This window comes from Lampetra fluviatilis, chromosome 7, assembly GCF_964198595.1.
Source record: "Lampetra fluviatilis chromosome 7, kcLamFluv1.1, whole genome shotgun sequence".
Classification (NCBI taxonomy): domain Eukaryota; kingdom Metazoa; phylum Chordata; class Hyperoartia; order Petromyzontiformes; family Petromyzontidae; genus Lampetra; species Lampetra fluviatilis.
Genome location: NC_136281.1, coordinates 10,235,708 through 10,524,065, shown reverse-complemented (window position 1 = coordinate 10,524,065; position 288,358 = coordinate 10,235,708). Strand labels below are relative to the sequence as shown.

The 288,358-nt window shown below is 46.1% G+C and overlaps 12 protein-coding genes and 1 long non-coding RNA gene across 26 annotated transcripts; 7 read left to right on the top strand and 6 right to left on the bottom strand.

The window, feature by feature from the left end:
- The first annotated feature begins 4,588 nt into the window (after positions 1–4,588).
- Positions 4,589–10,661, top strand: LOC144933551 (olfactory receptor 1571-like). The gene has a single exon (XM_078858457.1). It carries the CDS (start codon positions 5,560–5,562, stop codon positions 6,589–6,591), a length of 1,032 nt encoding a protein of 343 aa, XP_078714583.1. The 5' UTR covers positions 4,589–5,559; the 3' UTR covers positions 6,592–10,661.
- Positions 10,662–61,969: 51,308 nt separating this feature from the next.
- On the top strand, positions 61,970–71,803 carry AHSA1 (activator of HSP90 ATPase activity 1). The gene is made up of 9 exons (XM_078858456.1): positions 61,970–62,326; positions 65,090–65,280; positions 66,321–66,403; positions 66,624–66,741; positions 66,924–67,027; positions 67,319–67,450; positions 69,282–69,383; positions 69,776–69,827; positions 70,657–71,803. Exons 1-9 carry the CDS (start codon positions 62,247–62,249, stop codon positions 70,827–70,829), a joined length of 1,035 nt encoding a protein of 344 aa, XP_078714582.1. The 5' UTR covers positions 61,970–62,246; the 3' UTR covers positions 70,830–71,803.
- A 104-nt stretch (positions 71,804–71,907) lies between these two features.
- Positions 71,908–150,145, bottom strand: USP34 (ubiquitin specific peptidase 34). 3 transcript variants are annotated; one of them, XM_078858453.1, is made up of 80 exons: positions 149,849–150,145; positions 147,469–147,553; positions 138,744–138,885; positions 137,570–137,899; positions 136,074–136,124; positions 134,983–135,132; positions 133,103–133,170; positions 132,719–132,911; positions 132,023–132,084; positions 131,171–131,252; positions 130,357–130,449; positions 129,558–129,683; positions 128,145–128,274; positions 127,678–127,823; positions 126,401–127,233; positions 125,038–125,297; positions 123,940–124,055; positions 122,909–123,036; positions 122,151–122,240; positions 121,204–121,299; positions 120,680–120,762; positions 120,201–120,355; positions 118,546–118,659; positions 117,684–117,783; positions 117,146–117,305; positions 116,477–116,603; positions 114,885–115,047; positions 114,548–114,648; positions 113,533–113,895; positions 112,677–112,787; positions 112,411–112,533; positions 112,140–112,223; positions 111,913–111,999; positions 111,069–111,272; positions 110,516–110,598; positions 110,301–110,341; positions 109,639–109,763; positions 107,109–107,261; positions 106,612–106,719; positions 106,379–106,434; positions 106,085–106,205; positions 105,469–105,652; positions 103,592–103,755; positions 102,971–103,036; positions 101,880–102,026; positions 101,578–101,634; positions 101,009–101,086; positions 100,795–100,889; positions 100,321–100,493; positions 99,010–99,172; positions 97,471–97,549; positions 97,200–97,253; positions 96,908–97,003; positions 96,686–96,750; positions 96,335–96,410; positions 96,128–96,175; positions 94,799–94,864; positions 93,805–93,885; positions 93,015–93,100; positions 92,334–92,502; positions 92,043–92,117; positions 90,832–91,001; positions 90,061–90,109; positions 89,794–89,898; positions 89,167–89,211; positions 88,839–88,943; positions 88,477–88,624; positions 86,786–87,420; positions 85,906–86,063; positions 84,442–84,520; positions 84,011–84,137; positions 83,361–83,468; positions 82,881–82,985; positions 82,311–82,435; positions 80,150–80,273; positions 77,601–77,680; positions 76,648–76,782; positions 75,290–75,436; positions 74,687–74,858; positions 71,908–73,227 (listed from the first exon to the last, which is right to left on the bottom strand). In XM_078858453.1, the coding sequence occupies exons 1-80, from the start codon at positions 149,889–149,891 to the stop codon at positions 72,467–72,469; spliced, it is 11,286 nt and encodes a 3,761-aa protein (XP_078714579.1). In that variant the 5' UTR covers positions 149,892–150,145; the 3' UTR covers positions 71,908–72,466. The 3 variants fall into 3 exon arrangements, with proteins under 3 accessions (XP_078714579.1, XP_078714580.1, XP_078714581.1); XM_078858454.1 differs by having other exon boundaries at positions 93,814–93,885; XM_078858455.1 differs by having other exon boundaries at positions 114,900–115,047.
- A 390-nt stretch (positions 150,146–150,535) lies between these two features.
- On the top strand, positions 150,536–155,562 carry DMAC2 (distal membrane arm assembly component 2). 2 transcript variants are annotated; one of them, XM_078857968.1, is made up of 6 exons: positions 150,536–150,613; positions 153,016–153,191; positions 154,164–154,244; positions 154,444–154,580; positions 154,839–155,001; positions 155,104–155,562. In XM_078857968.1, the coding sequence occupies exons 1-6, from the start codon at positions 150,584–150,586 to the stop codon at positions 155,252–155,254; spliced, it is 738 nt and encodes a 245-aa protein (XP_078714094.1). In that variant the 5' UTR covers positions 150,536–150,583; the 3' UTR covers positions 155,255–155,562. The 2 variants fall into 2 exon arrangements, with proteins under 2 accessions (XP_078714094.1, XP_078714095.1); XM_078857969.1 differs by lacking the exon at positions 154,164–154,244.
- Positions 155,563–155,929: 367 nt separating this feature from the next.
- On the bottom strand, positions 155,930–179,397 carry XPO1 (exportin 1). Of its 5 annotated transcripts, none has more exons than XM_078858446.1 (25): positions 178,999–179,397; positions 174,343–174,505; positions 173,057–173,158; positions 172,767–172,839; positions 172,600–172,661; positions 172,461–172,505; positions 172,168–172,349; positions 171,078–171,126; positions 170,836–170,955; positions 170,522–170,650; positions 170,028–170,186; positions 168,948–169,145; positions 168,667–168,805; positions 168,114–168,295; positions 167,576–167,732; positions 167,167–167,330; positions 165,775–165,909; positions 165,166–165,349; positions 163,376–163,482; positions 162,325–162,519; positions 161,147–161,315; positions 160,742–160,876; positions 159,325–159,487; positions 158,731–158,827; positions 155,930–158,361 (listed from the first exon to the last, which is right to left on the bottom strand). In XM_078858446.1, exons 2-25 carry the CDS (start codon positions 174,466–174,468, stop codon positions 158,215–158,217), a joined length of 3,219 nt encoding a protein of 1,072 aa, XP_078714572.1. In that variant the 5' UTR covers positions 174,469–174,505; positions 178,999–179,397; the 3' UTR covers positions 155,930–158,214. The 5 variants fall into 5 exon arrangements, with proteins under 5 accessions (XP_078714572.1, XP_078714576.1, XP_078714577.1 ...); XM_078858450.1 differs by lacking the exon at positions 178,999–179,397 and adding an exon at positions 178,373–178,446; XM_078858451.1 differs by lacking the exon at positions 178,999–179,397 and adding an exon at positions 178,037–178,078.
- Positions 179,398–188,317: 8,920 nt separating this feature from the next.
- LOC144933345 (uncharacterized) lies at positions 188,318–220,100 on the top strand. Its single transcript, XM_078858028.1, has 21 exons — positions 188,318–188,382; positions 193,940–194,114; positions 195,656–195,768; positions 196,883–196,941; positions 198,462–198,545; positions 200,952–201,105; positions 202,260–202,309; positions 204,340–204,478; positions 208,781–208,867; positions 209,938–209,970; positions 210,093–210,157; positions 210,882–211,001; positions 211,249–211,328; positions 212,480–212,580; positions 215,674–216,239; positions 217,069–217,284; positions 217,818–217,913; positions 218,034–218,081; positions 218,923–219,037; positions 219,222–219,291; positions 219,968–220,100. The coding sequence occupies exons 2-21, from the start codon at positions 194,080–194,082 to the stop codon at positions 220,098–220,100; spliced, it is 2,364 nt and encodes a 787-aa protein (XP_078714154.1). The 5' UTR covers positions 188,318–188,382; positions 193,940–194,079.
- LOC144933275 (uncharacterized) lies at positions 212,584–215,624 on the top strand. Its single transcript, XR_013637002.1, has 3 exons — positions 212,584–212,621; positions 214,512–214,577; positions 215,400–215,624. It is a non-coding gene; the product is annotated as an uncharacterized LOC144933275 (long non-coding RNA).
- A 4,012-nt stretch (positions 220,101–224,112) lies between the features above and the next one.
- On the bottom strand, positions 224,113–230,133 carry FAM161A (FAM161 centrosomal protein A). 3 transcript variants are annotated; one of them, XM_078857965.1, is made up of 7 exons: positions 229,875–230,133; positions 228,646–229,010; positions 228,258–228,540; positions 227,524–228,128; positions 227,160–227,324; positions 225,939–226,136; positions 224,113–225,231 (listed from the first exon to the last, which is right to left on the bottom strand). In XM_078857965.1, exons 1-7 carry the CDS (start codon positions 230,022–230,024, stop codon positions 225,117–225,119), a joined length of 1,881 nt encoding a protein of 626 aa, XP_078714091.1. In that variant the 5' UTR covers positions 230,025–230,133; the 3' UTR covers positions 224,113–225,116. The 3 variants fall into 3 exon arrangements, with proteins under 3 accessions (XP_078714091.1, XP_078714092.1, XP_078714093.1); XM_078857966.1 differs by having other exon boundaries at positions 228,282–228,540; XM_078857967.1 differs by lacking the exons at positions 224,113–225,231; positions 225,939–226,136 and adding an exon at positions 226,263–226,335.
- A 2,220-nt stretch (positions 230,134–232,353) lies between these two features.
- Positions 232,354–240,645, top strand: COQ6 (coenzyme Q6, monooxygenase). Of its 2 annotated transcripts, none has more exons than XM_078858445.1 (12): positions 232,354–232,657; positions 233,994–234,128; positions 235,287–235,345; positions 235,636–235,762; positions 237,074–237,270; positions 237,392–237,499; positions 237,767–237,829; positions 237,946–238,053; positions 238,773–238,975; positions 239,220–239,335; positions 240,007–240,173; positions 240,541–240,645. In XM_078858445.1, the coding sequence occupies exons 1-12, from the start codon at positions 232,432–232,434 to the stop codon at positions 240,568–240,570; spliced, it is 1,539 nt and encodes a 512-aa protein (XP_078714571.1). In that variant the 5' UTR covers positions 232,354–232,431; the 3' UTR covers positions 240,571–240,645. The 2 variants fall into 2 exon arrangements, with proteins under 2 accessions (XP_078714571.1, XP_078714570.1); XM_078858444.1 differs by having other exon boundaries at positions 232,355–232,657; positions 237,946–238,068.
- On the bottom strand, positions 240,615–246,958 carry CCT4 (chaperonin containing TCP1 subunit 4). The gene is made up of 14 exons (XM_078858443.1): positions 246,675–246,958; positions 244,456–244,508; positions 244,182–244,271; positions 243,899–244,007; positions 243,661–243,803; positions 243,277–243,398; positions 243,030–243,162; positions 242,773–242,912; positions 242,506–242,602; positions 242,308–242,415; positions 242,035–242,165; positions 241,665–241,899; positions 241,223–241,336; positions 240,615–240,822 (listed from the first exon to the last, which is right to left on the bottom strand). The coding sequence occupies exons 1-14, from the start codon at positions 246,784–246,786 to the stop codon at positions 240,808–240,810; spliced, it is 1,602 nt and encodes a 533-aa protein (XP_078714569.1). The 5' UTR covers positions 246,787–246,958; the 3' UTR covers positions 240,615–240,807.
- A 1,776-nt stretch (positions 246,959–248,734) lies between these two features.
- BLOC1S3 (biogenesis of lysosomal organelles complex 1 subunit 3) lies at positions 248,735–252,075 on the bottom strand. Of its 2 annotated transcripts, none has more exons than XM_078857964.1 (2): positions 251,828–252,075; positions 248,735–250,762 (listed from the first exon to the last, which is right to left on the bottom strand). In XM_078857964.1, exon 2 carries the CDS (start codon positions 250,749–250,751, stop codon positions 250,140–250,142), a length of 612 nt encoding a protein of 203 aa, XP_078714090.1. In that variant the 5' UTR covers positions 250,752–250,762; positions 251,828–252,075; the 3' UTR covers positions 248,735–250,139. The 2 variants fall into 2 exon arrangements, with proteins under 2 accessions (XP_078714090.1, XP_078714089.1); XM_078857963.1 differs by having other exon boundaries at positions 248,739–250,755.
- Positions 252,076–252,916: 841 nt separating this feature from the next.
- JKAMP (JNK1/MAPK8 associated membrane protein) lies at positions 252,917–266,964 on the top strand. Of its 3 annotated transcripts, none has more exons than XM_078858440.1 (8): positions 252,917–252,954; positions 253,096–253,250; positions 262,038–262,120; positions 263,237–263,391; positions 264,036–264,236; positions 264,701–264,882; positions 265,332–265,408; positions 265,832–266,964. In XM_078858440.1, exons 2-8 carry the CDS (start codon positions 253,247–253,249, stop codon positions 266,045–266,047), a joined length of 918 nt encoding a protein of 305 aa, XP_078714566.1. In that variant the 5' UTR covers positions 252,917–252,954; positions 253,096–253,246; the 3' UTR covers positions 266,048–266,964. The 3 variants fall into 3 exon arrangements, with proteins under 3 accessions (XP_078714566.1, XP_078714568.1, XP_078714567.1); XM_078858442.1 differs by having other exon boundaries at positions 252,939–252,958; XM_078858441.1 differs by lacking the exon at positions 252,917–252,954 and having other exon boundaries at positions 252,963–253,250.
- Positions 266,965–267,363: 399 nt separating this feature from the next.
- CCDC175 (coiled-coil domain containing 175) lies at positions 267,364–287,608 on the bottom strand. The gene is made up of 19 exons (XM_078858027.1): positions 287,469–287,608; positions 286,504–286,589; positions 284,751–284,862; positions 284,104–284,239; positions 283,194–283,422; positions 282,392–282,514; positions 281,076–281,185; positions 276,533–276,614; positions 276,286–276,422; positions 273,948–274,058; positions 272,944–273,015; positions 272,551–272,686; positions 271,015–271,146; positions 270,424–270,562; positions 268,874–268,953; positions 268,297–268,449; positions 268,079–268,181; positions 267,828–267,871; positions 267,364–267,531 (listed from the first exon to the last, which is right to left on the bottom strand). The coding sequence occupies exons 1-19, from the start codon at positions 287,527–287,529 to the stop codon at positions 267,364–267,366; spliced, it is 2,214 nt and encodes a 737-aa protein (XP_078714153.1). The 5' UTR covers positions 287,530–287,608.
- Positions 287,609–288,358: the final 750 nt, after the last annotated feature.

Genomic DNA, 288,358 nt, shown 5'->3' with positions numbered 1-288,358 from the left:
TCATCACCCTTTCATCCCCGACATCTTGGCCCGGTCATTTTCCCCCCTCATCCCCTTCCTGCCCGGCGCTCCTGTCTTCCTGCTGCTCATCTTGAGCCGTCTTTGTCTTGAAGACTTCCGTCCCGGCATCCCTTGCCTTCCCCTGTCTGCCCTTTTGTGCCACCGACTCTATTCCCCGTGGTGTGCCACTGGTAACAAACAAAACGTGGATAGATTACTTTTATCATTCGCCGGCAGCATCTGAAATGTGCACCATGCGCCTGCTCCTGAAGTCATCCACTGGCTCACCAACCCCCACATGAACATTAAGATGCTGCAATGTGAAGGAATAGGAAGATTGCACCAACCGATGACTTTTCTTGGTTTTGGAGAAAGTCGTAGATCGATGTACGTGGAAGAAACCAGAGCTGAGCTTGAACATGTGCTTAGTTGAGGTATTGCTGCTGTGGTGCCATAGTTGCCTGTTCAATTCCATCGCCCGGCGCGGCAGTTGAACAATTTTTAAAAAATCCAGCCTCCCCGCACCCGCCTCCGTCCGCCCCACATTGCAATGGGTACACAACATGTTACTAAGTCGACCGGCAAGATGCGTGTAGTGGGGTAAAGTGTGGGTACGCCCATCACTTCCAACACGTCTGGTCAACGTGGAAGAGGAGGCCAAATACCACTCGAGAGTTCACTCCAACCTAGGCGCTTCCACCACCAGGTAGCGTGAGCAAGCAATTGCAGGGCCGTGCCTTGACATTTTTTTCCCCAAATCGATTGAGATTGGTGGAAGTGAGGCTTCATTTCTCATGGAATATTTTCCGAGCCCCTCCTCCCAACTCTCAACGTCCCTGATCCCGAGAGGAAATATTTCCCGCAGCTCAGCCCCGGGACAGCTGTGGCTAAAAATAAGCCTTGGGTGGGAGATGTGGAGAATTTGAAATAAAAATGTATTTTCTCTGTGGTGTCACCGTATTGTTTCAGTGGCGTATCTATCAATGTATCACCACGTGTATGTGTATATAATTAGATAATCGTTTCCAGTTGCGAGGCGGTGGTAATGACGATGGTGGTGATATTGTAGGGGTAATTTCACACTTGTTTGGAATTATTGGTTTGACTTTCCCGCAGTTTGTATTTATATGTTTGTACTCACTGTTCTGGACATGTAAACATGGTATTTTTTTAGGATCAATGCAGGGGATTGTGGGAGTTTTGGAGGGTTTATTTGAACCGCAACTCAAGATTTCGTAGGAAACCAGCATTGGTTCTATGGAATTACTCGTTTCTGTGATAGAAACGTGGAATTCATACCACTTGCCCACGGATATATTTTGGTTAAACATATGCAACTAGGATAACGTTGGTGCACTGGCAAAACAGTTGAAGGAGGGCACTCGGGTCATTGGCAGTTGTGTAGCTATCCGAGTGTGCAGGCGGTGCAACTGCACCCCGGTGTGTTGGAGCTCATGGGGCCCCAGCACCACGGGCCACGAAGAGGTGGGAAATTGTACAAGGGGTGGCCCCATTGAATGTCTTGCCAATGTCAACCAGGCTACGCTGCTGACCATGGGGTCACGATTAAACAAGGGCACTGGGGAAATGTTGGCAACGGTCTAATTCTGCAACGAGGTTACAGGGGTAGCGTATTTGTCGGGAGCACGATGTTACCTTGGTGTGTGCGCGGTGCACACGTGCCCTGGTAGAGAGACAGGCATGACAGTTAACGTGTGTATATGTGTGACAACGTGTGCTCGCCTAGGTCGGCTCAGGCTGAAATTAGTACCTGGAAACTTCGGTCACTGGGTGAGATAAAGGTGGCCAGGCATGGTCCTGGCTACACCACCCCAAGCAGTGCGCCGTGCCGGTCTTAATCGCACTTGCCCCAACAGCCTGTGCAGGCTATGCTGGGATTCTATGGCTTTGTCTTCTGCCAGTTTGTGTGTACATAGTGTTGGGGGAGCCCTAGCACAGTGGTTAGCACACTGTGCTACGGGCCTGGCGACCCAAGTTTGATTCCAACACCAGTTACGATGATTTTAACCAGTCCTCGGCCTCCCCTAGGTCGACTCAGCTTCAAATGAGTACCTGGTGGTGTGTGTAAACATCGCCACTGTGGAGACATAGGCGATCGGTGTGGTACTGGCCACCGACCCCTCGCATGCTGGCCTTCATAGGTGCTCGCTAATAGCACTTGCCCCAAAAGTCTGTTAAGGCTACGCAGTTGGTGTTTGACTTTGTACTTCCAGTAGTTGTAGTGTGTGCGCATAAAGTCACATCAAGGTCAAATTGCTGAAAACGCCATCGTCTTCGGTGTGCTAGTGCATCCTTTGGCCGCCCGAGGAAGCGTGTCTTCGAAGACCAGGACCTTAAGGCCTATACCAAGCTCATGGTTAACTCAGCAACAGTGATCCCCACCCTCCCGTATACTTCAGAGGCATGAACAACCTACAGCAAGCATTTCAAAGCACCAGAGAAGTCCCACCAACGCTGCCTCCGAAAAATACTCCAAATCAGGGACGTGCGGTCAGGGGAGGCAGGGGAGGCAGAGCCTCATCTGCCATACTCCAATGAAAATAGCTGTTACGAAAAAAAAAAGAATCATCAAATAAAATAAATATGAAGATTTTTCCACTGATTTGTGTTATAAATGTCATTTCTGTACGATTCCAACCATTTGTATAGTCAAAATCGCCAAATTTGCGGAGCTCCGCTGCAAATACAAGAAGAGACGAGAGGCGAGGCAGCGACGAGCTCAGCCTCCCCTCTGATTGCGCAACCCCTCAGTAACTGGATGGAGCGCGGGCAATAAGCGCGTGCCTGTTACTATCTCAGTATGTCACCAATGTAATGTTTGTAGACCCCTTCATTTCATGTCCTCGCCTTCCATACTCCAGGTAACTTATTTCACGTATGTGTATAAATATATTTAGGCTCGCTGGTCTCGTCATGAAACTGCAATGAAAAAGCACCAGGGGAGGCAGCTATCACATCTGCCTCACTGAGGGGGACGTGTCTAACACGCCCCCCTCAGTGAGGACACGCCCCCTAAGTGAGGACACGCCCCTCAGTGAGGCCACGCCCCTCAGTGAGGACACGCCCCCTACGCGAGGACACGCCCCCCTAATCGAGGACACGCCCCTCCACGAGGCCACGCCCCCCTCGGTGTGTGAATCTGGCTCTGACACGAGCCAGTGCCTCCCCAGCCATCGACCTCACCGCACGTCACTGCTCCAAATTCGCTGGCAGGACAGGTGAACCAACAATGTCACAGTGTCCTCTCAAGAGCCAACCTCCTTCGCATTGAGGCACTGATCACTCACAGCGACCTCTGCTGGGTGGGTCACGTCGCCCGCATGCCGGATGCGAGTTTGCTCCACCATGGCAAGAGATCCCCAGGAGTAGGGAAGTAAACGTTCAAGGACATTCTTTTAGCCTCATTTAAAACATGCGACCTCAACTCATGCGAGTCCCTAGCTCAAGATCGCACAAAACTGGAGGAGAAGCATTCGGGCGGGAATTGTGCGTCTTGAGTCTCACCGGCAAGCGGTAAAAGGAAGCCAAACGGTAGTAGGTTTTTACCCTTTTAACTGGTACAAAAACTGACACCTTTATACAAGGCATCATGTTTGCAATAACCACAACACAAGCAGTCAAAACGCAAACAAAAAGAAACAACTCTGATGATGGTAATGATATGCACTGTCCTTGAAGTTGATTGGTCCACACCCGAGACAGCTTTTCTTAGAGCCTAGTCTCCATTGGTGTTGGACCAGATGACGCCAAAAGGCGTACAACTCAAAGACAGCGCACTATCAGAGTATTGAGAGCTCGGGGTAAGCATTTATACTATGAGACATCTCCTTTACCAGTGGCAAAATATAGTGGTAGGTTTTTATCCTTTCAACTGTTGAAACTGTTGAAAGGGTAAAAACCTACTACTATATTTTGCCACTGGTAAAGGAGATGTCTCATAGTGTAGAAGCCAAACGGGTTCAGCGAAAGGAGCCGCGCTGCAACTCAATCCACCCACCCACCCCGTCCAGAGCACCTCGTGCCCCACCTGCGGCAGAGTCTGTGCATCTCACATCGGTCTCCTCAATCGTCGCAACACACAGAGCCACTGTGGAAGGAAGCTATCTTTGATCGACGAGGGACTGCCAAAGAAGAGAAGAAGACGCCGCCTGCACCCTTGATCGCTATGCCACAGAGAGAGAGAGAAGCAGGGCAAGGGACGTAGAGACAGAGACAAGCAGCGAGACGCATTGATACAGACAGGACAGATAGATACGAGGAGGGGGCAGACAGGGTCACTGGGTCCACACAGAGATGCACGGAAAGACAGCGAGGGAAGGAGAGGTAGAGACACCGGAGGAGGCAGGAGTCGTCAGAGACCGTGAGGAGGAGGAGGTGGAGAGGTAGGAGGAGGAGGGGGAGGGTGAGCGATCCTAAAGTGACCCTGGGCTGAGCCAGTGACGCGCTACAGCGATTCTACTTCGCTCCCATTGGCGGCGCGCAGGCGGCGGTGGCGCGATCCTTCGCCAGGGAGCTCCGCTCCCTCTCTCGCCCTCTCTCCATCTCACTCTCTCCTCTCTCGTCTCTCTCTCGCCCTCCCTCTCGTCTCCATCTCTCTCTCCTCTCTCTCGCCCTCTCTCTCGTCTCTCTCTTTTATTATTTTTTTACGATCAGTGGAAACAAGAAGATGCTCGGTGTAGTCGGCACTTTGCTTCGTTCATCATTTCGTAAATGTTTTTTTTACATTTTTGAACTTAGCTTTATGTAAAACCCCCACCTCTCGCTCACTCTCTCGCTCACACTCTCGCTCTCCCCCCCCTCTCTCTCTCTCGCGCGCTCTCCCTCTGGTTCTCTCACTCTCTGGGCACCGCGCCGCAAAACTCACAGCGCAATTCATCCACCACGACCGCCGTCGCTGAGCACCGCTCATTCACAACCGGTGGGAGCAGAGTTAGGGACGAGCGGCCGCATTGGATGATATCAGCTGCTCGGCGATGAGTGCAGCACTTTTGTGAGTCACATTGTTTGCCTGGAGATGGCATCGAGTCGGGATCACAGGCATTGAATCAATTTCAGACGTGTACAAGACACGCGCATGTACAGAGACAGATATCATTACGCACAGAGACTTACACACATGCCTACACAAACACACGCGTAAACATACAGAGAGACACAGGGCCATTTAAAGACGTCGGCACACACACGTACAACACTCGTTAAGTGGTGGAGACGTCACCAAGACGCGTGTGCCAGGCTAGGTGCACGTACACATACAAACACATCGACGCACCTACCTACACACGTGCATGGACATACATATCGATAAACACACAAAAGGCAAAGACGCACGCACACACATATCCATAGACATACACACAAAGGCGCACACAAACACAAACACATACATACACACACCTAGACAAAGACACACACACACCTAGACACACACACACCTAGACAAAGACATACACACACCTAGACACACACACACCTAGACAAAGACACACACACACCTAGACACACACACACAAATTGTTCCACCACGCGCTTCTCACGATGCTGAACATCACCCGCGCTTGCGCGACCGGTGCCAGCGGCGAGGGTCCGGGGCACCTGGGCAGCAGCAGCAGCAACCAGAGCGGAGCGGGGGTTTACTTCGCGTCGGACGCCGTGATCGCCGTGCAGGTCACCTTCCTGCTCGTCTTCTACTGCTGCTCCACGGCGCTCAACGTCCTCCTCCTCGCCGTGGTGCTGCGCGCCGAGGCGCTCCAGTGGCAGCCGCGGTACATCCTCCTGTGCAACCTGTCCGCTTGCGACCTCATGTTCACCACCACGCTCATCCCGCAGGCCATCCACAGCCTCTCGCGCCGGCGCTACGTGTCGCCGGGCCTCATGTGCCAGACGAGCATCCTCGTGTCGTTCGGCACCCTCTTCTGCATCCTGCTCAACCTCTCCTTCATGGCGCTCGACCGCTACTTCTACATCTGCCGGCCCATGCACTACATGGCCACGTTCACGTCGCGGCGCACCAAGGCGATGGTGCTCGGCATGTGGTCGCTCTCGCTCGCCGTGTCGCTCACCTACGTGTGGCTGCTGGGCCAGCACGGCTCGTACAGCGAGGTGCTGTCGGGCGGCGTGGTGTGCGAGCCCGACATCCTGGAGAAGTACACGAGCTTCCCGCGCGCGCCCGTGCTCTTCAGGAAGTGCCTGGCGGGCGCGTGGCTCGCGTTCGCCATGTGCGCCCTCGCCTTCAGCTACACGCGCATCTACAGGCAGGCGCGCCTCGCCGTCGAGCCGTTCAACCAGACCAACGAACGCGCGCGCACCACCGTGCTGCTGCACGGCGCGCAGCTCTCGCTCTACCTCGGGCCGCTGGTCATCAAGTTCTCGCTCGACATCCTCCTGGACCAGGGCGTCATCCAGGCGGACTTCTTCACGCTGCTCGACGCCATCAGCCTCAGCATCATGGTGACCATCCCGCCGTGCGTCAACCCCGTGGTGTACGGCCTGCGCAACGAGGAGATCTGGAGGGCGCTCAAGGCCGCGCTCTGCCGCAGGCACCAGCCAGTGATGACGGTGGCCGCGTGAGAAGGGCGGACGCGGGCGGACCACGGAGACCTTCTTCTCATCGTGGGGGGTGTCCTCTCGTCGCGGAGGTGGCTCCGTCTCGGAGACGCGCTCGCACCACGGAGATCTGCTCGTCATCGTGGAGGTGGGTCTCACGTGGAGGTTGCGTTGTGGACTCGCTTCTTGGAGGTGGCTCCCGTCTCGGGCACACGCTCCGCCATCATGCAAGATCGGTCCACCTTGGATCAGCACCCCGCCCGGGAGAGGTCTGTTATTTTTTTATTTAAATCACTGAGGTTATTTCACCGGGGAAGTCTCCCCCATCGCTCAACTGTGGAGCAGCGCTACACCCTGGAGCTTGATGTTCCATGGAGGCGCCTCCAGCCTGGGACCTCTGTTCATCACCGCATTTGGGTTCCCGGCTCCGTGGACGTCGCGAGGCGCGGGGAGACTGCGGTGGAGTTAGTGACACAGAGAGAGACACCGAGAGCGAGAGACACCGAGAGCGAGAGGGACGAACTCGTAGCAAGCCCCACCTCCGGACGTGCGCGCGTTTATTCGCGAGCCCAGGAACATCGGAGTGGAAACTCGCTCGCGCCGAATTGGACGCAACCGCGCAGGTTTGATAGCGGAGTTCGACTCTCACCTCGACTTCTCTGTTGCTTTGGCCGAGCGAACGTCAGCCGCGACACACACGGTTATGGGGAGAGGTGACATCGCGTGGGGCATGTGTGGGTGTGCGCGCGCGCGAGTGGGGAGCGGTATTATCGTTATTAGCGCGCTGCGCTACAACCCCCGCCACGCGAGTTCTATTCCCGCTCACGGCCAACACCAGTGACGATTATCTGAACCCGTCATGGGTCTCCCCAAGGTCAACTCATCCTCAAATTAGTACCTGGTGCGAAGTGTAAACATCACCACTAGGGAGACAAAGGCGACTGGGGGAGGGGGGGGGCTGCCCACCACCCCCTCGTCTACCGTGCCGGCCTTCGTAGGTTCTCGCTATCAGCACTTGCCCCAACAGTATGTTAAGGCTACACGGGGGATCTTTGTCTTTGTGCGTGAATATATGTGTAGAGGTTCACGAAAAACACCCAGTGATTCGATGCATTAACGCCAGTAATCGATTTCGTCAAATTTGTGAAGCGATTGATAGCTGCTGTTTAACAAACTATAGCTGATGTTTAATCAACTATAGTTTGTTAAACATCAGCCGGTCGGCGGCGGTGGTGGCTGTGCACGTGCCCTGTAATCCAACAGCCAGGATTGGTGGATCGCAAACAAATGTACCCTGGCTCGCCAGGAGAATGTGGTGCAGCATAGTGCGGACTGATAACCTTACATTCCTTCTGCGCGTGATAGTGTGTTGCGCCCTCGCGCGCGTGGGTTTTCAACGAGCGGCCGCTCTGGGTTTCTCCCACATGCGTAAAATCTCATCAATTGGCTGAAAACATCTTACTATAAAGAGGACCGCGTAGCTTGGGCAATTGTTGGTAGCGCCGGCTTCTCGCAATGGTGAGATGCATTCTGCATGAAGGACGACGCGATTGATAAGACTGCATGTGATCAGTAGTATTACGATCATCATCATCATCGTGGTGAATGTATTGGTTGTGTAAGAGATTGTTACGCACGTGACTCGGTGCTTTCGTTCATCGTGAGCGTAAAAGGATCGATGTTATACTCCAATGCGTCACGACTACACCCACGTTTGGCTGACGAAGCGCGGGCACCAGCGAGGCGCACGTGCCGCGGACATTTCGCACACCGCACGCGGGCGCGTGCGATGCTCACCACGAAATCACCCGGAATGCGCCCGGCCTCGCGGGAGCTGAGTAGGTTTGAGCCTGGTCAGTGCTGTACTTGGATGGGAGAGTGACCAGGGGGGTGGTAGGCTTGGGGCCGCTGCCAGGAGAGGGCAGTGTTGAGTGTCACCCACCCCCCATCCACCCCCTCGTGTCCGGCGCCCTGCGAAGTTGTCCCTGGGTTATCTGGTTTCCGTGTCCCACACGAAGCCAAACCCGGATTGGTGGTAATTGGCCAAATCTCCCAACGTATGTTGGCACTCCAAAATAGTGTTGAGACTCAGGGAGGATTTGCAGAGTAAATATTAAAAAAAATTCGTAGAAGCGTCGGGATAAATACGAACCCAGCGACCTAAGTTTGATTCCCAACCACGGCTACCATAAATGGCGAGTAATATCAGAACCGGTCCTGGGTCTTCCCTCGGTAGACTCATATTTACCTAAGTAATTGGTGTAGTTGGTAAGCATCAGCACTGGTGAGACAAAGGCGGCCGGTCAAATAAACCTCTCGCGCACCATACCGGACTCAATAAGTGTTCGATTTTAAGGCTGTGGCCTGGCGGGATATTGGCCTTGGCATAATCTTCACGCGGGATAAACAGGCACGGCACAACACCCGGAGTATATGACACCTGGATTGCACTGGATATGAACTTGCAGCTAGATTTAGCTCCGAGTGCGTGGGACGTGGGACTCCAGCTATGCGAACTGGATTCGTGTTCCGCGCTTTACGAACCACAGATTTCAGCCTTTCCTTTCTGTTTTTAAAATGAAACAAATTATTTGGTGACGCTGCTTCTGCATTGGCAGTGGTGCAAATGCACAATTAACAAAAACAACTCAACTCATTTGTCAATAACACCGTGGCGTTAAAAGGAAAACTATATAATAGGCGACGTTTCAGGCGATGCCCCTTGTTCATAGCACATAGAGAGGTCAGAGAAAGACTAGCTCTCTATTATAAACCTTTCCTTTGAAGGCAGTGTCATTGACGAATGTGTTGAGTTATGCTCTTAACTCTTCTATTTTGTTGTGCACATTGCAGGAACAATCTCACGTATTTATTCACGACGACGATGATGTAGGTGCGTGATACGATGGGTTGGTTGGTTCATGGATGTGACTGTCAAAATGTAATTTTTTTCTTCATATCCGAGTGGTGATAGTGAACGCGCGGCATGCTGTGACCCGGTGGCCACTCTGTCGAGCACGAAGCAGCCACACTGGCAGGCGATGGCCCCAAACCAAGTGGCGTAAGCGAGCCCCGGTGGCCAATGCTACGAGTTGCCCCCCCCCTCCCCCTTGACAACCGCCATGAGTTATGTTTTCAACGACAGTGTAAAATAACACAAACCTATGTAATGATTCTAGATTTGAAGCTTTCGTGACTGCAATGATTCATACTCTTAGGTTTTTTCGGTAAAGTCACGTAGGTAAAAAAATTAAATTAATAAAAGTAACATAAAACAAATTAAAAAATTCACGACGTTTCGGAAGCAACACAAGCCTCTGTCTTCAGGTGGAACCGTCACAGCCACGACAGCTGAATTTTTTAATTTGCTTTATTTTACTTTTATTCATTTAAAATTTTTACCTACGTGACTTTAGCGAAAAAACCTAAGACTATGTAATGATGTGATTAGGCACGAGGAGCCGCGATATTTCGCCTAGGTGCGACCGTGCGAGACAAATCAAATATTTGGACACCACCTGACCGATTGCCGTAGCCCCTGAGTTGATGTTGTTACGCCACTGCCTCAACCTCGCGTTTTAAATTGGATGACCTCAACTTTAGCGGCACGGGCAATTCCACGATTTCTGGCGGATCACATTCAGACATTTTAGACACGCGCGGCAATCATTGGTTTTCATAACGAGATGGCTTTGTGATTTGGGGCAGGCATAGCACGTCAACCAATTACAGCTGTGATTCACACGATAAATAATTTGTGTCCACCTTTCTTGATCAGGGAGAATGTCTCAGCTGAAGTCGCCACGTTGGTGTCAGACGTACCCAGACAAGCTGACATTCTCCTCCACGCCGTGAGTTGCTGGCCATCGTGCATTCATACTGTACTCTTAGGTTTTTCGGTAAAGTCACGTAGGTAAAAAAATAAATAACTTTGAGACGGTAAATCTAGCTGTGACGGTCCCACCTGATGACGGAGACTTGTCTCCGAAACGTCGCGATTTATTAATTTATTTCTATTATTATTTCAATTATAAATGAATCATTATTTATTTTTTACCTACGTGACTTTACCGAAAAACCTAAGAGTATGAATCCTTGCAGTCACGAAAGCTTCAAATCTAGAATCGTGCATTCAGTTTCGTGCATCTGATTTATTCCAGAGATGTGCCATTTAAATAGACACGTGACTCAGAGAATTTAGTGCAGTTCGATAACCACTGCGCCACTGCTCCAGCTACCAAAAGGGTCTTCTTTCTTGTGATCCCAGTTCCGTATTCTCTCGGTGCACTGTGGATTGTGGGAGCCGGACTCAAGTGAGAGGAAGTAATTCCACGTCACGGTGGCGAGGTGGTGATAATGATGATGAGGGGGGGGGAGGGGGATGGTGGTTGTGGTAATGGTGCTCGCTAACCACACTTGCTCGAACAGTCTGTTAAGGCGACACGGGGAATCTTTGTCTTTGTTGTGTTGGTAATGACGCCAAATTAACCCTGTCCGGAATTTGAACTCAAACTCTGCTGCTTGCTCTGCTTCACGCAGAAATCTAGAGGGTCTCCACACTCGGTGGAATGTGAGATTATGATCACCCTGTATGCATATTGCACAGGGTCTGTGGGCCCTCTCTACGCACTCTGTACAATGTTATATTCACATTTCCTTTCTCCGTGTCACCCAACAGACGTAGGCTTATCCTTGTCCTCCCTTCAACTGAGCCATTCAATAGAGAGGATTGATTGGTGAGGGAGAGGAGAAGGTGAAGGGCGATGAGGGGAGGGGAGGGGGCTTGTGGATAGTTGTGAGTTTCCGGTCCAAAAAGTACCCATTCATCATCACCATCATCAGGCGTGATCGATTCACTACTAGATGAAGGCCGACCCGAGCTGAATACCAGTCTGGCAATCAGCTACGTCTCGCTGCCCGTCTCTACCTCCCACTCTCCCTTCCTGCCCCCTCTACCGCCACTCGCGCCCCCTCCCTCATCCCATGCATATCCCAATATCTCACATCTCAGTTATCGCCAAAGCTAACGACGCCAGCTCCTGTGCACGAGCACTGAGCGTGGGAATCTGGAACGCGGGGGGTGGAAGGAAGCCGCCCGTCACATACGCGGCCCCCTTTTTTAAAAACGAAGTGTAATGGCAGGGCTGCCACTGTCTCAGATACACGGTTTGAACCCAGTGGGTTTTAGCCGCCCCTGATTCAGCCGGGCTCTCAAGGGCTGAGATGGCCTCAACCGTGGCTGGCTATAATTGCAAACTTTTTTTTTAAAAGCTCGGTATGTTTGGTTTTTAACTCGGCTGGCTCATTCCAGCTCTGGGAATGTACATGTTTGGTTCGGATTGTCACGTGACGAAGCCCCTCTACAGGCAGGGCGCGTGTTAGAAGGTGAGCCGCCACATGGTTGCGGGTGAGAGGCCATCGTGGAGACCTCAAGAGATGGGGCCGTTCTCGAACACGGGGTGGTGCACTGCTTCGCATGGCCCAAGCGGGGTGGTGGGGGGGGGGTGAGAAATAAAATCTGCAGTTGTTGAAACGCGTTAAAGTTGAACGCAAAGTTTATGTTCAGCCAGTCCAAGGAGGGGGTAGTGGTATACGCTGTGCGTGGGACCGCAGCGACACCCCCACAATGTTGTTCGCGCGGATGGGGCGCGCGTTTCTTTCGGCGACGTGTCCGACGGTTCGGACTTCACCGCGGTCGCAGTTCCGGCGATTCTTTTGCCGGATCCGTCCCCCTTGAGTTGACAAAAAAGGTGGACGGACGCGCGTTCTCCCTGACGCTGCGATTTCCAGCGAGTTACCGCAGTCGCCGCCGGCGGGCGAGTGGAGGAGGGATTCTCTCTGCGCGAGTTCGCCACGGAGAGATTTCGTTATTCGGGTGGGAGATGGTGGGCGGAGGGGGGGGGGGGTCAGGACAAAAATAAATAATTGGATTACGCAGAGCGATGGTCACGGCACTTATCGACCGTCGAGCGTTCTAATTACGGGCCGCTTAATTGCCACGAAGTTTCGGCCATGCTCACGGTGGCTCCTGGCCTTCGTGGCCATCGACTGCGATGCGGTGAATTTCGTCCGTTTCCCCGCGAGGGCTCCCCGGGACTCGCGCGCTCCCCCCTCGCACCGGCACGCGGCGCGTCTTATCCCGCCTATGATTTTCAAACGCCGACCGGGCGGGCTTGTTGTAAACGGTAGTGCGGATAAGCTGCGCCGGGGTCGAGGAGGAAATAGTTTTTAGTTTAGAATTTTTTTTTATTAACGGTTACTTTGGTTGTTGTTTTTGTTGTAATTTGCATAAAGCACATATCATATGTTTTCAAATGGCTCCGCTTTCAATGACATTAGTGGAGCGGGCTGTGAATATTGGGACACACACAGAGACAGATTCGCTGCTGCTGCTGCTGCTTAGTCTGTTTTAATGACGGGATTATCGGCGTGGTTTCTGCTGTTGTCGAGACGTAACAATACACAACGTTCGGGGTCCAGTCCAGTAAACATTGAAACGTTGGGCCAACGTTGGTTGACGTTGGCTCAACATTTGGCAAAACGTTTCTGTAACGGCAACCAACGTTGGTTCAACGTTTTCGTAACATCAACCAACGTTGGCTCAACGTTTGCTTAACGTCAACCAACGTTGGTTCAACGTTTGCTTAACGTCAACCAACGTTGGCTCAACGTTTTGTTAACATCAACCAACGTTGGTTCAACGTTTGCTTAACGTCATCCAACGTTGGCTCAACGTTTTGTTAACATCAACCAACGTTGGTTCAATGTTTGCGTAACATCAACCAACGTTGGCTCAACGTTTGCTTAACGTCAACCTACGTTGGTTCAACATTTGCGTAACGTCAACCAACGTTGGCTCAACATTTGCGTGTTTACTAGACACTCTGCAAATGGATATGCACATAATATAGTTTTTTTTTCCTTTTGGGGTTAGATCGAGTCGATGTAAATGTGTCGTTAACCCGCCACCACCCGACGCAGCCGATGAGTCATTGTTTGTCACGTGATGGATACGAGATGACACGTGTGTGATAGGCCGTGACCCGGCTGACACGTGTGTGATGCCGTGAGCCCGCTCAGCGGGGAAAGAGGTGGGGGGGGGGGGATAAATGTTTGGTTTGACGTCTTTATTATGTTGAATATTCGCGTTGCTATCGTTGATGTTTGTTGTTTTTTGACGATTGTCATGTTTTTGCACAAACCAAGCGTTTTGCAATTCTTGCAAATGATTACGAAATGTAGTAAATATTGTACATAGTAGATGATTTTAAAAAACAAAAAACCCAAAACAACCTTACACGGCCCCTCATCAGGTGCTGTCTTTGACAGCAACATCGAGCAGTGGAGGGAGCATGCACCGGTGCAAGTAGTACGCGCGTTACTTGCCATTTGATTACTGACTTGGATGTCCGTCACCGCTGGGATGTGTAGGCTGCTGCCGTAGCTCGTCTCGCACACGACGAACCAGGGAGGCTCTCCGTGCACATTCCCTGCACATCTGAGGGGGGCACCGTTAGTTGCAAGCTCACGCTCAATGATTGTAAAGGGCGGCGCGAACGATCCGAAGAAAACTGGGTCAGAGAACATCCTGATGCAGGGAGACCGCCTCAACAAAAGAGACCCGGGCATCAGTGAGACTCTCCTCAAGAGATACCTGTCATATTCAAAGCAATGCTCGAGGCTGGTTCCTGTTTGAGATGTTCCTTACCCTCAACCGCCCGCCCCCCCCCTCCCCCTTTGAGCAACCCCAACATTGACCAGCGTGGTGAAGTATGGTCAAACATTCCACATGACCGACACGGCATGGGGAGGCCTCACATCGCTAGTGTATTGACAATGGTGGCTGTGTATTATTGTTATATTTTGATCCGATAGTATTTGATGTAAGTGACGGAGCTTTTGCAGACTTTTACTGTGCTAGAGGCTCAGCTACTGCACTTGGAAGCTATCGCCTCTGCAAACAATGGGACGAACTAACCGCCCGAGTTGCCATATACCGTGAGAATACGAATCGATTGTAATTGATGATTCGATGGTGCATCGTTGCATGCCTACACTGGGTGGTATTGTGGCTCAGTGGTAACACTCAGGCCTCGTAGCAAGAAGGACTGGGGTTTAATTCTCTTCGTGGAGTTGGTACGTTCTCTCCCACTGTTCTGCATGGGTTTCCTCCTAGTTCTCTCGTTTCTTCTCATAGCTAACAACATACAATCTAACTGGTATTCGCCAAACATCCCAATGCAGGACCCTCCTGAAACATAGTCTTCAGACTCAGTGTGGTTTTTCTGGGTAAATAAGTCATTATTATGATTATCTTCACCACTTGGATTTGGTGGACGTACGGTACAGCAATGGTTTCACTTGGACATTTCAATGGCTTTGGCAAATTGCTGCAGCTTGGCCAATTCTCAACGATTCACAAGGGAGCCACTATGCCTTCAGGTGGCGTGGGGTTATCGCATCGGCGTGACCTCACCCCAACTGCCCTGGCGGCCACTGACAGATATAACGGGTGACGCAAGTGTTTAGAAAATAAAAATAAACTGACGGCGTATTTATAATTTAACTTGCCTGATGAATACCATTCGTACATTGCACAAGTAAATGCCGAACTACAGCGAGGGAGACGTCTGGGCCTCGAATTACTCGAGGTCGGATGAGTGCAGGCAGGTGAATGGGCGATACAGCATTTGCAGTAAAATTGCTATTTAAATGCAGCTTATATTGGGCGAGCCACTGCCGCGGAGCTTAATGCTTGCAACCCGTGACAGGCACACAAAAAAACCGGTTACAATTTAATTAACGCGGTGACCCCCCCCCCCCCCACGGAGAAGGAGAGAGGGAGACGCTCTATCTGTGCTCGAAGCGGGCTACCCGGTACCACCGGGGCTTAATTTCTCGCTCGATATATTTCTGGTAATTTGCTAGACGGTGGTATGTGGCATGTCACAAGTAGGCAACGTCCACATAGCGAGGCATACTGGGTGTGGTGTGCCGGGCGCGGCAGTATTTTCCAGGTCGCTGACCCAGACAGACCCGACTGAAGTGAATCCCGAGGTACCGCACGCAGAGTCACGGAGGAACTCGTTCTCAGTTCTCAGGGCCGATGGAGTCGTTATCGTCTCAAATACAGGAGCGTGCTAACGCAGTTTAAACTAAGTCCAATGTGGCCAACTCGTTAGATCTCCGAGGCTAGGTTAGTACTGTGGTTAGGAGTCTACATGGAATGTCAGGGCGTTACAGGCTTTGGCAGCAGGGTGACCAGGGAAAGTGGCAGTACAGCAAAGGATTCTTGTTATTCTCTCTGGGTACTCTTGTCTCCCCTATATTGTCTAGGCATCCAAATGTAGGACCCATCTAAAACATAAATGCCATTGTTTTTATTGTTATAAATCATTACCAAGGGAGGGGACAAAACGTTGGTGGTACTGACTGACTCCTTTATTACCTGATAACCCATTCATTTGACAACAAGTTAGCACTTAATTGTTATTGCCTGCGTAAAAAGGTAAAAAATATTATAATTGCCAACTTTTTGTCAATGCACTGTTTGACTGACAATGGACCTCTCGACGCTGTGTCGACTATGGGATTTGTGTGGCCATATTTCACAACGTCGGTGGTGAGGTGCGGATTGGTGAAAGCGGTGCCCAAGACAGCTTCAGATATCACTTGCCACTGTGGTTACCAATGGCCAGGAATTAAATTCGTGTCGCAGGGTTCACAGTGCAGTGAACTAATCACCGTATCGCCTCTCCGCCCAATAAAATAATCGGCACCACCAATATTTCACGACTGTAGGCGGTACATGAGGCAAGCCGAGCACCTGGTCTCGGCTCCTGGGCCAATCCCAATCGCAAAAAAATACGAAAACAAAAAATCCGTTCATGCTGAGGCCTACTCGGCCACGCGTGCTGGAGCCTATCCCGATATTGAGCTGATGTCCACCTACACGCGTGTGTGTGTGTACGTGTGCACTTGTTCAAGCAGCCGAACGAAGTGCGATCCTGTACTACAAACGATTGCCTCTTCTACCTGCACGCGTGTTTGCACGTTTACGATGACCTGGCAACACGCGTTAGGTGTCTAAAAATGATGTTAACGACCTGCATAATGTTGGGTGATTTCTGTCTGCCGCGAAGTCGTTAGGGTGAGTGCGTCTCACGGAACACTTGTCTAACTGCACGGAGATCCTGTCCAATGTCTCGGAACAACAAGCAAACACACTCACCACGAACACACTCACCAAAACAACACACCTGGGAATATGCAGTTTACCGCACCGGCACTTTAATTTAGTATTGTATTTATTGTGCGCATAAGTTAATGGGTGTATCAAAAATAGAAACCCCGGCGACTTATTTGGACTGGTTTTCTTCAGAGAGATTATGACTCAGGGTGAGAGAAGATTTGCCACTCTGTCATTCTAAAGCAGCAGTGGTAGCAGCATCATCATCATCTTCCCGAAGAAGACCAGTAACCTGAAACGTCGAGGTCTTCTCTCCGCTGTTATTCATTGCGTAAGGCAGGCAGCTGGAGTGGCGACGGCCCATTCGGTGGGTGCACAACGACGCAGTCCTCTGACCGGCGCGACGCACGCGCCGACTCGCCGACACGTCCGCAGGGAACGTGGGAACAATTATTTTCAGAGTGGACAATATGCTGCCAAAAACAAAAACATTCGCGCCGATCGATGTCGAGGATGTGCCTTTGCGTACTAATGGAATAGCGCAGACACGAGGACACTTGTGTCAGGTGTGTATACAGTACAGTAATGCCCCGGTTCTCGTTCGGGGGATGCGTTCCTTTAATGTGCGACGAATATCGAAACGACGTAAATCAAAAAGCGATTTACAGGGTGGGTGAAGGCGAAGGCTGAGAGGCGATGGACGATGCTGGCAGCGACGTAAGTGCGGGGGGGGGGGCGGGAGGATTCGAGGCGATGATATTTGCGAAACGACATCAAAGAGGGAAGACGTAAGTCGGGGAATTCCTGTATCCAATCAAGTGGACGCAAGACGAGGGCGTTCGCTTTTACGCAGAGCCCTGTCCAAAGTGCGCGGCTCGCTCCGTGGCCATGCATCGATGTTTATTCCAACGGCTCACTGGGCTCTCCCTGTATTAAAGCCATATTGACGAATGTAATTGTGAAGCGAGTAAATTGTTAATCCACTTTGGTCATCCTCACGCGATCACGCCTTCCCTGTCGAAGAGCTGCACGGCGTTCACAAACGCACGCGCCGCATTAATCGTTACGTGGAGATCAAACGGGTGTTGTTTATAGTTTTTTGTTTTAGCCTCGTTATTTCATCGTGTGGTGTGGTTGTCATGCTCGGTGCTGTGAGCGATGAGAAATAAAGTTACAAACGGTGTTTGTGTCACACGTGTCAGTTATAACAACCGCAGCGCCAACAACAACAACACGTGCTTTTACATGGTACGCATTTGTCTCAACGAAACTCACAGCGGTTCACGTCTCAAACATTGGGAAAGGCAACCCTTCGTGGCAGCTGTCCCCTGTGCGACACTAGGGGACTCAGCAGCGGTCTGTAAATGGACATTGGTCTGCCGGGAGGAGGGGGACGATTGCTGCTGCTGGGTGTAATCCCATTTGATTAATTTTAGGTTATTTATTTTGTTTATTCTGGAAAATTTGGAAACTATAGCCTGTTCGTTGCAAATGACGTGACGTGACATTTAACGTCCACTATGAAGCACGCAGCGCCTAGTATTGTACGGTTATGACACCCGCACTCATAACCAGGGCGGTCTACTGGATTCGAACCACGAACCTCTGCAACATGTGACAAACGCGCTCCCGCTGGGCAACGGCAACGCTATTGTTAGAAGACACCTTCACGTTTGAAAAGTACAATGAATAATAATCAGAATAACAACATAATTAATAAAGTTATAGCGTTTTCAAGCTGTGTCAGTTCTTGGGGTTGACTATACTCGGCTTGTTTGACCGTTGTTCATCACGATGGACAATGTGGGTGAGTGAAAGGGGTTGGGGGCTTAGGACCGGTTTAAATGTCACTCACCACTGATGCTTGCCGTGGCCGGGAATTAAGCTCAGGTCCCAGGTTTATACCACGATGTGCGAACCACTGCGCGACCACTTCCCACCCATTAAAACAACTACTTCACATTTTTCCCATGACCAAACCATGCCCCGAGTTTGCAGTTAGAAGTAGGAAAAATTACTCCACTTACAGAAATAAAAATGAGAATTCCGTTTCCCATTCACTGCAACCAAAATATATCTGAAAAGAAAATGCTTTGGTCCTAAGTGGAGGCTTTTTTTTTACGGAATCATAATATATTTGTCCCATGTATATTTAAAACCATGTTAAAATAAACAGCGCTCATTTGAGGAAGGAACACAAACAGCTGGAGTCCCAGCGATTGTCACGAAACATTCGAGCCATCCGTATTCATGTTTTGAAGAAGACATGGGCGCACGCACCGTCTCGTAATCCGCGGAGCAGATGACACTCACGCGATTTGACGGGAGAGCCCCCGTTAAACGCCGCGTGTGACGAGCGGATTTAAATTAATGGCAACACTGGCAAAACGGGGCAAGATACACGAGCGTGCAAAATATATATACGGGGCATTGGCGGCCAGATTAATTACGGAGATTACTTCGCCCGCACCGCGACATCCCAGCGATACTTAAACCGTGACCCGAAATAAACCCGAAATTCGAGTGATCGATACGCGGGGGCTTTGCGGGGTAATTTGCTCGTTACGTTTGTCCGATAAGATTAACGCAATCAAGCGACTCTGTTTGTGGACGGTTACAATAAAGCAAATGTGAGCCGTTTGCCGCCGAACGGACGACGGCGGGTTTAAGGCACGGCTCAAAAAACTCACACGGCACCAGCGCTCCACTCGCCTCGAGTCACAGAGTGAGCTGATCTTCGTGATATTTTGGAATGTGGTTATTCTTATTAACGGTGAAAATTTTCTTACAATTAGCTGCATGATGTGTTCATTAAGAAGTGGACAACATCTCTTGAGTTTTTTTTATCAGAACAAATGCTAAATTTTGGTGACAATTTGGATGCATTTTAGTTGAAACATTTACGTCCAGGACACTGGAACTCGTCTCGTGTGCAAATTAGAAATTATCGTCAGTTTATAGGGTTCAGTAAAAAGCAACCAAATCGTTCTCTTCAGTGCATTTGTTGTGTGTTGTGTTTTGGGATGTTAGGCCATCCCTTAACTTGACAGTAAAGACGTTGGCTTTGGTCGATGCTTATTGACCCCAGGCCACCCATGTAAAATAGTCGTAAACATTTTAGTGGGTTCTTGACTGGTTAAATAAATCTTAATACTAATAATGGACATCATTTTGTCCACGCACTGCTGGATGAAGGTTTCTTCACACCGCATCGATCATCGGGCGTCGTTTCCCCACATTATCACCAAGTAGGACATTGTGGGTTGGTACGGGGGTGGCCCCGAACCGGTTCAGATAGCACTCGCCACTGATGTCAGCCCTAGCCGGGATTCGAGATCACGTCAAGGGCTTCACAGTGCAACCAACACGAGGGTTAAAGGTGACCGACTGACCGGGTCGGCACGTGTGTGGTTCGCGTGTGCGCGCCACTGCGTCGTGATACGGTCATACCCCCCACCCCCTTCCTCCTCTTCGCCCAAACCCCCCTTCCCAACCCCACTCCCCACCACCCTCTCCTCCCCAGCTAATCACCATCCATCAGAACATTCCATTCGCACGTCCACTCCGAGCACCGTTCGCTGCCCGCCCCCACTCCTTCCAACTGCTCCGCCACCACTGCCCCCATCCAGCTCATCCCGGAATCCTCCATTCCCCTCTCCTCCATCGCCACGTCCCCAGCGCGTCTCCCTCCCCGTGTGCCCCTGATTTCCTGAACAGCGCCCGCGGCCCGATATAGAGCTGAGAGAGGGCGTCGCTGGGTACAGAGAACATTGGCACCGATAGCGGGGATGGGACTCGCACATGCTTGGCGAGTTTGTGAGTTGGTGTTCGTGTCGGTCACGTTCTCCCCGCGTCTCGCTTCCTTTTAATCTTCCTGAGCGTGGCATCGACTCGGTTGCCTTATCAGTCAAACAGTCAGTCAATCAGACGGGTAGGAGTCAAGTCGTGAATCAGCTATTTATTCAGGCAGTAAGACAATGAGTGAATGGAGTTTGTTAGTGAGTGTGATGGTGGCTATGCGCGTGTCCTGTAATCCAGCATTGTGCAGGCGAGGATTGGTGCATCGCCACATGCATTTTGTGAAATCCCTTCCCGTGGAGAAGCCATGCCCTGGTTCGCCAGGAGAAGACAGTAAGGCAAGTGGATCAATAATCTGTTTCCATCTGTACGGGGATAGAGGGTTGCCCCCTCACGCGCGTGGGTATTCTCCGGATGCTCCAATTTCCTCCCACTAGTGTGAACGCTCATTAATTGTCTGAACACATCTGAAAAAAAACCCAACGCAGGACCCTCCTAAAAAAAAGAGTTATACGATTTAGCGTGAGTTTTTTTGCGTAAATAAGTATAATTGTTGTCTTCTAAATTGAGATATTCAGTCAGATAGTTAAACGGTCATCCAGGCGGTCAGTCACCCAGTTGTCCAGTCAATAATTCAGTCACATTCACTCTGACATGCGTGAGTCCATTGAGAGCAAACAGCCCTGCATCGCTGCGTGCACAGGGAGTGTGTACAGTCGAGTCAAACAGAGCGAGGGGGGGGGGGCGCCGCGTCGTTACTCATTCTGCTTTTGCTTTTAACATTCGCGTAAAGTTTATTTAACACTGATTGTGCTTTGTATGCCCTCCTTTTAAGAGGGTCACGGCACAGGGCTGGAGACAAATCGCTTGTGCCAAGGTCCTCGCGACTTTGTTTCATCCACACTTTGTCCACTCTTCCCCATTGACAGGGCATCGCGAACACACCCACTTTATATCAACACACGAAGACAAGGACCCCCCGTGTAGCTTGTAACACACTGTTGGAGAAAGTGCTGTTAGCGAGCACCCATCAAGGCCGACACTGCACACGAGGAGGTGGGTGGCCAGCACCACGCCGGGCCGCCTTTGTCTCCCTAGTGGCAAAGTTTTTACACAGCGCACGTGGTGCGCAATTGAGGCTGATTCGACCTAGGGGAGGCCTAGGACCGGTTCAGATAATCGCCACTGTTATTGGTCGTGAGTGAGAATCCAACTCGGGTCGCCGGTTTCGGAGCACAATGTGCTAATCACTGCGCCACCGCTCCCCACAACATATTATCTTTGTATATAAACCCGCACAAGGGCCATTGACATTAAGAATCTATTCCGTAAGGGGTACATGTGTAGCTGTAGTTCACATTCAGAATGTGTATTTATACTGGAGGAGGATACCGATGAGCTATGAAGCTCTTTTCCACAGATGTCCAGTAGGGACACGGGGTCAGAACGTGACAACAACAAATTCAAAACAGTTGATGGTTGCTTCAAATAAGATTGCGGTTAATGTTAAAATTTGGTCGGAAAATGGCTTAATCTTTTAATAACTATAGAATAGTTCCAATTTGCAAATCACAGCTTTTGCTCACTCACTCTCGAAGACATGGAACGACTCAGAAGGTCGACAAACCACGGACAATTTGGAAAGGCAGTGACGAGTTGAGACGGTCCCATATACCTTCCCGATCATCAAGATCTGCGCCCCTCTGCATATTAAATGAGTTATCAGGCAATTAATGAGAGTTAACACGTGGGATGAAACAGGAGCACCTGGAGAAAACCCATACGTGGGAGATGGCATCAGCATCCCCTCTCCCTGTACACTCACTCATAATCCATCACAATCAAGCAGCACCAAGATCACCAGGACTGTCAGGCTGGGATTGGGATTTCTAAATCCGTTGTAAAATATGAATTACCAAAAAAAGCGGCTTCTTAAACAATTATACTTTGGAGGATAGGGGGTTGGGAGTGAGAGGGCTCCACTTTGCCCGGAGGGGTTCCTTTGAGCGGATGTCCCCAGAGGTTAAGGGATATTTACCCAAAATACAATTTGACAACCCTGACGATCTCCAGCAGCAGCAGCAGCAGCACCAGCATCATCATCCAACCCCTGTCTAGAACTACTACATGCAATTCACGAGTCAGCTGTCACACTGCTGTGATTGTTACCACGCTGGGCTTGCAATTTAGAGATCGTCGGTTTGATTCGATCCCTCGGCGCAGCAGTTGAAACAATGGCCAAAGTCTGCCCCACCGACTCTGTAAAGTGTGGGGTCCTCTCACTTCTTCTAACACGGCTGGTCAACGTGGAAGAGGAGACCAAATACCCTCCAGATTTCGTTTTAGTGGAGGTCATTCCCCCCCCAAACCAGTGGCCTGAGCAAGCAATTACAGAGCTGCTCCATTTACCTCCTACCTTTTATTTTCTACAAATGATTATTAACAAGCCGCTATTACCATCGCTAAAAATTCTTATCTGCGTGTGACACACCCACGTGCACGCAAATTCACGATCCATCGTTCACCGCATTTTGACTCAAGTTGAGACTCAGGTGTGACCCCGGGCCCCAGGTAAACGAGACGCCGATAATGACCGCGGCGAGCTGGAACATGGCGCGTAGATTATTAGCGAAGTGCCGAGATGGAGTGGGGGGGGGTGCTGGGGGTAGTGCCGCGACGAGAGGATCTGATCTGTGGAGGCGTGGGAGTTAGCGGTAGGCAAAGACAAAGGACTTCACCGTGGGAGTTGAGGTGAACGTGCGTGGTGGCCTTTATAGCGACATTATCGAGCGCTCATGAAAAGGGCTGCACGCGGTCCCGATGTTAGCATTCATTTCCACCCACGGCCTCTCCGTGCAATCTCGACCGCACAGATGTGCTATGAAGATGGATAATTACCCCAAAAACATAGGTGATTACATGTATAAATATGTTGTTTTCCTTAAAAGCAGTGTTGCTGATGAGTGAGTTGCGTTTTTATTTTATTCTATCCACACAGAGTGGATTTTCAGCTGAGTGAAAAGTCGCTCTTTTGAAAAATGGTTCCGTTTTAAGAGTGAAAAACATTCTTCAATGGAACTGGGCACACATTCATATATCGGACCACCCTACCTCTGAATAAGAATATTAAGAAACGTGTAGGAATATAGACCCTCTAGGAGACACATATAAGTTTACTGAAAATATAGGAGAGACATGTAAGTATATAGACCCAGCAGCAGACACGTGTATGAATATACACCCAAGAGAATTGTGTTTGAATTGTTGGCAATGTAGCGGCCTCTAACGGCTGGAGCGGGTCACGTGAACCCGTGTACATGCCGCATATCACACGATATCAGAAAAAAACACAAAAATTCGAGGAAGGGATGGGAAGGAGGGAGGGACGGATGCGCACGGCCCAGAGGACATGCGGGCGGCTTTTGTGACTCTTCTGACGAGCTCCACGGCTGAGTTTCTAGAGTGCTGTGCACATTCTGATCGTCGTGGTTCACGACGGGCCAGCGTGGTGGTTGAGCTACGAACACGACTGGTGGTGGTGGAGCAGTGTTGCAGTAGGAGTCACGAAATCCTTCTCATCCTCCTCCACCCCAGCAGCGTAACGAGCGTGGGTGCAGGGGTTGCCATGCCCCCCTCCCCCCCCTGGTGGCCAAAGCTACGATTTGGGGTCCCCTTGACAATCACCGTCAGATATGTTTTCAACAACAGTGCGCCTTTTGGCGTCATCTGGTCAAACACCATATGAGACTAGGCTCCAAAGAAAGCTGTCTCTGGTGTGGACCAATCAGTTTCAAAGACAATGCATAAATTATCAGAGTATTGTTTTTTGTTTGCATTTGACTGCAAGTATTGTGGTTAATGTAAGCATGATTCCTTGCAAAAGGTGTCAGTTTTGTTGCCAGAAAAAAAGGGGAAAAACCATATTAGTTTAGCAAAAACGTATTTAAACTGCGGTTTAAATTCATTTTTATAAAAAAAATTTCGTGGAAGACCATGCAGCGTTTAACTTCCACTTAATGCTCGATTCACAAATATAAAAGGAGGAGCGATGATTCACCGCTTCCACTACTCCAGGCGCAATCATCGGACTCATCATCTACCCCCAACGTATAATCACAGCTGTTACTCTCCAGCAACGGAGATGGAGTGTTTAGCGAAATGCGTCACAATCCCGGCACCTGAATTCGATTCTGGGCCACGGCTACCGCCGCTGGCTCTTGATATGCGAACCGATCCTGTAACCAATTGTTCCCCTCCTCCGTTAAACAAACCGTGCCCGACCAGCATAGTGAATTATGGTCAAACAACTTTCATGACTGCCCCGCACGACTGTCACCTGCAATACTCATCCCGCGTGTCGATCTGTAGCGGTCGCGTGCCATTGTGCCGAGTCTTTGTGCAGCGTCTGTACAATACCACGCGCCCGATTGCAGATCGAATCGTGTTCACGAAATGCCCCAATCACGGTCCCCTAACCCCATCTCGCCTCGGCGTGGCCTCGCACAACCCACTGTGAAGGGGTGGGGGGTGGAGGATTTCAGACAAATGATGACAGCTGATCGCCTTCCAGTGGTAGAATGCGTCACTCGTTAATTCACAGCGGCGGCGTTGCTCCAATTTTGTTGTCACGAGCATGCATTTTTGTTTCTGTAAGCCGCATACTTGACCAATCGCTTCGGTGCAATTACAAGGCCCGTAAGGAGCATGGGGGGGGGGGGCTCGGATCGAGCACGTGATCATCCTTGGCACGTTTCGGTGTGTGTGTGGGTGGCTAAAACACAGCGAGTTGGCACAGTAAGGGGCACAGGTGGTGCATCTCAGTCAGCCAACCCATGGCACTTTGCTCTATCCCGTGACCTGCCAGCAGCGAGCCTCCGACACTTCACGTGGCGTCAAGGTGCACCTCGCCTGGCACAGGCGCCGCGGTGACGTCACCGGCACTGAGTGTGGGTCTCCGGTGCAGTTGCACCGCCTGCGCTGTCTTCGACAGCTTGCGCCGCTGCCCGCACCTCCCTGCGCTCAGTGGCCAGCGTTTAAATTCGGGAACTCGCTCCTCCGATGAACGAAACGGAGGCAGGTTCACGCGTCTCGTCACGCACGCGCGAAACGGCGGCTGACGCGCGCGTGGATGGCGCGGCAACGATAACGCGGACGAAAGATAGCGACCGGGACCATTAATTGTTACCCGGGGGCTGCTGATAATATCACCATAATCCCAATCCTCCCCCCCGCCCCGGTCCACCACCACGTGATATAAATCCACGCGTTCGATTTTCATTGTTCTGCACCCCATGTCGCTAACTATGACCGCGTGTGGATAAGTGACGGACGTTTTTTTAGTTTATTTTCCCGAGCGATATCGAGAGCGGGGAAGTCTAAAGCCGGACGCGTGACTGGTTATTGAATCGGAATGTTTCGTTGGATTATAGGAATCCGATAGAGCTTTTTTTTGTCACGGATGAAAGGGCAGACCGAATCCAAAGAATGAATGAAAGAGGCGAACGACAGCAGTTTGATGTGGTTTTGTGAATTCGATCATAAGCAGCGGCGCACCGGTACACCTCCAGCAGAAAGTGTTTCATGTAAAACGTGTGCCAAGAAGCACGGAACGATGCATGCTGGTGGAGGACACCGAGAGACAGGAAGAGAACCACATGGATCAGGGAACTAACTCAAGTGCGCGCTGTCGCGTTGACTGTGAAGAAATGCAACTGGGATTGGGAAATACGGATCGATAAAAGGGACGATGACCGATGGACGAGACGGGTAACTGAATGCCACCCAAAAGAGGGGAACACGACATTCTGTAGGCAAATATCCCACAAGGCACAGACAAAGATCCCCCGTATAGCCTTTACAGACTGTGGGGGTCAGTTCTGTGAACGGACACCTATGGAAGGTGCACCTCTAACGAGCACACGAAGGGGGTGGGTTGGCCAGCACCATGCCCGACCGACTATGTCCCTCCAGTGCTGATGTTTACACATCGTAATAGGTGCTTATTTGAGGCTGAGTCGACTTAGGGGAGTCTCAGGACTGGTTCTCATAATCGTCACCAGTTGTTGGTGGCCGTGAGCGGGAATCGAACTCAGGTGGCCGGGCTCGAATCGCAGCGCGCTAACCGCTACTCTAACGCCCCAATCCCTCCCACGCACGCCCACACACACACGCATACCACCACCACCATCATCAGTGGCTCCTGCGATCCCTTTCCAGCGTGATGCATCAACCCCTCGCGCCTGCAAGTCACGCTTCATCATGGCTCAGCTCCACAGCCGACACAAATCTCTCGCCCCCCCCCCCGCCCTCTCTCATGCTGGGACTCGGAGGTTCTGAACGAAGAGGTCGTTTAATCAAATCGGCCGGCGATCGCGAGCTGTGATTTGTGCGTCCGCGCGCGCGCGCCGATGCACGCGCCTCTGTCCGTGGAACGTGAAGTGGGAAGCAATCGTGGCGTTAAGGTGATTCATGCACAGCAACGACGCGTACCTCCGCATACGAAAACAACAACGATGATGATTATCGATGTCGGTTTTTCATATATAAAAAAAAAGTAGAACAAAAAAGAAAATTAAAATCCATCCTTCCCTCCGGCGGATTTTCCCTCTGCAGAGCCCAAATCAAACGGCGAATTGACCGCGCCATGCGTGATTTACGTCATTTAATTACCACACAAGACCCTGATTGTTTAAAAAAAAAAAACCTAAGCGCCCCCATATTTGCCCCGCGTACTTTCAAACCGCGGCGCTAATTAAGCGCGAGCTCATCGGCACGGAGCGGGGACGCGGGGAGACCCGGAGCGTGAGATGAGCGGTGGACCCGGCCGGTCCCGAACGAGCGGCTTCTCTGCGCGTGCGGGTGCGCGTGGTGTAGCGGCGATGTATGTTGAGCTTCTTTCGCACCGTACGTAGCCAACTGTGCTAATCGAGGGGCGGGGGGGGGGATCGGAGATGTGGGGGAAGGACAACAAACTAAACACAAAAAGCTCCGCTACAAACCCCACGACCCAAGTTCGATTCCCGCTCATGGGTCATCATCGGTGATGATTATCTGAACCGGTCTTGGGCCTCCACTAGGTCGACCCAGCCTAAAATGAGTACCTGGTGCGGTGTGTTGAAAATATCAACATTGGGGAGACAAAGGTTTGCCGGGCGTGGTGCTGGCCATTCACCCTCTCGTGTGCCGTGCCAACCTTCATATGTGCTCGCGAACAGCATGTTAAGGCTGAACGGGTGATCTTTGTCTTTGGAAATTGTAGTGTAGTGAACAACATGATCCACCAACACATGGGGCTCTGATCACAGTGAGCGCCTAAGATGATGATAGGAAGCGAGATGATGATGATGGTATGAGAGGGAGATGATAATGATGATGTCCTGATGAGAGAGGAAGGAGGGAGGTAATGGGGAGCGAGGGAGAATAGGATATGATGATGATGGGGAGACGATAATCATGATATCCTGTAGGGAGGGAGATGATGGAAGATGATGTCACAGGGAGGGAAGGGCACATTCCATCACGCGGCGAGGATCTTCATCCCGTGGCTGTCAGGCCGAGGCGATGGCTGCCCTGCCAGTGATGCAGGGGACGGGTTTGTTGGGGCGAGCGTTGTCATCTCTGAGATACATAAAAATTGGGACGCATCACGGGGAAACGATTATCCCACGGCAGTGAAGGAGGGGGGAGCTGCACGTGCACGCGCCCTCTTGAGTGGTGCAATAGTACGCAACTGACAACACACGGGGCTATTTAATGTATCACCATACCTGACAGATTTCCCAGGACAGCTACCTCAGAAATAGGACATCCTGGGAAAAGCAAGAGCATGAACCAGCACGCAAACTCTGCTCATCCTCGCAGCGGCTTTTGGCTCGCCATCGAACAAAGACGGGTCACTGCATCGCTCTTCCTTCCGATATTAGGAAGCCACTGGAGCTATGAAGCACTTTTAAATCAGTATTGCAAATGCATTTCTTCATAACCGCTTTTGTGTTTAGTTTGTTGTCCTTTCCCCGCCTGTTATACGGCGACACGATGGATATTTGCGTGTGTCTTCGTAATAGGCAAGAACCTTTTCTTTACGATACGGGTCTTAGTTCGACGAAACATTCTAAAATAGATAACCCAAAATAATAATAATAATAATCTGCGTTGTCGTGGAGAACCAAATAAATGTTGTGTTAAATATATAAGTAACCAGAAATATGAAAACACAATTCTTTAGAACTGATTTTTTTGTGTTGAGGTTGTTTACCTTCCTCCGCACCTCCGAATTAGCACGGTTGGCCACGTACGGTGCGAAACAATTTCAACATAAATAGACACGATAAATGCACCCACGTGCGTGCCATTATTGCCCCCTATTATCGATGCAGCTACATGGGGAGTGTTTGAATTACGTGTGTACATACAGTATATATATACATTATATTACCGTGCATATATGTACTGTATATAGTCTCTAGAACATTTTAAATCTGGCCACAAATTGCCACTGGCTCAGGAGCAAGTCAGAGTATTGTTGAACGCGCGTCTCAAAAAATCCACAGATGCATTCAAATATCATTTTTTAGCTCCGAGTAAGAGACGGTGTAAGTAAATGACCCCCCCCCACTTACCTCCAAGGGTCGATAAGGAAGATGAACAAAATTTGCAGATTAAATAAAAAACGCACGTACACACACACAAACGCACGTACACACACACACACGTACACACACGAACGCACGTATACACACACGCACGTACACATACACACGTACACACACAAACACACGTACACACAAACACGTACACACACACACGTACACACACACACACATACGTCCCAGTGCGAGTGTGTCCTACTTCACACGCACCCCTTGCTGACTGCGTAGACAGATGATCGCTCATTGCTTCGGGATAAAAAAAAACCACAACAAACGCCTTGCACCAAATCAACGTCGTCATGACAGTGGCCGGGATGGGCTGCCTTACCGATCACAAGGATGGGAAGAGAAGCGGTGTTTTGGCCTTGGTGTTAATGTCTCATATACAGTCATTAACGAGCCGGCTGCAAATTCCACATTCGTGTGGAATTGGCGAGTCTCATCATAGGGCACCCCAAGGTGAAATTCCCCACAGAGTGGTACCCATTTCTCTTCTTGGTTCTTTCGGTAAAGTCACGTAGAAGGGAAATAATAAAATAATGAAAATAAAACATAATAAAATAATTATTTTATAATAATTATTTTATAATATAATAAAATAATGATTTTATATTTTATAATAATTATAATAATTATTTTATTATGTTTTATTGTTATTCTTTTATTATTTCCATTCTACGTGACTTTACCGAAAGAACCAAGAAGATGAATCCCTGCAATCGCGAAAGCTTTAAATCGAAAGGATCACAACTCGTCACGATGATTGGCTCTGCCGGTCCTGGTCCATAGCCAATGGGGGGAAGCCTAGGGGCGTGGCCCTGACTTAACGGAAAGGTGACAGCTGTAAGTAGAGGATTGGTTCTGCTGGCTTTAGCCACAGCCAATGGAGAGACGAGTCAGGGGCGTGGTCCCGGGAGCCTACGATGGAGTCTAAAAGATTCCATAGAGGCTAACCAGGATTGGTGGAAAGGTACCACGTGACCCGGGTATTAAATAGGGGTGGAGACGAACAACACGTGGTCAGAACTGGAACGAACGCAGGGAGAGGCCACGCGAGAGCGGGGGTCGAGGCTGCCACGTGGCTGCGCGCGTCTCTCTCTCTCTGTATCCCTCTCACGCTGTCTGTCAGCAGCGTGAATGAGTGTTGTAAAGAAAGACAAATAAAGACCGGATTCCAGAAGTCGCTTCCACGACCTTTATTACAATAGCATTCAATTCTGTATTGTACAGCCCTTTCCCCAACCTTGGTGCTGTAGCCGGGGTTATTTCGATACAAAAAAAAAACTGTTTAATGGCCTCGAATATTGCTTCATTGCAATAGCACAGCACACGCGTCTCTTCAACAGGACTCCGTGAATGGTGCTCATTTATGGAAAACATAATTTCGGGTTGTTTTCAGACTTGACCTCTTTGGCAGGGCCTGGCTTATCTCGCAATAATTATATTTATATTCCGTGGAAAGCCTCACTGAGCCGCGACACTATTTTTCAGGAGGCTGCTGCTGTTACCCATCAATGAAGAGAGCGGAGAACACCCCACCCACACAAGCGGGTCTCAGAGATTCAAGAATACATGTCCGTACTGCCATCTTCGGGGCCACCTCGCAGCGCCCAGCCTATAACAATGATGATTCCAGGTGTTGTAGGGGATGGGGGTATTGGCCATATTATGCCAGCTGGCCTTGTTCCACACATTGCAGGATGTGCCGACACCCACCAGAATCATATGCAAGGTGGGTTTTGCATTGACGGCAGTGTTTGATTTATCGAAAAAAAACAGGTTTAAAGGTCACGTGTGGCAAGGTGATGGCAAACACCACTAGTGTTTGGTAGAAGGGAGGCCCGGTGTGTGATGCGAATTGTGGTGGGATTCAAACTCGGCTCTTCCTGACTTGTCGGCAAGGGTTGCCGCCTGTCCTGGTTTAGTATCGAAGTCTTTTTGAGTCAGCTGCCATCAATGGGGAATCTCTGAGCCTTCTGCGGAACATTTTCTAAGTGCCGGTTTTGATGAAAAAACCCACTTGTGGTTCTACCCTCTTTCGGTATCGTGAGATATTCCTCTCCCCATGCTACGGGAAGAAGAACATGTTGTACTGTCACGTGAACGAGGCGTTTGCTGTGTGCAGTCTGAACCAAAAGACGCCCAGGAAGCAGGCCAGTTCGGGACAGCGCAGCCAAAGCCCTGGCGCGTGACCTGTTCCATCCCATTCTCTTCACGTGGCGCACGGCACTCCCCGCTCCCCGCTCTGCTGTGACACCGCTGCCCACACACTCCTTTCTACTCCTCCTCGGGGAAATTATATTTTGCAAAATATTGGCCCAGGATTCATCTTGAAGCATTTTCCAAAAGGACTTCCCCCCCGCACCCCCGCCCCCCCGCCCCCCCCGCCCCCCCCCCCCGCCCCCGCTTACATTTTTTTTGACGGAATTCGTTTTTTTGCCGTCTTCTGTGCTAATCTTGGGTTCGGGCCCTACTCGGGCTTGGCTGAGCACACAGAGGCGCTGCCCGTCCACCCCGATCAGGGCCCTGACCATGCAGCCCGGCACCGCGGTGGGCGTGATGAGTGACCACAGTGCAACGTCAAACAATCCCTGGCGGAGGGTTACGGCGACAGGTAACGCCGCGGTGCATTCCGCTCTGTGGATGACAATGGGTTCTTAAGCTCGTGATACGGGACGGGGAAGGGGGGGAAATCTAATCGCGCGTGCAGGAATCAATAGTTTGTACATTTTGCGAATTGTATGCGCAGTGTTTATTGCAGTCATGGTATCCTTTTAGAATCAGAGGTTTGTTTCCCACTGAGTAAAGCCCATTGAGCTAAGAAACGTTTTTGTTCAAGGGCGACTCGGCCGGCAGACAACATCGAAGCATTCCACAATTTCAATTAAAAAAAAACGTAATAAAACCAATGATGTCGTAAAATGACTTTCACACTAAAACTTTGTGATTTTAATAGTCAGTTTAAACGAGGACAGAGATGGTGGAATGGAGCAGTAGCTACATTAAATGCTTTTAATCCAAATTCAGGCTGATCGGATTGAAGAGAGCCACACGAAAGAGAACAACCAAGACGACGGAGGTGCTACAGCCGAACAAGAAATAAAGACGCGTTACATATCTTCTTGAATCGTATCGCCATCCTAAATCTTCAATTGAAAAAATCACATTGGGGAGGGAGGGGCGAGGGAGGGAGGGGAGGAGGGAGGGGGTGTGAATCGTGGTAGCAGCCCGCGTGACGTGGGTTGCAGACCTTCAAGTGCAATTTCAGAAACATCAATGCGAGCCTCAGCATAATTAGAGCCAAGAAAACAGGGTATAAATCACACGCGATGGCAAGCGCGGGGGCACGTTTCATCGTGGCCACCCTCTCCTGCTTTACTTTACCAATTCTTTCCAATTTTGCTCTCCGCGATCACCAGACGAGCCCTGTCTTCATGGCAGATGACATCACGTAATTACTTCTGAAGTTCCGTCAATAGACATTTTTGTGCACCCCACTAGGGGTATGTGTGTCTTTTAGATGCCCTGCAAATGAATGTTCATCACACGGAAATGAAAATGAAACCTTTTCATTGCTCAAAGATGCAAAAACACCGAATTATGTGAACACCAGATAGATTTTTGCACGTAGTGAATGATGACCGGGCTGGAATCATCATCATCTCGCTGCACTTTAAAACCCGGTTTGAATCACGGGTGGTGGAAACCTCGATTGTAATCCCATCTCTCAGCAGTGCCGGCCCAGTGTCTCCTCCAACACGGTACTCGACGAATTTTACCGTGGCTGTCACTTGTCCGGGAATTCTCACCTATGTTCGGATGCCAGAAATTGATTTGTACCAATATCTGGTACCGGTCTTGAGTTGAACTGTATTCCAACAGTATATTGCACGGTTTTGAAAAAAGCCCTGGTGCTGATGTGTTGAGGTTTGATCTACAGTGGGAAGATGTCGTAACTCTACTCTGGGCCGAATGAAATTAAGCCACGGGCCGTGTCCAGCCGACATGCCGGAGGCTCCCAAACTCTGGCCGCCTCGCCTGTGCGACGTACGGGCGAATAGAGAATCCTGGGCCGAATGGGAACTCGCGAAAAGATGAGTTGTGGGAGAATTAGGCCTCCGGGTGAGGGGTAGGGAGGAGGAGGGGAGGGTGGTCCGGCACCACTGAACGGTTTGGTTGTTACATTTACGAGCAGCGGAACAGGCATCCAGGCAGGCGCAGCGGCAAGTTCTGAGCCAAGTCAGAGATTGCAACCGACTGCCAGGGTGACTGGGCAAGGTCCGCTCGACAGCGCGTGATTGATGGCAATCCTAAAACAACCTTGTGTCGGGGAGGGGGGCGGAATAGCTTCGTGAAAGGGAAACGAACAGGGTAAATATTTCATGAGCGTACTTGACGTTCATCACACGATGAATGTGACACATGCAACCTTTATCTGGAATTCCTCTCGGAACATTTCCCCCCCCCCGCCACCACCCCCGCCTCGCTCCCCGCCACCAGCCCCGTTTGACGGGATTAACCGGTAAACAGTAATAATAATGACATTATGGAAAGGCTGCGTTTTTTTTTTAGAAATTGGAGGAGGAACTTTTGGAAAGGAGGGTACTGTCGTGGGTGCGACACGAAGGTGTTTTGCTTTTCGCCCGCAAGTGTGGAGTGGTGCCGTCTCCTGTTTACATCCCGGGGCCAGTGTTGGGATTTCCACATCGCCGTGGTTGCGACGCGAATTGCATCACAAAGCAACCACTGCAATGCAATAAGGTGGTGCTACTTGCAGAACCCGCGTGGTCAAATAAGCTCCACGACCCACAGCGTGTGCGCAGTCCCACACTCGGCAGTGGGCTGACGAAGGAGTAATGTTGAATTGTGTACGAATTAACGATGTTATATATTTCGATTTAAAGCTTTCGTGACTGCAGGGATTCATCTTCTTGGTTCTTTCGGTAAAGTCACTAAGAATGGAAATAATAAAATAATAAAAATAAAACATAATAAAATTATTCTTGGAATTATTTTATTATGTTTTAATTTTATTATTTTCTCAGAATTATTTTATCATGTTTTATTTTTATTATTTTATTATTTCCATTCTACGTGACTTTACCGAAAGAACCAAGAAGATGTTATATATATTTATTATTGCGCGAGTGTTGCTGCGTTTCCGTGTCACGGGCAGGACGCTCCATCTTCAACATGACACCATGTCACTGCCCACACCCACAGCACAGCTGCTCTGCACCACGCGATCTCTCAACGCGATCCCTCCACGATCCCTCCACGCCATCTCTCCACGCGCTCCCTGTACACAAATTCCCCAACGAGCACCCCTCCCCTCTCGCGGCAAAGTGTTCATTCAGGCCCGGCCAGTGTGAATCTGTTTGGGAATGCGTCATTGAAGCGAGTGGGTCGTGACCCGAAGTCTCGTACAAGGGATTCGACATCACAACACGAAGAGGCGGACGAGAAAGTGGGTTGGAGTGCGTTTTCAAGGTTTGGGCTTAAAAAACGAAACGCTGCGTGTTGATGTGTGTTTCATCAGTGTGCATTACTCGCGGTGACGTGCATTTCACAAAAGAGAATGGAACAAAAGCTCACGTGAGTGCACGAGTTGGATGCAGAGGGGCACTCTTTGAATTAGAGACAGGCAGAAGGGGAGCATCAAAGTCCCCTTGATTTTAAGAAAATTAACGGGGGCTTGGGCACGACAAGCAGGGATGATTTTATTTCAGGGATTTATTATTATTAAAATATTTAACATCGATAATCCCTGAATAGGATATCTCGTATTCAAGGGTGTTGAAGGTGTCAAGTGACAAAGACAAAGATTCCCCCGTATAGCCTTAACAGACCGTTGGAGCAAGTGCTGTTAGCAGGCACCTATGAAGGCCGGCACGGCACACGAGGAGATGGGTGGCCAGAACCACATCGAATCAGGTACGTATTTGAGGCTGAGTCGACCTTGGGGAGACCCAGGACTGGTTCAAATAAATATAATCGCCAATGGTGTTGGTGGCCGTGAGCGGGAATCGAACTCGGGTGGACGGGCTCGAAGCGCAGCGCGCTAACCACTGCGCCACTACTCCACCCTGTCAAGTGACACACACACACATAGCGAGCACATGATGGCTTGGGTACACACGTTTTAGGGTTCTACAACTTACACAGTACAGTACAATAATAAAAGGACGAACGGTTGCATCGACCTCACTTGGGATGAGAACTCTCGCGCCTGCAGGTGCGTGGCGAGCCCACACTCCTCCGCTGCGCCAAGCGATGCACGGGGGGGGGGGAGGATGCGAAGCGAGGCTGTCAGGGAGTTCGCGTTCGTGGTGGTGGTAGAAGCGGTGGGGAGGCGATCTCCCTCGCTAATTGCCTCCCCGCTGTGGTTGCTAAGGGAGGTGTAGGAGCTGTTGGAGCAACGTGACAGCAGCTCCGAGCAGCGTGGGATGCAGCTGCGACGATTGGCGCACGTGTTGGGCTCGAGGTTCGCGGATTTTGCTTCACGGTTCTCTCCCGTTCCGTTCCGTCCTCCCCGTTGCCATTCGCTGGGATTGCGTGGCCACTGAGTGGCCGTGAACCGATGAATGCGCGAGTGACTCAAGCTGAGTACATTTTATTTTAAAAAAATAAAAATGATCATTATTGACATTCTCAGTGCGCCATGCAAGAAGTTAGCAAATATAAATATTCGATGGTCCGGAGTCGACTGGTCCTACATGGGAAGCGTATGCAAGGTGCAACAGGTGAGTCTTAAGAGAAGAGCTAAACAGGGCGAGTGGGCTCGCCAGTCTAACACTGATCTAGGAGTTTGTGAAACAAAACGCGATTGCTGGGGATGTGACTGCACCGGTGTGAACAATTTCAAGTTTTCGAGGTTATTTTGTTTCGAGTTGCACTTGCCAGCGTTAACCTGAGCAGGGTGGGGGGGGGGGTCACCTATTTGACTAAAGAAACAGCAATGAAGCAAAGATAAATGAGATGAAAAGCAACCGCGTGACAGAAAAATAAAAATCACAAACAGTGCACAAACATAAACGTGTCATAAAAAAAACTGTCTTCGAACAAAAGTTGGCTTTGTAAAATTGATAAAATAAAAAAACCCAGAATAAGCTTAAGTCGCACAATCATCAACATATATTGAGGGTGATTACTGCACTCGTGGCACAGGGAGGAGAACGAGCGAGCGGCGTAGGTGGAGCGATCATTGCTGCGTTGGGGAGGGAGCGAGCGTTGCGCTATACAGACACCAAGACTCCCGAGTCGAGCGGCTCCGTGAGTGTCCATGCGTGCAAGTGATTAATAATGAACACCGCGTGACCTCATGACGTTGTTCAGTCGGCTGAAACATTCACCCCCCCACCACAGGGTGATGCGCCACTCGCTGAGAGAGTTCCTCTCGTGATGTGACGAGACGCTGATGGCACAAGTCACCGCGAGGAGTGGCCCGGAAGGCACAAGGTTACCGCGCCAAGACTCGCGGTTACATTTCCGAACGTGCGTTTGGAAGTCTGCACAGTTGTCATGATTATTATTGTTATCACCACCACCACCACCACCGCGCGTGTTTACACGGGAGAGCCTCAGCAAGTCCCAAACTCGTTTTTCAAGAGGGATCCTGCAATGTTTTTCGTAGCAAATGGCGATGCTGCATTGGGATGTTTGTCCGACGCCCATTGCATTGTTTTTTGGGATTTCGTTTTTATATTATCTATGGGAGGAAACAATAAAAGCCTGAGGCTACCCAAGTAGAGCAGAGGAAGAACGCACAAGCTCCACATAGAAATGCACCCGAGGCGAGAATCGAACCTTAGTCACTTTTCTTGCCGTGCGGCGCGAGTGTTCATTGAAAACTCAATGCCTCGGTACGTGCCAAGGAAGCACCAGAACGATTTAAAGGGGGCACCAGCTGGAACTGTGCCGGCCCTGGACATCAGCAGAGCCTGACGCAACGTAAAGTCAGAGCGACGTCCGACACAGACAAGCATGAAGTCTTTGGTTCTCATCTACCGCTGAGAGTCCTACAGAACCAGTGGTGGGAATGGCGCATTCCTATGTTGGAGATCAGGCGATCCCGTAGGACATCCCCTGTTGACGTCTCCACGAAGTGGTACCTATGTTTATCGACCCCGGAGGGTAGAGATGATGGGCTCAGGCAAACTACCCCCCCCCACCTCCAAACCGGGATTTTTGAACTCGCAACCTACCGATGGCGAGCGGGCCGCTCTTTCTCCCGCTGGTAGGGCCACTTGGCTGGAACCTCGAGATTCGCATTCACACCACGTGCAGGCCCGTGCCCCTTGTGTGAATCTGCCGCGAGTGGTCTTGAGCCCATTGTGGGTGTAATTACTTTACGTTGCATCGCGTAGAGCCGTCGCAAACACGCGCTCATTTTTCTCCCCGTAATGGCCCGAATTATCCGCCGCATTAACTCGGGGTCCACACACGACACTCAGCGTGACACTCAGCGTGGCACGCGCTGAGTGTGAGCGCGTAATGCCTCTTGCGAGCGGGCGAAGCTCTGTCCCCGTAATGGGATTGTGACCCGCCCCCCCCACACACACCTCCCCGACGGCCGCGGCGCGAATAAGACGCCCGCTACGTCTCGTTTGTCCACATAACCTCTAAACAACATTCGCTCACAGGTGAACGAATGAACAAAGGTAAAGGCGCGGCCCTGCAATTGCTTGCTCACGTCACTGCTGGCGGAAAGGGCCTCTACTATTAGATGAAGCCCCCCCCCCCGCCCCGCCGCCAACCCTCCTAAGTAGGGGGCCATTGGTTTACTCTCCCACGCGGGCCTCCGACGTCGCGGAAGAGGCGAGGGTACCCGACACTTTACCGCACCACACGCGACTCGTTACCCCCGTGGGTGGACAGGGGGTCGGTGGGGGGGGGGGGTCGAGGTGGGGGGGATTTGAGGTACTCGCGCAGTCGTTTCAACTGCCGCGCCGGGAAGATGGAATCGAACTGGGGCCCTCTGGGTTGATAGTAGTCCGGCGTGCTCACCACTCCACCACTGTTGCCGCATTCCCAAAGATAAATAGCAATATTCATACGTGACAAAAAGTCCACTGAAAATATTTACACACATTAAATGAGCCTGGCTTTAGATAGCATCAGAATTATTCATGAGGGCGAAGAAATGCAAAACAGTATTTTGATTTCATGAAAACATAGTTATGGACGAATATATGGAAATGTGACATGCCTGCTCGCAGTCATCAAGTGCGATGAAAACATTCAAATTACAAGGTGGCTCTCATAAGTCAATTTGGCACGAGTTAATTAACCCATACGTTCATTTACATGGACATTTAATTGAGCCGCGGCAGACTGCGGGAAATCTGCGGAGGCAGTGTTTCTGTTGCTGGCGGGCCCCTCTCTCTGTGACTCGGTCCCCGTAATTGTCTCCCTGCTTCTGCGTCTCCGTCTCTGCTGAGTGTGCCAGTGGGGCAAATGCATCGGGGCACAGAGGCTGCATGGGCTGCTGAGTGCATGGTGGGGGTGGGCATGAGATGTGGGCCCATGCTGACCACACTCCTACTGCTACTGCGCCACTGCTGTGCGAAGGGCAGCATGATGAGTTGAGGGGAAGCAGCTGCTCCATCCTCTCGCCCTTCCTAGCCAGGAAGGGCGGTGGGAGTAGTGGGGGGGTGGGGGGAGTCGGTGAGAAGGGAGGGCAACTGGGGTGGAAATACTTCTCATTAGCATTTTAATAGTTATTGCATTATAATCGTGTTGTCTTCTATTATTACTAAACTGGAGTGGTAATGAGGGTTGTGTTCCTGTGATGTTGTACAGATCTCAGCCGAAATGCAAAAAACATGCATGATTTAGCTCTATTCAAACACGCTAATTCTCTATGAAAGAGGCCTCAAAGCTCACACGAGTGGGAATTTACTATCCACACACCACCGAAATTCTACCCATATACACAAAGACAAAGATCCGCAGTATAGCCTTTAACAGACCGTTGGGGCAAGTGCCGTTAGCGAGCACCTATGCAGGCCTGAACGGCACAAGAGGGGGGGGGGGGGCTCAACACCACGTCCGGCCGTCTTTGTCTTCCCAGTGCTGATGTGTACACACCGCAGCAGGCACTTATTTTAGGCTGATTAGACTGGGGGAGGCCAGTGGTTGGTTCAAATATTCGCTACTCTCATTGGTTGTGAGCGGAATTTGAACTCGGGTTGCTGCCGTTGGTGGCTCAGTACGGGGGTAAGGATCACCCGTATAGCCTTAACAGACTGTAGGGGTACGTGCTGTTAGCGAGCACCTATGAGGCTAAGTCGACCTAGGGGAGACCCATGGCCGGTTCAGATAATAAACGTCACTGGTGGTGGCCGTTGAGCGGTAATGGAACCCGGTTTGCCGGGTTCATAGCGCAGCGCGCTAACCGCTACACTACCGCTCCCCAGACGGACACACACACACGCGGATAACTAGTACGCGAATATGCAGATATACTTCTAATATCTCGGGAATGCTGATCCGTACGTCCAATGGAGTTCCCTAATTAAAACCCTGCCCCATTGAATCGTGCGAAATCGACGACGAGATGGAGCGCCCCCGCGACGAAGCGAACTGCGTCGAGGAACCGACGCGGGCCGCGCCACCAGCAGCGCTGTCGTCGAGGGGGCCCCTTCGTCGAGCAGCGGACGATGAAGGGATTCAGGTGGTGAGGTGCCGATCGACGAGATTATCTGCAGAACAGAATTTACTCTGACGCTGGGATTCTTCTCAATTGAAGCGGTTTTTATTTTTTAGAATACGGAGAACACATGCAGGCTGAGAGCTGGCCTCGACCATTCTTCCAAAAAAGCCCCCCCCCCCACTTCCACCATCCATTATACGACCTTGGCCGTTCCACCGTTAAGTATCGTAGGAACTTTATAAGCACGTCCGGAATTAATTTGTGGCTAAGTATTGGCTGAATTTCCTGGAGAAGGAGACCAAGCGGTTTGTTGCTCTCTGCATTCGTACCCCGGCCTCTTCTCGCGCGTCGCGCCGACCTTGCACAGCACCTTGGTAGGAGCTGCGTGGGCCTCGCTGGTGCCCCTACAGCCTGTCCACCCGGCTCCACCCTGCCCCGCTGGTGCCCCTACAGCCTCTCCACCGGCTCCACCCTGCCCCGCTGGTGCCCCTACAGCCTCTCCACCGGCTCCACCCTGCCACGCTAGTGCCCCTACAGCCTCTCCACCCGGCTCCACCCTGCCACGCTAGTGCCCCTACAGCCTCTCCACCCGGCTCCACCCTGCCACGCTGGTGCCCCTACAGCCTCTCCACCCGGCTCCACCCTGCCACGCTAGTGCCCCTACAGCCTCTCCACCCGGCTCCACCCTGCCACGCTAGTGCCCCTACAGCCTCTCCACCCGGCTCCACCCTGTCACGCTGGTGCCCCTACAGCCTGTCCACCCGGCTCCACCCTGCCCCGCTGGTGCCCCTACAGCCTCTCCACCGGCTCCACCCTGCCACGCTAGTGCCCCTACAGCCTCTCCACCCGGCTCCACCCTGCCACGCTAGTGCCCCTACAGCCTTTCCACCCGGCTCCAACCTGCCACGCTGGTGCCCCTACAGCCTGTCCACCCGGCTCCACCCTGTCACGCTGGTGCCCCTACAGCCTCTCCACCGGCTCCACCCTGCCACGCTAGTGCCCCTACAGCCTCTCCACCCGGCTCCACCCTGCCACGCTGGTGCCCCTACAGCTTGTCCACCGGCTCCACCCTGCCACGCTAGTGCCCCTACAGCCTCTCCACCCGGCCCCACCCTGCCACGCTAGTGCCCCTACAGCCTCTCCACCCGGCTCCACCCTGCCACGCTAGTGCTCCTACAGCCTCTCCACCCGGCTCCACCCTGCCACGCTGGTGCCCCTACAGCCTGTCCACCCGGCTCCACCCTGTCACGCTAGTGCCCCTACAGCCTCTCCACCCGGCTCCACCCTGCCCCGCTAGTGCCCCTACAGCTTGTCCACCGGCTCCACCCTGCCACGCTAGTGCCCCTACAGCCTCTCCACCCGGCCCCACCCTGCCCCGCTGGTGCCCCTACAGCCTCTCCACCCGGCTCCACCCTGCCCCGCTAGTGCCCCTACAGCTTGTCCACCGGCTCCACCCTGCCACGCTAGTGCCCCTACAGCCTCTCCACCCGGCCCCACCCTGCCACGCTAGTGCCCCTACAGCCTCTCCACCCGGCCCCACCCTGCCCCGCTGGTGCCCCTACAGCCTCTCCACCCGGCTCTACCCTGCCCCGCTGGTGCCCCTACAGCCTCTCCACCCGGCCCCACCCTGCCACGCTAGTGCCCCTACAGCTTGTCCACCCGGCTCCACCCTGCCTCGCTGGTGCCCCTACAGCTTGTCCACCCGGCTCCACCCTGCCCCGCTGGTGCCCCTACAGCCTGTCCACCCGGCTCCACCCTGCCTCGCTAGTGCCCCTACAGCTTGTCCACCCGGCTCCACCTTGCCCCGCTGGTGCCCCTACAGCTTGTCCACCCGGCTCCACCCTGCCCCGCTGGTGCCCCTACAGCTTGTCCACCCGGCTCCACCCTGCCCCGCTGGTGCCCCTACAGCCTGTCCACCCGGCTCCACCCTGCCACGCTGGTGCCCCTACAGCCTGTCCACCCGGCTCCACCCTGCCCAGCTGGTGCCCCTACAGTTTGTCCACCCGGCTCCACCCTGCCCCGCTGGTGCCCCTACAGCCTCTCCACCCGGCCCCACCCTGCCACACTAGTGCCTCTACAGCTTGTCCACCCGGCTCCACCCTGCCCCGCTGGTGCCCCTACAGCCTCTCCACCGGCTCCACCCTGCCACGCTAGTGCCCCTACAGCCTCTCCACCCGGCTCCACCCTGCCCCGCTGGTGCCCCTACAGCTTGTCCACCCGGCTCCACCCTGCCCCGCTGGTGCCCCTACAGCCTGTCCACCCGGCTCCACCCTGTCACGCTGGTGCCCCTACAGCCTCTCCACCGGCTCCACCCTGCCACGCTAGTGCCCCTACAGCCTCTCCACCCGGCTCCACCCTGCCACGCTGGTGCCCCTACAGCCTGTCCACCCGGCTCCACCCTGTCACGCTAGTGCCCCTACAGCCTCTCCACCCGGCTCCACCCTGCCCCGCTAGTGCCCCTACAGCTTGTCCACCGGCTCCACCCTGCCACGCTAGTGCCCCTACAGCCTCTCCACCCGGCCCCACCCTGCCCCGCTGGTGCCCCTACAGCCTCTCCACCCGGCTCCACCCTGCCCCGCTAGTGCCCCTACAGCCTCTCCACCCGGCCCCACCCTGCCCCGCTGGTGCCCCTACAGCCTCTCCACCCGGCTCTACCCTGCCCCGCTGGTGCCCCTACAGCCTCTCCACCCGGCCCCACCCTGCCACGCTAGTGCCCCTACAGCTTGTCCACCCGGCTCCACCCTGCCTCGCTGGTGCCCCTACAGCTTGTCCACCCGGCTCCACCCTGCCCCGCTGGTGCCCCTACAGCCTGTCCACCCGGCTCCACCCTGCCTCGCTAGTGCCCCTACAGCTTGTCCACCCGGCTCCACCCTGCCCCGCTGGTGCCCCTACAGCTTGTCCACCCGGCTCCACCCTGCCCCGCTGGTGCCCCTACAGCTTGTCCACCCGGCTCCACCCTGCCCCGCTGGTGCCCCTACAGCCTGTCCACCCGGCTCCACCCTGCCACGCTGGTGCCCCTACAGCCTGTCCACCCGGCTCCACCCTGCCCCGCTGGTGCCCCTACAGTTTGTCCACCCGGCTCCACCCTGCCCCGCTGGTGCCCCTACAGCCTCTCCACCCGGCCCCACCCTGCCACACTAGTGCCCCTACAGCTTGTCCACCCGGCTCCACCCTGCCCCGCTGGTGCCCCTACAGCCTGTCCACCCGGCTCCACCCTGCCTCGCTAGTGCCCCTACAGCTTGTCCACCCGGCTCCACCCTGCCCCGCTGGTGCCCCTACAGCTTGTCCACCCGGCTCCACCCTGCCCCGCTGGTGCCCCTACAGCCTGTCCACCCGGCTCCACCCTGCCACGCTGGTGCCTCTACAGCTTGTCCACCCGGCTCCTGTCACGCTGTCAGCGGGCCTTCCTGGACAGGTTCCGGACACAGGGCACGGTCTCTGTGCGGGGTCAACGTCTACCGCTGGGGTCATTATGACAACCCGCACCGTAGCTGTGCCTCTGCACAAATATTGTCGCGTCCTGTTGACGACTGTTCACTACGTTCAGCGGAGCTCTACGCGAAACATAGGGTGGGTATGGTATGGGGAGGTACGGTAGGTAAGTGGGTAGGTGAGGTATGTGAGGTTTCTAGCTGGAATATTGGTAGGTGAGTAGGTGCCTAGAGAGATGTGTTTTTATGGTTGAGTACGTAGGGTAGGGTAACCGGTGAGTCGATAATGGTGTGGGTGAGTACGCAGGCAGGTCGAGTATTTACAGCCACTTAACATTCCCCTGGTAGAGCGGGGGTTCTGTAACAAGGGAGCCACTAATGAAACCCAAATAGAGTCGTCAATTAACAAGAAATGTAGCTCAAATTACTGCACCACATCAGAATTGTGTGAAAACATGAATTGCTCAAAGCCAGGCGCCAATTAAAAATGTGTAAGACTAACATACGGACGGCAACATTTACATTATCGCCTTAATTGATAAAACATAAATCCCTCCACAGAGCAAAAATAATTGACCACTGAAGAGTGCAATTACAGTCCATCGTATGTATTTTCTAAAATATATTTTAACCCATTTCATACGTTCGCCAGATAGTTTACCTTAGCACGATGCATTTTTGCAATATTATTTGTTGGGACTTGGAAATAAATGGATAATGATAAACTCATAAAAGTGCGATGGATAACGGGCTCTTCACTACCACGCGTTGCCATTCTAGTTTGTTCCGAACAATAATTGCTCATCGATCGCAATGGCCCCATCTGTGCTGCAGCACTGATACAATGAACCCTACATGGCCACGTCGTTGGTTGTCCTAGGTTGACGTAAGCCATACATTCACGAGGCAAGGGGAACACATTAAGATCCAGACGACCATAGACAATTCTCGGAGTCTGGTCCCGTCAGCTTCTTGGGCCACCAAGGCAGAGGGACTCCAACTCATACTTGTCCGAGTTGCTGGCTCGGCGGCTCGACGACACGGCGCATTCGCCGTGCGAGGCCACGTGCCATTCGTCCCAGGGAAGACGTCCCCCGCCACAGGCGAGCGGAGGCGAGCGAGCGCGACTGAGCGCTGACTGCAGTTCTGTGCCGAGCGTGCCTCGGCACTCTCCACTGAACCAATTGCCCCCGGCCTCTTGAACCGGAATCGACCTTTGAGCGGGGGTCCTTCAGAAAGCTGAGGCGGCTTGAGCACCTGGCAGCGCTCAAAGACGCACGCTCTCCGCTCGCTGTGGCCCAGCGTGGTGGCGCGCGACCTGTGAGCCCAGAGCCTCTTCGGACGTTTGACGGATCGCGCACGTGCACGATAGATTTGTGAAGCATCCGAGCCCGCCGGGCTGCGAGGTGGCGAGGCGATTACTGCGAGCGGGTTGAGGAATCGGCTCTGTAGGGACCTTGGAGCGTTATTCCCTCGTAAGGGTGCTGCATTTTCTCTGGGTGCAATACCGTCCTTGACTGAGTTTATCTCTCGCTCTGTATGTGTCACGCCCTTTCTCAAAGACGTTGGCGATCATGGCCTTCCACTTAGGTCATGATATTAAATTAGTACATAACCACTCGTTAAAATGTAGTCGGCCAAACAGCCCAATATAGGACCACAGAACTTGGGCAATTGTTGGCGCTGGTGCTGGCTGCCTTCCATCCCCTGTGTCTGTGGTTTCCCATCGCCTCCATGTGGAATCTGTGCACGTTACAAATTCTATAGCGTTTTGAGATGCAATTCACTGCAATGTGGTAAACACATTACTATTTTATAATTGTCCAAATATTAAAAATTAAAGCGTTCCTGGATAATAAACGGCATTATGAAATAAATGACATAATCGAGCCATTCTTGGGGATTCGCATGAAGGCAGAGCTCATTGCCGAACTCACGAGAGGGCCTATCCCAATGACAGGCATGCAGACGCCTGCCCCAGTCAATCCAAAACCACGGCCGCTCAAGCACAGCACGTTCCGCTCATCACTGCGTGGTGTCAGTGGTGACTGCGCTGGGGCTAAGACCTGCAAAAACTTGCATTTAAACCCAAGATCTCAGCAGTTACGGGCTCAGTGATCTGAGACCCCCCCCCCTCCACCTCCTCCTTACAGATCTGCTCAACAATGTTTCAGCAAAGGATTTATTTTTTACAGAGATTGCCTAAAATATTCGCATGGGCGGGGATGGAAATGCGTCGGGCTGCCACCGAGCAGGGGGGCATGCGCGTGCGCCAACACGCCGTGACCAATGTGTGCTTCAGCGACGAGGCCGAATATCAATCAATCAATCAAAGCCCCCAAATCCACGAGCGGGAGGGTGACAGCCCAACATCGCTTATTTTTACGGTGGGCATCCGACAATACTGTAGTTCACAGAGTATGTCTGGGAAAGCGATCTTTATACATGAACATTGCCAATCAAGACGAGCGGGGAGAGATGTCCCACTCATGCGAATGTTGTGTAAAATATAAGGAATGAATTTGTTGAGTTGCAACGCAGCACGCTTCTCTCTTGGCGGAGCACTTGCTCATGCGGCCATCGATAGCCCTCGAGCCAGAAGCGTTTCGGCAGTACTAAGAAGAACTGACCACTGCTATTCATGCACAATTACTATAGCTTACATTATATAAAAACAATGATGCAAGAAATAAAATTTAAAAAAACGTGCGTGGGGAAATTAACAAACTGCACAACTCTCCCATGTGCGTTCGGGTTGTGCCGCATTGTTGTTCGGCACGAAGAAAGGTCTCGGCACGTGGAGCGAAACGTCGGACATCGCGCCAAACAACGCGCGGTACAACCCGAAAACGCATTTTTTTTTCACACGCTGGTTGCTTGCCTTCAGTTTTACCCACCCAGCAGCATAGCAAGGGGCTGCTTGGTTCTGACTTGCTTGTCTGCTTCTGCCATCGACATGACAAAAGGCTCAGTACCAACAAGCAGCAGCCGTACTGACCATCTCGCAGCGGCTCCTCTCCCGCGGCCCAACCTGGCTCCTCCCCCCCTTAACCAGTATATATAAGGTCGTGTCTCTTGGGAGTTCTCTTTAATTGATACAGCAATTGTGCTGTGACGGTTCCACCTGAAGACGGAAGCTTGTGTTGCCTCCGAAACGTCGTGATTTATTATTTTATTTCTATTATTTTCTATTATTTGTATCATTTATTTGTATAATACATTTTTTACCTACGTGACTTTACCGAAACAAACCTAAGAATAAGGGAAATAATCAAGTGGCGATGCACAAACTTCAACGGAGCTGGGGTGGCACCGCACAGGCTGCCACTGTCCACGCAAGACGCGTGCGTGGATCTAAAGAGAGGGGAGGGCAGGTGGACGCGTGACCCCCCCCACACGGCACTGCTGCCACGGCGCTGCTCGTGTCAGCGGCAAGCGGCGCCTGTGATTCGAGGTTCTTCTAGCACCGTGGTCAGCTCCTCCACCTATCCAGAAAGTCCCGAGACACGTGCGGCGCGAAGGCACGCGACTCCGTTTCTCAAATCACAACGCGAGCAAGCTTCCTGGCTGGCTGCTGGCTGGGCTTCTCTCCACCCCAATAATCATTATATTGTTAGCGGCCGCGTGTGCGCTGCCACCGAAACGATCTGGGTCACTGGCAACGTGAGATTCTGCGTGTAACAAATACACATTGAGTTCAGACGGCGGAAGAAGTTCGGGAAAGTTTAATTATAATAATGACACGAAAGAGGTGGGAGTAACGAATAGAGAAGACTGAGATGGTTCATTTTAAACCTCTCTAACATTGCAATTTGTGCTCCTATGAATGCATTTTTTCGCCAGAATATTCTTTAAACACTAGAGAATATAAAAAACCCCATCAAATACATATTATATTGTCATTCAAAATAATCAATAACTTTTAGTGTTCCGAGTACAGGAGGATTGCGAGAAGAGTATGACAATGAAATCTGTCCCAGATTTCCGTTGTGGAGCAAGGGGTTCACGACTCGTTAATCAAATAAAAAATCCCCCCAATTAATTTTAATTGCGCAATTGGGCAAAAGTCACGAGATGAAGCGTCCAATCGCAACAGTGATTCAACCCTCGCTAGAGAACGGCTCGCAGAAGGAGATACAGAACTTTTTCTGAGATCATGTCACGTAAACTTGCTTTATTCCACACACTAGGAGCTGCACTTTCTCACCACATGCCCTGATGCAATGAAATTGTTGTCACCCAGCAGTATAGCTATATTCTTTTTTAACTGTTATATTTGGATTTTAGTTGCATTGGTGACCGGGCGACAACAATCAACACACGCACAAGTAGCTGAACCTCGCCTGGATTCGAACCCAGGATCTCAGCAGTGCCAGCTTCCAGGCACGTTCCACATTTTTGTTTTACAAAGGAGCCGCTTTCCATGACCACCCCCACACATTCGGGTTAATTGTAACACACCACCATTTAAGAGAGCACCGATTTAATGATTTCCTGGGTGTGCAGAAACCACACCCAACGTAACATCTGACAATAAACCACGCTAAGACACTCCACGTCAGTATTGGCAAAGCGGTAAATGCAAGAGAAGCATCTCGCTCAGATGTATTATTAATCGCCGCACAGGTCAATAAGTCAGGAGCGCCGGCCCTCACTGGCCCTGTCACGTGGGAGTCGTCACAAGCCGAGAGACGTCAGCGGTGGATCAGAGTCTTCGTGTGCGAGTCGCGACGCGGGTTGGTGTGATCAAAATTCCCTCTTCTCCTGACATACACCGCTTGCCTCGGGCTCTCTCTCTCTCTGCCATTACCGTCATCATCATCAAGGGCATTAGTTAAGAGGATAGCATGGGGTGGAGGAGAGTGGTGCAAGGTGTTAGGGTGACGCTGTCACAGCGTCTCCCTTCTCATTAGCGGCGAGCGCCTTGCGGCTCTCGCCACATTTCAAACGCCGACGCCATCCCAGTCGTTCCGCCCCATTCATCTTCATGAGTCGCCACCCCCCAACTCAACTCCTCCCCCCACCCCCTCCCCTCACCCCTTCCCCCCACACCTCTTCCCACCCCTCCCCTCACCCCTCCCCTTCCTCCCACCCCTCCCCCCACCCCTCCCCTACCCCCTCCCATCACCCCTTCCCCCCACACCTCCTCCCCACACCTCCTCCCCTCACCCCTTACCCCCACCCCTCCCCTACCCCCTCCCATCACCCCTTCCCCCCACACCTCCTCCCACCCCTCCCCTCACCCCTCCCATCACCCCTTCCCCCCACACCTCCTCCCACCCCACCCCCTCATCCCTTCCCCCCACTCCTCCCCCCACCCCTCCCCCCCACCCCCTCCCCTCCACGTGAACGCGCATCGCGGCCCGCGGAGGAGGCAGCGGGGGCGGCAGGGACGTGGATTTAAAGTGACATCCATCTCCATCCCAACATGCCGTCGTGAGTCGCGATCGACCTCCCCGCAGCATGAACATTACTCGGCAAATGGCAAAGTAATGATGACGCATTTCACTGAGCATCGTTGCCTTACTAATCGTCGTAAGCAGCTGCAGTCATAATTACCTGACTAGACATTCTCAATGGACTGCCGGATTTAGGGCTTTCCGACGACGACGATGATGATGACGCTGCCGTCACGCGCATCTTTGTGATGGCTCGCAAGTTACGATGACAATTCGGGTGTCTTCTCGGTGCGTGTTCTCGTGGCTAATTACGACGACGACGATGATGACGACTGCCAATGGCAGCAGCACGATGACACCGCTGCAAAGTCTGTTTCACCTTTCACGAACCACCGTAATTCAATCTCGATTTGAAGCTTTCGTGACTGCAGGAATCCATACCCTCTGCTTCTTTCGGTAAAGTCACGTGGGTAGAAAAAATAATAAAAGAAAACACGACGTTTCGGTCGCAACACAAGCGGCCGTCTTCACCGTAATTCAATCAACCATCAGGGTGTGTGTGGGGGGGGGTTCGAATATAAATCTATTCATTTTTTTAAACATCGTGGCTGTAGGGGACACGACATCCAATTGTAAAGGCCGTACACAAATGTAAACAATCGATGTTTACTCGCAGGACTGTGAGTGTATCGCGAGCATGAGAATAGATTTCAGATGACCAATCGTTACATGTCCAGGCACCACCGCTGTTGCACCGTTATCACTGCACGTGACAGTGGCCGTCAATCGATTAACCAACCAATCAATCAACCAATCAAATAACCAATCAACCAACCAAACAACCAATTGTGCCGTCTCTTGGCAATAAATTCATCGGCCACGGTTCTACACCGTTGCCTGTCCTCTGCTCTTCCAGATCTTTCCTTTATCCCGGGACCGATCCACTTCTCAACGTTTCTCCCTCCGTTTTCTGCCCCCTCGTCCCTCTTGCTCGTCTGCCCGCCGAGGAGGCCTTCCTAGCGAGCGCCTCGACACGACGCCCATCCGCGCTCCGTGTCCTCAGGCGCCCACGCGACTTGACAGCTCCCTCCCCTCCACCACCCCCTCCCTCCCCTATCCCCCACCCTCCCCTATCCCCCACCCCCCCCTCCCTCCCCTATCCCCCACCCTCCCCTATCCCCCTCCCTCCCCTATCCCCCACCCTCCCCTATCCCCCACCCCCCCCTCCCTCCCCTATCCCCCTCCCTCCCCTCCACCATCCCCCTCCCTCCCCTCCACCATCCCCCTCCCTCCCCTCCACCATCCCCCTCGCCTCCATCCCCTCCATCCCACCGTGCTGCCCCAATCCCTCCACATTCCCTCGCCCTCTTTCACTCTGTCCTCGTCCTCCCCTCCCCCGACCCCGACCCATTCATTCGCATCTCGAACATTGCCCCCCGCCCTAGGTATCTATCGATCGGGGGCACGAGCAGACGATTCCATTAGCGGCGCGCTGGCAGAGCTACGCAGCTGTGGATGATGCATCTTCTTAACGGCGGCGGCAAACAACACCCGATCAATGGCCTCGTTTGTGCGGCCAAAGGGGAATTAGCTGCCCCCTGCAGACATGGGCAGCATCTGCATCACCTGTGATTCAAATCTCCCTCTTAGTGTCCGTCCCCTAAAGGTTGGGATTCGCTTTGACAGTCCTCTATCTGCGCGTTCTCCCATCCATAACGCCATCGTCCACAGTCGATTGAAATTTTAAATACGGAATGTCATTGCGCAACATGACAATTTGTGACCGCTATATGAATGACATCACCCAAAGTGGTTGGCAATTTATTTTAATTACACGCGACACGGGCGATTGGTAATGAGTACGATGATCCCAGGGGTTCGGATTAACTCCCGTCGCCTGTGATGTCCCCCCAATCGCTCGCTCGTTACCGCGTTGGCGAAGAACGACGTCTGCTGGGCTAGACGGCGACGGGGGAAGGAATCGCAAGGCGATGGTCAACAACTCCGTGCTCACCGTGTCCATTGTTTAAAAGCAAGCAGAGTTGATAATTGGTTTTTTACCCTTCTGTCTGGCAACAAAACTGACACCTTTTTTTACAAGGAGTCATGTTTGCATAGACCACAATACCTGCAGTCATAATGCAAACAAAAAACACAACTCTGATAATGTATGTGCACTGTCCTTGAAGTTAATTGGTCCACACCCGAGACAGCTTTCCTTAGAGCCTAGTCTCACATGGGTTGGACCAGATGACGCCAAAAGGCCCACGATGCCGAGCATGAAGTCCGGAGACCGAAGAGCCGTAGCACGGCGGGTTCCATTGCAGAAGACAGCCCGAATCGGACCTCGGGACCTTCCTTTTATGCCCCCCAGCGTGGCCTCGCTCCGCCTTGGCCACGCCCCCCTTCTGGCACTTACCAGAAGGTCGTGGGCCTTCGACCACGTGTCCCTTATATCACCTTTCGGTCCACGTCCTGTCACCTGCCCACGCCAGCCAATCGGGCTGCTACGTCCCCAGATGCCCTCACCCCGCCAGCCACCAGAGCCATGCCCCTCAAGGGACTCTATTTTGTCCCTTAGCACACCCTGATGGCAGAGAGGGCCATCTACACTCCGGTTCTCTTTAACAGGACCTGGTGCCAAGCGCCGTAGTGACCCAATATATGTCACTACACACGCACCATTGTATGTTAGTGCAGCCTCGGCTGAAGCTTGTGCCCTGGAGTGATATATAGCACGAAGCCTCTGCGTTTGGGCTCAGGTTAGTCCGTGCTAGAGTTATGGCTCAGTTAGTCCGTGCTAGAGTTATGGCTCAGTTAGTCCGTGCTAGAGATATGGCTCAGTTAGTCCGTGCTAGAGTTATGGCTCAGTTAGTCCGTGCTAGAGTTATGGCTCAGTTAGTCCGTGCTAGAGTTATGGCTCAGTTAGTCCGTCCTAGAGTTATGGCTCAGTTAGTCCGTGCTAGAGTTATGGCTCAGTTAGTCCGTGCTAGAGTTATGGCTCAGTTAGTCCGTCCTAGAGTTATGGCTCAGTTAGTCCGTGCTAGAGTTAGGGCTCAGTTAGTCCGTGCTAGAGTTATGGCTCAGTTAGTCCGTCCTAGAGTTATGGCTCAGTTAGTCCGTCCTAGAGTTATGGCTCAGTTAGTCCGTGCTAGAGTTATGGCTCAGTTAGTCCGTGCTAGAGTTATGGCTCAGTTAGTCCGTCCTAGAGTTATGGCTCAGTTAGTCCGTGCTAGAGTTAGGGCTCAGTTAGTCCGTGCTAGAGTTATGGCTCAGTTAGTCCGTCCTAGAGTTATGGCTCAGTTAGTCCGTCCTAGAGTTATGGCTCAGTTAGTCCGTGCTAGAGTTAGGGCTCAGTTAGTCCGTGCTAGAGTTATGGCTCAGTTAGTCCGTCCTAGAGTTATGGCTCAGTTAGTCCGTCCTAGAGTTATGGCTCAGTTAGTCCGTGCTAGAGTTAGGGCTCAGTTAGTCCGTGCTAGAGTTATGGCTCAGTTAGTCCGTGCTAGAGTTATGGCTCAGTTAGTCCGTGCTAGAGTTATGGCTCAGGATAGTCCGTGCTAGAGTTATGGCTCAGTTAGTCCGTGCTAGAGTTATGGCTCAGTTAGTCCGTGCTAGAGTTATGGCTCAGTTAGTCCGTGCTAGAGATATGGCTCAGTTAGTCCGTGCTAGAGTTATGGCTCAGTTAGTCCGTGCTAGAGTTAGGGCTCAGGATAGTCCGTGCTAGAGTTATGGCTCAGTTAGTCCGTGCTAGAGTTATGGCTCAGTTAGTCCGTGCTAGAGTTATGGCTCAGTTAGTCCGTGCTAGAGATATGGCTCAGTTAGTCCGTGCTAGAGTTAGGGCTCAGTTAGTCCGTGCTAGAGTTATGGCTCAGTTAGTCCGTGCTAGAGTTATGGCTCAGGATAGTCCGTGCTAGAGTTATGGCTCAGTTAGTCCGTGCTAGAGTTATGGCTCAGTTAGTCCGTGCTAGAGTTAGGGCTCAGGATAGTCCGTGCTAGAGTTATGGCTCAGTTAGTCCGTGCTAGAGTTATGGCTCAGTTAGTCCGTGCTAGAGTTATGGCTCAGTTAGTCCGTGCTAGAATTATGGCTCAGTTAGTCCGTGCTAGAGTTATGGCTCAGTTAGTCCGTCCTAGAGTTATGGCTCAGTTAGTCCGTGCTAGAGTTATGGCTCAGTTAGTCCGTCCTAGAGTTATGGCTCAGTTAGTCCGTGCTAGAGTTAGGGCTCAGGTTAGTCCGTGCTAGAGTTATGGCTCAGTTAGTCCGTGCTAGAGTTATGGCTCAGTTAGTCCGTGCTAGAGTTATGGCTCAGTTAGTCCGTGCTAGAGTTAGGGCTCAGTTAGTCCGTGCTAGAGTTAGGGCTCAGTTAGTCCGTGCTAGAGTTATGGCTCAGTTAGTCCGTGCTAGAGTTAGGGCTCAGTTAGTCCGTCCTAGAGTTAGGGTTCGGGTTAGTCCGTGCTAGAGTTATGGCTCAGCTAGTCCGTGCTACAGTGGCTCTCATCAGTGTTGGGACTAGTGACAGTGTTTTCATTGAGAGAACCCTGCGCGTCGAGGGTCTGCTCTACCCAGTGCGAACATGCAAGGCAGGAGGCCGAACATTTCCCCATTCCAAACCCCGACCTCCCTTTGCGGCAGGCGACCGCGCGATTGCCACAGTAATTCCTGACACAGGCCACCCGGTGCAAAGCGTTCATTCACAACGACCCCCCCCCCCCCACGGCGCAAATCCCACGTGGATTGGTCTCCATCGACTCCTCCGCCTGCTCGTAAGTTGGAAGTGGTCATAAAGTTATAGGATATTCGGTTGTAAGTGGCTGGCTGGGGGGAGGGGAGGTGATGTCATTATCAGAGCTCTAGACCGCTGCGTGTGACGTGCACAACAGCGTGTTTCTGCGACTACTGATATTTAACATTTATGTATTTGGCTCGAGGCTTTCCTCTTTTCCGCTGCCTATCAAATGAAGATGTCAACTGTTGCTGTGCAGACTCTTGAGAAGCAGTCACATTTTGAAGAAGCTACGGCGCAGCGTGTACACGTTGCACCGTGGGTAGGCGCTCGAACAGGGACGAAATTAATCCCAAGATAGATTGTTACCTCTTCAGGCCAAAATGTGGAGGGATTTGGCGTGGCTACCCCACGGATTCAAATACTAAGAGGTTTTTAGGGTTGGATTGCATAAATACAAATGCGTCGATAAACCCGCCACCACCCGACACAGTCAACTGGTAAGTATTATTTGGTTCTTTCGGTTAAGTCACGTCTAAATATAAAATAATACATTAAATAATAGAATACGACGTTTCGATTGCAACACAAGCAATCATCATCAGGTATAATGAAATAGCGACATAAAATCTAACCAGAAAACTATAAACAGACATATTAGCAGACAGATATCACCAAGATACATAGAGAGAGCAACACAGGTAACAGAGAGAGGTGATCGTCTCTGTGGGGTGGCCTTATTTAAGGCTACCCCTTATTTAAGGCCACCCCACAGAGACGATCACCTCTCTCTGTTACCTGTGTTGCTCTCTCTATGTATCTTGGTGATATCTGTCTGCTAATATGTCTGTTTATAGTTTTCTGGTTAGATTTTATGTCGCTATTTCATTATACCTGATGATGATTGCTTGTGTTGCAATCGAAACGTCGTATTCTATTATTTAATTCAATTTATTATGTTATCTTTAGACGTGACTTAACCGAAAGAACCAAATAATAATTCCTGCAGTCACGAAAGTTCTAAAATTAAGATTGAACCACTTCTACGGGGAAGTTTTAAACTTATCTTCTTTTTTCTCTCTCTCTGACTACTTGTTCTCTCTGCCTGTGTCCTCTCTTTGGAATGTTCACACTTAAAGTCTAACTTAGCAATCTTTGAAATACGTAATCAACCAGGCTATGCGTTAATTGTGTGTTGACCGACCCTCTGTGTTGTATTACATTACATTTCGATATTTTACTAGGTTATTTAATTTTAGTGTGTCCTTCTCCTGAATTTCAGGCTTGCTTGCCGTGTCATCGCACTTGCAGCACCACGTTTTGTTGTCCACTCATTGATATGCTAATTTTTTCTCTAACCCCCCTCCCTCTCTCTGCGTCCGCCCTCTGTCTATTTAAGGCCACCCCACAGAGACGATCACCTCTCTCTGTTACCTGTGTTGCTCTCTCTATGTATCTTGGTGATATCTGTCTGCTAATATGTCTGTTTATAGTTTTCTGGTTAGATTTTATGTCGCTATTTCATTATACCTGATGATGATTGCTTGTGTTGCAATCGAAACGTCGTATTCTATTATTTAATTTAATTTATTATTTTATCTTTAGACGTGACTTACCCGAAAGAACCAAATAATAATTCCTGCAGTCACGAAAGTTCTAAAATTAAGATTCAACTGGTAAGGTTTGTCATGTAACAAAACATGCCAATTCGTTACTAGTGTAATGACAGGGTGACACCTGTCGGCCTGAAGGGATAATGGCGGTTGTGGGGGTATTGCGTAATGCCTTATTATAAGGGGGGCGTATCTGGGATAAAAGTGAAAAGCGAAGTTAGTCCAGAGGCTCTGGGAACCTGCTCGAAGGTTCTGGAAGGGGGCGTGGCCAGAGGCAGGGCTTGGCCGCGCCGGGGCACATATTAGGGGGGCCGAACCAGAAGTTCGGCTGCTGTTGCGGGTCCTGGGTCCTGGCTGTGTCGCTGCTCGTCGTCATCTCTTCGTCTCCGACCACGTGGCTGATCTTCTGCAAGACCCTCTCCGTCGCCGTCGCTGCGCTAGTCGGACAGCTAGCGTAGCGTATGCCGGAAATGGGCTATGTGTTAGGATCGCCGATGTGTAGCTGCGTTACGTAATGTATCGCCCTGTGTGTTCTTAATAAACAAGAAGCCTTCTACTCGACGTGTCTCGGAAGTCGCTCACTACACTAGTATAGCGCAACGGTGTGTTGGAGAGTAAACCCACAATTGTAAATGTTGTTACTAGTATGGATAATATTGGTCGCGAAAGCCTACATCCACTGTCGCAATTCGAATCGCACCGGTTACAGCGCCCCCATCTGACAGCAGCGGAACCGATTGCGATGGAACCCACAAGACGGCACTCACTGCAGCTCAAGCCTAGCCCCCACCCCACCAACCATCCACGCCACCCCTCGGTGGAAGAGTAGCACCCCCCCTCCCACAACAACAATTCCTATCAGCCCCCACAGGAATAAATACGTCGCTCCAAGATCTGCGTCCGCACCGGAGCACAGCTGTGGCTGCCAGTCTCATCCCCTCCCTCCCTCCAGTCGCTCTTCCATCCTCCTGCTCCCCCCTCTTCCTGCACCTTCTAACCACCCCCACCCCACTCTGTGTGTCATCTCTTTCCGCTGTTCCTCCAGTGTGTTTCCATTTCTCCTCCCCTTCATTTCCTTCCTCTTATCTCTCCTTTGTCCGAGCTCCTCCCTTCCAGTCTATCAGATGCCCGAGGTCACTCTTGCAAACGACTGATGCTGGTGTCTCGAGTTCTCAACTGGTTACACAGATGCACGTGAAACGTGACAATTTCACCATCTGTCCTTCTCTTCCCTTGCTGCCTCCAGTCTGTCTCCTCCTCCTCATGACGAGTCTAGTATTGACATGAGGACAACAATGTCGCAGCGGCTTTTGGCGAGCCATCGAACAAAGAGAGTCACTGCATCGCGCGCTTTTAGATGCGCTTCTGCGGCTGTCTGGAACGCTCTTCCGATATTAGGAAGCCACCGGAGCTATGGACTTTTAAAACGATATTGTAACACATTTTTCTTTCGAACTGCTTATTTAGTTGATTTTTATTGTCCTTCCCCCGCAGCTCCGATTAGCACGGTTGGCTATGTACAGTGCTAAAGAAGTTCAACATACACATATACAACAGATGTTAGGTTAATGCTGCAGCGGTAGTGCGCAAACCACTGTTCCACCGCTCCACCACCATAATCAAAGATGTTCAAGACTGCACCGTATATTCTTCGCGATATCTGCTGTTTTTAGCAATTAATTAACGTTCGTGTATTTTTTTCATTCCCACCTTGCAATTACCACACATCTTCTGCCAAAGTGTCACACTTCAATGGGCTCCCATACGGCTTAACATGCGTGCCCCTTTTAACTCCGCCTTCACTGCCACTGCACGAAGTCCTCAAAAAAATCGCTTCCAAAAATAGTTTTGACAAGCGTGAGGAATTCGTTAAATGGGCTCGTCGCATGTGTAGTGGGTTGTATGGAGACGGAGTCTTCTTTAGGAGGCAACACGTATTTATTTAACAATAACACACGGGGTCCCTAACACGAAGGGGTAATGGCCCCTTCTACCCGACGACCTGAGGAGGTATAGCCTCCGGGCTAACGTGCCCTAGTCACTGGGACCACCTAATCTTAGCCCTTCGGCTAACGGGACCTCGGGGAGGCTAACCCGACCTAGCCAAGGGTCTCGACCATTGGCCCACACAGACCCGGCCCTGATAAGGACGTCGGGTCCGGGGATCTTCAGGGTCCTTGTCTTCAGGCGAGCTCTTCGGTCTTCGGCTTCACGCCGACTGCCCGAGCCGCTCTTGGGTCCGACTTTTATGGGGCTCCTAGGGTCACTCCGCCCCTGGCCACGCCCACTCTCTGGAACCTTCTGGAGGGATCTAGATTGTTGCGCAATCCCCCAGCCCCCACTCGGGGCCTGGGGTGTACACCTCCGGTTCCTAACCGCCTTCCAGATTGCCTGACCTACCAGTCCTACTTGGTACAGGCCGGACCCGCTATTGCCCCCTGTTGGGCCCTGACTGGAGCTACATATTTTCCAGTGGTGGTGGCGGCGTATTACGGCTGACAATTACCCACCACACATGCAATATATGCCAATATTCAAAGCAAGGTTTGTAGAGCTTTTGTTAATCTACTGCTGGATGAAGACCTACCCAAATCCATGTTCCAGGGCACGGTGGTGAATGGTGAAAGTGCCCAGCACAAGGTCAGACGTCACTCGCCACTGATGTTAGCCGTGGCAGGGAATCAAACTCGGATCCGTTTTGCTTATACCAGGGTGGCACTGTGCCACTGCTCTACTCCCTCAAAATAATGGCACTTTCATTTGGTGGTCTGGAGGCAAATGATTGAACCTTGGGTTTTGGAAGTAGCCATGCAGCATGACACCAGCAATGAATAGAAGAATTGGATACGTGGAAAATTAAACTTTCTGGAAATTTCTCCATGAAAATAGAAATCCTATGAGAGGGAAATTGCCTCAGGACAGCAAATGTATTATCGTCCTCTTGAGGGGTTAACAGTCCTACCCCAGTCTTCATGCTTCACAGCAAAGCAGCAGTTATAATTCACCACCATTCAAAACCACATTCGAGCCACGATTTCACCTGGCCTTCAATTGTCCTGCCTTAACATCAATTTCCACAAATCCCGCTGGGAAACATCGTCATCATCGTGCATTCCACCGGCATGCACACATTCTTATATTCATTCCGGTCGAGTCACCCACCATTCATCTCTTCACTGCTACCAACAAGGTCTGCACATGAAACGTAAGCCATTGTGAATTGTAATGACAGTAAATCCGCATTTTTCAGAGCAGTGATTGGGTCAACATTGCAGTGTGCCCCAGCAAACAAGGCCTTCAACGCTCTCGGTTAACCTGTGCTCAGCATGAGGCGTCTTTCTCTCTGCTGCTGCAGACTAGAAGTCTCTTCCCACTGGATATCTTGCACTTGCCGGGTCTCCGCATCAGTTCACATCTAGGCTCAAGAAATTCCTCTTATGACCGTGTCTCTCTCTCTCTCTCTGTGAAATGTCTCAATTCCCACTTCTACCGGTCAAAACGGTCGCGTCAATTGCCTTTGGAGCATTCGACCCCCATAATTTTCTGCTGTAAAAGTCATCAAAAATACCGTCACACTCACGACACTTTATAAAAGCAAATTGCATTGTAAACGATTATTTGTTTGCGCGTAAAAAAACCGATTTGCTCGAACATTTGAACCGCCTCTTGAAAATGAAAAATACTGATTTAGATTTTGCAAGCGGTGCCAGAGGCGTGATTTAGCGTGGTTTATGGCCCAAACTCCCCACAGCAAGATAAAACATTCTGGCAGCAGTAGTTACAGCCTTCAGTGAACACGTCTATAAAGCCTTTTGCCATGCATGGATTTCACTTTATGGAGCTCGCCCAAGCAAATGAGGTCCCCATCTTCTTATCTGCCCGTCATGAGCGCCGTGATTTCGCTGTTAAATGTATTGCACCGTAAGCCATTACATCTGCCGGGTTCATCTGGATACAAATTAAGAACATGGTAAATAAACCGCATGCCTCACAATGACCTCCGTCACCTCGATTCCATCCACGTGTCTCGACATCACCGCTTATCATAAAAAAAAAACCGATCGGGCTGTTGCTCTGAAGAGCGTGAAACCGTTGATCGATGCTCGTTTGGTGAAGGCTGTCAACCTTCCACTCCCAAACCTTCCACTCCCAAACCACAAGCAAGCCTTTCGCTGTAATCATCATCACCACCATAACCGTGTCAACGCCACCACGACTGCCAAGCCTCGCCCACAACGACCACGCGCCTCACCATATAAGCACGCACTCTCAATTGCCTCGCCGTAAACCCCGAGAGAAACACGACACGGATGAACATACTGTCAAGCAGTAGTCGTAGGGCTTGCGTAAGACACGTCGCTAAAATAAGGGACGATGCTCGACGACGGTCCAGAATAACAACGGGGTGGAAACCTAGGAATGGATCGCGTCCGAAACCACGTCCATCGGGAGAGATGGAGCGATGAAATCAGCTCGCGTGTAGGTGCCGTGTGGATTATTACAGCGCAGGATCGTCATAGATGGCGGCAGCTGTGGGAGGCCTTAATCTAGAAGTGGATTGATCTTGGCTCATGATGATGATGAACAAAATGTCTCAAGGCCGCGTGTCTGAACTTCGACGTCTCTCGCCAGGACATGCACGTGCCACACACCAACACCACGTGACACACACCAACACCACGTGACTCTCTCACCCTCAACACCACGTGACTCACTCTCCCTCAACACCACGTGACTCGCTCACCCTCAACACCACGTGACTCGCTCACCCTCAACACCACGTGACTCGCTCACCCTCAACACCACGTGACTCTCTCACCCTCAACACCACGTGACTCACTCTCCCTCAACACCACGTGACTCGCTCACCCTCAACACCACGTGACTCGCTCACCCTCAACACCACGTGACTCGCTCACCCTCAACACCACGTGACTCGCTCACCCTCAACACCACGTGACTCACTCACCCTCAACACCACGTGACTCACTCTCCCTCAACACCACGTAAATCACTCACCCTCAACACCACGTGACTCGCTCACCCTCAACACGTGACTCGCTCACCCTCAACACCACGTGACTCACTCTCCCTCAACACCACGTGACTCACTCTCCCTCAACACCACGTGACTCGCTCACCCTCAACACCACGTGACTCGCTCACCCTCAACACCACGTGACTCGCTCACCCTCAACACCACGTGACTCGCTCACCCTCAACACCACGTGACTCGCTCACCCTCAACACCACGTGACTCGCTCACCCTCAACACCACGTGACCCGCTCACCCTCAACACCACGTGACCCACTCACCCTCAACACCACGTGACTCACTCACCCTCAACACCACGTGACTCACTCTCCCTCAACACCACGTGACTCGCTCACCCTCAACACCACGTGACTCGCTCACCCTCAACACCACGTGACTCGCTCACCCTCAACACCAGGTGACTCGCTCACCCTCAACACCACGTGACTCACTCACCCTCAACACCACGTGACTCACTCTCCCTCAACACCACGTAAATCACTCACCCTCAACACCACGTGACTCGCTCACCCTCAACACGTGACTCGCTCACCCTCAACACCACGTGACTCACTCTCCCTCAACACCACGTGACTCACTCTCCCTCAACACCACGTGACTCGCTCACCCTCAACACCACGTGACTCGCTCCCCCTCAACACCACGTGACTCGCTCACCCTCAACACCACGTGACTCGCTCACCCTCAACACCACGTGACTCGCTCACCCTCAACACCACGTGACCCACTCACCCTCAACACCACGTGACTTACTCACCCTCAACACTACGTGACCCTCTCACCCTCAACACCACGTGACTCGCTCACCCTCAACACCACGTGACCCACTCACCCTCAACACCACGTGACTTACTCACCCTCAACACCACGTGACCCACTCACCCTCAACACCACGTGACTCACTCTCCCTCAACGCCACGTGACCCACTCACCCTCAACACCACGTGACTCACTCACCCTCAACACCACGTGACTCTCTCACCCTCAACACCACGTGACTCTCTCACCCTCAACACCACGTGACTCTCTCACCCTCAACACCACGTGACTCGCTCACCCTCAACACCACGTGACTCGCTCACCCTCAACACCACGTGACTCGCTCACCCTCAACACCACGTGACTCTCTCACCCTCAACACCACGTGACCCACTCACCCTCAACACCACGTGACTCTCTCACCCTCAACACCACGTGACTCGCTCACCCTCAACACCACGTGACTCGCTCACCCTCAACACCACGTGACTCACTCACCCTCAACACCACGTGACTCACTCTCCCTCAACACCACGTAAATCACTCACCCTCAACACCACGTGACTCGCTCACCCTCAACACGTGACTCGCTCACCCTCAACACCACGTGACTCACTCTCCCTCAACACCACGTGACTCACTCTCCCTCAACACCACGTGACTCGCTCACCCTCAACACCACGTGACCCACTCACCCTCAACACCACGTGACTTACTCACCCTCAACACCACGTGACCCACTCACCCTCAACACCACGTGACTCACTCTCCCTCAACACCACGTGACCCACTCACCCTCAACACCACGTGACTCACTCACCCTCAACACCACGTGACTCTCTCACCCTCAACACCACGTGACTCTCTCACCCTCAACATCACGTGACCCACTCACCCTCAACACCACGTGACTCTCTCACCCCCACCACTCACCATCACCCTCCCTCACCACGACCACGTGACCCCCCCCCCCACTCATCACACCACGACCACGTGACCCCCCCCCCACTCATCACAAGAGACCGCACCACCACCACGACAACGACGACCGACCACGTGGCTTTGGCGTGGCTTCTCAGTGCCGCGCGCTGATTGGCTGCGGGCCGCCGCCCGCTCCCCCCGTGTGGCCGGTTCGGGAAGCTTCTCTGCTTCCGGGTCAGAGGTGAAGTCGCCGGGCCGCGTGGTGGAGGTGGCGGCGCCGCTCTGCTCTGCTCGCCGCCAACTGCGACAAACGAGCACCACCACCCCCCTCGTCCCGCTCGAACAACCTCCTCACCTCATCTCCCCCGGCCTGCTCCCTGGTCTCTGCTTCTCCGGTCGCCGCGGTCGCCTCGCGTACATTCTCCCGAGCGCTGCGAGGAAGGAGCCGCTCCCGCCCGCCCGTCACCATCACTACCCTCCTCTCCCTGCCATGGCCAAGTGGGGCGAGGGCGACCCGCGTTGGATCGTGGAGGAGCGCGCCGACGCCACCAACGTCAACAACTGGCACTGGTGGGGGCAGACGGTGTCGGGGGGGGGCAGACGGTGTCGGGAGGGGCAGTGAGTGGAGAGAGAAGCCGAGCGGCGTGGGGGCCTGGGAATTGGGATAAGTGGTGGTGGTGGGGGGGTCGTCAGGATAAAAGCGGACAGCAGCGGTATATGCGGTGTGGGGGTGTTGTTGTTGGGAGCTAGGGGTGGCCTAGTGGCTGAGCGTGGGGGGCTGGTGCAATAATAATTGACTGATAGGGGGGGCTGGGGCCGCCTTGGAGGCCCTCACGTACGTGGCCTGTGGTGATGGGGGGGGGGGATAAGGAGACCTCTGGGATCAGAGACGACTCGGCGGAGATCGGCAGCGCCTCGGGACGCGGTGGCGTAACGTGGTGCGAATCGGCCTTGGTGCTAGAAGGGAAATTGGGTCTCCAATGCCCCCCACCACCCGCATCCTCTCAGCGTCATGGATCCCGGCTCCTGGATCCCTTCTGCCCGTGGATACCGGTGCTGTTACACTGAACGATTCCACAGCTAGGACAATGGTACCCAGGGAGATGAGAAACCCAGGGCACCAATAATACTTGGGATATCGGGAATTACTACGGGGACCCGGAAGGAACCAGAGAGAGATACCTGGGGAACATCCAACAGTGAGGACCTAAAAACTGCAGACAGGGATATAACATAGGTCATTGGGCGGGGTGGGGGAGAGATCAAATCGAGCTTTGATTTCGGAGCCAGAGGGACCTTGCTAGCTGGGGAACTACTCAGGATGCGAATCAGTGGGGTTACGGCGGGTCGGGTTACCACGGGGCTACGGGGTCTTCCCCAGACCCCGTAGCCCCTTTAGTATTGGGGGCAGAGTGACGACACCGGGGCACTGGAAGATCTTGAGACACGGAAGGCAAGGGGGCAACTCTGTTTCCGCCTGGGTGGCTAAGGGGGCGCTGTCCCACGGCTGGGAAGGTGCTAGAAGGATGATGGGGGTGGAGACGCCGTCGCCTTTTGTTTCACGACGTTGGGTTGGGACGGGTTTAGGGGGTCATGGTTTGGTTGCCACTCGAGGCTTGTGCGAGATTCTGGTGGGCGCGCAACTTTTCGTTGAGTTCCCATCACGTCCCCGGCTCTCAACGTTGAAACGAGGCAGTGGGTGGCCGCATTGTTCGTGCTGAGTAACCATGCTGCAGATATCCATAACCCGAACCCCCCCCAACCATATCGCTTACCCAGAATCTTAACTCGATCCTTAACACCAAGTCAAACTCTCTGCCTTTTACCGACCCAACCCCGAAACCGTCTCTAACTAACCTCAAGCCTGCGTCTTCCCCATGTTGCTGTGCAACTTATTATCACGGAGGCTTTCGCGACCGATATCCACAATATATATATTTTTTTGGTTTAAATCGCGTAAATATAAATGTGTCGTTAAACTGTGTCGGGTGGTGACGGGTTTAACGACTCATTCATATTTACGCGATCTAACCCCCCCCAAAAAATAAACTATACAGTATTATGGTTGCTGTGCAACTGCTACGATTCGTCCCGGTAACACAGATGCTGTCGCACCGTATGGCCCAACACTGCCGCCGGTGCGGATGTTTTCACCCGAGCGCCGCACATGCGAACACAGCGGCCCCTAGCGCCTGGAGCGACGCATTGACCCCGCGTGGTGTGGAGCTGAAGGGAAGAGGCAAGAGGCCGAAACCGCCCTCTGATCTTGTGCGGTTCCGCACGTCCAGGAATTGTCCCGTGCTGGCGAGCGTGAATGAATGGGAATAAAATGTTTGACTTGCAGGGGACCCATTATGGGAGTGCGACGTCCAGCCTACATATGTTAATGACCACGCATTGTCATCTCAAGCGAACTAAATGATGGCTTGAAACGTTCAATGAAACTTCAAGCAGCTTTGCAGCTACGAGAGAGAGATGAACTGTCCTATACATTTGTGTTGCGTCATTTAAACGGCTGAGACGTTTAGTCCAGAATGTGCCGAGCCCCAGCGGCACATTCGCAGCTGAGACGTCCTCATAGCGTTGCCATCAGTTGGACAAAGCGGTGGCGGGGGAGGTTACTTGGTTACTTTTTAAGCACCGCAGATGGTAACGGTTGGTTGGTGATGCGGCTGATGACATTCGCCTGCTTGTGCGCAATGCTTTGAGGCCAGCGGGATGGAGAAGATATGAGATTGAGGAGCTGTTTTTGTTTCTCACCTTACCCCAGAAATACAGAGAGGCAGGCTGCTCCATCCCCAAAACCGACTTGATTGACGCAATTCCTGAAAGTTAATTGTTTTACTTTTGTTTGCATTTTGAATGCCAGGCTAATTTCAAGCCAATACTATCTATTCCGAACATTGTCCAAATTCCTACCACAGTGCTTGCTCCGATGACGGGTTAGGCATATCGTTACTCGGGCATGTCACAATGTATCGACGAAACTCGAATATCCTGCTCATAATACATGCATCAACTTGATTGCAATTTATACAAATGATATGGCAAAGTTACACTTAGGTTAATGGACTGAACAAAACTACAAATGACACGCACTAGTAAACAAGTGTCAAGTACAAAGTAAACCATAAAATAATTCATTCCCGAATTAACAATTGAATCGCTGCACCGGCATAATCATTACTGTGTGGTCACACTCAGCAGCAAGTCATGAAGGGGTAAAATATTTAACTTAGAAATCACTTTTTCTCCTTCCTTACATTTAGAAATTAAGACGCCGGTCCGTGTCACAAATGGCACTTAACCCGCGCTTATTTGCGATGGGGCCAGGACGGAGCGGGATGTGACGCAGTGGTCCGAGATGCTCCTCAAGGAGCTGCTGCTCGCCGTGAAGGTGGAGGGTGCCCAGGGCGTCTGCGAGGTCACAGAGGTGACGCGCATCGAGGGCGAAGCTTCCTGCAACAACCGCAAGGGCAAGCTGATCGTCTTCTACGAGTGGGACATCGGCCTCGCGTGGAAAGGTGGGCGCGCACACCTTAGCGACCCCAGGATGGCGGAGCGATCACACGCGCACGCAAAGCAACAAACGCATCGACTGCGTCGGGGTTTTGCGGTTGTGCTGCTCCCTTAACTCCCCCGTGTTTTTTCGGTGTGATGGCCGACGATTCGCTCACGAATTCAGTTCCTGGAGAAGCTTTGGAGGACAACGCATGGCACAGGGAAAAATCGCATCAGAGAGGATCAGTCTTCTATCTAGCTACGAACCTGACAGGATAAGTCAGCATTTTGTCTTGCCCCCCCCCTCCTCCTGTCCCCTCAACAGGCTGAAATGGCCACAGGGCCTTTCTGCCCCCTACTGTCTGGAATCTTTTTTTTTGTTCCAAACGGAATCTTTAGAAACGCTGGCGCCAGGTCGGATGAGTTCATGGGCACAGCCTTCACACAAGTTGTGTTCACCTCGCGGGTGCTGTCGCCCAGCAACCCTATCTTAAAAATGCAAGTTTGTGCGCACTTTTATATGGAAATATATCTTTTTTTCCAAAACAAATTGGACTGATGGCATGCTGCAATCTAAATTAGAGTTGCCAATGTGAAAAATGTGTGATAGCGTGTTTTTTTGTATGTGACACTGAACCTTAAACATTCTTGAGATAGCTGTTATTTTTTTACATTTAGATTTTTCCACAACCCATAAACACATTGGTGTACTTTTATAAACAGTTAATTTGTTGTAAATATGAAATGGGAGTTTTATGGACTGTAAATGTGACTTCCCATAAAGTACTTGTACAGGGTGTGACCGAAGTCTGTTTAAGATTTTCTCTGAATACTTTTAACTCTTAATTTGCTGACAACATCTAATAGCCCTGGTGCTACCCCGTTCACTGATTGCGTTTGGAGCAAACACTACGTTCAAAAATACACCACGATGGCAGTCAGCTTCTGTATGGCGTCTTGAGTTAACATTGCATTGAGAAGCTACACAATCCAAATTGTGTGTAATCCGTAACTAAGCACAAAAAACATTTCTAAAGAAATGAAAATGTTTCTGCTCACAAAGGGACATCAAAAACCGGAGTGAAGTATAACGGCATCGTGAATATCCCCAACCTCTCGGAGGAGAACGACGTGGACGACATCGATGTAAGTGGCACCTCCAGCCTTCTTGGCGCATGCCTCGTTGTCTTGCGACACGTGCGCCACATCTCCCAGCGTCACGCACGCTGCGTTTCCCAGCACGAGTGTGCGGTCGTAGAACCACGGAAGAGATTTTTATCTTTCTCGTCTAGCATTTATTAAGTTGCTGATTTTCGATCGAACTCTCAAAGCAGCTGCAGAAATGTATCTCGCGAATCCCCCACAGGTATCGGTGAGCTTGAAGTCAGGCGAGCCGGACACCGACCTCCTGCAGCTCATGAGGAAGGCCGGGGAGGTTGGCATTCGTAAAGCGCTCGCCGCCTACATGAGCAAGGTCAAATCAGGCAAGTCGCGCTCGTGTGGCTTCGAACCAAAGAGCGTTAAACATCGCCACGGTCGGTTGTGACTTGCCTTGTGATGGTTACGCCGTGCAATTTACATCCTCGAGGCCACTCGATGTGGAAGAGCGATCGTTCGGTAATTCCCGTAATTTCCACTGACGTACGTACGCTCGTGCCTTGTGCAGAGTTCACTCAAGGAATGATCCTGCCTGCCAAGGATGGTGCTCCAGCAGAGAAAGACAACGGAGTTCAGGCCCCAAAGCTCAAACTGGACCCAGTGAAGAAGCAGGTATTGGGATTTCCTGACTTCTCCAAAGTCAGGGGGTCACAAGTTGGCAGGAAGGAGGAGAGTTCAAAAGTGCCTTAGTCAAAGTCGCCACGAAGCTTGAAACTTTACTGCATGAAACCTTGGCCCTGTCAGGACTTCGACAACCCTGTACGTATAAAAACAATAGGGTTGCAATATCTTAAGTCGTGAACAACAATCAAATATAAAAGCGCGTGAATATGTTATACTTCATCATCAGTGGATGTGCCAAATGAAACGTTAATCTCTTGTTGGTGTTGAATGTTTCCAAAGGGAGCAGATGGTGGTGGGTCCATCCCAAAGGGGCCGGGCAACGGAGGGAAGTTCGAGACTTGCCGCGTGAACCTGAGCGAGACCTTCACCACCTCGCCCATGGACCTCTTCCAGGTCTTTGTGCGCCAGGAGGTATGGTCTAGCACTACTTGCGGTTAGCGCGCTGCGCTACGCAACTCACCCGGTGACCCGAGTTCCATTCCCGCTCACGGCTAACACAAGCTACGATTATTTGAACCGGTCCTGGGCCTCCCCTAGGTCTACTCAGCCTCAAATGAGTACCGGGTGTGCTGCGTAAACTTCGCCGCTGGAGAGACAAAGGCAGTCGGGCATGGTGCTGGCCACTCGCCGATTAGTGCGCTGCGCTGGCTTTCATAGGTGCTCGCTTAAAAGCACTTGCTCAACATCTGTTAAGGTTATACAGGGGATCTTTGTCTTTGTGAAGTCCTGAACCGATGGAGTTCCATAAAGCAGTGCGCTTGAATTGTATAGAATTACAAAAGATATTTAAAAGTTGTATTTTTATTGTCATTGACAGGACAACGAATGTTAATGGATTTGACAGACACTTTGTGTCTAAAAGGTTACATTAAATGGTAACTCTTACACCAGCTGATTAGAAGAAATAATGTTGATGTGAATCGTAATGATCTGTGGCTGGTGCTGAGTGGATGTGTGTGTGCGTTTAACATTTCAGAGGCCAGACTGGTGGATGTAAGTGAAGGGCCATTGCCTAAAACATTACTTGTTATATGTTTCCATTTAAGGGCATTATTGGCGAATGTGAGATGTTATTTGTGTACCACTGCCAGCATATTACAAATTATTAAAACTTGAGTCTGTCTTGTGACATCTTATCAGTGAGTCATCGACACTTCATATAGCCTCAAAGTAGACCTTGGCTCCATAAGAGTTTTTTTGGGTTAGATCGCGTAAATATATAAATATCGTTAAACCCGCCACCACCCGACACAGCCAACTAGTAAGGGTTGTCACGTAAACAACGTGGCCAATTCGTCACTTGTACAGCACTCTGGTGTGTTGGAGAGCCAAGCCACAATGTTTACAATTTGAGTACGACGTTTAGCCAGTAATTACGAGCTTCATCAGGCGACAGCCAGATTTGTGGAGAAGTCCACCTGTTTCGCTCCTTATATAGAGGCGTAGATGTGGTGACAAAACGTCTGTGCTCTTGAGTCAACGTACATTATGCATGAGCATTATGCGGACCCATTGATCTTGTCCTTCCTGTCCATTGTGTGTATTAAAATAGCCATACCAACAGTAATCCATATTGAAGTATGGTGGCCTGTATAGGCATGCATTTAAACAATGTATTATTGTACCTCGGCTGGCATGAGTGCTGTGGTGACGTCACTCCCAGTGGCGAGTGGCTGCTGTATGTGGGGTGTTGCAGTGACGAGATGTTAACTCCCTCGCCTGGTGTGCAGGAGGTCGTGGGTTTGATCCCGACCTCCGGGTCCTCAGGTTTTTCCCTCCACATTTAGAAACATGCATTTAGAGTATTTGGCTGCTCTACATTTTCATATAAGCCACTTTATTGAGCTATAATTTGTGGCGAGGTCACTCCTGTAAAAGAGCTATATAGCTGTGTCAGCCTTACCTGGTAAAATAAAAAAAAATTCATGTGCTTGTGGGGAGTGGTAGTGTAGTGGTAAGTGCGCTGCATTACAAACCCAGTGATCCAAGTTTGATTCGCGCGCACAGCCACTAACGACTTACCTAAACCAGTCATGAACCTCCCATAGGTCGACTCAGCCTCAGCTGAGTACCTGGTGCCGTGTGTAAACATCACCAAAAGGGAGACAAAGGTGACTGGACATCGTGCTGGCCACCAAACCTCCTGGCGTGCGATACCGACGGGAATCGGTGCTGCTCGCTAACAGCACTTGCCCCAAAAGTCTGTTGAGGCTATGACGGATCTTTGCATTGTGCTTTGCAGCTTGTGCAGGCATTCACACGTGCACCCGCTGAGGTGGATCCCAAGCCTGGCGGAAAGTTCAGTCTGCTCAACGGGAATGTCAGCGGTTACTATGTGCAGCTGGTACGCGGTTCTAGAGAACATTGCACTCACCCGAATGGAAACACTCTTACCCTTGAACTCAACAACACTCGTCACACGCATCCTGCCAGCAGTTCGTATTTTTGTTATGACCAAATTCACTTTTAGACGGTCACTGCGTTGCACGCTTTCAGATGCGGTTCTGCGGCCGTCTGGAACGCTCTTCCAATATTCAGAAGCCATTAAAAACTAATTTCTTTAAAACTGCTTTTTGTGTTTAGTTTGTTGTCCTTCCCCCGCACCTCCGATTAGCACGGTTGGCTGCGTACGGTGCGAGCGTTCAAACATACATATTTCTGCGAATGTTTAAATGGCCTCGGTTGGATAACCCTGGCTGTAGCAGTTGTTGCGTTATGCTTTTTGTCAATTTCCAGGTCCCCAACGAGAGGATAGTGATGAAGTGGCGGTACAGGACGTGGCCAGCTGGTGGGTGAAGGAATGGGTGCTGTTCTATGTTTAACCCGACATCGTTATCTTTAGCACCTAGTGTGCAGTATCATGGTCTAAAATAGGAAGACCACTTGCGTCCAATTTTCACATTGAATATTAATATTGTTGTACCTTAAAATAATAGGCACACTCAAGTGACGCATGCGTGATAGTGTTTCCTAGTCGGCACAAAAACCTAAAAGGTAAATGCGTGTTCAAAGAGTTCATTTAAGACGGTTTGATATTCTGACAATATGGGCACTGCAGTTTTTCAATGCAAGTCCCAGTCAGATACCAGTGTTAACAAGTCCAAAAGTAGATTATTTTGGCATGAATTAGTTCGATATTTTGTTGGACCAACCACTATCTTTTATCTAAATCTGTTGACATTTACAAAAGTATCCATGCGCAAACTCGTCATTAAAGATTAAGCAAATTAATGGATTCCGCCGTGTACAAATAGTACATGACGGATGCTAACCAGTTCTTTTAGCACAGGATGGGCATGTAAGGATTCAAACTGCTTCATAGTTTTCCTGATTTGGGACCAGTAACAAACACCTACTGGGAGGCGAATCAATGCGTGAGCCGACGTGTCCATTTCCCAACAACAGGCGTGTGCGTTTCAAAAAATAAGATTCTTGCAAGCACATTTCGATGCACTTTATGGCGAGCGCAGAATGTTTTAATTGACGAATAGGATGTGTCGTACACGCTTCACAGCGCGAGCGTCAATGTAAAGCGCAGCGCCTTCCATGCTCGTGCGCTGGCCGTGGATGACGGTTGCTGTCGCTGCTGTGCGGGCTGTGCGGACTTGCGCGAGCAGAGCACCACGCAGACGTGACCCTGGTGCTCACCGACAAGGGGGTTGAGACGGAGCTGGCGCTGTGCTGCGTGGGCGTGCCCACCAATGAGGAGGAGTTGACCCGTGATGGCTGGCGCCGCTACTACTTTGAAGGCATCAAGATGACCTTTGGTTACGGGGCCCGGCTCTACTAACTTTGACACCACGGGCTACGAATGAGGGATGCGTGCAGCCGAACGTGAACTATGAACACGACAGAACGTCCATCACACACGCAGATTCACTTAGTGCAAGACTGCTGCTAAATGAGATGTGGAGCACAAGCGGATGGAGATGAAGCTACATTGCCACCGTCGGCTTTGCTAAATGCCACCTAACTTGAAAATAAATGCTACGTAATAAATGGTTCAAACAGCAGACCATAGCACAGGCGCTGCTGGTAATGAATGCAGTGTTTGGCAATGACGATGGCAGTTTCAAATTTTACACTTCCAAAACAGTTGTCCAGGTTCTAAATTAAATTGATCCAGCAAAATTGTCATGCCTCGAAGTCAATGATGTCCCACATCTGATTTATGCAGTATTTAGCTTTTTCATTTTATGTATTCAGATGTTTCGCATATCGGTCAATTTCATATCTTAGGAAAAACAATGGTTGCCCCTAAGCTATCAAGCATGACTTGCATTGGACCTTTGGAGTTTGGAGCAGATCTCCGTGTGGAGGAAGATGCCACCGAATTATTTGTATACAAACCTAGGCTGTGTCCAGCAAACAAGTTTGAAGCTTCGATGAGCATAAAGACTTGCTTTTAAGAACTTGAGCCCTGTTTTTGTTCCAATGTCACTGCAGCGCTATTCTTAAATATACACCACTCAAGTGCTCCAGTGACTTAAAATCATTAACATTATCTTTGTGAAGCTTCAAACTTGTGTTGAAAAGCAAGGGAAATGGGCCCCGAGGTCGGTATCTACAAGGCCAGAGCGATTTGTTGGGGTTTGCTTTAACACTGGCAGATGATGAACAGGAAAAAAGTACTTCAGGATTTGTGCATTTACTATGAAACAAAGTATCCCTGTTTGTTAGTCTGTTGTACATAATGTTTAAGCAAACAACTGAGGTTTTCTACTGCAGTAGAAGGAATATTTATGGTGTTTGGATCATGATGCTTGGCTAACATTACCCCGTGTGAAATTTGGAAATAATCAACAAATAAAGGCTGTGTACAAATTTATCTTTAAAGGGTCATTTTTATTTCCACGAGAGGAAACATTATCAAACACCACGTCATTTAAAAAAAGGATTCTTAACAGAATCAATTTACCTGTGGTTGGTATATTTACAGAAGCTCACAGGACAAGGATTTTTGTCTACAGGAGGTGCACATAGAAATCATCTTGTACTGTTGGCAACGGTTAAAAACAAACCAAAGGAAAAATATTGGGGTAATTTTAACACATGAAAACTGTGCACAAAAACCAGGCCATTGAAGCATAATTTAAAAACAAAACACGTAATATGCGTGAGCAAAGCAGAGACCAAATAAAATGTTCGTGTTTTCTCTACTCACCCACGTTTAGTTGGGCCCAACCACGTAAGCACCACTACATTAGTACTGTTTTAATAGTAAACACTGATCTATTCACACACACAAACGCACAACAGCCTGCCACGTCCAACATTAAAAGGGGCCCACCGCAGACACCAGGCTGTGGTGCGCGTTGCACAGGAACAGCCAAGGGGGGAGCGCACTTCAGAATTTCTCTGCAAGAGTGAAACCAGAGTCCGATAAGATATGCCCACGTTACCCACAAAGTAACGAGCCGTGGCCTGTCAGGAGGTGGACTTGAGGATTTTTCCTACGATGGCAATGGCTGACTCGATGGTCCGGCAAAGCGCCTCCAGCGGGTCGGGCTGTCGCGTGGGGCTGGGGCTGCCTCTGGAATGGCTGCGGGTTTCGCTCGCCATTGCCGACTCGTCGCTGTTCTGCCGCGCCGTCACATCGCTGCAGTTTGCCTCGTCGCCTTGCCCATGCGCTGCAGAGGTGCTGGAGGTGGCGGAAGTGGCAATGACATCCGAAGGTCCATCTGCAAGCTTTGCCGCTCCCTCGCCAGGAGAGACCTCAGTCTTCGCGCCGCTGTCCTCCACCGCTACCTCGTCGCCGCCGCCGCTGCCATCGGCGTGCACCGCTCTCGGGGAGTCTAAGCGTTCCGTGTCGGCCGGCCTGAACGATTCCCCGTGTTCGCCCTGCGCTGCGTCTGCCAGAGGCGCGTCCTTCCTGGTGGCCGCACCGCCCTGTGCCTCCATCTCTTCGCTTTGGTTGCCGTCCTCTCCGCCAGTCGCTGGAGAAGTACCAGCCGGCGTGCGGTTCGCCTCCGAGGGTGCGGGCACATGCTCGGGGGCCAGGGGGCCATCGTCCTGTTCCGTGCCGGGGTCGATGAGCGCCGACTCGCGACTCTCTTCAGTCTCGGCGCCGCTTGGGCTCGCCGGGGAGATGGGACCTTTGGCGAGGTCGGCGTCGGCCGAACCGCTGCTGTCCCGGCTCACTCTCCGCCGCTTGTGGGGGGTGACCCCCTCCTCGTCCGAGCTCAGGCCTGTCCGCACGGCGCATACGCGACATCATATTATTTACTATTGGAGAAAATTATTGTAAGCGAACTAAAATGAACTAGAAAGTTATCCAATGTCTTCAGGATTTGCAACTTTCAGCAATGAGCAGCGAGTAAAACTTTAGTGCGACAACTGGGTTCTTATATTAACACCGGCCTTGTTTTATTCATTTTGCTCTTCATTAATTCACAACAATTTCAAACTCTAACCTTTACCGCTATCATGTACGAAAATACATGTTTGTGTTATACATTGGTATTTCATTATAAGACCTGACTATGCAGTGTCAGTCGTGCGAGTCGTTTAACCATACGTCACCACACTGGTCATTGTGAAATGGTCAAAGGGGGCCCCAGTAACGATTCAGCTATCACCACTGATATTAGCCATGGCTAGGAATCAAAATTAGGTCGCCAGCTTCACAGTGTACTGCGCACACCACTGTCCCACAGCTCGACTTCATGTTACATCATCCACACTGAATCAGAGAGTACCATATGCCAGGTGTGTGGCAACCGCAGCCACAGCATTACACAAGTCGCATTAAAGTACGTGCCAACACGTTTTTCACAAACAGCATATCTTTCATATTTGAAGACATTGCGTAAAAGCAGTAAAGCAAACGTCAGCCTAAATTAAAATCTAATTCGTAATTTCACAATTAGCCAATTAACTACATTTTCATCCAGTAAAGTTGTGGTCATACAGGTCTCACACGGCCCTGCAACTACGCCACTGCATGTGTAGATTGTGAAGGTATGCGAGTGAGCTCATTGAAAGCCTCCACTCTGGTTTGTAACCCTATCAAGACATCCTCCTAACTGTCTCTTAAGGCCACGATATACCAGGACAATTGTAGGGAAAAACTTGTCAGCAACCACAACTTGTAACGTTTGCAGCACCGTTTTTTTATTGTAAATTAAGTAGTTGCTCAATTATGGATCGTTTCTACCCCCAGTGGGCAAAGGGATGGCAGCTTCCAATCAGACAGAAAGTTACCGATAATTGTGTGTTCTGTAGATCAAGCACTGCTCATCAAACACACTTTAAACAAACTCAATGTTCAGTGGCGTGACAGAACCCTCCCACTATGCCACTGTCGTACGAACTTTCTGCAGTCGCTCAATGCAAAGGCATTGTCAGTGACAATTGATGGTAACAATTTCCATGAAATATTCTCACGTATCATGCTCTTCATGGAGTCGTCACGGTGTTTACATGGCCTGCCTCCTGACCCTCTTACTCTAATGTAGCTTTTAAAATTCATTTTCATAAAGAACCTTGGGATGCACTTGCATTTATAGACGCTATATAAACGTAAAAAACTGTAAACAAACAACCCTATATGCACTCTGAAGCCAAAAGACAGGCATCATCAAAAGACCTGATAGCCAGGATCTCTCTATGGGACGCGATGCATCCGCTTTCCCCTGTCGACCTTGCCTTTTGCGCTGCCAGAGGCGACCGCCTGCTGCTGCTCGCGTTGCCGCTCGCGCTGCTGCTGCTGCTGCCAGGCGCGGCATCGGCCCAGCAGCTCCTGCAGCGCAGGCAGCAGCGCCGGTTCCAGCTGCCGGGGGCACTGCACCGACAGCAGCAGGCAGAGGGCTCGCAGGTCCTGTGTATCCCCGCGCATGCGCACACACACGGGTTACAACACATCACACCAGCACGGCGTGACCAAGCCTTAACAAAGAATCAGCACCCAAGGTACAGATGCGACAATGGAGACAATACAGGTGGCATGGGTGAGACCATTTCAATGACGTTAAAATTGATTCTTGAGCAAAACTGGGAGGCAGATCATGACAATTAAACTGTGGGAAAGGTTAACCAAAACAATCATTGCATGGTGCATCTAAAGCAGACATCCATGCTGTTGACTTCCTACCCCTGTTTAAGTCCAAACTCAAAAAGGCTTCCCGTCCTCGGCCTATGACCGCCTGTCGAATAAATAAACATTCCCACCGTTTCTTTGCGAGGGCTCGAGACGCGGCCGCAATTGAATGATGTGCAAATCTGCATCGTGTTGTGGGAGGGTGGACGCACCCCGTTCATGCTGGCGGCGAGACGAGTGGCGTCCGCGCGCTGGGCGAAGAGCTCGGGCTGCAGGCTGCCCTGCTCGCTCACCAGCGTGTTCACCAGGTTCGTCAGCAGGTTCGGGCAGTTGGAGCCGGACAGTATCTGGTTCTGCACCTGTGGGAAGATTTGATTTGATCCGTATCATTTGAGTAATTTTCTATTTTCCAAAGCAGAATTAACTAACCGCTCGTGCTGGAGTAGTGATGTGTATGCATTGTTTTCACAACAGCTTTCCGAGTACGGTCGATGTCTGGAATTTAATGAAATTAAACATGTGCAGCTCCTGTCTCCCTCTCTCTCGTAAATGCATTTATTCAGACAAACGTAAAGGACATATACATTTTAATTCTGCTTGTGAGTTGGCTAAGTGACTGGAAGGAAAATATTTGCTTCAGTCTTATTATTTATTTTTAAACAAATTTGAATTAACAAGCAGTTATTCAAACAAAGAACGAAATGTAAACGTGATATGAAATAAATATTGAAACTATTCTGTGCACCAATAGGGCTACGCATCCTCCAATTGGCACGGTTGGCTACAAACATACATAACCGCTACACCACATGCACCCACACGCGCAGAGAAGTCTCTCGTTGGGATTGGCCGGGTTCACCGTTTATCTCATGCTCTGTCTCCCCGCGTCCCCGCTCCGTGTCGTGCTTTATAAGCACCGAGGTTGTAAAGCACGAGGGACAAGTATGGGGGTGCTTATGGTTTTTAAGAACCAATCGGGGTCTTAAATTCAACAAACATGCATATATTCTGGTTGTGCCCCATTACAACCCTGCTATATATTCCTATTTACTTGTTCTCTCTGCCTCCCCACCTCGATCACCTGAATCATTAACATGCATTTAGGCAAGTTAACGATCCTTGGATTAACAATTAAAATCAATTTATTTGCTGACGATATATGCACGAAATAGCGCACGACCTCAGATTACTTTAGATTTGTACACAGACTCTATGCAACTGGTTTATGCGACTCCGGCAGGCATGGCGGGTGCTATAGAATGTTCAATAAAATTGATTCTTTCATCTAATGGGCACGCCGAATCATCAGGTGGCAAGGCGGCATTTTGTTAATGGTGATACGCAGTGTGTGGGCATTGAATCGCATTTATATTGCTGCATTTAAAACCGTAATGTATAAATCTTTCCACAAAAACTATTACGCTGAAAACGTTACAACTGAGTGCATACACATAAATATACACACACACGCTCATGCAAAGTACGCGCCCACGTGGACGCACGTTGGTGCCGCTGCTCGGCTCATTCCCGTGTGCGCTGCGAGACCGCGTCGCGCGGCCGATGCCGTTACCTTCGGGAAGAAGCACGCGAGGAAGGTGTAGATGGCGCTGTTATTGAGCGACGTGCGTTCGTCCATTAGGATGCACTCGATGTACTCGGAGAACACGGGCTCCTCGCAAAGCAGCTTCAGGCACGCCTTGCCAGGCTGCAGGGAACGCACACAACACCCAACGCAGGTCACACACGGAAAGTAACCGCCCTTTAGCCTCCCAGACGCACGTATGGACCACAGCATTCTGGGTGGACCACACAGTACGACACTGCCTGGCGAAATCATTCGCTGACAGCGTTTACAGCCAAATACTATAAATGCATGTTTCTAAATGTGGAGGGCAAAACCAGGATCCGGAGAAAAATCCGCGCAACCACAGGGAGAACATGTAAACTCCAAATATACAGGTGTCGGGATCGGGATCAAACCCACGACCTTATGTATACCAGACAAGGTAGTTAATATCTTGTCACTGTAGCCAGAGATAGAGTAGATGATAAAAATACGAGTTGGAAATTGTACTTGACACTGTTGAGCCTGAAGAGAATGACATAAAAAATGTTTCCTGATGAAGTTTTTAAAATACCTAATAGTAACTATTGAGTAATAAACAAACCCTTAAATAATGTATTACTCCAAAAACGAACATGTAAAAGAAGTAAAATTATCAAAATTGTTACTGGCACATCACATTATGGCTATCCCTTTTTCAGTGTGGTCAACAAAACGAGTATTAGCATAATACACTTTAACTTATACTTGGGGCCCAATTATCATTTCAATAGGCTCAAGCAATGTTAGGATAAAAAAAGATATATATTTTTTAATGTTGCAAAAGCAGGCTTGAGGAATTTATAAACATTCAATGCAAATACTAATTATATTTTCGCTTATTCGAGTCCTTGGCTGTCTAATTGTAACTGAAAAATAATAAAACGCGTTATGCAATCAAACATTCGCTGCCCGCCCACCTGAGGCTGACAAAGCTCAGTCCAGAGCTTGGGGAAGAGCGTGAGATGGAGCGGCACTCCTTCGTACGCCACCAGCACACCTGATGTGGACGACATGCACACACTTAAAAAGCACGACCAAAGAATTCAGACAGCGCATCCATCAAAGCAGCGAGCACAGCCTTCTGACTTTTTTTTTATTCACCAGGTAAGGCTCACCGAGCTGCATGGCTCTTTTTCAAGAAGCGACCTGGCCGCAAACGGTAGCTGAACCAAGTGGCTTATCGCAAGGAAATGTATAGCAGCCAAATACTCTAAATGCATGTTTCTAAATCTGGAAGGTAAAACCGGAGGACCCGGAGACAAGACCCAGAGACAAATCCACGAGACCGCGGGGAGAACATGCAAACTCCAAGTATACAGGTGTCAGGGTTGGGATCGAACCCACAATCTCCTGCATACCAGGCGAGGGAGTTAATATTTCGCCACCGCTGCACCCACCGCGGCATCCTTCACCACCGTCACCAGGACCAACATAAATCTGTGCAAGGCTCACATGGCCCAGTGACGTAATAATGTGCATCAACATCTGGCTGGTACGGTATTACAAAAATACACAAGCGAGTCAAGGTCTTGGACGGACGGCTCGTCGGAAATGGCGAGTCCTCACAATGAAGGCCTTTTGTCGGAAAGATGGCTATCTAATTTTCTCTCTCAGTGTCATTATCATTTATCACGTGAAATCTACATCAAAGTTGACATAGCGTTTGGTAAGATGAGGTTTTAAAGGAATGAACACACCTATTCTAAATTAAATTGGTTAATGTGCATATACAGTAAACCCTTATTAATTCGGCCTTGCCGAATTATCCAATATTCCAAATGATGTACAATGGTACTCCCCAGTGCCTCCTGCCTGAAAAAGAAAATCCCAATTTTTTTCTCCAAATAAACTAACACTTAACATCAGTAACCAGCACTGCAGGCAAAATGTTTTGATTTGTCTCACAAAAAGGGATTTATACTTCAGTCCCTTTCTATTGCTTCTTGATGTAGGTAGAGACGACATTTCTGAGCGGGTTGGCTTGCACAGAGTGCACAAACAAGGTAAAGTCCACAGCAACAGGTCTGCACTAACGCTCACCATGCGCGCCGCCACTAGACCGAGTCGTTTTGGTCGTGGTTGCGCAGCATCACTCCACGTGTTTGCCAAAATTGGACCAGTCGGTACGGCGAATCGGCTCATGGCGAATTACTAATAGAATGAGCCAAGGTCCGTTTGTAACGCGTGTGACATCACTCCATGTCGACCAGCCCCCCTCATTAATAATCATGAAGAGGTGGGATCCTCTACATGGACCCCCCCCCTCATTAATAATCATGTACGGGTGACGTCACTCCGCATGGAGCACCCCACCCCCCCACATTAATAATCTTGAGCGGATGACGTCACTCCTCATGGATCACACACCTCATTAATAATCATGCACAGGGGACGGCACTCCACATTGAACAACCCCCCTCATTAATAATCATGAGCGGGTGACGTCACTCCACATGGGGGTGGGGAGGTGCCTCCTCAACCTTCCTCGGCGTCAACTTACAACCCTCACTTCAAAGGCAGAACCCTCACGTCAAGCGATCTCTGTAACGCTAGACATCAAGGTACAAAAGGACGTCATGATGAACAAGGGATTATAACCTTTAAATGAAATAAGTCGTGTCACCGCGGCCTGACAAATTGCACACGCATTAATGCAATATGACGTCGCGGTCTGCTTTTCGCTTGCAAGTTTCAGATTTACTGCAATACGCCCGTCCTTGGACGGGCTATAGGCTAGTACTGTATATATGCCGAAAGCGCAGCTGTGCCGAATTATCCCCAATTCCGAATGATCAAATACCGAAATAACGAGGCTTGACTGTATTAAATTTGCAGTTGTCTACTTCCAATATTGTTTACTGCCAAAAAGTCTGTTTTCGTAGGCCCTTCAGAGTGAACACAAAATAACACTTTCCGTTACCCATCATTTCGTAGTATTGTATTACATTTTAATTCCAATTGTAAAATGCCACTAATTAATCATATGTTAAAACATAAATATGTATTTTGATAAGTACATGTATTATTTAACGGCAAGATATGACATTTTAAATATTGATTTTAATTATCTGCCAATGTGTGGCAAATGAGAGAGCTGCAGCGCCTGGTCAGTAATGGTTCAGCCACATTCATGCGACACTGCATTTGGCATTGTAAAACTGGGTCTATGCAGCACAAGTTCTGCACAGTATACACCTCTACCTCAGACGTACCTGTTTCTTTAGCCTTGTAATCTTTATGGTTTGTTCATCCACATTGTTTGCACATTAAATACTTCCAATAATCTCCCTGCATGTGTTCATTCTCTTCGCTATCGTCCTTCCTCAGCACTCATATTTCTGCCCCTTTTTGGTTCCCTTTCACGCACTCATTCCATTCTCAAGACCGCATCTTTCTCCTCACAAACCTAGTTCCCCATGCTCTACCTTCTCCATGTTGCCACCCCCCACCCCACCCAAACACTCACTGAGCTTGATGAGCGTCTCAGTGACCTTGTCCTGGTTAACTGCCACGCGGCACAGGATGTCCATGAAGTGGTGGTATGGCAGGAAGTAGTCCAAGAGCAGGCGGTCGTAGGCCTCGTCCCTGCCCTACACAACACGCGAGTGTGCGCACCACGGCCATCGTCAGCTGCACAGAATCCATAAAATCTTATTTTTTACTATTCAATTTTACCAGGTAAGGCCCACTGAGAAGCGACCTGGCCACAAATGATAGCTCAACAAAGTGACTTATATGGAAATGTATTGCAGCCAAATACTCTAAATGCATGTTGATAACAAGTGGAGGGAAAAACCAGAGGACCTGGAGAAAAATACATGCGACCATGCGGGGAACATCCAAACTCCAAATATACAGGCGTTAGGCTCAGGATCGAGTCCACAACCCCGAGACGAGGCTGATAACATCTTGCGCCCAGGGCACAGATATGGTTTGGAAATAAAGTTTTTAAGAAGCCTGCTGAGCGTTTCCCAGGCCATGTCCTTACAGGACTTAGAATCCAAAAGAGACTCTGCTTTGCGATGTAAAAACATAAATAATAATTTTAAGGGCTTCAGAATCATTAAGCACTTTTGAAATAAATATAAAAACTTGCTTTTTATTAGGATTTTCTTAATGTGTTATTTTTATTATGTCTTTGCTAGAAATTTGTAACAACACGATTTGATTTTGCCTACAATTTCACTGTTATTGTTCATGCCTGTAAAGCACTATGTATCGATTTTTTTGCACGAATAGTGCTTTAGAAATAAAGTTTGATTGATCCTTATTGTGTGTGGCTGGATAAATAACAACTTACAAGACTATGTCCAGATAAATTAGCAGAGAAAAGGCTTCACAGTTGATCGATAAGGAATAGTATTATTGTACAACTGGATATAAAGCCAATTAGATAAAATATTTTAAAGCCCTAGTAATGAATAAAGTATGTACAATTTTAAAAGGCCACACATGTTTGTCATGCCAGGGTTTTGCAAGGTAAACATTTTTTCTCCAAGTATTCTATGAAGTCAAAGCACTTTTACCATGTGTAAATACACTTTATTTCCCCGTTTACATTTTTATAAGCAAACAACTGAAAAACTAAACAAATGTTAGCATTGTGGATCGAGCACATTTATAGCCGAATGGTTATTCTATCAGTCTTGCAAATACTCAAGCACTTATTTGCTGCCAAAACCATCCTGGGACAAGGTTAGCCAAATAATCAATTATAGTGGAGGATCTATTTAGGTTAAACTGTAAATGACTTTTACTTAATAATTCGCAACCTTTAAATATTTCAACGCTGCTACTTTACCAATAGCGAACCAATACATAAGGTTTTCAAGGACAACATGAGCAACAGGAGCAATATATAGAAATATATTTCACAACACGAGGAAGGGTAGCTCAGGTCAATGACCTCGTGTTTTTCCTGGAAAACTCAATGCTCTGTTGTTTTTCAAGACCTTGGAAATGGCAATATATGAATACATAATAGGGTGCAGAGAACGTGCAGCAGCTGAGGTTCCTGACTCGCGCAAGCACGGCTCAGGCTGTCCGCGCCATCGCCCGATCGCATCCCATCGTCTCCCAGCCCATTACTCGTTAAGTGCTCTGCGCAACCCAGTCTTGTTGCCAAGAGGACACAGATTTCTTTGTGGTCATTAACACCTCTTTTTATTGTCTGCATCCCCATTTACATCACCAGTCCATATGGAGTGGTTTTGAAAGTGAAAAGGATTTGATTTATGCACAATTCATGCTGCAATTCCATTAACAGCCATTGGGCCTCATATAGTGGGAAGCCGGAGTACCCGGAAAAAAAGAGATAACACGAGATGATGATGGAAAAAACATGATGTAGTGGCTGGGTTTTAAGTTTGTGCGCTATTGCCTGATGGAATTTAGGAACTGTAGGTTCAATAGCTCAGAAGCTCCTTCATTCTCCTGCTTGTGTGGCTGGGCTGGGTGGATGGCTTGGTGGCTGGATAGGTGTGTGGTAAACCGGTATAAGTGTGGGTGTCTGGGTGGGTATGTGGTTGGCTGTATGTGTGAGTGCTGGGTGGGTTAGTGAGTGGGTGAATGTGTGGATGGCTGGCCAGCTGTGTGGGCGATTGTGTGGCCGTGTGGAGGAATTGCACCTTGCATGTCTCCACCATGCTAGGGAGCAGACACATGTTGAGCTCTGGCCGTGGAGGGCGGATTGTGTTCTTGCCGCTCATCAGCTTCATGTTCTCGTGGCACGGGAAGTACGGGCCGATGGACACTGGGAACGGAGATACGCAAATCGTGTTTGGGCATGTCGTCTAGCGGCACGCGCGACATCACACAATAAGGTTAGCGTTCCGGAGCACGAGCTGCCTCAACATACACACACACCTGAGCCAACTCAACTTACATGACTTATAATTTAGCAATCATGGGCCTGAGAATGTATTATTTACAATTTATGTACATTATAAGTAAATAGTATTCCAATGTTACATTTCGGCTGAATGGAGCGAACAAAACTGTACCCTACAAGAAAAAAAACACAATACAAACTAGATGCTAAAAACGAGACGAGACATTTGGTTCTCGAGTCGAATCGTGACAATTATTCGAATCGTTGAGGTGGGTGAATCACAAACACAACGGCAAGGTGTTTCTGAGGTTCCATCGAAGGCTGCAGTTGTGGAACACGCGGAGGGGGGGGGAAGCAGGCCACTCACTGGGCATATTGTTGCGATGATAAGCAAAGTGGTTGTGCTGCAGGAAGGGCACCATCGTGTGAAGGCAGTCGTTGGGACACAACAAAACCAGCTCCTTCAGCACATCTGCACTCGCGAGGAACAGCAAACGGGAGTGTTTTAGGCAAGCAGATTTCCCCCGTCGGCTCAGTTAACCAACCAGCTATGGATTTAAATGGCACAATTTATTATTGAAATGCGATGTTCTCTAACGAGGGACACGTTAATCTAAAACCTGTTATCGTGTTGAATAGGAATTTTCCCCAACGACCACAAGAACGCCCTGCCACCGACATAAATGGAACACTTCGTAAGAAATCCTTCCAATAAAACGTATAACACGGATATAAAGTGACAACCCGTCATTGAAGACTCGATAACAATGCCTGCAATAGAAATGTATACACACAAAGAGTTGCGTCGTTATTTTAAATCGGGTCGACGATCACAGACGTGCCCTACCGAGGCAGGTGTTGCGCAGGTCAGGGGGGCTGTAGGAGTTGAGCAGCGTGAGCAGCTTGTGGGCAAAGTCCATTCTCTCCTGCCATTGGATGAGAGCCTGCTTCACGTCTGTACACAACCATAAAGGTGGGAGGGGGGACAGTTATATCACAGGAAGTTTGAACACAATTATTCACTAAACAATAAAGGGTGTAAAATTTGCAAAAATTACAGGGAAGAAATGTATAAAAACAGACGACATAATACAGCTGATGTAACTTAAAATTGAACATCCGAGACGAATGACAGAAAACATGGAAAGCATGCAGATGTGTCCGCATGGGAAATTAGTCGTGATGCATGACGATGGGTGACGGGGAAGCAATTAATGTAACATGGGTCTTGTATGCGGCACCACGGAGCACTAAGCACGTGAGGAAATGTTTCTGTGGTTGTCAGGATATTTAGAATACAGCAATGAGTGCAATGTCGAGTGGATGATGAAAGGGTGAGGTGGCGAGGGAATGAGAGAGGCCAGCAGATGGCTCGACCTGAGGCTTGTAAAGGCATACATCACTTTGTCGCTGTGATGTCAGGAGGAGGTGGTTGCGGGAGACATGGGGTTCTAGGGTGGACAGGGGGCACAAGCAGCGGGTGGGGGTGACACTCACCCTTGCGCTGCAGGAAGGGCTGGGTGGCCCTCAGCACGGACAGGAAGATGGAAAGCAGCTCCACCAGGTCCACCGTCACGTGGCATGCTGTTGCTTCGTGGTACATCATGTGCAGCGTGTTGAAGGACTGTGCACATTCAATCATGCATCAGTTGTTCATGGACATGGGTATGTAACACAGGCTCACACCATCATTACAAAAGGTAAACAAAACTGTTAACACAACTGAAAAACGGGCATCCTAATCTTTACGTTTTTTTCTCAAATTGATTTAACAAAAGCTGTTTCAAAGGAACAAACAGCAGCCCGGCACAGAGCACTGTAGACGGCTGTGCCTATGAGCGATCCTCCTGCTGAAAACGTGAGTGCGATAGCGATGCCCTGGCTCGTAGCACACAGCGAGTCTGGGATGCCTGAGAGATGCGTCTCACCTCGTTCATGAGGAGGAGTCCTCTGTTCAGCAAGACAAGCAGGCGGTCCTCATCTGTCTCAAGTAGGATCCGGAAGGCGCTGCAGCACAATCATAATAAGAATAAACACATTGAGTATTCGTGCCCATTTGAAATCTCATTACTCAACAATCCAAATGAAAGGGATCCAATTACAATGTATATATATATTTAAGGTTCACTCCTAATGAACTCAGTTACAACACCCTTTAAAATGCACGGCTTAATTTAAACATCATTCAAGAGTGTATTCAACCTGTCTGGATTTTTTCCACGGTTCGAATGTAAGCATTGAGAGACAGGTGTGAAGAGCATTTAAAATCTGAAGCACCACTCGTACAACAAAATATACACCAATGGGGCTCAATGGCTGTGCAATGCCATTTCCAGAGATAAAGTATTAATTAACGGAGCCTGACAATGGGCCAATTTTGCAGACCCATTTGGCATAATTCACGTGGGATCCCATCATCGTTCTGCTTTGTTTGATTTTGTTTTGCTCTGTCCTGTATGAATCAATGTCCCTTCCAAGTATACATATATCCCTTGGACTTGTCTATCCCAGCGCTCTCCTTTTTAAATCTATCCACACGTAATAATCTCTAAGCTCATCTCCTGTGCTCTGCCTCTTCTATAATCTTAAACATGTCCCTAATAGTACTTGCAACAATCCTCTCCCCACCATTTGTGAATCAATCTCAGAGCGATATGGTGTTTTGAGATAAGGCTGTATTCACGGCATAAATAAAATAAGATTTACATTGTATAAACCCAGGCCTGCCCCAAGTGGTAGAGCACACCTGTTATACAGCACTTTGCAAGCAAAAATTGGTGAAAATATATTTGTGAAACTCCAAAAGCTACTGGGATGCAGAAGTGGCCATAATATGGGAGTACATCACGTGCGTTCATCAAGCACTTGTGCGTGTGACCTTTCAGTGGCATTTCCTCCTTTGCATGGGTTTTAATCGAGGCACTCCTTTCCTATCATATGCAGAACACTACTTAAAAAGGAACTAGGCAAACATCCCAACGCAGGCCCCGAGTGAAATAATAAAATCTTGATACTCGGAGAAGCTTTCCTGAATAAAAAAGTAAGCGCACAGGTACGGGCCCTGCAATTTTTTGCTCATGCCACTGCTGGTGGCAGGGCTTCCATTTCAGGGAGTTCTATAAAACCCCTTTAGAGGGTATTGATCTTCTCTTCCACACTGGCCAGAAGTGCTGGACAAGGTGAGAGTACCCACACTTTATCCCACCGCATGCTGCCTGCAAATCGACTAACTGTGGTGCACCCATTTATAATGCTGGGTGTACAGCGACGGGGGGATTTAAACGTGGCCATTGTTTCTATTTAGTAACGCTTTCCTTGACTTGTGACTTTATTACATGCTCCTGGGCTGTATGACGTATAACGTTTACCTCCTACATTCACCGCACGCTCACCTGATGAGTGTGGGCCAGCATGAGCGACCGTCCAGGCAGCGCAGGTAGCTGGTGATGGTCGTCTTTTTGAACTGCTGCACGTCCTGCAATTCCTCCTCCGTCATGTTTGTACGCTTCGCCACAAACAGCTGCATCAGCGCGAAGAGCTCCTCCACGGCCTGGCACAGAAAATGTAGAGGCACAACGCAGAATGAGCACACTCGCGCAGAACGAATGACGCGTCGGTGTACGATGTGCGCGAGTGGGAGGATGGACGCGAGTGAATGCTGCCAAGACAGTAACTTCGTGCGAGTGCACAAAACAACAGAATGAGACAAAAAAAATGAGAGAAATCTTGCGAAGCAGTGCTCCCTGTGTGTCATCCATTGCCCTGTGGAAGATATTTTTCACTAGATATATTTCATGAAATGCTTCTAGAGACTTTGTTTTGCTTTAACAGGAAGAGGTACACCTTCCTATATACTCTGCTATGCGATTGTTCAATGATAGTCAAATTATACCTGGAATTTAGCAAACATGGTTTTGTTGTACAGTCATGAGTGATTAGGCTGAGCCCATCAATGCATTATAATAAAAAAAGGATTAACCATGGGCACTGTGTCTGGATTGGGACAAAGTATCTTAAGCAGTGCCAGTTTGGAAAAGTTTTCCCTTTCAACATCTCTCATTTAAATTTTCTAAGTCCCAGGCGGGTCCCTTCCCGCTTGTGAGCTCAGCAGCAGCATTTTGATTAAAATCTGTGCATATTAACAGAACAAAACAAAAACAGCAACATTACACAACAGATTCAGAAAGGCTGCCGAAGCACACTAAGTTTTTCATTGCAACAAAGTGACAAAACCAAATGGCAAACCGCCTAAATTCGAGGCCGGCGTCTCACCGAGGGGTACTGGTTGGCGTGTGGCGTCAGGTTCTTGAAGGCCCACTGGATGTTCTGGTGTGACGCGAGCTGGCGCGTGAAGGCGGACGACTGCTGGCAGCAGAGCCGCAGCAGGCCGTAGTAGGCGGGCAGCATGGCGCGGTTAAAGAGCACCACGTCCTGGTCGTCGTGGTCCGCCAAGATGTAGTTGAAGGCGATGTTGCGCGCCACCGATGTGCTCTGCACCACGAGGCGCGCGTTCTCGGGGCAACCTACGCAGGCCGCGTGCCAGAAGGCGAGCAGCACCTGCTTGTTGTGATTGGTGGCGATGGCGGGCTCTGAGAGGCGCGGCTGGTAGATCGCCCACAGGTCCTGGAAGTACGGCGAGAACATGAGCTTCTCGGCGCGCGACACCAGGCAGTGCGACAGCAGGCCGAAGTAGGGCACGAGCTTTGTGGTGCCGTGGAGCTGCGCATCGGCATAGGGGCGCGCGCACGGAAGCAGAGCCAGCAGCGCCTGGTAGACGCGGTGCAACACGCCCGTTGCCTCGGGACCCAACGGCATCTCACGGCCCGGCGTGGTGAGGGAGCGAGTTGAGCGGAACATCTGACGGAACGAGTTGCTGGGTATGAGCGACACCAGGAGGTAGGCGGCCGCTGAAGAACATGGGGGCGGCACGGGGCAAACGGGAAAGGAGAGTCAGAACGAGAGAGGTTTGTGCACAATTTCGCAGGTGGTGGTAGCAGCGAGTCTGGAGCCACTTGGTAATCGGAGTATATTTTGTGGTATGCAAATTAGTGCAAGAGGTTAGGCATGATATGATTTTCAGAAATTTAACGATTGGAATTCTCACGCCCATGATACACACCCAAAATCAAACATAGTGAATAATCAAATAATACATTATTTAAATGCATGCCTACAAAGGGCAGCGTACTTCAACAGGGATTACCGTTGGTAGGGCTATTTTAATAAACACAATAGACAGGAAAGACAAGTTCAAAGGGCTCGCTTAATGCACATGCATAATGTACGTTGCCTCAGTACTCCCCCCCCACATTGTGCAAGCGCAGAAGCGTGGTCAACACATCTATGCCTCTATATAAGGAACGAAACAGTAAGACTTCTCCACAAATCTGGCTGTCACCTGATGAAGCTAGTTATAATTACTAGCGAAACGTCGTACTCAGATTGCAAATGCTGTGGCTTGGCTCTCCAACACACCGGTGTGCTGTACTAGTGACGAATTGGCACGTTCTGTTTACGTGACAACCCTTACTCGTTGGCTGTGTCGGGTGGTGGCAGGTTTTAACGACACATTTATATATTTACACGCTCTAACCCAAAAACCTCTATGGATAGTTATCTATATATGCAAACTAAATGCAAATGTCACACCTAGTGCTATTAGTACCAAGAGGGAGGCAGGAAACTTTTTTAATGAAGAGACACTAAACTACAAGACTTAAATGAGATACTACCACATGACAAAAATGGGCATGTTCTTGAATCGAAGTGCAGCTCGAATTGTGAAATGTATGCAAGTCGCACAGCGTAGCGAAAGTATAACATGCCGAGCACAAATCACATTATTGAACCTGTTAGGTTGATGATCGCACAAAGAACATCCAAAACCTGAACTCCACAAACACCACCTCCAAGACACTGGCCGAGCGTCAGCGCTGCGTGTGTCTGTGTGTGCACGAGCTCACAGGTGCGGACGCGCGGGTAGTTATGCGCCAGCAGGAAGCGCTCAACCCAGCTGTCCATATTCTGCAGCACCCACGTGTGCGCGAGCTTGTTGCGTGGCGTCTGCATAGCCAGCCAGTCCAGGCACTGGGCAGGGTTATACTCGATCACCTGTTGCCGGGGATGAAGAGAGGGAGCGGGAGGGAAGAGGGCAGGGTGGCAGAACCAAATTAAATGTTTATACGACGGCAACGCCGAATCCGAATGAACAGGAACAGAGCAACAATCAATAGAGAGAGACCTGAAATCCGCAACTGAAATGGTCACATCTTGAGCAAGCATTAACAAGTTACAAAAGTTATTACACTAAAGTTGTTGTGCTCACCTCCCAGATGCGCTGCAGTATGTAGGTGGTGAATGGTGGCATGCCGGGTGGACCCGCCGCAAATTCCATGAGCATGGAGAGCAGCTTAAAGAATGGCTGGGCTGCCTGCACGCTCAACGCACGGCCCGCCGTCAGCACAACAACTGAACAAGGCGGTTTTTCACAACAGGAACTACATAAGTACGTCTTATATTGGATCGCGAGCTGCCTCGAAGGCAGGTACTCACAGACGCTCACCAACTGCTGGTATGAACCGAAACACGAAGGGCGACAAAATTAGCATGAGTTGTTTTGTCAGCACAATAAGAGTAAGGGTAATTAACTGTACCTCTGGACTGAGCTTTGCAATAGATGTAAACAGCATCGCGACAATCTGTGGGAGAAATGTATAAAGGCAGTTTTTGTAAAGCAGCAATGTGCGACATATCAGCAATCTGTTTTTCTTCTGGGAATTACCATCACGATAAGATGGCACCACCTTAGTCAGAAGCATGGATACACGACAAAAATCTCCCTTAGAGCCCTTACAAAGTGTTGGGGAAAGTGCTGTTAGCGAGAACCAATGAGGGCCGGCACAGCACATGAGGGGATGAGTGGCCAGCGCGACTCCCAATCGCCTTTGTCGCCAGTGGCGATGTTTACACATGGCACCAGGTACTCTATTAAGACTGAGGCGACCTAAGGGAGGCCCAGGATTGGTTCATATAACCATATCTGGTGTGGGCCGTGAACAGGAATCGGACTTGGTTCGCTGGGTTTATAGCTTAGCGCGCTAACCATTGCAACACCGCTCCCCGTGGACACAAAAACACAGACGCACACACACGGTGTGTAACATGAAGTAGCTGGAGTTAATTCCTAATGGCATACAGCCGCTCTAAAAAGGAATCACTTAAAATACAGGAGGAAACGCCGAGCACAAGGATGAAAGACAAACACAGCAAGGGGTACTCACGTGCTCGGCCAGACGGTTGCTGTAGCGGCAGAGGCTGAAGATGAGGTTGCAAGTCTGCTTGATGTTGATGCCATCTCGGATTTGCTGGAAGAGGAATGGGAAACCCTGGAAAGTATATTTTTTAAAGGACAGTGTTAAGAGGAAAATGATTGTAAGAGAATACGAATGTTTGTAGCGTGAAGATTGTCGATGCAAGATTGGTACAGTTTTAATCTTAACTTGTAGTGGAAATCAACTGTTAACTTTCCCTTTTTGAAGGGAACTTACTTTTCCTCCTGTAAGAGCTGCCATGTCACTCTGGGAAAGGGTCAAGTGCCTAAAAAGAAAATCAGCAATGTCGTTTAAAAAACACAGTCCCACACAAAACCCATTGCAGTACAGAGCTCACAGTGCAATGAAATTTTAAAATCAACAAACAATACAAGGCATGTCTCTTCACTTGATATTCTGCTAGAACACACTCCCAATTTATTTCAAATCAAGGCTAAAATAATAAACACAGGATTTAGAACATTAGAGAACATTTTGCATTCCCAAAATGTTGGCCACTTGGTACGAAAAGTCACACTGTGAGAGATTGCAATCCCTGCTACAGATTGCCTGCAACCCTAAGTTCCCGAGGTCTGTGTGCTTACCTATCAACGATGGCAACCATCAGTAAACAATTGACAAATAAAAAATGATGCATTTCACTTGATTATACCCACACCAAAGAAAATGTTATTTTGATCTGTAAAGTTATAGCACATCATCACTTAATTACCAATGTGAACAATGTGGTGTACATTTTGATGGTGTGATCATTAGAAAACTTTAAGGACATGACTGGTGACACAGAATGGCAGCTGAAGGGAGGAATTGCAGCCAAGAGGACCACACAAAGGTGTAGTCACGAGAGATCAGCTCATGGGCAGAAGCGAGATGGGTTTTAGCATCACAGAGGATGATGGAGAATAGTGACAACGTGGATAGGCCTTAATCCAGCAGTGGCTAGACAATGCCATGACAATAACGACCATGGTGAAAGCCAATTCTCACCTCTCGGATCGCGACTGCTCGACGAGGTGAGCGATGAGTGTTATCATCTTTTCGAGGGCAGCAGGGCGGTACTTCTCTTCGGCGAGCGCCAGGATATCCTCTTCGGGCTCCTCCTCCTCGGCCTCCTCCTCCGACAGGGCTTCCCCTGCCGCCTGTGGCTGGGGTTGGGGCTGCCCAATGCAGGGAAGACAGGAACAAGCAGCAGAGGAATCAGCAGCATGACCAAAATCTCCAATTTACTATCCGAATTTTTTGACTTTCAGTGCGCTTATCAAAAATTAATTTTCGTCCAAAACAATCGCAAAACTAAATTCACAATAAACAAATTATTCCACAGAGGACGTTAAATAAAAAGGTACACTCTTAGTGTCGCAACCACAGCCCAAGTAAATTTACTGGAAAAAATATAGCACCAAGCTGAGGCCGTGACAAGAAGGAAACCACCGGAAATAGAAAAGCAAAGCAAAAAAGCAGGGAAAACAAGTAAACCCGTAAAAACAAATTTTTTCACTATAAATCCTTTATATGCGTGGCGGCTAGAGTCTTCTCGTCCTCTGGCTTGAAATGGCTGCCACCTATGGGTCAGATGATTGTCTGCCAGTATTAAGCAATTGGTAATTAAATATTTAATTTGTTTTCCCTAAACAGTGTAAAATTTTGGGAATTTTTTTTCACGAACAATAATTGTCTGGCACAACGAGTCTGTGTGGAAAATGTCAGCTCGATTGGATCACGGGAAGTGGGTTAAAAAACGACCGAAAGATTTGCACGGTCCTAAGCAAGCAAGCACGCAAGCAAGCACGCGAACTTAATATAAATGATTTAAAAAGGAATGAAACAAGAGGGAGAAAAGAGAAGGGGTGTGTCTGTGTGTGGGGGCAGTGGCAATCAGGTGCTTCTATAGAAGACCTGTCTGCTCAAAACTAAGTCACTGCACAAATCTTATTCATGCGACAAATGTTGCCATTCGCTCAACCCGAGAACGCGCAAACGGAGCACAAGAAATTTGAGATGTTTAACCGACATCCATTTGTCTTAGAAAAATAAATACTGCATCAATCAACCTTGAAGGAATGCAACTTTTAAAATCAGTGTATTTTGCATTACTCTGTTTGAAAATTGTTTAAAACACCCGTGTTTATTATTTTGTTACTGTATTTAACATACACTGCACAACCTCTTTGGGCAAAGCACGACTTCAGTGACCTTACATTTTCAGGGACCTTGGTCCCCATGTAGAAGTGCACCATTGTGGAGATGGCCTGCACGGACAACAGGAACTGGCGCTAAAAGAAATAAGACAAAACAAAGAAATGCAAGTTCAATTTTTCTCCTAAACGAACGATTCATCACTCATCACCAACTCGAACGCACCGGCACCTTCATATGTTCCAACACCACAACAATTTCTAGAACTAGGAATGAGAACATAAAAAAACACTTGAATAGCTTCCAGGTCCGAAACCACACAAGGGATTGCACGGCAGGTTTGCAGGACTTGCCTCCTCCTCGCCCATCTTAATGAAGTCGCAGAAGAAGGCGAAGTATTCGGTGAGGTGGCGGCTATGTGGCTTCACGCCGTGCTCCATGACGGCCAGCAATGTCTTCACGAAGCGCGTCACGCACGATCGCAGGCCCAACTCCTCCAGCGGAATGAGGGCATCGTCCGGGCTGAAGGGGCAGCGTAAGACACGGGAATAGGGGGACAAGCACATGTTGCAATGTGGGAAGGAGTCAGGTGGGGAAAGAGGGTTGTGGGGAATGTGGGAACGTCAATTAACAATCACTGATATTCACATGAAGACGTAGGAGAAATATAATCGGCTTATTAAAATAAAATTTAGTTGAGTAACTCATCGTATTTAATACAGAACTGTTTCTCCTTAACAGCCACTAATGGCATCGTGTACTCCGATATGTGTCCTGTCTCTACCACAGAAAACCAATTATACCCTAAAAATGTATTTAATCTGTCATGTGTAGCGTATATTTTGACTCGGGTGTATTTGACAAAAAACGTGGAAATTTGTGTCCTTACTCCTGTTTGTGTGTCGAGTAAGATTCTTTGAAGGACATGCACATTTTTTCTTTCTAAGAATTTAGATTGAATAAATAGCACTTATGTCCAACTATATTTTCCCGTGAAACTCAGTAAAGGGACAGCGAGAGGGTTGGGTGCGCACCCATTGTCCGACACGGGCTGCAGGTAGAGGTGGGCATGCGTGGGCCGCAGCTGCTGGATGACGTGGATGCAGAGGCGCTGGAACATCTGCGCGGACGAAGGGGCCCCACGCCATCCGTCATTGGCACCCGAACACGAGACGAAAATAACGAGGGCCGAGAGGGGTGGCGCCCTCTCTCAGCAAACATCTCTCCAGCGGAAAAACACAGCTCGCAGTGCAAGTTTACAAAACGTGTCGTGTGATTTTAACACAAAAATCTCATTCGGATGCAGCAGCACAAGAACAACGCAAACGTGGTGGTGGCTTGAAATGAATGAGTGAAAAAGTTTCCGTGAGAACAAAAATAACCAATGAATGATTTAGGATTCAAATAACTTTCTTGTCAATGTTTCGTTACAAATACAGAACTGTAACTTGAGTTTCTTAGAGAAAATATTCTCCCTTAATGTACCTCAGTGTTGTGATTTTAGGACAAACTAGTGATGGTCACATGAAAAAACAAGACATCAGGATCTTTTCAGAGTGCTTGCGTCATAGGATTTCCATTACGTACGGAATTGTTAAATTAATTATTTAAGCACGCTACAGAGAGGTAAGCCTACTTTTGCATGACCTACATTCTCTCAGCCAAACAGGACAACAACAACAAGCACAATGAAAAGAGGCACCTCGCTTGCCCAATGGGATAAATCTTGCTAGGCGTTTTAATGCCAAGAACAGCATGGGGTGGGGCGTGAGACATACAGAAGCATTGCAATGAGCTACACTGTAGAAAAAGAAACATTGTTACCTGTCTTACAATTTGATTGGGGCATTTAATCAGGATCTGCATCGGCCACCAGTCGTCGTCAGCCATTTGGTCCAAAAACCACTAGACAGAGTATAGAGAGAAACACCAAGGTGTTAGATGCACATTTGTATATTCACTCAATTGCACTGGCAGACACAACAGCCAGGTAAAATAGAGATTTCACCATTAAGAACAGGATAACTGGTTGTGTATGGATGGAAACAAATCTTGAATCTAGCCTCATAGAATAATGCTGCATTAGAAAAAAAACACGATTGCTATTACCCAACAGTTCCCACTAAACGGATTGCAGGGGACCCCATGGGGATTACTTGAATTACTCATCACACTGGATTCATCCACTGTTGGAACTATAATGAAAGTAATTAATACTAAAATTACACCCTTGATTAGGTGTTCGATTATTCGTGTACATTTTTTCGAACGTTCAGTAAAAAATGCAGCCCGGTAAAAAAAGGAGCACACCTGAAGGCAACAACGACCAAAATAACGCACTCTCCATGAGAACGAAACCACAATGCATACAAAGTAGGCATGGACCGTGTTTCGTCTCTTAGCATCTCCATTCTGCCATCTCTGTCCTCGTTTAAACTATTAAATCACGAACGTTTAGGTGTGAATGTAATTTAACAATATAACTGCCATGATGAAGTTTCTTTTTTTTAATTTGTAATTGTGGAATACTTTTGTTGTCGTCTGTCAGCCGAATTGCCTTCGAAAAAGGCCTTCTTTGCTCAATGTGTTTTACTCTGTGGGAAATAAACCTCCGATTCTGATATTATTATCAAGTGTTTCGCCACCACTTCAGAATTAGAAATTACAAAACATTCCGGGAAATCTGATAGTCGCACCACCCACCCACTTGACCAATCAAAAACAATTGGTAAGCTGATGGTTAGGCACCAAGAGGTACTGAACAACTACCCCCTTGCCCCCCCACACCATGGGACACACAGCTGAGGTCAAGGCCCACCTCGCACGCGGCCTGGCTGTTATTGAACTGCTTGGTCAGGAGCTCGATCCACTGGAGCATGGTGGGCTGTGAAGAAAAAACAAACGGCATTTTTGACAAAGCATTATAACTATCAAAAGCTAACCATCGGTGTGTCCTGGATTCTCAATGATTTTCAAATTTAATGGCTAACAGTTAAGGACGGAAGAACAATGGCAAACAGAGTGGAACAATGCGGACGTTTAGAATAAACCCCCCTCATTCGATACCCAAACATCGCACCTCCTGGCTTTGACATTCCTCAAAGATACAGTATTAACCATCAATCGCATCAAAACATCCATAGGTCCCATTTCCACATCTCCTTCACAAATGGTAAATTGATGACAAGCCACAGATTGTGGCCATGGAATCCAAACAACAGAGGAATAATGAAACTACACAAACTCTCTCCTGAAGCCCTCTCGTGGCAAGCAGACCATCATTGGTATTTAGCTCCTGAACATAATTCCATATGCAAGAAAACAGCTATTTAAAATGTTTGTCTTTGGCTAATTTTAAGATGGCTCACTGTAAATTCAGGGCCCCAATAAGCAGGAGATACGAGGCATGCAACAAAGCATCGATCCGATTCTTATGCTCACTATACATGCATCAAATTGTGCGAGTAAGAATCAATTATTTTCCGTCGTATACATTGTACGTAATTGATTCATCAGATTTAAGCAGCCATTAGAGGTGCTACTTTCACCAGTATTAAAGCTAAATACATGACAAACGCAAGGGGGCGAATCGTTACATGTGGAGTGGATATGCACTACAGGAGCCACGAACGAAATGTTATAGTCCTGTAAGGTTACACTCAACAGCAGTAAATTATTTTGGCCACGTTATACAATCTAGATGTAGAAACAAACCAAAGATCCCCCCGTATAGCCTTAACAGACTATTGGGGCAAGTGCTGTTCACGAGCACCTAGGAAGGCCGGCACGGCACACAAGGGGGTGGGTGGCCAACGCCACACCCGCCGCCTTCGTCTCCCGAGTGGCGATGTTTACACACCGCACCAGCTACTCATGTGAGTCTGAGTCGACCTAGGGGAGGCCCAGGGCCAGTTCAGATAATCGTCACTGGTGTTGGCCGTGAGTGGGAATCGAACTTTGGTTGCCAGGTTCGTAGTGCAACGTGCTAACCGCTACACTACACATACACACAATTTATATCTACATGCAGCTGCAGCTCTTAAAACACTGCACTAACCCCCATTCACATGCTGCCAACCCGATGAGATGTGTTGGTGTAATTTCTGACAGGCCTTTAAGGAAGTGTTTGTATCTTGAAAACCTTTACCTTTTCCTTCGAGTGAATGAATGTTTCCAGCACAAAGGAGGTGCTCAGCTGAAAAACAAACACATACTCAGAAACATGAAACAATACACATGCCACCAAAGTGACCAAAATTACAAATGTATGGATAACAAACCGAATCTGCCATTCATGGGATAGGTCACGTACAGGGCTGTGTTGCACACACACGCACACACACTGCAGGTGCACCTTGGCAGTCATGAGGGTCACAGCCTTGGGGTCGGGGAGAGTGCTTGGAATGTAGCTGCACAGCTGCCACATGAATCTGTCCCACGGACGATACAACACAGAGCAACACAAGCTCATGTTTCATATTCAATTCAAGGAGCACAATCCATTTATAATTAATAAAAAAATCCCGATTCCACATGGATTAAAACAAATTTTTCAAGTACAATCCACCTTCGTGCAGTACTTATATAATTCATCATAAGTATGTAGAACTTCTTTCGCACCGCATGTAGCCAACCGTGCTAATCGGAGGTTCATCATTGTGAAAGTGATAACCTGGGCTAAAGAGAATAAAAAAAATGTTCCTACCCGAAGTAGGTGTGCTCAAAGATGTTCTTATCTTGGAGGAACTGCATGTTGTCGTGCCAGATCCACTGTAAGCGACACACAAATGCAACTCAGCCGACTTGCCTTTTACATGACGAAATGCTCACAAGTTCACACGCATTCACGATATGCAATAGTTTTTTGATGAATAAACGAGTGTGCGTGCCGTTTGCAGCAGACGTGACAGCGGGGTATACTTCGGACCTCGAGAAGCTCAGGGGGAATATCAAAGGTGGACTCCTTGCCCACATCCTCACTCGATTCTACCCGCTTGTAGAACAGCATGTAGGCACTGTGTGTCTGCAAGGGGAAAGTGTCGGCCACGCGCGTTACTTGTTTACGGCGGTGCCCATTGCTGTGAGGGATGAGATGCTTCAACATCTCACTCCAAATTCATACTTTAGTAAAATGTTACAATTGTTGAAATGCGTGCAAAACTGAGCTCAGGCACACACACAAAGCTTAACAAATGCTTTTAAGTAGACATAACACGAACCTTTTCAAATGAGAAGTCCATAAATTTGTCGGTAACAGAGTCGTATGTTTTAGTCTGAAACACAAGAAGCAATGTGGAGATTTAAACAAATAAACAATGGCAAATCCTCATGTTTAACACTCTAGAATTTCATATTTTACTTGAATGACTGCCGCTTATTGGTATTTCGCAGCGTAGTACTTAAAAAATGGTAAAACTCGTCAGTTACATAGCAGCGAGCAGTGTTTGTTAAACGATCAGAGAGGGCTTCGGTATTTGTTGAAAAAGATACCGTCATCTCTCCGCCGAAACACTCGGAAGCCAGCTGTGTCGAGTCAAAGGGCTTCACTTCCGCATCATTGAACAGATACCTTGAGGAGGAAGGACAAATATCAACGTTGTAATACAGTCGTTTGCATGCGGTCTAGTCGTCAAAACCAATACATTATTTACAGTGTTATTCTTTGGGACTAGGCGAGTAATGATGCATTGATTCATCAATTCAAACTGATTCTTAGGCCGATGATATATGCATACAACTGTCCAAGTGAACCAATTAATTGGAAACTATATGTGCATGTTAGATATATACGAATGAAGTGGACAAGCCAGTGAAAAACAATACAAACGAGATGGTAAGAACATGACAACAACTCAGTCAATTCTTCAATAGAACTGAGACCATGTATATTGGGATGATTAATCGAATTACTGCTGGGTGAATACTTAATTCCCTAAAAAAATATATCACTTCTTAAAAATGGACATTCCACTATCAACATTTGGAGAAGATATTATGAGCATGCATGATATTCTTAAATATTTAAGCCAAGTCTAATGATAGTTAGCAGCTGGCCTTTGCTGCCAAACTTTTAGCATCGGCGAGACTTACAAATGTTAAAATATGCATCGTCATCGATGTGGATTATTTTATTACACCCAATCGCCAAAGCCTATATTCTTATAATATTCTAGCCAATGTAAATGCCTTAATCGTACGAGCTGTGTTTTGAACACTCTGCTTTCACGTGGTGGATCATAAACAAGTGCTTGTGGGGAGAGGAACGAGCCAGGTCGCGTGGACTCCAGCGACGTCTGACCAGAGATCTCCCCTGGAATCTGCTCTGGGGAGAGGCATGGGACAACACTGGGTAAGGCCACAAGGGCACCACAGGCTGCAAGAGAAGCCACCTCCCGCTACTTGGATTTCACACGTATACACTGCAGCCTGCGAAGGTGTAATTTATTTTTGTTCAATCCGCATGGTTCCACAATTGATGTGGAACAGATAGTCCTCTACTTACGACGACCCCATCGTAAGTCAAAAATATCGTAAGTCGAAGATGGCCTAGCCTACCCAGGAGTCTTAAAGAATGGTGATAATTTATCAAAACAGAGCAATTTACAGTACGTACTGTATACACTATATACTGTATGTATGTATTAATTACAATACTGTATTGCACAGTAAAATGTAAAGAAAAAAAAAAGGTAAATTCTTAGCCTACCTATATGAACTGCAATTTAACAGAAATTTTTTTCAGGAAACAATCCTCCGTCGACCGCTGGTGAAAGTGAGAGGCATCACCACACAAGGCGGGAGATGCGTACAGTACATCCCGGCAGCGTCCCAACGTACAGTATCGTACCTCGTACGCTGCTGCGTTTGCCTGCCGCGCGAAATTTAAAATATTTTACAATTTTGTCGTATCGCTAATCGCCATCGTAAGATCGAAATATCGTAAGTCGGACCATGGTAACTCGGGGATTATCCGTAATAAAAACGTCCAGAGCACCCCAAGTGCACTGTGGCGGTGGCTGGTGTGCTCACCACTTGTTGTTGCGGTAGGCTGCCGGGTTGATGATGTCTCGGATGAAGCTGTAGTAATGGCCGCCATCCGCGGTGCCTGTGTGGACTGTCACGCCGATGAGGTCGTACTCGTAACTCTCCTCTGCCTTGGCCATGCCGCCCGCACCCTCCTCCACCTTCAAGCCTGTGCGGCACAAGACACAAGAGTTACACAACACACGCGGCATTCATACTGCACAGGCTGTGGTTTAAATAAGCGTTTGAAATTGGGAGACGGGAGCAATACAAACTAAATATAATTAAACGACCAACGATAACAATTACCTCACCTGCCCCGATATTTTTTAACACAGGAATTAAGTGAATATCGCAAAATTGTATTCTCCAAGGTGAATCTTTGTCCTCGAGATAATGTTTAATGGTCCAAGTGCCCTGGATCCAAATTAACAATAATATAGCAAGTGTTAATGGTTGAGACCAGACTTCTATGATGCTTCAAAAACAAGTGGGAGCATCAACTTGCAGATGTCTTCTCTACTTTTGGTAAAGGTGTCTCAGAGCTCTGAAATGTGTGGTCATTACAAAAAAAGTATTTTAAGAATGCACCGTCCGTATTTTCCCTCCTGTCAGCTGAAGTGTGACAATCGACTTGAATTAATGCTTTCCATGCTTGCCTGTCCTTCACCAGCTATGTTGCTTTAGTCACTCACCTCTTCTGTTCAACAACATTCTTTATTACATCAATCCAGCTCATTCTCTGTCTCCGGTTCCTTGTAGCGGAGTATGGATCGCTGTTTGTCGTATCCTTTCTCTATCAATTCACAAATCATGTCGACAAACTTCTTGATTTCTATCTTGCATTATCTGTACAAGTGCCATCTCTTGAACCCCTTTTTATATTTTCTTACTGCAGAGCACTTAAAAGCAAACACAGGAGACAAGTAAAGACCAGAGCAAAGTCTACACAGGGCAGTGTCCGACTTACGAACGGGTCCCGTTCCTGAGGCCCGTTCACAAGCCAACAAAGTTGGTAAGTCAGAACACAACAGAGTACTGTATTTAAATGCAGTGTTAGAAAATGTTCTACGGTTCAACAAAAACGGGATGCATTGTTAAACTCATAAATATGCATCACTGTAACTAGTTCTGCGGTTCTGCCCGCAAGTGCGAGTTCACGTTTGCAAGTAGGATGGTTAAAAACAAAAATATCTCATGAAAGCTCGTTCGTAAGTGCGGATGTTCGCAAGTCAGGCGTTCGTAAGTCGGGGGACTGCCTGTATAACATCAGCAACTGGCGCCAGAAGTGGCAGCGGTTTTGAGCGGCATGCGTACCTTCGGCGCGGTCGCTCCGCCCCATGAGCCACCGCTCGGTGTAGGGCGTCATGTCGAGCCTCAGCGGGAACGAGAAGTGAGTGTTCACCTTCTCCTTCATCATTGTCACCATGTTGAACGTATAGCGCATGGTGTTGAAGCTCAGGATCTGCGGCAGCTTCTTGAAGCAGGCCCTGTCCGCAGCAGCAAGTTGTGAAAACGCGAGCAGCTTTGTTCACAATTTACACAGTTTTCAACACTACTCATTCTATGTTCAACTGGTGATCTTAATAGTTAAAAATGGTGACGCGTTTAACACTAACGGTACACGAGAGAAGCGCTGCTTGTATTTATCTCTAGGCGGGTGCCAGAGGTCTCATCAATTGTACAGTGTATAACAAAACATAAAAGCAAGCTTGAAGCTTTGAGTGATGGGGTCATTTGGAAAATAAAGCCACCATTGTTCGCAAACTTCATCTGGGGCTGCCATCGCACCGTTTCTCGGCGCGCACTTTCTTTCCACACTGCGAGCAGGTGTACATGTTGTCCCCTTCCAGTGTGTCCTTGACAGTCACCTCGTCCAGCGACTCCTGGAAAGGAAAAAACAAATAGGATTCATGCAAAGGCGTAACCAGACGTCACTACGTTGGTGTAAAAGTAGGTCCCCGTTTGTACACTTCACACAAGGAAATCTGGAAGGGTTGCTTACGTAGATGTTCTTCATATCTGCCACTTGGCACCGCACCGTGTAGAATTCTTCCACAGTTTGACTGACGTGGTCACAGTCCTGCAGCAGGGCACAGACAGCCACAACTCCAATAAGCAGGATTGGCTATGTATGGTGTAAAATAAGTTCAACAACCTACAATACACTATTTTTTTTATTTTACTAGGTAAGGCCCACTCTTTTTCAGAAGTGACCTGGCCACGCATTATAGCGCAATAGCGGCTTATCATGTGGAAATGTATAGCAGTCAAATAATCGAAATTCATGTTTGCAAATGCGAAGGGAAAAAAATGGAGGACCCGGAGAAAAATCCACGTGATCACGGGGAAAGAGAACACATAAACTCCAAATATACAGCAGGCATCAAGGTCTGGATCGAACCCACGACCTCCTATATATCAGGCAAGCTAGTTAACATCTCGCCACCGCAGCGCCCCATCAAACCCAACCCCCTCAGCATCCAGCTCATTGCCCAAAGGGCAGAGATGTGTTCATAAGCACCACGAGCATTTGGGTTCCCGCGTGCGATGCAGCCAACTGGCAGCACTCACCAGTGATACGACGTTGTTTGTAATGACTCCGCCGAATAAGGTCTTGACGGTGTTTTTCTGTGGGGTGGAATGACAAAAAAACATCCTCACAATAATATCTGTACGTATTTCACTTATCAATGGAAAAATTATTTCTTTAGAACCTCCGATTAGCACGATTGGCTACGTACAGTGCGAAAGAAGTTCAACATAAATACAATGGAGTGATTGGAACATGCTGGTACAACTCAATTGTTAAAATTAACGTTTTAATGTCACTGCTCAAATTTGGGAAGCGCTGCCTGCGGCTGTTATGCCCTCACCAGTTCTGGGCTCATCTCCTCAATTTTGGTGATGAGGTCAGTGAAGAACTCCGTCATGTCCTTTTGCTCTCCCGTGTTGAGCGGCAGCTTATCCATCATGTAGTTCTTGCAGAATGATCGAGGGTTGTAGGCCTTGCGCTCGCTTTCCTGGTGACGGATTACGCAGCACGCCATCGGGCAGCGAGAGAGGGGGGGTACACGAGGGAAGACGGGTGAGTGAGGAGTGAGACTTACCTCCACGTTCGGGGCAGCTTGTGCCTGTGTGGCCCTCCCTAGGATACACCAGTGACCCTGGCATTGTATGTCATTTGTATAATGGCAGACGAACTGTCCCTTTGGAAAGTATACCTACGACAATGATTTATTAATATATATTTTTGGTCAGATTTCGCATGTAAAATGCCAATGTGTGTCATGACCCCTCTTCTAACCGACGCAGTCAAATAAATGAAATTGTCACGTGAAAAACGTGTCAATGTTGATTGCTTTAGCACACCGGCATGCTGGAGCACAATTCACAACAGTTAACGACCGGGTTTGACATTTCGCTGGTAGTAGCAACCAGCATCATCAGGCGCTTGCTAGAAATGTGGAAATCTCCTCCAGTCTTGGGCCTTAATTAGGTGGCGTGATGTCATCAACACACTCCCACATCAATACCCAATCATTCAATATTGTTGTGGTCCAGCATGCCAGTGTGCTGAAGCAATATAGATTGGCACACTTGTTCAGGTGACAACCATATTTATTTGAATGTTGGGTTGAGGAGAGTGAATGACACACATTGGCATTTTACTTAAGCGATCTGACCCAAAAATAAATAGTGATTCATGACATTGGTCCTGAAAGCCAACGTGTTAAATATACTTACTACAGCTGCCTTGTCCACTTTTAGATTTGTGATGCTCAAATTATGTTGTACTAAGCATAAAACATATTTGAGCTTCATCATAACATACGAGTTACGGTGAATCTCTAAAAAAGAAAGCCCTTGTTTTTAAACAAACTGAACCAAAGCCTGACTGAAAAAACAGTGCACAAGAAACAGCACCGCAGATATTAAATATTTGTACAAGAACTCCAATACTTACCATCAGGTATGTGAACATCTTCTGTAGCTCAAACAAGGTGGTTTTGTGCTTCATGTCATCAGTATACTGTAAGACAAGATATATGCATTTGGTGATTATTTATTCATGAATGGACTGCGAATGACTAGCTGCTAATGATGATGATGACAAACATAACAATGACAACAATTAGGAGGATTATGATGATTACAAACACAAATGGCTGTTAGAACAAGGGTTACACTTTAGAATTTGTCAGACTGTTATAAAAACGATTAGACTTTTTATTTTATCAGGTAAGACCCACTGAGCTAGACAACTCTTTTTCAGAAGTGACCTGGTCACGTATGATAGCTCCACGAAGTGGCTTATCATGTGGAAAGGTATAGAAGCCAAACACTCTAAACGTTTGTGGATATGTTGATTCTGAATGAGGAAAAAATCCAAGCGACTACAGAGAACATGCAAACTCCAAATACACATGCGTCAGGGTCGGGATGGAACGCACGACCTCCTGCATACCAGGCGAGGGAGTTAACATCTCGCCACTGCGGCATTCATGTACGTGCCCTGTACACACATTAAAACATCACAGAAGCATAAAACACAGACACACTGCGCAATTGGACGTGCGGTGCCCACCTTGGCGGTGAAGACTGCCTGGCGAGCCTGCGGAATCATGTAGAGCTGCTGGATGGTGGAGGCCATGTAGCAGGTAGCGCCCAGGTTGGTAAGGCCCACGAGGCGGCAGTCGGCGCGCACGTCATCGTGGGGCCAGTAGTCCCATTTGTACGGTGCGTGCGAGGCTGTGGAGAACGTCCCACACCGCCCCTAGGTGACGCAGCCACCAGAGAACTTGCCGCACAACCCAGCCTATCGGCAACGATGGTGAGGTAGTAAAAAAAACTAAATTCCGTCGCTTGGAAAATACTGCTGCCATCATTGTTGGGAGAGGAACGAGCCAGGTCGCGAGGACTACTGGGATGATGTGTCGGATGAAGCTGTAGTAATGGCCACCATCCGCCGTGCCAGGACAATGGACGTTATTTTTTAATGTTATTTTATTTATTTTAGTTGACAGTCCTTTACAGTCTACAGCTGGATGAAGGCCTCCCGAAACCATGTCGGTCATGGGGGTTTTTTGATCATACTTCACCACACTGGTTAGTGCGGGTTGGCGAGTGGGAAGCCCAGGACTGGTTCAGATATTACTCGCTACATATCTTGGCTATGGAAGGGGCATCGAACTTCGATCACTAGGTTTAGAGAGCTGTGTCCTAGCCACAGCACACACTGCCCTGCCCTCGTGGGTGTCTTAATGCAAGTACTATGAACATGTGTAGGAAAAGGACCATGGGGTAAGGTTGGGCGTTAGGGACAAGGCAAAGACGAATCATCAGATGTAACTCGGTTGTCAGAGGGGGCAATATTCTTCACTGCAGTGCAATTGTGCAAGGTACAATTTCGGAACCCTGTAATCTATATATATAAAATCGCAAATCTGTCTGTCTGTCTGTGTGTGTGTCTGTCTGTGTGTCGCCGGACCATACGCAGTTTCATTGGACGAAATGTGAGGGATTTGCGAGACACGATTGGTCCGTTTGGTTTTCCACGGCGGTTGCCCCTGGCAACGGGTAGCAACGCATTCGCTGCGGGGTGGACGCCATTTTTAATTCCCCTTAAAAATATGCGCACGCATTAACACGCGACTCTGAGGTAAATTCATCAAAGTTTCACGTCCTCTTCACTCCCCCCCCACCCCAATGTGTGCAATTACTATTATAGGGTCGGTAGATAATAAAATTATAGCGATTAGACAGTATTATTGTAGCGCGGGGGGGGGGGGGTAACGGCCCCAGTACCCAGCCTCAGCCGGGTGGGCAATTTAGGCGAGGCCGGAGGCTCTGCACGGTACTAGGCCTCGACACCCCACCACACTATAGGCCGTACATATTACTGCACAGCGGCCGAGGAGATCGTGGCTGGGGGGGGGGGCAGGGGTAGCAGCCCATCTGTGTATATATGTAAGGTTATTAAGAAATATATTTTTCACCCGGGCAACGCCGGGTACTTCTGCTAGTTTGTGTATAAAGCAGTGGAACCCTCGATGTTATTTTTAAGGTGGTAGTATTGCCAGGAGACAGCTCTGTTGCTGAAGCAGCAGGGCCCCAGTTTGTGAGATCCACAGCTTAAATCATGGCCAGGGTTGATATGGTGCATTGCCTCTCTGGGATCAATCGTATGCACACTCAGGTGCACAAAAGTATAAAGTGACTGCTCACTTGATAAAAAGACTATTTCATGGAGTTGTACTTAGAAATTCCACTAGAAAATCAAGATAAGCACATCCCAGTGCTCGTTTACACACATGGATGCTTTCCGTTTCTAAGCCACCCGATTATTTCAACCAGGAAATCACAAAACCTGGCGAACCCTCATGCCGGGACAACATATGATATCTCCCGCAAAATGTGCAGGCGTTTGTGGTTGTGTGCGCAAAGGGGTGGGTGCACACTCACTCTGCACGTGTTGAGCCATGACCCAGCAGTGCAGCAGGCGGTAACTCTCGGGGCAGCCCTTTACGAGCTCCACCAGGAGGTCGTAGGCAGCGCCCCGCGAACCCTGCGACTTGCACTTGGGCTGCTGGCGGTCCGCCATGCTGGGCAGCAGGAAGAGCAGGTTGAACACCTCCCTGAGGAATTCCTGGAACCCGCACCAATATTCTCCACTTAGCCTTATCGACTTTTGGGATCGTTGTTAGCGAGGACGTGGGTGCAACAGGACCCGTGTGCCTGGATGTCGTCTGCCAGCTAAGTACATGTCATGATTCATGGCTTCATAAAATAAAATGTACTTTTACGCTCAAAATGTATCTAAAGAATGCAGAATTATGTACCTAGGAATGTATGACTTGTGCAACTTCAAAGTACTTGCATTTAGACTAACGGAACAAAACATTCAGAAGACAATACAAATGAAACAGTAGAAAGAAGCCAAAATATTATCAATTGTTGAATCTAATCGTGACCCTGAACTGAGCCATATCATCGAATCGTAGAAGGGGAAAGTGAATTTTAACACGTCTACCAGGTAGTCAGTTTAGGCACTCGCGCTGGCTCCCTTGAGCCGACTGACCTGGCCGTCGCGTGTGAACTTGAACGCCGGTTTGTGCTTCATGACGGCCGTGCACAGCTTGAGCAAACCAAGGAGGCCCTCGTCCTCCATGCTGCTGTCCCTCTGCTCCACGATCTCCCGGCTGCAAAACAATGTGAACCGAGCAGTCTCCCCATTTTAGGCTGTGGAAGACTTTGGCAAAAGGAAGAGAAAACAAATCTTTACGTTTGGGGTGACCAGAGATGGAATACAGTCCTGTTATTCAGATAAACATAAAAGTCATATGTAGGTTTAACTAGAATGATTATAACTCACCTCTGTATGCAGTCCGCCAGATGTCTAGCCATGGCATCTAGGTCGACCAGCGTTACCTGCAAAGCAGCACACATGAAAATAGCCACCAATTGTGTCACTAGTGTACGAGCCATGATGGATGCAATGTCAGGACCATCCAAGGAAACAACAATAAGCAGAGCGACCACACTCCAGCATTTCGACAGGGTTACAGTGAGACATTTTGGCTGGGACCAAGGTCATAAAAGCAGCACCTGGTTGGTGTCCTTCACGTGGATGTTGTTGATGAGCTTCCCGAGCAGCCAGAAGTAATCCTTGCAGCCTGGCCGGATTCCCAAGTCCTCTTCATCTTCATCCAAGTTCTGTGAGCCATACACGAGCAGAATTTAGCCATGGATAAAAAGCTCCATACCCACTAGCACACCGATAAATGCACAGCCTCACGTAGTTTTCTATCTGGAATCATCGCTTCTGCCGAGGATGTACCAAGTCTATGTTGGAGATGGAGAAATGTGGCAGGTAGTCTTTAAGATCTTTGTTCGATTTACAATTCATAAGGGGAAAAATTTGTCTGCTTTGGGTGAACTACACAGGCTTAAGAACCAAATCTTAACAGGAACTGCATGCATAAAAATGTTGTCTTTACATTGATGCGCTACCACTTTGTAAAACTCCCATTATTGCAAATCAATCTTAGCCAATTTCCAAGCAGACACACTCTGGCTTGCTTGCTGGCACAAATGCCCAACACCTTAACGGGGCGCATGGCCTGAGCGTCCGGCAGGAACTTGAGCAGCGTGGAGACGGCGAGGAGCAGGAAGGAGCGGTCGGCCGAGTCTCCGCCCTCGAGGCGCGTGACACACAGCCGGTAGAGGCTGCTGGCCGCCTCGGAGCGCACCGCCACCTGCGCACAGGGCAGCACACACCACTCTGCGAGTGAGAGTCCTCGTCCGTCACAGCCGGTGACTCTCGGTTTCCCGGAGTTCTAACGGAGCCTATTGAATGCCCTGCCCGTGTAGGCTTGGCTTTGGATTTGTCCGACGATGTGGTTGGCAACCAGTTTTTAACAGTGCGGAATAAATGCCATTAACGTGATAAGCCGCGTTTGCTGTTCAAAGTTATATGCCAAAGATACATAACTCAAGTAGCATCTGAGTGCTTTCCTTTTCTTATGCAGTGTTTATTTAAATTTGTGCCACACTTGGTTACACATCCATGACCAGTCGGAGTAAAACAAATATTAAGCGAATTGCTTTAAGTGACAACAAAACAAGTAAATGCATGTTCGTTCATTGGCGGTCCTTTAAAGATGTGAATGAGCAGCGTGAGTGCGCAGTTGCAAAAATCGAAATGTACCAAACTGGGCCCAAGGCATTATCTGCCTCATTAGGCAAAATCAGATGGGAAGGCTCAGCAAGCAACCCGGCTTGTGAAACGCTCCTAATGATCACGTTATTAAGACATAAACAGTGTACCTACCACACACCAGTGGGCATTCCAGCGAATACAAATTAAAAAGAATGGGCTCAATGTATGAGATAACTAAAAAACGATTGCACAAGCAAAGCAGTTATGATGGAAACAAACAACACCTCCCAATGCTTCAAATTTCAGGCCACAAATGTACAGACAAATGCAGATTGAAAAAATCATCTCAATCTGACGGCCTAGTAACTTGGTTATTGGCAAAGGGTGTTCTGGACTAAGGCACAGAACAGAATAAATATACCTCAAAGAAACAAACCAATGTCACATGCACTAAACGATATTCCCAATAAATATGCAGCAACGCATACATTAAAGCTATTGTGGTAACTTGCAGAGCACTAATCCATGTTTTACAGGGGTTATTTACCTTTGAGCCCCCCAACTCCACGCATAATTCCATTTCCCTTTGCTAGACATCCTATTTGTTACGCATTCAAAAGCCAATTAACAAGCGCAGACTATCACACACACCCCTGCAAGCACAGCTATCCCCAACCTCGTCTTTTGGATGGCAGCCACTGGGGAAGAAAGATTAAAACCGTGCCCAGCACCGCAAACGTCTACCATCTGTGCTACAATTACAACCTGCCGTATCAGGCCCCTGCCATCTGTTACTCCCAGCTGCTGTGCGGTTCGCCTGCAGTACACGTGCTGATGAATGGAGCTTGTTTACCGCGTCACGACGCTCGTCAATGGGCAACAAGCTACTTAGGATTCTGTATGCTTAATGAGCACTCCAGTTTTCAATCAGACACACACAGAAATTGAAGTGCATTACTTACAAGGGTGTACCATACCTACAGAAAATAACATAAACATTATTGCTGTATTGTTTAACCTTTTACCGTGGAACAGCATTGTAAATAAAATGTAAACTGAAGGGAAAGGTGCAAGAGGTTAGCCGAATATGCCCACAGCGCAACCAAACCCCCCAGATGCTTGATTATTAAATGTACACCACAAGAAATATTTCGTGGCAGTCTCTGAATTGGTGGACTTAAAAAAACACATGGCGTGGACGCGCAAATGTGCGTCAGTTAATGGCGACACACGTCTTGCTTGGCAGAGACGTAGGGAGAATGTGTCTCCATGCAGACATCGACGCATTCAACAGACAGTCCGGCGCTGTTAAAGCCGAGTGTTTCATGCCGTCATTGTTGGTGGATAAAATTTCACTACACGATGTATAGAGGCGCACATTCGATTTGTTTTGTTTACAATACTTTGGCAACGTATAATGCCAACACAGATGTTCGCTTTCAAATTCACTTTGTTTTTTATTGTGACATTATAAGTCAGTGCGCGGGGGACGGAACTTTGTCAGCAAGGTCGGTGTGGTTGGAACTCAGCACAGAGGGGTCTCTTCCACCATCTCCCCTTACCTAACCAGTGCTTGTTTATAGTTCTTGGAAGTTCGACTGCTCCCCTCTCCATGTAAAATTTGTTTGTCACTCACAAAAAGAGACAGTTTTAATGTGCTCTCACCTGTTAAATAGAAAAATGGAATGCCAAAAACGAATATCTTCCATTTCCAAGTACTGCAAATGAATGCATTCTTAATTTATAGATTAGTCCTCACACAAGACGCGAGAAAATGTCAAGTAAATGTAACAATATCTCCTGCAATCCTTTGCCGCAAGTGAGTCTCACATGTCTCACGTGCTGATGGGCAGATAAGGTGACCAATGACAAAATCGCACATGTACTTAATCATAATATAAGAGAGGGGGGGTGTGTAAAAAAATAATGTAAAAATAGCCGCGACAGCTGTCGCTGTCGTTAACGAAACGAACCTCTGGCGCTAGCAGCGTGAGCTTGCAGAGCCAGTCCTGCAGCGTGCCGTTCTCCGCCAGGCTCTCCTTAACGGCGGGACAGCCGCTCGACCAGCTGACCAGCAGCCACATGGCGTAGTGAGTCACTGCAGACGGCACAGGCACGAAATCACCACGCTTCCATCACAGCCACTGTATAAACACCGTGGGTGAACAACCGATGTGTGCGTTTCACTGGCCGAATTACCCCCAACCCTCTTCTTGTGTGAACTATGTTTTGTTTCCAGAAGTTTACAAATGTACATCCTCTATTCTCGAGCTTACACGACTGGATTAAATGTATCTCCATTTTCGTACGAGGGCAATATTAATGCAAGTTGACTGCGCAGACGGACAGGCAGCTGCTACAAGCTCTGCAACCAATTCAAGAGCGCTCTTGGCCTCTAAACATTTGCTCAATAACAGCAATGTGTGCAACAAGGGTTTCAACACCATCAACAGATGTGGCACATGCAGAACATGTGCGAAATTTGGGGTATTTCATTATAATTTGACATGACGGCTACATGTGTATTAATATTTACAAAGCACCGACAGTTAAGAGTATAATAATTATCTAACGACAGTTTAAAATCACTTGGCAGGCAACGAGACAAGTTTCCATTTTAATCTTGAATAATCACCTTCATGCCTGGACTTGTAATCAGACTGTGCCTTCAGCATCCTGGAAGGAAATCATACAAATATCGCAGAGCCCATAAGTCATCTTCAACATTAATAAATTTATATCTGATGTACAATGTGCGGTATGTACACGTTACATGATTAAATGAACAATGATTGTAGTGTGTGCCTGCGATGAGTGCAGGCACAGCCAAACTATATAATAACCGGTTACCTTTGAGGCAGATTGTCATATGTATACGCCACAGTCATGAGGTGCTTCAGGAGGTCGGTTCCATTCACGAGGTTTAGGAAGGTCTAACACCAACGCAGAGACATAACCCAGCGTTTGTTAAGCATCGTTCTCTGTTGACTCGTGCTGCATTTCTTTAGGCCATACAAGTGAAATAAAATTTCAAAATATTTGAATTTGTTTTATTCGTTATCGACAGCAACATCGACACAATGCATTACGGCCAAAGAACACAATGTTAAATCCAACAACACGTACATTTTGCCTAAATATAAAGCAAGCTGTCAATAATAGCAAGCCATTCATATTTAAAATCCAATAATAATACTACATTCTCCATCAACCTGCACTCACCAGCAATTAATAAACAAAAAGCTGTACAATAATATTACACTACTATTACATTACTGCCACATACACCTTTGATTTCACCACTCCACAATTGTGATCACATGCTACATGGCCCACGGCCCTCAATCCCTCCGACATGAAAAAACTATGAAGCCCGTGCACTGGAGGAAGGAAGCTGGCACACCTCGGTGAGACGCGGGATAACGTGGGTGCCCTTGCCGTGCTCGCCCGAGCTCTTGCGGGGTTTCCCGGCCCAGGCACGCTTGCGTGGTGCCTCCGAGGCGGGTGACCAGGCGAACACATCCACGTATGCCACGTCAAAGTCCACCGGCTCCACGGCGAACTGGCACACCAGCTTCAGCAGGCATGCCAGGCAGTCCAGTTGCCACTGCATTCACCCCACCAAGTGCCGGTCGGCCAAGCACAGTTCAAGAAAGGAAGACGGATTAAATAAACATGTTAGGAAAAAATAAAGCACGTGGATGGATTATGTGATTGCCATCCAACATGCTTTGGTTTGGAAAGCATTCAACGAGCAGGGTGGAAGCCCGCAATGCGTAGTGTCAAAACAAAATGCGCTGCCTGTGTATTTGCAAATAGTCCATGTGCTGTGATTTGGTCTCTCCAAGTTTTGGGCAACTATTTGATCGATTTGGCTGGTTTTCATTATGGCAAGTCCCTAATAGCAATACAATAGTTATGCAAAAATGTAATTCATATTGGATCATCTTTACGAGAGTTATCCATCCATCTGTAATGGCTGGATGGATGGCCAGAGCTAATGCTTTCAAACTTAGTTTGAAAGCAGTAATAACACCTGTCAGAGATATCCTCCATTGTACTTTAATTGCCAAATTTCCCATAATGCAGTGATAGGAATGCATGGTGACCACGCTGTTGCACACGTGCGAGTAACTGAGAAATATGTATGTGTAAGTGAGATGGTCGGGAGTGCCACTAGCATGGTAGAGATGACAATCAGTGGATGGCTTTGCAAGAAAGGAGCGAGGGGACGGGACGGTGCTCACCACACTCCACGGCTCGGCTTCCTTGGGCTCCAGTGTCCCAGAGAGCAACATTTCCAACAGGAGTTCAAGCCCACCCGATGCTATGAACTGTTCGGACAGAAATAAAGTAACTCACTTAAATCGGAACCCAAAAGGATGCAGTATACACCAGATACAGATTCAACATCTAGAATTCTACTACGGGTATTTTGTTTACAATATATATGAGCAGTGGCAATGAGAGGCACCTTGCTGGTCCAGCTGCTCTTGCTGTTCTCCATGTGGCTGTCGGTGGAGTCGTCAGAGTCAGGGTACAGGTCACTGTAACTGCCCTAGAATACACAACGTAGGTACACAAAGGTTCAACAACATGTTGCCTATCAACCCCTAAAATCCAGTACATTATCGTCAATCACACTATAGCGTACACTGCCAAATAGTTGTGCGTAATTTAACATTCATCATGAATACAAAGACAATCGTATAAGTACAGTATTGCACTGTGAGCTCTAGGCTGACCGAAGAAACTGTTCGTATTCGACGGCTCGGCTTGCTAAGGGCCTCGATGATCTCCAGGGCATAGAGCAGCTTGTGGGGGCTCCTCAATCGCAGCAGGTCCTTCCACCGCACATCCGCGCTGGCCTGCACACACAGGCGACAGACGGAATGACAGCACAATGTCACTGTGCACATTGGGGGTAGCAGCGCCACTGTTTAAACAAGAACTCGCAGTTCGTTTCGCGCCAGCTCAAGAATACTGAATCATTCTGCGCGCGTGTGAGTACCTCCTCGTTGGAAATGTTCTGGAACGCCTGCAGCATGCTGGGACAGGTAGGAAGCAGCATGAGCAGCTCCCACACTCGGCGTGACAGGTGCTCCGCATGGAGCTTCAAGTCCTGCACAAATAAGGCCCGTGTTGTGACCGTCGCACTTATGTTTGGGAAATAGCAAGGGATTTACCAAGTAAATGAACATTAGGCATGTAAACATTCACCCCTAAGCGATTCAATGGATTCTCAATTATTCAAGATTTCGATTTTATTCTAGAATAAATTATTTTTCATCTTGTTTTATACTGTCTAATTTGTATTGTTTGTTTAGACTCACTTGGACTGTTCTGTTTACTCCATTAGCCAAAATGTAAAATTAGGATGCGCATAAAATCAATCATTATCACATGTACGATTCAATACTTTTGTCTGGAGCATACGAATCAATTTCAATGTATCGTGAAATACCTAATCAGCATTAACAAGAAGAACAAAGAGACCTGCAGAATCATGTGAAACCAGAGTACAATCAATCTTGATTTGAAGCTTTCGTGACTGCAGGAATCCATACTCTTTGGTTCTTTCGGTAAAGTCACGTAGGTAGAAAAATAACAATAGATCACGACGTTTCGATCGCCACACAAGCGACCGTCTCCCACCTGAAGACGGTTCTAATAATAGATCACGACAAAACGTCGTGATCTATTATTATTTTTCTACCTACGTGACTTTACCGAAAGAACCAAAGAGTACAGAGTACAATCTTAAGAGAGGTACAAGTAACAAATGTGTAAATAGTGTATATATATTAATAATTTGCACAACGACATCAATTAACAGTATATTCACAAAGCACGTGAGTGGTACACACTTGGGCTTCCTGAGCGCTCTGCTCGCCGCTGGTTGGGTGGAAGGACATGGCGAGCTTGTTGGCGCATGCCTCTCCGTTTGACTGTCGCAACAAAGCCTCCACAGAGGCCACGACTGATGCCGTTGAACACGATGACGAATCGCCACTGCTGCCACCACCAACGCAGACTTCCTGATCTGCCGCAGAGGGTCGCAGAGACGCCAGCATCTCGAGCAGATCAAAGAGGGCAGTGAGCGGCTGTTCCTGCAGCAGGAGGATCATAGGAATGTTCTCCTTCTGAGGAGGCGGCAGGCACGAGGCGGGCAGCTGCAAGCCGTCGCCCTTCCTCTCCCGCCGAGGTGCTCCCAGGGACACAAACACCATCTGTGGTGAAGAGACACGAGGCTAAGAGGCCTTGACAAGGCAAGAAGGTGATCGCACGGTAACTCGGAGAAGATTTACAACCAACCACATGCCCCGAGACAACATATGGGACACATGTAACCACATAGGTTTCAGTTACCTTCAGCCAGGATATATATACACACACACAATTCTTAAATAAATAAAAATACCGATCTATATTTCAAGAGACAATTAGCTATAAACATCTGAAATGAGGTAGCTAATGCGATAATGCATATGAAGCCGCATTAGCAAGTAATGTACATATTGACTCAATCTAGGAAGGAAATAGATGAGTGGGTTTTACTGAGCGCCTTAAACATTCACCACACAATCTTCCTTTTCTGGTAAATCGCCTGATGAAGCGGGTTTATAATCACCAGTGAAACATCGTTCTCAAAATTGTAAATGTTGTGGGTCTACTCTTGAAAACACAGGTGCGCTGAAGTAGTAATTAATTGGCACGTTTTGTTTACGTGACAAACCTTACTATTTTCCTGTGTCGGGTGGTCGTGGCTTAATTACACATTTATATTTACACATTCTAACCCAAAATAAATCCCTTTATGATGGATGATATTGGTCGCAATAGCCGGTGTTAAACTGACGATCTTCCTGTTCGCCACTGCACCTGCATGTCCTTGAAGCCAAGGACGTGGAGTGTTTTTTCATCATAGTCTGTCGTGAGCTCGTGTCCAGATGAGATCATTCGCACAGGTCCCATCAGTCCGCCTGCACACCAAGTTAGAGAAAGTGGTTTAAATAACAGTCAAACGTGTCTCTCATTGTACATGTCTCTCATACGTATTACATTTTCTTAAATGCTCTGAGCAGGCATATGCTAATGTTCCACACACAGAACACAATAACACAACACATCTTTCCCAGTGATGCCAACCAACATGTGGCTTGTGTGCAAGAGTTTTCAATTGCCGGAGCACTTGCTGGAGGTGGTGTGCGTGACTTGCCGAGCTGAGCCTCACCGTGGTAGTCGCCGTGGCGTCCCGAAGAGCCAAACTCCTGCACCTGCGCCTGCTGGCTCATCTGCTCCTTGAGCAGGCTCTCGTACCAATGCGTTACCTCGGCACGCAGGTCCGCCACTTGGTCCGTCGGGAACATCTCGATGGTCATCTGTGAAGAGGGCGAGTGGCCAGGTGGCTCAGTGATACGGTGATCGCCAAGGGGAAACGAGTAAACCACCCTTGCTTCACTGGCGAAAGTGGAGCCAGCAGACAAAGCTAGAGTTAGGTCTCACAGAAAGGATTAACGGATTTAATTGCAGATAGAACACTGCCAGTAGAAGCACAATAACAGGCCCCCTCTGAAGGAAGTCAGCTGCACAAGGCGGATTAGTTGCCAGAACTTTATTGTTTCGTGTACGAAGACACTCGGCTAGAATAGCGTAAAAGAGGAAAATAAAAATTTCATTCCCTTTGATACCGAAAGCTCTATTGCTTCAAAGTTGTTTTGCACAGATGCTGTTTGCCATCGACCACGCATACACAAACATAATCCAATGAGTCCGTGAGATAAAAATATACATTCACAAGAATCAAGACTCCAGTGGCTTCATCATTGTTAAGGTTACGGTCTACGATTGCTACACATCATGTTAAATAAGTAAATTCAAAGCAAACGTTGTTTTAAAATTATTTACAGGTCACAAAAAATCAAGGTTTGACAAATTAAACTAAAATAAAAACATACAAATATTCAAAAAAGAAATGGAAAAACATCCCAGGGGGGGGGATACAAAGGATTTCAAGTAAAATTAATGGATTACTATGACTATTATAAGCCTATAACTCTTGGCTTAAAGCTTTCATGACTGCAGGAATTCATATTCTTTGGATCTTTCGGTAAAGTCACGTTAAATAGGTTAAAATCAATACAAATAAAATACACAAAAAACTACGATTTTAAAGATTAATGTGAATAATTTATGTCATGAACAAAGTTGCAATGTTAGGCTCGAGATAAACGATAAAAAAAGTCAGGGAGAAGTTTGCTCAAGCAAATTAAGATATTTGTTTGAGGATACAAGTGGAAACATAGCATAGAATGTATACCTAGGGCAAAACTTGGAAGGTGAACGACGAAAAAATATATAAAATAAAGTAAATGAGAATATGATGGAGTGCTTCAGGAAAACAAAACCCTATCATGAAAAGCAATATACCATTATAAACATGGACATCGATATAACAATATAACTTAAGCTGAAAAGTGCACAAATAGCTTGGAATAACTCTGATAGTCAAAGAAAGGAACATACGGATGATAAATTAAAATATTAAGAGACATCATAATGACTCTTAAGGAAAATAAGTGGGCTTTGTCCAGGCGAGACCGAAGAGAGTGACCACTGTGGAAATTGATTGCTTGCAACATCACGGAACCGTGAGGTCTGGCAACGAGTTGAGGAGGTCTTCCTTTACCAGTGCAAAGGATGACCAATAATGATGATGAATATTATAAAAGTATAGCAATATCTTGGGGTGGGGGGCAGAAAAGAAGAAAACTCCCAAACCATTCAAAACCCGTTGCAAATTCTTCTTACCTTGTCGGGCAGGCCGGCTGGCTGACACACAATGCGGATGGGCATGGACTGCTTGTCGCTCAGTGCTTTCTGATGGCTGCTGATGCCGTGTCCCTCTATTTGCCACTGCCGCAAGTGGTACGCAAACCTGTTGTGTTGGGGGTTCAGCGGGTGAGGAGGAGACGACACAGACATGGCTACAACCACCTGGCACAGAAACCACCGAGGCGTCCTCTCGCCCAGCACGAACACAGGATGGTACTTAACGACTACACGCATGCTCTGCCAAAGCTAAGGCCTGCATCTGACACCAGCTGTAGACACATAATTAACCATGGTTGAAATCCAACTGTGTTAATTCAGCCTTTGCAGGCTGCTGCGTATTTTTTTTCTGAATTACTGTCTGTATTATTAAAATGAGTGCTAGTCAGTTTAGTCAACAAGATTGAGATAAGCACACACTTTATTTAGAATTCCAAATGTACGTGCTCTGTTGTTCAGCTGAGTATGTGAAGCCTGTAATGGATTAATATACATTTGAATGTGTACTTCTAGAACAAAAAAATATCTGCATCTGTTCAATAAACGAAACAATCCCAATTAATGTCATTGGAGTGGGTGGCAGTATTTCAAGCCATTCTGCATTTACTTAGTGTACCTACTATGCCACACACAGCAGGCAGAGCTTACCTCCGCTTGAAGGCTTCCAAGTGGGTCTTGAGTAGCAAGAGGCCTCGCTCGATGACCATGAGGCTGGAACGGGGGTCCAGGGCCAGGCTGTTGGAGGCCTCCGTGAGGCTCTCCATGCAGCGGTTGATGAACTCTTGCTCCCGCTCCAGACCACTCTTTCCTAAAGAAACATACAAGTGTCGCACAAGCACCAACAACAGCACGTTACAACCTGGCCATGGAAACACAAGAGGAGCCATGGGTGCCACACCAATAATTAGCTGTGACGAATGAGCTATCAGAAGAAATACAAGTTGCTCTTTCTGGGCGTTTTCATGAGTTTTTTTTAACGAGTTGCAGTACTGAAATAACGATTTCATGTCCAACAGGCCAGTGTGCAGTATCGATACAATGTAGCTTTCGACGTCTGCTGGCCAATATTCTTAATGCATCCTCTCACCAGCTCAGCCGAAACAAATCAATGACAAAAACAAACGAGTTCTCAGTGTGATTAGAAATCACGTGGGGGACATTGAAGTGGCAGGGGCTGCTGCTTTACCATTGATGTAGTAGGAGTTGATATACTGCACGGCTGCACGGCTCACATCCACCTTCTGCGCTCGCAGTGCGATCCCCCAAAGTTGGTCCATCCCACACGGCTGTGACAAACGGCAGAATGGTGTTAAAATTGAATATCCCACGTAAGCATTTATGCAGGCCCAGCAACGGCAAACAATACAAATTATCTCTATAATTTATGCATTCACTTTCATTTCAACACTAGTACATGACTATTTGGATTTAACATGCACACGAGAGATTATTACATTTCAATACAACATGGACACAGTATGGGAAATGATGGTTTAAAAAAACTCAAGAGACATTGTAAATACTTTTTTCCAAGGACATGTTATATATTGTGCTCTGTAATAAGCTAGTAGATACCAAAACCATAAGCACATGTACCCTTGTAAAAGCAGCATGAGTAACTCTTGTCCCAACACAGCACAGGAAACAAGACTGGTTATATTTCTCCCATATAACTAACTCACATACATCAATAACACAAATGCCAATTCTTTACCAGGAAATGTTCAACAAGTCTTAAAGATATATTTTTTAGAACGATCCTATAATGAAATGTTTGGCCAATTACAGTAACAAGTTTGGGATATGGGAGGAAACTAAGGTATTAAAAGCAAACAAGCCCACATACACAAGCGGGTCACACTCAGCATTACCATCTCCTGGCCTCCCCTCACAGCTACAGGCCTATGCCACCTGGCAAGATGGCATTACCGTAGTGTTTTTGGTCCCATAGCTTGAACAGGTTCAGCGGGAGTATGCTCATAATTATGAGTTGTTCTTTGATCAATCAGTTAACACCATCCCCACTGTAAACAAACCAAGGGAGGCACCTCGGTGGAGGAGGAGCCGTCGTAGGCGCTGCTCGCGAGACGCGCCAGGTTGCAAAGTTGCTGGAAGAGGTTGAGCCCCGTCATGCTGATCGTCTCCGGCTTCAGCTGCGGCATCTGGGATAGGGAGCAGAACACACATGAAAGATTTTCAGTCAGTCCTGTGATGACATATACAGATCGCGGAGACCCATCACTTCCCGTGCACCTTGCTTCAACGTTGTTCACAAATGCATTGTAGCTAAACACATAGGCTTTCGTGACCAAAATATCCATGAAAGGTGTATATGGGTTACATCGTGTAAACATGAATGTGTCGTTAAACCCGCCACTACTCGACAACCAATTAGTAAAGTTTGTGACCTAAACAAAACGTGGCAATTAATTTTGAGCATTCAATAATAGGTACTGTATATTCTCTGCATACTATTATATCAACATCATGTAAGTATGTTGATTAACCGTGAATAACCTAACCAATAATAGGTATTGCATTTTCTCAGATTAACATAATCCATTATAACTTATATGATTATAATTAGCCCCCTCTGGTCTTTGTACCTGATAGGCCCACAGTGATGACATCACCTTTATTCACCTATTTAAAACAGAAACAGGAGGATGTCTTCACAATTCTGGCTATCACTTGATGAAGCTGGTTGTAAATCACCAGTGAAACGTCATACTCGAATTGTAAACGTTGTGGGTTTACTCTCCAACACACCAGTTTGCTGAAGTAGTAACTATTTGGCACATTTTCAATGTGCCAATCAATATGATATTGTATTTATAATGATATTGGTCACGAAAGCCTACGTGTAAAATTGGCACATTTGGTTAACATGACAAACCTTACGAATTGGCTGTGTCGGGCGGTGGCTGGTTAAACGACACAATTATATGTACGCGATCTAACCCAAAAAAACGTAAATGTTTATTATGGGCAATGTAGCGAAGTCGTAATGAAAACAATAAAAATGCACAGCCTTTTTCAATTCATTGCTGGATGATGCCTTCCCCATGCTCGTCACAAAAGGGTTTAGTTATTTGACCATAATTCACCACGATGGTCTGTGCGGGTTGGTTAAGACGGGGGGGGGGGGAATCCATGACTGGTTCAGATAACTCATCATTTATCTTAATTATGGTAGGTAATCGAATTCAGGTAGCCAGGTTCATAAAACAGTGTGATAACCACTGCACTACCACTTCCCCTGTAATGTAGCTTATCGTAATGTTATCTACATGTCAATTGTGCGAGAAGCATCTTTCGATGTGATATGTGCATTTGGAATTCAGAGGGCAGTGCACGTTGCAGAATGGCCACTGGAAGATGGCATCACAGAAATACTTATTTTTGATGGCCCATTATCAAGATTATGTGGTGGCACCTTTTTACTTTGTCAGGTCTTGAAACAAATGAAAATCAAACCAAATTTTTTTTATTTGCCATATTTACTTTAAACCAATTATAATTTATTATTTCCGATACCTTGAAATTACCACAATGGTACCTTTAAGCAGCTGTTGATCAAAAGCAAAAACATCTCTGCCACATTTTTCCCCCACGCATGTCAGACGCATATAGAGACCCATACAAAATCCCAACCGAGGGCACACGCAGGCCAGCGGAGCCCAGTTGACACCGGGCCACCCACCTTCTCCAGGAAGATGTGCTTGTAGGTCTCGATGCCCATGGCGTGCTGATCCTTGCTGCGCACCTGGTTCAGGAACCAGTGGAGCGCGTCATCTGAGCACTCGAGGTCAGTAACCAGGCAGTTCCACAGGATGTCCACTTGCTCCAGACTCAGCCCTGCACACACATGCACGCACTACTAGATGTGCTTGCGCAAGAGCCACTTGCTACGCTTCACATTTGCACACGCTAATTCCGTATAGATGGTTCATGGATACATTAAGAATGAGTGTAAATACTGTAGTGCTGTCAAACAGAAGATTTATTCTATTCAAGGTAAATTTTCAACCTTAAATATTGTTTGCATCCAAGTGTCCAAATATGACATGTCACTTAATTTTATCTCCAACGTTACATTGCTAGCAATCAGCTGCACATCTCTTTGAAAGGTCAGGTTTTATTTACGAAGATAAGACTGAAGATATCACGAGAATAACTTACTGAAGTTGTCTGGAGATCCCAGTGTGGAGAAGACACAAGTGAGAAACTGCAACCGAACTTGAACCTCGGTGCCGTGGCTATATCTGCAGTGAAGGACAGATGGTTAATGCGCATTAGTGACAAAATCCTACTGTTAACACAGGTAAGATCTTATAGGCAGAAAATATTCCTGGATGGAATGGTGGCGTAATGGTTAGCATGCTGTGCTATGAACCCGGTGAACCCGATTCCTGGCGACAGCTGCTGACATTGGTGGCAAGTGACATCTGAACCAGTCCTGGATCCCGCACTTTAACAAAAGTCAAACAGCTCCCATGATCAACAGGGTGTGGGGAGGTCTTCATCCAGCAATGGACTGATAAAGGGCTGTAAAAAGTGGCTTAAGCTCTCTCTGCCAAAGAGACATAACTCATTATTCTTAAGTCCACAGCAATGAACTGAACAACATGATTTTCATCCACAAATAATCACACAGAGAAAATGCATATTGACACACAAACGATAAAGAGTTTTTGAGGTCGTACAGAGTGTGGTGGTGCCTGTCCTCCTGCACGGCTTGAATGTACTCCATCACGTTGTCAAAAAAGAGCTTCATCATGTGCAGCTCCTTCTCAGCCCACCTGACCGGCAAACAAACCACAGCATTAAGTGCCAGAGCAGTTTATGATTAAATACGCACAAAAGCAATGATCCTACACAGCAGATTCAATCTGGCTGGACAAGTTCATGGAACTTCAGTTGGTCATGAGCGTCACTTTATTCTAAATCAAACTCAGCCCTTCAGATTTGAGAACCAATTGAGCAATCAAGCCAGCAACCGGCAATGAGCAAATGTGGCTACAAGTAGACCGTGAGCAACAGCTAAGTCAGGCAGAAGGCCAAAGGAAAACACATTAGTATTCTTGAGGACACATGGGCACAACTTCAAGAGTTAAAAAAATTGGAATGAGAAAAAAGATATTTGTTCCAGCTGGCTCATCTCTATAAATTCAAATTCTCCTTTGTATTCTTTTAATGGCCCACAAGGAAGAAACTGTATTAAATTAATTATAAATTCAACACAAAAATTGTCTGGGGATAGTTTATACCTTTTAGTGAAATAGACTCTGCCAGAGTGGCAAGGCTCTTGTGAATAAACAGACTGCATGCAATCATCGTCTCCATGTATCTTATAAGCTGCACTACCATGAGATTTAATTATATACACATTGTATACACATTTTTACCGCACCTCCTATTATCACGGTTGGCTACGTATGTGCGAAAGAAGTTCAACATACATACATACAATCATACATAACGTATTATCAGAATCAGAATCTTTATTTAAACAAGAATAATCCAATGAGATATGAAGCTCTTTATCACAGATGTCCAGTCAGGGCGGGTCAGCAAGTTAGCGCACACGTAAAACACAACAGCCCTTTAAAAACAGATAAAGAAGATCGAAGACAAATTAAAGTGAACGTACATTGTGATCCAATGGGTGTCGTAGCTGCTACCGTACTGCTGGAACGTTCCAAACAGCTTGGGCAGGAGACGCAGCGACACGACCACAGACCTGCAGAGGACGGACACACGCACTCACGATGAGCAAGTGCGGCAGTGTCGACCGTTGCCCGTGGGCTTGGAGAGATCGTCAGACGAGTTACAGTCAGGGGACAACAAGTTCCACGCGGATACATTTCATCACGAAGCTGGAACAACAAAGGGCTGTGCAACCTAACTGAAAACAAATAAATCACCACAGCGTGACTGCGCGCATGATCAGATTACATTTCCTCAGAATACATAAGATGGATTTAAAGTTTAGGGTTTTCTGGCGAAGGCCGTGGATTTAGGCTCTTTTGCTAATCATCGGGGAGCAGATTGGACCTGCAATACAAAGGTAGCCATTTCAATTCGATCTAATGATGCCGCAGTTGAAAAAACTATTCAGGTTTCTTAAACCCCGCTGCATCTGTCCAGCCAGCAGTATCAATGGGTACACCAACAGTTAGTCAATCGGCAGTTTTTAAGTGGTGGGTTAAAGTGTGGGCAGTTCCACCTATTCAAAGATGTTTGCCCAGCATGGAATCGTAGGCCTAATACCCTCCCAGAGAGGCTACCATATCCCCTCTAGTGGAGGCTCTTCTGCCAGCAGTGACATACGACAGCTATTTCAGGGCTACACACCTTTACAACCTAACAATGTAATGTTTGGAAGGTGAGAATTCTGGCATTGGTCACCTGTTGTTGGCAAGGTTCTCCAGGCAGCCCTCGATGAACTTCATGCGAATCTGCCGGTCAGTGAACCAGCACACAAGCGAGCACAAGAGCTTCTCTGCCTCTGCGATGAGCCCTTCTGCCAGATGAACCTGTAATGAAGAAGCAGTCACTTTACACAAAGGCCATTAAGAATAACATAGGGGATGAGAGAGAAGATTAAATCAATAACAGATTTATGGCATTTAATGAAGATACATTGGGCATGCTTGACATAAAAATGTGTAAAAGCATTTATTGAATGAACTATAGGAAAACTGTACACCTAAGTAATTAGAATGGAAACAAATAGATTTGTGGAGATCATTATATGATGAAAAGGAAATCAAGACAAATTATGAAAAATTCAATCGGCAAATAATGAAGTTAAATAAGAAGTGAAGACTTCGGGAAGGAAGCATACATTATGAGATACAAGGAGCAACAGCGAGGAAGCGAGGTGTATAATGGATCTGAGCACGGAATCTGGTACCACTGGGAGTTCCAGGGTTCAAATTCGTGCAACCACCCGTGCACAAGTTGGGTTCTCAAGTGTACCGAGCAGATGGTTCTCACACAGGGTTACCAATGACTGCATTAAAGAAACCCCATCATGACACGTTTACTTGTGTATTAAATTGTGACAATGTGGTCATATTTTGGCAATTACAATTTTTTAAGTCTTGACTGCCATGTGACAACTATCTCGTAATCAGGACACATGGGAAAGTGAAACCTTTGTGCGGCTATTAAGTCCCACACCTTGAATTAGCATGGTTGGCTGAATCCGGTGCGAAAGAAGTTCAACATAGATACATACGCTTGATGGGATCACAGCAAGTGTCCTACGATATCCATAACATGTGGTGACATTGCACTGCTCACGCAGAGTGCTCAGAATTTACATTTCTTCACCTCATGACGTGACTCATGGTACAACTGGAGTATTGTTTGTAAAAGTGAAAAAAGGCACATTTTCAAAAGGGACGGGACCAAAGTTCGTGATATGAGCTTACAGCGTTTTCGTCCTGCACCAGGTCCCACAGCAGGGTGCTGCCCGTGCGGCACACGTTGTCGAGGTTGATGTCGGCCACCGTGCCACCGCCACCCTGGTGTTTGTGCATGGCCCCGGCTGTACGGCACCGACACAACACGGACCGGACCGCGACACAATTCAGCCCTAGTTTACAAAAGCCTGCATATTTGTACCTGTACAGCCGTTTTGATCATTTACTGCTGGGTTACGGCTCCCCCATGCAGAGTGGCTCGTGGGGGAATTTGTGCCAGGAAGCATAGACGGCGGAAGCAAAAAAAAGGTACAGAGCAACAATGGATTTTGCTGCACTGCCTTCGACTGCACGTCACTTAGCCTCACAGGCCTAAGACATCCTGTTTGTGCATGGTGGTCACTCATCCATGCACTATTCGGGCTCAAACATGCTTAGCTTCTGAGATTTGACATATTTTAGGTGACTTGCTCATAGGTCATGTACAAATTAAGAAAACACAAACCTTTGGGATTCGATGCCACACCACCATAAATAAACACAATATTACATTTATGAAGGGTAAAATGTTAGCATAGCATTAAAACAATACAAAGGTTGTCTAATGCCTACCAACAAGTTGAGTGTCAAGACATTATTTCCCCAGATGCATGGGTAACAGGAAGACTTCTGAGGCTATGTGTACATGCTGGTGGCAGTGCTGGTTATCAACTGGCTGCATACAGTAATGGGCAGCCTCATCCAACAATCCCCGATCTCCTCCCCCAACATTCCTCTTCCCCAGCGATTGCCAGAATTCAGGGCCATCATACAATTAAAAAAATCTATGAATTTCTTGTCTAATTTTTACAATCTCGTTTGTATTGTTTTTTCGTTTTTCCAAGTTAAAATTGCATATTATTTTCAAATGAAGACCAATTGGCCAAAGTATCCAGATTTTACTTTCTTCTTAATGACGGCATGACAGTAACTCGATAACTCATTCGCACATGCACGCAATTCAATGCATGCATCATGAGCCAGAGAAGTGATTTTCACAGACGACTCGATACACTGTCACACGGCCAACGAGCAGAGGAGGGCGTAAGCTCCGCATGATGCTCTCACCCTGTGGCATGTGACCCCTGTAGAGCGATGCGAGGTTGGGTAGACGCGGGGGCTGTAAGTGTGATGTGAGCTCGACGTGCGAGTTGATGCGAGCCAGTTCTTCCTCCTCCTCTTCCTCCTCCTCTTCTTCCTCTTCCTCCTCGCATCCCGAGCCAGACTCCTCCCCATCGAAGTCGGCCATGTTCTTCTCCGACTTGGCGCTCACCTGCGAGCTACTGCAGCTCACGTCGTCTGCGCTGAGCATGTCCTCGTCCAGTGGTCTGCAGCACGGGCAGAGAGATTCACAATCTCCTTGTGTTTAACCCACTTGGCTCGTCCTACTTATCTCACCCAATCTCACATTTGTGTTTAAAAAGGATTTAAATATTTGCATTTATATGGTACTTAAGTGACTGCATCTCAAAGACCTTTACATCGCATCTCATCCATTTTAAAGCCCTGCGGAAAACCGGATGAGTAAACCGCAGTGGCAACCATCCCTATGCGGTACAAGGTGTGCGCAGCACCTTCCAGCAAATGGGTATGTGTAGAGCCCCTTACTCTATCCACTGCTGGATGGGGTCCTCCCCACGCAATGCGGGTCATAGGGAAGCAAAGTCATTGAAGCATTCGAGTACAGAATAACAACATATTTTATGAATTGCTATCTACTGCCCACCATGGAGCCTCCCAGCCCTATGGACAACCTGCTCGTGCATGATAAGTTACCCATCCAAGCACTTAGCAACCCTGCAGAGCTGATGAGGTCGGGATAACATTAGTGTTTACCGACATAATAGTACGATTATTAACTACAAGCAAGTATACTAAAGAAGTTACAATGAACAATGCATATGTTAATTATTGGCCCACATATTAGAATAAAATCAGATTGAATAAATTTGTAACGGTTAATATCTAGCTTAAATCAGATTGGTTGTTCCTGTGAAGTAATTCCACCTATTTAAGAAGACCGGTTAAGTGACACAGATTTCCTGGATCTTGTCATTATGATGCATGATGTAGTTTCAAATGAAAAGTCGAATAAAATGTTGCTGAATTTGGTTGTGAGAATTATTTACTAACCGATAAGTTAAAACAATAATATTTTGCACGTTAAACACTTGTACACGAGACAATGTAATTTGTTTGGCTATGTCGGGTAGAGGACCTTAACGAGACAATTTTGGCCAGATCATTCATTATATGGCATGACCAAAAAGCAATCATAAATCATATTGGCTGTGAAAACCTATACACTGAAAATATCATGAGCTGTTAAAAAAAAGTTTAAAGGAAAACTTTTTTTATAAACTCAACAATGGTGCAAATGCAAAATGTTGGTTATCTTTGGCTCAAAGATTGATAATAATGTGCCACTTACCCGTCGTCATGGTGGTGGTGGTGATGGTGATGGTGGTGATGATGCCTCTGCTGTGCGATAAATCCCCGGCAGTCGAAGATCTCTGCGTTCATCCCCTCTCCCAGCAGCCCGGTTGCCGTCCCCGCGTGGGCGCCTCCGCACGATACTTGCGGTTCACACCCAACTTCCGCACCCGCCACTGCCTGCACAACCCCGGTGCCCCCCGCTGCTGCCGCCGCCGCTACCACTGCCGCGGCCACCGCCGCAACAGTGGGAACCGTTGTCTCGCGATCGTCCGTCAGCGACCTCGGCCTCCTCTCCGCAGGCTCTGGGCCAAACCCGGCACCAACGTTCACTGTCTTCATGCCCAGCTCTGAGGGGCACTGCCCCAGCTTCTCAACATCCGACTGGCTCTGTCGTTCCATTGGCCCCTGCGAGGAGAGAGCCTCTGAGTGGCAGTGAGGCATCCTATCCACTTGGCAAGGCTGGCTGAGCCGGTCTGCTGAGCACTGTCCCAGCCGCTCGCGGAGATCGTGAAGTGCCGACGCTGTCTCAGTCTTATTGCCGCGGCCCTGTAGGAGCACGGAGCTAGCAGCGTCTCCTCCTTTGGCTTGGCGAGCTGCAGCTGCTGCTGCCGCCGCCGCCCTCCTTCCAGCTTCCTCCCCGTCCTCCGTGTTGTCGTCCATGGGCGTGCGACTGCCCAGCGAGCAGCTGCTGGGGCCTTCGCTACCACTACTGCTGCTGCTGCTGTTAGCGTCGGCGTCGCCTGGGCTCGAGTCCTCGCTCCGGCCACTGCTGCTGCCCCCGTCCTCACGGCTGTTCGCCGTCTCGTCTGAACTGCCCTGCACGGACTCCTGTAGCACATGTCGGTATTCAGCATGCAATTCATGTTTTGGCACAGCACTACTGTTAAATTCATAGGCCCAAGGGTGAACCTTCAATGGAGTTTAATAAATTTAAGCACAATATTAAAAAAAAATTCAGCAACTGCACTCATCTACAAAAACGCAAAGCTGAATACGGATACACTGAGGACATGAACATTGCCCAGTATTCAAGCAATCTCAAACGTTACCCAAAAGACACATATGCGGTATGATGAAACAGAGGTGTAGCTATCTGTTTAGTCAATGCTCGTAGACAACTAATCTGCAGAAAATCTGCTGTGAAAACCACACAGACAAAGAGAAATTAAAGAGTTGCTACTGAATAGTCCACGATGGGCCGTACTGCAGAAACTCAGGAAAGAGGTTAATTCAAGCACTGTAATATAGAGGCAGTGGGAGTGCAATGAGCACCTCAGAGTCCGACAGCTGGGGCTGCTGCTGTGGCTGTGGCTGCCGCTTGGGCCGGTGCACAGAGGGCTCCTCCTCCATCTCCACGTCACTGCCCCCACTTGGCTGTGTGTCGCTGTTGTCGCTGCTCTCTGGGCTGCCCACTCCCGCTGCTCATTGTGACACGCGAACGCACACGCACAGATTGTTACTGTCGACACTCACCTGATATGCAACCACAGTAGATGGCTGTCAGTGCTCCAAATTAAGGCAGAATTTGTCAGCACCACGCAAAATTAAAACGAGCCTTTTTTGGAAAGCTTAATAGATGTAATGTATAAAGCTGAATGGAAATATATACATTAGAGGATACAGCTTTTCTGATGTTTGTCCAATTCATTGTATAAGGGTAGCGATACATATTTTTGTCACCGTGTGCACAAAGTGTTCAAGGCAAGGTGGTCATTTTCATTTCTGCAGCATTTGTTTACCTTTCTTAGCACCGAGGGGTAGGCTAGTGTTCAGTAGCGATGCAAAGGAACTCTGCTTGGAGAGCTGAGATTTGGCTGCAAGAGCATTGTTCCAGAGGGCTTTTATCAGCATTGATGCCAAATACAGCGTCTGGAGAGTGAGGGAGAGAAACACAAGTTTTCGCACTGTTTATGAAATATGAATTACCATTAAATATGCAAAAAGGCAGTTATAGCCTCTTGAATTATCAGGCTAACCTGTCATTGCAAGGATGATTGTCGTGGGGAGAACCATTAAGACAACATATTTTGTGCTCAGTGAGAAAAGACAGCTGAGAAAAGGAATAAAAAGGGAAATCTGCTTTTAAGAAACCAAAAAGAGCAAAAATGTGGACAAAACAGAAACATTAAATCAGAGCTGGCTGATATAAGCTGACACATCAGCACATCTGCAGTGCAGTTGTGCAGATTGAGTTCTGCAACCAACATGACAATGGGACAGAAAGGTTTAGACAACTGTCCAAGTCAAACAGTAACAGTTGCCACTAATGAAGCAGTCATTCTGTCATGTAAACATCCACCCCAAGTACGTGTCAAAACACACATGTATGTTACCACCAGAAAACCATGCCCTCTGTGTCTGGGGCCTCATGAAGTTGGAGATGCCAAAGACACCACAGCTCCAAACATCTGTGATTACTAGGTATGTAATGGTTAAACTAAACTTTTTTTTTTATTTTACAAGGAAAGACCAACTGGGCTATATAGCTCTTTTTAACAAGCGACCCGGCCACAAATGATAGCTCAACAACGTGCCTTATCATGTGAAAATGTATAGCAGCCAAATACTCTAAACTCATATTTCTAAATGTAGAGGGAAAACCCGGAGGACCCAGAGAAAAATCCAAGCGACCACAGGGAGAACATGCAAACTCCAAATATACAGGCGTCAAGAGTCGGGATCGAACCCACGACCTCCTGTATACCAGGCAAGAGAGTTAATCTCGCAACTGTGGCACACTAATGATTACTATCATTATGCTTGCATACCCAGGAAAATCTCGTAACCTTTTCAGAAGGGTCGTGCACATTTTCAGGAGAGGGCGATAATTGCCATGTATATTCCAACTGAGTAATTTGCAGAACATGTTCAAAATTTTTCAAATTTGGAACCATGATGCCAGCACACAATGCGAATATCACTGGACCTTTAACGTCCACTTCGATCGATACACCCCTAGTAATAAAAAGGGTGGCAGGTGGATTCCAACCGTGAACATCTGCTAATAATGCATAAATTCCTCCATTTAAAAAAAACATAGCAGAACCAGGAGGGATGGTGTCGCATTTGGGAAAGGCTTCATCCAGCCGTGGATACATCATGGCGAGCGACTGGTGATGATGATTGGAAGAGGTCTCCAATCACGGGCCCACCTGCTCAGTGTGCGCGCTGGGGTGCAGGGCCGACACGAGCCCGAGCAGGTGACGGAGGGGCACAGGGTCCAGGTGCTTGATGAGCGACGGGAACAAGTCGTGGATGTAGCGACTGCAGTGCTTGAGCTGCATGCGGGAGAAAACCCCACGTACAGACAAACACGCAAACACTCACATGCTTGCATGTACTCAGAACATTAATAATCTTAAACAGTTTCCAGTGCCAATCCATTAATAAACATTCTGATTATGATTAATGGCAGAGAATAAAACACTCATTGGAGTAATTTCATGGACAATATAAGTTCTTTATTTATTGTTTTCTGAATTGCAACTACGACTTAATGTTTCATACTCAAGTAAGTTGTTTCTGTATTGCTTGGTATTCCAACCATGTGTTGTGTAGTGAAGATGCACGCGAAGACAAAACTTCATGTAGGGGCTTACGCCAGTTTATGTAATGTCATCCATTACTCCTCTACACATGTATGACGTTTTTGACCCTTTAATCAAATGAATGGCTTTTTGAGGCAGATTTTCAAAAAAAGATACTTTAGTCTCAATTAGTTCTCAACCGATTTGAAGTAAAGGACTGGTGATTATGATGAAGACATATTTAAAAGATGTGTCTAGAATAAAAGCTGATCTTCAACTGTCCACTTTTTCATCAGCTACTTTATGCAATGTTTAAGCCAATAGCCTTCAGACAAATGACTAACAAGAAGTGAAGCAGGTCCTTGCGAACTTTAATTATACCACACACACACATTACCATTCAACGCCGACCGGTATGAATTACCTGAGCGGCCATCCATATACAGTCTATGTGCGGTGTGTTCAGCCTGCCCTCGGCCGCCAGGAAATTGAGGATGACCTGGCACTGTTTCAGGATCTGGGGAGAGACAAGGCGTTGTGTTTGCAGACGGCCGGACTTGGCTCTCAGCCACTGGGTGTTCCCAGCCGAACGGCGCGTCAGGGTTCCTGATCGCAGCGTTTAAAGGGCGGCCAAGCGGCACACTTGAGCTCTCCAGCTGAGCCATCTGCCGCCTTCATTAACTCTGAATTCAAAATCTGCCAGCATTGTTAACGCTCCTTGCCCCTGTTTCAGACAGAAAATCAAACTTGCCAAAAGAAATAAGCTTTATCTTGGTGGTTTTTTGTTTAACGAAAGACATGGTGCCACTGCACTTAGTGATCGGTAACTGGACCAGGTTCAGGGGTAAGTTTGTAACCATTGAAAGGTTATCGTTTCATAATTGCAATTGAGTGGCACTGTTGACGAGCTTATACGAAGAGATCTGTTACTGCAAAGAGATAAAGCAGGTATTTTTTTAAATAAAATATTTTTAAGTTCATTTTCACAGCATGTTTAAAAATAGAAACTCTACAATGAACAAAAACCAATAAAGAGGCTAAAATAATACTGCAACATTTAAAAAAAATTGTGTAAAATTACCCAATAAATTACATGTCGGCATATCTAAATGTGTATCTCATACATCTTACATGGTCCTTATTTTAATTCCAAATATCTACCATCAGAAATAAAGAAAAGTTAATTATCTCCGAATGAGAATGATTATGTGTTGAATTATCAATAATTGTATTCTCACCTCAATGTGCAAATTTGGTCCAAAGATATGCTCAACAATGTTGTGGTTAGTTAACCAGTCAGCCAGTTCCTTTGCAATGGTTCTGTAGGACATGACAATTATTGCAGGCTTTCATTTTAACCACATGATAAAGCAGAACTTTAAGTTGGGGGTACTTTGCCAAAGATAATTCAGTACTTTTACCACATACCAAGGATAAATGATAAGATGAAAATTTTACAAAGGCATTTTTAAGTGGCATAACATTCAGCAAAAGAAATTTTAAATGACAACATGTTACTTGGAAATATAACTTAAATGTTTAAGTTATTTTAAACAAGGTTTAAACAAAAAACATCTCAGCAATTTCTTGCACGGGTTACAGGGATCACATATCCATAACCCATCCACTACATACACAATTGTAGGTTTAAAAATAATGGGTTTTCAAACAAATATGAATAACGCAGACACTAAATATATAGGTATGGCCCAGTCAGGCATAATGCACTCACACAAAGTCAAATAACCCTCGCATAGCATGAACAGACTGTTGGGGCAAGTGCTGATAGCAAGCACCTATTAGGGCCAGCACGGCACATGAGGGGGAAGGTGGTCAAGCACCATACCCGACCGCCTTTGTCTCCCTCGTGGTGATGTTTACACACCACACCAGGTACTCATTTGAGGCAGAGTCGACCTCGAGGAGGCCATTGACTGGTTGAGATAATTGTCACTGGTGTTAACAGTTAACGGGAATCAAACTCAGGTCCCTGGGTTCATACCACAGTGCGCTAACCGCTGAACTACTGCTGCACTACTGCTCCCCCCACAGCCATAGAGACCCTTACACAAGGCCACAGATAGACTTACGTTTCAGCATCGGAGACGAGGGACTCGTTGTTACAAACTTCATTGAATGTGTGCAATTGGTTCTGTGGAGGGGAAAATAAGCATGAGCATCACACGTCTGTAATAATATAAGAACATTAATCTGTCCATACTGTTTGTTACAGTATTTTAAGTTTCACGGTTGTGCCAAGCGCAGCACATGTAACCAAGGGGCAAGAAAATTACTGCCCTAGGATTGCTGCAGTTACATTTAATCGCTCTCTGTAGCACAGCCACCCATCTCATCTCACCATATGAATTAGCCCTAAGATCACTTACAGAGAATGAGGTCAAAGGCTGGTCCAGTAATATCGAACAAGGCCAACGAGCACATCATACAGTTGATGGTGCTGTGATAATGTAATGTGCCCTAACTCCAGTGACCCAGAATCGATTACTGGCTGTGATGTACAACAATAGCAATTAAAATCCAAAACAGGCGATGGTCTTCCACAGGTCGACCAATCATACAAATGGAAACCTGGAATTATGTGGGTACACTTGAGAAACTGGCAGCCAAGCATACATGGTGCTGTCCACACCACCCGCGATGTGCCAAGCTGCCCTTAATGCTTTAGTTGCTCACTAAATGGTAACGAAGAACATTTTCTCTGACTGACAGACTTTATACAGTGCACTGGTGTGAATTTGTCTTTTTATTTTTTTTATTTTGCTCACCGTGATTTGGCTGAGGCCAGCGAGCCGCATGGTGAGTGTGGGCGAGGTGAAGTACTTGAACGCCAAGTCGAGACTCTCGCGGTCAAACCCCAGTGCCGAGTCCAGTGGCTCCTTCACCGCACTCCACATGAGGTCCGCCATGTTCCGCGCGGCGCTCTGCCTCAGCTCCTGGTCCGACAGCCTGCACAGGTACCTGCGAGCGGGACAAATGAACGGAAACAATTATCTTTCACATTCTTTTCTCGCTTTCTCGCAATACTTATTTAAACTTCTTAGACGAGACACTGTTCGTGCATATTTATTTCAAATCTTTTAACTGACTACACAACTACCATTTACAATTAAACGGTAATATACTTAAATAGCTCGCATCCTCGCGCGTACCTTATTACGAAAGTCCGAAATGGAATAATATGTTGCATGACTGCAGGCAGATGCAGCCAAATCTTAATCTGGAAAAAAACAACCATTCATATGCATCAGAAATGTCATCAGTATCTTCTATACAACAAGTGTATGTGACGTTCATTTTAATACGTTGTTACAACCTACTTGACTGTTTGAATCTCTCTGGCAGTCTAAATGGCCGATTCTATTTCCCTTTTCAAGTTCAAGATAAGGCCTTCCTCTTCTGATCTGTCTTGAACTGACCATTTCCATGTATCCGAATGTATTATTCATTACAAAAGTTCTCTCTTCCCTATTCTTTGGTTCCTTCGGTAAAGTCACGTAGATAGAAAAATAATAATTATAATAAATAAAGTGAATAAAAATAATAATAAAATGTAAATAAAAAAACTGAAAAAAAACACTAATGTAGACTGTAGCCTGGTTCTTAATCGGAGTGAGTGTACTGGCAATCTATGTGGACTGTAGCCTGGTTATTAAGTTTGGTGAGTGTACTGGCAATGTATAATGTAGACTGTATCCTGGTTCTTAACCTTGGTGAGTGTACTGGCAGTCAATAATGCAGACTGTAGCCTGGTTCTTAACCTGAGTGAGTGCACTGGCAGTCGATAATGTAGAATTATTCTGTCTTTTTCAGTAATACAAATAAAAGAATAAAATAAAAAACCACGACGTTTCGATCACACAAGTGGTTGTCATCAGGAAAAGGGGGGTTAGCCTCTAAAGGCAAACTGTTTATAAAGGTTTAGAGATGGGCGGGGCAGCTAATGTTATTATTGGAGAAAACCCCGACACCGGCAGGAGGTCTACACCAATCAAAGCATTGCACCTCGCTCCACACACCCACACTGCTGATGGTGGAAGTTGACAAGAAAATACAAATCAAGTCATGACCCAAAGTGGTTGATGACATCTTTCCAATGATTGCTGAGCTTATAACCATCCTCTCGGTTGAAATTGTGTCTGTATATATGGATGCCTTCATGAATTATTTTTGTTGATAGCCAGTAGGCTTTAAAAGTACCATCGTCTTAGAGAACTCAATTTCATGTGAGCAGGCTACATTAAAATAATGATCAGCCACGGCAGAAGTATTCGTCCTACCGCATTTCAAATCTGCCTCATGCCCACGAACACGGTCCGAGACATGTTGCTGAGTTTTTATTATTTTCATTAACTTTATTTTCTATTATTATTTTTCTACCTACGTGACTTTACCGTAATAACCAAAGAATATGAATTCCTGCAGTCACGAAAGTTTTTAAGTAAAAATTCCTCTCTTCCCTTTTACTCATATCTTAATAATACTCATCTTAACAAACAAAGCCCTCTTGTTCCCTGCAATCCCATAGAAGGCATGTGCTGTTCTTCATACACATGAATACTTTTACGACAACACAATTGGAGCACACATTGTGTTGTAGTAAAAGTATTCGTGCACAAGTGCTACAAGACAAGAAAATGCTCCAAAGCGCAATGAACTAATGGGGTGAATTTCCCTTTACGTCACAGTACAGGATAGATTAAGGACAAATAAAGGGTGTAAATACAGTTTAACACCTTCCCTTGGGTCTACATGTATTTTTTAACAGCTTTTCCAAACTTTATAGTGAGGATTGATGTCTCTGCCTACACCTGCTCGGGATGCAGAAAAAATTGTGAGCATTGTGGGCAGCAGGCTAGGTGATGTGGTAGGGGCGGTGGTCACACAGCGTACACCTTAAAAAACTTTTTTTCTGCACGGGAATCACTATCAGTTACGAATATCTACCGGTGGATGGCGGCACGTACAGAGAAACATTTTACACGGTTATGAGATGACTTTCTTCCAATAGGAAAACTCAGCCAGCACTCACGTTTGACACGAGGGTGATGAGTGCATGCGCGATGGGGAACGGCAGGGTTTCGGGTGTGCCGAACTCAAAGCACTCCCGCATTAGTGCAAGTCCGTTCTTCCCGCAGAAGAGGCAGACATAACGCAGTAGGTGCAGGGGCACCTCCACGTCCTGCCCACGCAACAGAGACAGTGGCCGCGTCATAGGCAATACTACCGTGACAGAAGACTTGCTCACATGGCCAAGACGGACACCCGGAAGTTTCAGTGATTTTTCGGCGGCGATGGCAGTTTACAGCACGACAAATGCAGTCCACAGTATGTGGTCTTAACATGTTTTAGTCATCATAGGTGAGGAAATTTGATTAATGCTTCACAGTGGATAGCCACAACAATTGTTTTTGTTGCAATGTTTGTTGCTGTAATTTGCTGACTCGTTCTTACTGCAAATCTGTGAAAAAGGGGCTTCAAAGCTTATCAGATTCCTCCAGTCTAAATAAAGATTATCATTCTCATTCTGAATTTCACTCAAGGTAGGGGGGGGGTTTGCTTAAGTCGCTTAAAGTCAAAAGTGTATGAGCAGAAGAATTAACTTATTTTTTACTTCAACCCGTGGAGAACCCATTGCTCTGTAATGGAAAACCAGAGACAGCTGGAATTTTCACTCATTTCACAATCCTGTACTCGGAGCAATACAAGTCATCTGTTTTTCTACATTAGTGAGGTTTTTTTCTATTTTCTAAGATTTAAGGATGTTCTGGCGAGAGAATTACAATTGGAGCACACATTGAAACGTTAGAGCAATTTTAAATGAACCGTGTTAGTCTTCTGGAATCGGTACGCCCATGTCTTCGGTGAAGCTAAATATTTTACGTTTTCCGAACTTCTTCTACCGTTTTGGTGGCAGGCACTAACGGGGTAAAGGGCAGTGGAGCCAGCAGCCAGCCAGGAAACTCCATTATACAATATATAGACTTACAAACCAATCACCTACTGTTGGGATCAAAATGATGAATTAAAGAGCATAAAAGAGCTGCATGCAGTGATTTGGAATGTACAAATAAGCCTGCAGAGGAACAAAGGGTTGTAAAAAGAAGTCTGCATTCAACTTACATTCATGTCACAAAAAGCTCCCAACAAATTGCTTTCTGCTGTCGAAATGTCCTAAAGAGAAATTTCAAACAAAGCATATTAAAAAACCACAATGTACAGATAATTCAAATTCCCTTGCACACAATGGTGATGCATTTTATATACAGTTAGACATAGGTTTAGAGACATAATGGAGACTGTATTTTAGAAATTCCAAGTTTTCAAGCGCAAACTCCAGCAGAATATTGAAAATTAGAATGACCTATTAGCACTGGATCACTAATTTACGAGCCTTCTTGGTTGCACAGGATTTTGGACCTTACTATAAAAAACACACACACCTGAAAATGTGTATATTTACAATTCTGGCTCTAATTCCGTTAATAATAAGAGATGCCACGGTTTAATTTAATGATACCCACATAATCCTATAGAATTTAACAAACTTGGAGATTTACAGTTGCTGTTAAAACCATTTACCAATGACAAGCACTCTAAACCCCAGCAGTCAGACCAGGAGAAAGTCTTGGTCCTGGGTTAAGATGCAACTAAAACACGTGGCTTTGTTTCAATATCCCATTTCAAACATATTCACCTCTTTAAACAACACAAAAAAAATCACTCAACAGGTCCCGTATCATCATCTTTGTCTCTTTAAACAGCTGAGATTGAGACAATAACAAGTCCTTTACCCTCTCTGCAAGGCTGTCTACAGCTCACTGTATAAAATAGCATTTTGATTGAGCTAAACGTTTTATGAAATGAGAGCACCATGTTCTGAAACTTCTGATGCATTACTCACCGCCCCTCTAATCCTATCTGCAAAAGTGCACACGTGAATCGCTGACATTGAAATGCATTATATTATCAAACCAATAGCATTAACAAAACACTTCTAAGCAAAAGCAAATGAGGATGGAGTGCTCATAATGAATTCGAATGAGTTCCGATAAAGCAATTTCTTATTCATTTGTCCTATGCAGTTTCACATTTATTCTATTATGTCCAACGATCAGAAAATTATCCATAATCATTAAGCATCCAGCATGAGTGAGCAATACTTTTTAACGAATATGCCAAGGTCATCACAAAATGTTACCGTGATTTTACAACCGGTTTCCAAAGGCAACCAGACTTCAACATTTCCAAGTTATTTGTAATAAAGGGCAACAATATATATTTCGACAAGAATGAATTATTTCAAAACTTTTCACTCTGTGGGCAAGTTTATCATGTTATTAAGTAAAACTTGTGAACTTAAAAGTTAAATATTAATTCTCTGCCAGGAAGAGAGAAATGACAGATGTGGCCACTTATAAAAAATGATGGGCTTGCCAAGAAACACCCATTCCTGGACATATGAAAACGAGCTTCATAGCGAATTGTATTTCTCCAGGTTTAATAAAGATTCAGATTCTGAATTCCACCCCTTCAATAACCTCTTTGAGCACGTTTTCAATACCTCGCAAATGTGAAACTGCAGAGTTAAATGGCTAAGCATCGCGAGCGCGCCTTGCCTCTATGGTGGTATGCGTGTTGTGCTTGTAGGCCGTGTAGAGAGGGAACTGGATCTGGAAGATCTTGGCAATGCTCAGCAGCAGCTTCTCTTGCTCCTCAATGCTCCAGCTGCTCCAGTCCTCCTCCGCCGCACCAGGCGACCCGGCTGACACCTCCGATTCCTCGGCACCATCCCCCGAGCAGGCCCCTCCACCGTCGCCGCCACCGCTAACATCTCCTTCCCGCCGATCCTTTCCGTCCAAGACACGGGCAGCTGCACCCCCGACTGCGGGGTCCAGCAGTCGGGGTGCATCCTTCACTTCAAAGTCCATCTGCATGTCGGCGTCCAGCTACACACAGCACAGGACGCACAGCACGGCAATTACGCAACACGATCCGAGAGCTGGCACGGAAAAGATGCAAAATGCCAGTCGCTCAACAGTGACAAGGACAAAACCTGTTGAGCGTGCGACGCCATTTGCCAGCAGTGAATTGGTTTTGCAGTGAGCCAGGAGCTTGTGGAGGATATGTATGCGAGGTGTCTACAAAAATCAATGTGCTCGTTTTCATCTTTCAGTTATATCGATTTTAGTATCACCTGGCACACTGAAAGGATGTCGATTATATTCTGAATTTCATCAGACATGAATGTAATGCATAATGCAGACTAACAACACCAAAAGTACTGTGTATGTCATCTAACCGGGCAGCTAAAACAATTTTGGTAAAACACAGCACACAAATATTTTGACAGCTTTGAATATAGCTGTAAGCTGGCAGACTGATAAAATTTTAGTTAGAAGCAACCTTATTGACTTAAAGCTTTCGTGACTGCAGGAATTCATATTCGTTGGGTCTGTCGGCAAAGTCACGTAGATAGGTTAAAAGAAAATAACAAAAAACTACGATCGTCATGATGACGATCGCGTATGTTGCGATCGAAACGTCGTAGTTTTGCTATTTTCTTTCAACCTATCTACGTGACTTTACCAAAAGACCCAAATAACATAGCAAACCTTATTCTTAATCCACCAATGATTGTATACCAAGTACATATATTTACAAACAAATGTATTAACAGATATGTTTCACAATGTTTAAATACATATCTCAGCCCATTTCCATTTTGTATTTAAATGGATGTGCTTCCATCCTCAGCTGATAGCAGTGCAGGGTCTGCACTTGGGGTCTTGCCTGTGGTTGTGGCTTCAGGCTGCTGGGCTGTAGGCTGTTCCGAAGGCAACAAACAAGGCTCACGGCGAGTCGGATCAGCTCCAACAGCACCTGGCTGAAGCCCTCCAGATTCCTATATTCCTTGAAGCAGCAGAGGCACTGCCTGAGGTTGGGGAGGTTGGGGAGGTAGAGACGCAGCATGTCGAGGAATCAAAAACGCACCCAAGCCATGGGTCAACTGTGAAATGCACTGGCTCGCTCAGATAACTGACAGTCAGGATTGTTGAAGCTTTAATGTCACGTGATGTCAAATATTTAGTCAAAATGAAATGAAAACGTCCACTGATCTATTTGTTCTCGGAATTGGTGGCAAATGCCGTGTGCACGCTTGGAAAACACGGACTGAAATGTGCGTCTTGGAATCGGTGTGGAATTCAAGCTAATCCCTGTTAACACTAACAGGTGGCCCATAACAGCCATAGATTTCACAAATGGATAATTTTATGTTTGTTAAACAGAGCTTGCATATGTAGACCACGTCTTGCTGACAGCCGTTCAAGTGTCCACCTATTGTCATTACACACAGCCATTGATGTTAAAACTATTCCCATAAATACATTATACAATTACATACTGTTAAAATAAGTAGGGTTGCTGGCTGGCGTATCTAAATTTGCTACTTTATATTAAAAAAACACTCCATTAAAACTATAAATATCTATTGTCTCAATGAAGCGGAAACAACGTGAAATATTTGGCATCTGTGTTGGTTCCAACGAAGGCATTGTCATTCTTATTGCTAACAAAGGATTTTGCCGAACTCCCCACTGCTGCCCACCGTATCACCATGAAGAATATATAAAACTCTATAACACATGGAAGTTGCCCATCCAAAATTTGGAGAGGTTAGGCCTATTCCAGGTGATTTGGGTAATATTAAAATGTTCGAAATATATTGATATTGAATGTCATTGTGTCAATGAAAATTGTGCCTGTCTCGGAATAAAAAATTATGGCATGCAGGGAAATACCATGAAGTATGAACATTTAAGACAATTAAACTTTGAAGGCAGTGTGGCTGCCAACAAAAACACGACATGTACACAAAATAGAAGACGATGTTCAGCATGACAAAAAGAAAACACTAGCCCCAAAAAGTTACAAAACCAAACACAATTTTCCCTGGAATGGGGATCCAGTAGTAATACGGTGATCATGTTTGGAGGCCATATTTAAGTGAATCCAAAGAACGTATGCTTTGATAAGCACGACCATAACAGAATGCAGAACATTCATTAGTCACGCATTAATCTGCGCAATAGTCGACAGGCACAGCTGCTGCTACCCGCAGACAATAATCAAGTGTTTTAGATACTCGAGTAATTCTAAAACTGTCAACGTTAAGACTTTAAATTCCCATTTTTGTTTTATTATGCATATAAAGTCCCGCAGGTTCAATCTTGATAATTTATCAATTCTCAGCCTTTTATAATTATTATTCAGATAACCTGAGGCCAGATGGCTACACTGCCTGCAATACTTTTTGGCGACTAACCTTTAAAAGCTGTAAAGACTAAGTGATTATCTCTGGTTCATCCTATGTGCAAATAAAGAGATCACGTGGCTTCTTCTATGCAAAATTGTGAAGGGCAACCGCTCCTGCACTTGCCATTTCTGGCTGGGAGTTCACAAGCAATCTACCCAACAGGTTGACCTGGAGTTTTCAGTTTGCTGCCTGCTGGTGTGGCCGCATGGGGTTGTGAGGCCATGAAAAATCACCGGGACCATGGCATTGCATGTATTAATTGGCTAAATGAAATCGTTTGACAGCTGTAAGAATACTTTTACATTTAATGTCATTTATGAACATTTAGACTGCACTGATGGCATTTTCCATTCAATTGTATCATGTTTTTTTACTTGGTGCTTTACTCGTCTGTTACATTTTATGAATGTATGTATTTAATATACTCATTTATATTTTCCTTTGAAAATGTTATAACTTGGATATATTATGATAATCGTTTATCTTTCGAGTACATGATTCATGGCAATATAAAATTCATGCAACTTATAAAAACGAATCATGCCATTCGTGCATTGCCACATGATTAACTCAGAAACAAAATGTGATCACCAATTCGTTGAATGTGATTGAACAATCACACACTTAAGACAGTCCTCCAAGAAAGGTGACAAAAATTATGCCAATAACAAGTGGCCGTTTTCAGTCACACGACAACAAATAAACGACACATTGTTCTCAAAGAAATGTGCAACGCATCCTTTAACGATAACCACTCTACATCTCACCAGCAGATCTAGGATCTGAAAGAATGCCATGGACCACAACAATTCAGAGTAAATTCAAGCCCTTGCTGGTGATCTCAAAGCCAACTACAGCTGTGTTGAGCATGTTCACATGGAGGATTTATTTTCCCTTGTTGAGCATTAAGGCAGACATCTCTTGGCAAGCCAAAAGCAGCACAAAGATTAGTTGTTGTGTTAAAGTCAACTAATGTTACATTTCTTGGTTATGAAACCTTCCCAACAAATCATTTCACATTGCATTTTAACACTGCTGGGAGCATATTTTATTAACTAAATTATCCATTATGAATTTTAGTTTGCACATAATTTTTAAACCTAACTTTTCAGCAGCACAACTTAAAACTGCTGTCAGCCTTTTCACCATCAAATTCAGTTTTAGGCAGTGTACATTATACATGAGCCAAGGCTGCCAAGCAAAGGTATTTTAAATATGCTACTGTTAACATTTGCACACATTAAGTATGAACACTGTACACAATGTAACCTAACTGTGATTGGATAAAAGCGCTATATACATTCAAGATAAGATAATCGTTTTAAAAAATAAAATTCAAGAATGTCCATTTACAACATAGTCCCTCATTATTTACATTCGATTATCGTGTAAAAACTCTGGCAATCTACATACTGGCGATGAAGTGTATTTTGGAAAGCGCCAAGGTCAAATGAGACAAAGGTTGACGCTTGTTGTACTCGCAAGTTTTAATATTCAGTTAATAATGGCATGCACACATGACCTTGGTAGTCTGCAGAACCACACTGTTCCTAAAGGCAGACAATACATGTGATGGTTTGGAGTCCCTATACTAAAGGTGTTGTTCGAACGTAGTTGTTGAGCATTAAGGCAGAGAAATCTTATCGGTGTTCACTAAGATGGTCAACTTGTTTGCCTTAGAGGCATTGAGGTGGGTGTGGAGGAAATGAAGTGAAGGTTAAAATGAAACTATTGTGGTGGTGCAAAACCCGAACTTCAGTCCTCAGGTAGTTCACAAATTTGCTTACATACTGTAAGCAGTGCACATATATCGACATCTGTTTATGTGTAAGAACATTATAATTTTTGCACAACATACTTTCATGTGCCAGTTTGGCCCATTGATTTTTCCCCCTGGGATTGCAATGGCGGGCCACTAGGCAAAGTTAGAATAATGTATAAAGTAATGTCTATAGTCATGCACATGGCAATTTATACATGTATATATGCAGGATAAAGTAAGAGTATGTTCCTCATCAAAGTGCCACTGTGATGTGTATGTAATTATGGTTCCTGGCAGTCCTCGGCTAACGAACCTAATTCGTTTCTGAGACCCCGTAGTAAGTCGAACGGCTCTTAAGTCGAACAGTTCATAAGTCGGTACGGTCAGCGTTATGAAATGTGTTATGGTTCAATAATAAGTATAACCCGTAAAAACGAAGTTTTTCACTATAAATCCTTTATATGCGTGGCAGCGAACTTAATATAAAGGATTTAAAAATATATTCGCCTGTGGAGGACGCGGGGATCGATCCCGCGACCGTTGGCATGGGAAGCGAGGGCGCTACCAACTGCGCTACTCCGCCACGGCCTGTGGAGGGGTTACGCTCTGGGCTCTTACACTGTGCGTTCTATTTGAATATATGTAAAATAATTTTTTTTTGCCTAAAAAGTGTAAAATGTTGGGAATTTTTTTTCACGAACATTAATTGTCTCGCACAACGAGTCTGTGTGGAAAATGTCAGCTCGATTGGATCACGGGAAGTGGGTTAAAAAACGACCAAAAGATTTGCACGGTCGTAAGCAAGCACGCAAGCAAGCAAGCGAACTTAATATAAAGGATTTAAAAAGGGAAGCAATGCTAAACTCATAATTAAGAATAAATATTCTACAGTTGCATCTCACACTGTAAAAAATACTGTATAATAACTAAAACGTAAAGTAAAGTAAACAGAAAAAAAACTGTTTTATTTTCATTTAAATCCTGATGCTAGCTTGTAGACGGAAGGGGGGGCAATCAGTTACCATTCATAATCAACGTTTCTGGGTTTAGATCGCGTTATTTATAAATGTGTCGTAACCCTCCACCACCCGACACGGCCAATCAGTAAAAAAGTGTCACGTTGACAAAAGACAATTAGTTCACTGCTTTAGCCCACCGGTGTGTTGAAGCGTGAAACCACAACAATTTACAATTTGAGTACGACGTTTCGCTGGCAATTGCATACCATAATTGCACACACACACGGGGCACGCTTGGACACACAAAGACACACACAAAGACACACACAAAGACACACACAAAGACACACACAAAGACACACACAAAGACACACACGGGGCACGCTTGGACACACAAAGACACACAAAGACACACACAAAGACACACACGAGGCACGCTTGGACACACAGACACACAAAGACACACACAAAGACACACACACAAAGACACACACAAAGACACACCCCCCCCCCCCCCCCCCAATGACAACAATCCCCCGTATAGCCTTAACAGACTGTGGAGGGAGGGGGGGTGTTAGCGACCATCGACTATGAAGGCCGGCACGGCGCACAAGAGGGTGGGGGTGGCCAACACCATGCCCGGCTGCCTTTGTCTCCCCAGTGGCGATGTTTACACACCACACCAGGTACTGGTGTTGGCCACGAGCCAGAATCTAACTCGGGTCGCTGATTTCATTGCGCAGTAACCGGTTACACTACCGCTCCCCACACACTTTCACGCACACACGTGTCCGCATGCATACACACCCAAACACACTCAGAGCGCGAGGCCGACTCATTAGATCGCTCCTCTGAACAAAATAGGTCTGCGGTTCAGTTTTCAATCACAAGCTGGTTCGTAAGGGCGTTCGTAATGCCTGTACATAGCTTGACTGACGTGGTTTTTATCTATTTCCACTTGTTTACCTGGGAAAGCTACAATGAGTCTCAAGACTTTTTCAGGAGGGTCCTGCCAAATTTTCACAGCAGGGGGCGATGCTGCTATGTATAATACCAATTCAGTAATTTGCAGGAAATGTTTCAGCTTGGGAAGTCTGGCCCATACCAGTAATATTGTATGTTTTTTTGCTAAGGAAACCATGCAGATCCGGGGGAGAATATATCAACTTCATGCAGAAAGGCACCCGAGTCAGGATCTGAACCCAGGTGCCCTTCTTGATGTGAGGCACGAGTGTTACCACTGTGCCACACTGGTGCATTCCAACAGCTGTTTCATGTAACTATGACCAATGGAAAACAAATTTCTATAAAATCAATCATATATAATTGTACAATGTATTCCTGGTGAATGTAAAACAAAAATATATAAACTACACATACTTAAGCAAACATTCACACACAATGTTTTAAATGTATTATGTTGCGGATGAAAAAGGGAAGCTAGAGTTCACAGAAATGCAGTGCTGGTGCACAAGTCCAAAGGTTCAACGTCAAAAAAACCCCCACGGAATGTCACCCTCAGTGCTGCAATGTGGATGCAGATTCATAAAACTGGCTATCGTACAAAGTGGACATTAAAACGGCTACTGCCGTCTGCACACCACGCCAATCCAACAGTGCTCCTAGTCAAAAGTAGGCCATCATCTGGGATTATGAATGACCTCTGACAGTGAAAACAAGGCCCGACCAGTTCACACTACTGCAGCAAACTGACAGCAAACAACTAACATGGCCACCACATGTCCCAGCTCTTTTGTGCAGCAGTGTCACAGCACAATTACCAATGCTCACTTATTGAATTAAATAATTAGCCGAAAACTACATTCCATTGCCTTCTCATAAACACATGTACCTAAATGGAATTGCCTTGTTTATAAATCCATTGAATAGGAAACCATGTAATACAGCAAAGAACTGTGATTTTCTTTAAAACTGGAACACTTGAATGAACACATCTTGACTTGTACAATTATTTTACCACCCACACAATACACAGATATGAAATTATATGCGACAGGCGACTGCTGGTATATCTAGCGAGGGATAATCAATGAAAAAAATGTGGGCTACAAAAATCTGGTCCAATAAACCTGTCCTCCAGCATATGTTTTGACGATCCAAGATAGGTTATCACTAATGTAATTCATGAGACATATGAATTAGAGTACTGTATGTAATATTTTCATTGGTCATATGAGATTTTAAAAAATTTAAAATCTATTTGGCTATGTAGACAGGCAGTGAGAACCAGATATTGCTAGGCCTAAAATAACCTCTTTTAATGTATTGCTCCATCATATTTACCCACATGCCTTCATAAATCACCACACATTAGAAACAAACCTCTCAGCATGAATTTGTTTTCATGCAAAGGGGTGGGGGGCAAGGGATGGCAAGTGACTTTTACCAGGAACAACATTGATTCTTAAAAAAACGTATTTATGTTCAGGTTCCCTGCAATGCCAAGAAGGCAAGCATGCAAGTAGGTTTTCCCCTTTTTTCTGGCAACAAACAGGTGTTAAGATGTTAAAACACTAAACTTAAACCTTTTGCAAGGAATCATGTCTGCATTAACCACAATACTTGTGGTCAAAATGCAAACAAAAAACACTGATAATATTTGCATTGTCTTTGAAACTGATTGGTCCACACCAAAGACAGCTTTCTTTTGAGCCTCGTCTCAAAACGGTGTTATACCAAAAGACATCCTCTGGTCTAACACCGTTTTGAGACTAGGCTCAAAAGAAAGCTGTCTGGTGTAGATCACTCAGTTTCAAAGACAATGCATATATTGACTTAAAAGCTTTCGTGACGGCAGGAATTCATACTCTGGTTATTTCGGTAAAGTCTCGTAGATAGAGAAATAATACAAAATCACAACATTTCAATCACAACACAAGCAATCGTCCTATTCTCATATTTTGGTACAAGCAAAGAAGGTCCCATGATGTAAGGCAAGCATGGATAAGAGCAATAAGTGGACTTAACAGCCATATAATTACACTGTAGCCTCAATCAAAATATAACACTGTTTCTTGATTGCCACATTTCAGTCGAACCCAACGATTTAAGATATGTAGGGCAATCTGCATTTAGACAAGCCAATATAGTCCACCTAGCCCTGGTAAACATAAGCAATGAGAACATCAGTTCTCCAGTGCAACTCCACCAACCACTCATTCACCGTGCCAACTTTTGGCAGCTAGCAGTGGCTGCTTGGATTGTTCTGAATGTGATGAAAACGGCTAGGTTTATTGAATCCAATTAAAATAAACAAAAGCACAGTACAGGGATGAACTTTGGACTTGCGTAATTATACGCTATACTTAGAGCAGCATTAAAGCATGGTGAATGACCATGACATTTGGCAGACACAATACATAAAGCTTGCATTCTACCCTCACCGATTTTAATTTAATAAAAACAATTAATTTAAAAAGTATTTAAAACACAGTTGCCTGGTTCTGTCTAAATATCCGACCTTCACCTGAACGAATACAATAAATCTGTGTCCCTTTCAATAAAAACATAACTCAATAATTCGATTATTTGAAATGTCACAGGCAGTTCGATCAGATGCAATCGTGACCCAACCTCATTATTATCATATGCAACAAAATCTTGGCAATATTCTTACAGATTTAACAATGTCATGCTCCTGAAGATACATTTCTCCACATCTATAAGCTATGAAACGTTTATTTTTACACACACTCATATCACTCCAAAGGCAGCCATCCATTACATACTATTTTAAACTGCTGGTAGATAATCTGACACATTTCACTCACATTTTTTCAGGAAAGTCTAGTCTCCAGAAACAGAAATGGTCATCCAACATGTACACTTTACAGATACAGATAATGAGTAGTGGGGTATAATGACTCATGCTTTGAATCATTTAATACTACTGGACAGGTGAGTTCTCAACATGAAAAATGTGCAATAATTAGAATAATCTTTCTGCTATTAATTTTATTTTCATGTATTGTTATGCACGTAAAAATATGCACAAGCAGTAAAAGAAACAGCCAGCACAATAATCCACTGTCAAATCTAAAGAATCATCATTGCAGGGTTTGACAATTATATAAATACAGACTACAACATTCAGATGATTATTAATGATGATGACAGTGTATATTTTTCTGTCTTTGAAACATTTGCTTAAATATTCTAACCGAATTTACTAAGTTTTCTTGGAATTAGTTTAATGACTATCACCTTACCACCTACATTCGAATGTCTGTTAAATAATTATGTTAAATAATTATAAAATACAAATGAGCACATAAATGCATTAAATTGAATTGAAATTCCCTACAGATAGATCCTTAGCCTGGTCAGACAGTTGCCCCTGCATTACCTTTCAGTCATTACAGTCAGCACCACATGCCATCCACAGACCCAGGAGCAACTTGGACAGCTGTTTCAAAGTTCAAATAAACCAGGGCATGCTTTAAGAGGCCCTAATCTTACCTCTGTGGCCACGAGCTGATATAATTAAATAACTTGAGAACATGCTCCTTCTTGAGTGACGATACCTCATCATTTTCCGATTCCCCTGGAAAACAAGAGGTTGAAAGGGCAATTAGACCAGTCGAATACAGCATTAAAGTAATGATTTTTCACATGCTACATACATATCTTGAACCGAATGTGAACGAAAATATCATAATACACAAAAGGGTGTTCATACACACTGTACAAATTCAAATGAAACATTTTTTTTTTATTCATCACGGTAAACTATTTCCAACCATAAACTTGATTGCAGGAAAGGTAATTTATATTTTTGTAAGACTAATAACGGTGCTTATACTGCATTAGATAAATCTACCATTATTAAATTATGACACTGAAATGTTAATCTCATATACTCGGAACAACGATCTTTTGAGGAGTCATATACCGTCTGATATAAAACCTGGACTCTGGGTTTAATTTAGCTAAGGAATTTCTGCTCGCGCCAAAGCCATGCACCCTTCAATTACATTCCCCCAGGTCTCTAGGACTTTTCCAAAAACAATAAATCACAAACACATTTGATACAAAATTTGCCACTCCACCAATGACATTCATTTGTAACAGGGGACAGGTTAGTAAACAAGACACAAGCAACTGAAATAACGCTCCGTATTTATAACAGCAATTTCTACACTTAGCAATACTGTATAAATTATGCATGGTCGGGTTTCAACCAATGCACCAGCGCTAGAATACATTGACTAGACACACCTTATGAATACATTATGATTATGAACTGTGATCTCATATCAACTCCTGTGACTATGCAACAACTGATATGCCAATCAACAAAATGCAATGGGAGTCGACTGCATTACATGATTTAGTCATTATGCCGTGCAGTACGAGTAATGAATTAGGGTGAAAACCTAAACAATGTAAAGCTTGTAGTCCAGCGCCAAGCAAGTACAGTCCACGCTTCCACAGTACGGGCAAAGATCCTTCTTCAGTCAATGGCAGTTCCTGGTGCCGTCACCTCATCCACACAATGGTGCCCAAATTACGGAAAACAGCCACAACCAAAATCAAACTAAACGTATGACAGATCCACGGGGACACGATTTTCGCCACCTTCCACGACCGGAATGCGTTCCCGGCTGTGATCAGGCCCCTTTTGCGATTCTGATGTCACCGAGAGCACGGGAGCCTAACGACGGCGAAAGGCTCAAAAGGAGGTTGTCTAATTAAAACTAAAGGTGAAAGGAAGGCCGAATCGGATGCGGATCGGTGGGGCTAAAGGAGTGCGCGGTTGTGCAAAGGCGAAGGGAGACGTGGCAGACATGACAATGTCAAAACATTCTCCACACAGCCAAGGAACCAGTCTCTCCACCTCTTAAAAAAAACGCTCTCCACACTACAATTACAGACAAATAAAAATAGAAACAAAATCATGAGCACTGCCTTATAACAAAAACATATGCAATCAGCTGCCATTGCAAGGGCAGTTGTTCATGACGAACGTGGAGATGTGTTTTAAGATTTGTGCTTATTATGAATCATTGCCACGGTCTTGGTTTTTAAGAATGAAACACCACAACGCTCCTACAATCAACCCTTCGTGAATCGCGACTCCATACATTAAATTGGAAAAAGGGAAGGCTCAACTGGTTTCAGAATTTAAGAGGGATACAAATCTAACAAGCTCAACAGCAGCACAAGCCCGCCTTCCTCCATCGATCCCCTCCCTTTCGAACGCACGTTACTGTACAACACAATAACCATAAGACGCACACTAATACACAAACACGGTCTTACACAAAGACACGCACACACATCAGACGCCCTCCACAAGGCTGTGTGAAACTGGCCACACGGTTTTCCTTTCCCGTGCAATTGTCGGCGAAAACGCCCCGGCATCTCCCCATCACCAACAATGGAGTAACATGTGAGAGCGAGACTCCGTCATCCCATATGTTTACGATCTCTCTCTCTCACACACACAGCTCATCCCCGCTAACCATCACAATACGGCGCCGTAGTCGTAATTAAAGCCGGCTACTAGTCGACGAGTAACAAGCAACGAGTCAACGTTTAATCGTTAAAATAAATATATATGTCCCAGCCGGTGGTGGTGGTAGTTGTTGTTAAGGGAGAGCAGCAATGGGGTAGCAGATATGTGGGAGAAGACCGCCCGGAGCCGGTCCCGCGGGCTCCCGGGCGGGGTCGGCCGGCGGGCCGCTCAGGCAAGCGGGTAGGCTTTTGAGGCCTAGACCGGGCCGGATGTCTCCTCTGCCATTCCTCCGCGCGTTCTCGGTCTCGCTCAGCAATCTCCCGAGTACTCTCCGCGACGATTTAAAGGAGGTTGCCACCCGTTTCCCTCGTCCTCACTCACTTGCGCCGAGCACGGACACCAGCTCGCCGCAGTTGTCACACATCGCGGCGGCGGCGTCGTCGGCGGCGGCTCCAGCGGGGCTCGTGGTCGCTCGCGTTCCGTGGCGGCAGTTAGCAGCGGTAAAATATCACTAACGCCGCGATACGATAACGGCGGCGATAGTCGCAACGGTAACGAGCAATAAATAAAACTACATAACGCGGTTATTACAATTAAAATTAAATGTGTCAAGTACTGTAATGCGGACAGCGGAGCGGAGCAGCGACTGGGCCACAGCGCGGCCGACTGATTTATTCAATATTAATTATTCATGTGAGAAACAAACCCCCCCCTCCCGCCGCGCATATTAATCATTAATATGAATGTAACGATCAATATTCATGAGGTTTGTTTGTTAATACTGTAGTTGTAGTGTTATTAGTTTTTGCTCGATGCTAATTATAATAAAAAATGTTAATTAGCCGCTGCGGCCGAGTCGCTTCATCATCATCATCGCCGCCGCCGCCGCCATTGTGAAAGTGGCGGCGTCCGTCTTCGGCCGCGCTCGGAGTCGCTCGGCAATCTTCGGCGGCGCTCGGCGGTCTTCGGAAGCTGCGCTCGGGCGGCGCTCGGCAATTTCCGGAAGAGGTGGGTAGGGGGGGCTGCAGGAGGGGGGGGGTCAGTCGCCGCGCCGCATTGTGGGGAGAGGGAGCGCGGGGTCACCCAGGGGTCACGAGCGTGGTGGTGGTGGCGGCGATGATGATGGAGGCACGCGTGGTGATGCGTGTGAGTGCTCGGCTCTTGGCGTCTTCTCGTTCGTAGTCGTCGTTACTTATCTCGAGTCGGCGGTGTGCACGAGCTGTTGGCTGCTCCATGTCGCTTCGTGTTTTGCGTTGACACCGCCGGCTTGGAAAGGGAGGTGTGTTCTTCTGCCACAGCGCGGATGAGGTTCTCTGTGTGCATCTCCAGCCGGTCCCAGCGCTTGCTGCGCGGCGTTTGTGTGCAGCCTTCGGTTCTCCTCGGCGTGCCAGTGATGGTCGGAGTCGCGAGATCGTGTGATTGACTGTCGATGTTGATAAAGCAAAGTGCGGTTAGTGACACTTTGTGGGTTAAGTTACCACTGGTCCCCGCGTGCTAATGTGTAATTTCCGACGTTTGCTCCGTCGGAAATGTTTTGTGTCGTATTATCACTACTACAGTAGTGGGCAAGTTTTGTTGTTAATTCCTGTGTCCACCCAGCAGTCGACGTGCTCGTCACAGACAATCGACAGGTGAGATAAAGCGTGGGGTTCTTCCAAAACACCTTCCATAACGTTTGGCTAACGTGCACGGGTAGGGCAAATGCTCTCAGGAGTTGAATCTTTCGAGCATCCTCCAACGGAGGCCGTTTCGCCATAAATTTCATGAGCAAGTCATCTATTTCAGGTTTGCACATTTACAGTGATCTTGCTGCTCGCAAGATCACATGCGTGCCATTTATCGTCTTAAGATTGTTACAGTTTGGAACCCCTCATGTTGTGATTTGGTTAGCAATAAAGTACTTTCTTGCATTTCCCTCTGATTTAAAGCGTGCTGTGGATTTACATTGGAAATATTTTACGGCAAGCAGTAATTAAAAAAAGCCTGTTAATGTGTAGTTATGAGTGCTTCACTCATTCACAGTGTAACTTTATTAATTGGATTGATCCAAGCGATGGGGTACAATATTTTACCATGTGTAAACTTTGCACAGCACAACAGCTATTGGTACATTATTTTTTTATACTGATCAACAATGACAGTTTTGAGATGCAAGGATGGTAACATCTGGTTATGGTTCCAGCAATAGCAGTGATTTCAAAAGTACCGGCTTTGCACCACCATTCTCAACGCAGGTAATTTGCAAATAAACTAAACTATATTTTTTATTTTACTAGGTAAGACCCACTTTGGTATATACTGTAGCAAAAGTGACCCGGCCACAAATGATAGCTCAACGAATTGGTTTATAATGTGGTAATTTATAGCAGCCAATTTATCTAAATGCATGTTTCTAAATGTGGAGGGGACCCGGAAAAAAAATCCGCGCGTCCACAGGCAGAACACGCAAACTCCAAATCTACAGGCGCTAGGGTCAGGATTGAACCCACAACCTCATGCATAGGGGCCATCCATTTAGTACGTACGCATGGAGTGGGGAGGGGGGGTTAACCCAAATGCGTAGCTTGCGTATGGGGGGGGGGGGTCTACTGACAATGTACGTACTGTACGCATAGGAAACGGGGTGGGGGTTGAAGCCTCGATAATAATTTGTCTACATTGGCCTTCAAATGAGTTAGATAGTCCGGCGGTGGACTATCTGTTTGCTTAAACACGTTAATATTATTAATCCTTGATCGTTTCTGCGTGGATTAAATATCGGCCGTTCTATTGCACTAAATCTGAAACTTGGAAGCTTATTTCATTTAAAGATTATAATTCCTTGGTCATCATGACGTCCTTTTTACTTTGATGTCTCGACAGTGTTACGGAGACCGCGTGACGTGAGGGTTCTGCCTTTGTAGTGAGGGTTGTAAGTTGACGCCGAGGAGGGGGGAGGAGGCGCCTCGCCCCCCATGTGGAGTGACGTCACCCGCTAATTATTATTAATAGTGGGGGGGTGTCCATTTGGAGGAACGTCACCTGCTCATGATTATTAATGAGGGGCGGGTCCATGGAGAGGACGTAACCTGTTCATGATTATTAATGAGGGGGGCTGGTCGACGTTGAGTGACGTCAAGCGCGTTACACACTGGTATAGTAAATTCGGGGGGGGGGGGTGCGTCAAGTGTACGTGAGCAGGTGGGGTGGGGGTGTAAAAAGCCCGCGTGCGTACAGGGAGATTGGGAGGGGTCAAGTTTTGACAGATTTTTGCATGCCTATTAAATTGATGGCCACATACCAGGCGAGGGAGATAACTTCTCGCAACTGCGGGGTCACGCCTGGTCTCGGGTTAAACACAATAAGCAAATCCTCCAAGGTTCAATTTTCCTCATTCTAATCAACAATTTAAATGTATGTGAGGTGCATATGACCACAATTACAAGTCAACATAATGTATATTTTGTGGGCTTGCAAAGCGTTTCGATATCACCGAGTGAAGACGAGGTAAAATAATCTCGTTACTTTACCGAGCGAACAAAATGTAATTCCCTGTCTTTATGGATCAGGTGCATGGATGGAGGCTGGTGTGCACAGGACCAGGTGCCAGGTGGGCACACAGCAGCAACCCTAAGGAGCAATGGAAAACGAAGATACAGGACTACTACAATCGCTTCTCTGATGTGGAATTTCTGGTCAACTCCGTTTATTTTTTGCGTCGTTGGCGTCTCCAATCACAAAACAAGTGCGAGCTCATCACTGCACATGACATTTTTACGTTAAATACTTTTTAGTACTTTAAAGTAGCATGCTTATTCTGTATAAACACAAAACCAATTCTTGTTTTTAAGACTAAATTGTTGTGACATACAATTGCATTGGTCCAACATGAAACGAAATGCTACACATGGCACTGTGAGCAGTGTTTATTTTGTAAATGAAATTGGTACCAAAAATATTTTCAGCAGTGCTTTTAATAATGTTGGCAACATGACTGAGTGGATGAAAATCATGAACCATGAAGATAACTGGCCACCTACCAAAGATCAAAGCAGTTTAAACGTCGGTGCAGTCTCAAGTAAGTGAATACAGTAATGTTATTAGAGATGATTGCACTGAAGAACAAACATGGTAATTGACTATGCAAAACGATATACTGAGTTCACTGATTAACCTAATATTTGGGAGGGGATAAAAAAATTTGTGCACACTCTACACCAACATGTAACAAATCAGGAGTGGACAAAACTTGCTAATGTTTTAGTCGAGATTAAGAGAACGACGGAAGATAGATCCACATACTTACTTTACTAGAATACCACAGGTTGTGAAATATATTGAAGACAATCTTGATTTGAAACTTTCGTGACTGCAGGAATCCATTCTCTTTGGTTCTTTCGGTAAAGTCACGTAGTTCATGTTACCCTGATAACGACCGCTTGCGTTGCGATCAAAACGTCGTGATTTGTTTTATTTTATTTCTAACTACGTGACTTTACCGAAAGAACCAAAGAGTATATTGAAGTCAAATCAAGTATTCTGACCAAATTAACACTGCAACCAGGCTGTTGGCTATATTCCTCCACTATTTGGCTTCTGGTTCAACGGTGTATTTGGTAATGTCACCCACTCAGTAACATGCTGCTAAGAGTAATATTAAAAATATATTCTGGGTGCCTAATGTGCAAGTTTTTACATTTCACTTCATTTGCAATAGAAATTTTGAATTTACGAAGAAAAGGCACGGAAAGAATGTGGCAGCTGCACATTTCATTCTCTCCAGAGGAGGAGGTGTAAGGTAATGTGCCACGACATGAGCATAATAAAAACCAGACATACTTTCAATCGCTGTACATTTTTTCTGTTAACAGATGCAATGGATGAAACAATGAAAATACAATATTGTACAGTAATAGTATGTAGAAATTGGTTTAAGTAGCAGTAATACCAATTGTTCCAGTGTGCCTTGTGATTGACTGGAGGAAATCTCACTGCAGATTTGCAGGGCAAGAGGAATGGTACAGGGCTAAGAAGGGAAAGTTCAGCTGGGACTTTTTGAAGCATGTTGATGTGAATTTGGAAGAGGTGGATGCCAGTGGACTTCCAATCAACTACGATGGATTTGATAACTTGGGTATGATCTTTATTTTATCCACTTATGCAACATTTTTGTGCTTGCACGCAATTCTTGTAAACATGTATTCTGTAACATGTTTATATATATAAAAAAATGGTAATCACTTGCAATGTTCTACTTCTAATAAAATATTTTATATTAGGATGTTCTTCAGAGCACAGGTGGTATGCTAGCATACAAAAAGCATAAAATGCAAATCTTTAGACGGTAAACAGCAGCCCCGCACGTTTGACACTTTTTTTCCAAAAACTACAGAGCAGATGGAGCAGCTGAAGGCATTGTATTTGCGGAACTGCCCAAACGTGGATGACTGGTGTCTCAACCGATTGCATATGTTCCGTGAGAGCCTTGAGGAGCTGCACCTCACAGGTTGCCCACTGATAACAGACCGTGGGCTCGCCTCACTCCACAACCTCACGTGAGGGTCTACCACACGCAAGGAGATACTTTTTCACGAGTTTAGATCTATTTTAAATATCGAGTTGGGCGCCTGTTGACAATTTGTATGGTCATTTCACAGGAACCTGAAGTACCTGGAGTTGTCACACCTGCCACTGGTGTCCCACAAGGGCCTCGTCAAGATACTGGTGGATGAGATGCTGCCCAACACCACAGTCATCATGGAAGATGCACCGAGTTTGAATGAGGAGACATTACATGAGCAAACTTGAAAATACTTGGAATAGCTTTCAAATGGAGTGCCTGGCCAATTTTATAATTTATCTGTGAGCAATTATATTTTGTGCCAGTGGAGTCATTAATAATTATTGCTAAAGGCTTGACTCATCATTGAAGTTGGTAGTATACTGAAAAGTTCCTAAATTAGTAACAAATAAAAGTTTGATACAATGTATTTTAGAGTCCATGGAGTTTTTACCAATTGCACATGAGAATACAATTTGTTGATTACATAGCATCCTCCTGGTTATACCAGCCCACAGGGGATTATTCTGTCCATCTGTCGTGCATCCAAAAATGGGAGGGGTGGGGCTGGGTGGAGAGGGGCTGGATGGGGAGGGGCTGGGTGGGGAGGGGCTAGGTGGGGAGGGGCTGGGTGGGAAGGGCTGGTCACCCCGTGGTGCCCTTATCAAACTCAACGTTTTAACCTACTCTGGCCGGCTTGTGCCCGCCCTCAGTCGGCCATATTTGCGGAATACACCACGCCGCCGTTGACCCTGGCCCTTGACTGAGCAACCCAACGTTCCTACCAGCTCCCTCCGCAGGAATGTGTTTTTACAACAGCTCAATCGTTCAGATGAAAATGGGAATGCTTTCTATGAAAAGGATAAACTATTACTCCGTCCCCGTCAAAAACGATTGATTTAAAAATTCAATCAACACAGCAATGAAATGAAGCATTTTAATCAAATGTAGCATATGTAATTGATGGAAACTGATTTCTAATGTCAGTTCTAAGTCTTTAAAAACCTTATAAAACATGACTGTACAATGTTGATGCAATGTTTGTCAAAAGTTGTATATTAACAATAAATCCAAACAGTCCAGGTGATGTTAAGAAATCAGACATTTTTCTTACTGACAGTATGTAACAATAACCAGTTGTAGTTTTTACATTTAAAATAATTTGTATGTAAAACTAATTTAAAGAGCTTATGTTTTGTGATATGCTTCAGCCTGTAAGAGGGACACGTTTAGACACAATCTGACAAGTTTCTACTTTTATTAATCCCATAAATGGGATATACCAGATTTTACATATCAGCACTCCAATTAAAGAATGCTGCCCAACCACGTTCAAACCAAGTTGCAACACATTTTTAAAATGTCAAAAGAATTATCCGTATACAACAGAAAATGCAAGCCAACATACTGAGGTTGCAACCATTGATTAAAAAAAGCACAACTGCATTCATGTGTTCGCGCTACACACAGCCCTCCCACGCCTGACTCATTCAAATACTGAAAATGCGTGGCCTAGCTGAGAAATAAACTTACAGTACTACATTACACATTACATTCAAAACTACATTCCATACATATCTCCAGATGTAAAAAAGGGGCCAAATAAATAATATCTACTTACGTGATATAGAGCATATATGTCATGAGTACCACGGCAAATCACAATAAATTTACTTTTAATGAGTAAGAGCAATGGTCATACTCTGCATGGCATGTCAAGCAGTGCAGGGGTTCACATCTCAACTGCTATCCAAATTGAAGGGGGCAAGTATTCTAAAGCCAGGCTAGCGAGGAAGGCATTTTATGCACTGCAAATGGTTTGCACTGCTAGTATGGAAACAATTGGAAAAAGACCAACATTCACCTGTGTTAAAGCTAGTGCCAAGGGTAGGTACAAACCAATCAAGTGTTCAGTTTTGCTTCCAGTTAACCAAAGGATACGTTGGTGAATACCAAAAAGGTAATTGGCCGATGGTTGAAATTGTTATTTTGAAAACTTAATACAATTCAGTACTTTTATATTAGTTGCACAGTATTTAGGTTGAAAACGAGGGACACAACATTGAATACAATGCTTTACTCAGGTGAAGGGATGTCTATAAATGGCTCAATTGAATATGGCATTTTCGGTCCCTGCATGCGACAACACCATGCTCATCTCACCATCTTTGGAGACCCCCTGAAGTAGTGTTACACAGCTGTGTATGGTGGTGACAAACCACGCAGTTTTGCTGTAGTACAGTAAATGCAGCCCTTATCATTTACAGTAAGCAAGTTGTATGAAAGAAAACAGCCTAGATAAAGGGAAAAAATAACAGTTATTAAATAATAAACAAATGATAACAAAAGGAACATCGGTAAAACTGCCTTGACACCATCAAGGGAATGGAGATTTATACAGATGGCCAAATATAACACCAAATGGAAAAATACCCATTCATGATCTGGACAAAAAGATATTGCAGTGGACATGAATCTGCAATGAAGAATGAAACAGTTTTGTAGGAGCTATAAGTCAAACTTATGCATTTCACGATCTACTATTCAAATGCTCAAAAATTTAGATGAGCATAAGCAATATAGCAGTTTTCTTCGCATCTAGCTGTCAAAACCAGGTTTTAAATCTCAGTGCAATTATCTGAAACATTGATTTCACACTGTCTATACAACAATCATAACGAGTTCAATACCAAAACTAGTGCTAATGTGCACGTGTACAAGTGGGATTGTTAATCAGATATTAAGGAAAGGCTGTTGTGATACCCACAAGGTCTGCTGAAGCATAATTGAGATAATTTTATTTACGAAGTTTCAGAAACATTTTCTATATATTACATAAATCATTGGTCTTGGTGAATTTTATTTCCAAATATTCCAATGTTATTCTTCTGCCTTCCAATGTATTACCTCCAGTAAAATAAAACCGATCAAATGGAACATCTGCACATTTTATATTGGCATGTGGGGGGGGGGCTATGGGAGATGATGAGAATTGGGAACCAACAGTTAACTTTTTCAAACACAAAATTCAAAAAGGTATAAAAAAAACTATTTCCAGCATCAGCACTGGCATCTCCCATTTGTTCTGAAGGCAGGCACTTGGAGGGAACGCCCCCGGTTGGGTTGGTCGGCACTGGAGTCTAACACCTGCTGCTGTTTGAGATTTTGGGTGTGATTTGACTCAATGGGCCCGATGAGATGGACAGGGTCAGTCACACATCTCCTCAGGCATCTCATGGGGGTTGAGGATCCCAGGAACTGACAGTTGGATCTTCCTCTTTTCATCATTGGCCTGACGCAGGGACTGCTCACGCTCTTCCAGGTAAAGGTCTGACGTGTCCTCCCCTGCAAATTCCTGTCAACGAATAAAAAGATAGCAGCAACATAAGAGATATTACAAACAGTCTTGTTCAGTACTCCGTACAGATCTTGCCACCCAACTAATTCCTCAGCCAATTATAAGCATGACCATTTCTAAAGTTTTAAATTGTTCACTTTGAAATGATGCCACCTAAACAAAGGTCATGTTATATACCATATTTGAAAAAGTTTTGCTGGCTGGCATGTGGCCAAGTGTGTCTGTGTGCAGTGATATCACCCGTATACCACAACGTTGAATCAAGTTCGTGCGCACTCACGTTATGCAAATGCACGGGATATGCGATTATACAACGGATGCATATTAAAATAAATAGTTAACAAGTGATTAAAAACATAAGCATACCTTTATCTGTACCAAAAAGTCTCTCAGATGCTCTTTAAATGCTGGGATGTCTTGATTTAGGCTAAAGAGCCCGGTTACGAAGACCTTTACTTGTGCACTGAGGGATAGAGGAATAGAAGTATCAGAGATCAAATGCACATCAGATACATCTTGACAAAATAAAAGGGAGCTTGCGGTGGGGACATATTCAAAAGAAAGCACCATGGCTGGTGGATGGGACTGGAAACTGAGTGGCAGGCAAAGGAGAGAACAAGCCTGAGAGGTCAACCACTGTGGAAAAGCAGCGATGAGATCAGTTCATAAAAGCACAGGATGATGAAGGATGGTGACACTAAGGGGAAGCCTGCATTCAACAGCGGACAGTTCATGACTCATGACGATTACTTTATCTATACATTTAGATTATTGACGCAACTATGAATTTAATATACATTTAAGTAAACGCTCCACAAACCATTTGATAATCTTACATTAATATAAAAACTCAAAATCCCGTTGTCTCAGAATAAGGTGATGCTCTTTTTTACACAAGCATGTAATCATTTGGCAAAGGTTAATAACAATACATAGGGAGGGTAAATCCACAATACTCACTCCTGCAAGTGTGGGAAGGCAGACTTCAGGAGGTTGGCGACATACTCCTGGATAAACGGCTGATTTGAGATCGCTGGGCTCGTAGGGTTAAGTGGTGCCGTTATCCGATTCTCCTCCACCAGACTGAACATGTTGGCCAGGATGGTGGCATGCATCGTCAGGCCTGTATCACCACAGTTTAAAAAAGCATCCCATATTTGCATGCATTATAGCACAAAAAACAAAAAGATGTCTGGTTATGCAATAATTGTACAATATATGTTAAAGATTAACGATATCATGGGAAAAAATGTGGGTAACATCCACAAGTGCTTCGAGTCTTGGTGGTGACGTTTCCTTTGAGCACCGAGATTTTCGAAGACGAGTGGACATTTTGTCATTTTAAAGCTCCACATTTGCATTCGGTAAATTAAAGTTGCTGTATTAAACGATTTAGATCAATTATAGGGTACAAGGAGCTGACTTATATACTTTTCTTTTGCTCTTCAGCACCACTGTACATTCTTGATTTGAAGCTTTCGTAACTGCAGGAATCCATACTCCCCTCCCCTATCGGGTCAATATGCCTCGTCCACAGCAGTCTGATTCTCTCACCTTGAAGACGGTCGCTTGTTGTTGCGATCGAAACGTTGTGATCTATATATTTTTCTACCTACGTGACTTTACCGAAAGAACCAAAGAGTATGGACCACTGTACATGTCCAAAATGTTGAGAAAAAAAGTTGACCAAAGCTTTTCTTTTAATCATGTCTAGATGGGTAAACTATTTCAGGAGTTCACGCCATCAACATTACATTCAAGTCCGCAACTTTGCAGCTGAATTATGATAATTTTACAGAGCCAGTATTTTCGTTTTCCCCCCGTTTTATCCCAACCACTATCGTCATCGTGTCACGAGACCAATAATCAATTTATAACTCTCGCAGAGCATTGCATCACCCAATGCTAGAGAATGGGCTGTTGAAGATGATATCCCAGAACTGTTTTTTAAATGTCACGTAACCTGTGATCCACCTGCTCCGCTATACGGAGAAATGTTCCGCTTGACATATTTGTAATTCTCTTAAATGCAGCGAGCCCAGATTTTTTATGTCAACATTTTTTTGTAATCTCACTGGTGAGTGGACTGAGATTATCAACTCCCTACACTTGAAACAAAGTTTACTCAACTAGGTTCCATTTTAATCTGGGGCCAGATCTAACCTCTGAACCACCAGACCACCTCTTAATGAGCTTCTTCTGGTCTGTTTATAAGTTATATTGGGGAAAGGCTAAATTGTGCATACAGTTAATCATATATCTGTACTGTTTGTATTACTGTTAAGGTGATATACAACTTTTTTCACTGTACCACACAACAGATGGATTTTTTTTATTCTAACAGGTGTGAGTTTAAGTTGTGAATGTAGCCCTGTACCCGCAGTGTGCGAGGTGTCTGTCACCACTGAGAAAATGTGCTGCAGGATGTCACAGAAGTAAGTCTGGTAGAAGCTTTGCGCAGCTACTGCTTCCTGTCCAACATTCTGTAGCAATGCATACAGGATAGAAAGCCCTGCATAAGCACACAGCCACCCACAGACACACAAAAATTAGTTAATTATCCCAGACAGTATGCAACAAAACAAATCATAAAACATACATTTCAGAAAATACAAAATGAGAAAAAAATGCATTGCTTTAAAAATAAATTTTACTTCACAATGATGACCTTCTATCTAGCCCAGCTTTTTTTCATTACAGGGCTAAAGAGAATATTTTAGAAAGTTTGCTTTGGCAATTGGGAAGAAAAAAACAACACAATATCGTTTCAAATAATACTTGCCAGTGTCTGCAACATTCCTCATTGTATGCTTGAAAGCCCAGATGATGGAGTCAAGCACTAACTTAAACTGAGCAGGTGGGATGTTAAGGAAAGCTGGGAAGCAGTTCGAGTTCACTGCCTGCAGTAGCAGGAAGAAGTTAGTTCGGTGCTCAGGGAACTCTTCAAAGTCCTGTGGAGGCACCGTGGTCGCAGGACAGCAGAGTTTAATAACACCTCTACATTTACGTGGAGAATACGATTTTAATCATGTAACAGACTTAACTAGGGGTAGGTACAACCACTGTTGTTGTTGTTTGACTTTCATCCCACTGGGATTTTTGCACACAGCGTTGGTGTACGGTGTTTTTTCTGCAATATTTTGCTGTCTTTTCTTGGATTTTCTGTTTGCACTTAGTCACATATTCACTTTAAGATGTTTTTTGTTCATGCTTTTGTTTTTTGTTTGTTGCGGTTGCACCCGATTCAAGAGCCGAATGGCTCACAGGGCTATACCTAATAAATGAACTTGAACTGTCGTTAAAAGTTCCCTTTATAGGTGTACCCCGATATACATTAATTTTTATTTACGATACGTTATGTTCCTCATAAATTAACACTTTTTCGGTTCTTCTCGTTTGTTTTTTAAATCCTAAATTATATTTTGGCTGAAAAATCTAAATGCCTACAGTAAATGCACATTGTTATTTGTCTGTGTATACATTTTATACAGTTCCAGGCCATTTGCCTGGCCACCGCGTTGCGTAACGTCACAGGGGGGAGCCAGATGCTCCTACAGTCCATCCCTCGACTTCAAAGTAACCCCTCAACACCTTGCATGACGTGAACTGCATTCTGGTTTGTAACTTACAATGTACACTATTTCTTTTCAAGTCACCTATCGTTACGATTCTGCAGATTGATTAATTATAATAAATTAGTTGTGTTGAAAAGTGTTATTTCAGGTTTTGGGTCAGAAAATATCAAAGGAACACGTGAGGTTATACAATGGGATCCGATTGGAAATACATTTTGATATAGATTTATCACTGAAGGTTCAGGTATTCCAGAATGCAACTCAATTGTTTATTGAGGTACATCCGTATTACAAATTCATTTAAACGCATTAGAGAAAATCTTACATGGAGAAATTCAATTTCACTGCAAAAGATGGCTGGTGAAGTGCGCACACACACACACACCTTGTTGATCATGTCAAGAGTGCACTCGAAGACAGCATCGAAGATCTGTGGGATGCTGGCGGTGATGTGCCCGCCCAGCTTGTTGACTATGGTCGCCATTGTGCTCAGGACCTCCGGCTCCCGTGCTGCTGCCACATTGCGCTGGTAGTCAATGAGCACAGCATCCAGGAGGGGTGGCACAAAGTTGTCTGCCACCTACAGATGGGTGCACACAGGCACGTGCAACACGGGGATACATCTTTAAAAATGATTTACCCTGCCTTTGGCAGAACACACCGATAGATAAACTGTATGTAATATGAATAACCTGGAGTGGACTTTGCCCGATTTCTAGCAGATTTAGAATCACTCCATTGGATTATGTATGTAGAACCTCTTTCGTAGCAAACCATGCTAATCGGAGGTGCGGGGGGAAGAACTAAACACAAAAAGCAGTTCTAAAGAAATCAGTTTTCAATTCAGATTTTAAAACACAAATTACTTGGTTGATTAATTAACGAGCATCATTAATTTAACATGTGTATAGCATAAGACTTGAGGCAATTTAGGCGTTCAGCTAACCCTGCCTATGAATGATACAAATCAACCTTAAAAGCCTTAATTTTTTGGGGCCAGAAATGTTTATAGTTAAAAACAAACTTCATTATTGTTCTCAACTCTAAATGTACCAAATGAGTTTTAAGCTCTGTTAGGATGTGATAAGTTGTATCAGTTACTGTTGCAACAATATCTCATGCATTCGTTAAATATAACAATGGTTAGAATAACTGTTGTCATATACACATGAAAATTGAAATATCAGAGTTAATCCCCAGTTATCCTGTGTACCGACAAAAAACAAAGCTTTAGCTTTACATCAATCTGAGCCCAGTACTATTTAAAATGATCGACCTTTGTCAAATGAAGAACCCACCCGAATGAGGACATCCTTGAAATCCCTATGGTCACATAAAAGAATGACTGGGTAAATGCGAGAGGGTTGTGGTTGTATGCCTCAAGAGCTGCTGAACTGGTTGTCATGTTCTTCATGAGTGGCTAGAATTCTACTTACGAGCTTGGGATCATTGGAGCGGCTGACCCAGTCTGAGATGAGTTTCAGGGTTTCTTTTTTGACTGTTCGCATGCTACGGATAAGGGGCTGTTTTGTAACAACCTCACCTGCAAATTAGGCACACAAAAAATGTTGAACAAAATACTGGGAAACTCAAAAATATTGCTAACAGTAAACCCAAATAACACAAGTAGCAAATTTAGAGTGTGGTGCTAAGTATATAACATTCTGATTTACAGTCAGTTTAACACGTAGGCTTTCGCGACCAATATCATCCATAAGAGGGGTTTTTTTTGGGCTAGGGTTGGGTTAGGGTTGTCACGTAAACAGAACATGCCAATTTGTCACTACTTCAGCACACCGGTGTGTTGGGAGAGCCCAGCCACATCATTTACAATCTGAGTACGACGTTTCGCCAGTAATTACAACTAGCTTCATCAGGCGACAGACAGATTTGTGGAGAAGTCTGTATCGGGTGGTGGCGGGTTTTCATGACACATTTATATATTTACGTCATCTAACCCCAAAAAAACCTTTATGATGGATGATTTACATAGTGTCTTAATTCGACCGCATCTCAAGACACTGTAGACGCAGTAGGCATTTAATACAGGCAGTCAGTCAGAGGAAAAAGGAAAGGTCTTGATCCTGTACTTGAATAGGGAGTCACAAGAGAGATGGTTGGGGAAAGGAAGTTCCATTACCGTAGCGGCAACAGAGGATAATTAATCACCTCCCACCAAAGGTAAATGTTGGCTGGGGGCTTCGATAGAAAGTCTTCATTGCTGGAGTGGAGACTGCATAGAGTTTAAAAGAGTGAGATGAGGATAGGTAGACAGGCATGAGTCCGTGGAGGATCTTAACGTTAGTGCGTGTGATATTTAAATTGGCTTGGATTGAGCCAGTGCAGATACTGGAGGATTGTGACGATGTCTCATTTATTGGTGAGAAATCTGGCAGTAGAATTTTGCATCACTTGGAGAAGATACGTTTGGAGAGGCTGTAAAGGGTTGCAATAGTAACATTGGGATGTGATGAATCGATAGATGAGGGTCTCAACAGCTGGTGGGGTAAGGAAGTGGCAAGAGATTAACAGACAAAGGTATGAGGGGTCCTGCAGACTTGAGATGTATAACATTATGAGAGCTCAGGCAAAATGACAACTGCAAGGATCAAAATCATGTTTACCAATGTAAAGTCAGAGTTTTAGATGTATGCTCAATATCTCTGATTGGAGCACACTCAGATATGCACAGAGCACACAGGCATAAACAAGCAGGAACGCACATGTCAGCCCAAATTGTTGGTGGATGGAGGTGTGCATGTTCCTACAAACAGATGTATACCAGACATGCACTTACACATTTCCACACTGTGCACTTCAAAACACAAGATCAGACAAGTTCCCAACAATTCATAACCTCAGGCTGCCCCACCTGCCCAAGCCACTAGTGGGAGCAGTGGCACCAGCAGGAAGAGCAGCTTACCAGACACCAACTATCACACATCAGCCGTCTTACATTTTTATATCACCATCTATAAAATATTACATTACCACACATCAACAATGTACAAGTTAGGAGTTGTACATTCAACTATTGCATCATTTTAATATGATGTAACCCTAGTAAAAGGTCAATGACTTATTGTAGTAAGTTACAGCAACTTACCTTGGCAATCAGAGGCCTTTAAATATTGTATTAAACCAGACCAATCATCTAGAACAGAAAGAGTCTTACTGAACATGCGAGATGCTGGCATTGCGTGCTGGCAACGTGCCCGTGACCCACCATTGGCAAGGATGGCAGCTGAAATGTTCTCGCTTAGACACTTGTAGACGTTCAGCATGTCCAAGTAAACGCGACCGAGCTGCGTGACGAACGGGTGCCCGACCGCACGACACGCCCGCACATTTGTCTTCAGGATGTTTCCAAGCTGCTTCACCGTCTCTGGGTCCTTGAGGATGTCCACGTTCTGGAGGGTGGGCATAAAAGGAAAAATGGTTCGCTCCAACTTTCCTTCTCAAAAAACAGATAGCAGCATTTGGTTACCAATATTAATGCATTGTATGCATGCATGCATTGTTATTTAAAAAGTTAAGAAAGTTGTCTCTGATGTGGACCAATCAGTTTCAAGGACAATGCATATATTAGAGTATTTTTTGCATTCTGATCACAAGCATTGTGGTTAATGCAGTCATGATTCCTTATAAAAGGTTTCAGTTTGGTGTTTTAACATCTTAACACCTGTTTTGTTGCCATAAAAAAGGGGGAAAACCTATTATCAACAGCTATATACATAATTAAAAGTACAATTCTACACATTGCATGTAGTAGTGTTATGAAAAATGATAGTAGTCAAGTGGCTGCTGTGCACGAGGCTTGGGCGTTTCCAAGTACCTTGGTGGCTTGCTGGATGATGCTGTCCCACACCTGGTTGGGCAGCAACATGTACTTCTCTATCAGGTGCTCCTGCACAATGGGGTCTGTCTGGGCACTGATCATGTATCCCACCGCTTCATAGAATGTGTGCACCTGACCAAAGATAAAGGACAGGAAACAACCATGCACCTTGTTGCTGAATTCCAGAAGAATGGCACTTTGTCCTCCCACAGATCTTGCAATGAAATCAATGATTTCTACAATTTTTTTATTTTAACTTCAACAGTGTAAGCCAATATTTAGTTTTCCTCTAACATGAGATGTACAATAAGAGTTGATGTTAAAACATTTGACATGCCCCAGAAGACACGTACATTACATAACATACAGTTGTATTGGCAAATATGATTACCGTATTTTCCCGCATATAACCCGCGGGGTAGACCACTTTTTACAAACAAAACAAGACCCTGCGGGGTATATGGAGGTATGGGCTATCCCAATAATATTTGACACGTGTGACATGTCATAACTCGTAAAAAAAATTCATGGTAGGACTGTCCACTATGCAACACTTACCTTTGACTAAAGCACTGCTGAATAAACCACTCACACTAAAATTGCACATGTTATCACTATTTAAATTATTCGAATTGTTTGTACAACGAAACGACAATGTTTGAAGTGGGCACACTTTGTTTACCGGCGACGGGAGAGCTGGGGGGAGGGAGAGGTGGGGGGGTTGGGGGCGAGGCAACGGCGTTACCATAGTTCAAGTGTAGTGCCACTATTGTCTGCGCAGTGCGCAATCTACCAGTGCAAAAACTGTACTTACTTATCTACCAGTTATGTGTTATTTATTGGATATTTACTTTGTTACTTGTTTATTGTTTTAAGTTCACTCGTTTCCGGTTAGTTTGTTTTCTTTGTGCACGTTATAATTTTAATGTTAACAATTGATAATGGAATGTATTACAAATGTAAACTTCGCATGAATATGATGGAATTAAGCTGCGGTAAAGACGTTAAAGATATGAATGCATGCGGGGTATATGGCGGTGCGGGCTATCTGAAATTTGTTTTACACAAAACGCTATTTTTGCGGGGTACATGCGTCTGCGGGTTATATGCGTATGCGGGCTATATGCGGGAAAATACGGTACACAAAAATGCTTAGATATTGCCCAATGGATGTTGATTTTTTTTTATCACTTTTGTTCTTAATTTTGACATTTATTAGAGAAAATGTTCTGAATATTACAATGCATTTTAAAGAACAATATCAATAAAATGCCATCTTCAAAAAAGTTGTATTTTATCTAGTTACTAGTTATCAAGGCGATGCATTCCAAATGATGCATTTCAAACTAGTGCAGTTTCTAAGTCAAGGCTGAAAGCTTCCGTGCTCACCTGCTGTGGCTGGAGGTCACAGATGATGGTGTTGATGCTGCTGAGGATCTCGTCAATGAAAGGCATCACCTCTCCAACTTGCACCTGCACAAAGTGCCGTCTGCACTTCTGGGAAATCTTGATAAATGTGTCACAGGCCATATCCTGCACCCCATCATGCGTTTCTAAAAATAAACAAAACCATCTCAGCAATTATTCATAATTTACAATCCACAATACAATGATATAATGCATGCTTCATTTTACATTTTAGATTGATGTATTTGGTAAAGAATGTTAACATTTGACAACCACATTTCTTTGTAATCTGCCAAAAAGTTAAAAGGATTTCCTGCCATGATTTGAATGACTCAAAAAGGCCATTTCAAACAACAGTGTAGAGACGGCAGCATTACCTTGCAACCCTTACCGTGCATGAACTCAAAGAGCTTGTTGACGACAGTCTTGAGAAACTTCCAGTGCGCACGCAGGAAGCGAGGGTACTGCCCCACAATGTACATGATGTTGGAGGCGATGATAGCCTTGTTGTCCTTCCCTCTCTTCTGCTCACAAAGTCCCAAGAGGTCCTGGTGCCAGAATTTTCCAATTAAAAAAACACACAATATGGGAAACTGGTCCACGATAAGTAAAGCATATTGTAAATAAATTATATTAGCTAGCGATCACATTCCTTTTGGACACGACGATTAAAGGAATCAAACTGTAATACGCTAACTATCAAAGACATCTCAATCTAACTCAGTATAATGATGCATTAATTGCATGGCACAACAATCAGTATACACTCAGGACCCATTATCACCACATCACCGACGTGTGTCAAGCAGCACAGCTTCTACTCCGCGTGGCTCGGTTGGACAGTGAAAAAGAGTTACTACTTGTCCAGTACTGATCACGGTGCCTTACTGCAGTTAAATATGAAAGCGACTGCTCTGGTTGTCACGGACCTTGATGACGGTGACCAGAAAGCGCTTCTCGTCCTCCTCGTACATGGCGCCACTGATGGATCCGATGGCCCAGCACAACGTGTTGAGGTTCTTCCATGACCATTCCGTGCCATTCACCTGTGCGTGCAGCTTCTCTGTCATGATGCGCTCCGTGTCCACGTAATCCAGATGAGTCAGGTACACTGTATTCCAACAGCACGTCAAGGTAAATAATTAATAAGATTGATTGTAATTATGGCTATTCAAACTACTCATGTGGTTAAGCTTCAATACTTCAATAATTTCACTGGTAATTTAAATAGCAGATTTAGTTTATGTTCTAATTAACATTAAATATACTACACGGCTTATATAAAATTCAATGTTATGACAGCTGTTTGATTAAGCTTACAGTTATTTATTATGCAAACCAGAATTTGATCTAAGATAAATGATACAAGTTTGTCACATTATCAGAAGTGCAAAGCTATTTTTACGTGGGAGAGCAGGGGAGGAGTAACATCACAGAAACACATGGTGAAAAACATGGGTGAATTATCATGATAGGCCATACCAAGTGTTTCCCTCATATTCTTGTAGAGGTTGATTGAGTCTGTGTCCTTCATAAACTCACGCACCACCTCTCCCTGGTCATTCTCTACAACCAGCACCTCCTCCGGCTTGGCCATGCGGCTCACCATGATGAGCCGCACCTGAAGCACATGTCAAATGCCCTCCTCAATACTGTACCATTATTAAACCATATTCAAAGAGATTGACCCATTATTTACAACATTTAAAAATGAAGTCTGAAAAAAAGCACGTGTGTTTGTTATTCCCTATTTATTGCCTTACCTTTGAAAGGACGGGTAAGTAAATTTGGCGCCTGGGCGGCACTTCTGGGTGGTGGTTACCCAACAAAAGTGGCGAGGGAGAATTTGGCATGGGGCTCTCCCTGTACAGCTCGGACGCCAGATGATTCCAATACTCCAGACAGATCTTGAAAATCTCAGTCTCCTCCACCTCCGAGATCAGCACCATGTAGTGTAAAGCCTTCAAGTGAAGAACATTTCAGAGCAACCGTGTTACTTACTTAATTATATTTGATCAACATTAAGCCCGCTTCAGCTCAGTATTCCATTTAGCCAGTAAAATGTAAAGCTGTATATAAAACTAGTAATACATATTGCAATCCCTTATCGAGGAGTCAAATGCTAAGTGGCTGATTACTGATCTATGATATAATTGCAATACCCCACCCCACCTCTGATCTCGAAACTTGATGGGGTTCAACAATGATGACGTCATCCTGACCTATTAAAGATCAGAAGCAGGTGGATGGCTTCACTATTCTGGCAAATCGCCCAAAGATGCTGGATGTAATTACCAGCGAAACGTCGTACTACTCAAATTCTAAATGTTGTGGATTCACTCTTCAAACACACCGGTGGGCTAATTGGCGTTTTGTTAGCGAGACACATTTTTGACTGATTGGCCGTGTCAGATGGTGGAGGGTTGCAACACATTTATAATAATGCGGTCTAACCCAAAAACCTTTATTATGAAAAATCCTGGTCGCGACAGCCTACGTGTTGAACAAATCTTAAAAGGTCGAACAAACTGGCAATGTCAAATGGGTTGTCCATTACACACATGTTTTCAATGTTACCTGCACAAATTACATTTTAGATTTGTAGTGTTAAAGAAAGCATATTGCCATAAGACTGACTGAATGAATTAACTGATATTAACATAGTTAACAGATATTACAGATGGGAATTAACTTAACAGCAGCAAGAAGAAAATCACAAGGAAACAGGTGATCATGATGCATAGCACAACGTTTCACATAGGAATATACTAAATGAAAACAGCACACCAAAATATGAGAACTATAAAAAAAATGGCACAAAGTTGTTGGGGACCTGCCCTGACCTCCATGAGGGTTTCACGAAGATCAGCGCGCTTCTCCACTACGGCACCGTGCTCCTTGAGGAACGTGCACAGGAACAGGCTCAAATTTTGGATGAAGTTCTGCTCATCATCCTTCCCAGACGAGTATGCTAACCGGATATTTGTGTTGAGCGGAAGCATCTGTAAGCAGACAAGACAGAGTATGACAACAAACATCAACTACTTTTGTACGTGGAAAAAAAAATCAGCCACTGCATGCATGCCTACCTTACGGGTTCTGCCATACCACTCGACAGTAGAAGTGGCATGGCAGCTTTGCTGCAAATTTTGCAGCGAACCTGGTGACGATTCATTTTCTACTTTAGATTTGAAAGAACTCGAAGTGTAAAACATATAGGACCTGGATCAAGCAGACCGATTCGAGGCATCTCAATGTTGTATCTCAATCATTGTGAAAGTGGAGTGGACTAGAAATGTTTGCATCCAATATCTGCGATCTGTAATGTATGTCATACCTGTTTGAGCTGGATCATGGTGAGTGTGAAGAGGGTGATAAATTGCTCCTCGTACTGCACCACAGTGAGCCCCGCAATTTCCGTCAAACATTTAAGCGTCAGGTTTCTGAACATTGGCACGTTCAGAAACTGCAGAACAATTTAGACAATTAGTTCATGTGAACAACATGATATGAAAGCACAGCACTTCAAGGAGCTTCTGAATAAGTATATACTTGAGAGCATTAATATTTTAAAAATATATTGCATATTGTGAGTATGTATAGTATAAGAACATACCATGTGCATATTTAGAACTTGTGAAATACACTTACCTTATATACCAAGGTGCTTATTAGTTTTGTTTCAAATATGTAGCCAAGTGGAATCCAGTTGAGAAACCTTAGTAAAGTTTCAAGTGTGGCTGCGACAAGTGGAGCATTCTGCGAGGATTCCTAAAGAAAAATGCAACAAGACCAAAAGAATTACCGTGATGTAGAGGGAAAATTCATTACAATAAATGTAAATGTTGTATGTGCAACGGTCAGTTAATAGATCCCTTACTAGATTTACTTACCATCACAAATTGACAGAGTTGGAATATTTGAGAAAATTCATTGCACATGCTGCAGAAAAGAAACAAACACAACATTTTAAAACTGTAAGCACTAAGATTACTGACAAATGCAGCCCTAATTTTAGCATGCACACGTATACCCTCGATTAACCAAGTGTGCCCCATTTTATGGTTTAATTAGATATAATAGACCTTGCTAATAAAGTGTGCAATCGGCTTCTCAGAAATAAAGCTGAAATGCATAATATTCTCTTACAAAAATGTAAGTTATAAGAAAATATTAACTGTTGCAAATGGAAGTTATTTTTGACACATGCATCACATCCTGATCCCCAAGCTATGGAAACTGAAAAACACAACAAAGATAAATAAATTATAACTAATGTACTGTATAGCCTAGTGGGGGTCTCTTCATGATTCACATTGTTTTCTATTGGATATAGAACATTGTGAATATAATTAAGAGTTCCAAGGTCTTTCAGAGGCTACATCAAATACAATTTGAACTTTACAAATCCAAGTCACAGTAATTGTGCTGGTAACACCATACACCTTGGCTCTCTAAGGATTGGTGAAAGCCAAATGTAGGTGGAATATACCAGATTTGTAATGTCGTGATTATATTGTTGAACCTGGAAAAAAAGAATAACCTTTTCTGCTTTAGCACACAATTTGAGGCTCAAAGTATTACTATTTGTTTTTTTTCTAGAATCAAAGTAATACGCTGAGTTATTCTTTATTTTAACAATGACACACATACAAACCTTCAGGCACTTCCATCCATGTTTTGACCTACACACATCATGGTCTTAATTTGTCAACAAAGCACTGTAATTCTCCATGGGTAAGTGGTGTTTGAGTAGGTTTTCATGTGCCATTTAAACCCAGAAATGCACCATGAAATTTCTCTTTTTGTCATGTTACGATGAAACCTTTGAATACATATTTTTTTTGCCAATTTACCATGATGAAAAACAACTTTCACCACTAAAAGTAAAACATTAATACTGTTAGCCTACATTGTCAAAGTTCTTCTTCTACACAGTTGATTAAACACTGCAGACATATACACCTTTCACCTCAGACTCACCTGTCTTTGAGGTGCTTGGCTTTGACCTGTGTGAGCTGTCCACTTGAAAAATCAAATACTTCTTCACTGAGAAGCTTGAGAATTACCATGTTGTTCTGACATAATGATTCACTTGTGCGGCTGGCACCGACAATGTCACTGATAAATGTGGGCCAGTTTTTGGGCCACTCTTGCTTCAGTATCTGCCAATGAAACAATTGAATCTGTTATATTTAAAAATTGAAAAAATAAAGGAATGAACATTCAACACAACATATTACAGCCTTTGATTGTAGGATAGAAGAAAATCTTACCTGAACAAGAATCATGTTTAATTTTCCTAGGTAAACCTTTTCTTTCTGCAAAAATGAGGACAATGTTATTCATACATGAATAAAAACGGATTAAAAGCATCCAATAAACTCTGCACTATATTAAAGAAAAGCACCTTACCTCCATTGTTTGAGGTTCTTGTGATGTTTTAATTATAAGGTAAACAACATACTTCTTTATTCCTAAAAATAAACAAGTGAAGCAAGTGCACATTAAAACACATCACGACTTAAAAAAAAATGCATAATCTAAAGTGTTGTAGTGTGTTTAATTATAAACACTGGTACCTTCACACTGATTTCTTGGAAGAATCTTCCAGCGGGTTTTTATAGCATTCTCCAATATTTGTAAAGCATAGTACTGTAAAGAGAGACAAACTATTTGTTATGGCAGATAGAATGTATGCCATACCGATTTTATTGCCACTATTTACTACATTAAGTTTCTACACTTCATTTTACATTCTTAACATTGTCAGTGTCCAACTGGTAAATATAGAAAAACACTGGCAAAAAATATATCGCTCCTCTTAAGAGCTATTAACAGCACATATTTAAAGTAAAAAAAACTACCTTACCTTTGTGTTCATGTTCTGGGAAAACTCGAGAATGGTGTCAACGCGAGTCCACGCGTCGGGATGCTCCTTGAGCTGCGTTAGGACCTCTTGGGCCACACGTTGCTGTTGAAACCAGTTGCATTTGACAGCCAGGTGAGATGGTACTGAATTCTAATTTTATGCTCAGGAATATTGCTGTGGGAGGGATTGCTTTAGAATCATTGTATTTTGTTACTATTAAAACGATGCCAAACAGAAAAGTACATACATCTGGGCCATTAAAAAATGTATTGCACTCTCAGTACAAAAAAAATAAAGCTACTTCATGTCCACAGCAAGAGATTCAGACCTATATGCTATTAGGTGCAAAAATTTTGCACTTGTGCCGACCTATTGCGGTAGATGTGGGTTTGCTAACAAAGGCACACACGTTTATCACACCCTGTTCCAAAACAACCCGCAGAATCTCTTCCAATGCACTCCAGCAGACCATATAACAACAAACACACCTATGGATTCAATCCAGCACTTAACCATTAACAAAATATAATTTCAAATACTGACAGCACAATACTCTGTTACAATTTGTTATATTATATCCCACCTCATTCTTCTGAAATCTCTTGACTTTATAAAAGAGGGTAATCAAAAGACAATCTTAAGCATAATCAAGAAATCATGAAAAAGCTAAACATTTTTAGTTTACTATCATGGATATTGTATAATAGTGGGATATGTTGGCACCTGATAATACATCATGCATCTTCTGGTCGAACACCGTTTGAGACTAGGCTCGAAAGAAAGCTGTCTCTGGCGTGGACCAATCAGCTTCAAAGACAATGCATATATTTTCTTGGTTTTTTCGGTAAAGTCACGTAGAAGGGAAGTAATAAAATAATAAAAATAAAACATAATAAAATAATAATATAATAATTCTCACATTATTATGTTTTATTTTTATTATTTTATTACTTCCCTTCTACGTGACTTTACCGAAAAAACCAAGAAGATGAATCCCTGCAGTCACGAAAGCTTTAAATAAAAATTTAATGCATATATTATCAGAGTATGTTTTTTGTTTGCATTCTGATCACAAGCATTGTGGTTAATGCAGACATGACTCCTTGTAAAAGGTTTCAGTTTGGTGTTTTAACATCTTAACACCTGTTTTGTTGCCAGAAAAATGGAAAACCTATCCTCATATTTCAAAAAGGTTCCATGCCAAATGAATTACTGTAATTATATTCGTCATATTTGCTGCTCATGATGTGCTCCTGATAATCCTAACCATTGCCTTTTGCACCTACCTGTGGACCTTCTCCCTGATACAGACAGCTGACCACATTGTCCAGCAAACCAATGTCCAACTTCTGGCCAAAGTCCAGCAGCTGCCGAGCTGCATGGTCTCCCAACATGGTCATAATGGCTGGCATGGGTTTTACAATAAGTTTCCAATTTTTTTCAGAAGTTCTGCAAGAGACACAAATCACAAGTCAATATAATGATCATCAAATAACAGTATTTAATTAGAGTATATCACTATACCAGTGTCAATTTTAAATAACGCAATTGCCATAACAAAAAATTTCAGCATGGTAATGAACCCATTTTCAATCCGTTTGCAAATATTCAATTTATAGTAAGATATACAACTATGGAAATTCCATTTATTTAGGAACTGCGTTAAAAAGAATAATGGTCACAACATTATTTGAAAAGATGTTATATCAGTAATATTACCACCCCACAGGTAATTTGGGACTCAGTGCTGAAATATACTTTCAGCGTGGAATAATTTTGGGTAGTCCAAGTGTTAAAGTACATATTCCAAAGTTCACAAAATGTAGACTTTTCTAAAAAAACAAGGTTATGTTCATAAGCGATTTTAAACCTGGATTGGCTACCGCTTCACAAACTGCCCCTTAAAGTTATCTTGAGAATGTTGTAACACGTTAACACTGCATCTCCTCGTGTCACTTGAGACTGAAGGCACCATTACGTTGACTTAAAACTTTTATGACTGCAGGAATTCATATTCTTTGGTTCCTTCGGTATAGTCAAGTAGATAGAAAAATAAAAATAAAGTGAATAAGTTGTGATCGAAACGTCGTGGTTTTTTATATTCACTTTATTTTGTATTATTTTTCTATCTACGTGACTTTACCGAAAGAACCAAAGAATACCATTACGTTTTGTTACATGTTCGACGATTCCATGTAAACGCAGCCTAATAATAAATTTGAGGATGAAGATGATTTAATATTTGCTCAGTGAAATAGAGGCATCAAGAATAGGGATGCTTTATGCTGTCAACAACATCAAAATTCTGGGAAAAATAACGTCATGAAGATGTGGATAATGGAAGAGTGAAATAACAGGGCAAAACTATTATTTATGTGTGCCTCTTTCTCAAATGTTCAAGTTTCACAGAAATTCCAATTCATTCTGAAAATTCTCGCATTCATTACTGATAAGAAAATACTGCAATTTCCTTTTAAGTCAATCACATCAATGACTCAATATTGCAACCAAAACGTTGGGCAATCCGAGTGCTTCCACACTTCTCTGCAATTAAGGGCCCTAATTGCACTGTGAGATAGTTTAGTGAGACCAAGAGGAAGATAGTCCCCCTTTTCCTAGATTAGCCGGTGTAAAAACCTTACATTTCACGATCATATAACTTCAAGTGCGTTTATATTCCAAGCTGTTTCATACAATCATTTGTAAAAAATATTTTTTACAGTAATGTGAAATAGAATATTGAGTCATCTTAGTGTAATATTGAACGTAACACATTGCACTTATTACCAAGCGCAAACTAAAGTTGGATACCGTTCCCGACCGCATATGAAACTATTGAACAGTTTTTACACCAAACTACACATCTAAAAATGTATTCTACTTTCCTATAAAAGCCCTTAACAAAAAAGGACTCTTATAGGTGCACAATACACGCATAATCTATATGGGACCGTAGCTTTGGGCAAGTACTGGACAGCATTGTGCGTTTCCATATCCCGTACAGAACAGCACCCTAGCCTCCCATTACATGGTATACCTGGACCAATGTATACATTGCTGTACATTATATAGGTTTGAATTGGTTAATAAACGTTCAATAAAAGCCACGTGAGCAAAATTTGTCATGTGACGAGACGTTCTCAAAAGCTGCAAGGCAATTGTCGAGTCCCATGCCGCTCATCAATTCCTTGATAACAAGTCTGTCGTAAAAAAAATGTCCAGAAAATGGTCAAGGCAAAATTGTAACGTGTGTCGAATTTTACAATAAATAAAGAATTGCATTCAAAGGTAAACGCGCTGATTTACAGCTAGACCATGTCCAACTGCTATACTGTATAGTTAGTGGCTATCAACAGAGTTACTAGTAATTACTGAATATTTGGCTAATTTAACAGAACACAGTAAGCATATGCCTGCTTTGTTTCCAACATCAATCGACGCACGCGTGTATACAGTACATTACAAACACGATGTATAATCACGTGGGCTGCGAAATATTTTCCCCAAAGTGACCCACATATTTTACACACACCAAATTGAAACCCATCACAAATGTACAATTCGCATTCCCACAATAAAAGTGCTCATCAAAAAAATGACAATAACCCAAAATCCGCCTCCTATCCTATGGCCAACACACATATGACCGAGGCTGCCCCCACACACAACACACACATAAACATTACCCACATGCGCCTCACCGCGGATTTCAAGTCACAGCTGTTGTGCACACACACTGCTGCCAATACTACACCACTACTACTCTACCGTGCAGGCGACTGGGTGGAATTTTCCATTCATGCCTCTCGCGTGTGCCATGTGCTTAAACGGTAGCGTATAGCATACAAACACAGCACGCCTTTCCGCCACGCCCAGCCACACAGCCCGATCCACTTTTAAGATGTAAAACCACCTCTCTTAAGTTTGCTGTACGTAAAAAAAAACGTACTAGAGCGTTTTTTGTTGTTTATCCAAAACCCTGCGATGTTCTTGCATGTTATAGAGGGCCCACGTTGGGTTGGGCCTCCACCCCCTAGTCGTGTAGCCCGTCCGCAGTAGGCCTCGTGTGTGTGTGTCTCTGCACGGGGCCCGTTCTCAGCATTATTCCTAACAAAATTCCCGAGCCCCTCCGTATTTTACTATTACCATGCTTAGCCAAGTCGTTAACACATCGCCAGACTGGCCTGCATTACAAACCCGAGGAAGGCGAGAAAACCCCGATAACATACACGCACACGTACACCACACCAGGCCACAACATCACACCACGCTCACTCACTCACCACCACCACAAGCAGCAACATACAGCAGGGCGACTAAATTATAACTACATTTAAATTACTCCGTGCAACACAGCAGCTGGTAACAATAGCCAGAGAGGCTGGCGTCAATGAAAATGCATTCCACACACACACGCGGAGGCCCTACACAGCCTTACCAATCTTAGAGCAGTACGAAAACAATCAAAGCTCTCTAAAACCTACGCAAAGCACATTTCTACATCAAATCGATAAACAAAGCAACAACGTTTAGAATAATCACGGGGTAAAACACAAAACCCACCAGAGCGAACGAAGCGGCCTTAACAACCACGAGAAGCAAGGCTGCGATTGTAACGAAGCGGGCGAGTGCGAGAGCGATCAAGAGTCCCGACGAGCAAGAAGAAAGTGCCGAGCCTCGGATCACCAACCACGACCAAAAGTCGCTTAGGGCAGCAGTGGATATAGAGCCGAGCCGATCCGCTCTACGGATTCAAACCACGACCAGCGCGCCCGCGCTACCAATTCCAATGGGACTGAGAGCACGCGCGTGCGTGCGCGCGCGCCTTTTCTTATCCCCCCACCACCACCACCAACCCCCCCACTACCCCCCCACCCACCACCACAACCACCTCGTCTAAACTCTGTAACATCATCTACAGCAGCACTTTCACTCGGCAATAGCATCGACTTTATGTTTTAAACAACCACACAACCACACCGTCGTCGTGTTCTCTCGCAGTCCCCTCCACCCAACCTCGTTGTTTCCCCCCCCTCCTCTGATCACCAACAACACCAACACCGCCAACAACTTAAAGCAATCGGCACAGCTCGTTAACTCGGTAACAGTTACACATCCAACACAATTCTTTCCCTCTCGCGCAAGATCGCTTTAAAAACAAAAACAATCGGCATCCCCCCCTCGCTCCCACCCACCCACCCACCAGCCCGAGGCTCCCCAACAACAACAATAAGAAACGATACTAATGGTAATAACAATGGCAATTAGACAATTAACGACACTAACAAACATCTTTGCCCCCGCCCCCCCACGTACAATTTAGGGGGTCCGCAAGGAGAGAGGACGGCGACCAGAGCAGAGCCGCGTGCACGAGCGGGAGGGGGCGGGGCAGGGGGGGTGGAGGGGGCGGGGCAGGGGGGTTGAGTTGGAGGGGGAGTTAGAGGGGGGGAGGGGGGGTTAGAGGGGGGGAGTTAGAGGGGGATAGAGGGGGGGAGGGGGGGTTGAGTTGGGGGGGGGTTGGTGGGGGGGGGTTAATTGGGGGGGGGCTGTTGAACTGATCACGCAATACACAGGGGGGGGTCGTGGGGGGGGGAGACGTGGGGGGGGGGGACGTGGGGGGGGGGGAGACGTGGGGAGGGGGACGTAGGGGGGGGGGGACGTAGGGGGGGGGACGTAGTGGGGAGGGGGGAGACGTAGGGGGGGGGGGACGTAGTGGGGGGGGGGGTTACGGTGATGAGCGTCTCCCTTGCACCGTAATAGGGGGGGGGGGGAGTCTCGCCTCACGCCCGCTGCTGTCGATGGCGACCTGGGACAACCGTCTCACCCCCCCCTCGTCTCCCTCACTTCACCCCCATCTCCCCTCACTCCCCCATCTCTCCCTCACCTCCCATCTCACCCCCCGCCCTTCGTCTCTCCCTCACCCCCATCTCTCCCTCTCTCACCTCGGCAGTGGTTGCCTCGCGGCTGGTGGGACCCACCCGGTGGTGCAAGCTGGAGGCCGCCCGCGTGTCTCTCTCTCCCGCCGCTGCTGCTGTTGCTGCTGCTGCTCCACCACCACCAACGCCTCTCGTCTCGTCTCCACTTCGTCTCTCCCCTCCCCTCAAGTGAAGTCGCTCGTCGGACGCGCGGCGCGAACCGGTTGGGACCGGTTCGCGCAGGAGGAGGAGGGAGGAGGAGTAGAGGAGTAGTCCACGTGCGCCGCACGCTCGCGCCCTTTTCATTTCCTCCGCCCTCCTCCTAAAGTCATTGCAGTGCCATTGCAATGCGGTATAACATCACGCCGTTCAGCGAAAAGCGACGTTAACGAAAGCCACAAAATCAACCCGCGATCACAATTCCGTCACGAATTGACGACGGCGGTGGTGGTGGTCGGGAGGGATCGACATTACAGCACGCATCACGATGGCGTGCACACAACGTTACACAAAAGCGTTGTCTTTCATAGCTTGTCAACATGATTGGCGATTTGCAGGAGACAATCAGAGACGTGGGTCAAAACACGATCCATTAAGGAGGGGAGGGGGGGTTTGTTTATTATTTTGCTTTAGGACAAAGGAACGCACACGGTGTTACATGAGAGCACTTCTTGTAAAGCACGAGACGACGGCATGGTCGGGATGGGGGGGGGATGCAACGATGGGATGGAATGAACAACGGGAGAGGAAGGGAGCGATTTGAGTGAGAAAATCAAACATCGGACGGCGTCTCCCGGTCGGGGCTGGGCCCCACTCATTGACGGACGCGCGCGCCTCGCCTTATATGGTGCTGCTTGCGTCACGTGACGAGCACGTGACGCGCACGCGCCAACGTGGGTGGGGGGAGCAGGGTTCAGGGGTCACGCTGTTTTGCTGTGGGTGGGGGGGGTTGTCATTTGGGTTAATGCGATTCCAATAGGGTACGTTTAAGCAGCGTTGCATTAATTGGGTGGGTTTTTTTTTAATACACGCAGATGTACAAAATCTCACACCTTGATGTGAATCACCCACCAGCTTGCTCTCACTTGATTTGTTGAATTTGCACACTGGGGTTTGTCATTGATAATTATGCATATTCAATTTCGATTTAAAGCTTTCGTGACTGCAGGGATTCATCTTCTTGGTTCTTTCGGTAAAGTCACGTAGAAGGGAAATAATAAAATAAAATAAAACATAATAAAATAATTCTCACGACGTTTCGGCCACAACGCCGTCCTCATGGCTGCTTGCGTTGTGGCCGTCCTCACGGCTGCTTGCGTTGTGGCCGAAACGTCGTGAGAATTATTTTATTATGTTTTATTTTTATTATTTTATGTATATTCATCTCTGATTTGTCCATTTTAGGCCCACCCATGCCCATTTTCATTATATATTAAAATATGTTCGCTATATTCATGTCCCTGTGGGCTGTGAACTCTGGTTTCTTGTGCCTACGCTAATTATGTTGTGTGTTTTGCCCTCAAGTAGAAGTTGATTTCTTCATTTGCTCTACTTACAACTTCACGGTTGGTTGTTGTAGCAGACAATTTAATTAATCTATATTCTGGTTCGAGAGTCTCCATATAAGCTGGACAACGCTCTCAGAGTTACTCCTTCATTATAACATTCTATGTTTCATTCCTGGACACAAGAATCCCATTCCTCCATAATTAATCAGTATGGAATTTTCCTTTTATCCTCATTTCACTATGTCACCAATGTATTTTTTTTTGTTTCAGAAGAGTCCTTGTCTTGGCTGATCGAACCAGAGCAGCTGGGGATTGCCGCGGTGGTTTAGGTTACACGTCCACTGGAGGGGTTATATGACCATACTTCACCACACTGGTCCGTACAGGTTGTTGAAGATACCTGAAAACGAAATTCACCACGGTCATGCTGGCGACGCTCCAATTACGATTTACCACAGGGATAATGGTTACAATAACATAATCGATATCGATTAACTAGAATATTACTTTACAATAATACGAGAATATTAATTCCTATATCAGTGGTTACAATGATACTAGAACATATAACGTTTTTTGCAATGATGATTGGGATCAAAATTATCAAACAAAGTGGAATGTGAGACAAAGCTGAATAAGTAAAAGGCACATTACGTTATGCCTAAATATGTTTTTAATCACTGCACATTGCTAAAAATTACACAAAGAGGCGTAGAGCTGCAATTTACACTTAGAAAAAAAAGTTAAACTTATATCAAAGAACAAACACGAATTGAAGACAATATTATCTGTTTACAAAAGTGAGATTGGGTGGGACACATGGCTTTGAAGGATGTACTAGAGTGGTAATTGAATGGCAGCCAAAAGAATAACACGCCCGACATGATACTACAAGATGTAGCGATTAAATTAGCTCACACAGAGGAGTGAGATGAATTGTGAATTTTCAGGACAATGAGAGTTGATGATGACATGGGGAATACTTAATCCAGCAGTGGTTTATTCATGGTTGTTGTTGATTTGGATACGTTAATATCGTTATTTTACAATGATTACGTAATCTTTGTCATAAAGGCTAAATTTTTGTTTTGGATCTCTTCCGCAACATCTGCACATTGCCTCACTGTTGCTGATTTTTGGCAAAAGGAAAAAATAAAAATGTACTTAAATATTGATCTGAGCAAATTATTGTTTAGATGCATACTTTGTTAAGCATTTGACAGGGTAGCAGGAATTGGTTGTATTGTGTACAGTATTGTTAAATAAATACTGTAACGCAATACAGCTTTCTCGGAGGGCATCTCAAGGGGAGTTGCTGCCCGGTGAAAATGCATTGAACTTGAACTGTGGGTCTTGTCAACATTTACAACAGCACATTCAATCCACCTCTGCATCACCGACAATAATAAGTATCGTCCAACATGTTGAGATATTCACCAAGATAATCACTATCTAGTAATTGCATTCTGCAATGGGCACTGGCAGTCACCGATTATTTATTCTGGGTTACCAGACGGCAATATGATTGTCATTGGCATGGAAATGTAGGTGACATCGGGGACATTTGACTGCAATTCGTGGAGGCAACAAAGTCCGCCTTGGGATTTCAAGTATCTGGTGATAATGCGTACAGATGTACTAACTGATCGTTGGAAAATATAGAATACGTTTGATTACAATGCATCAATGCTGGGCATCCACCAGACAACTTATTCTGGGAAGTTGCACGGGGGAGAAAGCACTGATGATGAATTAACTGCCGTCGAATTCCAGTGTCTCAATGCAAGCATAATGACCTGACACTGGAAAAGCCAAGGTGGGCTTTGGTGCATTCAAGACTTGGAGCCACAAGGTAGAAGGCAAGTTTGGCCTATGACGCAGACGCACGCGCGGTGTTTATGGTCAATGATCAGGGCTGCTGTGTCATTCAACCGCGCACCTCGACAACGAACTCTAAACTCGCGATCGTTCGACTGAGACGAGCCATGTGACCGCTTGAGATTGGCCACAAGGTGGAGTAAGAGCGACATTGGGCGATGATGCCACTGCATGAGAGCCCCGTGTTCCAGGCGAGGCCAGTTCTGCCACCCGCTCCTCGCCGGTTAGTTCCTGCAGTATCTCGCGCCTCTGCGGATGACCCCGAGTCCCCGCTATCTACCAGACAACCACGCTCTGCTTACTACAAATATGAACAATAAAGGTTATCCTATGTGGAAGTCAAGTGACATTGCAGTTACGTAGTTGCCTTATTATTGTGGTCATCATCTGTAGCAGGCACGGTAATTGTTTTACAGTTTAAAGGAAATAAACGTAACATTGTGTATTTACTTGAACACGTGACGGAAAAAGCAAGGGAATTTTTGTGAAAATGAAAGCACTGTTTGCAAGCACACAACTACTCAACCGAAGACCTACAACAGAGAATAGTGGACATATGCAGCATTAAAATCGTCATTTTCTGCATCAGTATTGGTTTAACACAAGCAAACTCTGGATATGTTTCGACATTCGGTATCTCATCAGCTGAGTCATGCTTGCTTAATCAATGCTGATGTTATAAATGGGTCATGCTGGAGCAGTGAATTTACTAAATTACAATGCTACTGCTCCCTGTAGGTTTAATGTGAGTGTGTAACTAGGTAATCTAATGATTCTCACTCCAGGGCTGTACAGCAATAGGTAACAATCGACTCTTTTTAAAATTCTAGATTTGAAGCTTTCTAGATTTGAAGCTTTCGTGACTGCAAGGATTCATATTCTTAGGTTTATTCTTTATATATTATATTATTTTATTTTACTTTTATTAATTTAAATGTTAATGTTTTACCTACGTGACTATACCGAAAAAACCTAAGAATATGAATCATTTTAACATATCGGAAAAGGCCTGGTATCGAAATGAGCTCGCTAGGTACGTTGCAAAGTGTGCTGACCGCTGCGCCACCGCTCCCCACATTACAGTCGCCGCATGTAAAGAGAGCAATCCCATGACTCCTCGGCAACGAGAGATGATGCGTCGCGGGCCAGCAGAGCCGCCACAGGAATGTCCCCGTGCACAATGGCGAGGGCCGTTCCCGTCCAGTGGCTCACAAGGACTGCGAAGAGGTTCTGCTTGTTTTAGCCTGAGAGCCATTACCTATAGGTCCTTCGTCCTCTGCACGAGTGCCTCTTTGCGTGTAGATACACTTCATGGGACCGCTATCTTCGGCGGCTGGTGTTAGAGTCGATGCGGCTAAAAAAAAGGCATATTGATGTCATTTATGTACCCAAGAACGGCTTAATGAGTGTCAATATTCTCTTCCGGAGGGGTTTTGCTTTTGGGATAATAACAAATGAATGGCCTTTATTTACCCAGAAAAGCCTCACTGAGTTTCAAGCGTTTTTCCAGGGGGAGTCTTGCATTAGAATGTTTGGCCAATCCCATGCAGAAGGGTTGAGCATATTTGAAGTAACAGAGTACACGCAGAAAAAAACACGCATACAAGGGAGTAACACTCCAATCTCCACAAAAACAGGTTTAGGAATCCTTTGCTGCACTGCCATCTCTTGGCAACCTCATATGCCAAGCCTACAAAATCTGAGATTTTTGGCCGGCGCCTTTTTAAGGAGTACAGTATTTGTCAAGTGTATTGAAACGTATGGTGTTTATTTTATTTTTACAAGTGAGGACCCATTTATGTTTCTTTAGAAGTGCTTTGTGTTTTCAGTGTGTTGTCCTTCCTCCACACCTCCGATGAGCACGGTTGGCTACATACGGTGAGAAAGAAGTTGAACATACATACGTACATCTGAGTGAAATCACATGCCAATATTAAATGTGTTTTATGCTGTCTAAATGAAATGGTTATTGGCTGCATTCAGCATGGTTGTCATATTCATTATAATAATGATGGTAATAACTTAATTGCATGCATAACTCTCCTTATTAATCTTGATCATGCACGCAGAAGAAGTGTGAACTCGTGGATCGCTCCAATACCACGGCAAGCTGGAAAGCCAAGACATGTAAAGAGCATCACATGTTTTTTGTTTTGACGCCAACGAACATGAAATCATGAAATATTTCGTTCAGAGCCTCAGGGTTCTTGGTTAATACAACTGTGAAATCCCACAACACTGTGGTTGCGTTTGTTTCTATTAGTAGGCAATGGATATTGGCTACATAAACCAAGGTCTCTGAAACTAATGAGAACAACGTGTACCCTAATAACACGCCTACGTATCCTATACTAAAAGCTCGTATATGCGTAGGGCCCACCAATGCACCACACATATCAATGTTGCCCTGAGAATGAATTAAACAAATCTATAAATGTGTTAGTCTGAGTGAATGTTTCCAAAGAAAACGTTTAACAACGCATTCCAAGGGTTGTGTTTCACATTCACTCAAGATTGTCCCGCTTGGCAATTTGAGTATAATGGCGCGCGTCATGAATTCATAAACCACGCTGTCAAATAAAACGCATTCTGGCGCTGTGCAGAGTTGTATCCTGGCCTCTCGCAGAATTAAGATGCACATTTTCGTCCTGGTCAGCATCTCTCACAACCACCTGCTGTACCGTGTGTTATAATTATGATAATAAGGTGTTTCCACGAACCTGATAACATCCATTCAATCCACCTTCCAACTCTGGCCACTTACGCAGTGTTGATATGGATCAACTGAACAACCAAAGTGTTTTTATCCTTCACTGAAATATATGACCATGGACAATTTCAAGGCCACCTTTTATGTGTCCCGGCCTCTCGTTCATGGAATCGGGGGCGTGCCCTCCCCCAGCTTGAAAACACGTTACCACGTGCACTAAGCACTTCGTTATACCGAGGGACGTCTACCCACAACTGTGGGCCCTTACAGTTCACGATATCCAAATAGAGCAAAGCCATCCCCCTTTCATCCCCCCCGCCCCGACACATCGAGAGTAGAGAGGGGTTGTCCAGGGAGCGGGAGTGGTATGTGAGCCGCTGTATGTGCTGGTGGCTGGGTGATTGGGTGGATGGATGGATGTGTGGCTGGGTGGATAGTTTAATGGGTGAGTTGATTGTTGGGTGGATCGCTGGGTGGATAGATGAGTGGATGATTGCGTGGATGGGTGGGTGGCTAACGGGGTGGATGGGTGGTTGGTTAGGAGGGTGAGTGGATGGGTGGGTGGATGAGTGTATGGTTTACGATGGTTGTAGAACTTTTTAACGAGCCATCATTGCCCTTCTCACTGAGCTCTACTCTAAACCTTTTCTGGCAATGAACACCTCTGAAACACGTATTTCTGCTGACACTAATGTATGGCTTTCATTAAGGCAAAGACATTTTCTTTGTCTACATCTACATACAGAATGCAACACTGTTTGGGAATAATAAGCGTCTTACTGCAAATGCATTTAAGCGAGACAGAAAGTCCATCAACAAATTGAAAATAATTTATTACTGCAATGCAAAATAAAGTTTGGTATTATTTTTATACGGAGGCGTTGATGACCAATAGTAACTTCAGAATTTTTTTCTTTTGGGTTAGATCATGTAGGTATGATGCCAATTGTTAACTATAACCCTCCACCACCCGACAGAGCCTATAAAATCAAGTTGTCACGTGGGCAAATATGCCAATTGAGTTGGTTTATTTGCGAAACCGGAATGTTGAGAAGCAAGTAAAATTATAAAAAATTTTATACAATTTTATATACAGGTGTTAAATATTGGTTGTGTATACCTACACAATGATCTTTCTTAAAATAAACTAATGAAAAGCAAAAGGTTGGTTTTAATGGACCATCCAACCTAGCGAGTATATGTGCGGCGGTATCGCCGTGGAATGAAAATCTTAGACTTTATATTGAATTTGCACATTACTTTACGTGCTCAATTCATGGTCTTCATACCTGTGTGCTCATCCCGTCCCACAAAAGTGTCTGAATCTGCTGATGACACTCAGGGAAGTCAAAACAGTTCCACGGTTTAGATGCTCGAGCAAATACAATGCTGTCAAAACGATTTGCTGCAAAATGCTCATCGGGTGACTGACCTACATCGTTACTTTGTTTCATTGCTAATACTGCCCGGGCATTTGTGCGCTTTATAACTTCAGTAAAATGCAAGTCATCTGGATTTTGCAAGCTTTGGTTAAAAACTGCCTATAAATGCAGACGTTATTGGCATTACTATTCTTATGATAAATCTTACTTTTGCACTGGAGGAATTCGCACTCACCAAAACACCGTGTTGTGGTGACATCACTTAGCTGGAGATGATTGTAAGTAGGGGGGCTGCACTTAATTCAAGTGAGCCATGATATTTTTTTCTTCTTGAAGATTTTGTGAAATCGTTCACAGCGAATGTTAAATGTCGTAGGATCTGAGTCTGAAAATAGGAAAAAATATATGCATACCGTTTGCAGGATCTCCGCTATTATAACCAATACGGTGTAATGCCCAACAGCAGAGTCAATCTGACATTGTGCACAGGAATCTGGAAAATCAAAAGCTGCTGTTTTCCAGTGACACTCGCTTGCCTACTTGGCTCATTTCACGCACATGACGATGCACATCTGCCCCAGATAGTTCAAACTGTTATCCGTTGCACAATGCACAACAGCAGCAGATTACAATTCTGAAGTGTTACGCAGACATATTCAATGGAAGGAGTTATTCGCGTCCCAATCACACTAGCGGGTTTTGCTACTTTCAAGCAGTCAGTAATCATCGCAGCTGGTATAAGCAGATGCAGTGATGCAAGACATAGTCCAATTGCACCATCATGTCCAAAGGGATGTTCCGAAGAATATTTTCTGGACATTTTTGGGGTCAATATGTTGGAAGTTCATAAAAGCGACGATTTTCCAGGAATGTCGTCGGCAAAAATAGCATTTTTTTTGTTTCATTCATTGTTTTCCTTCGGCAAACAGTGTGAGAGATCCAGAGCGTGACGGAGGGACGGGCGCACTGACACTTGTGCATTATAGATGTCACGTGGCGATGGAGGCATTCGCTGTCTGTTAATTCAATAAAACACACGCGACGTGACTTTGTCAATCACGTTCTGGATGTCAGTAGCCGGAGTTTGCTTAACCTCACATCACGGTGCTCATGATCAGTGCAGATTGGCAAAGAGCGGTTCGGATATTGTTCGCCACTGATGTTAACCGTGAGCGGGTATTGAACTCAGGTGACCGTATACACAGGGCAATGCACTAACCACTGCGCCACCGCTCCGATTTGTACTTCCGTATTTTCCGGATTACAAGACTCACTCCTACCCCCCCTCTATATTTTAGAGCAATCTGGCGGATTGATGTGTGTGATAATAATTGTAAACATCGTAAATAGGGAGACAAAGGCGGTTCTGGCCACCCACCCCTTCGTGTGCCGTGCCGTCCTTCATAGGTGCTCGCTAACCGCACTTTCTCCAACGGCATGCTAAGGCTACACGGGGGATCTTTGTCTTTGTTGTTGTCACAATTGCATACATTTATTGACACTGGACGTCTTACTTTCCATAGCGTCTTATAATCCTGAGAATCCGAATATGGATGTGCCACAGTATGGATGTCACCCAACACGGGAAAGCCCTACAGCGCAAAGCGACGAGCGCAGGATCAGCAGCAGCAGGAGGAGGAAGAGGAGGAGGAGGAAGAGGGAGCTGCCTCCTCTTTGTGAGCCACCGCACGCAGGAGCCGTCCCAGGTCCCGCGGACGACTCACTTGGCAGCACAGAGAGGCGACCCCCCCACCTCCTCTTCCATCGCTCAACTCCCCAACCCACTCCACCCCGTCTGCGCTGCCCTCCGGGGGTTCCATGATGATGTGATGATGTTGCAGAGGCGATGATGGGAGCTTAGCTGTCGGTCGTCTGCGGAGCGACACTCGGCCGCGGTGGTGGAAGAAAGAGAAGCTGTTGGCAAGTGGATATCGTAAGCAGTGCGCGTGTGTGTGTCTTTCTGTTGCGCGTGTGCGGAGTGGGAGTGTAGCGGTAAGCGCACTGCACTACGAACTTGGCGACACGAGCAGCCAACATTGGTGACGATTATCTAAATTGGTCCTGGGCATCCCTTAGTTCGACTCAGCCTAAAATAATGTACCTAGTGCACTTGGGAGACAAAGGCGGCCGGGCGTGGTGTTGGCCACCCACTCTCTCGTGTGTTGTGCTGGCCTTCATAGGTGCTCGCTAACAACACTTACCCCAACAGTCTGTTAAGGCTATACGGGGGATATTTGTCTTTTTGTGGTGAGTGGTGGTCGGGAGTGGTGGTGTAGCGGTTAGCGCGCTGCACCACGAACCCACTGGCAAACCAGCGTTCGATTTCTGCTCACGGCCCAACACAAGTTGACAATGATCTAAACCAGTCCTAGGTTGACTCAGCCATAAATGAGTATCTGGTGCGGTGTGTTTTAAAACATCGGCGCTCGCCTTCACAGCACTTGTCCCGACAGCTTGCGAAGAGTCTACACGTGGAATCTGTGTCGTTGCGTGCGCGAGTCTCATGGTTATTACTAAACGGCACCCTGACAAGTCGTGCTCACGGTGCCCGAATGATCGCCTGTGTGCGCGCAACGGTGTGCGTTGCGAAAGCACGTGGGTTGAGAGTTCCACACTGGCTCGCAGCTCACTTGTGCCTTAACATTGACACATGTCTCTTTTCTTTACGATCAGAGGAAACAAGAAGATGCTCGGTGTAGTCGGCACTTTGCTTCGTTCATCATTTAATTTTTGTTCAATGCTTTGCTGTATGTCCCCCCCCCCTTTTAAATGAAAGATTTCACAAAAGATTTCATGCTCTGCTCTCCTCCTTCTTACCCCTTCCCTCTCTCTCTCTCTTTGTCTCTTGCTGCGCTAACACGTGGAAGGACTCGTTATCATCTGTGCCTTGTGCCATAAATACCGCTCACGTTTCGGGAAATCACCGTCCTTCGGTGTAATAGTCGAACTCGGACCGATATTGTATAGAGAGAGAGAGAGAGCGGGTCCCTTGCCTGTAAGAACGGGAGTTCACCGGTATTGATTCAAGTAAGCCTGCCTCTGCTGATGTGTCGAAACCGGTCTAGGGTTTTGCTTGTCTTGACTCAATGCTGCTGAAATGATGCACTCACAGAAGGCCGCGTGCAGCCGATCGGTCGTGTATAAGAAATGCTTCGTATTTTTATTTTCTTCTGGATAGACGGCTGGGTGAAGGAGATATTTTCTGCTGATTTAGTTTCCTCTTCAATGTACTCCGTGCCCAACGTGAACGCGGTGCGTTTACGCGCTCGCGTTGGCAGGCCCTCATCCAGCAGTGAGTTGGCAAAATGGGCTGCTGTACATGAATGCACCTGTGCGCATTTACTTACCAAAGTGGGCGGCTATCTCCGTGATTACTTATTATCGTTATTACTACCCAGTGTATGATGGACATCTGTGAAAAAGATCTTCACAGGTCATCGGATTCCTCCTTCACACGTGAGGGCTGTCACTCAACCAACGACCAAAGCCACAATGAATGCGCACACTCTCAGTCTGATTTCGGAAGCTAAGCATTAATTGGGGCCTGGTGAGTGCTCGGATGGGTAGTCACCCACCAGGGCTTGCCAGGTGTTTATATTCTTTGGTTCTTTCGGTAAAGTCACGTAGGTAGACAAAATTACTTTACCGAAAGAACCAAAGAGTATGGATTCCTGCAGTCACGAAAGCTTCAAATCAAGATTTTTACGTAGATAGGTTGAAATAAAATAAAAATAAATATTTTCTATGTGACTTTGCCGAAAGGCCAAAAGAATATGAATTCCTGCAGTCACGAAAGCTTTAAGTCAAGATTTGCCAGGTGTTGTTGGGCATTGGCCAGCGAGGCGTGGCCAGGTGAGTGAGAATCGTCACCCCTTCGTGTGCCAAACTCTCGCTCAAAGAATTGGCCAACCTCCCCAATGCAGCAGAATCTTCTTGAGAAAAGTGTTACGAGGCCCATGTAGGCTTTACTGGGTAAATAAATCACGAGAATTATATAAAACAAAAATCACCATGAAACATCTTGCATGTCCATCGAACAGAAATGTGATATTGTACTGAGTTGGAAGTAGTGTAATAGTACAGAAAACTAAAACAACTCATTGGCCTATCTTCTCTATGTTGTGAAGAAGGGCCATTGTTCGAAACTTCGTATATTATGTCGCCTCTTTGGTACGGTGTAATTAACGAAAGCTTGCGCATTGTGCCGTCTCATCGAGTAGAAAAGCGCCACGATTGTCCATTCCTCCAACGTTCAGCGGTCTGTGTCCGCTGGCAGCTAAAACTCAAACGACGGCTTAAAGCAAAGTTTTTTTTCGTCAACATATTTTTCTCTTTCCGTGACGCGTGTTTGCACCGTGGCGTCGAGGGTCCTTCGCGAGCGAAGGAGAGCAAACGCGGGCCCCTGGGGGATACGACGACGCGAAAAAACCACGCGACATTCACGGACACCCATGTGCGTGCGGGCGTCTGCTGTGGCGAGCGCCGCTACACGATCCAGGGAGGGGGCCGGCCCCTTTGAAGCAAATGTTTGCTCCCCGGCGAGTGGAGGTCTCCTTCAGAAGAAGGGGAGACACAAATTAAATAAATAATCGTGTAGAAGGGGGGAAAAAAGCAGCCACTCGCAAGGCTGCCTTCTCCAAAAAAAAACCCTCTCCGTCTCGATCCCACGCCGCAGCAACACGCGGTCTCTCTGCCACCGCCTCCTCGCCTCTCAGTCAGTCGCGGCGAAAGTGGGCGCAGTAGTGGCAACATTTACACTGTGGTGAGTTTGCGACTCTTCCAGTGAGATATAGCTACACGTGTATTAATCTAGGGTACATTCATCTCGGGGAAGAGATCTTTCACCCGCCATCCAGCAACCGCGTGATGCAGGACATCCCGTCGGACCGTGCCAGTAAGTGCGTCTCCTCCTCTCGCTCGTTAATGAATTCTGTAATGATTAACAAGACACAGATGTCCTCCTCCTCCTCCGTCGTTTCGCTCCGTGTGGTCCCACGCATTGTTGGGCCGGACGGGGGACGCAGGAGGTAAGGGTTGGTGGATCAAGTAGAGAAGGCAAAGTTTCCGAACCAAACGCGCTGGACTGTGAGGTTCACAGGAGATGGCAGTACAGCAAATATATATGTAAAACATTGTGCGTAGTTGTTGAGTTGTTTATGCCAGCGTACTCATTGCGTGTTTTTTTCTGGGTATTCTGGACTCTACTCCCACGAGCAGATCGCTGATCGACCTCATGACATTGCCAAGATATGTGTCCTCTAAAAAAAAAAAACTATTATTGAGCGCGTTCTGATGGGTAACAATCATCGTTGCTTCATGGTATATTTTCTGGTTGTTATCGCATGTTGTCCAACAAAAAAGGTCCCTGACCAGGAATCGAACCCGGGACGCGGCGGGGAGAGCGCCGAATCCTGTAAGCAGTAGACCCCCAGGGACATTGCGTCAAACAACACGCGGTGTAACAACGTAAAGAACACCCCAGAAAGACATGCGGCACAGCCGCGAAACCCTACAGAGTGAGGGCCATTGTTGTGACAAAGAGATCCGACGGGTGCGCTAAGAAAGTGCGGATGGATGCACGCTTGGAATTACATTGAGAGCCAGGAAGGGGGATCGAACGCACGGATTTTCGAGCACACACGCAGGTTTAAGGACATCGTTCAGTCTTTTAAGTGAGGCTTAGGCAGGACGCTTCGCAGGAAGGGACGACGATCGAGAATAATAACGGAGCGCCATCCAGGGCACGGGAATGTGTCCACGAGGACATCCGCGTGGGAGGTGGAGCGATTGAAGCAGTGCGTGTGCTTGTTGGATAACTGCTATAGTAGGATCGTGAGAGGTGGAGGCGGTTTGAGAAGTTCATCCAGCAGTGGATTGACCATGGCCGACGACGACGATGATGATGATGATGAAAGAGAATTGAACGTACCGAATCCAGGGTCAATCATGGAACTCGATCGCACAGCATCAAAGGCTCCGAGTGATTGCACTGCACAGTCGACTTCTTTTGTATGATTAACCGCGCCGATGGTAACCCATCCAAGGCAGGGAGAATAGGTTACCGCTGCATTTGGACCGACGTGGCCACCACCGCTGCTGTTGTTGGCTTCGTTGATTTCGCGGGAAGCTGTCGCGTGTGAAAGGTGCCCCGCGTGGAGCATCCCACTTGGATTCTTGCACACAGCATTGATATGCGGTGCTTTTTCTGGAAGACTTTGCTGTTTTTTTCCCCTGGATTTTTCTGTTGCGCGTCGTCACTTTAAGATGTTTCTTGTTCATGGTTTTTTGTTTGTTGCGGTTGCACCCGAGTCAAGAGCCCAATGGCTCACAGGGCTATACCTAGTCAATGAACTGAACTGAAACTGAGCGGTGGCGCCATGATTAGCGCGCTGCGGTGTGAACCCGGCAACCCGAGTTGTATTCCGGGCCACACGCCTGCGTTCGGTGGGCGAGTGATGATCCTAACGGGTCTTGGTCTCGCTCACATCTATCAACGACCCGGACTGACCAGCTTGGTGAAGTATGGTCAAGCAGCCACCACCGCGACCGATAGCGGTGTAGGGTGGGAGGCGTTCATCTCGCAGTGGATTGACAAATGGTTGTACGTTTTTTTTTGCTTGTCACTCTAAAATGAACAAGGAAGCAACCCTTTAACCATTAACACGGTCTTTGTGTGTAGTTGTGAGGGGCAAGAGGTTAATTCCCCGTACGGAGATTCGATGATTTTTTGACGATTCCGGTCGCCGTTCGATGTATATTAATCAAGTGGTTATTTGGCCTCGTGTTTATCGTCTCGTTTGTATTGTTTCTCACTTTTGAGTGTGGTTTGTACAGCTGTGTTCACCCCATTCGTCTAAATGTAGCCGTTAATTATTTTCACGCAGGGCAAAATCGTGACGTTTTTTTCATGCAACACACTTTGCATGTGTCCCGAGAATGATGATCTATGATTTTAGAACAGATTCTAGTTCTCGATGTACCATCACATGGCCGAGGAATTGTTCGTACGGTATTTGAATGATAGACTGTGATAACTTGGGGAAGCCTTTAATCTAGCAGATGGTTGTTGATACATACCACAACTATAAGCATTAGCTTCGTCGTGGATACAAACATAGGTAGTGTGCAGAAATTAAATAAATACGATGCAAAATAGGCCTCCTTTGCATTGTCGTCTCTCCACGTAACATTTCATGAATGGTTTGTTTTACACATTCCATCGGCCACACGGCCTTAAGGGAGTCCATCTATTTAGCAGCATTGGTCTAAGACAAGACAACTCAGGACCGGTGTTCGACATTCCATGTCCGTGTCTCATCAGCAGAGTCAGGCTTGGCGAATTGGCTGATGATGCTCGTCATGACGATTGACTCAGCAGTGATTTGGAGAGCTCTGTTGCACGTGCTCACTCCCTAACCCCTCCTGTCTCTCTCTCTCCCCACCCCTCCCGGCTCTCTTCTCCCGCTCCGCGGACATCCCCAACTCCACAGACAACCTGCGGCTCCCGCGCCAGCGACGCAAGACATCGGGACACACAGGGGACCCGGCGGACCCAGAGGACCCAGGACCCCCGCACGAGGATCACAGGGAGGATCGGGCCCCGCGTCTCCGTCCCCTTGCAGGAGTCCCGATGGAGCGAGACGAGGACGTGGTGCCACCTAAAGAGTGAGAATCCAGCGCTGTAGCATCGATGTTGTTGTTGTTCCGACGCATTATTATTATTATAATTAGTCACATTGTTGCGTGGGGGATCGGCTGCTCGCGCTTGTCTTTCTCTACGTGTTTCGAAACCCGTGCCTCTTCCCCAGTCACATCCACTATCCATACACACAGATCCCGTAGACTTAGAGACTCATAGACTCACACGTACATGAAACACAGACTTACATAGAGACTCATAGACTTACATAGAGACCAGCCAAATGTCACAGACCCATACACCACGTGATTTTCTGCTCAAATGGAATGAGCATTGAGGTGGTGCTCATCTCCACGTTCGCAGCACAGAGCCAGTGCTGGAAATTCCACATTCGTATGGCAGGGGCGAGTATATCCATAAGACAATCACTTTTAACTCCCCCCCCCCGCTGCCAAAGTGGTATATATTGCATCGACCTAGAAGAGATGATGGGCTGAGTCAACCCCAAACCAGGATGTGAACTAATCAAACGATTGCGAGCCACTCGCTCTGCTGCTGAGCCACCGGGGTCGGTGATGCCAAGTCGAGCTGCGACCATCATCGACGGTTGAAATAATCATTTCATCGATCGCGTCGAGCCTTCCTAGACCTGATAATAATACTGGTAGGAACCTCCTGGTTACACCAGCCCACAGCGGATTATTGTGTCCGTCCGTCGTGCAGGGCGGGGCTGGGTGGGGAGGGAGGGGCTGGGTGGGGAGGGGAGGGTGGGGAGGGGTTGGGGGGGGTGGGAGGGGTGGGGTTGGGTGGGGAGGGGCTGGGTGGGGATTGTGGGGCTGGGTGGGGTGTGGGAGGGGTGGGGCTGGGTGGGGAGGGGCTGGTCACCCCGTGGTGCCCTTATAAAACTCATGGTTTAACCTACTCACGCCGGCTTCTGCCCGCCCTCACAGTCGGGCATATTTGCGGAATACACCATGCCGCCGTTGACCCTGGCCATTGACCGAGCAACCCAACGTTCCTACCAGCTCCCTCCGCAGGAATGTGTTTAAATTATTTTATTTTATTTTCAGCCCTTGGTGAATCCGCTGTTGGATTAAGGCCTACACACCCACGCCATGTAGGTCATTGTGGCTGTTTTTTATTTTTAAGTCATACTTCACCACAGCTGGTCAGTGCGGGTTGGTGAAGTATATTCTATGAATGTTATTTATTTCCGATGAAATTCAATAAAGTAAGTTTTAAAAGATAATTAAACCGATGTCATTTACAAATCGTGGCAATTTCCTTCTCTCTCTCTCTTGCCACTCTATTTACGTGCTACGTGAAGAAGGGCCATTGGCCGAATTGTCGCCAGTGATACATTTTGCCTTTTAAGGCCACGACATTGTTATTGACGAATGCTTTGAGTGTGTTCGTTATAGTTGTGCTTGCGCACTACTGGCAGCAGCAGCAGCTTAATGTTCCTTATGTATGTTGAACTTCTTTCGGACCGTACGTAGCCAACCTAATCACCAAGCCATTGGTTTCATGCGTTGCGCGCGTTCTGCTCGCCATTGTGACCGTGCAGCGGGGGGGAGCGCGCCTCCGGCTGGGAGACGACTCGAGGCGCCGAGTCCGAAGACGCGCCCTGGGACAGCTTCCGCGTCCTGGTTCGCCTGCGCCCGGGAGACAAGAGCGACGGTGCGTCCCCCCAGGCGTGCCGCGTGGTCGCGCGGGGGCCGCATGCGTGGAGGGCAACGGGGGAGACAATTCGGTTAACATCGTCCATCGGTGGCGTGGGTTTTCCGGCACGAAACCCAATGCGAGATCGTTGCCGAGGCTCGGTGGCGAAACGCATTCGGTCAACGGGCGATCTCGCCAATGATGGATCTCGTCAGTGGTCCGCACTGCTGAAGTTCCACGAATTACTCCCCCCTCCAACGTTAATAATATGCAGAGAGCATCCCTGTATACTTGTAACGTAGGGCGCCAACGTTGGGCCAAAGGTCCCAACCGTATTCCAACGTTGGCGTAACGTTGGCATGTGGTTTACTGCAATTGTATCGCTGAGAACTTTGCATGGAAGGCTCAGTTGCTCGCGGTATAACTCTGAGTTAAAGATGAGCCGATCTGTCGGGCTGCAATACAATTCGGCTCGTGACACTTTTTGGGGGAGGGTCCTGGCAAGTTTTTGTGGTAGTGGGTGATTATTGCTATGTATATACCAAGTGAGTGATTCGTGGGTCGTTTTTCACACTTGGCAAATTTGGACAATAGTGTCGGCACAAAATGGCCCGCTCTTGTAACCGACGTCATGGGAACTTTAACATCCACTGTGAAGCAGACGGCGTGTTTTTTTTGGTTGATAGCCGGTAGAAAGAAGATGAGTGGTGGTTCGTGGTTCTAGTTTGAGGAGGCTACAAAACTCCAGTCTTGGGTAACAGGTCCAGGTGGTCTAATTTAGAGACTTATTGCGATGGCAGTCGTTTCAATATCAGCGCTTAGTCCACCAGACAGGCACATGCAGGACGATATTTATTATCACCACCATCATCATCATCATCACCACCATCATCATCAATATCAACAGCATCATCATCATGAACGTCATACGCCGCTTTATTATTTCGATCATCAATGAATACAGCTGCTCGTCTCACTAAAGACTGAAAACCCCGAGAGAGACTGATGCCATGTGCAGCCAGTAATTCACACGTAGTAATAATAACAATCTATGGATAATTATCATTGCCTCCCATTTGTGAGCCATAGCCTTGTCACGGTATCCATTGACACACTGTGTCTTGTGCTGCAGAGACAAAGCGATGCGTGAAAGTAGAAGGACAGCATGGAGTTCAAATCAACACTGGCCGGGTGAGGACTGGTGTATTCAGAAGTTCATCGTCTCTTCTCAGTGCAGTTTCCCATTATTTGGGGTCGGCTTTCTTTTGGGGTTTTCACTCCCCACTCTCGTTTCTTGTGCGCAAATCCCCGTCGACGCCACAGTTCCTTGTCTCTTCATCTGTCTTCGCCGTCCCCCATTTCTTGGGTCATCCGACGAAATTGTGGTCGGTGGTCTGAGAGCCCTCCCTCCACACAGCTATCCTTCTTTCGTATGGCTGGTGTAGATTTGGAGCAACGACTGCAATTTCACATTCAGGTGATCAAGCCAGATAACCACGCCAGGAGCAGCCGAGTGCACCGCTGTGATGATGAGTTGGTTGCCGCCTGGCTCAGCAAGACAAGCAGACGATGATACTAATAATGATGCAGAAATAAATGATTAAACGCTTGTTCTGCACTCTCTTACCCGTGTAATCCGTGTCTCTGCTCTCGGCATGTACACACAATCTAGACCAGGGGTCAGCAACTAAAATACAAGAAGAGACATTTTTTGTTCGAATTCAATAAAAAAAATCATTATTTCAAGAGCCGCAATGCGTGTGAATACGGGACTGCGGTCCGTAATAAATAACGTCACGAAGCAGTCCTTAAAGAGCCGCTTGCGTCTCTGGAGCCGCAGGTTGCTGACCCCTGGTCTAGACGATACTCCATCACGCTCTCGGTAATGGGTGCCACTTTCACTCATTCCCTAGTGGTCTCGTTTGTGATGTGGTCTGTCCTTGATACATCCGTCATCCACCTAAACGCTCTCATCTCTGTGGAGTTCAGTGTTGGTTTTTAAGCTTAATCATACACCATCACTTTTATCCATACCCCATAATCAGCCGCAACATTTCTCAATGGGTTTATGCGGTTTAGCTGCGTAGCTATTCGATGGTATTTTCGGGTTGTATTGTACAACATGCGTTACAAACCCCAAACACATTGGAGATTTGCCGTACAGACTTTCCCTTTCAGCCAAGGCCACTTTTCTGCCACAAACTCTTCGGCTTTCCTCTCTATACTTAATCCGCACTTTCTTGAGAAAGTTGATGTTCTACAATTCCCAAGCAGTCTTCATCATCTTGGTCATCATCCATTGCCGTGTGCCGTTGGATCGAGGCCTCTTCTCTGCTGGCACCCGTAGTCATCGCCTTCTATTCACGCGAGAGAGCGACTGCTGCAGGCCTAACGGCGCTTGCCGTGCCACGAGCGGGCGTGCAATCGACGCGCGTGTTCCAGTCGACGGTGCGGCCTGAAATGAGAACGTGACGCGTGCGGTGTGGACAGAACCGGCCCTAGACCTTTGGGGGCCCTAAGCAAAATTTGGTTGGAGGCCCCTTTGATGAATGATTTTTTTCACCCACTAGCTAGCAGTGACTCTAGGGGGCCCTCTGCTGGCCACGGGGCCCTTTGCAATTGCAAGGGTCGCTTAGTGGCTGGGCCGGCTCTGGGTGTGGATCAGGTGGCAGCTGCTAATTGGTGCTTGTGCGGCTCGGCGCGTGTGACAGGGGAACCAGACGCAGGTGCTGGAGTTTGACGCGGTGCTGGATGAGGATGCCTCGCAGAGGGACGTGTACGAGGCCATTGCCAAGGTAGCGGCCGCTGCTCTCCGTAAAAACGATGGCCGATATGAATCTAAACTAGACTTGTTTTTATTATAAAACTGAACTGTTTTTTGTTCTTACCAGGTAAGGTCCACTGAGCCTATATGGATATTTTTCAGAAGCGACCTGGCCCACGAATGACAGCCCGACAAAGTGGCCTATGTGGAAATGTATAGCGGCCAAATACTCTCTAAACACGTGACGTTGATTCTAAATGTGGAGGGGAAAACCCAGAGGAGCCGGAGAAAAATCCACACGACCACGGGGAGAGAGAGAGAACATGCAAACTGCAAACATACAAGCGGCAGGGTCGGGATCGAACCCACGACCCTCCTGTATACCAGGCGAGGTAGTTAACATCTCGCCACTGTGGCGACCATTCATTGTTCCATTGTGCTGCAGCGTCGTCACTTGTTCACTCGATGAATAATTATTGAAGAGACGCCGTGGGTGGGACGATTTACCTCCTCCCCGAATGAATGGCCGTAATTCAGGGTCGCAATTTAATTCGAGCATTGACAAGTTTTTTTTTTACAACTTAACATTGCTGTGAATCGTATAAAGCCTCTAGTGGCCACAGATGTCTTCCTATGCTCCTGTGTGTTGCCACAGATTGATATGCAAATCACTCGACCACTTTATTGCTGCCACGTCAGAGAATTCAATCAATATTTGAATGATATCTCTTGGGGCTGCTGGGAGACATTAAAGCATTTCACACAATATGCAGTAGACACGAATCAGGGAAAAACATAATTACATACGCAATTTGATGCATGTATCGTGAGATTTAAGGGTCGATATTAATTGAGAAATAATTACATTGTGGTACTGTGTGTTGCCTGAAGGAAAGTTACGACATGCACCTTTGGGTAAGGCAAAATAACGTCTGCTGCCCGTGTTGTTGATGGGCTTAATAGTTATTAAAATTGCATTTATATTTGGCTATCACGTGAGGGTCAGTGAGGTCAGCCATGTCATGTGTTGGGTAATTCATGATTATCCCTCGGGAGTCTGTGATTGTGAGGTTTCGGGGTAAATTGAAGTATCAATAGTTTTGTCGTTGCTGTTGTGTTGAGTTTAGAGTCTCTTGTGGCTGCAGGGGTAACCTGGACCAAGCACATACGACTTATTGATTTCTTTTGCACACGATTCGTGTACTGCAAGTGTAAGAACACATTTCAATCAAATAATCAATAGAAACTATTATGCGCCTTATCAAAGGTTAAGAGGTCATATTGGCCAGCGCTGTGGATGTCGCCACACCGTTCACACGCCTACATATTTAATTAATACGTTGCTTATGGACAGAATTGTGGCGTAGTGGTGAGCACTGTGAATCCGGTGACCTGAGTTCGATTCCCTGCTACAGCTTACATCCGTGGTGAGTGATATCTGGCCAGTCCTGTATACCGCCACTCCTTCACCAGTGTGGTGTAGTTTAGTCAAACAACCCCTATGACTGACACGGCAGGGGGAGACGTTTTTCCAGCAAAGCAATGACAAAGGCATGTAAAATAATCTATCACAAGTGTTTGTGGCGTGGTCTATCATTGGTAGCTTTTTTGTACTCGAGCAATGAGATGGCACCAATACCAGACTTGGTTTACATCTCAGCTTGCTTGGTGAGATGGTAAACCGTGGTTACTGAGACACTTTACTTGAGGCACTCACGTGTCTCGCACGACTGCCAACACTCAGAAAAAGCAAATATCCCCGAAAGCGAATATTTAAAACTTTTCTAAAATGCTGGCGGTGCGTGCGTGTGCGTGTATGCGTGCGTGAGTTCGATTACCGCTCATAGTCAAGACCAGTGACGATTATCTAAACCAGTCCTCGGCCTCCCCAAAATCAACCCAGCCTCAAATAAGTACCTGATGCGCTGCGTATAAACATCGTCATTGGAGAGACAAAGGCGGCCGGGCGTGGTGCTGACTACCTATCCACTCATGTGGTGTGCCGGCCTTCATGGGTGCTCTCTAACAGTATTGCCCCAACAGTCTGTTAGAGCTACACGGGGTATCTTTGTCTTTGTTGTGTGTGTGTGTGCATGCGGTAGTGTAGCGGTTAGCGCGCTGCACTACGAACCTGGCGACCGGGTTCGATTCCCGCTCACGGCTAACACCAGTGACGATTATCTGAACCGGTCCTCGGCTTCCCCTATGTCGACTCAGCCTCAAATGAGTACCTGGTGCGGTGCGTAAACATCGCCACTGGGGAGACAAAGGCGGTCGGGCGTGGTGCAGGCCACCCACACCCTCGTGTACCGTTCCGGCCTTCACAGGTGCTCGCTAACAGCACTTGCCCCTACAGTCTGTTAAGGCTATACGGGGGATCTTTGTCTTTGTATATATGTGCGCGTGCGTGTGTGCGTGGGGGTTTGTGTGCATGCAGCCCCTGGCGCGGCGTGTGCTCGACGGTTTCCACGGCTGTGTGGCCACGTACGGCGCCCCGGCCACGGGGAAGACGCACTCGCTCTACGGCACGGGGCTCGGCGGCGGCCGCCAGCGCGGGCTGCTTTCGCGCGCAGCTGAGGACATCTTCCAGGGTGGGCGAGTGCACAAATCCGCAATTCTTCTTCTTGGTTCTTTCGGTAAAGTCACGTAGAAGGGAAATTATAAAATAATAAAATAATTCTCACGACGTTTATTATGTTTTATTTTTTTAATTGTATTATTTCCATTCTACGTGACTCTACCGAAAGAACCAAGAAGATGAATCCCTGCAGTCACGAAAGCTTTAAATCGAAATAAAATCCGCAGTTATTTATTTATTTTATCCACAATCGATTGTTGGGTTAGGCCACGAAATTATCTGGCCAGATCTGGGTCGTTAGACAGACCCACCCCCCACCTCACCAACACACATTAAATTGTTGCACTTACAGACATTGAACACGCCAATTATTGTTGAGCTCAATAATTCTCGCAGCCATAATTAATCATTAGATACGCGACGTTTTGCTTGAAACTGCGCCACATATCTCTGGCATAAGATCCATGAAGTCGGAAAAAAACCTACGCGTTAAGTGTTTCAGTCACAAGAGTGCACCTCACATCACAGAATTTCGCACAAGCGGGGACGCGGCCCAGTGGTAGCGCGTGCTCGCTGCTTATTGCAGAAGCTCGCAGGTCAAATACACAAGGCCACGCTGGTTAATATTGTGGGTTTATTAACCATGACGCATTCACCGCCCGCTTCACATTGGACGTTGAAGATTTCCTGAGGAGAATAGGCCGTATTGTACTGACGTCGTGGTCCAAATTTGAACAATTGTACCCGCAAATTACGTAATTTACTTTCAGACAGGAGGAAAGGTTGTGTCTTCCTTTAATAATGGTCATGGATCCTCTTGGCTACTCCACATGGGCCCCCTTGGCTACTCCACATGGGCCCCCTTGGCTACTCCACATGGGTTCCCTTGGCTACTCCACATGGGCCCTCTTGGTTACTCCACATGGATCCTCTTGGCTACTCCACATGGGCCCCCTTGGCTACTCCACATGGGTTCCCTTGGCTACTCCACATGGGCCCTCTTGGTTACTCCACATGGATCCTCTTGGCTACTCCACATGGGCCCCCTTGGCTACTCCACATGGGTTCCCTTGGCTACTCCACATGGGCCCTCTTGGTTACTCCACATGGGCCCTCTTGGCTACTCCACATGGGCCCCCACAGAAACGTTATTCCCCTGCCCCCTAGCATTCAAGATGGTTCCCATCTACCCGCTCAGCGTGGACATGGCTCCTGGAGTAGGGCATGACTTGGGTTGATGCATCACCACCGTTGCCTAAGGCGGTGTGTTCTTGTCTCTTGGAGATGGTTGGCCAGAACAGTTCTATATGCGGATCGTGGATAGGACCCATGTTGACTTTACTCACCCTTGGCAAAACAAGCTCGCATTTGTGCGAGTGCGTGAATTGTGAGTAATGTTGGTACTGTTTGTTAATCTAATGCTCAAACTGTTAAAGCGAGTGACAGTGCCATGAGTAGATTACGGACCATTTAACACACATCTTGTTTTTTTCTGGAATTTAAGAATGCCATTTTTGTTTTTCATCACAACACGAGACCAGGGAGCCTTAGAATTTAAAACAAACTTGGTCCATAAAACTGTTCCAAGAGCTGTTATTTTTTGTACCAAACCTTTGCTGCGGTGAATCCAACACCACTCATTTTGCCATTGACAGTAGTAAAATGGGCATAATTTGGACGTTTTAAGTTGGTGGTCTCAGACAAGGCTGTGTGAATTAAACACGTGGTACGTTCACGTCATGTGGCACACAAGGACCAGTTTTGTGGTCGCAATTGTTCCATTTGCTGTCTATAAATCACCATTTGCATGTGTAATAGAGTTCACGACTCTTGGACGCCGGAGTTGGAGGCACACGGGTTTTATTCACACAGCACGGTTCTGGCATACAACACTAGAGGGGGTGTCGGCCCCCTCACCCGGCTAGCTGGGGATACACGCGCTAGCTACTTCCTAGCCTGCCTCCTAGTCCTCCTCTAACGGGCTAGGGGAGGCTATCTGGCCTGACACTGGTAAGTCGGGCCCGGTACCCTGAGTCCCAGACCAGCGCTGACAAGAGCACCGGCTGTGGATCTCGGGACCACGCCGCTGGCTCGGTCCTGTTCGGCCCTGATAAGGACGGCGAACCAGGGGAGTCCAGGGCTCTAGCTAAGACGTCTTCAGTCTTCACTGGTTAGCTTAACAAGAACCCCGAGCCCTCCGATACATCCCCTTTTATACCCAACCCCCCGCTGAGGGGTGGGGCCCCCCCGGGGTGCCTGGCGCGGACGTCGTAGAGAGCACCTCCCCGTGCACTCACGTAGCCCCGCCCACTGTGTTTGTTTGCCATAAGCTGCCATGCATAACGGGCTCTCTCTCTAACACCCCTACACATGCAACAATACTCTTGCCACTCATTTTGACGTGTCTGACTTGTGAGTGCAGGGATACAAAAGTCAAGCGTTGGCTGCACACATCGGGTCGTCGTTTCCTTCATTCAGCTGTGGAATGAGCGACTGTACGACCTTCTGGTTGGTTGGCCTACGTCAAGTCTCATGCATTCCGGTCAATAAACTCCCATTGTAGAATGCCGGTTCATTCAATATTTACACGCTCACATCCACGGCAACAGAATCGGAGCCCAGGACACAGAATGTGATAATCACCAAATTTAAAGAAAGGTATCAGTTGTGCTTTTATAGTTAATAAATGAATGGTGTTGTGAAAAAATATATAATTGATAACCCACAAAAGTATTATCCAGATAGTAACTCGGCTTTTGTTGAGAATTAGTGGATTGAGTGGACAAAAAATGTGGGGAAATTATATATAAAACATTTTTTTAAACAAAATAACAAGTGGATTGTGAAGTGTTCCTATCGTGCTAGCAATGGTTGTCATTGATATCTTATCTACGTGTGTGGGTTATCAAGTTTTTTTTCTAACAACACAACCAAAGATATTCTCAGTGTGATCCTCACATTGATGGCCGAGGGTCATTGAAGTTTAGCGGATTGCTCCGTCTCGGTGGAGACGATGGGACATTGCTTACACAGGGGGCTCGTCAGACTCAAAAGGCCCTCTGCCAACTTGTGAATGTCACCCATTTCACATGATAACATTCTGATTTCTATACACTTACATATTCCATAGTGTAGAGTGGATATCCGCCTACAATAAAGCTACAATAAACACCGTTTTCATTTTGCATTACTCAGCCAACTTGATTAACTTATTTGACCGTTGCTGTTGTTATAATTTTGCCCGAAGGATCACCAGCATACAGACAGAATCCGAATCCATGAAACTGACGAGGCAGTGTCGTTGGAGGGGCTCGTCGAGACGGAGGTGACATCCGTGGAAGGTTTGCTCAAGGCTTTCAGGAAGGGCATGACCAATCGGAGCGCAGGTGTGTGTATGCACGTCTTTGTACAGTGGTTGGCGTACTGCACTACAAACCTAGCCACCCGGTTTCATATCCCGCTCACGGCCACCACCAGTGACGATTGTCTGAACCGGTCCTGGGCCTCCCCTAGGTCGACTCAGCCTCAAATGAGTGCCTGGTGCGGTGTGTAAACATCGCCACTAGGGAAATAAAGGCGCCCAGGCATGGTGCTGGCCACCCACCCCCTCGTGTGCCGTGCCAGCCTTCATAGGTACTCGCTGACAGCACTTGCCCCAACATTTTGTTGAGGCTATATGGGGGATTTTGTCTTTGCATTGCAAGTGCTCAACTGAGTGCGATTTATTTTGTTACAGATTGTTTGGAATATCGATTGGATGGCTAAATATATATATCTGCATAGTTCCAAAATACTTATCCTACTCACAAACCGGATAGAAATGTATATTATGACCTCTGTATTTTGTGGAATATATCCATTCAGGATGCAGTGAATAAGTTGAAGTTGAAATGAGCTACACATGATGGATTCCATGCAATTCAAGTTATCACATTTCTGTAAACTTACACTATGAGAAACAATGCGGTTTGGCAGAGCGGTAAGGTACTCGTCTTAGATAAAGACATTTTGATTCTAATAAGCTGGTTTATTTCTCCCGCTTTTTAAATACCACACAGGACGTGACGGCTCAAGGTCTTCAGTTTGATTAAAAACAAAGCGATTGCAATCATAGCAGTTTCATCAGAGACACCCGCACCAGATGGGGCCCTGTTGGAAATCTATGCAGCCTCCCAGAAGACGTGCTTTGAGAGAACCCAGCACTGTTTATATCACAACACGTACTGCCTCTGCTGTCCGGTAATGAATCTACCACCTGTACCTGAAAATGAAAAAAACTCAAACTCACCGAGGGTCGGGATTGTGTCCACTTCAGCAGGCTGTAGGTCAGGTTAATGACTCAGCTGATATTTTTGCAATCATCGGTGGCTGTTACAAATGCTGGGTGTGGTGGCGCTCGCCGGTATAAATCCAGAGCTTTGCAGTCAAAGGTCTGTGGACCATGTTGGGCTCTCAGGTGGCCAGGGGATGGCAAGTGGATTCGTGAATCCTTCCGTGTGGAGCTTTGAAGATGTATCCCCTAGTGGGCAAGGTGGATTTTCTGAGTACTCCAGTTTACTCCCACATGCAAACCATATATGCATGGAATAGTCCAAACATCCCAATGCGGGACCATCCTGAAAAAAAAAATATTGAGACTCATAGAGTGAGGCTTTCCTGGATAAAAACAAAAAAAAATCGAATTTTCAGTGCACTGGCTGTTGTATAATACTATCACTAATTCTGCTGCTTGCTTAGAGGGAAATATTTACGTTTCATCGCCTGAAGGTTCCAATAACCAAGCAGAGCAGACAAACAAGACAAGCTCATACCTGCGACTGTGGCTCCATTCCCTCCCTGCACCCTCTGTGCTGCATAGCTCACAGCGTGCTCCAGGCAGTGGAATGTGCACACATGGCCATATGGAATAAATAGACATCACGAGGGCTTCATTTGTCACATTTACTGCGTTAATGGTGGGCTGGAGATGACACGTGACTTGTAGCCACGGCCATGTGCTCGATGTGTTGTGCCGGGTGCAAAAAGATTTGTCCGGGTGACTGACCGAGAGGAACAGGAGTGAATTCTAGATTTGAAGCTTTCGTGACTGCAAGGATTCATACTCTTAGTTCTTTCGGTAAAGTCACCATGTAGGTAAAAAATGAAATTAAAATTAATAAAAATAAAACAATAAAATCACGACGTTTCGGAGGCAACACAAGTCTCCGTCATCAGGTGGGACCGTCACAGCCAGATTTGCTGCACTTATTGTTTTATTTGTATTAATTTTTATTTAATTTTTTACCTACGTGACTTTACCGAAAGAACTAAGAGTATGAACAGGAGTGAAATTAAGCACTCGACTTCAAGACAAAATAGCACAGATGTTTTTTTTATTACAAGTTTACATGTAAACATATAATTACTATGAACGCACCTTTACTACCCGATGGCATACTGTCGTAAGGCCCAGGCTGATGAGAACTGGTAAAGGTGCAGCCCTGCACGCTCGATTACACCACTGCTGGTGGAAGGGCCTCCACTAGAGGGAGCTCTAGAGGGCCCCTTTGGCCCACTTTGCCATGCTGGCCAGGTGCCTCATAAAAGGTGTCAAATAAGAGCTACATACCTGGTCGTGTTTTACAGGTGTGTTCAAGGTAAAAGGATTGCGTTTGTACAGAGCTATGAATGAGAATGAAAGAGATTGCGAAGCTGTTTTCAAACCTCAAAGCGAAGTTGTTTAAAAACAACGCAGAGCATCGCAAGGTCGACGAACCTGGCCGCGTGAGAGGAAACTAAAGTCGGAAATATGGAGGAAGAAAAAAAACTCCACGTGGTGTCCGTTGCCATAACCCAATTGGAACCCTTCCACATGAAAGCGAACTACAGTGTAAAATCGGAGCTGTGTGCACAATCAAAGGGCGCTGTTGGTTTTTGTTGTTTTCATAGAGTCGACGCATTTCTACGGGTTCCTAAGAAACCCTTAGACTCCTGGCACGCGAGCACCGAGCAGAGGAGCATTCCGGGTGACAGTGATTGTCCTACTCTTTGGTTCTTTCGGTTAAGTCACGTCGGTAGAAATAATATAAAAGAAATCACGAGTATATGGAGTTTTTTTTTTAAGGACGGGGCGCTTTAGTTGCGTTTGAAACGAAGTGATTTATTTTATTTTATTTCTACCGTTGTGACTTTACCGAAATAACCAAAGAGTATGGATTCCTGCGGTCACGAAAGCTTCAAATCAAGATTGATTGTCCTTTTGGTCCACTGGTTTCTGCTGCACGGCAGCGTCAAGCCATAGAACGCCACGTCACCAGGGCAATGAAGAAGGGCCATTGCCTGAAACGTCGACGGTTATATATTTTTCTCTTCAGGCAGCCTTATCAGGCTGTCGCCTTGAAATGTTGTCGCCTGATGAGGCTGGTTGTAATTAAATGGCGAAACGTCGTACTCTAATTGTACATGTTGTGGGTTTACTCTCCAACACACCGGTATGCTGGACTAGTTTGTTTTGTTTACGTGATGAACCTTACTTATTGGCTGTGTCGGCTGGTGGCGGGTTTAACGACACATTTATATTTACGTGATCGCACCGAAAAAAAACGCTTTTAAGGATAATATTGGTCACAAAGCCTACTCGGTGTGAAGTTGATGAATATATTGAGGTTTTTTTTAAGCACATTTCAATTGTTTTGGAGTTGATTGGCTAAGTAGTTTCTTCGAACGAATGAGCGATCTCTTAAATTCTCCCGTATCATTAACACAACCTTGAAACTCAAGTGTGGCCAAGTTGTGTGAAGCTAAAACTGAAAGAAATCATCACGATCCGTGTTCTATCCACTGCTGCATGATCGCCTCCACCACATAGTTGACATACCTCATGGTTTCGCGATGTCACAATCCATCTTACTGCTGCTGCACATGAGCTGATCTCATTGTTCCATCTCCACAGTCGTCAGCCTTTAGAGTGGATTCCCTCCGTTGGCTGCCATTCCATTACCAGTCTCCTCTGGCCATTAACCGATCTGAGTGGTGTGTCTTGCGCAATCCACTTCTTCTTAACAGGCAATATGATGTTTCTAATTTGCACATGGTCTCAAATCGATGTGTTAATCTCTGTCTTTTGCCTAATTCCAAGCATCCACCTCTCAATGCGTTTGTGCAGACTGTTCAGTTTTCGTCCCATCTGCTTTGTCAGAGACGATGTATTTTTATTTATTTATCAATAGCAGGCAATAAACGTGCACCAAGTGGACACTGATTTGGCACATGCGTTGTTACAATTCATGATAAAATTCAGTTTTATTCAAGCACTCCGCCCTTTTCTTGGTCACTTTTAATTACATCATTCTGATCCCGGTCCGTCTTTAATAATTCCACGAGGTACACATACTCCGTCGTGTTCTGTAGTTGTGGCCCTCACACATTTTTTTCACAACTTTTGTTTTAATCGTATTTATCTTGAGCTCAAGTTCGCAGCTTCCTTTGTTAAGTTCTTCTATCGTATCGTGTCAGCTCACTTTCAGCGGATGTTATAGCAGAGCAACAGCATAACCATTGTTATTGGCATCCAGAAAAGACGTGCTATTTGTACGTTTAACCTTGGGATGAACGACAAGGGAAAATGACAATTTGAGACTTTACACGCAACGTTATGCAATTGAAAGATCGTATCCAATGCGAGTTTAATTCGTTTATCTGTGATCCAGGCATTTCCAAGGGGGAGATTGGCAGTAGGAGCCACACCATATTCTATATCACAGTTGTGCAGACTGTGGTCCACACACAACAACAACGTAAGTTATCCCCACACATTCCACTCGCTTTGCGTATTACTAATGCAAGAGTCCCCGTGTTGCTGTTTACATTGAGGATGTACTGTACATGTCTGCATGTAGAAAACTTTTTTTGTCAGTCCACTGCTTGATGAAGGCCTCTCCATGCTGTCGATTCGTGGGGGGCTATTTAACCATACTTCACCACGCTGGTCAGTGTGGGTTGGTGAAGGCAGACAGCAAAGGATTTTGCTGGACTGACCTCTGTTTCCCACAACATAGTAGCCTATAGCACCTGTTATGCGTGGTGGTGGTCCATCCAAGCACTCTCCGGACTCAACTCTGTTTAGCTTAAGAGATCTGACAAGATCGGGCACATTCCAGGTGATTTGGTAGGGTTTTTTTTCTTTCAAATTGTGCTTTTTTCAACAATTGCTGCTAATGTGGCTTGTAAAATGTTGTTTGAATGTTTCCTAAGTTCTAATAATTTTTCTATTGATTGCGTGATAAGCGTCTTATATCTCAACACATTTGAAAGGGGGCACCTTCAGTGGCAGCTGTCCCTGTGCGTCACTAGGTGACTCAGCACCTGCCTTGCCAACGGGCGTTAGTCTTCCAGTAGGGGGCGATGATTACAAGGTGCAATCACAATTGAGTAAATTCGTGGATTTTTTTTCTCCGAATTGGCAAATTTGCACCATTACTCTGGCATAACAATGACCTACTCATTTTAAATTATATGAAGTGATGTATAATGTCCCCTGTGATGCAGACAGCACGATTAGTATTTTATGGTCTAAAGCGATAACTAATTTATCTTAATTCAAAACTAATTTCTTTAGAACTGCTTTTTGTGTTCAGTTTGTTGCCCTTTCTCCGATAAGCACGGTTGGCTACGTACGGTGTGAAAGAAGTTTAACATACATACCTGGTCAATACACACTGCAGTAATAACTAGGGCAGCTTGCCGGATTCGAACCGCGAAACTCTGCAACGAGCGGTGAAAGCGCTACTACCGCTGGGCTGCGTTGGACGCACTGCACGTACAGAACAGCACTTGTATCTATAACACTTTGATATTTGCAGCGCAGGAAGCGACCATCATAACAGGAAGGCTGACACTTGTAAGTAACTTTTTTTATTTATTTTCGCACAAACTCTGTGTTTATTTAACAGCAGCGGGACGCGGTTTTGCACACGGGGTGCATGCACAGCTGAGCGTGGCTTGTTTTGTTTCCATTGCCAGGTGGATCTCGCTGGATCAGGACGGGTAAAGTACCTCTCCGCTTCACTCTGCGTGATCTATCGCCAGCACAGCGGCCAAACACGCGGTGCCCTTTGATCTCATTTTATATGAAAAACGTTTCGCGAAAGCAGCTGTTCTTCATTTTCAGCTGGAGGTAACCATCCCACGTACGTGTGCTGGAATGCCGGTCCGTGTCTCTGGAGCACCGTTGTTCACCCCCATCGCTGTGCATTCACATGGGCAGCGGCGTACCCGGGCAACGTGAAACATTGGCCCCAACGTTACATGTCGACTGGGTAGCGATTGCGTGTGCAGGCAGTGCAATTGCACCGGGCCCCACGGACCAGAGTGGCCCAAGCACAGGGTATCACTTAATTCCCCGCAGCAGGGCCAATGTCAACCACGCTACGCCACTGCCTGTCTGAGAATCGAACTGAGATGCCGGAGCAGTGAATTGATTGCAGCAAAGTACTGTGCTGTTGCTCCCCATAGGGTTAGTGCGAAGCGCGTACAGCAATATTCCCCCATACAAGCCAGGGTGTCTAATGATTCGCCCTCCCAACGATTTGATAAATTGCTGTGCTTCAGGAAATTGGACAGGATACCCCCTCGGCACCACGCCCCCCCCCCGCCCTAATAATTTTGGTTCATGAATCGGGGCCTAATGCCATCCACCCCACGAACGCGAGCAGCAACTCGATCCGCCGCCGCACGCGTTGCCACATTCACGGGTTCTCCCAATCGACTTAGACGCCTTCACCGCCACCGCCTCCCCGTGACCGTGTGCAGGTGGTGCGGAGAGGAGCGCTCGGCGACTCGGAGCGCGGGAGGAGGCTGTTCCCGACCTCCGGCGAGGACGATATCAACGATGCTAAGAATGTCAACCGATCGCTCACTCTGCTCGCCAACGTGAGCGTCACACCTCGCCCCCCCCCCCAGCGCTCGTGTGACCGCGCGGGCCCCCCGCTCCGCCGACACAGACGCTGATGCGCCACTTCAAAGGGAACAAGATGAAGAAAAATGAACGGCGATAAAAATAAATGGGCGAATTCTTGTCGAGTCAAGCACGCACGCTGTACGCGGGGAAGATGTAAATACGTTGTTCGGTACTTGTTGTCTGTTGACGCGGATGTGGTTTTCGTGGATGCCGTGTCAGGTCATCTTTGCTCTGACCACCCCGGGCTGCCAACACATCCCGTACCGAGAATCCAAGCTCACGCGCATTCTCCGCGACTGGTACCCTACAGCACGCATGCGTTGTTACTGCGGACAAATACACAAGCGCATATGTGCACACGTTATACGGATGCACTGGGGAAAAAACAAAACTAAAATAAAAAATGTTATTTACCAGGTAAAGCCCACTGAGCTATACGGCTCTTTTTCAGAAGCGACCTGGCCACAAATAATAGCTCAACGAAGTGGTTTATGTGGAAATTTATAGCAGGCAAATACTCTAGACGCATATTTATTCTAAATGTGGAGGTAAAAACCAGAGGACCCGGAGCAAAATCCACGCGACCACGGGGATAAAATGTAAACTCTAAATATACAGGCGTCAGGTTTAGGATCAAACCCACGGCCTCCTGTATTCCAGGCAAGGTAGATAACATCTCGCCACCTTGTACCACACACATTCTCACATTACATTTCCCTCAAAGGTCAGCAAAGAAATAATTAGTAAAATTTACGACATGCAATATTAATTACACCATGTTCACTTTGCACAGTAGCCTTGGCCATTCGATTTGAAATCTGAAAAAAAAAATCTCACTGATACTCTCGCCATGTCTGTTTCCCCCCATTTCACGATCACCGCACACCCACCCACCTGCCCACCCACCAACCCACCCGCTCACCTACCCGCCCGCCCGCCCACCTGCCCACCCACCTGCCCACCCACCAACCCACCCGCCCGCTCACCCACCCGCCCGCTCACCCACCCACCCACCCACCCGCCCGCCCGCCCGCTCACCCACCTACCCGCCCACCCACCCACCCACCCACTCACCCACCCACCCACCCGCCCGCCCGCCTGCCCACCCACCTACCCGCCCGACCACCCGCCCGCCCACCCACCCACCTACCCACCCGCCCACCTACCCACCCGCCCGCCCGCCCACCCGCCCGCCCACCCACCTACCCACCCGCCCACCTACCCACCCACCCACCCACCTACCCACCCACCCGCCCGCTCGCTCACCCGCCCGCCCGCCCACCCGCCCGCCCACCTGCCCACCTACCCACCCGCCCACCCGCCCGCCCACCTACCCACCCGCCCACCTACCCACCCACCTACCCACCCACCCGCCCGCCCGCTCACCCGCCCGCCCACCCGCCCGCCCACCCGCCCACCTACCCACCCGCCCACCCACCCTTGGCTACAGCCTGGGCGGGAGCTGCTGCACGGCGCTGCTGGTGACACTGAGCGCCGGTGCTCAGGCTGCTCACGAGGCGCACGGCGCCCTGCAGCTCGCCGCTCGCGCACGCACCATCGCGTGCCGCCCCGTCCGCAACGTCAGCGTGCGGGTTCGTTCCGGCGCCAGCGCAACGCACTAAATGCCACGATGCATGAGGGGTGGACGGTGGCACTTGCACGTGGCTGCCTGTAATCAAGCGCTGTGAAGGTGGCGAGGGTTGGCGGATCGCCGCACGAGTGCTGCAAAATACCCTTCCCATGGCTGTCAAAGGGGAGCCGTACTCTGGCTCGCCAGGAGCAGGGCGGTACTGCAAAGCACGGACTGATACTATCTGTCCCTTCTGTTGGGGATGGAGCTTTGCCTCCTTGCACTCGTGGGTTTCTTCCGGCTGCTCCGGTTTTCACCGACATGCATTTACGCTCCTTAATTGTCCAAAAACATTGAAATATTTAAAGGATGACAGAGCTTGGGAAATCGTTAGTGCCGGCTCACAGTGTGGTTGCCTTCTAGGCTGTCTGTGGTTCCTCATGTGTCTGAGTTGTTCTCGCTCCCTGAGAGTGAAAACTGTGCGCGATACAATTTTAAATTATTATTAACTTGAGGGTAATTGCTCACAAACCTCAATATTCCTGTTAGCTTTACACACATTCTCGAGCCATACACCAGACGAAGGAGGAGGGCAATTGTCTCTGTCGGTCTTAGGAATTTAGGCTAAGTATTTGCACTTATGCAATGCTTAAATGCCACGCAGGCTCATTGTAAATGCGTTTACTGTTGGCAACTATGGCAACTTAGTACGGCAATGGCTCGAAGCAACGGAGCTCTGGCAGCCATTTAATGTACTTGGTCATCAACATTGGCCACCAAAAATTGGTCGACGGTTTGTGGAAAATTGGAATGCGGTGAATCGGCATAAACGTGCAACTTCCCGCGTAAATCGTTAGGGTTGGAAAGTATGCCATTTCCAATGATGATTGCCGACCACAATTGCTCTAAAATCCACTGAGTGTATTCAGGTCTTATTGGGTGACCCTACCCATCGGAATAACTTTCTGTAGCCACAGGCAGTGCATGGGCCCTGACGAGATATTTAACTTGTCACTACCACTCAAGATCGCAAAATGTCAGTGGTCAGAATTGCTTTATATGGCCAATGAAAGTGAATTGTTTGAAAACTCGTTAATATTTGTAGGTCATTAAATATATATATTGGTCAAAAAAGGAATCATGCCACTAAACTGTTGCCACCTCAGATGGAACCACATTCTGATCTGACCCTTGGGCTAAGGGGGCCCTGAATGACGCTTATGATCAGATAAAGACAAAATGTGTTTATGTAACCCTGATCGTGTGTGTTTGTATCTCGGTGTTTTTGACATTTTAGTTTTCCTGCAGAAGCAGATCAATCTTTTGCGAGCACTGTCACAGTGCGGAACAGAACATCCACTCCAAAAACAGCCGCACAGTCGCAACACCGAGTGCGTGCGGCGACTGCAAAAGCATTCGGTTTTCCTGAGGCTGAGAATTATTTCTTCTTGAGTTAAAATCATAGCATTTACCAAGAACGCATTATGGGGCAATTCCTTTAAACTCCTATGCAATGAGTAATGCGTGTTGACGTGTTATACGGTGTTGTGTACCGCAGATCCAAATGGGATTGTTTGTGGCAGCGGTTCTCAAGCTTGCTAGACTCGCAGGTCCCTGGAAACCATGAAGCGGTTTTTTTGCAGACAACTGTCAACATTTATTTCAAAATTAAAACTACTCGAAAGTTTCACATCTGCCAGAGTTCCGCCGGCCACAGGCTGGGATCCACCAATATGGTTCATGTACGGTGTTGGTGCGCCATCTGCAGGCAGCGGCATCTTCCTACATTAAACATGTTTTAGTTTTTGGTGATTTATGTGTGAAAACAACGATACTGTCTTCAACACCTTTGTGGACTGCGATCGTAGTTTTTAAGTTGACGCTGTGAATGGTTTGCTGTGTTGTACGATAGGCGTCAGAAGCAGCAGACAAGAGTGACGCAGAAGGGACAAGCGCCATCGAACAGGGGCTGAAGAGGGTAAGGTTGCGTTACGGGAGGGTGGGGAACCTTTTCGTCACTGAGGGCCCAAGAGGACTTTCAAACACCCTTTGTGGGCCACACATTAAACACACACCTCAACTTGTCCTTGCCAGAGAGGCAACGTTTCATGTGTTGCATGAAGGATTCGGACCGACTTCTGCACTTGCAAACGGCCCTTGTAGTGATAGTAGTGACAAATAGAAACACAGGGTTTCCAGGTGGAAAATTATTCCCTGTAGTACCCAATTAGTGGTGCTAAGATGCTTGCCGTTTCACTGTGGTGGGCCTCGCGACTGCAGGCCGTATGGAGTGGAGTTGCGGACGGAATACAGCCCATGGACACGCTCATTACATGCAAAATGCTTGCAACAAATGAACCACAATACCTCGCTGATCATGTTAAGGAGCATAAACCATGGCACAATCTCAGGTCGTCCTCGCAGTGGCTTTTGGCTGACCATCGAACAAAGACGGTCACCACGTCATGCGCTTTCAGATGCGCTTCTGTGACCATCTGGAAGGCTCTTCCTTCCGATATTAGGAAGCCACTGGAGCTATGCACTTTTAAATCTAGATTGAAAACTAATTTTTTTATAACTGCTTTTTGTATTTAGTGTGCTGTCCTTCCCCCGTACCTCCGATTAGTACGGTTTGCTACGTACGGTGTGAAAGAAGTTCAACGTACTGTACATATATGTGGGCTGCATGTATCTCCCCCACCCACACTTTACAGTGGCACGCATTGTCGAGCGCTGTGGTAGATGAGATGCACCCAGTGAATGATCACGACGACGATGATCAATGTGTGCACGCATGCAGCTGTCACCAGCCGGGCAGCACAGCACCAGCTTCCCTCCGATACACCCGGCTCCATCTCCACGTCCCTTCGATCGGACCCGCTCCACCCAGCCGCCGTCTCTTCTGCCTGACGACTCCGGCAAGGAGCTCCGGGAGCAGCGCGTGACCCTGCCGCAGCTCGCCGAGAGGTCCCCAAAGTCGCCCAAACCCACGGCGTCGGGCACGGATGGACGGAGCGGCGGCCTCCCGACCGGAGGGAGGCCGCCCCTCGGCCCCGCCGCGGACGCGTCCGAAGGCGGCAGGGAGCAGCGGCCGCCGGCCAAGCTGGAACGGCTGGTGGCGGCGGAGGTGGAGGGCGCTCAGCTGCCGTCTCAGGCCACGCTGGCGAACGGCCCGTGTTCGAGCTGCCGGCGGGAGCGGCGAATCCGCGAGGAGTACGACAAGTTCGTCGTGCAGGCGCGGCGCGAGCGGGACGCGCTGCAGCGGCGCGTGGCGGAGCTGGAGCAGGAGCTCCGCTCCCGGGACGTGGCTCCGGGGCGCGGGGACTCCGCACGCGGCGGCGGAGGAGGAGGAGGTGGTGACGCCAAGGTGGAGCTCGGCGCGGGGGACGACGTCCCGCGGCGCTCGTGGCTCACCGGCGACGGGGATTGCGCACAGAGCCTCTCCGTCGCGGAGGAGCGAGGCGCGCAGACGAACGGGCGTGGGGCGGAGGAGAGGTGTCCGAAGGCGGCTCTGATCGCGCCGGAGCGGGGAGATGACGATGCACAAGCGAGGAGAGGCTCGAGCGTGGAGCGGCACCAGGGATGTGAGGAGAAGGCGCAAGCCGCAGAGAGAGCGATGGCAGCCGCACAGAAAGAGAGAGTAAGGGTCCTCGTGTCCACGGTCGATGAAGAATATTGATGGGACAGGCGCGTCTCACTGTTCGTAACAATGACGTGCAATCTGTTGATGTATTTCTACTCGAAGCTTCATCGCAGTATTAATTTTAGGATGAAGTACTTATGTGACTCGCTTCCTTTCATAGAAAAAAAACGACGCCTCAGGTGTTCTATTCTCAGGTGGTGAGTGCAAGTGGATTGATTTTATAGATGGAATGTAAAACTGCAATGGCAGCGTGGAGGAGGTGGTGGTGATGCTGCACAAGTGCTGGGCTCCACCAGAATGGTTCTCCTGAGAAGTTGCGCAAGCTGTAAGCGCCCGTCTGGTGGAGAAAGCGCTGCCGCTGCTGCTGATGATGAAGCCACGGCCAATTAATGCACCTCCACGAGTTATCGCCTGAGTCTGGAAAACCCGAGGCAGATTTTGTAGCCTTCCAGGATGCCAATGCATGTATGTGTGTAGTGGAAGGTGACGTCGACACAGCATGTACGTGTGGAGTAGCGGTGTTTCTAATTGGCAACGTTTCAGGCAATGACCCTCCCTATGGTGTGCTATGAAGATGGTGCCATTGCCTGCAATGTTTTCTCTTGTATACTTTTCCTTTTAAGGAAGTGTTATTGATGAATGAGATGTTTTTTCTGGAAAACCAATAGGTCCATGGGCTTAAACATTTTGTTAATATTTTTTTACATATATGTCAAAACGCAGAACAGAGTTCTGCTTATATTTACTGTCACCCACGGTGCTCCTGAGCATCTTACAATAATATGATGAGTTGGACTCCTCACTCTGTCCATGGCTGCGGCTGCAGGACTGGCTGCTGGTGGAGGTGGAGGAGCTGACATCGCAGCTCCAGCGCGAGAGGGACGTGGATCCGGGCCTGGCAGCAGCAGCAGGAGGAGGAGGAGGAGGGGGCAGGCGACTTGAGAGGGAGCGTCTCTCAGCCGAGCTGGAGGAGCTGCGAGCTCAGCTCGGCAAGGCCCGGGAGCGCGAGCGGCGCAAGCTGGCCACGCTCGAGGGCGAGAAGGTGCGGTGGGCTCCTGTGGTCGGGGGCTGTCTCCCTGTCAGACCTGGTCTGAATTCAGACGCTGTCTCCCCGACAGACCTGGTCTTCACCTGAGGACGGCTGCTTGCGTTGTGGCCGAAACGTCGTGAGAATTATTTTGTTATGTTTTATTTTTATTATTTTATTACTTCCCTTCTACGTGACTTTACCGAAAGAACCAAGAAGATGAATCCCTGCAGTCACGAAAGCTTTAAATCGAAATTCGCACGCTTGTGAAACTACATTGATGTGAGCAGACAATCTTTAATTTATTAAGTATCCATATTACTTTTATTTCATGGGAACAAGATCTTAAACGGTACATTACATTGTCATGCATTATTAATTGATTTTGTCTGCTGATTTTTGTCACTATTATAGATATACTTTGGAAATAAATCTAAATCAACGTTGTATTGCTGCCATCTCCCTGGGCAGAACGTGAATCTCAGTGGTATTAACTTGGCGCGGTACAGACGATTCGGGTTGTCATTCAGCGCTGTGGTGTCCTGCAGGATAGGCTACTGCAGGAGCTGCAGGACTCACGGGCTGAGTCCGGCCAGCTCAGAGGTCAGACGCGACAGCAACAAGTCGACGCCGCACGGGAGAAGGTTTGGGCCCAACTTCCTGTTCGCCCAGCACGTTTTTCGTCAGACGAAACAAAATTGTCATTGCCGCGTGTGTTTTTTTTTTACCGCCCCCAAGAAACTAAAAGTTGAATTTTCTTCCAGGAAATTCTGCTGGCGGAAATTGAAAAGCTGAATGGTCGTCTTCAGAGGGTGTGTATTACCGTACATTGTATCTACGTGATCAGAAATGTTACGTTTTTGGATCGGTCTGTCAGCTGGTCATGGCACTTACTTGAGAAAATGTTATTGTGCAGAGTCGATTAAGGGCTCATTCCTACCGGAAGGAACCAGGTTTGTATGGTATTGATGATGAAGAGTCTACGACCTTTACCCTAGGAAAAAAACTGACAAATGTATGCCATGCTAAATCTTAAAGGGTTTAAGATTTTTTTTTTACTGTATTTGACTCCTGTTAGTTGAGAGATGAGCAGTTTTGTAAAATGAACTGAAATCATGTTTACCTTGCTAATAGGACAGGCTGGTGCTGGCATGTGTCATGTTATTATTTTTATAATTATCTCAGTCATACTACCTTTATTGTCATACCATTAGAGTCTTCAACTGGACACCATGCTTTCCTAGCTTCACCACCACTGTTGTGTATGGTATGGTAAAGTACTGAATGGCATCGCCAATGGCAGAAGGTAGGGCACTAAATAACGCACGATGTATGAATTCACATCACCTATAATGAGTTTAATCTCATCAGATCTCGGAAGCTAAGCAAGTTTGAGCCTGGATAGTGCTTGATTGGGTGACCGCCATGCACACCCGGCTGCCATAGGTGGCTGCGGGGCTACGTCGCGAGCAGCATTGGGCAGTGCCGCAAAATCCATTTTGTTCCAATGCTCCCACGTCTATGCTTCACCAACACACGCCGACCAGCTTGATGAAGTTTGGTCAATTAAACCACACACGCTTGTACAGCGTGGGGAGGCCCTCATCCAGCAGTGGGTTGACAGAAGAGCTGCACGTGTGCGTCGTTTCGCAGCTGGGTGCCGAGGCCGCCCTGCTGAGAGGGACGGTCGAGCGGTTGGAGAGGGCCCCAAACTCGCACCCGTTCAAGCAGCCATTCCTCGGTCCGGAGCCCCAGCTGGGTCAACGAGGTGGGTGCGTCCTTTCCACATGCGGCAAACATGGCATGTCTCGATTGCCATTAATTTGTTAAAAGGCAACGTTATCTATCTCTCTTTGTATTAGATAATTGCATAGATTGGTGTACTAATGAATTATATATGGATGCATGGGGGTCTATGCGTATGTAATGTGTGTCAACTGGCCTTCTCTAAGATGGGAGTTACATGGAGGAGGGTGATTATCTTGAGGAGCTCAGCCGTGCCCGGGAAGCCCTAAGGCAAACGTAAGCCACGCATGATCCAGCCTGCCCACGAGTCAGCCACACATGAGTTGGCCTGCATACCAACCCTGTCCACGCACGAGCCAACCACACACTGTCCCTGTGATTTTATGTAACAGCACAGCATTTCCGTATAAACTGCACAAATTGCACTGTGAGTTTAAGAATATCATTTAATTCATGAAGTGATGCATTGGTGTAGGCCTTCTCTTTACCACGAATGAGGCCTTCATTTTGATTGAATTCCTTTACACAAACTCATTGCAATTGCAAGTCTATAATAATATTGTATAGAGTATACTTAGATCCGTAAGTAGGACTCTTCCAGAAAGATGCTATTATTAAATATCAGAACATTGAATGGTTGCAGTGGTGGCAGTGGTTCATGCACTGCGCTCTGAACCCGCTGACCTCAGTTTAGTTCCCAGTCCACGGTGACCAGCGTGGTGAAATGCGTTTAAACAACCACCATTACCAACACGGTGTTGGGAGGCCTTTATCTAGCAATCGATTGGTCAGTGTAAGTGAAGTGGCGTTGTACTACCCGGTATCGGTTCACATATTGCTCACCGCTGACTGACGTTAGCCGTGGCTGGGAATTTAACGCCCCCTTCAAAAGATCCAACTGAATCCTGGCGTCTGCTGCTTGCCCCTGTTGCCATGTGGTCTCCCCCCGCAGTCGGCGAGAGAGGAACCTGCTGCTGGACGTGATGAGCATCATGTACACGCGCCGCTGGTTCGCGCCAGAGGCCACGGTGCACGTGCGCCGCACCCTGCAGCGCTGCGGTGTGCATTCTGCGCAGCACGACTGAGAGACGCGGTGAATCGGTGGCACCGGCCCACCGGGCGACTGGGCACCCGCCCGGTGATGCGGTCCCAAAGTCGGTCACCACGCACGCGGTTTAACTTAACAGCTCCTTCTTCAGTGAGCCCAGCTGAGTGTGCGTAAAGACCCCAGGGTATTGTTGAGGATCGTGTTATATTCGGTACAAACGATGAGAATGGAGGACTTTTGGAAGCAGAGCTGGGGTCGATTACAGTTGTAATTGTATTTGCTGCCATGGTTAAGATAATTGACCGCGGGTCTGGTGGGAAGTCTGGAAAATCTCGAGTTGTGGGTACGGGAATCCAATGGATAAAATCGGTTGGATGGATAGACTAATAGAGCAGGTTCAGGAGGACACAAGTCTAATTGCAACAAATCATAGTGTCATGTCGACTTCGACGCAATTGTCTTGAGATGGTTTCTTTTATTAAGGAGCCACGTGCTCACACTCGGACAGGCGGAGACCCCCACTGCAACAACCCCGAGTCTCCCGCGCATCTCCCTTATATACGGTCTGAGGCCACGCCCCCCATTCCGGAACCTTCTTGCTGGTTCTAGACCACTCGCTCCACCAGCAGACTCCACCGTCCTCTTCCGTCACCTGGCCACACTCCTATTCTTGATCATTCCCGTAGCCACCAGTCCATTCGTACTGCAGCCTGACTCCCCTGTCATTACCTCCTGTGGCCACTAGTCCACTCACACCGTATGTTGACGCTCCTGTCAATACAATTGGATGAAAAAAAATCCGGATTGGTTCACTATCCAGAGCGGAAGGCTTGCTGAAGGAAGCTTTAGAAAGATGTTGCAGAAAAGCTAAGACGTAGAAAAAATCTGCTGCTTGGTAACTAGAAGGGGTCCCGATGGTGAAATGAACCCAGAACCAAATGCCCGATTTCTCGGAGGCCCAGTAAAACCGTGGGCACAGAGTCCTGGTCACTTGTTCATGTGGTGGCCGGCGCCACCGCTGCTGGTGGATGCTGGTGGCATGGTGGGACATGGGTGCCATGCAGTGGCGTGCACCCCGGGTGTTGGGCCGTCGCGTGACCGACAGAGGTAGTCATGCTCGAAACGCAGCCTTCACGTTCATACGTGCACTTTTGTGTTTGTATAACGTTTGTTTACATCCATACATGCTATTGCTACGCTTGTACGTTGACATGCGTCAGCATAGTGTCAGTAGATGTTTACCTGCAGGATAAGTAGAAACTGTATAAACTTTGACCACTGTTCTGTTTTTTGGCAGACATAACGTATTGCACAATGACAGCAGGTTTTTGCAACCTGTCCTTTTAAAGTGTGTTTTTATTTCACAGAGCCCCATGTTTGCAAGTTGTGGTGTGTCACACACAATTATTATTTACATTGTACTGCTTGCATTTGCACCGAGTGAACATGAAATATTACCAAGAGAAAATGTAAATTTACCAAAATTACTGTATTGGTAAACATAACATGTAATGCTCACATATTAATTTATACTCTTTGGTTCTTTCGGTAAAGTCACGTAGGTGAAAAAAGAAATAACTACATTTGTGATTTAATGTAGTTATTTTAATTATTTTATTTTTAATTTTCATGTGACTTTACTGAAAGAACCAAAGAGTATGGATCCTTGCAGTCACGACAACTTAGCAGGACCCTCGGTCTATAAGTGACATCAAGTTTAGTCCCTGGGTGTCTACCAGGCCAGGGTTCAGAGTTTCCTCTCTGAAAGGCCGTTCACCCACGCCTCCCACTTTACGTACCAAATCAAACGTGAAAAGTAGATCCCAGCAGAGGTGTATATTTACACAGTGTGATTTTCAGGGCTCTATTTCTCCCCCATTTTTATCATCTATCCCCCACCTCTTCTTCAGCATTTTCAAGGATATGCAATTGAAGTCTTCCCACCACCCAGTGCTGCTGTGATGCTGACATTGCATAGCTGTTTATGCCGACACAAATCCATCTGCCGCATGAGAATCAATTGTGAAAGTCGCGTGTGACCATGCAGCCGAGCAGCTGCAACTGGCTGTCTGTGGGATGCCGGCCAAAGGCAATGAAAGGTGGCACCGCTGCTGCTCCTGGACCACGGAGCAGAGGCAGCCTCGCCTCCCTTGCTGAAGTCGCTTTAGCAGTCGCTAAGACGCCCCAAGGTGGCCGCTCTTGGCACTCGCAGGAACGCGAGCCTACGCGGTCTCCACTACTATGGTGGACTGCGCCAAAAATATGGATCTTGGTTGGGATGATTCCCAGCGTGTTCACAACACACAGCAACGCACGAATTCTGTCGGTCGGCCAACGACAGAGCGCCGATTCGTCAATGCACGTCGAGTGTTGTTATCTTTTTTTGGGGCAGCCTCATCGGCCACTTGTCCACCCAGGTCTGGGTGGAGCAGGGATGTCATCAGTGGTCCCTAACCCATGCAATTGTTACAGACCACATCGGTCTGCAGGGTCCAGCTGCAGGAGGCAGATCCTCTCTATAAAGCATCGAAAACTATTAGGATAGGGGCCGTCCATAAATAACGTCATGCACCTGGAGGGGGGGAGTCAGACATTTGTGACAATGTGTGACGAGGGGGGAGGGGTTTGAGAAATGTGACGTCACATCAAAATGCGCAACTTTAAAACACATTCCTGCGGAGGGAGCTGGTAGGAACGTTGGGTTGCTCGGTCAATGGCCAGGGTCAACGGCGGCGTGGTGTATTCCGCAAATATGCCCGACTGTGAGGGCGGGCACAAGCCGGCGTGAGTAGGTGAAACGTTGAGTTTTATAAGGGCACCACGGGGTGACCAGCCCCTCCCCACCCAGCCCCACCCAGCCCCCCCCCTCCCAGCCCCTCCCCACCTAGCCTCACCCCCCACCCAGCCCCTCCCCACCTTCCCCATCTCTGCACGACGGACGGACACAATAATCCCCTGTGGGCTGGTGTAACCAGAGGTTCCTACCAGTATAAATATCGTCACACATCGTCACAAATGTCTGAGCCCCCCCCCCTAGGTGCGTGACGTCATTTATGGACGATCCCGAATGACATCGGTCAATTACATTTATATACCGACGTGTCAACAGCTTTGTCTGCTGAATGCGTAAAAGTACTGAATACACTATTTCCCAGTCCTGTTCTTGACCAATGCTTATCTGAGTTACGCAAACGATCAGGACAACTGTGCAAATACAATGACACAGCCAGTCGTGATTGCGTCATGTCCAGGGCAGCATCGAGGAGCGTGCAGTCAAGAAGACCTCCCAGCAGTTGAATGATTTAGGCTTTTTATTTTTTTAAAGAAAATGACTTTCCTTTTAAATGTGAACTTTGGAATTTATGAAGTGCAAAAAGTGATAACCGTCATCTACTCATTTGACATTAAAATGGTGATGGAAAGAATGTATTATAAGCATCGGTGTGGGTTTGCTATTTTACATCTCAAGGAATAGTTTACACAAAATATCGAGTTGTTCTCTGCTTCAACAACCAGGACCCCAATCTCTGAAGAGTCGCACTGTCTCCTGTGGCTCCCGTAATCTTGACCTCCCACCCCTGTATTTTTGGTTCTTTCGGTAAAGTCACGTAGAAGGGAAGTAATACAAATAAAACATAATAAAGTTCTCACGACGTTTCGGCCACAACGCAAGCAGCCGTCCTCAGGTGAAGAAACAGCATCCTAATGAACACTGCTAAGCTTGGCAGCGTATTTTAAGCTGGGTGGGAGGAGAGCGCCTTGACAAGGTCCAAGACCTTCCTCTTGTGTCTATGACCAGTGGCGTAGTAGCGACATTATCAACTCAGGGGGTGCGGCCATCGGTCAGGTGGGGCCCCCAATATTTGATTAGTCTCACCGAGGCTAAATATCGCCGCTCCTCTTGCACTCACGGTCTTGGATATTTAACGCTGTAGGGGCACTCCGCCTTCGCAGAATGCAGCCACTACAACTGTCGCAGTAACACCACTTTGCAATATTACATTACTGCTGTAATTAAATCAAAACATTAATTGTAAATGAAAGCATTTTCACGTAAATTAATTTTAACCGCGTTTTAAATAAGGTTTTGTTCCTTTGCACTGTTGTTGAAAACATATCTCATGGCGGTTGTCAAGGGGGTCCCAACTCGTAGCTTTGGCCACGGGGGCAAAGGCCCCCCCTGCCCCACGCTTGTTACGCTACTGCCTACTACACACATACAACGTCCTGTATATATATACACACACTTCTCCTTTGCCCGTGATTCACATATCTATTTGCAGATGCAACTGCATTAAACTACGACTGCAATCCAACACTGGATAAAAAGAGACAGACCAACAATGTGTTGTGTAGCTTTGTTTTAGACGTTGTACAAATACACTGCAAGCCTAATTTGTGAAGACAAGTTGCTTACCTTTAGTGCTACATTTCACAGATTGCTAAGATACGAAGATAGATGAAAATAATGTGTTGACAAACATTAACGTGGAATGTTAATACCAAAAATTGCAATTGACAAAAATCTTGAAATGCAAAACAATTTAAATCGTGTACGCAGGTTGCTTTTGAGCACAATTTAAATTGGTTACTTTTACCCATCGTCAGATATTAAACTTCACTTCTAATTACAAAAATAAAGGGTGACCTTGATGCCCCGGCACAATATTAAAAACAAATCATCATCGCTATTAAATAATTATAATTTAACACATTTTTAGCAAGGTCAATTGAACTATACACACACATACCGACTTGGTAGGATGAAGATTTATTTCCTACGATTTGTATCCCTAAACCTCCAAACGTCCACCAATGTTGGCGACACACACGTCCTAAGTTCTCACCAACATCAGGTGTAATGCGTCTGTCAGTGCTGTTCATCACTCAAGCTTTTAAGTTGAAAATGTTAAGCATACAATTGCAGTATGTTGCCAACAGCAACCACGCAGTTCAACTTGCTGTCTCAAAAAAACTGTAAAAAAATGGATGATACCATTATAGACGCTAAGCAACTGTTCTAACTGTACGGGAAATATTTTTTTTCAGGATGTCATTGTCTTATGTCCTTGCGTATATATCCATCCTCCCAAGAGATGGAGCGCTCATTCTGGGAGGAGTGGAACCCGAGCTGGCCTCTTTGTTTTCTTCCTTCGGTCCGTGTGATCCTGTGTGCACACACAATGCAGTACCAGTCTCGCTTAAAGCCAATCAAACAAGTGCAATATAACCAATGAAACGAAGCTGCTACAAAACCTGCACAATGCCACTGCTTTTGTACAGGGTTTACGAATATTCCCGAGATAAGGGAGGCTTAGACGTTACTTGTACGCAGGGTTAATGGTAGTCAAACTCCCCTTTGGTCCATAATTTCATGTTTTACCAAATCTGCAGAAATGTCGACAAGGTAATGAAATCCATAATATAAGTTTTTTGGGTTAGATCACGTAAATGTGTCGTTAACCTCGCCGCCACCTGACACAGCCAATTAGTAAGGGTTGTCACGTGCACAGAACATGCCAATTCATTACTAGTACAACACACTGGTGTATTGGAGAGCAAATCCACAACATTTACAGGTGTGCCGACAGTAATTCTTAAGTAATTGAGATTCTCCAGTGCAATAAATTTCAGTTAAATCTGTTGCCGAGATGTTAACTATCACGCCTGGTACACAGGTTTTTTTTCCCTCCACATTTTTACATTTAGAGTATTTTATAAGCCACTTCGTTGAGCTATCATTTGTGGCCAGGTCGCTTCTGAAAAAAAGCTACATAGCTCAGTGGGCCTTACCTGGTAAAATAGATATAGTTTAGTTTAAATATGAGTCACCACACTTCAGAACACACAAAGCTCCGTTTCTATTCATGCACACCTCTTGTCTTCAGTGTAGTCGCTGTCCCACTCATCGCTGAGCGACAATGAATTCCGCTTGTCCCTGTGTTTGGCCACGCCACGGGACCGGGATCCAACCCGCACTCCACCACCCGCCTGCGAGGGAGTGAGGGGCCAATGCTGTGCGGGTCCCCGATGTTGCGTGGGTTCATCTGCCACACTGGATGATGACGATGCACTGTTGAGTGGGTACATAACGTAAAATCACACTTGGGACCAGAAAGAGTGCATTCACACCCATATTCACTTCAAACACTGTCATTAAGTTACTAAATTTTTCTGTAAGATCGACGTATTTTTAATAACAATAATTTTGAACAAGATTTTGTGGTTCACTGCATTAAGTTGTCACCGAAGCAAATGAGACAATTCAAAGTCTGCGAAAGCAAGGGATAATGGTATTTTATATTTGCCTTTTTACACAATCTTTAGAAATTCAAATCACTTAAAACTGCATATATGTACTCAACATTTCTCAAATTCCAATGACTCATCCAACTGGACTGCAGCACATTTGCGATTGAATGTAAAATTAAATATTTCCTGAAAAGTTGGCCAAAACGTCTACCACCAGTGACAGGAAAACAATGGCTATACTTCCATCATATAGGGTTTTTTGGGTTAGATCGTGTAAATATATAAATGTGTCGTTAATACCCGCCACCACCAGACACAGCCAACTAGAAAGGATTGTCACGTAAACAGAACATGTCGGGTAATGGCGGGTTTTAACGACATATTCATAATCAACTTTTTTGGGTTTAGATCGCGTTATTTATAAATGTGTCGTAAACCTCCACCACCCGACACGGCCAATCAGTAAAAAAGTGTCACGTTGACAAAAGACAAATAGTTCACTGCTTTAGCTCACCGGTGTGTTGAAGCGTGAATCCACAACATTTACAATTTGAGTACGACGTTTCGCAGGTAATTGCATCCAGCATCATCGGGCAATTCGCCATATATTTACGCAATCTAACCCAAAATAACCTCTAATGGATGATATTGGTCGCGAAAGCCTCCGAGTTAAAATGGCTATACTTCTAAGCGTTGAATTTGACAAAAATTATTCCTATTATTTCACAAGAACACATTTTCTTATTTTAGCATCTAAAAATGTGATGTTTGTTGAATAACATTGTCAGTAACGCAAGTTGTGGGATCACTGTCACAAGGCATGAACCAGATGCACGTTTTGTACCTCGACCGACGTCCTGAATCGGAGTCGTCCTGACTCTGCTCCTCAAACATGATGTGAACACCCGGCATGTGGCCTCCCACGAGAGTTTCCGTTCGACTGTTGCCATTGTGACCTATGGTCACTTCATGGAGGTTATTCTTCTGGAGCAGATCCTTAGGAGTTTCCCTGCACAAGGTAGAGCCATGAATTCGTTGACTAAACGTTCTGCAGCACGTCAACAGCTGGCTTATGTGTGGGGTAAGGTTAACCATTACAAAGCCATCTATGGATATAGGCCAAATATTACAATCTATGCACAATAAATAGATGTTATTAATTACAATTATAGGAGTTTGGACACCAAGGTGAACTAAATATCTATTACCTGTGTATTTGTATGGAACTGGATGCTGTTGGAATGGAGGGCTTGCACTGGTCCCTCTGCTTGCTTTTTGTGTAGCAGGCATGACGAGCCCTCTTGGGAGAGGCTGCACGGCGAGCCATGCCGCCCGGCAGCGCCGACTCTCTCAGGGTCTCGTCTGCTCGCACGCGCATGCGAATTCGCCGGTACAGCTCCTCCTCCCTGATCCGCTCGGCAACTGCGGGGTCGTACACGCTGCGTGGCACAGGCTTGGCCTTAAATCCACGGTGCTCCCCCGCGTCTCCTCTGCCCGTCACCTCTGCCTGCTGCATCTTTGTCGTTGATTTGTCATCCCGCGAGGCTGTGTTATATTTTTTATTTGGTTGGCGGTTGTCTTGGTGCATCGCAGTGAACAACGGCTTAAAAGTGTGAGCTGGCACTGGAGTGGCACGGAATTGTTTCTTTCTCAGGGCCTCCAGCTGCGCTTCTTGCTTTTGCTGCTCTTGCACGAGTTTCTCCAGACGACGGGCCGAGCGAGACTTCACCCCGTGCCGCCTCCTCTCCTCCTCCCGAACCGTCATACCGAAGGGCTCGGGAATCGTGATTTTTGGTGTCCACTCCATCGGTTTCTGGCAGATGATTTCAAAACGCTCATAAAATCCCTGCTTTCAATACTTATTTAAGATATGAAAAGTTATTTTCCACTCAATTTACCAACATATTTGACGAATTAATTTTCTGTGCTTGTGGCACGATACCTTTGTAGCAGATTTTCTACTCACTGATGTCGATGACTCGGACGTGGTTCGGACATGCTCTGGCTTCTCGCAGGGCGCGTAATCATCGACGCTGAACCCTTCCCACATGTGGTGGAGAAGTGAAGGAACACCGTCTCTGCCTTCGGCACGGCGCTTCACATTCAGGTCCTCTCCATCAGACATTGCATGCTCATCTGAGCTGCTTCCTTCCTCCAACGAATGGTTGCTCCACCGAGCATCATCGTGTAGGGATGAGCTTTCTCTCGGCAGTTCCGGCTGGAATCTGCAGGAATGACAATGCATAAAAACAGCAAAATGTTTTCAAAAGATACATTAATACACGAGCGTAAATATATCGATGCAGTAACGTGTAAAGCTATTCAATCACCTGTGACTGCTGGTGCCAGAAATGTTCACCCCAAATGCCAATTCCGGCATAAACTCATTGCGACCGTCTTCTGACTCGTCGGCCACTGAACACCTGGCGCGAGGACGTTGTGGGTCTCGAGAGCAGATGGAATCTCCTTCCTTGGCCTCCTGCCCCGAACCGTCGTGGCCTTGGCGATGTCCCTGCTCACGGCTCAGAGCCTCCAGACGCGCGAGCTGCCTGCCCTGCAGCGTCTGCAGTTCCTGCAGCTTGAAGGCGAAGGCCTCACTTGAATGCTCACTCACCGCCTCTGCCAGCAGTGAGTCCAGCAGTTTCCTGGTAATGAAGGTGTCCTCCACACTTGTGGTCCGGTCTCTCCCGGTGCTCTGTGTGGGAGAAAACTATCCGTTGGAAGTCACATTTTCTGACTCGATAATAATAATTTTCCACTTGTATAGTCACCGTTGAATGAAGAAAAGCTAATGTCCTTTTTTTCTCCCGAATCAAGACAAATATGAGGTTAATTAAAAGTAACAAGAGGTTTGTAACCTGTCACCGAGAGATAGTTCGACTTTTCTGCGGGCTGGCCCTCTTAAATTAACTTCCTGTTCGTGGAAGAAAATTGTAATTTCCTTAGGAAGACCATTCAGTTGAAACGTCAATCTCTTTTCAGGAAAACCCCAGGTATTATCTCTAATTGACCTGTTAATCATTGCACACGTATCAACCGAAGCAGCAAATGTAATCAATGAGCACAAATGAGCAAAGTGCCAAAAAAGCTCTATAAAACTCAAAATTGTGTGTTTTTTTCCTTCTGACGAAGCTTCTAACTCGTGTCTGGCAGCTTCACGCGCACAGCCTCGGTGTGCGGCTGCCCGATGAGACATTTAATGTTGAAGCTGCATCATTCTCCCATGCATATGGAGGCCTTCGGTGAAGGCTCAGCATCGCCACGGCAACCGTAAACAACGCGAATTGTGGGACCCAAAAGGGGGAGGAAGTGGCGGTCAGCGGCAATCAACACGCGCCAACGCGGACGAGACCCAGAGCAGTAGCGACATGACACTAGGACCACGAGCGATGAGACGAAGGACAGCAGAAGCCACGACAACCGCACACATAGACAGCTACCCCCCCCCCCGCCGCTCACCTACTCGTCCACGCGATCGTTTATCTATCAAAGACACCAACAGTGGTGAGTTAAAAAGTCCACTTGGTTCGTGCAATCTCAGCGGGGCGCAAGTCTGTACCTGCTGCTGAATCCATGGGTTGTTGCCGTCGTCGCTGTCGTTGTCCTCACTGATGTCCCAAGCGGGTTCCCTTGACCCCGGGCCGGTACGGGGTGACCAGCGGCGAGGGCTCGACCCGGAGCAGCCCGACCCGGCAGGCGACGACTCCATGGCCAAGCTCGCGACTCTCGGCGAACACTTCCGGGGATGCGTGGGGGCGGAGCTAGCGACGGAGGGGGCGGAGCTAGTGGCGGAGGGGGGCGGGGCTAGCTACGATGGGGCGGGGCTACACAGGAGGGGGAGGGGCTAGCAATACCGATGAGCTATTGTCCGAAACGTCGCCTATGACAGCACAAGGGACTCCTCTACTTACGAACTAGTTAGCTTCCAGAGATATGTTCGTAAGTCCAACTTTACTCCTATCGATTGTACGGCGTGTACACTAAATACGGGGAATGGCTTTAAAAGTGGTATAACCTCCTGTAGATTGAGATGCCACTGGTTTTTCATGTTCTGTAGATGTCACTGGTTCTTCATGTTCTGCAGATGTAGATGCCACTGGTTCTTCATGTTCTGTAGATGTAGATGCCACGGGTTCTTCACGTTCTGCAGATGTAGATGCCACGGATTCTTCATGTTCTACAGATGTAGATGCCACTGGTTCTTCACGTTCTGCAGATGTAGATGCCACGGGTTCTTCACGTTCTGCAGATGTAGATGCCACGGGTTCTTCATGTTCTACAGATGTAGATGTCACTGGTTCTTCATGTTCTGCAGATGTAGATGCCACTGGTTCTTCATGTTCTGTAGATGTAGGTGCCACGGGTTCTTCACGTTCTGCAGATGTAGATGCCACGGATTCTTCATGTTCTACAGATGTAGATGCCACTGGTTCTTCACGTTCTGCAGATGTAGATGCCACGGGTTCTTCATGTTCTACAGATGTAGATGCCACTGGTTCTTCGTGTTCTACAGATGTAGATGCCACGGATTCTTCATTTTCTGTAGATGTAGATGCCACTGGTTCTTCATGTTCTGCAGATGTAGATGCCACTGGTTCTTCATGTTCTGCAGATGTAGTTGCCACTGGTTCTTCACGTTCTGCAGATGTAGATGCCACTGGTTCTTCATGTTCTGCAGATGTAGATGCGACTGGTTCTTCATGTTCTGCAGATGTAGTTGCCACTGGTTCTTCACATTCTTGCAGATGCCATTGGTTCATCATGTTCTGCAGATGCCACTGGTTCTTCACGTTCTGGAGATGTAGATGCCACTGGTTCTTCACGTTCTGCAGATGTAGATGCCACTGGTTCTTCACGTTCTGCACATGCAACTAGTTCTTCATGTTCTATTTTTTTGCTTGCGTTGTGGCCGAAACGTCGTGAGAATTGTATTTTAGTATGTTTTATTTCTATTATTTTATTATTTCCCTTCTACGTGACTTTACCGAAAGAACCAAGAAGATCTTCATGTTCTGTAAATATTTTTTGTCTACAACGTATTTGTTTGTCTTTCTTCCTTGTGATGGGACGTTTTAGGACGAACGTTGTGATTTATAAGGGGCACAGGGTGACCAATAAGGTCTGAATTGGTCCGAAATAAAGTAGGGCACTGATAATGGGTTGACGGGTATGAGATAACACATCTTCCACCTCAAATGCAAAAACACATTCCTGCGGAGGGAGCTGGTAGGAACGTTGGGTTGCTCGGTCAATGGCCAGGGTCAACGGCGGCGTGGTGTATTCCGCAAATATGCCCGACTGTGAGGGCGGGCACAAGCCGGCGTGAGTAGGTGAAACGTTGAGTTTTATAAGGGCACCACGGGGTGACCAGCCCCTCCCCACCCAGCCCCACCCCTCCCACTCCCCAGCCCCTCCCCACCCAGCCCCTCCCCACCCTCCCCTCTCCACCCAGCCCCTGTGGGCTGGTGGAACCAGGAGGTACCTACCAGTATTATTATTGAAGTAGATGACATCCGACCAACCAATGGTCTTCATCCGTTCCAAACAAACTTGAACGCCTTCGTCAATCAAACCGCGACCTCCAATCGCAATGTCAGTACAGCAGCTCCCCTCGCCAATCTGCGTTCGCGATGTAATGGGCTGGGTGTGGGGTGTAGGGGGGAGTTGGGGGGGTGTGAGGTGGGGTGTAGGGGGGGTGTAGGGTGGAGGTGTGGGGGTGTGAGGTGGGGGTGTAGGGGGGGTCTAGGGGGGAGGTGGGGGGGTGTGAGGTGGGGGTGTAGGGGGGTGTAGGCGGGGTGTAGGGTGGAGGTGTGGGGGGTGGGGCGTAGGGGGGGGGTAGTGGGGGGGTGTAGGGTGGAGGTGTGGGGGGGTAGTGGGGGGTGTAGGGGGGAGGTGTGGGGGGTGGGGCGTAGGGGAGGGTAGTGGGGGGGGTGAGGTGGGGCGTAGGGGTGTGGGGGGTGTGCTGTGGGGGGGGATGCGTGGGGTGTTGGGTGGGGCGGTGTTGGGTGGGGGGTGTGAGGGGGGGTGGATGGGGGGTGTGGGGGGGGTGCTCCGGTGAACGCAGCCGCCACCCGGGGGCGCTCTACGAGCTCCCCCCCGCCTCAGCAGCTGTCCTCATGGCGGCCTCCGTGCCCTTGTGCCGGGGCGCGCTGCGCGGCGCCTGGACGCGAACTCTGCCGCGGCTTCTGTGCGCCCCGGGGCGGCAGCACGCGGCGGCGAGGCCGTGTCACCACGCCGCTCGGGGCGTGGGGCACGGGGAGCAGCAGGAGGAGGTGGAGCCGTACTACGACGTGGTGGTGTCCGGCGGCGGCATGGTGGGCACGGCGTTGGCGTGCGCGCTCGGTGAGAGAGGCCTGGTTGTCCGACGCGTCGCGACCGCCACCACCTGCATTGCGCGTGGGCCCCTCGTTGGCAGATGCTCTGCGGCCAACTTGCGTAGGGGGTGGAGGGGGGGGTTGCAATGCTGTACTGGCGGTGCGATTTCGGGGAAACGACGCCCGTGTGTGTTTTAAGTGTATTTGAATGCACTTTGAATTTTTTTTATGACGGTACACGGTTTTGCAACGCGTTGAAGTTGACTTTGGGCCCAAGTGGTTTTCTCTCACACCCGTGGTAAGATGGACGCGCCGGCTTCAGGAGGGCATGGCAATGCAGCCTGCAAGCGCCAGAGGTCGGTTGCTTTGCTCGATATAAATCCATACCTGTCAGCCCCTTATCCGTCTCAAAGAGGCAATGCAATATATTACCAGAGCATGTATTTGTTTGCATGTTCGCCGCAGGTACGCGTGGCTCCGCGGGCTCATTGCTCCATGGGCTGATAATGACCCATGTTAATGTGTTAACTGAGTAATTAATTCATTCGCTATAACGGTCGCCCCATTATTGCATTTGAGATAAATTGGAAGTCCGCAGGCATCCAGAATAAATACCTAATTATAGACCCAAAAATCGCACCTCTTGGCTCAGACAGTCCTCTTCAAAGACACTGGTGTAACAATCAACTCAATCAGAACATCAACATCTCCTTCATAAATGGAAATGTAAAGATAAGACACAGTAGTCTGATTGTGGCCATGGAATCCCAAATATATCGTCATACTCTGAGGTTTTTTCGGTAAAGTCACGTAGGTAAAAAAATTCAAATTCAAATTAATAAAAGTAAAATTAAAATAAAATAAAAATCACGACGTTTCGGAGGCAACACAAGCCTCCGTCTACGTGACTTTACCGAAAAAACCTAAGAATATGAATCCTTGCAGTCACGAAAGCTTCAAATCTAGAATTATCGTCATACTATATTAGAAAAAATGCTGTCTGGCTTCCTGCGTGGATTCCTGCCTGGCTGGCGCGCAAATGCGCGTGCACGGTCGTGATGTCAACTCGCACATCTGCGTGATGACATCACCCGCATCACACCACAGTGTTGAGCTGGATTCAAGCAGCCAGCCAGCCAGCCTCCCCCCAACCCTACCCACCCCGGCCGTGTATCCCCCACAAATGCGTGAGATACACTCATACTATTATACTATATTTGGAAAAAGTTTTGCTGGAGGGAAGGGAGATACGGATGGTCACGTCCAAAGGATTTGTGGGCTACTAGTCTTAGTAATAAAACACTTTAAAATTAACAAAAGTTACATGCAATACCACACATCTTAACACCAACTCTCGCTGGCAGGCACTGATCCGGTGCTGTCTGACAAGCGGATTCTCCTCCTGGAAGCTGGAAAGCCCAAGCAATTTGGAACCCTGCCTCCCACCTACAGCAACCGTGTGAGCGCCCTCAGCCCAGGATCCATCACGCTGCTTGACCGTAAGAGACGCACGCCGCCATTTCCACAGCCAGGCAGCTATGTGTATGTATTTAGAACTTCTTTCACACCGTACGTATTCAACAGTGCTAATTGGAGGTGCTGATCGGAGCTAGGGATGTACCGGTTACACCTCGTCCATCCGCCCAGAAGGGTCAATGTCATACATGCTGAACAACACGGTACAACCTTGGAGAACTTAATAGCATAACCGTGATAACTTACAGAGTAGGCTCAACGATTTTCATGATTTGGGGTAAGAATTAAGTTGAAGAATAATACAATAATTACGTGGTGAATTTAAATCTGGCCACTGGTGGCTACAGAGGTAACGTACACTCATTGCAAGATGTGCGAATCGAAATATATCCATTCGTAGATGATTCAATGCATGTGTAGTGACTGTCACTGTGTGGTGCCAGGCTTACGAAGCTACGGCGGATAATGTGCTGACATTATGTGTAGCCCGCTTACGGGGCGTAGTACCAGCCATAGCGGGGCTTGGGTAAGCCCTGGTCAGCGCGGAAGCACCGCGAGCAGTGTGCGGTGCGGGCTCCTGGTGATGGAGCGAGAGGGAGCGTCAGCCAGGCAGGGTTACGTTGGGGCATGATACGCTGGTTGACCTACTGACACTTGACCGGATGATATTGGAGGGGGGCCAACGGTGGACGAGTACTGCTGGGCGGTCACGTGGTCTGAAAGAGCTCTCGGGAGCCTTTGAGAAAGAGCTCGAGAGATCTGGAAGGTGGACTGGCGAAGGGCGAAAGCCAGCCCCAGCCCAGGGGGATATAACGGGGCCCGTGAGGAGCTCGGGGTGCTTCGTGTGCTGGTGTTACGAAGATCCACGTCGGGGAGAAGAAGCCTCTAGCCATGCGGTCTGGGACCCAGCTTGTGGTCCGGGCCGGGATAGTGAACCGTGTCTAGTTCTGCCATAGCGTGGTTAGAGGGGCATTTGATACCCGAGTGTAGATTGTGTGATGTAATGTAAAGTTGTTAAATAAATAGTGTTGCTCCCAAGGCAATGTCTGCGACTCAGTTGGACTCACTACACATGTATCCTGAGCTTAATCTGTTTTCATGCATTAATACACGTCTGCGAACCCATTCGTTGAGACTTTAGAGTATAAGTTACATATTGTTTACCACATTTCGCTTTGCAGATGTCGGAGCCTGGGATCATGTGTGCGACATGAGAAGCAAGGCTTTTAAACGAATGCAGGTAAGTGCCACAGGGCTTTGAAGGACAGGTGCATTAACATGTTCACAGTCAGTGACACATGATTGTATATTCAAAGAGCTCACAGCAGGAGCTGTTATTTGGAAGTTGTCTTTAAAAATAAACAAAACTATATTTAGCAGTAGCCATCATAAATCGCTTCCAAGAGTACTTGCTAATATAAAAAAATTCTTCAGCGTTTGCTGGGTCACGAATTAATTGATGTCATGTTGATGATGATGATGCAGGTTGTCCTTAGATCTCCTTTTTCCTCAACCTCTCTCCACTGGTAGGTTTGGGATGCCTGCTCAGATGCCCTCATCACATTCGACAAAGAGGACCTTGTAGAGGACATGGGCTATGTGGTGGAGAACGATGTGGTGATGGCAGCTCTCACAAGGCAACTCGAGACACTTTCTGGTGCTGTCTCCATGGAAACCACATCCTTTGCTTTTACAATTAAATATGACTCCGTTTACATTGTGTTTGTTGACCATATGGGACAATTTATGTATGTATATATATGTTGGATTTCTTTTGCATTGTACGCAGCCTTTCCCCCACAAAATGAGTATAATTGCTGCAAATCTGGAAATTGCAAAACAACATTTTCATTACATCATGGGACCTCCTTTGCCAGTACCAAAATATGAGAATAGGTTTTCCCCCTTTTTTCTGGCAACAAAACAGGTGTTAAGATGTTAAAACACCAAACTGAAACCTTTTACAAGGAATCATGTGTGCATTAACCACAATACTTGTGGTCAGAATGCAAGCAAAAAACATACTCTGATAATATATGCATTGTCTTTGAAACTGATTGGTATTGTGGTTTATGCAGACATGATTCCTTGTAAAAGGTTTCAGTTTGGTGTTTTAACATCTTAACACCTGTTTTGTTGCCAGAAAAAAGGGGAAAACCTATTCTCATATTTTGGTACTGGCAAAGGAGGTCCCATGATGTAGATGCTCACCCGAGCCCTCATTACTCTGATAGTGCATTGTCTTTGTGCTGTACACCTTTTGGCATACTCTGGTCTAACACCATTTTGAGACTAGGCTCAAAAGAAAGCTGTCTCTGGTGTGGACCAATCAGTTTCAAAGACAATGCATATATTATCAGAGTATGTTTTTTGTTTGCATTCTGACCACAACTATTGTGGTTAATGCAGACATGATTCCTTGTAAAAGGTTTCAGTTTGGTGTTTTAACATCTTAACACCTGTTTTGTTGCAAGAAAAAAGGGGAAAACCTATTCCCAACATTTCATTCACTCACTGCTTGCCAGTAGCAGATGCTCTTAGAAAGTCATCACTTTTGGAAGAAACACTGGACATATGAACCTTATGGCGGTTCCCCGGGGTACCATAGTACCCTGGCTCTCGCATAATGTCAGTGATGCGGTCATTTTTAGTCTGTTGATGGTCGGCGATGCGGCAATCGACTCATCTCGACGAGCTGTACAAGATGCACTATTCAAAGTAGAATTTTTCGATAACGGATTTTTTATGCAAATGTTTGGCGTTTCGACATCACAGAGCAGCACTGATTTCGGATTGATTGGTTACCCCAGCCGTGCAGTTAAGTACACCCCTGGAAAAATAAGTGTCCCAGAAATAAAATATTTAATTGCTTCAGCCATTTTGTATTATTTGGTACCCCGGGGTACCGCCATAAGGATCATATGGATGATGGTGATTATATAGAGCTGTGCTTGGTGGTGTGTGGTAGATCATGTCAGCGTTCTCTACAAGACTCGGGTGGTGAAGTACGAGTGGCCTGACTCGTTGGCCGTCATGGCTCCTGAGAAGCGACAGGAGGCCGAAGAAGGGCCTGAGTTAATCGAAAAGAACAAAGAGGAGGCATCTGGGTGCTCGTGGGTACGCGTGACACTGGCGGATGGACGCATCCTGCGGACAAAACTTGTGGTGAGTCCCTCCCTATCCACGCCATTGAATGTGTGCTGGGCTATCGCTCAACCAACTTGCATACCTTCATTTAGCTAGGTGAGCATTTGTTGTTTTGGTTTTTTGTCTGAGAATGGTGCAGATCGGTGCAGATGGGCCCAACTCGATGGCAAGGGAGTCGGCTGGCATCCACACAGTGCGGTGGAATTATGACCAGTCAGCCGTTGTGGCCACTCTTCAGCTTTCAGAGGTGCATTATAAGAAATAACTAGTGGTGTATTATACTCTATGGAATGAGATTGCATGCCAAAGTGTTGCTATGCACAAATAAATATCAGGATTAAATTGTGGTAATGTCTTGTAAAATTGTATAAAGGCACAGAAAAACTAAGTTGAAATGTAACACTGTGGACTGTAATAAAAATAAATGTGAGTGTAAGCGTTTATATGTATTTCACATTGTTTTTAAACGGATTTAACATTCATCAGATGCTTGAATATTATATTCTTTTTTTAGCCAACGGAAAACAACGTTGCTTGGCAGAGGTTCCTGCCCACAGGCCCCATCGCGATGCTGCCGGTAAATATAAATGCATGATGTCAACGTTTTAATATTAAAAGGTTGTCCTGATCCATTTTAAGACTGCAGCGAGAGATGTTAAGTCAATCCGGTAACCCCGTCATTTTGTGTCTCAGCTGAGTGAGCGGCTGAGCTCTCTCGTGTGGTCCACGTCACATGAACACGCAAAGGAGCTTCTCGCTGCAGGCCACGAGGAATTTGTCGACGCTGTCAACTCCGCCTTTGTGAGCACAGGAAATGCAAGTGCCGTGCAAATTGTAACACCTTTAAGCCCCTTAAATACCAGGCAGCACAGCTGCTTTACAGCCTTGACATCACAAATGGTTTGCCGAGAGGAAGCCTGTTTAATGAGAAACTAAGCAGGTCATTTTCTGCAAAGTCACACAATGCAGATGGGGAAACAGCATGTGCGTGTAAAAAAATCAAGAAAAATTAATGGTTAATCATTGCATTATTAAACTAAAATAGACTAATGAGAGCCTCCATCTTTTTTAAAGCAGGCCTTAAAGATTTCTAAGCTTCGAGTGATGGAAATATTTAATTGCTATGAGACTTTGCACATTAAAAAGTTCTGGCATCTATTTTGTAGAGAGCTCAGCATTATTCACGTCTTGATGCGGCTAACCGAGGCTGCATATTTGATGTCCAGTCTGCAAAGCAATTTAAGTACTTTATGGTGTAATACGTGCTTTATGCTTGTAGTCGCTGCAGCTATTGTCTGATTTTATTCCACGTTTTCATTGATAAGTAAACGGTGCAAGTCTTTTTGTTAAATTAATTCATCCTCATAAACCACTTTTGTTAAGTTTTCAGGCAATGCTTTTTGCACTACTGCTGAGAATGGATTTCTGCACTTGCATAGCTGTGTTCCTCGAATTTTACTACACCATTTTCAAGTCGTGCTTAAAATCCCTTTTTTTTCCCCCCCCTTTCCCCGAGTCAGTGGAGCGAGAATAATCGCTCTGAACTTGTGGACACGGCAAATTCCGTGTTCCGCTCCCTGCTCACGGTACTTCTGCCTTGGGGGACCTCAGTTCGTCAGCTGCCTCCCAGCGTGTCGGGTGTGGACCCAGCCAGCCGGGCGTCCTTCCCACTGGGACTGGGCCATGCCACAAACTATGTCAGACCTCGCCTCGCCCTCATCGGGTAAGGTGGCCTGTTCTTCTGAGGGCTCACCATCTCAGGAACTTTTACTATGCACACATTCATTTCTTGTCTTTGTGATCTTGCATCACAGCAATTTATCAAAGCGCTGGGGAAATATTATTTTTAACATGTACGAAATGTTTTGTGTATGGATGTCATGGAGCAAATTTCAAATCAACTGCTTTCCTCTCGCGATTTATGACCATGTGGGTTTCTTTAAAACCTCTGTGTTTATTTGCAACAGTGACGCAGCACACCGCGTTCACCCACTGGCGGGTCAGGGGGTCAACCTTGGCTTTGGAGATGTTGCTTGCCTGCGCGATGTGCTAAGCCAAGCCGCATACGATGGCAGCGACCTGGGTGAGCCAGCACAGCCCTGCTCTAACATGCGGGTTTCACAGGACTACCCCTTTGTATTGAAACCATAGGCGTTTTCTTTGAAGTACAGGCAGTCCCCGGTTTGCGATGGTCCAATTTACGATCCACATTTGTTTATATGCCACCATGGATCGATTTCCAATGTAGAAACTTATTTACGCTGCATCTTTGGACAAGATTCGGAACACTTGGAACAGTGGTTTCCGACGTGACTGGGAATTGGGCTTTTGTTGTTCAAGTATTTTCCTGGATTTTTATCGATACAACTGTTAAATATGGCTGATAAAAGGAAAAACAAATCAGCAAGTGATGTCCCATTTCTACCATCTATGGGATTAACGACAATCCAATTTTTTAAGGTTCCCAGAAACGCCTGTATATTGTTTACCATCATCCACCAGCAACAGCTCTGAAACAGTTCTATACCAGATTTTGTAAACTGGCTGCTTTTCAGGCAAGGTACATTAGCATAAAGTACTACCATTTATGGAAGTATGCAAATGTTAACTTGTTTGCATTTATCATACTTGTAGGGATAAACACTGGCTTTTGAAAGCACATTCTAGCATGTTCAGTGTGCAATTCAAATGGAAGTAGCAGAATTATTTTAAAATTAAAGTTGGATTGGAGATAACTCTCAATTTTCTCTTCAGGCTCTCTGCAACACCTGAGCAAGTACGAGACAACCCAGCAAAGGCAAAACCTGCCCACCATGCTGGCCATTGACGGCCTCAAGCGACTATACTCCACCACACTCGGGCCTGTGGTTCTGCTCCGCAGTCTGGGTCTTCAGGCCACCAATGCACTGCCTTTTCTCAAGGTGCGTGTCATCCCCAGCAACTATACCAGATAATGCGACTTTTAAAGGGTGCCACAATGCATCAATTCATGGCATTAAGCTTATTACACATGCATAGCTAGAATGTGTAAGAATTGATGTTTGAAATTGTTTGGCTGTATGTCATGTGCGTACACGTGGCCATTGAGTTGTTATCCTTACAAGATACAAATAATTTAATAATTGCAATCCTGAAATGCCACAATAAGGGAAGCAAATCATACCCCACTTGGGAATCTGCCTTTAATTGGTGTTGGTAATACTCCAATCTGAAGTGAACAAAGTTATTGTGCTTCAATTTAAATGTGCACTGGATTAACAAAACCTCATTGTACATTTCTCTTGACAGACCCAGATCATGGCACATGCCAACCAATAGCAGGTGAGAAGCAAGTCATGGAATTTGCACAGGACAGCTGCAACTTCAGTAATCTCAGCTTTTATTCAGTGCTCAACAGTGTAATGTGACACTTGTTTCTTTTAATAAAAAGACAAGACAATGTGATCATTTCAAACAATTTGGCTATTGCAGCCAAATAAAATATTTGTTTTCTACGCAATGTGGAAGCTACTTTGTTCCTGCCATGTCGTGTTCACCATGTTTAAATGTAGATGTTTACTTGGCGTTCACCTGAAAAAGATACAATAAAAGCATATTAAACACTCACTACATGACCAGGTGATCTCTGCAATTTTGTGCACTAATAAATTGGGATATTAAGCAGCAATGCACAAGTAAATTTTTTTTATCACTTCGGTATTGTGCAGCAAACATGTTGAGGACCAGCCTTCTCACACCAGGGGGAGGGGGGCTGGGGTCTAGGGACTAGTGGTCTTGATTGGGGGCTGCCACACCAAAAAAGCTGAAAACCACTGGTTTAGATTATGCATGGGTCCCATCGGTCTTCAATGTGTGATCATACAAGTATTTCACAGGAGCACAAACAATTTCAAATGCATTCATAAATATGCACTCAAATGCAGTAGACCAGTGTAAGTCAGGCCTGGGTTCGTGGTTCAGAGTGCCTTACTATGTCGTCGATCTTGAGAATGCTGCGGACCGTCTCGGTGGACAGGGAGACTGCACTGAGGGACACCAAGAGGGGCTGCACCACCAGCTCCTCCAGGATGTTGGAGATACCACCCTAGTTGCCATCACAAACAAATGGACTTCAGTGGAAATGAACTGATCAGCAATTAAAGTAAATTCAAACTTACATGACCAACGATAATTCATCAGTATTCTATTTGACGAGACCATGGTCCTTTGAACACTATCAAAATACACCATGTGGATATATGTGCAGTATATTGACAGGTCATTTAGCTGTGAAGCTATGTTTCATAGTTGCACTGAATTGGTGTCCCAACAATATATGCGATACACCCTTGACCCTTTAGACAATCAGGAACAACAAAAAATCTACTTAACATGGCACAACATGCGTGTGTGGTCAACAGCATGCCACTGACCTTTCTGACATTGATGCCAGCAGTCTTCTCGCCCTGGGCATGGCGGTTCCTCAGCTCTGTGACCGTGCTGATGGGGTTGAGGCCTGCGTTCTCAGCCAGCGTATAGGGGATGACCTCCATGGCCTCGCCATAGGCACGCACGCAATACGCCTCCATGCTGCTGAGCGTGCGCGCGTACTCCGTCAGGCGCAGTGATAGCTCGATCTCGGGGGCTCCGCCTCCAGCAATCAGGGCCCTGTGATTACCACACAGGGAAGAGGACGGGGAGGCAGAACTCAAGCTTCACGTTCCCTTCACAACCAGCGTGCAGCGTTAACACATGCTTACAGCAAGGGTGGCGGCTTGTGTGCGGTGCACTACACTTCCGCACCTCTTCTTGACCAGGCAACGGATGACACAGAGGGCATCGTGGAGAGAGCGCTCTGCCTCCTCTAGCACCAGCTTGTTGGAGCCACGGACCAGGATGCTCATCGTCTTGCCCGGGTTCGCACACCCTGTAACCTGCAGAAAGACGCCTTGGTCGGTAATGTCCAATTCTCAAGAATGCGGAGGGGTAATTTATTACATTTGAGCAGAAAATAAGGTATGGGGTGCTGTAGAGATGATGAAAATATTTTGCTGAATTTTGAATTTGTACACATACCTTGACCACCTTGCTGCTGCCCACACTGACCTCCTCCACAAGCTCAGCAGATGCCAGCATCTCGGCAGTGAAGTGATCCACGCTAGCAATGGGCTTGGTACCAATTGTCTAGGGGAAATGTAATATTAAGTGTTAACACATCGCATTTTAATATCAATACACAATCAATGGAAAACATTATTTTCAACCTTTACTCACTTTGCAAATGAACTCTATGTCCTCTCTCTCAATGTCCTTCACCACCATTATTTTCATCTTGTTGAGGAAGTGTAGTGCCAGGTCACTCAGAGCATCTCTGAATAAAATCGCAAAAAAAATGTGCTGCGATTAGCAAATCCATTCTGGTGAGTGATGGTAAATTTCAAGCAACTCCAAACAAATATTCATGTTACTTCTCTTTGACACAATGTAAAGTATTTCAGCTCCACAGTAAAATAATGCAGTGATGCTCTCAGCCCAGCTCACCTCAGAATAGATTTTTGGATCAGCAGTACATTGCAGCCCGCCTTCTTAATCTGCTTGACCAGGTTGAGGGTGTAGGTGCGCTCCTCACGCAAAACACGGTCCATTTGGGTGTAATCCGACAGCACGATTTGGTTCTCCATCTGTAAAACGGCCACAACCAACTTCAATGTTTAAAACTGGACTCCCCATTGTAAAACTGGACTTTCCATGATAAAACTATATGTAAAAAAGACCAATTATATATGTAATTTAATTACATCAGTCTTGGGTGGGGACAGGCAGAACTGGATGAGGCCAATTTTCGCCTTCTCCACTCGAATGATCCCACTGTTGGAGATTTTTTGCGTGAGAACCAGGCCCTCCACGAGCTCACAGTCGTCGATGGTTCCCCTGAAAAGCATACAAAGGCAATTAAAACAAACAGATAAATAGGTTCATACCGATTCAGTGAACTACACTGAAATAAGCAAATATACAAGACTGAGCAAACAGCTAGGTTCTTACCCAAGTTTCCTGATGAGCTTGATGTCATTGAGGTCAACGCTGGTGGCCGTGGCTGGATCGATCACTTTCATAACAGCATCCACACTCATCGGTGCCAGCAAGCTGGCGTACTGGGACACTACCTGAACAGGTAAGAAAAAAACACTGAAAACACCTGCTGCGCTTACCGATATTTCAGATTACACCCATCCCACTCTCCAGCAACCCAATTAACCAAGTTTATACAGCAGCCCAATAAATGTAAACTGCTGTAATTTTTTAGGTCTTTGATGATGGGGCTCAACGTGGTGTAAAGACAAACACGGTTGCGGATAGTTTTGTTAAAAAAATGTACTTGGCAGGCTTTGCACTTGGCCTATCAGATAACCAAAGGTGAAGACCCACCTTTGAGTTGAGAGCTGTGGTCGCACTGTTGAGGAGGGACTGTCTATCAGACAGCTCCAGAGGCAAGGACATTGACTCCAAAACCTCCTGAGCCTTCTCCAGGGCCTTCTGGAATGACTCGGAGATGATTGTTGGGTGGATTCCTGCATAGATGACATAAGTGGTAATTAAAAAAAAGTGTGCAACTCACCTCATCTTTAATGGAAGATTTCAAAACTGTTTAAAACGTGCAAAATACCTTTTTGCAGCAGTTTTGCACTGGCATCCAGCAGAGCTCCAGCAATGACCACAACAGAAGTTGTGCCATCTCCTGCCTCAATGTCCTGGGCTTTGGAGAGCTCCACCAGCTACAAGGACACAACCAGTAATGGAATAAGTCATCCTTTGTAAGAAAACTACAACAAGCAAACCGGTCCAAGAATCTACAACGGCATAGTTCTTCCTGTAGAACCTGCTCAAATGCAAGTGTTAGTGAACATCAAGTTCATAGTTCAAACCATTTTAACACGAAAGACACTCACCATTTTGGCTGCAGGGTGCGTCACTTGCATCTGCTTAAGAATGGTGGCTCCATCGTTGGTAATTGTGACGTCACCTTTACCGTCCTGGATCTGATCACCAATTACAGTTATGGTATTAATGACAAGCATATAACTGCATTTAAAGCTATTGTATACGTGGTGCAAGATTATTAATAGTATTATACTTTCATAACATTGCCAATGAGTCTTGTGAACTTCATGAGACAAAAGTTAATTATGAAACCGCAATTTACGTTAGGGTTGCCTCTCATACCATTTTGTCCATGCCTTTGGGTCCGAGGCTTGTTCGGATTGCATCGGCAATCGCTGTGAAGCAACACACACAAGAGACTTGAGTCCTCGCACGGAGAAAAACCTCAACTTTCACACAATACTGATTCATATAGCATCTAAATGAGAATGCAATTCAAAACATTGGACAGAATGTGGGCATATCTATATTAGAGATAGGCCCAGGAGAAAAGGTCTTGAGCCTAGACTTGAACAGGTGCAAGTTGACAAGTCTATAGTACAGAAAACTTGATATCAAACATTACTCAGCTAAGTGTAACAACTAATCATTTAGCAGATTATCAGCTGGGTGCTACTATGATTAGTGTTTGATTCACAATTGAGGGGTCAACTTCATTCCTCAAAGGTCATTAAAAGGAGTACCACATTGGGGCAATTACATATCCAAAAAAGGGAGATGCTTTGGCCATCAGCTTAATATGCCAGGTCGATATCGGAGACAGGAATGCAAGCCTGCACTTAATAAACCGTGTCCAAAGTGGTTGTAAATTAAGGAATGAGACAAAATTTCACGTTTTTACATGGGGGGGGGGGGGGTGCATTTAAATAATAACTGTCGCAGTTGTGTATTATTTGTCCCATGTGAACACCAAAGTTAATTTAGAAATCCGTCTCGCTAAAAGAGATTTCAAATCCCTAATGATGGCAAACGTCGAATTAGGATTTTGGTTCATATAAAAATGTGTGCAATGTCCAATGAGGGGTGAGAGGAAACACGAAGCACAGCGCAGTAGACTACGGCAACGTGTCCGTGAGAGTTCAAACATAATGAGGTCCTCCGAAATAGGACGTTGAAAACAAACACAAATTATCCACCTTCACAACGGTCTAAGCGCGCATTTGACGCGTACAACACATCTACTTTGTGACGCCCCTGAAAACGTAACCCTAGCGACAAACACCCAAAGCTTTTGGGTTTCAGCTGACAACGTAAAGCATTGCAGCTTTCTTCCAGGTTACCGAATACGCTACACGTTGGGTAGGAATTGTAATTTTAGTAACAAAAACATGTAATGTCACTTTCCCTTCCATCTACTTAAGAATTGCCTGCCTTATTTGGACCGAACCCGTGTATATTTGAGTTGACACTTGACCTCTGTACTTGGGACGTAAAAAAACACCCATGTCGTGTGTACAATACGCCAAATGTGTAGTAGGGTTGGGAATGTTATAAAGGCATTTCACAAAAAACACAATGATTGCACATTTAGCAAGCTGATGATTGTAGCTTTAACTGGAACTATTAAAGAAAAATACAGCCTGAAAAAGTGCTACTTTTAGACAGCCCCTAAAGCTCTATGTCCCGAGTTCAAACCAATTTTGACCATGGATTTTAAAAACAAGTACTCATTACAGCATTTACTTTACTCGTCTGGTATCACTACTCACATTTTCATGAAAACATGACCGTGACTCCCGTCACACGGGTGCATTTAACGCTGCATCGTATGTTTATTACACAGGCAACATTGACTTAAACGCCCATATACTGGATATTAATCCTTGCTGTATCCACCTCGACTTGAGATTAATCGTATTGGGGTTCATTAAGCAAATCCATGTCCTCAACTACATACACCGGTACATTGACGAGGCCCCATTTTAGAATTGGAAACGAAAGGATTGTTTCTCAATGCTCAAGGTAGGAGTGTCTTTTCAAAATTACTTTAATCTACGGTGAAGTATGAGCAACTATCACCCCTCTCTCCCATAACGGGTGGGTGGCTCTAATCCAATCTAATGGGACTGCAAGAACGGAGCCGTTGTGTTGCGTGTTTCCATATCAGACTTGTGGCCTCGCCCTTAACGTGTCAATGTATCTGACATTGGACAGCTGCACCGACGCCGCTTAGCTGCGTCCTGACGTCTAACAAATCTCACGCCAAGGTGGCATAACCAGCATGGTCCACACATTTAGATTGTTACAAATTTGTTACAAATTTGCCCTCAATCTTCGTTAAAAACATTAAAACGCATATTGCCCACGAAGCCACCGTTGACTGGGATGGGCACAACAGCGAATGAATGGAAGCTGCGGGTTGTCAATGAGCACGCGTCAAGTCTCCTGCCAAAAATTCAACACGACGTAACGAGTTAATGCGACATCATTAGCCGTGTTCTCGTCATTAAACCACGCGGCTTGCGAGACCAAGAGAACAACCCAGCAGCAAGCACTGGCACCTTTGGCGGCGCAGATGTTGCTGGAGCGGATCATGGCCGGCTTTTCGCGGTCTTGGTAGGCGCCTCCCATCTTCCCTCCGCTGCCTCGAACGGACACGGATTTCTCGGGCATTTTGCTTCCAACTCGAGGGCAAGGACGAGGCGGGTGCGAGCGGCTTCGGTCGGCGTGTGTCGCGGGGCTCGGCGGGCGCGGATGACGGCGGATTGAGGACGAGCGAGGCGCGTTCACAAGAGGAACGTTCCAGACGCCGGTGCTCAAGAGCTGTGGGGGAGGTGGTGGGGGCCCGGGCCGGCGCCTCGACCACGGCGGAGCCGAAGCATCGCGCGGCCATGTTGGTCAAGTGGTTTGTCCATTCATTAGCATTGGGCGGGGGTTGCGTCATCGAGCGGCGACACGCGCGTATGGAATCTTATTTTTTTCACACTCACACACCCTGAGCAAGATGGCGTGGAAAATTCGATATCCGTGTGACGCGCTCTCACTTTCAACGGTTTGCCCCGAAATGGGTGGGGTGGGGATGGAGTGGGCGGGGCTTCTTCCCATTTCACCGCGATGCGCAAAAAGGTTGCAGCCAATAGACGCGCGGCGTTGAACAAAGGGGGGACGAGGTGGGGGGGGGGGAACGACGCTCCAGCCAATCGCCGCTGCGCTCATTCCCGCCGCGGCGCGCGCTTGCGCGCACGTGTTCGGTACGCAATGAGAGCGCGCGCCAAAGTCACGTGCTCAGGAGGAGCGTGCGGTGTTGTGCGCACACTAGTAAACAGGGACTCCTCCGATTACGAACATTCGACTTACGAACTTTCTGAGATACGCACAAACCTGGTTTCGTATGTCCAGTTTCCCTGTTCAAACCGAGAGTCGTAAGTTCAACCGCTGCGCAATAGATGGTGATGGTGGCATCTACATCTGCAGAACATGAAGAACCAGTGGCATCTACATCTGCAGAACATGAAGAACCAGTGGCATCTACATCTGCAGAACATGAGGAACTAGTGGCATCTACATCAGCAGAACATGAAGCACCAGTGGAATCTACATCTGCAGAACATGGAAAACCAGTGGCATCTACAGATTATACAACTTTTAAAGATATTCCCCATGTTTATTGTACATGCCGTACATGTTTGGAATTGCAGGGGTAAGGTTTCGCAGATAGTTGGATGCAACGATGAACGTTCAAATGCACGAAAGCACAGTATTATGAAGGGATATTGCCTGAAACGTCGCCTATTTGTATTTAATTATTTTAAGGCTACACAATGTGATTGATGCATGTTTTTTTTTGTGCACCACTGCCAACGCAACGGATTCAAATAATGTTCACAATATTAGGTTCGTGCTTGGCTGATTGATTTACTTCGTAAAATATACCGTTGGCAGTGATGCATACGTACAAAAAAAACATTTGCCAAAAACACTGCTTAAGGAAATAACTTCGGCAAATGGCCTTTCACAACATAAGTCAGATTCCTCCGAGGTTTCTTCCCGAAACGTCGCCTCTTATAAACTTTTTCTTTTGAAGGCAGTATTATTAACGGATGCAAAATTTTTAATATACGTAGCAGCTATAGTGTTGTAGGCCATTGCTGGATTGTTGCCAACCGAGGACAGTGCAGCAAAATCCATTGGAGTATAGTACTGTAATAATTGTCGTGGACTATGCTCTAATTTACCACCTTTTAACCAACGTGAACGTTTTGTCACATAATCCCCACAACTAGCATTGGGGCATGGGGAATCCGTCATCCAAGAGCAGAATAACAAATGGGTCTGTACTTGTACCATGCAATACAGTACTCGACTTAGGAACGGGTTATGTTCCTGAGACATTCGTAAGTAGATTTGTTATCTCGGAACTCAATATTATGTACATGTGGGCAGTGTTTATAAAAAGTGTTATGGTTCAACAAAAAAATGGGAAGCACTGTAAAAAAAAAGGGAAGCACTTAAACTAAAAAATATTGTACATTTGCATGTAATACTTTAATACTGTATCGTAAATAAAACATAAAAGGAATACATTTTTATTTTCACTTGAGTCCTGATACTGGCTTACTTGTCGGAAGGGGTGTTTCACACGGGATGCTGGGACTCATTACACCTTGTGGAGGATCACTCCGATGAACAAAATACTTATGTAGTTCGTTGATATGACCGAACATTTGCATGTCGGATGGTTGAAAATAATCGTATGGCGGTTCGTTCATAGTTAGAACGTTCGTATCTCAGGGACTGCCTGCACATCCGACACCAGATTTCCATCCCAAGGAAACTCAGACTAATTTTATTATTCGGTCCACAATAATGTACTTTACTGTCTTGGATAAAACCGCATTCATTGAACAAGGCCATGCAGTGCAATATTTATTTCACCGTCCATATCTCCAAAACTGCATATTCAAACGTACACGTGATAACTCGACAGAACTCACATATGGTTTAGGACAGGGGTCGGCAACCTACGGCTCCGGAGCCGCATGCGGCTCTTTACGGGCTGCTTCTTGACAATATGTACGTATGTACAGTATGTACTCAGATGCATTGCGGCTCTTGAAATACTGAATTTTCTACCGAATTGGAAAGAAATGGCTCTTCTTGTTATTTTGGTTGCCGACCCCTGGTTTAGGAGATACATTACAGTTCAGGACATTTCATATAACACCTACATTAGGTGATGAGGTGCACGACCCAGTCACATTGTAGGTGCACATATCTCAATAGAAATTACACAGGCAGAATAACAACACACTCGGTGGAGGAGGGGGGGTGATAAAAATAAATGTCTAGAGGTACACATTGTTGTAAAGCATAACCTTTAAACATTTAAGTGACCTATAAGGCATTTTAGAATTGATCAAATGCAGTATAGTACCCAGCATTTTGAGGATTTCACATCTGGCAACAATCAAGTGAAAATTGAGATACACCTCTTATTTACCTTTTACAAATTGCTGCTGCTGCTTCAAAAACGGAAGGAAACACACCAAATAATTTGTTTTAAGTAATTCAAGCCATTTGTCTTGCACTGACAAATAATTAAGGATCAAATAAAAATTACTGTTCATTGGTTAAATATTTTGGATTCTACCATCATGATTTTAGCCCTTGCCAAACAATTCCGGAAGGGCTCCCCTGTTGCTCATGGGGGCTCTTGGTCAGTCAGGTTTGACTATGATAGGTTCACATATCATTCACGATTTACGTTAGTCTTGGTCATAACCACTGTGCCACCGATTACAAAACATACTGTTTATGCAATGCAATAACAGTATGCATTGCATAAACAGTATCGTTATGCATTGCATAATGATACATTAATTCTGCAAAACTATTTACATTACATGGACCAAGACAAATCAACAAATACATTGAAAAACATGTTATATGAATTCAACAAACGTGTTCCTGGGATTTGTATATTTGTATTTATTCAGGTGTATAAGATAACCCTTCAGTGAGAGGCATCAGGAAGGCTTGTACTCGGCAGGCAGATGTATTTCTGGCAGCAAATTGCAGCTGGTGATGATGTCCATCTTGTCGCGGATGCTGTGTAGGTTGTCCAGGGCATGGTGCAGGCTATTTGACGCCTCTATGATGACCACCTGTGAATCGCCCAGCCGCTGCGTGGTGTTGCGCACGTCCCTGGCGGCTGTGGTGTATGCCTTGCGCACCATCTCGGCCACGTCACCACGCAGACGCGCGTTGCTTTCTCGGAGCTTCAGTTGCAGCAGCGTGTTGTAACTCCTCGTCCCCGGTGGCCGGGAGATTTGCGCGGGCACTTCTGTCTCGCCGCAGATCTCCACCCTCCCGGGTCTCCTCTCCACAGTCAACGATGAGATGGCACCTTGCCCTGTCAGCGAGGTCAGGTCCTCGTGTTGTATCAGACCGTTGTTACGGACAGCTTGAATCTCTTCTTCTGCTTCCTCCCCTTCATCCTCGTCTGTTTCGGAAGCCTCTCCTGTGACCACCATGCATGCGCTGGGTTCTGCTGCTACTGAAGTGGTACACACCTCCTCATCTGAGTCGGTCTCCGAGGCCTCCCCCTCCACAACCGTTTGGTACTTGCTGGATGCCATGGCCCTGTGCCCTCATGAACAACAACACTTTTATTACAGAATTATAATTTAGCTGCCATGAAATACGCACTCGTTTACTGTACTAAAAAAATATATTCACAACCATGGTTTAATCAAAGAGTATTAACAACTGCTAGCATATGATTATAACATACAATAGATTAAGAAATATGAAGCATTTACACACCACTTATTCAAATTTGTTTTATAAAGTGTATGAAATTGGGTCACACGTGAGAGGCTTTACACACAGAACTTAGTCATGGTAAAGCAGAACTTTTAAAATTGCAAAAGTACATCTAACCAATGAGCACTAAGCATAAGGTATATTTTAGTATTTTCAAGCGTAACAATAGTCAGCATTTGGCGCAAATGCACGAAAATGGGCATTGCTCAGGCACTCATTCTCCCAAAAATGTTTGTGTACTCCAATGCAAACTATAACGCAATATATAATATAATCAATGGGACATTGAATGAGAAACCTCTCCTTATACAATAAAGTATTGCCATAATAATCGTAATATGGTTGAATAATTAATCAGATGGACCTCACCTGGTAACGTCTTAGAAGGAACTTATCTGGCTGCATAATCAAATAGCCCGTCAACTGGTCACATCTCAGTGGGGCCTCACCTGGTTAAATAATCATATAGCCCATCAACAGGTCAGAGGGACCTCACCTGCTTGAATAATCATATAACCTGTCAACCGGTGACATCTCAGTGGGACCTCGCCTGGTTCAATTATTATATAGCCCGTCAACCGGTCAGAGGGACCTCACCTGGTTGAAAAATCATATAACCTGTCAACCGTTCACATCTCAGTGGGACCTCGCCTGGTTCAATTATCATATCGCCCGTCAACCGGTCAGAGGGACCTCACCTGGTTGAATAATTAATCATATAACCTGTCAACCGGTCATCTCAGTGGGCCATCACCTGGTTGATTAATCATATAGCCCCTCACCCGTCACATCTTAGAGGTACCTCACCTGTTTGAATAATCATATATCCCCACATCTGGTTGAATAATCATATAACCTGTCAACCGGTCACATCTCAGTGTGATCTCACCTGGTTGAATTCAGGTCCACGAAGTCGCCGCGTTCCACTCACTCCGTCGCCGCGACGCCTGAAAGTTGCCTGGCTTAAAACCCGCAAGCAGCAGATCGACACGGTCTAGACGTCATCGTTATAATTGTCACCATGAATGACCAGAGGCAAGCATAGTTGTTATAATTGCTGCTGGTGATTGGTATTGTTGTTGTGATTGTATCGCTCGCGACCGTCACTTGCTCGCACCACGGGAAGGGGCCGGTCACGTGAATGGCGTCAGCTGTTACGGAATCCCGTGAGGGAGCGGGCGGCGGCTTTTTCCTTTTCCGCCTCCGAGGCCTCCGTTTTACAAACGCGTTTTTAAAATAAAAACTTTGTTTTTCAATGAGAAAACGTGTGCAAGTTATGGTCACAAAAGCAATTTTTTGGGGGAATAATAGCCATTTGATGTACTTTTGAGGCATAAGCAATTAGAAAATAACACTAACCATTAACAAAAATTGTGTTACATAATGGAATCAAAGTTTGGGTTGTTTAGCCGAGCGAACTTGTTTCTGCATCATGGGACCCCCCTGGCCAGTATCAAAATGTAAGAATAGGTTTGTTTTGTTTGCATGTTCACCACAAGTACGTGTGGTTAACGCAGACACGATTCCTTGCACAATGTTTATGTTAGGTGTTTTAACATCTTAACACCTATTCTTGGTTCTTTCGGTAAAGTCACGTAGAAGAGAAGAATAAAATAATACAAAATATCAAACAATACAATTCTCATGACGTTTCGACTGCAACACAAGCAATCATCATCAGGGGTGAAATCCACAGCTGTTCTTGCTGTGGAACGTCGTGAGAATTTGTATTTTATATTTTTATTATTTTATTATTATTTCCCTTCTACGTGACTTTAAATAAACGGAACATGTTTACACTATCTCACCCATAAAAAAAAAAATCTTATGGAATAACATTGGTCGCGAAAGCCTCCGTGTTAAACCTGAAACCTTAACGTCACCTCGTATAACATCTCTGTTATAAGTTCGATTGCCAACAAAATAAAAAAATCTATAAACGAAACTTAAAAGATAACGGAGTAATTAAACCTCTGGTCTGGCATCGCGTGGGGGGGGGGACCCGGTCACGTCCGGGTTAGTGCGTCTCCGTCTCACACGTTCACCCCCCTAACTAAAGCGCCGTCAATATAAACTTACACTTGTGATTTTAAACATTTACTAGTAACTCTTGCGATGGCTGCACGTCTTAACTGGGCTGTTTTTGTTCGTGTTTAGTGCGTTTTTGAGGACTTAAGGCCGGTAAGGCCTAGTTCGCAAGTGCGTGACCGGCCTCGACTGGATCGGCAGCCGCCAACGAAGCCTCAAACCCGGCCAGAGGCGGCGAGGAGCGACCACCTATCCCACCTCATCTCGGTCTCCTTACACCATGCGTACGTGTTGTCGATTGTTGGGTTGTAATGCTGAATACTTGTCCTTTGTGTTTTTATTAGAACGTCAAACTGAAAGTTCTAAGATGCCAACATTTTAAAAATCTACAATAGAGCTTTTTGGGTTAGGTCGGTCGCGAAAGCCTACGTGCTAAACAAATTTGTTTGTATCACATGCAAATGCATGTCTATACAGTACTATTATATACATTGTTCACTATCATAGAGAGCTGAATAATGGACGATGTATATAAGCCAAACAAACTACGTAAGCAAGGTGGACGTGTTCTACCACTGACCGTTTAGATCAAATACCATAAAGCCCAGACTTTGAAGACGCTCTTCGTATGCCTAACGTGGAGGTGGAGCGACAACTATAATTTTACATTTAAGTGGTTGAGTCGTATAATTGTGTCAGGAGCGGCAGGCCAGCTAAATAGAAGACACGGTTTCGCCGCCAATGCTATTCACAGGAACATGGGGTGATGTTTTGCTAAAATTTTATTGGAGGAACAAAGGCAAACAAATAAATAGAGAAGTTATTAATCATCTCGGATTTTCTAGTTGTATAGTCATTATAACGTCCAATGGGAATGAACCAGACAATATTAGAACATCTTCACGGAGAAGGCTGCAATGTTGGGCTGAAAGTAAATATTGGGAAAACAAAATTAATGTACAACAAGTTTGCTACATAAGTAGAAACATTGTGAGGGGAACATGGCTGGAAAACAGCAACATAATGTGAACCAATGGCAGTTATTGAACTAGAACTGAGATCAATATAATGTGGGTTAATTGTAATGTTTTTTGGAAATCTGGACTTGGTAATGAAAAGCAACATCCCAATGTGTCTGAATGGGAAACATTTTAATCAGTGTGTATTTCCTGTATGAAATGGATCAGAAACATGGATATCGATAAAGAGGATGGAAAACAATCTCAAACGTACACAGAGGAGTGTGGAGAGATGCATGCTTATGATTACACTGAGAGAGAAAGGATACCACGGATTAGAGAACAATGCAGGTTAAAGGAATAAACTGGCGCTTAGGCAGGAGACGTCACCATAGGCCGCTGTCAGTAGCCTAAAAGAGGCCTAGAAATAGGGTTTCGTTCCACCAAGTGGGGCACTACCTACTTTTTTTATATTTAACATCAGAAATATATAGAGATTCCTTAGGAAAAAGTTATCCGCACACAACCTTGCCGTTTTTGAGAAAAATGATGCTAAAGGTGCCCATTTTGAAAAAAAGGGAAACCATAGGGAATTTTGCACTTTCAAACCTGTTTATCATATAAACCCAAAAATGCAGAATTACCACTTGAAGTACAAAATAAACCAGTTTGAAATGTGTGATATACCTGAAGTTGCTATCTATGCACAGTAAACATGATAAGATTATCAAGAAAACTTCTACTGTAGCATTAACATCCCAATTACTTCTCATTATGTTGTTCCAATTCAAAGGTAATATTTGAGGTAAAATATGAATAACAAATAGAATTAAGCCAAACTATAATATATATATAAAAAACTCTTTTCAAAATAGCACATTTAATGGTGAATTGTCAATTCGCATACACGAGCAGTAACTGCACTACATGTACATATTCACAGGAATGATTATTGTAAACAAGATTTAATTTTGATTGATTTATATTAAATATATATATCCTATATTAACACATCAAGATCACTGTCCTCACTATCAAATTCACATGAAACAATATCCTCAGTTAATCTCACATTGTCACAATGAACACATTTACATAGGTCAGTGCAGGCCAGGCCAGCCTTGTGGCATGAGCACCTTCCACCTGTACAAGTACCAGACTTACACCCACAGTGGAGTGACCCCAAAATCTGTTGAGGAGCTGGATCTTTAGTCATCCATGATATGATGAGATCACCATCCTTGACAATCCATCCAAAGCCGTCTGGACTGGGAGCATTTATAAAAGGATCCAATGCTCTCCTGTGGATTGCAGCTTGGTAGTTAGCATGCTTGAAGTGCTCTGCAAGTGCATCTTTTGTTGGAGGTAATGCCTGTTCGGAAGAGGCCTGGACACAGAACCTATTGTATCTGGCCAAATTAACATCTGATACCTTTTCTCCATACAGCTCACACACAAAACGTTCTATGGTCACAAATGCGGTGCTGTCCATTTCAAATTGCCTCCCAAGAGCAACAAATGCACTGATGTACTCTGTGTTTCCAGACACTATATTTAGTGGTTTCTCTTTTCCTTTCCCATAAAAGGAACTAGTTGAGTCACAGCCAGTGAATGTGTGTAGTCCTATCAGTGCCTCTGTTAGTGAAGGACCCAAAGCAGAACCAATAGCCTGGAGATCTAACATTCTTTGCCTGTCTTTTGTTCCTGTCAGAAAGTACATCTTTGCTGAGGGAAGCTTAGCCATTATTGAAAGTGAAATGATAGCAACATCAGTGTCAAGACTCTGGATGATTATCTTATTATAAAGTTCACTCCAGGCATGTTTTGCATGAAGTAGGAGCCTCGTGTCAGCTTCTTCATGGTCACAAGTCAAAGATTCTACCTCTTTGACAGACATAATGCCATCTTTAAGAGTGAGTTGATGACATACATTTCTGTGTGCCACAAAGATAGCTATGTCTTTTCCAGCTGCTTGTAAAGGCACAGTTCTCCATGTCTCAAAGAGAAAGTCTGTCAAGGCTTCTTTATTTTTACCACTGGCTAGAAACTTGGTCCACTGACTTGGAGTCTTCTGCTTGATGCTGTATATTTGCAGTAATTGTTGTCCAGCACCAGCACGTCTTGATCGTTCAGCATTTTTGATGCTCACTGCCGGGTAGCAATCAATGACAAAATCGACCCTTGGACAACTGAACTTTCTACCCATCTTAATCATAAGTTGAAGAAGATCATCAGCAAGCTCACCGAATGTGTCTGGTATATTCTTGAGACTCCTGATCAATGCCATGCCATCTATCAGTAGGGCACCATTATCACCAACAGTCTTGTTCACATGACAGTCCTTGTTCTTTGATTCTAAACAAGCTAGAAGAGCAGCCTTATTTGTTTTGGCTAATGAACCATCAGTGCTTGCTAGCGGGGATGAGATATTGCCAAGTGAATATGTCAGAATCTCTTTCAAGTTTACAGACCGGGATTGACTTATCACTAACAGTCGTGCACAGAGTCTCCTGTCATTTTTTAGAATGACTTGATTTCCATCTTTTGTCTTAGATGATTTCTTCATTTGATCCCCAAACGTAGTGAGCTTCAAGGACTTTATTGGAGAGAAGAAGTCTGTTTTTGATGACTGGACTCGATCTTGGATGAAATTTTTCAGAGCTGTTTCACCTTTATCACAAGCACTTTGTATGTCATCTCTGACAGTCTTTGTAGCAACAACACCAGAGCTAACACATACAAGATCTTTACGAGGCAGGAAGGGATTGATCATAGACTCAACCGCTGAAACCAAAGATATAACAGCAGCATTGTCTTTTGCAATTCCTGTTGCATCCAACTCTTTATGACCCCTCTCTTCATGTTGCATTCCAGCCATCATTTCACACTGCCTTGTGATTGCAGAACGTTCAGGATGAGACAGTATCCATCGCTGGACGGCACCTCTGTTCAATGTTATCCCAGTTATGCCGCCTTTGTTCTTTGAATCACGGTTGCAGGTTTGTTCTATTGCTTGGTCACAAGGTATGGATGAGAACCTGTTAGCATCCTTACGCTGTACTGTCCAGTTTCCTTTTGCAGTAACTTCTTCATAGCAATGTGGATGAGTCTTTGGAAGATTGATCATCTCGACCCAATATGCTGATAGGTACCTTGCATAATTTTGGCGGTCATATGCAAAATACCATGCCAGCATACGTCTCACTGTTGCTAAGTGAAGGCTCCAGTCAGAGTCTCTGGTTGCTCTAATGAAACTCAGTAATAGTTGAACCATTTCAATGTATGAGCTCCAAAGTCCAAAGGTGGGATTAACAGAGTTCATCTCATGTACATATCTATCATAGCAGGACAGCATATCTGATAATATGTCAGACACTGAGTTAGATGAAAATCCTGCCTCAGACTTGTACTCTCGTACTAGATCTTCCATGGCTGATATGTAACGAGTGTGATGTTGCTCAGGAAGGGACAGAAGAATGACCTCAACCGCAAGTTATGCATTGCTTCAAATAGGAGTTTGTGTGCACGAATGCTACGGTTGTAGTGATGTCCACTAATGACTCCATTTATTGAACCAACAGCTACCACATTTGATTCAATCAGCATATCCTGTAGTCCTGCTTCTTTGAAACGTTTGCCTATCACTGCCATAAAGGACATGGCTGTGTGGAACTCACCTTAATCGAGCTTGATCGCCGCAATCGGATGAAGCTGCACTGCTTACGTCCTCCATGTTTACATGTGCGTAGTGATATTGGCTTGATTTTAGCTCAGACCTACTTTCGATGCTGATTGGTTGAAAATCTAGCTCAACAGTTGTATATGTCTCAATAGGCAGTCAATATAGTGCGCCAATAAATTACACTTTTCTCATTAACTCCAGGATAATGCGTGGAGAACTTTTTGCTTGGATACCTTTTATTAACGTTGAACATATTGAGCAAAATAAAAAGTAGTGCCCCGTTTGTCGGAATGAAACTGAACGATACAGCTCACGTACAGCGGCCTACCACTGTATATAGCCAGTGGGCAAGGATAACGAACCAGTGGTCAAAGGAGTGAGAGCACTCGAGAAGAGATTGAGCATAAAATCAGCTCATGTGCAGGTGCTAGGTGAATTGTTGCATCGTGGAACCATGAAGGATGGTGGTGACTTGTTGAGGCCTTTGTCCGGCAGTGGATGTAGCATAGCAGATCATGAATAAAAACAAATCTTAGACCTTTGACAAAAAGTCCAGCTTTTCTGCAGAAAGTAGGTCACTGAATGAATTTATGAAAAGATTGTATCTTACGATGGTATTCCCATACACCACCTCACATTTTTCAAAATAAATTCATTCAAATACAGACATGGGGAGAAAATTGCTAAATTGTCTTTATGAAATTATTTGGTCGTTTAGAGTGTAAATAAAATTACCAGATTTCTCTGAATGTAATCATCTATGCCTCGAGTTTCCTGGATGGCTGCTGGCAGGGCTCCTCTCCACCCCAACAATAACTCTGTTAGTGGCTGCGGACTCTTACCACCAAAGTTCGGAAGACAAAACCAGCACCCCTAAGAGGTGGCAGTGTTTGAATACAGAAGGCTGAAACGGTTCATTTAAAATTGCTCTAACTTTTCAATTTGTGCTCTGATTAATGTCGTTCTGTTGCCAGAATATTCTTTAAATCCTAGAGAATATAAAAAAACATTCACATTACTTATTATCTTGGCATGTTATTACATAAACAAGCAGATGACTTTTAGTGAAAATGACAGCTGTCTCTTCAGAGGTATTATTCAACTCTGTGATTTTTTGTTCAAATTACCCATTTTTATTTGATGGTGAAGATTGATTTTGATTTTATATACTCTAATATGTCAATGAGCCTAATTGTTTAATGCAACTGTACAGTACAATTTTTAATAGACCAATGTTTTGGGAGTGCACCTATAACATTACATATGCAATACATTATCTCTCGGTAAGAAAAACCCTTGCCAACATGTTATTCATTTACTGTATTCTATTATCAGGCAGTATTATACAGTAAATATTACAGTATTTACAGGTAACGCTCATATTTTGCCACTAATGCCCAGGGCCCCTTTGTGAATAAGGGATAAGATACTCAGATTAACTTAAAAAAATAGTTGATTGTATGATCAACTATTTAGCACTGTCTTTCGTAACAGTGCTAAATGTATTTGCATGTACTTACGCAGACAGACTCATGAGTTACTACAGTAATTGTTAACATTCGAACACCACTAACAATTGGCATTTTTATTACATAAAAGTACAATTCCCATGGACAAGGGACATGTGACTCCTTTATTCTTTTGACACAAAATTGTGCAACTGTAACGTGTAAAAAGTGCATTTAATACATTAGATGATTTTGTGAATAGTGTAGTTGATATGAGAATAGATGTGTTTTGCCTGTGTTATTATCTTAAATGCAGTGCCCTATTAACCCATGCAGCGATTTTCATTGTATTAAAAATGTAAATGAACTCCTGGGATATTGCAAACCAATATCAGTTATTGGTTTCCATGTGCCCTGAGTAAATTTTTGGTAAATGTTATGCTACAATCTCCTTAATATTACACTTTGCATGTATTGATGTAAAGCATTAGTGTGTATCTGTGGATCACTGTAATTGAAGTATTGCTGTGTGATGAGTTTACTGCCTAATGGTGTATTGGTATATACATGGATTATTGTTGGATAAGTATGTTATTACTGCGTGGTATTAATGGTAATATTACCATGTCCCTCTGCGTGGATTTATATTCCACTATTCTATTTTAGCGTTTGGCAGCAATATATTCAGGAGCTAAATGCCAATGTCAGGTCTGCTCTCCACGAGGGAGCTTCAGGAGAGGGCTTGTTGTTTTGCTGTTCCTCCATTGAATGAGCGGATATGACAGTGGTTTAATATATGGTCCATAGTTTGGATTGTATGACCACAGTTAACCTGTGGCCTGTTATTCCATCTTAAATTCTGGATGTCCGTGTTCTTACATTCTGTTTGCCAGCATTCTTTTGTATCTGGGTGAGATATTAGGATGGTGATAGTGTCATCCCAGAAGGGGTATCGGGACTTGAGGCACATTGTTAAGGTCTTGGATTATGGGTCGGTTGTCGTTGTGAAGAAAAGGTATGAACTCCTTTTCAGTTAGCATGTCTGTGGATATTTGTTGGCAGAATATTCGCGAGAACAGGGATCCAGGGAATTAAGTGTCTATTTCAGTGTTGGTAATGATGCGCATTCCATAATGCATCGAGCAGTTTTATGTGTGAGCTCCCGGACCAGGCTGGAGCACAATAGCCTGACACTGAGTAGTGATTGGTCAGAAGTTTGCAGCACATCGGCTGAAGCGCCTCCGGTCGTTTAGGCAAGTTTCTGTAGCAGTGTGATTCTTCTTTTGGTCTTCTCACAGATCTTTTTAATGTGGGGCTTGAAGGTCAGGCTTCTATCCATGCTAACCCCTAGATATCTAGGAGTAGGATCACAGAAGGACACATCAAGGGTGACATCTGCTGCATGATTGTTCAGCTGGAAAGCATTTGTGGGTGGCTTTGGAAAGATTTGGTCAGTCTCCAGTGATGGAAATGTCTCCAAAACGTTAGATCAGCTGTATTGGCAATGTTTTCGAGCTTTATACCCTGTACAGCAAGGGCTATGTTATCTGCAGATATGAACTTGTTAGATGATGCCTATGGCAGGCCACATATATTTTCTGGACATGAGTGAATAGCTTCATAGCTCATCAGAGTCCACCAGTCCTAATCAAGATTCTGATATATGTTAAATAGTGGCGGTGCTCTTAATGAGCCTTGAGGGACGCCATTGTTCATTATTCTCTTGTGTATGTGTTTACCAGAGAGGTGTACCCTGAAAGTACGGTTGCTGAGCATCGTGCGATAGTACAACGTTTGATAATTTTTGACAATTTCAGCAGTAGGCCATGACGTCAAGCAGTTTATAGGCAGAAGAGAGGTCACTCATTGCTGTACCAGTTATCTGTTGATGCTGGAAACCAGCTTCTATGAGGATGATGAAGGCAACTATCTGTTTGCAGCAGCTAAAGCCAGTTCGAAATCCTGCTTATTCGGGAGGCAGTTGGGAATCGATAGTGGGAGAAAGTCTGGCAAGAATGGCACGTTCCATCAGCGTGGAGGGAAAAGGGATATTGGCTTGTAGCTGGAGGGATTTCTTGGTTTCAGAATGGCGATGACTTTAGCTTGCTTGAATTCTCTTGGGATTGTATCTGCCCTGTGTATGACGGTGAAGAGGTTTGCAAGCCATTGTCCATAAATTCCACTCAGCAGATGTCATGGAGGCAATTATTTAATCAGAGGCTTAATGAGCCAACGTAAGTCGTGCCATGGTAGAACATTAGCGAAGTCAGGGCACGGTCACAGAAATAATTTCCAAACCTCCCACTGATATGTTTTTTAAAATTCCCCACGGGGATTTAAGGGTTTTGTGTACTTTTGACTTTCATGTCATCACGCTACAATGATCAAAGCGGATTGGTTTTTAAACCTCAGGCCATTGGAGGCTGTTTGTTTCTGTGTCGGTTTTTTGCTGAATAAATGCCAGTACCTTTATCCTTGTTAGCAGAAATTATAGTGCAGGTTATACTTTATAGGATGCTTGGGCAGTCATGGACAAAATTACAAACATTTCAGTGAAAGTTGGTCAGTTAAGTCCTGTGGCTTACATACTCTAGGTGCCACAACTGTCCTGTGTTTCTTTTTAAAATGAATATTTGCATGCATGTCCCCAAATTGCTAGCATAGGCTGAAAGCTAAGTATTGGATTATTTTGCTTGGCTGTTGGATGGATTATATCAGATGGTCAGAGAGGAATACAACAACAATTTACATAGCACCATAAATAAATAAAAATATGCTGAAGAAATTATTCAAGATTTTCATTTTAAGACCCTGATTTGAGCATACAAGTCACAATTTCATGATGACACTAATTACATATTGGCTCAAAATTAATTTATCAATTAGCTATTCAAAATGGATTAAAACACTTGTAACCAGGGCAAACATTTAAAATGTCATTATAGATATACGTATGATTATAATGCACTTTTTCCCTTCCAGCTGTGGATATGCAGCAGTTGTGCCCTGGCATCTACTGCGGGCGACGCCAGCTCGGTGGAAATGATACATACAGTGAATGTGGCGTGAGTATTCGTCACTGTTATTATTGTAAACATAAATGCATATGTTAATCTGCACATCTCTACATTAAACTTTGCTTTAATTTTGTAATACAGGAATCCTTTGCCAAACGCGGTTTCATGTATACACGGTTTATTATTTGTGAACCAATTTACCAACCGCGGTCTGGAAATTTGAGTATCCGCTGGTAAGCACGGGTCCGCAACACGCCTTTACGTGTTGATCGGCTGCAGTTTTCTTCCGTGCCATGGCTGTCCGTCTCTTTTGTTGTGTGTACTGTAATTCTCGTAGTGCATAGACAGCGTCGCACCGCAACCACATTCACGTTTACCTTTTCCCATTCCGAGATATCTGCAAATTGCAGTGTGGGTCCTGCTCGCCGCCGAATCTTGGAACGCTCAAGCAGGTCACGTAAATTTTATTTAGAGGCAGAGCGCCGTTATTTTAAAAGACATTGTACTGTACTCACCGCAGAGAACTGTAGCAACATGACCACACTCTATGATAGCTGGCACCAAACTGTGCCACACGCCCTCCTGCATGGCCTTGTAGGAGCCTCTAATAAAATAAATTTATCGGCACATCTTCAGGTTGGAAGACGTACCGATAAAGTTCTTTTATTGAAGTTTTTTTTCAGAATCCGTTCTGATAACGTATATGTACGCCTGGCCGCTCGTCTGTCATTGATGCCCCAGAAGTAGAGAGGGAGGGTGGGCTGAGGAGAGTGGGCTGAACCCCTTCTAACTACCCCTTGCCCCATCATCTCACTGTCATCATCGTCATCATCATCGTTAATTTTAGAGGTAATGTAATGTTTATTTATGTTTTATTATGTTATTGTGTAATGTACTGTGTTTAGTTAATGAACAAGCAAGTTAAGCTATGACAAGTTTGTGGCCTTTGTTCCCCGAAGCCCTTATTTGCCATAGGGCACTGCACTTTACCAACCGCAGATTTGTCTACCACGGCCTTTTCCAGAAAGCTAATCCATGTGGTTGGCGAGGAATTGCTGTATACTTATGGCACACAATTAAGAATTGCATTTTAAGAATGTTTTTTTTATCGTGGTGTTTTGATTTGCACTTCATGAGAGTGACTGCGCGGCTGTTTTGATCTAGGCGTGCCCTCGGGGCGAGAGGCCGGACAAGGACAAGTTTTGTCAACGCTGCGAGGAATCTCCAAACCTTTATGACTGGCTGTACCTCGGCTTTATGGCCATGCTTCCCCTCATCCTGCACTGGTTCTTCATCGAGTGGTACTCGCGGAGGAAGAGGTGTGCACGGTGCCCATATGGTTGCTGTCACAAAGCAGCTGCTGATGTTTTTTTTTATCATAAGATCACGAGTGTCCAAATCCCAAGCTGGCTAATATGTTGTCGAATGTGTCACACGTGATTATTCATGATTTGCTGCTTATAGATGTATGTGGGCTTTCTGATGAGCCCTCTTTTATTGTTTATAAAGATTTTTTATGTTTTGTAATGTTTGCAAGATTACCATTTATATGTACCGAAGTTATGATTAAATAGGTACAATTATACATTCATGCCTAGCCACATGTTAATGTCCAACAGTTATGGCTGCATATTCATGGAATGACAGTTAAGTAACAAAAGGCTTGTATTATATTCTCTTCTTGTTTTCCTTTTAACTGTTGAAAGTGATAATAAAATTAAGTTGGAATTATGTAAATTCCAAAATTTTAACTATTTGATCCAATAAACTATTTTCATGTAAGTCCCTTCATCACAAAGCTGAAGTTATATTCGTATTAAAAACGAATGAAATTATTTTATTGGCTAAAATTATCCTGAACTGTTCATGCTGTTCCAAACACTTGTCTGTGCAGTGAAGAGAACACCCATTATCTTTCCAGCGATGCCCATTTGTCAGCAAGTGACCCTCTCGCTGCGTGCAGTGCGCTGCTGCTGCACTTTTCCGCAGTGTTGGAGTGCAGCGCGGCTGCCGTGGTGACGGTGCTGCTCAGTGACCCGTTGGGCTCTTTTCACGTGCGCTCATGCCGCTCGCACGTGCTCTCCGACTGGTACACCATGCTGTTCAACCCCAGCCCCGACTACATCCACACCATCCACTGCACGCAGGAGGCAGTGTTTCCCCTGTGAGTAAACGGTCTCATCACCAGATGACACCGCTGCGCACAATTATCCTTCTCCGGGATGACTGCACGAGTCGTACTGTTATGCTGCTTCAAAAATGTGCGCAGCCAGGGATTACATTTTCCTTTTGTTGATGTAATCGGTTATTCTGGTATACGAAAGACATTTTCATTTCAAAAGGTTGCATTTTGCCATGGGCTTACGGATACCATTATCAGAACATGAAACGTCAGCATTAAACTAGATTGTGTGCTAGCATTTGTTCTTTTTGATATAGTGTGCATTGCTCTGGATAGGTTTGCATGCTTGGTCAACGCCTGCATGTAAACCAGGCTGTGATGTTAAAAAAAACAATTATCATGGGATGCATATATCTCATCTACTTAGCTATTAATTCTGTTTAGTTTTGTGAGTTGTTGGCTTGTTATGCAGCGCCTGTCAATAACTGTCTCTGCTGTGCGCACAGCTACACAATCGTGTTCATCTACTACGCCTTCTGCCTGGTGCTCATGATGGTGGTGCGGCCGTTCCTGGTGAAGCGCCTTGCCGGCAGCCTGGGCAAGGCGGATCGCTTCCAAAGCATCTATGCTGCGCTCTACTTCCTCCCCATCCTCACTCTCGTGCAGGCTGTGTCTGCCGGCTTGCTCTGTGAGGGCCCAGTCCTGTCCCCTTTGTACAGAGCACTTAAACGCCTTGACTTTACTGAGCTTGCACTTGTTCTCACATTACATTAAAAGTGTTACAGTTTGTCCAGATTGTATCTTCTTCTTCAATTATTATGAATTAAATTAGCAATAGTACCCAAGAACAAATGCAAAATATGCACCATATTTGTGTTAACACCGCTGCAGATACATTATAGGTTAATTTATAGTATATAATGCGCTAACATTTCAGGTAATGGGCCTTTTAAACTTCTTGACGTTTGGGGCTTTAGTCTATTACATAGTTTTCCGTTGTGGGTGTTAATGGTGAATGTATTTTATATTTTATTCTCATGGTTTTGTGATGTTATTTACAAGTTCAAATTAAGCATGGTCACACGATAAATAGATTATTTTAAAATAACAATGTAATGCCTTTGTCTTCAATTACAGATTTTGCCTTCCCATTCATTCTACTGGTGTTTTCAATTGTGACGTGTGCTGTATACTTTGCATTAATGAAAATCGTGGTAAGTGTGATTTTTATTTTATCACCTCAATTAGTGGAAGAGCAGTCAATATGCAAAATTGTGTTGTGCAATTAAATGCGTTACTTTTATTTGGTAGTGTTTACATGGTAAAATGTTACTGTGTTCATTGGAATTTAATTAGTCTGAAAATGGAGAAATTTGGAAAAAAACAGTCCAGCAGAGGGCACTCTGTGTACCTGTGCGAATAAGCTGTGCTTATGTAATTAAGTACACCATCTTGCAGTAATTTAACATGGGAGCCTCCCAACATTTTGGGTTAACATATAGCAGCAGCTACGGGACTTATTATACAGTCAACAGTTATGATATACGATAAAGTATTTGCACACAGATTAGGTCACAACTTGGCAATGTTATAAAAAAGTGTGTTTTTGTTTTGTTTACCTCCCTTCCCTTTCATAGAACATTCAAACGTTGTTCTCCAACAAGCGAAACCTGATAGTGTTGCTGAGCCACTGGGTGGTGCACACTTATGGCATCATCTCGATCACCCGCCTGGAAAGCCTGAAGAGTGATCTACCCATGCTGGCACTTGTGCCAGGACCAGCTCTCTTTTACCTGCTCACCGCTAAGTTCACTGACCCAGAGCGGATCCACTCGGAGCTCAATGCGGGTTGAAGTTGTACATGCACTCTGGCAATGCATGTGCAGATGTCGCCAATCTTACACGAGAGGTTGTACAAAATATTGTGCTGCTGACAGCACTCACACTGGTTTATTTTTTACATTTTTAGAAGTTAAATTGTTTTCTTCATCTATTTTACTGAGAATTGTAATGGTGAGAGAAAATATTACTGCTAGTATATGTTTTGCCGTGCAGTTATCACACCAGGTAGCAAGATAGGTAGGTAGTGGAGCAGCAAATAGCTTGAACACTATCTTTATTAGCCATATTGCATGCTGGCCTTGGTTGTCAGAGGCAGCTAGGAGATTCAGTGTTAACAGAAGGGGGAATGGTTATGCATTGGACAGCACAATGAACGTATATATTGAAAAATCTGGGCCAGCACATTTGGCAAATCTGGGTGTTTAAATTCGTTTAAATCACGAGACCGAAACGTGATAAGATTTTTGGTATGCCAGGCTCAGTCTACATGGCTTCTTCTTGTGTCCTGCATGAGCATTTCTCAGAATGACCAAGGTGAGCAGCTTAGTCTGACAAAAAACTGTGTATAAACCCCTTTCTGTACATCCTTCATAAAGAGAGAATGTGTCATTTATGTTAAAATGGAGATGCTATAATTTCTTGAATCAATGTTGAAATTTGATTTGCTTGCAAAACCTGAACTCAATGGAATAAGTTATGTATGCTTTTTTGGTGTAATTATATGTATTGTTGCTTGTAATATTGTAGAGGTGTACAATATGTCATGATGTAAAATAAAATGAACAAGAACAAGCCTTTACCATCTCATGTTTATGGCAACTCGTGCAGGGGATATGTGAAAGCAAGGTGATCAGTTAAAGTAATTAACGTGTTACAGCTGTTCAAAATTTCTACTATTTTACTTAAAAGAGGAAGTGTTTATATGAGCATACAGATTACAACATCACACATGTAAAAACAATTGATATCCATTAAAGCACAAGGAGACTGACATTATTAGAAAGCAAACATCTGAGTATTCATTTAAGATGATTTTTATGTTTTGAAGAATTTTCAAATGTGAAGCTGCCATAAATATTCTTTGGACATCTTGGCATCTGCATACAAATTTGAAAAAGGGTATCTATTTTGAATCCTCACTTCCATCAAGCAGAGTTCGTAAGGTATTCCTAGTGCAAATTGAAAAATAAGGCATTTTAAACGAGAAACTGCATGGATGCATGCAAACAATCTTAGTCATACAATTACTCCAAAAAAGTGAATTTGTTTTTCTAAGAAATTTACAGTTGCTTCTGAGGGCACAGGCGATAAGTGCACATGAGTAAAACTATCCCAGCGGGCAGGATTTTGTCGTTCGGTCCAGAATTTTACCAAAGAGACTCATTTGATCTTCTAGTCCCAAGGTTACTTTCCCAATGTGAATCTGTCGTCGCTGGGTTCTCTTCATGAGCTCCAGCAGACTCTCCACAATGCACTCATCTCCCTCTTCGTATTCCTAAGAGAGAAATGTTCAAGCACTGTGACCCACACGGCTGGACTGTTTTTGACAGTTTCTTTTGCAGACATTTCACGTTAGTGTTTTTGATTTCTCCTCAATCACTACAATATGTTTGTATGATCAAATATTGCATTTCTTTTCATTATTCAAACTCGATTATCCAAAGAAAAATTCCCTCCCAATGGGTTGGAAAAATCTATCTTTAAAATAAGTGTGGTTAGCGATCCCCAGATTCTTATTACAGCCATCGTTAGGCACGGTAATGGCATGAACACAAGCGGTATTAATCCTACCTTCTGAGACTTGGCACATCTCACCCAGCCTTCTTGGAGGTTTGCTAAAAAAAAAGGAAAAAAATGTATGGTTAACAAGTTTAAAGGCTAGTTGTGTGTAGCTGTTAAGGAATATTCCCTGCAATTACGATTATCACGGTTGGTTACATACGGTGCGAACGAAGTTCAAAATACATTGCTCCTTATATTAAAATTAATTCGTATATCATAATCGGATGGTTACTTCTTTCAACGTTAAAATAAACACCAACCTTCCAAAGTGTCACGATTTTTCTCAAGGTCTTTCATGGCTTGCTCGTGATTTTCAGCATCGGTTTCAAGTTTGGAAATATCTTCTGAAAACTTGACATTACACTGAAAGTGATTTGCAATGAGGTTAAAAGTTTGATCGCATTAAGTCACAAAACCAACTAAATGCTTTTAATCGCGCGTAACGTTCATGTTGTGGGAGAAGATAGTTAATTCTGACCAGCTTAAATCGGCAGTTTTCCATCGTAACTTGTTCCCGTTTCCCACATGTCTCATAAATGTTTCTCTCCAGCGCCTGCAGCTCATCTCCTTGGTCTTTGAGTTGCTGCAGAAACTCACTTCTGGCCTCTTGCAACTCTGATTGCAACTGTCCCTGTAACAAATGTGTGCGTGTGTGCATATGGTATAGCAGTCAGAGTAACAGACACTACGATCCCAGTGTCATGGGTCTGATTACTGATTGCACGGTAACAATTACAATTATCCAAGAACAACTTTGTTCTGCTTTAGCTTGGCTAAAATAATTAATTGGGGCTGTGGTGTAGTCACCATCAATACTGCGTAGAAAGGCAAAGTTAGATATGGTACTGGCCACGCCAGCCCTGTAAGCATTGGTGGTCTAAATAAGTGGTCGTTCATAGCACTTGCTTACAGTCTTAAGGCCAAATGGAATGTCTATAACATTTAATTGTTTAAATGCACAACTGTGAAATGTACAGCAGTGGACAATAGCAACCTACCCCACTAAACATCTTAATGTGGTACAGTTACATTAGGCGTGGATAATTAAGTACTACCTTTGATGTGCTGAAGTTTTCGATTTCCTGTTGCATCTGACGTGACATTTCTTCCATCTGTCTCCTTTTACTCTTAATGGCTGCAATTTAGAAGAGTTGTCCATTAAATACGTGCACAGTAAATTACTGCAGTCTGGATTTACCCGCAGTCGGTGTAAATCTGCATTCTCGTGGATCAAAGTCCAATAGTGTGCGGGTTTTTTTAAAGGTAGCTGTAGGTGAGTTCAGATTGTGCATCTATTGTTGAGTAACCTACATAGAGCCAGTTTTTATTCACAATGATTTCTTCACTTATCACATCATGAAAATCGACTTTTTTTTCATCCGAAGTGCAGAGTTTGTTTTTCACAATTTCTTGCGATGTTGAGAGAGGTTGAAAGAGCACAGGCCTGGGGGGTGTTTGCGCAGCGGCAGAGGCCACATTCACGTGGTTTCCCATGATCACAGCAGGTGCAATGATTGTTTTATTTGACTCCAGCATCTCGGCCCTAATCCTTGAAAATATGAGTAAAGCCCACCCGGGGTGTAAAATATATATGTCTTAATACGTTAGTGCCTACCGATATGCATTGGAACCAATTGCCTTGTGTCTGTACTCAGCAATGGTGAATGATACCGCCTCTCAGGGCTTCATCAGGGCTTCTCTGAGTGATGTACGAATGTACAGGAGCATTTGTAAAATTTAACATGTCATATCGATCAATGTCGCAGCAATTAAGAAATGCGTCTACATGGTCAGGTAAGATGATATACTCTCCCAGCTCCCCTTACCAGCATGTAAGTACAAGTGAGGGTTGTTTGTACCCAATGCTTTATAAAATAAATTGACATTCTAGAGGATGGGGTATTCATTCTTGCCATCGCCACACGTTTGTGTTATGAAAGCCTCAATTTCAGGCTGGTGAGAAAGTGAGTGGTTATTTAGGCCATATCACGCCGAATAATTCTTACTTCAGAAGCCAACTACTAACCAGTCTGGTTAGTACTTAGCGGATTGTCTGGCAACCATGAACTCTGACCTTATTTAAAAGGAAGGGGGCACTTAACATTCAACGTTAAACTTTAAACTGATATTAGACGCCAAACAGAACTAATCATGAAAAAACTCATTCATGGATTTGGTTAACCATCTTAAATAAGAACTTTGCTGAAAATGTGAAACGCCAAACAGAACAAGTAATGGTAAGTTCTGCTCTTGTCTATCATGTATTCTGCTCTAGCTCTCATTCCCGATGTGAGTCTTTCAAAAATGTTTGACTTAATAATTAACAGGGGGCTCAGTCCCTCTGAATGTTATCGGGGCTGCAGTCTGGAAACAAACACCAGGTGCTGTAGGCTTCGGCTGCAATGTAAAGAGATGGAAGTACCGCAATAGATTATGAAATTCCTCACAGGGGAGCTTTTGAGTGATACACCCTCCGTGCGGGTCTTCTCTGGCTATTCAAATTTCGTCCCACGTGGAAGCTTTCTGGATATATAAAGGGCGTATTAGTCTTAACATTCACAGACTGGGCACCCCTCCCAGGCCTTGGTGATGCCCCAGGCACCACCTGCGATCTCGTGCTTCCTCTCGTTGTACAGCTTCTGTGCCTCCTGCAGCTCGGCTTGCAGCTGTTGCAGAACAGGGGCTGTCTGCTGCATCTCTTGCTCCTTCTGCTCACAGACTTCTGTCACTCGCACCAACTCCTCCTGAACGCAATTGATACAACTTCAAGTGTTATTGCTTCATTGTTTGAGGGTAAAGTATTGGGAGAATGCTGAGATATCATGTTTTCCTGCAAGTGAGATCTGCCAATCAGTATTTACATAACCACAGAAAATGGACATTATTTTCAGGTAACTTTGGGAAAATGGGCTCTAAAACATACAATGAAATGTTTGATTAATCATGTACATATTAAACTCGATGTAATTCTCATTTTCAGTATTTTTTAAAGCAGTATATTGTGAAAAAAAATCCCAGGATAATATATTTAGAGTATCACTTGCAATGAATGAACATGCATGCAGGCGTGAATAAAACCCCTGTGCACATACACAAACGCACACAACCTATAAGGACGCTACTTCCATTTTCTGTTGGCAGAATACAGATACTCCTGTAAGTGTGGGGGTGGGTGCTGGAGATTAAGAGCACAGACCTCGATGCGTTTGACGCAGGCCGTCAGCTCGCATTCCAGATGACGACACTGCTCCTTTGCTTCTGTCAGGTGCTGCTGCAGACGGGGGATCATCTGGATTTTCTCCGCTATCTCCGTTTGCAGCTGCCTGGACTACACGTTGGAAAAAAAGATGCGTCTTCAGTTCACCTTTTCATTGACATTTGCAAGATTTTGTAAGCTTTTCCAAATGAAATTGAATCTTGTGGAATTCTGGATAGGTTGTAATTTGTTCAATTTCTATAATCCAGGACAGGTGATACGTTTTCAGCTCTGAGATCATTTCAGATGTGTTTATTGCTTTTTGCTTCGATTGTATATTTTATGATAATACAGTGAATGTCCATTTTCTTTTAAGTAGCCCACATACACCATTTTCATTCGTGTGCTATGAAGCAGGGCAATTGCCTGACACATCAGTTACGTACATTTTTTCAATTGACGAATGCCCAGCGTTTTTGTTATTTGTTTGCTTATCTACCACTGCCAACACATCATCGCCAAAATGTACTATTTTATGTTATTTAAAAGTCCCTTTACAAGCTAGTTATTTCTGAAAATGTTTGCTTTTAACACTCAACTGAAGATATATAAACTACTGTCGCTATAACAGGAACTATGTGCATGATTGCACCACCTTATACAAAAAAAAAATATTTTAACATACATCTGTAGTGGATTTAACTGAGTCGCAGACGTACTCTTTGGAGGCAACACATATTTATTAACACCAACACATTGACACAAAGGGGTTACTGCCCCTTTACCAGATAACCTATGGTGGTGGACCACAAGGCTGACTACGCTAGTCACTGGGAGTAGCTACAACGGACAGGGCCCTGGCTTGGGTCCTCGTCCACGTGTTGGTGACTTCTTCTCGGACGTAGAATGTAGATCGTAGATCTTCAGATGACAACAGCAAAGCTGAACCCCGGTCCCTGTGCGGAGCCGGTTTACCTGCTCCTGGGTCGTGGCTGGCCCCGCCCTTGGCCACGACCACCTTCGAGAAACCTCCTTGTCGTTTCTCGACCCTTCCCGTAGGATCTCACCCTGACACGTGACCACCCCCCAAGCCCTCACCTGGGGCCCCTGTGTAGATCTTACTGGTCACGTGCCTTCCAGGGTCAACCAGAGTGCCATGGCCTTGGGTAACCTCATCCCATGGCTGACACTCTCACACTCCCTCCTGTAGGGGTCGGCACTGCACGCCACGCGTGGTGCCACTGAGCGCTATCCCAGCGCTCACCGAGCCCCCTCTAGGGCTGGTACTACACCCACCTATGGGGTGTCCGCGATGACAATGCATCGCACACCGTGCCTCGCTTGAGCCGGCATTACTCAGTGACATACACGATGTCGCTACATACATGATGTCCACAATGTAAGTACATCGCACGCCGTGTCTCTCTAGGGCCGGCAACACACAGTGACATCCGTGATGTCACTACACATCAATGAAAAATGTAACATTCATTTGGGCATGTGCATTGTAATTAAGCGTGCCGGAAATGTGCCAACCTCATCTGTGAGTTCTCTCTGCTTCTGCGCATCCTTCTCAAGCTGGCCGTCTAGTTGCAGAATGAACTTGTTTGCTTCCACTCTCATTTCCCTGATCTCCATCTGGATACTTTCCTTCTTGGAGATTACCGCCATCCTCACAAAAGATACACAGCGTTATGAAAAGCAGGAGGAATCCTGTAGAGGATTGCATTGTTTAGCAGAAAACGCTCACGAGACAAAATGGATATATGCATTCAACCTTTCAGCAGTCAGAAGCTGCGAATAAAGTTTTGCATTTTGAATTCGTGAGTGGAAAAAGCTCGTGAAATTCCGAGAGTTGTGTGGCTCACCGGTTCCCATCTCGTGTAAAATAAATGTATCCTCTTCTTAACCAAAGCCAAGAAATCTCACCTTTCCTGCCGTGCCTTTGCCAGCCATTCCTTGTGCTCTTCAAGCTGCTGGTTGTAGGAATTCATTACTGCCCTGCCATTAAAATGGGAGATGTGAAAATGTGAACAAAATAAGTCATAATTAGGAAAAAAAAGAATGTGGGGCATGCTAAAAAGGGCTAGGACATGGTATATCCATAGCACGAACAGACTCACACTTATTAATTCATGTTTCACTGCTGCCATCTCACACAGAAATGACTTCATTAGTACATAGAGATGGGCTTTATAATAAGCCGAACATTACCTCTGTGCAACAATGTCACGACTGCCACTTCCATATGAGCATAGTGCCCCTTGTTATCTGACGTAGCCCCTTTTACATCATATAATATAAACAGTTCAGCATAGCGGTGTTACTGACACTTTAAATATGGAATTCAAGATAAAAAGGGTCATCATGGCCAAAGCCGTTGATACTACCTTTGGCCAGTTCCTGCAGCTGTGGTGAACATATACAATAACATTTTTGAAATATTAGACGACAGCCCTTTGTCAATCCACTGCTGGACGAAGGCCTCACCGTGCCATGTTGGTCATGGGGGTTGTTTGTCCATACTTCAGCACACTGGTCAGTGAGGCTTGGTAAAGATAAGGCCTAGGACTGGTTCGGATATCACTTGCCAATATTGTGAACCGTGACTAGGAATTGAACTCAAGTTGTTTATAGCACAGTGTGAAATCAAAATCGACTGAATTATTTATGGTAAATGATAATTTAAATATACGCAGTTCTGTGTCTGATCATCTTTATTTATATAACAAAAAATTGTGGCATTTGTTCTCTTGTAATGAGAGGTTCAGACAGCATTGCTTTACACACATCAAACACGAACAATTTGACGGGAAGCCAAGTGTCGGCATCGTTCATTCTGCTTTCTCTTTCTGCAGACCGTTAACAAGGGCAGGGTCGTGTGAATGCAAGGGTCAGACGATGCAGCATTGCGTCGCGCGTGGCAGCCTCACTTGCTCTGCTCTTGCGTCTCTCGCATGGATTCCTCCAGATCCACCGTCTCCCGCTGGAGTCGTGCTATCATTTCTGTCTTCTCATCTATAAAAGATCTTGACGCCTGAAACCTGACGAACGTGTAAGCACCAGAATGAAAAGGGGGGTGGAGGGGGTGGAGGCAGTGGAGTAACAAATCATAATGTTTGCAAATGCCCCTAGATGTTACAAAATATTTAGCCATCATTACATGTTAGGTTTGTAAGTATTTTCCTGGAAACTTTGTTTTTTTAAGTCTTTGGAGGCCAAACACAGACAGCCGTCCCATGTCGACAAATGAGCAGATAAGCGTAATGTGCAAACATGATGTGATTTACATGAGGAATGGGAGCTCGGCTGATGTGGAAAGTCGGTAGGAATTAGGTATCATGGGGGAGCGTGTGTGCGTTAGAAACCGAGTCGAACGTGGTGAATCACGCACAGCACCTCCGCTTACATCACAGAATAGTGGCCCTCGTGGGCACCTAGCATAACCTGCAGCCATTTCGATCACAGGTTTACGCCGCGAGGTGTTTGCACAATGTTGACGCTCTCGAATGTAAATATGCGTTGATTAATAATTGTCTCAAGTTGCATTATTAGAATATTTGTTATTCATGTTGGGCGAATTTCATAGCAATCTAAATGCAAATATGTGGCGCGTAATGGTTGCTTTAATGAGATGCATCAGTGTTATTGATGTTAATGAGCGTGCACGATACTTTTGCTTATTTTTTTGCGCGCACTTTTGTCTACTATGTAATCAGAAAATGATGCAAATGTATAGTCTGAATTATGTCTCTATGTTAAAAGGAATGTTACAATAAACCAATGATTATTTCACACCTGTGTAAATGGAACCGTCATATATATTTTAAAAAGGTAGCGATAACACAAAGTATTGTTGCACTCGGTGCATTCAGTTGCAATCAATTCATGACGGCTCAAAGAAATGGATCTTGGCAGTGTGAACATTGCTGACCTTAGCTCCTCCTAGAAGTGATCCCTGATAAATGAGACTCCATCGACCATCCCTGAGACCGCTTCAGTGGGAAGTCCTAAAAGAACCAGTATCGATTGCAGTGTCGATGGGGCCAGTTGTGACCACACAGGGGCCAGGATAACAGCTCTCTATGCTTAAGCTAATTCTAAATGGCCCAATGAGTGTGAAACTGTGAATGTTATTGGTGTCAAATCGAATTGTTAAGCTGTGAAAGTGGCTATATTTTACCAGGCAATGTCCCACCGTCAATGCGTCCTTCACAGCTACACTAACAAAATTGGGATAGCTCTCTGCGTTCTTGTTGTACTGCATGACAAATGTGCTGCTGATAGACTGGCATGCCAAAAGACTCGTGGTACAACCCGAAAACACATCACAGATCTATGCAGCACAACGGCAAAAAACCTACAAATTAGCGCAACACAATTAGTGTTATCAAACAGTGCTTATTTTTAGGAACCAATAATAAGTCTACATTAAATCTTGACTTAAAGCTTTCGTGACTGCAAGAATTCATATTCTTTGGGTCTTTCGGTAAAGTCACGTAGATAGGTTCAAAGAAGATAACCCCCTTTTTCCTGATGACGACCGCTTGTGTTGTGATCGAAACGTCGTAGTTTTTTGTTATTTTGTTATTTTCTTTGAACCTATCTACGTGACTTTACCAAAAGACCCAAAGAATATAAATCTACATTATAGACTGCCAGTACCATCACCCAGACCAGTACACTCACCAAACTTAATAACCAGGCTACATTATAGATTGCCAGTACACTCCAAATAAGAACCAGGCTACAGTCTACATTCGTGGTTTTTTTGTTTTTTATTATTTTTATTCACTTTTTATTTTTCTATCTACGTGACTTTACCGAAAGAACCAAAGAATAGTGTTAATCTAGTTGTAATGTACCTCCACTTAGCAACATGTCTCAAAATGACGTCAAATATAAAATTAGACATGGAGCTCCCAGCTATCAAAGTGCTCACTTTGATAGATTGTACGACTGTATGTGCACTGCTGGGCCACTGGGTTAGTGGGTAGTGCTTAAAGCATCACTTTGATAAGGGCCATTGATTCCAACTTCAGTTCCAGTCTGGGTCATGCTCCAAAACCTGGCACCTCAGAGCGCTTTCAATATGCACTCAACACCCTTAAATGATTTCCTTTGTCAGTGCAACATTGTCCCTCCTCTTTGGTTCTTTCGGTAAAGTCACGTAGATTATCTATCTACGTTATTTTTTTTCCTGAAATAACCAAAGAGTATGGATTCCTGCAGCCACAAAAACTTCAAATGAAGATTGTCCCTCCTACTCACTGTTTAATTGCGTCCTCTCTATTCGCGAGCTCTTTGGCTTCCAGCTCCCGTGCCTGGGCGAGCCTTGCTTCTGTGTCGGAGCGCCGAGCTTGCAGACTCTTCTTCATCTCTTCAGCGTCTGCCATCGCCTTATTCATCTGATGCACAGTTTGGCACGAAAGAGTTGAAGTGAGCTCAGCGAGCATGTCCTCCTGTGCACCGTGGGGTGGAGGTTTTTAGTGTCTGGGTGGCGTGATGCAAATGTTACCTTGGATTGCGTTTCACGGAGGACGCGAATTCTTTCGCCGAGTGTTTGAGATGCGTGTGTCAAGCCCTCGGTTAAGCGTTTGCTGAAAGATAAACAGTAAGATTTATATATATTTGCACGACAACTCTGGCCAATCAAACAAGTATCGGCACTTCAGGAATTTCTGCCGTGATGGGTTTGTTCACACATTGGACTTGCGATCCGGTTCAATCTGCCCGTGCAGCATGCAGTTGGAAACAATGGGCACGTTTCTTAAACTCCACCTCTGTCCACCCAGCAGTGTGAACGTGAACACTGCGGTTAAGTCGATCGCTAGGTTGCTCGTGGTGGCGTAGATATTACGGATACTTCAACCTCTTCCAAGATATGCAGTCAGCGTGGACAAGTAGGCGAATATACCCTCTAGAAGGACTCTCTTGAGCTCCCTCTGGTGGAGGCCCTTCCAGCAACAGTGGCATGAGCGAGTATTTTCGGGACTGCATCCTTTACCGTTCACAACAATTCCAGTACGAGCATTGTTCGTGTTATCTTGCTTAAATAAATTGTAAAAAAAAACATACACAAATGAGCAGCCCGCATGAGCTGGACTCATATGTCCATGCCAGTCTATCAACAGGCACATCTAAAGCTCTTTGAACCATATGCAATTAACTAGAGAAGATTGGTTGACATGAAAAAGAAAAATTGTGCTCCACCAGCATAACCTGCAGTTGCTCAACCCTGCAACGTTCAATCACAGGGGCGTATCAAGCATATATTTCATCTGTCACTCATTACTGATTAATCTTCCGCTCGTGCACAGCCATTTAGACTGCGCCCACAAGGACAATTCCCAGGTTATATTTTAAATTATCGCCTAAAACATGCCGTTGACTTCAGACTGCAGAGGCAGCACAAGACTCCGGCTTGTGGTGTGATCACCATTAGAGGAGGCCTTCCCTGTGGACTGGAAGTCTGAGTGTTTTTTTTTATTGTAGAAAAAAATTTACGCAACCCAGCAGCATGCATAATTTGTTAATTGGAATGTAGCGGTGATGTATTATGCATCAGTCGGCTGCGCTTACCCAAAGAACCGTTCTTCTCAGGCAGCTGCTTAGTTCCATCTGCGAACCGTGTATTTGATGACACGACTGCCATTGAAATCCAAACCAATCGATCAAAAATTACCGTGTTCATCCATTACCCATGCCATGTGCGTGTGTGTCACGTGAAACTTTTAAATGCCAGAGTGCAAACTCTTGCAAAACGGCAGCCATATTACAGCCACACCATGGGCAGCTGCCCAGTTAAAGTTGGTGCAATAAGCGGTGAATTTAATGGAAGGTTTGGGTAGTTACTACTCCATTGACTATACGTTGGTGAGACAATACATTAATATGTCGGCAGAAATATAATTTTGCAGGTCCAGAGCTATAATTGGTCATTTAACGGAATTCTTTATTTTCTTATGACCACTGTCATGTGGTCACTGTTGTCGGCTTGGACTACAAGATGGATGGGCAATGGTATTAGAGAAACTTATTCTTGAATCTATCTATGCGGAGCTTTAAACATCCCTGCCTTGTATGCACGGGTGTTCACCGTGTACTCCAGTTTCCTCCCATATACTTAACAGGCATTCATGGATTGGACACACATCTGAATGCAAGACCCTCGTGAAACGAAGTCTTATGACTCAGTGAGGCTTTTCTGGGTAAATAAGAGGAATAATTATTCACAATTGGTGTCTAGAACACCTAAGTTAAAATATCATAGGCATCCAATGTGGTGTCACAGTAGCTGTACAGCAGCAGCAATATCCAATGATTGTACGATAATTTTAGGCACTAATTAATACAATCTAAATAATCAATAGCCCGATGCCTATTCACTGCTGGATGAGCCTCTCCATGCCGTGTCAGTCATGCGAACTGTTTGTCCATGCTGGTCAGTGAAGGTTGGTGAAGGGGCTTATCGGGTTTGTAGCACAGTGCCCTTAACCAATGTGTGCCACTGCTCTACCCCAAAGTTTGTCATGGGTAGTAGGATATTACACTGGTATCGAGCACATGCTCAGAACCGATTCAGACATTACTCACTGATGGCGTCATTAGATGTGGCTAGAAATCTAACTTAGGTGCCACCGAATTCATAGCGCAAGTGTGAGTAACATTGCATCAATTCTCCACTGCGGTCGACTTAGTCCTTTCAATGGAACAACATTATTTTTTGTGATACTGTGATGGCAGTGGTATGAAAGCACAAAGAGCGATAACTAAAGCACACTCATCAATAACATCGCCTGAAATTGGCGACATTTCTGGCAATGGCATTTCTTCATCGCATAGAGCTTTCTAATAACATTATTTTTGGTGATACTGTGATGGCAGTGGCATGAAAGCTTTCTATTATATATACAGGGACTCTTCTACCGACGAACATTCGACTTACAAACTTTCAGAGATACGAACAAACCTGTCCGTATGTCCAGTTGCCTGTTCCGACCGAGAGTCGTAAGTTCAATCGCCTCGTAATAGATGGCGGTGGTTGTTTGGTGTCATTACCCAGCATTCCCAGAATTTATGCCCAGGCAGAAATTCTGGGAATGCATCTACATCTGCAGAACACAAAAAACCAGTGGCATTTACATCTGCAGGATATCAAGAACCAGTGGCATCTACATCTGCAGAACATGAAGAACCAGTGGCATCTACATCGACAGGAGATTATACAACTTTTAAATCCATTCCACGTGTTTAGTGTAGATGCTGTACAACATGTTTGAAATCGACAGGAGTAAAGTTGGACTTACGAACAAATCGACTTACGAACAGACCTCTGGAACCTAACTCGTTCGTAAGTAGAGGAGTCCCTGCACAGTACGAGCAACCAGCACGTCCTTTAAACGTGACTGTGTCTGTCCCTCCCAGTCAATCGGCCGGCAAAAGTATTATTCTTATTCTTATATATAGTGCTGTATTTCCCCATATTTCTATTCCATTCTCTGTACTGTATATCAAAATGTATTTCTATGTCTCGCTTTTTCTGTTTCTCAATTCCTCTGTCGCCTCTCCTCTCTCCACTTCATCTCGCACATTTATCCACCCACCCCCCTTATCTCTTTCCCTGTGTCTCTCTCTCACCTCTCACCCTTACTATCCTTATTCGCACCTCTCATTTCCCCACCTCAATCTCTCTTGCCTTTTCCTAATCCTCTCTCCCACTGCATATCACGTTCCCACGCTGTCCTTTTTCCGCTTTTCTCTCTTTCTTTCCTATCCGTTGCATGCCATTTTACTCTCTCGCTGCACCTTTCTCCGTCTCTCCTCCTCTGTCTCCCTCCCTCACCTCCCTCCTTTGTTCTAATATAGTATGGTAGTGTGACAGAGACAGTATGATTATATTATAGCATGATATCCTGTACATTTGCGTCGGATACACGCTTGGGGGAGGTGTGACTTCAGCACGCATGAGCCCGGCTTAACGCTTTGGGGATGCGGGTGATGTCATCACGCAGATGTGCGCGGTGACATCACCAACCCCGACGCTTGCGCGCTTTGGAGCGCGGCACCCAGCCAGACAGGAATCCATGCAGATCATCCGGCCATAAATATTACAGGCAGACCTCGCTTCGCGCGACGCCGTAGACTGCCGATTCTCGTTATTGCGCTTTGTCTCCCACCGCTGCCTTATAGAAGTACTGTAGAATACACTCGTGGGTAGATACTTACTGACGTAATAATAAATTATTTTTTATTCATGAAATCATGTTTAACATCTAGATTATTATTGGCGCTCTTACCGATACCTCAATCAAGCTCTCATATATAGCTCATACGAAAGAAACAACACTGTCGGGAACACATCCCCATAAAAATAATGGTATAATGGCCCCTTTTAGTGCTGATTTGATTAGCGCTCACTTCTCCAGGAACGCACCTTGAGCACTAAGCGAGGTCTGCCTGTATTCTCATATACTACGAGTATGATTATAATCAATACCAATACCTGCCATTCGCCACTAAGTGACGGTAACGTCACCACGGCGCCTGTGCCAGGCCAGGTGCACTTTGAGGCCACGTGAAGTGTCGAAGGCTCGCTGACAGGTCTCGGGACAGATCCTGCAGGTGCCATACTTTGGCTGACTGAGATGACCGTTAAGATGCAACAGATAATCTCTCACACACACACACATATTCTTCTTCTTGGTTCTTTCGGTAAAGTCACGTAGAAGGGAAATAATAAAATAAAAATAAAACATAATACAATAATTCTCACGACGTTTCGGCCACAACGCAAGCAGCCGTCCTCAGGTGAAGAATGAAACACCACCAAGCTTGGAGCGTATATTTGTACATATATATTTGTATATATATTTACGCTCCAAGCTTGGTGGTGAGAATTATTTTATTATGTTTTATTTTTATTATTTTATTATTTCCCTTCTACGTGACTTTACCGAAAGAACCAAGAAGATGAATCCCTGCAGTCACGAAAGCTTTCAATCTAAATGTATACACATTCTTGTTAGTGCAACCGCTCTGCTGCGAGTGGCTTCTTGCACCTGCGTTTGCGCAGCTCCTGCTGCTGCTGGTTCCCCTGCTCCTGCCGTGCCGTTCCCCGCACGCGAGCCGCCTCCAGTAGCGCCAGCGAACCCTGCACGCGACTCAGCAGCTACAAGGCGCACGACGCTAATGAGGCTCCAGGCAGCCTTCGAGGTGATCTCAATATATAGTGCAGATATGGTTGCCACCTTTGAGGTATATATGTATTTAATATAAAAAAAAATTAACCCGTAAAAACAATGTTTTTCACTATAAATCCTTTATATGCGTGGCATCGATTTTATTTTATTATTCATTTCTGTTTTTCTTGAGTAAGAGTTTCATTTTTATCACATTGGTATTTTAAATTAAATATGAAAAAAAAAAATTCCTAAAAAATGGAAAATTTTGGACATTTTTTTTCACGAAAATAAATTGTCACGCACAACGAGTCTGTGTGCAAAATGTCAGCTCGATTGGATCACGGGAAGTGGGTTAAAAAACGACCGAGAGATTTGCACGGTCGTAAGCGCGCAAGCAAGCAAGAAAGTGAACTTAATATAAAGGATTTAAAAACTGGGACGTATAATTTGGAAGACGAATATTTCTCAATGATGGAGGTGGTTGTTGGGGGGGGAGCTATTGTACATGTACACGCATCAGGCTGAGTGCTGCGTTGTTAAGCAAATGTCAACATCTGGTGACTTTTAATGTCATGGGAAGACTTATAGATTTCAAAAGACAGCTTCGATAAAAAAAACGGGACGATCCTGGGAACATTTCTTGTTATGTGTGCGAAGAAGGATTCTGTGTCAAAGTCGAGGTTTAAAAAATATATATAATGTATACATAAATAAGTGCTGCGTGGACTGTTATTGTCGATGTTGCTTGAAATGTTTGCAAAAAAATTAAGCTATCAACATATTTCTGGATGAAAGTCTCCCCCATGCCTTGTCAGGCATGTGATTTTATTGGACCATACTTCCCTACTCTAGTTAGTGTGGTTGATGAAAGGGGGGTGGGGCCCAGGACAAGTACAGATATCGCTCATCACTGATGTTAACCGCGGCTGGGAATTGAAGTCAGGGTTTACGAGTGGTAGGATATAATTTTGGTAAACAGCACATGCATTTTATCTCATCGTCCAAGAATAAAAACACTCTTTTTATTGATGTCCAACTTTGTTCAGTGTTTTCATGGGACAGGAAAATGCACATTGTAAGCCCCCCCCCCTGCCGTCACAAGATAATCTTGAATACATTTTGAACAAAAAAAGTGTTCTTCTTTCCACATGTTTTTTTAATTTACACAGGAGTAAACTGCTATCGGTGTGTACCTGATACTGGTTATCGAGTCTGCATTGTTGGTCACTCAGCTCCTTAGTCACTTGCTCCACATCCTTTCTTTTCTCTGCATTCATCTCCCTCTGTGCTCCCACGAGCCTCTTCTCATTCTCCATCTGCTACCAAACACGCGGAGATACATTCGATGTAATTTACATAAAATTAATAATTCATGGTTTTTGTGAATCAAAAGTGCATACATCCAGTGCTTATGGTTTTACTGTACACACCAGCCTATAAAATGTTAACGGTGAGAATGGGGAGATGTTATTTTATTATCCAACTTAGAGTGCAGAGTTAGATTTATGAAAATACTTTTTCAAAAGCATACTTTTCTCCTTTTATTTCAATTCTATTCCAATTGTGTACTGTGTTACCGAAGTAATTTCAAAAGATGAAGAAATGTCCAATGGGAGCTCTCAGAGCAGTGTATCACCGCATCATGAAGAATAACTAGTGGAAGGTGAAATCAAATAACTACTTCAGAGATCCATCAAAGTGACCTTTTATGCACGCTAGGGTCTGACACTTTCCCATTTATTATAGTGATTTTCTTCACATGGCAATATTTATAATTACCAGAGCTGTAATTTTGGCAAGTTAATTGAAGCGTATTTCAAAAGTATATTTTTTGTGTTTGCAGTAATTGGTGCCTGAGCTGAGACCACTGTGACTGAGAACCTGGTTAATCATGGTTTGGTGAAATCTAGATATGAACCCGGGACATCAGCAGTGCACTGACCTCTGTGCCAATCACCCCTACAGTTTTATAAAAACACAAAATAGTAATGTGACCTCTTTAAGAATTCCCTCCTTATTCAGTGCAAACTGGGCTCTTTCTTGAGCCATGGCCTTCAGCAAGTCTTCCCGTGCCACCTCCAGTCGACTGATGGTCTCTCTTGACTCTTGAATTTGCTTGTGTGTGTCATTGAGTGTGATCTGCATGTTGGCTCGTTCTGACATCTGTTCATTGAGTCGGTATATGATTTCATCTTTTTGTGATTGCCATTTTTCCAATTCAGGCCTGCAAAAGGGAATGCAAAAATATACACGTTATAACCAAGGCTGCATAATATGAACTATTCATGTAATACGTGGTTACTGTGCGACAGAGCATGATGTTTTTGGTACGTGACATTTTCTTGGCATTGGTAGACATTTGAAAATTGTTGAAAAAACAATTATTGATATGATTTAACTCCAGCACATTAAAAAAAAGTAAAATATTTCAAAACATTGTGGGAATATTTTTTTTACAGTTTTTAGACTGTGTAGGAAAAGTTTTACTTTCACAATCTTTTTGCTGGTGTTAAGAAAATAGCATGGCATTTACACTTTTATAACTTGAAATCAGCCTTATTATGAGTTTAATAAGAACAAAAAGCACTTCAACTCATTTGAACAGTCCCTTTGTGAATTTGGTAAGGGCATGCTATATCTCGGAAAAGTTGTGCTCGTGTTTTTCCCCATTTAATTCCAAACGCTAAATGAGCATAACAAACACGTGCATTGCTATCCGCCGCAATAACATTTTGACGATAGCAGAACTACCATTCACGTTGTATTCGGTATACCAGATACAAAAAAATGCTGCCTTCTATTTATTTCTTTCGTGTACAATATTTGAAATTCTGTAATGTGTTTTTGTTAGCTGTTAATATTCTACATGCATGTTTCAAATGATTTTTTGTAACAATAGACTGACATCAGTGCAGAATTGTCATTTTCCAAAAAATTATGTTTCTTTTGCAGCTCCTGAATTTCTTCCAAGGTTGCGCTCAGTCTATGCAGCAGGTTTTTGAGCTCTGCTGAATTCGTGTCTCGCGCTGCCGAGACTGCAGCTGGAACAGACAAAGCATTGTCACAACCTTGAAAGCTTCATCCAGAGTGAACGCAAACATGCCTATGCAATTATCTATTTGAAGTATTTCTTAAAAATGAATTACTTCATTCTGTATCAATTGCAAAGCACAAGAATGATGTACTCAAGAAAGACTTATTTACATTTGTAAATTACATTACTTGAAATTAATCGAATCATGAAAACACAAAAAGCTTATTTTGACTGAATATGCTTAATGTGGAAGAGGTCCCTTTAGCTTTGTTTAAAAACAGAATTAAGCTTGTTTTTTTTCGAGGGATTTCTTTCGGGTCATACATCAATTTGTCATCAGAAGCCTAATGTATTGCATACCTGTGGTGTTTTATGTGACCAATATCACACATTCCAATAAACTTTATGATTCATTAACCGTCCTCAGATCCATTAACAGCTCACAGATCGTAAGGTCAAGTGCAGGAGGTCCGGAACACTCCTTTACACGCGCGGCATGCTACCGTGCCACTACGCACCGGCTCTTTCCCGGCTGATTTCATTTGGAATGGTGTGGAGCTTTTGCCTGAGCAGGCTCGCTTTTATGGTTTCCACTTCCAATCGATCATGAGCATGTCTTCTTTTTGCATCCTGCAGTAATGCACAAAAAAACCCGCAGGATCAAAACCATTGGGGTGGATATTCTATTCAACTATCCGTTACACCTCGTGATCGACATACACATAAAGCATTTTTTTACATGGGGACTATAAAATGTGTATAAATTGCTCAAACTAAAACAAAGCTATGGGAAGAGAGGCTTGTTTAAATGCAGTCACAACGTTGTTTGTGATTTTGTGGCGCGTGGAAGCAAGTTATTTTACAGAATGCTCTGCCGGCCAGCCCTATGCAATGTTTTCACAGAGGCACCCCCATCCACACGACGGTAGTGACAACAGCAGTTGGGGTGACAGAAGGAGAAGACGTGGCCATCATTATCGGCTCTGTGACCCACACGTGGTCTCATGGTGTAGTCCCTGCTATTTTGTTGGCCTCCAACCCTCCCATGCTCACTCACGTTTTCTCTACCCATCGTAATTTGCGGTGTCATCACCGTGTCCATATGTTGCACTTAAAGCCGTTATGAGCCAAACTGTCGACCTACTGCCATGGCTTCTGAGCGACATAATTTTTTTTAAAGTTCAAAGTGAATGCTATGTATTCCCGTATACTAATTATTGCTGTGTAATGACAGAGTGCCATGCACTGTCTAGCATAACAACATTGTACCTTTCCCCTTCTAAAATGTTAATCTGCGACTAAAATTGTTTCTCTAAATGGAATTTCATCTTCATTTTCCTGAACATTGTTATTGGCTCTGAATTGGGAATAAATGGCATAATTCAGGAAGTTTTATGCTTTGGATTAATGCCATGTGAAGGTAACCGAAGCAAGACTAACAAACCCAGTGTCCATGGAATTTATGATTATCCATATCAGATACATGAAATCCAACATTAAGAATATCTCTGTTAGGGCAAGATCAAACTAAAACTATAACCATTATGAGAGCATTGTTGTAATCTAAATTTGGACAGTTTTCTAGTGTGGTAGGTTTTAATATGACTTTGAAAAGTTGTAAAATCACAGTTGAATATTGTGTCTTTTGTCACAGCATAGAACTGGGAGTAAAAATAGCCACACTAAATCACAGGTTTGCATTCCTATATAATTTTTTTGCCAACGTGTCACATTGTAGAGGTAGCATTTATATGCAAAGAAAATCTTTTCTGACCTTCATCGGAAGCAGCAATTTAGAAAAAATAAGTCTTGTTCTTAATATTGCAATTATTTCAGCTGTTTTGTCTCCTCGACTGCAGTGTGTGGGTGTAATGATTAATTCCATTTGACCTACGGTATTTTAATGGATAGTTGTTTAGAATGAACGAATGCGGGATATATATATTATACTTTCTTGATTTGAAGCTTTCGTGACTGCAGGAATCCATACTCTTTGATTCTTTCGGTAAAGTCACGTAGGTTTAAAATAAAATAAATCACAATGTTTCGGGCGCAACACAAGCGTCCATCATCAGGTGGGAAAGCCGTGGTCTGCATGGTCTTATTTTGGAATGCAGGCCATGCTTTCCCACCTGATGATGGATGCTCGTGTTGCGCCCGAAACGTCGTTATTTATTTTATTTTATACCTACGTGACTTTACCGAAAGAACCAAAGAGTATACTATACTTATGTACGTTTCATATCAGGAAATGCATTTTTTTATCCTTACAAGTTCTTCCATGGCTATGGCAATTTCTTCAAAGTGACTAATTTCCTCTTCCTGAAATCCATGCTCATCCTTCTTGAGATGATGTGCTGAGACGAGACAAAAACATAAAACGATTGGTTAGAAAAGTACAAACCGGCACCGTGATTTAAACAAAAATGCAACTATACATGTTCTGCTATGAGTAATTATTACAGCAATTATATAAACACACCATCGAATTTATTAAAATAATTCACCTCCACGATCCCTTGAGATGGAAAGAGTAATATTCGTGTTACGTGGCACACACAGCAAACACGGAATGACACATACACCCACCGACATTTGAACGTACTCTTTGTTTTTTTTGGTAAAGTCACGTAGGTAAAACATTAAAATAAAGGAAATCAAGACGTTTCGGAGGCAACACAAGCTTCCGTCTTGTGTTGCCTCCGAAATTACTGGATCAAGTGAAAAAAAAAGTATGAATACTTGCAGTCACGAAAACTTCAAATCTAGAATTGACATTTGCACGTTTTCAATAAGTATGTACACACATGAACATTGTGCTCAGTCACTGAATTAACGTTTTAATTAACTTCCAAAAAAAAAACTAAGAGCAGCTAGCGAGCTGAGCACCGCGTGCTGTCGCATTACCAAGCGTTCACTATATCGGGCAAAATTTAAAAAAATTACTTTTGCCGTGGGCTAAGTCGCGGTGATGCGCACACGGTGCTAGCGAGGCATGGCTCGCAAACAGTTTCTACAAACACACAGCAACGAAATAAATTATACCTGACAGAAAGAGCTCCGTTGCCTTGCGGGCTTATTCCAGCCATAGATGGAATTACTGGATACACATTACTGCACAAGACTCCTTGGAGCTGTGAGTAAGCGTGCGGCGTATTTAGTACACGCTTTAGCCACATTGTAATAATAATAATGGGTTTGTGAACGATGGGGGTCTTAAGTCGCATGTCACATACCGAGGTCGCGCAAGTGCTTAAGGACACTTTTCAAAGTTGGTAAATCCACGCCCGAAGCCATTTTCAGCCCTTAATGACGATGTTACTCTATTACATTTCTCTAGCTAAATCTCCGAGGGTTGTACGGGTTTTTTCTTTTCTCAGCCAAAGCTTTACGGTTGCCAAGCAACTTCCCCCCCCTTATTCTAACACGGAAGCTACCAATGGCCAAAAGACCTCTTCACTTCGCAAACAATGCCAACTGCACCCTGCTGTAGCATGCAGGGGAGTGGGGGCCAATTCATAGCCTGTAACAACAGACTGTGTGTGTTGGGGGCGCAAGTTGGTTGTTTGACTTGCATCCCACTGGGATTTTTGCACACAGCGTTGGTGTACGGTGTTTTTTTCTGCAATATTTTGCTGTCTTTTCTTGGATTTTCTGTTTGCACTCAGTTACATATTCACTTTAAGATGTTTTTTGTTTGTTGCGGTTGCACCCGATTCAAGAGCCGAATGGCTCACAGGGCTATACCTAATAAATGAACTTGAACTTGAAGTGAAAACCACAACCAGGCCGCCTTTGTCTCTTCCCAGTGGCGATGTTAACGACGCACAGCGCACCGGCAACTCATTTGAGGTTGAGTTCCACCTCGGGGAGGCCCAGAACACGTTCAGATAATCGTCGTCGGTGTTGACCGTGAGCGGCCACTCGCAATGAACACCCATGCGCACGCACGCACGCGCACACGCGCGCGTTCACACACGTGCACACATATACCCACACGATTGCATAGTTGATTTTATTGTGGCATTTCCAAATGCCAATCTTAACATTTGAATTTAAATAATGATGCTATTTTTCATACACCTTCTGATGTATACACTTTTATTTAGAATACACAATACGATAC

Coding starts and splice junctions, on each gene's coding strand:
- AHSA1 (XM_078858456.1), top strand. CDS start 62,247: ATGGCCAAGTGGGGCGAGGGCGACCCGCGTTGGATCGTGGAGGAGCGC. Junction 66,404..66,623: donor ACGACGTGGACGACATCGAT/GTAAGTGGCACC, acceptor AATCCCCCACAG/GTATCGGTGAGCTTGAAGTC. Junction 67,028..67,318: donor TGGACCCAGTGAAGAAGCAG/GTATTGGGATTT, acceptor ATGTTTCCAAAG/GGAGCAGATGGTGGTGGGTC.
- USP34 (XM_078858453.1), bottom strand. CDS start 149,891: ATGTGTGACAACTGCGGCGAGCTGGTGTCCGTGCTCGGCGCAA. Junction 131,253..132,022: donor CTCGTCTCCGATGCTGAAAC/GTAAGTCTATCT, acceptor CATGTCCTACAG/AACCATTGCAAAGGAACTGG. Junction 103,756..105,468: donor CATGGCTCAACACGTGCAGA/GTGAGTGTGCAC, acceptor CGTTCTCCACAG/CCTCGCACGCACCGTACAAA.
- CCDC175 (XM_078858027.1), bottom strand. CDS start 287,529: ATGGCTTCGGGCGTGGATTTACCAACTTTGAAAAGTGTCCTTAAGCAC. Junction 286,590..287,468: donor TAAGCACTTGCGCGACCTCG/GTATGTGACATG, acceptor GTCTCGTCTCAG/CACATCATCTCAAGAAGGAT. Junction 273,016..273,947: donor GAGACGCAAGAGCAGAGCAA/GTGAGGCTGCCA, acceptor TTTTAATGGCAG/GGCAGTAATGAATTCCTACA.
- LOC144933551 (XM_078858457.1), top strand. CDS start 5,560: ATGCTGAACATCACCCGCGCTTGCGCGACCGGTGCCAGCGGCGAGGGT.
- COQ6 (XM_078858444.1), top strand. CDS start 232,432: ATGGCGGCCTCCGTGCCCTTGTGCCGGGGCGCGCTGCGCGGCGCCTGG. Junction 237,500..237,766: donor CCACTCTTCAGCTTTCAGAG/GTGCATTATAAG, acceptor TTCTTTTTTTAG/CCAACGGAAAACAACGTTGC. Junction 240,174..240,540: donor ATGCACTGCCTTTTCTCAAG/GTGCGTGTCATC, acceptor TTCTCTTGACAG/ACCCAGATCATGGCACATGC.
- LOC144933345 (XM_078858028.1), top strand. CDS start 194,080: ATGGAGCGAGACGAGGACGTGGTGCCACCTAAAGA. Junction 196,942..198,461: donor TTCAAATCAACACTGGCCGG/GTGAGGACTGGT, acceptor CGCGTGTGACAG/GGGAACCAGACGCAGGTGCT. Junction 208,868..209,937: donor GGTCCACACACAACAACAAC/GTAAGTTATCCC, acceptor TTTGCAGCGCAG/GAAGCGACCATCATAACAGG.
- DMAC2 (XM_078857968.1), top strand. CDS start 150,584: ATGATGATGGAGGCACGCGTGGTGATGCGT. Junction 150,614..153,015: donor AGGCACGCGTGGTGATGCGT/GTGAGTGCTCGG, acceptor TTTATGGATCAG/GTGCATGGATGGAGGCTGGT. Junction 155,002..155,103: donor GCCTCACTCCACAACCTCAC/GTGAGGGTCTAC, acceptor GTCATTTCACAG/GAACCTGAAGTACCTGGAGT.
- XPO1 (XM_078858446.1), bottom strand. CDS start 174,468: ATGCCAGCCATTATGACCATGTTGGGAGACCATGCAGCTCGGCAGCTG. Junction 163,483..165,165: donor AGCTGCCATCCTTGCCAATG/GTGGGTCACGGG, acceptor CCTAATTTGCAG/GTGAGGTTGTTACAAAACAG. Junction 161,316..162,324: donor CTCTTGACATGATCAACAAG/GTGTGTGTGTGT, acceptor GTGCCTCCACAG/GACTTTGAAGAGTTCCCTGA.
- BLOC1S3 (XM_078857964.1), bottom strand. CDS start 250,751: ATGGCATCCAGCAAGTACCAAACGGTTGTGGAGGGGGAGGCCTCGGAG.
- FAM161A (XM_078857965.1), bottom strand. CDS start 230,024: ATGGAGTCGTCGCCTGCCGGGTCGGGCTGCTCCGGGTCGAGCCCTCGC. Junction 229,011..229,874: donor ACCCATGGATTCAGCAGCAG/GTACAGACTTGC, acceptor TCTCCCACACAG/AGCACCGGGAGAGACCGGAC. Junction 228,541..228,645: donor TCTGGCACCAGCAGTCACAG/GTGATTGAATAG, acceptor TCATTCCTGCAG/ATTCCAGCCGGAACTGCCGA.
- CCT4 (XM_078858443.1), bottom strand. CDS start 246,786: ATGCCCGAGAAATCCGTGTCCGTTCGAGGCAGCGGAGGGAAGATGGGA. Junction 242,416..242,505: donor ACATAGAGTTCATTTGCAAA/GTGAGTAAAGGT, acceptor CATTTCCCCTAG/ACAATTGGTACCAAGCCCAT. Junction 242,166..242,307: donor GCAGCAGCAAGGTGGTCAAG/GTATGTGTACAA, acceptor GTCTTTCTGCAG/GTTACAGGGTGTGCGAACCC.
- JKAMP (XM_078858440.1), top strand. Junction 262,121..263,236: donor ATACATACAGTGAATGTGGC/GTGAGTATTCGT, acceptor GTTTTGATCTAG/GCGTGCCCTCGGGGCGAGAG. Junction 264,883..265,331: donor TGTGTCTGCCGGCTTGCTCT/GTGAGGGCCCAG, acceptor CTTCAATTACAG/ATTTTGCCTTCCCATTCATT.